The sequence below is a fragment of the Hippoglossus stenolepis genome, chromosome 4 (assembly GCF_022539355.2).
Source record: "Hippoglossus stenolepis isolate QCI-W04-F060 chromosome 4, HSTE1.2, whole genome shotgun sequence".
Taxonomy (NCBI): Eukaryota; Metazoa; Chordata; class Actinopteri; order Pleuronectiformes; family Pleuronectidae; genus Hippoglossus; species Hippoglossus stenolepis.
This window is the reverse complement of record NC_061486.1, coordinates 28,074,095-28,326,507: the sequence shown is the minus strand read 5'-3', so window position 1 is coordinate 28,326,507 and position 252,413 is coordinate 28,074,095. Positions and strand designations below refer to the sequence as shown.

Below are 252,413 nucleotides of genomic sequence, written 5' to 3'. Positions count from 1 at the left end.
TGTGCATGTGGCTATTGCATGTGATATTTACATTTGGTTTGATTTGAAGGTCCTCTTGTCAGCTAATACCATGATGACTTGAGAAAGGTGGTGGTTGAGCATCTGGGGTCCCTGGAGATCATGAAAGTGACCGTCGCCACCTTGGAGAGAGTGCTCTGCGAGTTTTTGGACCAAAATAAAAAACCATGAGGGCTAGCGAGACCGGCCTCGAGATGAGAATCAAAAAGCACTGTCCAACCCTACTTGACATCAATGGAGACTCGTGTTACCACATACACAAGGCGGCAAAGAAGTTTACATAGCCGTTTGATTGCTAGCTAGCAGCTGTTCAAGGACCTGCAGATGGACCATCAGTGGTGCCCAGTTCCGGTAAAAAGAAATGAATTCAATTTGAATGTTTTTTGGATGTTTTTCATTCATTCTTTAGAGAACTGACATTTATAACAAATCCGTTTTGTTTCTGTGCAGTTCTACCTAAAAGGCCCAACCCATGGCCAAGTTCCCAAGTTAATGATGCAGTTACAATAACTGAAATTTAAATGGACTCTTCACCGGTTAATTTTGTCTTACCTGAAACTGAAAAGGAAACGCTATTTCCACCTCTATGTTCTCTATGTTCTATGACCGTTCATCGTATAGTTATATATTAATAACTTTGGCAACGCTCTTTCAACATATTCAGCTTTTCGTCTACTAAATCTTTCTTTTTATACTATAGACCAGCCATTCCCAAACTGAAGAAGGCAGCGGCCCAATTTGAAAACTGAAAAATCTGTGCGGCCCAGCCGCACCTTTAATCACAATGTGATCCACACACAAGACTAGAATCAACTATTTCCATACATATTATTTATTTCATAATAAAGAATAATTGCATATGAACATGGTCATATGCAGTGCAAAGCCAATAACGGGACAAACAAAGCGCTGTCTCAAAAGTAAAAAAAACTGTCCGTAATAATCCATCCAAATATACTTGAGGCGTTTATGGCCCCCCGGAAAATAAACGCTCACTCTCACATGTCCATAAACTGACATTAACATGGATTTCCTCCAGTCTGATATACTGTATATTGAATCACACATTGCTCAAACGTTTGTTCACCTGTAACTCACTTAAGCTGTCAAAGTTTTGATGTCCGGCTGAATGGAAGTCAACTTCAGGCGGAGATCAGGCCCAACATCCAGTCTGTTCCTGTACTTTGTCTTTAAAGCCACAAGTGCTGAAAATCCAGTCTCACACAGATAAGTTGTGGCAAAAGGCATGAGAAACATCAACGCCTTCGTAGACAGATTAGTATATTCCGAGTACACATGCATCCAGAAATGTGTCAGGTGCGTCTGTGAAAAGATCAGCTTCAAAGCAGTATCACAAGATAAATCCACAAGTCTGTCCTGCTCCCTGGAACTGAAGCCTGCGATAACATCCTCGTTATGGGAGGCAAATGGGTTCTGGATCCAGCTATTCTGCTCGCTGATTGCAGGGAAATATCTCCGTAGCTGCGTCTTCAGGGTCCGCAGGTGCTCCTTGATGTCACCTGCCACGGAGGTCGGGATCTGCCTCTCCTCTTTGTTGAGAAACTCACACAGGTTGTCAAAGTACTCATAGTTTTTCTGGACCACTCTTCTGTCCCATAGCTCGAGCTTCCTTATCGTGGCCTCTATCTCTCCGTGGACATGAAACATGGTAAAGGCTTTTCCTTGGAGGGATAGATTGAGGCCATTTAAGTAGCTGAAAATGTCGGCCAAGTACGTCAACTTACACAGCCAATCGAAGTCACAGAATTGATCTGACAGTTCAAACCGGGAGTCCACAAGAAATGTCCGGACCTCGTCACGCAGTTCAAAAAGTCGAGTGAGCACCTTAACGCGCGACAGCCACCGCACTTCGGTGTGCAGGAGAAGCTGCCTGTGGTCGCTTCCCATCTCCGTGCATAATATGGCAAACAGGCGTGACTGCAGAGGGCGACTTTTGATGAAATTAACTGTTCTCACTGCTTCATCCAAGACGGTCTTTAAATCCGCAGACATCGTTTTTGTGGCCAGTATCTCTCTGTGGATACAGCAGTGGACCGCAGTTACCAGCGGTCTTTGACCCTTTTCACAACTCCCATTAGTTTTCCCACCATGGCCCGTGCTCCGTCTGTGCTGAGCCCCACACAATTTGTCCAGTCTATATCATTGGAAACCATGAATGTATTCAGAGTCTCAAAAATGGTCCCTGCTGTAGTGTGTGAAGGCAAAGGTTTGCAAAACAGAAAATCTCCGTGTATTTCTCCATCATATTCATATCTAACAAAAGCAAGCAAGTTTGACAAGCTTGCAATGTAGGTCGACTCGTCGAGCTGGAGAGCATAAAAGTTGCTTGCTCGTATTCTGCTCACAAGCTGCTTCAACACATCTTCGGCCACTTCATCAATGCGGCGCTTCACTGACAGGGAAATCACGTTCAGTTGTTTAGCTGCTTTCTCACCAATCACCACTCCAACCATCTCTTTGTCGGCAGGCAGGATTAAATCTTCCCCAATGGTGTGTGGCTTTCCAGTTTTCGCTATCTTAGCTACGCCGTATGACGCCTCCACTGCCTTGGCATTTCACTCCCAGTGACACATGTGGATTCGATTGATTTCCTTTGGCTAAAATACTCTCTCAGATTATTTCCAAAAAATTCTCGCGGCTTGGATAAATATTGTCAGTCAATCAATCAATCAAATTTTATTTGTATAGCCCATATTCACAAATCACAATTTGTCTCATAGGGCTTTAACAAGGTGTAACATCCTCTGCCCTTAACCCTCAACAAGGAAAAACTACTAAAAAACCCTTTTAACAGGGTAAAAAGAACATAGAAACCTCAGAGAGAGCCACATGTGAGGGATCCCTCTCCCAGGACGGACAGAAGTGCAATAGATGTCAAGTGTAAAGGAGAACATCAGAAAGATAAGGGTATTAGCAGCATTGATTAGAATAAACATTTTGAAGCATAACTGAAGGTCAATGAATTGATGGATTATTGTCAGTAATGGTCTAGTATCTGAGGAGAAATACTATATATCAAGCAGTCCTGCTGCAATCATAGTCTATGGTCAGCAGCCAGCAAGATCATGATCCACCATCAAGATCGGATGCCACTATAGTCCACAGTCATTGTCCACTGCCGCCATCAGGATCCATCATCAGCTGCCACCTCGGTCGTGGTCCACCACCACTACCAGATGCCAACACGATAAAGGATCCACCATTATTATCACGATCAGCCAGCACGATACAGAATCCGCCATACTGGATCCACCATTACGATCTCTGATACGCGATCACAGATCATAATCCACGATGTGGCCACAACTGCGGCCCTGGATCTGCGGACGATAAGGCAAAGGGACTCCGGGGGAAGAAGTCAACTCAGTAACATGTATTGATGAGATATTAATTTCTTTGATGTGATCAGGATGGAGAAGAGGAAGGAGAAGCTGGAAAGAGAAGCCACGAGTGTCATGTGTCCCCCGACATTCTAGACCTATAGCAGCATAACTAAGAGCAGGTCTAAGACAAGCCTGGACCAGCTCTAACTATAAGCTTTATCGTAAAGGAAGGTTTTAAGCCTACTCTTAAACGTACAGATGGTGTCTGCCTCCCGAACTGAAAGTGGGAGATGATTCCACAGGAGAGGAGCTTGATAGCTGAAAGCTCTGGCTCCTACTCTACTTTTAGAGACTTTAGGGATGACAAGTAAGCCTGAATTCTGGGAGCGCAGTGCTCTAGTGGGTTGAGTTGGTACTATCAGCTCTTTGAGGTATAATGGTGCCATATTATTAAGGGCCTTGAAGGTGAGGAGGAGAATTTTAAATTCTATTCTAGATTTAACCGGAAGCCAGTGTAGCGAAGCTAATACAGGAGAAATGTGGTCTCTTTTCCTGGTTCTTGTCAGGACACGTGCTGCAGCATTTTGGAGTCTTTAACGACTTTCTGCTGGTGCCTGATAATAAGGAATTACAATAATCAAGTCTGGATGTAACAAAGGCGTGGACTAGTTTTTCTGCATCTTTTTGAGAAAGGACATGACTGATTTTTGAGATATTACGCAAGTGAAAGAAGGCGGTCCTAGAAATTTGTTTTAAGTGAGAATTAAAGGACAAATCAGGATCGAAGATCACTCCCAAGTTCCTGACTATTTCATTGGAAGCAAGGGCAATGTCGCCTAGCGCAGCTATATCGTTAGATAATGTATCTCTAAGGTGTTTAGGGCCAAGTATTAGAACCTCCGTTTTATCTGAGTTTAATAAGAGAAAATTGCGGGTCATCCAGGTTTTTATGTCCTTGAGACATGCTTGGAGTTTAGTTAATTGATTACATTGTTCAGGTTTTATTGACAAGTATAACTGGGTGTCATCCGCATAGCAGTGGAAATTTACCAAGTGTGTCCTGATAATGTTTCCTAGTGGAAGCATATATAATGAGAATAAAATTGGGCCGAGCACACAGCCCTGTGGAACACCGTGGTTAACTTTGGTGCGCACAGATGACTCATCATTAATTTGCAGGAATTGGAAATTTGAGAAGGGGTTTGATTACAGCTAGTTTAAAGGACTGTGGTACATATCCTGATGATAATGACAGATTGATTGTGTTCAATAACGAACTATCAATTAGGGGCAGAATTTCTTTAAGTAATTTTGTAGGAATGGGATCTAAGATACAAGTTGTTGGTTTAGAACATGAGATTATTTTGGTCAGCTGATCAAGGGTGATCAGAGAGAAGCTGTCTAAATAATTGGTAGGATTCTCCGCCGTTTCTGAGATTTCTGTTCTTGGTGGGGTATTAGTGTCAACTGAGGGCAGGAGATGGTTGATTTTATTTCTAATATTTAGAATTTTATCATAAAAGAAGTTCATAAAGATATTGCTATTTAGGGATCGAGGAATACTGGGTTCGGTGGAGGTGTGACTCTCTGTCAGCCTGGCTACAGTGCTGAAGAGAAACCTGGGGTTGTTTCTATTTTCTTCTATTATGTGGAGCAGTAAGCAGCTCTTGCTTTGTGGAGGGCCTTCTTATATGCTTTAACACTACTCTTCCAGTCTAGGAGATATTCAACACGGTTGCTGGAGCGCCACTTCCTTTCTAGTTTTCTTGACGGTTGTTTTAACTCATGTGTCTTGGAGTTATACCACGGAGCTAATTTACTATGTTTCACACGTTTCTTTTTTGGAGGCGCTATTGAGTCTAATGTTAATCGTAATGACTTTACAGAGCTATCGACGAGATGGTCAATCTCAGTGGAGCTAGGGTTTTTAAAGAATTTGTTGGTTATATTGACGGATAATACGGGTTTAAATGTAATCGGAATTATTTCCTTAAATTCAGCTACAGCACTATCAGGTAGACATCTAGAAAATGAGTTTTTTATTAATGGCATATATTCTGATAATGAAAAATCAAAGGTTATAAAATTATGGTCTGATAGAATCGGATTCTGTGGAAGTACTATTAGATGTTCAATTTTGACACCGTATGATAATACAAGGTCAAGTGTGTGGTTACAACAATGAGTAGGTTGGTGTACACACTGACTGAAACCAATTGAGTCTAGTATTGAAATAAATGCTACGCTAAGGCTATCATTATTACTGTCAACATGAATATTAAAGTCACCAACAATAATAATTTTATCGGTCTTTAGGACTAGGTTTGATAAAAACTCCGGGAACTCTGTAAAAAAATCTGAATAAGCCCCAGGAGCACGGTAGACTACAGCAAATATGATTGGCTGTTGGTATTTCTTGGATTGATGTGGAAGACTAAGAACAAGACTTTCAAATGAGTTGTAGCTTAGTTTAGGATTAATTGATAGACCGGAGTTAAAAATAGCAGCAACTCCACCTCCTCGGCCGAATTCTCTGGGAACGTGTGAATTTACATGACTGGGGGGAGTAGATTCATTTAGACTGACATATTCATCGAGATGCAGCCAGGTCTCAGTGAGGGACAATAAATATATTTTTTGATCTGAGACTAGTTCATTAACTAAAATAGCCTTTGATGATAATGATCTTATGTTTAAAAGACCACATTTAAAAGTCTTTGTTTCCTGAGTTGTTGCAGAGGTTGTGTTAATTTGTATTAGATTTTTGTGTGGAATTCTCCCTCTGTTATTGTTTGATTTAAATAATTTAATGGGACGGTGGACAGACACAATCTCTATGGGGTTGTGGTTGTGGGTCGAACGTTTCCAGGTGGACTGTGATTTATAAAGCGAACATTGCGTTCAGGTGTGCGTGTGCACGGTTTTATAAATTGGAATTTCCTTTGGCGTACGCCATTTCCGGCTTTTGGGTGTACGTACACTTTTAGTATGAATCCTATGCAATGTTTGATAAATGAGACCCCTGCTCTTTTTTCAGTTTTTTTGTAATTTACTCTGCTTTATTCTGCGTTGTGCACACTGACCAAGTGAGCCCTATCGTACAATATGATAGAGAACAACTTCTGCACATCAGGCCGCCATTGTTCCCGAGGGGGTCTCCATTCACTGCCAGGACCGGACAATAAACTCAGAACACACTTAACCATGTTTACACTCCTTTCTGGGATGCATATAAGGCCCTCCCTCGCCCCCCCATTCGACAAATCAGATCACGTCTCAGTTCTGCTGCTGCCTTCCTATAGGCAGAAACTCAAACATGACAGACCGGTGACTCGGACCATTCAGCGGTGGTCCGACCAATCAGACTCAGCTCTAGAGAACTGCTTCAGCACCATGGAGTGGTGTGTGTTTCAGGACAACAACATCAACACATACACGGACGCGGTCATCTGCTACATCAGTAAATGCATCGATGACGTACTGAGGATTACTGTACGAACATTCCCGAACCAGAAGCCCTGGATTAATGGTGACGTCCGTGCCAAACTCAAAGCACGGACCGACGCCTACAACTCAGGTGATCTGGAGGAGTACAGGAAGTCCAGGTACTCGCTCAAGTAGACAGTACAGGGGCAAAATGGAGTCTCACTACCAGGGTTCCAACACGAGGAACATGTGGGCTGGACTAAAAACCATCACAGACTGCAAAAGAAAGACCAGCAGTGCTGAGATGGTGTGTGCATCTCTCCCAGATGAACTGAATGACTTTTATGCTTGCTTTGAGATAACAAGCTGGACGAACTTCGGAGCTGGATGGCTTTTCAACGGGACATTAAGTTTTGTAACGTGATGGTTTTCACGGAGACCTGGCTCGACCCCTCGATCCCGGACTCCGCCATTGTTCCCGAGGGGGTCTCCATTCACCGCCAGGACCGGACAACAAACTCGGGGAAGAGCAAGGGAGGAGGTGTCTGCTGCATGGTGAACAATCTGTGGTGCTCAGATGTGGAGATTATTTCTTCGGACTGTTCTCCGGACCTGGAGCACCTCATGATCAGATGCCGACCTTATTACATCCCGAGGGAGTTTACATCGGTCGTCATAACAGCGGTGTACATTCCGCCACATGCCGACACTAATCAGGCACTGGACGAGCTGCATGCGGTTATCGACAGGACAGAGACATCACGGCCGGAGGCTGCGTTTATTGTGGCCGGTGATTTTAACAACGCCAAGATGAGGAAAGTCCTGCCGAGATACCATCAACACATCAGCTGTCCTACGCGTGGTGCGAACACGCTCGACCATGTTTACACTCCCTTCCGGGATGCGTATAAGGCCCTCCCTCGCCCCCCATTCGGCAAATCGGATCACGTCTCAGTTCTGCTGCTGCCTTCCTATAGGCAGAAACTCAAACGTGACAGACCGGTGACTCGGACCATTCAGCGGTGGACCGACCAATCAGACTCGGCTCTACGGGACTGCTTCAGCATTACGGAGTGGTGCGTGTTCCAGGATGACAACATCAACACGTACACGGACGCGGTCATCTGCTACATCAGCAACTGCATCGATGATGTCGTACCCAGGATTACTGTACGAACATTCCCAAACCAGAAGCCCTGGATTAATGGTGACGTCCATGCAAAACTCAAAGCACGGACTGATGCCTACATCTCAGGTGATCTGGAGGAGTACAGGAAGTCCAGGTACGCGCTCCAGAGTGCTATTAGCAGTGCCAAGAGACTTTACAGGGACAAGGTGTCTCACTACAAGGGCTCCAACACAAGGAACATGTGGGCTGGACTCAAAACCATCTCTGACTACAAAGCAAAGACCAGCAGTGCGGATGTAGTGTCTGCATCTCTCCCAGAGGATCTGAACACCTTTTATTCACGCTTTGAGAGCAACTCCCCGGCTGTGGAGATCCAAGAGGCCCAGGAGGACCGCTGCCCCCCAGTAATATCCAGGGCAGATGTGTGGAGATCACTTAACCGGATCAACACACGCAAGGCACCTGGACCTGATGGCATTCCTGGCTGAGCTCTCAAGGTGTCTGCAGATCAGCTGGCAGATGTGTTCACAGACATTTTCAACCTGTCACTGCTCCAGTCTGCAGTCCCCGCATGTTTCAAGGAGACCATCATTGTCCCTGTTCCCAAAAAAACAAAAATCCTATGCCTGAACGACTACCGCCCAGTAGCACTCACCTCCACCATCATGAAGTGTTTTGAGCGGCTAGTCAAACCCTTCATCACCTCCTCCCTCCCTGACTCACCTCCTCCCTCCTTGTAGATAATTGTAGATAACGTTTTGGAGGAAACCTGGTCTTGTTAGGAGAGACGGCGTTCATCCCACTTGGGATGGGGCATCTCTCTTATCTAGGAATATTACCCAGTCTATTAAATGACAACCCAGAGTTGGGACCAGGACGCAGAGCTGCAGTGCTACACACTTCTCTGCGCTCCCCCTGGATCAGTCACACAACCACAAACCCATAGAGATTGTGTCTGTCCACCGTCCCACTAAATTATGTAAATCAAACAATAACAGAGGGAGAATTCCACACAAAAATCTAATACAAATTAACACAGCCTCTGCAACAACTCAGGAAACAAAGACTTTTAAATGTGGTCTGTTAAACATAAGATCATTGTCATCAAAGGCTATTTTAGTTAATGAAATAGTCTCAGATCATAAAATAGATTTATTGTCCCTCACTGAGACCTGGCTGCATCCTGATGAATATGTCAGTCTAAATGAATCTACTCCCCCCAGTCATGTAAATTCACACGTTCCCAGAGAATTTGGTCGAGGAGGTGGAGTTGCTGCTATTTTTAACTCCAGTCTATTAATTAATCCTAAACCTAAACTAAGCTACAACTCATTTGAATGTCTTGTTCTTAGTCTTCCACGCCAATCCAAGAAACACCAACAGCCAATCATATTTGCTGTAGTTTACCGTGCTCCTGGGGCTTATACTGAATTTTTAACAGAATTCCCTGAGTTTTTATCAAACCTAGTCCTAAAGACCGATAAAATTATTATTGTTGGTGACTTTAATATTCATGTTGACAATAATAAAGATAGCCTTAGCGTAGCATTTATTTCGATATTAGACTCAATTGGTTTCAGTCAGTGTGTACACCAACCTACTCATTGTTGTAACCACACACTTGACCTTATATTATCATACGGTGTCAAAATTGAACATCTAACGGTACTTCCGCGCAATCCAATTCTATCAGACCATAATTTAATAACCTTCGATTTTTCACTATCAGAATATATGCCACTAATAATAAACTCATTTTCAAGATGTTTACCTGATAGTGCTGTAGCTAAATTTAAGGAAATAATTCCGATTACATTTAAACCCGTACTATCCGTCGATATAAACAACAAATTCTTTAAAAACCCCAGCTCCACTGAGATTGACCATCTCGTCGATAACTCTGTAAAGTCATTACGATTAACATTAGACTCAATAGCACCTCTAAAAAAGAAACATAAAAGAAATATAAAACATAGTAAATTAGCTCCGTGGTATAATTCCAAGACACATGAGTTAAAACAAGTATCAAGAAAACTAGAAAGGAAGTGGCGCTCCAGCAACCGTGTTGAAAATCTCCTAGACTGGAAGAATAGTGTTAAAGCATATAAGGAGGCCCTCCACAAAGCAAGAGCCGCCTACTATTCAAAACTAATAGAAGAGAATAAAAACAACCCCAGGTTTCTCTTCAGCACTGTAGCCAGGCTGACTGAGAGTCACACCTCCACCGAACCCAGTATTCCTCGATCCCTAAATAGCAATATCTTTATGAATTTCTTTAATGATAAAATTCTAACTATTAGAAATCAAATCAAACATCTCCTGCCCTCAATTGGCACTAATACCCCACCAAGAACAGAAAACTCAGAAACGGCTAAGATTCCTACCAATTATTTAGACAGCTTCTCTCTGATCAGCCTCGATCAGCTGACCAAACTAATCTCATGTTCGAAACCAACAACTTGTATCTCAGACCCCATTCCTACAAAATTACTTAAAGAAATTCTGCCCCTAATTGACAGTTCATTACTGAACACAATACATCTGTCATTATCATCAGGATATGTACCACAGTCTTTTAAAATAGCTGTAATCAAACCCCTCCTCAAAAAACCCACCCAGGACCCGGAGGTTTTAGCCAATTACCGACCGATATCTAATCTCCCCTTCCTGTCTAAAATCCTAGAAAAAGTTGTAGCCAATCAGCTGTGTGAGTTTCTCCAGGAAAATAATATATATGAAGACTTTCAGTCGGGGTTTAGAGCCAATCACAGCACAGAGACAGCCTTGGCAAAAGTCACTAATGACCTTCTAATAGCTTCAGATCAGGGATTTGTGTCTGTCCTCGTTCTGTTAGATCTTAGTGCAGCATTTGACACAATTGACCATCAAATGTTATTACAGAGACTAGAACAGTTAATTAGCATTAAAGGAACCGCCCTAAACTGGTTTAAATCCTATTTTTCTGATCGCTCCCAATTCGTGCAAATTAATGATGAGTCATCTGTGCGCACCAAAGTTAACCATGGTGTTCCACAAGGCTCTGTGCTCGGCCCAATTTTATTCTCATTATATATGCTTCCACTCGGAAACATTATCAGGACACACTCGGTAAATTTCCACTGCTATGCGGATGACACCCAGTTATACTTGTCAATAAAACCTGAACAAAGTAATCAAATAACTAAACTCCAAGCATGTCTTAAGGACATAAAAACCTGGATGACCCGCAATTTTCTCTTATTAAACTCAGATAAGACAGAGGTTGTAATACTTGGCCCTAAACACCTTAGAGATACATTATCTAATGATATAGCTGCGCTAGGCGACATTGCCCTTGCTTCCAATAAAACAGTCAGGAACTTGGGAGTGATCTTCGATCCTGATTTGTCCTTTAATTCTCACTTAAAACAAATTTCTAGGACCGCCTTTTTTCACTTGCGTAATATCTCCAAAATCAGACATGTCCTTTCTCAAAAGGATGCAGAAAAACTAATCCACGCCTTTGTTACATCCAGACTGGATTATTGTAATTTCTTATTATCAGGCTCCAGCAGTAAGTCGTTAAAGACTCTGCAGCTTGTCCAAAATGCTGCAGCACGTGTCCTGACAAGAACCAAGAAAAGAGACCACATTTCTCCAGTATTAGCTTCACTACGCTGGCTTCTGGTTAAATCTAGAATAGAATTTAAAATTCTCCTCCTCACCTTCAAGGCCCTTAACAATATGGCACCATTATATCTTAAAGAGCTGTTAGTACCTGATCAACCCACTAGAGCACTGCGCTCCCAGAATTCAGGCTTACTTGTCGTCCCTAAAATCTCTAAAAGTAGAGTAGGAGCCAGAGCTTTCAGCTATCAAGCTCCTCTCCTGTGGAATCATCTCCCACTTTCAGTTCGGGAGGCAGACACCATCTGTACGTTTAAGAGTAGGCTTAAAACCTTCCTTTACGATAAAGCTTATAGTTAGAGCCGGTCCAGGCTTGTCCTAGACCCGCTCTTAGTTAGGCTGCTATAGGTCTAGAAGGTCGGGGGACACATGACACACGGAGCTTCTCTTTCCAACTTCTCCTTCCTCTTCTCAATCGTTATCACATCAAAGTAATTCATATCCCATCAATCCATGTTACTGACTTGACTTCTTCCCCGGAGTCCCTTTGCCTTATCGTCCGCAGATCCAGGGCCGCGGCTGTGGCCACATCGTGGATTAGGATCTGTGGATCACGTATCAGAGGTCGTAATGGTGGATCCAGTATGGCGGATTCTGCATCGTGCTGGCTGATCGTGATAATAAAGGCAGATCCTTTATCGTGTTGGCATCAGATACTGGTGGTGGACCACGACCGAGGTGGCAGCTGATGATGGATCCCAATGGCGGCAGTGGACAATGACTGTGGACTATAGTGGCATCCGATCTTGATGGTGGATCATGATCTTGCTGGCTGCTGACCAGGGACTATGATTGCAGCAGGACTGCTCGATACATAGTATTTCTCCTCAGACACTTGACCATTAATGACATTAATCCACCAATTCACTGACCTTCAGTTATACTTCAAAATGTTTACCCTTATCAATGCTGCTAAAACCTTTATCTTGATGTTTTCCTTTACACTTGACATCCATTGCACTTCTGTCCGTCCTGGGAGAGGGACGTGGCTCTCTCTGAGGTTTCTACGTTCTTTTTACCCTGTTAAAAGGGTTTTTTAGTAGTTTTTCCTTACTCTTGTTGAGGGTTAAGGGCAGAGGATGTCACACCATGTTAAAGCCCTATGAGACAAATTGTGATTTGTGAATATGGGCTATACAAATAAAATTTGATTGATTGATTGATTGATTGACTCTCTGGACCCTCTTCAGTTTGCCTACAGGCCAAATAGGTCGACTGCAGATGCCATCTCCCTCACCCTTCACACTGCCCTCTCCCACCTGGACCAGAGGGACACATATGTGAGAATGCTATTCATTGACTACAGTTCAGCATTCAATACCATCGTGCCCCTGAAGCTCGTCACCAAGCTCAGAGACCTTGGGCTCAACATCGCCCTCCGTGACTGGATTCTGAACTTCCTGACGGGCAGACCACAGGCGGTGCGGATAGGCAGCACCACATCCTTCACCCTGACTCTTAACACCGGTGCCCCCCAGGGCTGTGTGCTCAGTCCTCTCCTGTACTCCCTGTTCACGCATGACTGCGTGGCCACCCACAGCTCCAACACCATCATTAAGTTTGCTGATGACACAACCGTCATAGGCCTGATCACCAGTGACAATGAAATGGCCTACAGAGAGGAGGTCAGATCCCTGACATCTTGGTGCCAGGACAACAACCTCCAGGTCAACGTCAGCAAAATGAAGGAGCTGATCGTGGACTACAGGAAGAGACAAGGAGTAGAACACGACCCCCTCTCCATCAACGGGACTACGGTGGAGCGAGTCAGCAGCTTCAGGTTCCTCGGGGTCCACATCAGTGATGACCTGACCTAGACTCACCTACGGTGGCCCTGAGAGCTCAACGCACTGCAACTTAAGAAAACACGAGTGAGCGGGGGCGGAGCCCCGGGGCCAGTGTGTGTGTGCGCTATTTGGGAGCACACACACACACACACACGCCCGCTCCTGGTATTTCATGATGGCCTGATATGATGATGATTTAAAAAATGAACGTGACGTTCACTCACGTTCATCGTTACGTTCACGTTAATCATATGAAAACTGATTCATTAAGTTCACCGTTCACGAAAAATATGCACAACACTGTACAGGGAGCCACTGCAGAGGGGCTGAAGAGCCGCATGCGACTCCAGCGCCGCGGGTTGCCGACCCCTGTGTGGAACCGAATTTGTATGATGTATTGGACGTTTTTGTGTCTCCTGTGGCAGCAGTGTCCATCACTTTAAGCTGTCCTCTGGAAACACTTCCGTTGTCGTTTTCTGTATTTGCTGCGCATTTCTGTATTTGCAGCGCGTTTCTGTATTTGCTGCGCATTTCTGTATTTGCAGTGCATTTCTGAATTTGCATTGCGTTTCTGTAATGTGTTGTGTTGTGTTGTGAAATTGATGAAGATGTTTTCTTACTTTGCTTGTGTTTTGTCCACTTGCATGTGTTTTCTTCAGTTGCAGTGCGTTGAGCTCTCAGGGCCACCGTACTCACCACACAGACTCCATCAGAAAGACGGCCAAAGGAGCAAGGCTCCTTTTCCTCCACAGGTGGCGGACGCTCAACATGGATTCTGGGATTCTCTGCAACGTCTACAGGTGCACCATAGAGAGTATCCTGACTGGCTGCATCAGGTATAACAGCTGCACCACCCTGAACCGTAAGGCTCTACAGAGGGTGGTGAAATCTGCTCAGCACATCACCAGGACGGAGCTGCCATCCATGGAGGACCTTTACATCCAGCGGTGTAGGAAGAAGGCCAACCGGATCATTAAAGACCCCTATCACACCAGCCATAAAGTGTTTCGCCTGCTGTTATTAAATTTACTTACTTGAATTACTGATATCTTTTCACAGGCATGACACAGCAAGGCAAAGACCGGAAGAAGAGGGTCTGTCAAAAGGTCTGGCAATAGAAGACAACAACGCAACTGCAGCTTAGTGCTTACTTAGGTTTATTATCTATTCTAAAGGAATATGTCATGGGTGTTTTTTGTGTTAGACATAACTGCAGCTGTTGACTGTACTTGTATATTCTAGTTTTTGTTTCATGTCACAACAATTTGTTTTTCAAACACGGTAGCCAGACGTTGGTTCACAAATTCCATGACAAGCAGCTGGAGCTGCTCCTGGCTTTCCTGGCTATCCCTGTGAAAAACACTACTCAAGTGTCACCAAGGGCTCTGGTAGAGATGGTGCTGGAGTCAAATGTGGCCTCTCGATCTTTCATGGTACGAGAGTGGAATCATCTTTCAGTCTGATGAATGAGATAATCGACTTCAGAAGTGGGAACATTTAATGCCATTCAAACCGTCAAGTACATCCTGCAATCAAGGGAGAAGACGGCTGTCGAGTTCTTCAGACAAGATGATGTCAGATAAGGGGAGGTGGACACTATGCAAGAACATCCGGTCAGCAGGAACCACCGACAACACCGCAAAGTCTGCTTTAAAAGAGACAGCAGCAGAGCAGTGTCTGGCAGTGCTCAGGAAAGCAAAAGACTGACGGCTGAACAGGAGAATAGGGCAGGGTTGAAACATGCTGCAAAACAGCAAAAACAGGCCCTTGAGACTCTGGTCCAGGCCAAGAAGAAAAAATAAGGACACACCCCTCTTACAATGTTCCCCCTAACAGTCCTAAATAAAGCATAATATACTCTCATATCCACATTTGTAATTTTCCTTTGCTCAAAGCACCAAAAAATAGATTTGAAAAACTCAACAGCAATGTCTCCTTCCAGAAATCATGACCCGGTTACTAAACATAATCCACATCCTTTATTGTGAGCATTTTAATGTCGGACCTACTTTCTCTCTATTAGAAAGCATCATCTATATATGTTAATATGTCAATCAATCAATCAAATTTTATTTGTATAGCCCATATTCACAAATCACAATTTGTCTCATAGGGCTTTAACATGGTGTGACGTCCTCTGCCCTTAACCCTCAACAAGAGTAAGGAAAAACTACTTAAAAACCCTTTTAACAGGGTAAAAAGAAGGTAGAAACCTCAGAGAGAGCCACATGTGAGGGATCCCTCTCCCAGGACGGACAGAAGTGCAATGGATGTCAAGTGTAAAGGAGAACATCAAGATAAAGGTTTTAGCAGCATTGATTAGGGTAAACATTTTGAAGTATAACTGAAGGTCAGTGAATTGGTGGATTAATGTCATTAATGGTCAAGTGTCTGAGGAGAAATACTATGTATCGAGCAGTCCTGCTGCAATCATAGTCTATGGTCAGCAGCCAGCAAGATCATGATCCACCATCAAGATCGGATGCCACTATAGTCCACAGTCATTGTCCACTGCCGCCATTAGGATCCATCATCAGCTGCCACCTCGGTCGTGGTCCACTACCAGTATCTGATGCCAACACGATAAAGGATCTGCCTTTATTATCACGATCAGCCAGCACGATGCAGAATCCGCCAGCACGATGCAGAATCCGAGACTCATGGTTTAAGTCAAACACTAGATGTGTACATCAAAAGAATTAGTTCCATTGATTTATCGATTTGGTTCCTCCAAAGCCTTCCATGTGATGTGAATTAGATATCCAGGAAGCTAGTCTCTGTTTCTGTAGCTTAACCTGCTCAAAACTTGAACAAACCTTTTTCACTATATAACGTGATCCATATATAGTTATAACATGATAATGTTTCACGTCATAAGGTGAAATATAATGTAATCTGTATAACTTGCCCATATGGGCAAAACAAGTCTGTTATCAGTCTCTTTTTCCCAACGATGTGAGGTTCTGTCAGAGTGGACTAAAGATTGTGACGGGTGGGACGTTTGAGAAAATAATTCTATACAACCCATGTGAAAAGCCATGTGAATGTGGACCAATATCTCTCCGGATGATTTTGTAGAGCAGTGATCCATTTACCTTAATGGATGTGCCAAAGTGCGGAGCTAGTCAGTCTGCAGGTGGGATTAGATGGTGAGGACAGCCATTTCTTGGATGAGCGTCTGCGTTGTGATTATTATACCTTAAGTGTGACACCATTTAATGGTGCGCCTTTGGGTATTCAATAAATTTGGTGATCAGAAAAATATTGAATATTAAAAGGAAAATTATAAATATTAAATAATAACTTTAATTGACATTAAAGCTTCCTCGGGGCACCACCAATCAAAGGAAGGGAAAAGATAGCCAATTTAGTGATTAAGTCTCATGAAAGTACGGACCACAAATTTGGAACTCAATAATCAATAATTAAATTAATAACTTTAACCAAAATGACCACATCAATAGCTAGCAACGTTGAAGGAGTTCTTGACATCGTAGAGGTTGGCAAAATCCACATGTATGCAACATTAATGAGGACATGTGTGTTAAAGAAAAACACACAAAAACACACACATTGGTGTTTCATTGGTCCATGAAAAGGGGAAAAAAAGTTGATGTGCTGTTTGAAGTCCAGTGAAGTGGTCTTGCTGGTTTGTGGCTCCTGTTGTTGTGATTCTGCTGGCAAGACATTTTGTCAGGCAGCTCTCTTGCTGAAGTGCTTAGGCAGGCAAACACTAGGGTGGTGCATGAGGAAGTAGGACATGAGCAATGTGGTAGAGCACTAACTATGTCTGGTTTGGTAGGGTGGGAAGGGACTCCACATAACTCGCAAGTGAGGTATGTATGGGCTGTGGAAATATGATAGTAAGGTTCATAGCCCTGGGGGCCTAGGTTACTACTTGAGTTAAGTCCTTTTACTTTGAAGGTAAGAATGGTTATTAGTGAGACTAGAGCAATGGAGGAAGAGTATTGTTGACAATGCTACCTAGGGGAATTTTACCTTCCAGAAATTATCAAATTAATTTAAACCACTTGAAAAGAGAGAGGTCGTACAGGTCCGTTAAAACAATGGGCATAGAGAACATGTTCCAAAAATTATAACTTTTATTTTGTGTGACAACCCATGTTGTTAGTCAGTGGTGTCTGTGGGTGACCTCAGTTTGTGGGAGGATAATTAGTGCCTTGTTGTGGCACCTGGGTGCTCCCAGATTATAAATCCAGGCCTCGTCATACACTCTTTCTTTCTCCCCCTTCTCTGACATACAACCTCCCTAGTGATGTGGCGGCTGTGGTTTTCCAGAGTTTCCCTTCTACTTATTTTGCACACAATATCCATGCACCATGATGTCCACACTTTCACATCCTACATCATTGATGACCACAACATCTCTTTGATAATCCTCTGTTGTCAATTATTGAAGTTATTTCTGTTAAATAAATTGCATTGTTAAGCCTTTAAGGTGGGGTTAGACCAGTTGGAAACAAAGGACTAGGCTGGGAATCACCAACATGATTAGCCTTCGGTTGGCCCCGAGGGTTGCTGTATGGGGCTGGGTCTTGTGCTGCTGAAAAGAAAATGGAAAAGCAGAACCATACTGTTGTAAGCAGCTGAAGGAAGAGTAGAGAAAAGGATGATTGGATGGATAAATGCTTATGCACAGGAGTTTTATTAAGCCTACTGTCATGGAAATTTCCCCCTCGCATAACCGTTCTCTTTCTGCTATAAAAGACTTAGAAGACAACAGGCAGGAACAGCTAAATTAACAGCAGTGTCTCAGCATTTACCTCAACCAAGCACCGCCAAGAAGGCTCTATCCATAACTGCAAAGACTGGATACGACTGTTGCTCCACCACCACTCTACAACCCACCACAGGGTCAGTAGACAGCTGCAGCAGACACCATGTCATCTACATCCAGTGTGCCATCATCAGCCACACCCTCATCAACATCAGTGACACCAGCAACTTTGTTGAAAAACTGTTAAACAAAAAAACAGAAAAAAACGAAACCAGAAAAAAGAAGACCAGCTGCACATGGCAACACTGACAATGTTCCAGAGGCATCAGAGTTGGCAGAAGACAAGGCAGACATGTGAACAACGATCCAGATGCATGTTTTAACTGTGGGGGAAAAAAGCCATTGGTCTAGAGACTGTCCGAAGAAAAACATGCAAGAATTTGACTGAATCTAGGCGGTGGCAAGGAAAAGGGGGTCGGCCTGAGCAGCCTACGCATAACATTGGTGAATTTGGAAGATTCTACACTGTGTGGCCGTGGCCATCACATACTCCCGCCCTTCCGGACTCTCACTGGAACAGTCCTTGCCTGGGATGTGCTGAATGCTGAAGTGGAATGGTTGCAGTGCCAGGTACCATCAGGTGATCCTTTAATTGGTACCCTTCATCCTTTTCATCCACTGGAACAGTTTGTGATCCGTCTCCAGGGTGAATTCTCTACCCAGGAGGTATTACCAGAAGGAGTCGAGGGCCCACTTGATGGACAGTGCCACTGTCCACTTTTGAATACTGAACCTCCCTGAACCTTGAAGGATCTCTGCCGGGTTGACTGATCGTACCAGGACTTCTGTCATTGCTGGGCCACTGCCTGTGTGATTGGGCAAGCTCACTAATTTTGTCCAATCTGTCTCTCATCTGGACAACATAGGATAGAATGTTAACAGATCCCACCCTCCCCTTGTCTCCCTCCCAAATCTCTCTCAGCAGTGAGAGAGGCCCTCGTACTTTGTGCCCATACAAAAGTCGAAATGGAGAGAAACCAGTGGAGGCTTGTGGTACTTTTTAATGTAGGAAAAAAAGAGTTATGGCTACCACTGATCCCAATCTGTACCGCTGTTGTTCACAAACTTCTGCTTCATGGTCTGATTGAAGTGGTCCATCAGTCCATCAGTTTGGGGATGATACCGTGTGGTCCTCAGGCTCCAATTACCAAGTAACTGATACACCTGTTTCAACAGAATGGACATGAAATTAGTTTCAATATTTCATGTGGGGAGCCTACTCTGGAAAAGAACTGGACCAAACAGAAAGCGAATGATTTTGCCTTTATAGATTTCAAAGGAAAAACTTATGGGTACTTTGTAGCATGATCTGTTTTCACTAGCATATAACGGTTACCCGCCTTACTCCTCTCAACAGGACCAACAATATCCATACCAAGGCGCCCAAATGGAGTGCCCATGACAGGCAGCGGTTGAAGTGGAGCTCTGAAGGGAGTTTTAGCAGATATCATTTGGCACTATGGGCAACATCTGCAGAATTGAACGACCCAGGCCAGGCCAGTGAAAACGATGTTTGATACGAGCTGTGGTTTTATGTCTACCTAGGTGGCCAGCCCAGAGAACCGAGTGTCCCAAAGAACATATGGTTTCTCTATCTGCTTGGGGAACCACTAGCTGCAACGCTGACCCCTGGTTACGGTAGAGCATGCCATTTTTCATTATATACTCATTTTGGTCAAGGTCCAACTCAGCTCCTAGCTCCCTCTCCTTCGCCCCGTGGAAAAGAGATGCTAAAGATGGATCTTATTTCTGTAATACAATGGTATTGGCAGGCATTTGAAACCCTAAAGGTAACTCTGGCTCAGTGTTGGTTGGTGGTTTAACAACTGTGTTTTTGAATTTCTCCTGCCTCTTCTGTCTGCGGGTGTTCCGACACTTCCCGGATGTTGTCTCCAACCTACCGTTGTAAAAGGGCACGGCACTGTGATTCTCAGAGTGCTCGTTGGATTATTTTTCCTGCGCTCTGGTGACGGCAGCATAACATCTTCGGCTTCAGTCTAACTCCAACAAAGCAAAGAATACTAGAAAGTCTCGTCCTAACACAGCACGATAGGGCAAACTATCAGCAACCCCATTGTTCAAGAGGTATGTTTGCCCCTAATAATAGTAATATATTTTATTTATAGAGCGCTTTTCAAAGTACTCAAAGACACTTTACAAACGTTACAATTAACATAAAAAGCTAGACACAAAAATAAACAGAGCACACAACATACATCACACATTAAAAGCAATTCTGAAAAGGTGAGTTTTGATTTGTGATTTGAACATTGTAAGATTGCTGCAGTCTTGGATGTGTTTGGGGAGAGAGTTCCAGAGGGAGGGGGCAGCTACGGAGAAGGCTCTGTCGCCCCAGGTCCGGTGCTTACTCCTGAGTGGATGGGACAAAAGGTTAGCATCAGAAGAGCAGAGCTGACGGGGATGAGTATGGTGGTAGAGCAGGTCAGTGAGGTAGGAGGGTGCCTGGTTATGGAGGGCTTTGTGAGTGAGGAGAAGGAATTTGTATTGGATGCGTTGTGGGATGGGGAGCCAATGGAGATTCTGGAGAACTGGGCTGATGTGATCACGGGATCACTCTACTTTTATGTACACGTCAGCTTTTGGAGAGCTCTTCTCATCCCCATGTACACAACAGATATGGATGGTGACTCTAGTGCTGATCAGGGGTGTCAGCTGCACAGTAAAACATCCAAGGCTGAGCAAGGGGGGAGTTATTGTATTAATAAACTTATTTATACACTAAACAAGTCTATTTTGTTCCCTAATTAAGAGAAGAACATATACACACGCCATGATACACATAATAGGCTTGACAGTTTACACTACACAATGTCAAAAATACTGTAAAGCTCAAATATTTCAACATGTAAGCACTTGTACTTTAGTATTTACACTTTGTGCTACTTCATACTTCTACTCTGGTACATTTCAGAGAGAATTATTGTATTTTATACTGCAATAAATTTATTTGACACCCTTAGTTCCTTTTATAATGAAGATTTACAACAATAAATAATGTAACAAGCTGTTAAAACAAGTTGTTAAAGACACCATTAAAACACCATTAGACTAAAACAGAGGTAGCCAACATGGTCGCCCACAGGGACCCCGCGAGTCGCCCGCAAGGCATGCTCTAAATTAAAGAAGAAAAAAAAAAATTCAAAAATGAAGAAAAAAAAGAGAAAATTAAATTTGAAAGAAAAAAAAAAAGTCAAACCGCCATCTCACTCTATGCTGAGACAAGCTAGCGGGAGCAGCAACGATGGCGAGCTAGATGTGGTTTTTGCCCCCCAAACTAAAGAAAACATGGCAGAAAAGCGAAAGAAAACATACTATTTTCATAATGATTGGGAGGAATAGTTCTTTTTTACGACAGTGAAAGAAAAATGTGTGGGGCAACTGTTGCGACGGCAAAGCGGCACAATGTGGAGAGACACTTCAGTACGTGTCACAAAAGCTTCCATGCTAACTACCCACCTGGCAGCGCACTACGGACAGAAAAAGCCCGTGACTTAAAGGCAGCTTTGGGCAAACGACAGTCTTTTTTCACGAGGCCGGTGATAAAATCACAAAAAGCAACTGAAGCTTCGTTTAGAGCTGCACATTGTTTGATAAAGAACAAGAAAGCCTTTTCGGACGGGGAGGTCTTGAAAGAAGCAATGGTGATAGTTGCAAACACTGTGTTCAAAGATGAGAAGAATGGTCCCGATGCCATCTCCGCTCTCTCCGATGTCCAACTGGGGGCAAGTACGATGGTTAGAAGAGTGTCGGCTATGTCCGAAAACTTGACGGAGCAACTGGACCGGGATCTGGTTAAGTGCAGGTGGTTTAGCATCCAGTGCGACGAGTCCGTGGACAACACCAGTACAGCTCAGCTGATGATGTTTATCCGAATGGTGTTTGATGATTTCTCCACAAAAGAAGAAGTCCTGACACTTCTGCCCCTGAATACAACAACGAGGGGAATTGACATCTACAACGCGGTGAAGAGGTTCTTCGTGGAGAAAAAGGTACCATTAGAAAAGCTGGTGTCGGTGACAACAGACGGGGCTCCCGCCGTGACGGGAGCCCCGTCATTGCGCAATGCAAAGGGGACCCAGACTTCCCAACATTTCTACATTACCACTGCATCATTCACCAGCAGGCGCTATGTGCAAAAGTAACCGGCTTTGATCATGTGATGACTCCTGTCATGAAGATCATAAATGGCATCCGCTCCAAAGACAAACAACACAGGACATTCAAGGTGCTATTGGAGGAGCTGTCAGCTGAATATGGTGACCTGTTACTACACACAGAAATCCGATGGCTCAGCAGGGGACGCATTTTGCAGCGTTTTTTTGTCACTTTTGGGCGAAATCAAACAGTTCATGCAATCGAAAGGGGAAGACGCCTCGCTGCTCGAGGACACTGAGTGGATATTTGACCTTGCATTTTTAACGGACATCACTGGGAAACTGAACCATTTGAACTTTGAGCTGCAAGGCAAGGCTAAGACTGTCGCTGACATGATAAGTGCTGTAAACGCATTTAGAGCTAAGATGAACCTTTTCTCTGTGCATTTACAGAGAAAAAAAGTGCTGCACTTTCCCTCCGTACAGTCAGTGTTGAATGACAATGCTTCTGCATCTGTGGCTTTTGACAAAGCTGTAGAAAAGTACTCTCAAGTCATAAACAGACTAGGGCAAGAGTTTGAGAACAGGTTTTGTGACTTTGATCAACTTGAGCCATGTGTGTCATTCATTTCAAATCCTTTCATGCAAGTGGACATGACATGCATTGCTGAGCAACTAAGTGCTATGTTCAACTTGGGACAGAGTTCATGATTTGTTCAAAAATGTTACAATGGTAGTGGTTAGTACAAACGAGACATGATTTGAAGATATGACTGTTAATGATTTCCTAAAAAATTTTAGAAGTGATAATTTGAAAAAAAATATAACAGGTGTGATTTTGAACAAAATGCTACAAATGTGCTTATTCATACAAAACTGTCAAGAAAGATATTTACAAAAATGAGATGTGATACCTCTGACTTTCAAATGTTGAAACAGATTAACAGAAATAAATGTTGCATGTTTTAATATATCTGTTTCCTACCATCATTGTTGTGGAAATCATTGTTAATAATTATTGTGAGGAACAATTAACATTGACGTGATCAGACAGTCTCTTCACATATATTATTATTATTATTAAAAGGTGATCTGTGCAACTTTGTTATTCAGGAAGTTTGTATCAAACAAATAGCCCTTCGTACTACTCAGTACCTTTGAAGTAGCTCTCAGTTTCAAAAAGGTTGGTGACCCCTGGACTAAACCATCTAATGGTGTCATGTAGCTTAATAAAATATAATAATCGGTCTAACAAGTTCTTTTACTTTAAAACTTTAATTACAGTTAACTAGCCCGTATCTGATGGTGTCAGGTATAGTTACATTTAAATATTTCAGCACAAAGACAGCAGCAAAATGGTACAAAACATTTTGAGATTAAAACTTTTCTCCATCTTTTCAAACCTCCTTGAACCCCCAGGCCCACTCCTCCTTCCACCAAGCCCCTTTGTCAACTATTTTACAAACAAGATAGATGACATACGCTCCTCATTCTCCAACCCACCTTCTGTAATTAACTTTCCATCAACTTCACCTTCATCCCATTCTCTTTCTTCTTTCACCCCCATCTCCCAATCAAGTTCTTACCCTGGTAAATTCCACTCGCCCAACTACCTGCCCCCTTTACCCCATTCCTTCCTACAGCTTCCGACCTTCTTCCTTTTCTCACCCATCTTGTCAACTTCCGTGTCAACTGGCTGTTTCCTTAATTCTCTTAAGGAGGCAAGAGTAAACCCTTTCCTCAGGAAACCTGGGTGAAGTAAACAACTACAGACCTTTCTGCTGCATTTGACACAGTGACTCACCAGATCCTTATTTCCTCCCTTCAGGATCTGGGTCTCTCAGGCTCTGCACTCTCCCTACTCTCATCCTACCCAACCCAGTCTCATCAGAAAACGTATACTACCTACGTTGGTCCACTTGGAAAAACGTAGGCATCTCACAATTTGGCCTCTCAAATTGTGAGATGTCTACGTTTTTGTCTGCCCATTGTTTTGCATTGGCCTGTGCCCACGTCACGTGACTCTCAAGTTCCCGTCTGCGAAAACGAAAACATGGCGGACATTCCTTATATTTTCAGATAAAAATTTCATTTTATAATATAGTTTGGGCATTAAAATACATTCTGACACCATTTCTAGCGAGAAATATGCTCTTTGCTTCCACAATCTTCAGCCAGTTCATGCTTACGATCTATATTTTATTAGTTATCACGAATATTTTTTCAGATCTCGCCAGAAAATCGTAGAAATGGAACGTTTTTATCGTTGCTATGGTGGTTGCTGTGAACGCTGCCATGCCGTAAACCACGTCGTAGCGTGCTGCTGAATCATCGTCCGTGCGTTGTGTCGTTCAGTGAGCGTGAATGTTATTCACGTTCTTTGATATTAATATTTGATGATAGATTACACCTCTAATTCGAAGGATCTAAGAATTCCCCGCAACTACATTCATACCGAGGCGGGCCCGATTGCGCATGCGTGAGTGGACCTGTCGTGTGACTGTCGTAAATAATTTTTTTTTTAACTTTCCGGTCCATTTAACACAAAGCTACGTCATAAACATGGACCGCTTGGGAGACGACGATGTTATAATCCTTCTGTCAGGTAAGTCGTTTATTAGGGCCCGAGCACCTCCGGTGGGAGGCCCTATTGTATTTCGAAGGATTTGTATTTCCCTTTTGGGGCTTTTTCAGGGCCTAGACATGCTCAAATTGTTACCAAAGTTTGCAGGGAATTCAAAACCCCAAAAAGTAATTGTATTCTGGAGTAATTTGAAATGGGCGTGGAAAAATGCCTCAACAGCGCCATCTAAGGAAAAGCCCCTCAGTTAGCTTTCACCGATCTTCACAAAAATCGTAGCCCAGGTGTATCATGACAAGACAAACAAAAAAGGTCAGGGGTGCAATTGGAAAAAAGCAACAGGAAGCCTGCCATTTTGACTTTAGTGGCCATATTGGCCATTTTCCACATTTTTACTTTGATGTACTTGTCCCAGGGCTTTCATCAGATCAACTTCATATGGAGATGAGTGTCATCACAACAAGATGGAGATGAAAACTACCTCAAAGATCGATTTTTCGTCACACGGTGTGACCGTGGCGTGGCGTCAAAGTTCGATTACACGCCATCAAAACACGAGGTTCTGTATCTCGGAAATATTTGGTCGAATCGAGTCCAAACTAGACATGTAAGACAAAAGTCCCGGCCTGATCACATCTACACAGAAATCATAACTTAAAAACACAGCGCCCCCTGGTGGCAACAGGAAATTACATGTTTTTACTTTGATGAACTGCTCCTGGCTGCTTTACAATATACAGCTCAAAAGAGCTCAGTCAAGTCATTGGATCATGGTCAGAATTGTGACATTTCCTCAAACCGTGTAAACATTGAGGTGCAGCGAAGGTTCATCCTTCACCAAAGGAGACGAAGTTGTCATAAGTCCAGTGTGCATTGTCCTATCATCGCACTTTTAGTTACTTTTGTACTTTTAGTTACTTTTGTACTTTTAGTTACTTTTTAGTTACTTTCGTACTTTTAGTTACTTTTTAGTTACTTTCGTACTTTTAGTTACTTTTTAGTTACTTTTGTACTTTTACTTACTTTTGTACTTTTAGTTACTTTTTAGTTACTTTCGTACTTTTAGTTACTTTTTAGTTACTTTCGCACTTTTAGTACTTTTAGTTACTTTACATTTAGTTACTTTTGTACTTTTAGTTACTTTTTAGTTACTTTTGTACTTTTAGTTACTTTTGTACTTTTAGTTACTTTTAGTTACTTTCGTACTTTTAGTTACTTTCGTACTTCTAGTTACTTTTTAGTTACTTTTGTACTTTTTAGTTACTTTTGTACTTTTAGTTACTTTTGTACTTTTAGTTACTTTTTAGTTACTTTTTAGTTACTTTCGTACATTTAGTTACTTTTTAGTTACTTTCTCACTTTTAGTTACTTTTGTACTTTTACTTACTTTTGTACTTTTGAATTTTTAGTTACTTTTTGTTACTTTTGTACTTTTAGTTACTTTTAGTTACTTTCGACGGATTTTCGTCCGTCTGTCTGTCCGTACTTTTTTTTTTTTGGAAGGACAGACGGACGGATTTTATTTAATTTTTTAAATTTCAATTTAATTTAATTAATTAATTAATTTTTATTTTTTGACGGACAGACGGACGCTCCATATATTAATATTAGTGCAGGGTCATAGCGCCACCTACTGATCAGTGTGATAATTATGTTGTTGTAACATTGTCCAATTGACACAAAATTGCTCACGCTACATCAGAGCCCCTACTTGAACAGATATATTAGTCTGGCAACAGGAAGTAAGCTTTGTTTTACAACTATCATTTGATTTACATAAAATTTTCACAGTGTGATGTGCAATTGATAGCGTGGACTGTAATGAGCAATTAGCAGGCAAGGATCGACATCCTTGCCGCAGTGCGCAAAACGCATGCAACGCGGAGACGTGCGCTTGGTCATTGATCGCTCTCTCCACTAACCACAACAGGCTTCAAAATGCATGTGCTCGGGCCCGTTAGTGCTACAACGTAGCCCTAGTTTTGTTTTGTTTTTAAGTATTGTAACTATCTGGGTTTACAGTCCGAGTGCTGAGACAGCGAATGTGGAGTCTGTCGATACAGACAATGGAGTGCTATTGTTAAGACTAAAATCTATGTTTTTCTTTGTGTGTGTGTCTGTGAAGATGGCAATGAAACTGAACTCTAAACAAATGCAGTAGGTTAGACAGGGGTGGGGGCAGGGGCAGTTTGGGCTGAATATGTGGGAGAATGTGTGGCCTTCACATAGTGACTGTTAGTAGCCGTTGCTGGCTGGTTTTAATCTTGAAGTTGGTTAGTGTGTGTGTGTGTGCGTCACATCGCAGTTCAGTCTCGCACCTGTCTGATAATGCCTGTTGTGGAGACTGTACATCTGTGGCATACAATACACTGTACTTTACCTTGTTCTCATACCTAACTTACTATATTACAGCCTAAACTCCATTAGCTTTGTTCAAACATCACACATACATGGATGCACAGTTTTCATAAGAAACTGTGACCTACCCTTAGAAAGAATTCAAGCAGCTGCCACTAGGTTCTGAAGGACAGATAGGAAAGGCGTTGTTTTGTCTAGAAAATGCGCATGCTTACGCATCTCACTCCAATGAACAACAACACCATATCTGAAAAAATACTGAAGACCCACAAGGCTTCAGCTGAAGGCCTGTCTGTAAAACATGAAACCAAACACTGTCAGAATGTGAAGATTTGCCCAGCAACTGTCAAAGGAGGGGCGAACCTGGGAGTGGCTCCTCATCATTCGCAGACTCCAGGGCCAAGAGGATGGGACCACGCCTGCGCACCAGCAAGGGAGAGCCAAGGTCTGGACCATGGTGACTCCCCCTCGTTATTGACCAATGAAGTTATACCTACTATTATAAGTACTGTACCCGTCGTCCGTTCGGGGCGACTCTTGACTACCCCGTGCTACTAGAAAGCCGAGGCTGTGTATTGAGTGCCCATAGCTATGTGCACATAGCTATGCTGTACCTTTTCATTGCTTCTGAATAAATACTTGTTGAACCAAACCGAGACCGGCTCTTCTCATATCTCGGGATAAAAGAACATGACACTATTCATTTGCTAATATTCTATTGTTTGTACTCAGGCTACAGCCCACGGTAGCCTGTGTTACCTGGGATGTGAATACATGGTTGGTGAAACCAGTTCAAGACGCTTAGCTCATCATTGAGGGACGCTACAATATAAATATAAACATAAACAGATAATGTAATGGTATAAGGAAACTAACAGAAACCATGAATCAGCCCATAAAATAGTTCTACACGATACAGTGTAGGGCCTGCAGGGTGAAAGGCCCTATGTAGGGCCTTCACTATACATTAATTCTAAGTTTTGAGAGCTTCCCTATTTTTGGAGTGTGATAGTTTGATTTCGTTTTCTCAAATTAAGGATGGTTTATGATTGAACTTTGATTTATGAATGCTTTAGATTAACAAGGGATGTATTTGTCCATTACTCCACAATATCAGATCAATTTGGTTTAATTTATAGTATGCAATATGACAATAATGTTTTCAAAACAAGATGTTAGGGCAGGGATGCCAGGGTTACGGCCCGATAGATCTTCCGCCGGAAGTCAGTGATGAGGGAGGGGTCAAAGATGTCCCGCCGGTGGCGCCAACAGCGTTCCTCAGGGCCATAACCCTCCCAGTCCACCAGGTAGCGGAAGCCACGCCCCTGGCACCGCATGTCCAGGATGTGCTGCACCGTGTAAACGGGACCACCGTCCACCATCCGGGGGGAGGGGGGGCAGCATCAGGAGGAGAGAGGGGACTGGACTGAACAGGCTTCAGCTGGGACACGTGAAATGTGGGGTGAATCCTACGAAAGGAGGCAGGGAGCTTCAGCCGGACAGCACAGGGGTTTACAACAGCCTCTACCTCAAACGGACCAACGTACCGGTGGGCAAGCTTCCTAGAGTCCACTTGGAGAGGGAGATCCCTGGAAAGGAGCCATACCCTGTGCCCCAGAGCATAAGCGGGTGCCGGGGTACAGTGACGGTTGGCCTGGGCCTGAGTCCTGGAGGAAGCACGGAGCAGGGCAGCACGAGCACGCCTCCAAGTGCCACGACAGCGGCGCATATTGGCCTGGACCGAAGGGACAGCGATCTCGGCCTCCTGATCTGGGAACAGAGGGGGTTCATAGCCAAGAGAACAGAGGAAGGGAGACATACCGGAGGAGGCGTTAGGGAGCGTGTTATGGGCGTACTCCACCGAGGGCAGCCGAGCACTCCAGGACGATGGCTCAGCAGCAGAGACGCAGCGGAGTGCCGCCTCCATCTCCTGATTGGCCCGCTCGGTCTGGCCGTTGGATTGGGGGTGATATCCAGAAGACAGGCTGGCGGTCGCCCCCAGGGCCGTGCAGAAGGCCTTCCAAACCTGGGACGTAAACTGCGGCCCTCTGTCGGAGATGATGTCTGACGGCAGACCATGGATGCGGAAGACATTTTGCACCAATAAGTCAGCAGTCTCCCGAGCGGAGGGTAGTTTGGGCAGGGCAATGAAATGAGCAGCCTTGGAGAAACGGTCAATTATAGTGAGGACCACAGTATTACCTCCAGACGGGGGAAGACCGGTTACGAAGTCCAGGGCAATGTGGGACCACGGGCGACCGGGGATCGGCAGAGGACGGAGCAAACCAGAACTGGGCTTGGTGGAAGTCTTATTCCGGGAACAGACGGTGCAGGCTGCTACAAATGACCGAGTATCCGTGTCCATGGTCGGCCACCAGAAGCGTCGTTTGAGGAACGAGATGGTTCGATGGATCCCCGGATGACAGGTAAGGCGGGAGGAGTGTGCCCACTGTAGGACCTGAGAGCGGACAGAGTCTGGGACGAAGAGGCAGTTAGGAGGTCCAGTACCTGGGTCAGGCTGGGTGGTCTGAGCCCGATGGACCGTGGTTTCGACCTCCCAGGTGAGGACAGCAATGATGCAGGACGGAGGTACGATGGTCTCTGGTTCAGCGGGGGCCTCCTCCACCGTAAACTGGCGTGACAGGGCATCCGGCTTCACATTCCTGGAACCTGGACAGTAAGTCAAGGTGAAATTGAATCTTCCCAAGAACAGGGCCCACCTTGCCTGACGAGAGTTCAGACGCTTGGCAGTCCGGATGTAGGAAAGGTTCCTGTAGTCGGTCCACACAATGAAGGGGTGCTCCGCACCCTCGAGCCAGTGTCGCCATTCCTCCAACGCCAACACCACAGCGAGTAGCTCCCGATTGCCAACATCATAGTTCCTCTCCGGGGGATCAAGCTTGTGGGAGAAGAAAGCACAAGGATGCAGCTTGTTATCTTCGGGAGAGCGTTGGGAGAGTATAGGGCGGCTGTGGCTGAGGGGTAGAGTGGTCGTCCTCTAACCTGAAGGTCCGCAGTTCGATCCCCAGTCTTCCCCATCTGCATGCCGAAGTGTCCTTGAGGGGCAAGATGGGCAAGATGCTGAACCCCGAACTGCCCCTCATAGAACAACAAAGTGCTGCTAATAGATGCACTGTATGAATCTGTGTGTGAATGGGTGAATGTAAAACTGTACTGTAAAGAGCTTTGAGTGGTCATCAAGACTAGAAAAGCGCTATATAAATACAAAACCATTTACCATATAGCACCTACCCCAGTTTCAGACGCATCCACCTCCACAACGAACTGCAGTGACAGGTCAGGGTAGACAAGGATGGGAGAGGAGACGAACAGGCACTTGAGGTCGGAGAAGGCCGCCTCGGCCTCAGAAGTCCAGCGGAATGGGACTGAGGGGGAGGTGAGTGCTGTCAGAGGAGCTGCTATGGTGCTGTAGTTCCTTACAAACCTCCTGTAGAAGTTGGCAAAGCCATTGAAGCGCTGCAGCTGCTTGCGGTTGGTGGGAGTGGGCCAGTCCGCGACAGCAGAGACTTTGGCGGGATACATCCGGAGCTCCCCCTGAGAGATGATGAAACCGAGAAAGGAAGTAGTGGCGGCATGAAACTCACATTTCTCGGTCTTGTTCTCCAGGAGTCGCTGCAGCACTGTGCAGACATGATCCTGATGATCCTGGAGAGAGCAGGAGTAGATAAGAATATCATCCAAATAGACGAACACAAACCGGCCTAGCATGTCACGGAGCACATCATTCACCAGGGCTTGGAAGACTGCTGGGGCATTGGAGAGACCAAAAGGCATTACCAGGTATTCAAAATGACCTAACGGGGTATTGAAAGCAGTCTTCCATTCATCACCCTTCCTGATGCGCACCAGATGGTAGGCGTTGCGCAGGTCCAGGGTGGTGAAGATGGAGGCTCCTTGGAGAGGGACAAAGGCAGAGTCAATGAGAGGCAGAGGATACTTGTTTTTGACTGTGATGTTGTTGAGCCCTCTATAGTCAATACAAGGTCTTAAGGTGCCGTCCTTCTTCCCGACATAGAAAAATCCAGCACCCATCGGAGAGGATGATGGACGGATGATCCCAGCCGTCAGGGACTCTTGAATGTACTTCTCCATGGCCAGCTGCTCTGGGCGATTGAGGTTGTACAGACGGCTGCTGGGATGAGGGGCCCCAGGCAGAAGCTCAATGGCGCTGTCATATGGCCGATGGGGAGGAAGAGAGAGAGCCTGCTCCTTGCTGAAGACTGGGGCGAGGTCATGGTAAGCTTGGGGAACCGAGGACAGGTCCGGGGGCTCCGCTACAGACGGCGGCTCAGATGTGGGGGTTTGGGCAGAACGGAGACAGTGGGAGTGACAATATGGGCTCCAGGAACGGATCTTTCCTGTAGTCCAATCAAAATGTGGGTTGTGGAGTTTCAGCCAGGGAAATCCCAGGAGTAGGGGAACATGCGGACAGTCGATGAGATGAAAACGGATCTTCTCCTGGTGATTTCCCGATAGATGTAAGGGTATGGGGACGGTCCTTCGGGTCAACCCTGGCCAGTAGCATACCATTTAGGGCCTTGGTATCCAGTGGGACATCGAGGGGCTCCGTCTCGATGCCCAACTGTTGACAAACCCTACTATCAATAAAACTCTCGTCAGCCCCTGAATCAATTAGGGCCGTTAATGGGAATGACCTCTCCCGCCACACGAGGGCGGCATCGAGTTTGTATCTCTCTGATACAAACTCCAGGTGAAAACTGGTCAAAGTGCTCGTGCATAAGGAGAAAATGTCAAAACACTGACAAAGGTTTTTTTTGGCAATTTCAAACATCACATCCCATAAATCCCATAAACTGACGGTCTGGGGGAGAGGGACTGACAACACGGCTCGACAGTATTTCTCCCACTACTGCCGAGCCGGACCTTTTACCGGACGGACGGGGCAATTAGCAAGAAAATGGCCAGTTCGGCCACAGTACAGGCAGGACTGGGTCTTCATTCTGCGGTTCTTTTCTCCGGGGGACAGATGGAGGCCGTCTATTTGCATGGGCTCTGGTTCGGGAAAGTACGGCATTTCACGGCGGGCCCCGAGGGGAGTCAGCTGTTCAGAGCGACAGTAATCAGGGGAACTAGTTGTTGGTCGCCGGTTTTAATGGCGAGTTGAATGGTCTCGTCCAACGTCTTAAACTCTCCCCGGAGTGCAATCTCCTTCCCAATGTCATGGTTTAAGCCATTTTGGAATGCCGTGACCAGTGCGGCCTCGTTCCAGCCCGACTCCACCGCCAAACCCCGGAAATGAACCACAAACTCCCGGACTGTCAGTCGTCCTTGACGGATCCTCGAAAGCCGCTGCCCGGCTTGCTGGCCCTGTATCGGGTGATTGAACATCCGCTTGAGCTCTGTAGCGAAGGCATCGGCAGACACGGCCAGCAGGGAGTGTTGCTCGAAGAGGGCATTATAAAAGCTGAGCGGACGTCCCTCTAGTGAATTAACCAGGTAAGCGATCTTAGCAGCATCACTGGCATATCTAATGGGCTGGGCATTAAAGGCTAACTGGCACTGGGTGAGAAACTGGCGACAGGTGTTAGGGTCACCGGAGTATTTAGCTGGTGGGGGAATACAGGGTTCGAGGGCAGCAGTGCCTGCAGCAGGGGCAGGTTGGGCGGCTGGAGGGGCTTGTTGAACAGGAGCAGGGGCCTGAGCGGGGGGGGGGCAGGGGCTGCATCCAGCCGAACGATAAGAGCGGACAGGGCGGTGGTGACTTGATCCAATTTCTCTTTGATGCTATGCAGGGCCTCGTCGTGGTGGCCCAGATGTGCTCCTTGGAGGGCCATGGTCTGTTTGAGGGCCTCAGCTTGCTCTGCCAAGTCCATCTTGGCCGGACTATACTGTTAAGACCAGGCTTTGGACGCAGAGGCAGAGAGAGGCTTGAGACAGAAGTCAAGTCAAACAGGGTTTAATAGTATGACCGTGTGGAACAGGTAGGCAGGCAGGAATCCAAGGCTGGAGTCAGGGGTGATGAATGTCCGTGTGAGGCAGGCAGGCAGGCAGAAATCTGAGGCTGGAGTCAGGGCTAATGTCCAGCTGTTGATCCTGGGCAGGGAGACAGGGAAAGTCAGGACACAGCAAAACAGGAAGTTCAGAATCTTCTAGTATATTTACTAAAGGTTGTGGCTGGCAGTACTGACGGTAACTTAGTCTATAGTCCGGTGAAGACTGAGAGCAGGGCTGGAGCTTATAAAGGCAGCTGACCGCTCAACAGCAGCTGTGTAGCCAAGACCCCAACTCCAGCACACCAGGTCCTCATCTGCAATTAGTCTCCACACGCACCGAGAGAGAGAGAGAGAGAGAGAGAGAGAGAGAGAGAGAGAGAGAGAGAGAGAGAGAGAGAGAGAGACACTAGGGGGCAGATGAGGCAGAGGGCATGACACACCCTCCATGTTGGCTTTTGCAGTGGATGGGATCCGTAAACTATACGGCTTTAAGAGCCATTCAGGGTAGAAAATTTAGAGTGCCATAAACAGTACATTTGTAAATATGTATATATTTTGTATGTTTGAGACTTGAATGATTTTTTGTTGTTCTGGCCAAGGATTCTGAGGTGTCTTCCTTGGTTGACTACATCCATGAGACGACAAAACACGTAAAGTTATATTACATTGTCCCTTATTTTATGACACAAAGTTACGCCGGGTTTACACCGGACGCAGCGAGGCTGCGAGGCAGCGCAGCGCCGTTCCCAAGCACGCAGCCAGGCTGTTCACACGGGACGAGCATTTCTCCGCTGGTCAGCCCGCGATTCACTCACATGTGGCATTTGTCTGGATCGTTGGGACTGGGAGGCTGCAGCAGTTGCTCGGGCGCGACCGCTCGCTCTCCCATGGGTGAGCTGGAATTTGTGTCAGCGCCACACAGCCAGCAGTGTGGAAGACTTCCGCAGTGTTCAGCACTACTGTAACACCGGCACAAAGACACCGAGCCCCCCCACTCGTTACGCCGGGTTTACACCGGACACGGAAGCGCCGCTGCGAGGCTGCGAGGCAGCGCAGCGCCGTTCTCAAGCGCGCAGCCGCCTGGCTGTTCACGCGGGACGTGCATTTCTCCGCGCTGGTCAGCCCCATAGACTGTGTATATATAAGGTCAGCCCGCGATTCTGCTTTCTCCGCTTGTTGTTGTACCCGTTGAATGTCGGGGTTCGGGGGTAAATGATGGTCTTCATAGCCCCCCACCACCCCTCTCTTTCTCTCTCTGTCTGTCTGCTTGTGTGCTTGTAGTGGATGGGCAGAGGGGGACATTTAATTATGTGATTGGGAAAATTAAAACTCCAGGACAACAGAAGGGAATACAAAGTATGGGATGCATATTTGATAATTTATATCATATAAAATATGTAATTTATATTGTTTAAAATCATGGGGGGAGAGGGGGAGGGGGGAGCTGGCTCATTAGCATTTAAAGGAACAGGCACTCAAAACAGGTCACTCTGTGGAGGGCTGTTTTATACAGGGTAAAAAGGGTGCTGTTTGAAATGATCCTTGTGGTATTTTGACCAAAGTATGTTACAGACATTTCATTAAGACCCCAAGGAACCATATCAACTTGTGGTAAAATGGGCATGCTATGTCCCCTTTAAGGGACTGAATATGTTCCATCCAGAAATATTTGCATTTCCCTTATATCTAAAAAAACTGCTTGCTTCACAGACTGCAGTTTTGTTTTGCTCCGATGTGGTGTGCAAATACTAGCTGTATCTGCAAAGGGTTGTGCAGCATTAACATTTTGTAACTCTGATTTTGTTTTGACAGACTGTGCAAAGGACCTTGAGAACACCACCACTCTACAGGAAGACACAGTCCAGTAATGGGTGTCAGATGTTCAGCAGTGGACGACAGGTACTGTGGAAAAAATGTATGTCATTGTTGCACAATGTCCTTTGATTCTGTTTACACAAGGTCTACACAAAAAGGTTTGATTGTAAACTGATATTGGCACGAATTCATTTTATTCTCCTCTTCACAAGGACCAACCAATCAAAATGACTTGCAGAACGCCATTGATGGACTCTATTTGAGCATTAAGCAGCAAAGATTTCAGCTGTATCGTCAGACTGGTGAGACAACAAGATGCCAACTTTAATGCCGATTTCTTTGTGTAACATACTGTGACAAAATGTATTGATTACTATTTGCAGATTGTAAAAATAGCTAACCCATTTATAAAAAAAACTAAACTAGAATTGTATGACTCCGCTAACCAGTGCAGTTTCTGTGTACATATCTCTACATACTTTTTCTCATATAAATGTCACTGTAACCTCTTGACAACTGAAACCATAAGATGAGGTCATTGTGGCCTTGACCTTTGACTTTAAGGCAAATAGTCAGATGGACAACCCGAAAAACATACAGTTACGCCTCCGGCCACTGGCTATTGCAGAGGCATTAAAATGTTAGTGTAGTAGACTGGATTTTATTGGTGTTACATTGGTCATCTTGACCAATATTTGGTTTCACATTCTAGATGGCAATAAGCAGAGACATCAACTCAGGAAAAATATTTTTGTAGAAAAGAAAGCCTTGTATGTGTGTATATATACATACACACAAACGCACTATTAAAACATTTTGTTTTTTATCATACATTCTCAGGCAGTACTGAGGCATTTACGGAGACGGGACGTGAGGGTCTACTCTGCGTGCTCAAGAGAAGACTGCACAAAGTTCAAGCTCAGCAGGCTGCAGTGGGTCCGACATATTCTGGAACGGCAACAATGTCTTTGGATGACTCCTCCTCTGAAGAGGAAAACATGGAGAGTTACTTCTCCACTGATGAAGAACTGTGAGTGCTGTGATTAGGTAAAGATGTGAATGACTCTGTTGCTGCACTGCTACTGTTGCTACTCCCTGGCAGCCTTAGGAAGGCCTTAGCTTGGTGTTGGGTAGCTGTTAGCTTCAGCATATTTAGTTTTTAGCGGCCTGTCTGACGTTTATCTTTAAAAAAAAACAATCAAAGGGAACCATCTTCATAATTTAACACTATGGTTTGTTTGTGTCCTTCAGTTCTTCTCAAGTGAAGCTGTACCACTGTGCTCCAGCTCCACACTCCCTCCAGCAGCCTCCACTCCTGATGCTAACCTCCTGTCTCCATCACGCCAAGCAGCAAACCTGGAGTGACAGAACTTTCTCCATAGCTGCCCCCTCCCTCTGAAACCCCCTCTCCCAAACACCATTTTTGTAGTTTTTAAACTCTTTTTTGCATGAGAATTGTTGATCATATAATTTCCAGCAACTGCCTTAATGTAATTTTTGTGCATAATAAATGACATTGATCATAACATATTGTGATTTCCTTGCACTTCTACACCATGTTATTGGCAGATAAGATGCTGATTGAGTTAAAGCAGTGAATGCTCTGCTATAAGCAAAATAAACACAAAAGGATCAAATGGATTTGAAGTAGAATGGGCACATTACGTTCTGTAGAGAGTACCTCAGCTACTGAAGTCAGAAAATTACTTTCTTTATCTGAGGTTTCAGTCATTTATAGTCACAGCAAAGCACACAGGTCTGGTTGTCTAAGTGGCGCCTATATCATATTGTTTAAGATGTGTAACATCAAGCTTGTGTATCAGTGCTAAATACATCCAGTCATAAGTCAGAGTCCACCCTCTTGTTTACACTAAAATTAGGTGACCCAGATGTTTCACAATGCAATCTGATTGCATTCAAGGTCATATGAGAAACATTCTTAACATCAAAGAAATGAACACAGAGTACAGCAATAGATGTTTCACTTTAAATCAGTAGCTGGTAAGCGGCAGCCTGACTTATTCATACACTTTAATACTACAATGAATGAGGCAGGGGTTTTCTATCAGAAATCATTTCTGGGACATTACTTTAAAAGATCTCCAGTATAAGCAAATATGTTCTAAAATTGGTTTACATCCAAGTGTGAGGCTGTCCCACCACTTGGAGTTAAGATATAGTCCAGGTATGAACAGTCAAAACCTCAAATCACACCCAGTACGGTATGGTTCAGGTGACAGTAGGTGGAAGGTGAAGGTCATTTCCATGAGCTCAAGAGAAACATAATGTGACGTCTTAGTAGTTCATATTTGGGTCCTCTTAAAACATGCACCCACTAGGTACTCTATACTGTAATCCTGAAAATCAGGGACCATGCTACATTGGGGTCTAGGGGAAGGGAGTAGCAATGTTAAAAATCCAAGGGAAGACTGTGATATGAAAAGTGTTTCACAAGGAAAATTAGGTCTACACTTGCCCAAATTGAATGCAGATATATGTATCAAGTCAGATGGATACCATAGATTTATACAGAGTCAATGTCATTGGTAGTGAAAGTAGAAAATGAATACACTAAGATACATACAGTATTCAAAATATATCATGCAGAAGAGTATTGGTGTAAGTATATGGACATAATATATGGACACAAGTATAAATATTGTTGTGAGAGAATAAACAAGTAGTCCAGAGAGTATGTACACAGTATGTGTGGGGGAGGGGTGGCTGCAAGTTAGGGATGGTGGTAGTGGTGGGAGGGGGGAAGGGGGGTAGGGGGGTGGGGGGGGGGATGACGACCCGCCCTACTCTCCCTCTGATTGGCTAGTAATCCTTATTGGCGCCAGAGCTATGTATTGGTGTTTAGGAATGAGGACCGTCAGAGTTAGGGTCAGGGGTTAGCCAATCAGAACCAGAGTAGGGGGCGGGCATTGTCATCATCGCGGGAATCCTGACATTCTCCACAACAGCTGATGCTGCTGGACAGGTATGGGACGAGCAATTATTGAAAAGTATTAGGCATTTGTTAATAATTACCATGGAGCAGAGTTTATATTGGTTCCTAACGTTTCAGTTTGGTGTGAAACGTGTAGTATAGTATAGTGTGTATGTGTATACTAACTTGAATGTGAAATCTCAACATATAGCTCAGTCTACTGCAAAAAGTCATAAACACCACATTTAAAGCATAGATCAAATTAAGTTGTATGGATGTATTTCATTTATATATATTGAAAATAATGAATATGCTAGTATGCACCACAAAACATTACTCTGATATTAATGTGTTTTTGTTCTATTGAGGTTGGAGTAACAAGCATCCCTCCACTCACCAACCCTCCATCATCCCTGCCAACCAGCCACCCATCAGCCAACTGACCGCTTGTCCTCTCAACCAACCCTCCACCAGTCCTGACATGCAGCCTCCCAGTGCCATGTTGAATCAGGGTATGTTGTGGTGACATTTTTAGATAACGAACACAATAACGTCATATTTTTACTAAGGTGTTACACAAGTAAATAATACATACATGTTGGTCAGAGTAACCAACCTTGGAAATCTTCGTAAAGATGATTGATGTTTGTGAACTTTGTTTCTACAATTGTCATGACATTACATCACATTATGTAAATTTAAATTTGTTTTGCTAGAGTTGTGATATTGTGGTAATAAATTGCAGTATTATATTCATATATATATATATATATCTATATATATCTGAGTGTGTGAATGGATATGATCCCTAAAACTGAGCTCACCATACATGTTTACTCTTTAGAGTTTTTATCTTTTCACATGTTTTTAGTGGATTTGGACTCACAAACATATGTCGTAGGGTGAGAAAAGTGAGCAGCGGAGTCTGTATTTGTGCGCTGTTACCTTTCCCTCAGATTCTGGGACTATATTAAAGAAGCTGTGCAATTCTTTTATATAATCATCCGTTTATAGACATCAATTTGGCCCGGGACAAGCGTGATTACTAGCAATTTCCACTGTACACAATTTTTTAAGGAGGCAGTACGAAATTTGACAGAGCCGGCTAACAATGATCTGAATATCTTAAATTTATTATCTAGGGCAGCAGGGCTCCATCTAATTGGCTAAATATATTGACATGCAGAGCGTGAATACATGGCACATTGAACACCATTTATCGCAGTCCAAGCAGTCTTTTACGACATGTATATCGCCCATGTTGATATCGCGCTGACCGTAATTTTTAGATATCTTGTACAGCCCTAGTGTCTATGATTTAAAACCCTTAAGCATGATCTGTTTTTTCCCTGTTCTAAAGCCAAATACGGTTTGCTGCCATCTAGTGGTTATTTTTTTCCAACCAGCTGACTAGTTAATGGGTTTGAAGTCATCAGCGGATAATGAGATGAAATATTGCTGGTCATCAACATAATCATGTTATTTTTGCTGTTGATAAAGCCAAGGGGAATCATGTAAAGTTAAAAGTGCACAGGAAGGAACCCTGTGGAACCCCAAACACTATTGTTTTTTGTTGGAGTGGAAGTCGACTGTTAATCGATTAGTTGTTGCAGCCCTAGATTGACACACCCAGTTTTTTTAGCATTTCCAGTAGGTTCCCATGATCTCCATGATGCATGTGCTAAATGCATAGCTTAGGTCGGAGTATTAGGATGTTCACTGACAATTGATTATCAAATTGTGCAACAATGCTAATATTAATATATATGACGTCAGATTGAGAGTAAGTGTACTCTTGTTTTGCTCTTTCAGAAGCAACCATTCAATCACTGGAGGAGAGAAGTAATACCCAGTGAAGAAGGTACTGAAAAGCAAAAGGCTGAAGGTTTGATTTGTTGTAATTTGAGGTAAAAAAATTCAGTTGTAATATACAAAAAAATGTTGTACTACAGAGATACTAACTGGATTTACAATCACCACAACTTCAAACTGTAAAGTCATGTGACCATAGGTTTGCTTGTAATGACAAACATGTTTTAATGTGTTTCAGGCGAACGTAATGGAATTGGTGGAGCGGGAGCCCTGTTCCATGTGATATGTACAATGTCTCTTAATTGGATTTGATTGTCCCTAAAATTACTTAATGTTGACTGCAATATTACAATTAAGAAATTAGTATTTTATATTGTTAGTTTTTCTTATCAAACATTATGCATTTTTTTACTTTTATGTAAATTGTTGCTGCTAATGTGGTGCTATTTATTTATTTGAAAAATATTTTTAAAAAGACAAGTATAAACTATTGTCTTGACAATTGACTATTACAATAATCAGGTCATTTACACTATCAGCTTACTGTGTGCATGTTAACATATTCAATGCGTATTGCATTTATAGCTCACTGTGTCTCGTTGCCCTTCTTCCTTGTCAAGTTTTGAATTCCATTCAATGCTAATGTAAAAAAAATTCTTCTCGGTTAATTACAGTGGGAAGACGTGGCGCTTGCAGTGGGTGCCAAAGGAGAACACCGGGAGTTGACATACATACACACGAATATACACAAAACGCATACACACACACAACCTTTTATATCACACATGTGACTTAAAAGGTTCAATGTTAAGTGTTTATTGTTCAAGAGGTTTTTGTTAATATTACTTATATATATATATATATATATACACACACATATATATTTATACACATATATATATATACACATATATAGATAGATAGATGTATTACAACAGCATGTCAATATATATACAGTATATATTAATAATATTGTAATATTACTATTATTTTTATTTGTTTAATTGAAAAGACTATGTTGCTGTTTCTTTAGCTTACTGTTAATTTATATTTTAGGAATGTAGTCACATTTGTTTTGTATGTATGGTACATTAAAAACCCTTCAAACCCCAACGCCTTGTGTGATTGTGTGAACTGCTGAAACCATTTGCTGCTGGAATTGTTTGCTGATTTTTATATATAAATTATATAATTGATTTAGCCCTTGCCTTATACAGTATGTCTATCATCTCTATACAGTTATACAAAATAAAAAAATAAAAAGTAGACAGCAGATTTGTTTTTATTCATCGCTATTACAGAGCACATGAAGATTAACAGTATGTACAAACAACTCTTTACATAGCAGAAATACAAATACAAAGTTATAAGAAGAAAGTAAAGATCTTAATGTTCATCATCATCAGTCCATATCAAATTGATCAAATACACAATAGGCATATATACTGTAAAAATGTGCACTCGCCATACTAAGCCGTCCAAGATGACAGATCCGCTCACGCATGCGCACTCGGGCCCGCCTCGGTATGAATGTAGTTGCGGGGAATTCTTAGATCCTTCGAATTAGAGGTGTAATCTATCATCAAATATTAATATCAAAGAACGTGAATAACATTCACGCTCACTGAACGACACAACGCACGGACGATGATTCAAACAGCACGCTACGACGTGGTTTACGGCATGGCAGCGTTCACAGCAACCACCATAGCAACGATAAAAACGTTACATTACTACGATTTTCTGGCGAGATCTGAAAAAATATTCGTGATAACTAATAAAATATAGATCGTAAGCATGAACTGGCTGAAGATTGTGGAAGCAAAGAGCATATTTCTCGCTAGAAATGGTGTCAGAATGTATTTTAATGCCCAAACTATATTATAAAATGAAATTTTTATCTGAAAATATAAGGAATGTCCGCCATGTTTTCGTTTTCGCAGCCGGGAACTTGAGAGTCACATGACGTGGGCACAGGCCAATGCAAAACAATGGGCAGACAAAAACGTAGACATCTCACAATTTGAGAGGCCAAATTGTGAGATGCCTACGTTTTTCCAAGTGGACCAACGTAGGTAGTATACGTTTTCTGATGAGACTGGGTTGTCCTACCACAAAGACTGCACTTACCGGGTGACTTGGAGATGATCTGTGTCAGAACCTTGTCCTCTGACTACCGGGGTCCCTCAAGTTTCCGTCCTGGGTCCTCTCCTCTTCTCTCTGTACACCAACTCTCTCGGCTCCGTCATTCACTCACATGGCTTTTCCTACCACAGCTACACAGATGACACCCAACTAATTCTCTCTTTTCCCAGATCTAAAATACAAGAGGCAGCACGAATCTCTGCCTGTCTGACTGACATCTCTCAGTGGATGTCCGCACACCACCTGAAAATCAACCTTGACAAGACCGAACTACTTTTCCTGACAGGGAAAGGCTCTCCCACCCATGACCTTACTATCACCATCGACAACTCCATGGTAGCCCCCACCCAGACCGCAAGGAACCTGGGTGTGACACTAGACAGCCAACTTTCCCTTACTGCCAACATTACTGCAACAAGCTGCTCGTGTAGATACATACTGCACAACATCAGGAGAATACGCCCCCTTCTCACTAAGAAGGCGGCACAAGTTCTGGTCCAGGCCCTGGTCATCTCACGCTTAGACTACTGCAATTCCCTGTTGGCTGGTCTGCCTGCTAGTGCCAACTGACCTCTGCAGCTCATCCAGAATGCAGCAGCTCGACTGGTCTTCAACTTGCCTAAGTTAACTCACACTACTCCGCTCCTCAGCTCCCTTCACTGGTTACCAGTGGCTGCTCACATTCGCTTCAAGACACTAATACTTGCGTACCGTGCTGCGAACGGATCAGGCCCAGTCTACAGCCCGTCTGCTCCGCTCTGCATCTGCAAATCGACTTGCTGCTCCCTCACTGCAAGGTAACCACTCAACAAAATCACGACTGTTTGCTGTCCTGGCTCCTAAATGGTGGAACGAGCTCCCCATTGACATCAGGACAGCAGAAAGTCTACACATCTTTTACGACTTCAACTTGGTAAAGAAGATGGTGTCATTAACAATAAAAAAATTTAATAAAAAAAAGTTTAGTTGCACTGATATGTAGCACTTACATGTAGCACTTGTGGTTTGGCTTTTGAAGTTAATGTACTTACATTATTCTTGTTGTTCTGGGTTTGTACCCTCATGGTTGAATGCACTTATTGTAAGTTGCTTTGGATAAAAGAATCAGCGAAATGAAATGTAATGTAATGTAAATGATCCCTGAATAATATCAGTTAGTAAAACCAGTCAGACAAATATGAACCCCTTTTTTACTGAGAAAGTATTATAGATTGTTTATGTTATTACAATTGTGCTGTAATTTACAAAATAAGGTTTTCAATTCAAAAATCAGATTACAACAGTAAGTATATGACAGTGGTCAGTGCTCTCCACACTGATTTGACTTTAATCCGTTTAGACTTGTGGGCTACAATTAAAATGACAAACTCTGATATTTATAAAAACCTGCTGAAATGATATTTATGTACCGGAATAAATGGGGCGTCGCTTCTTCTGCAACAATGAAGTTAAAACACAGTGTTGCGTCTTAATCTGCGGGAAGAACTTTCTCTGCAGGAGTGTGTGTTTGTGTGTGTATCACAAACTGATAACATGTATTTAGTTTTTAATCAATGGTGTCGGATCATGACTCCGGATCGTTCCGATCCCTTTAACCCTGATGTCCTGTCTGTGCGCGTCATGTTACGTCCCGTGTTGTGTAGCAGGTTTAAACATGTCTCATAAACTCTAGAGAAAATCAAACAAACACAAAATAAACGTCAATTCTGTGCATGTCCTAATAACTTGTGATTAGTGATGATGTTTATTGTTAAAGTGTAAAGTGAGCGCCGGTCAGAAGGGGAGTGAAGAGGAAGCAGACTTCGACAGAGACTCTAACACAGGGGTACCGGACCCTTAATGAGCGTCTGTCCTGATCCTAAAGCAGCAGTGGTTATAATTATGCAGCGGTGGAAACCCGCTAAAACAATGAACCTAGCGGAAAACATGAATCACGTCTAAGAATTCAGAATTTTCCAAAACACTAGTTGATGTTCAGTTGCAAAGTGATGTACCAGTGAAAGTGACGACTGTCAAAATATGTAGGGAGACTTCCAGTGTATTGTTACGACACAAAACCCAGGAAGCTCATTCGAGTCACTCAAGCATGACGTTTCTGACTTAGAGGAACCATAACAAAACGCGCGAGTGTTTTCCAGAGTTTTTGGGTTGGTAGACATGCCAGATACCCACATTAACGTGTAGAAGCACTAACAAAGTGGAATTTGCATGCTATGTCCCCTTTAAATAAACGGTAACTTACAACAATTACATATTAAAAACCACTTGAGGCATGTAAGCGTTGTAAAGACCGCGACCATCCGGAAGCAACAACACCGCAGCGCTAGCCAGTTAGCAGCAGCGGGTAGCATGTAGCCTAGCTTCTTAGCCTGAGCTAACCAGGTAACGTTGAGCTCAGCGGGCGTGGCTCAGCTGTCAGTCTTCACTCACGCTCCTCCTCTTTGCCCATTTATTGGTTAGCCAGAAACTAGGAGGAGTCAGCACAGGCAAGATGGCGCCGGTTGAACGCCCACTGCGAGCCTCATTTTCACTCTTCAGAAACCAACGGGTGACGTCACGGACACTACGTCCATCTATATATACAGTCTATGGTTGAACAAGGCGGCTGCAGGTGCAGCGTGATTGACAAGTTCCCCAGCAATTCACATTTCGTGGCCCTTGCCAAAGTACCCCCCTAGGCAATCGCCTAGTTTCGTCCAGGGGTCGGCAACCCGCGGCAGCCGCATGCGGCTCTTCAGCCCCTCTGCAGTGGCTCTTTACAGTGTTGTGCATGTCGCGCATATTTTTCGCGAACGGTGAACTTAACGAATCAGTTTTCATATGATGAACGTGAGCATGAGTGAACGTCACGTTCACGTTTATTTTTTAAATCATCATCGTATCAGGCCATCATGAAATACCAGGAGCGGGCGAATGTGTGTGTGCGTTCCCAGACAGCGGACACACACACACAGGCCCCGGGGCTCCGCCCCCACTCACTCGCTCAGAGAGACACACACAGTGAGATCAGAGCTCGTTCACGTGAAGCAGCCGGTCAGTGACTTACCGGCTGCTTCTTAACAGTGGAAACAGGAAACAGTGAAAACACCGAGTTTCTCTGGTCACAGCTGCTCAGTGATCAGCTGCTTCTTGATCAGAGCAGAAGCTGCAGTTGGTTTGTACCAAGCTTCAGTTTCTGTGTCCGCCTCCACTCTGACCTGCTCTCACTTTTTGTTTTAATATTTCGTCAACTAAAATATCCATCATACCCGATGGTAGATCGTGTCGTGTTCTTTTATCCTTAGGTATGAGAAGGGTCGGTCTTAGTTCAAAAAGTATTTATTTAGAAGCAATGAAAAAGGTACAGCATAGCTATGGGCACTCAATGCACAGCCTCAGCTTTTAGTCCGTAGCTCGGGGTGGCCAAGAGTCGCCCCGAACGGATGACAGGTGCAATATTTATAATAGTAGGTTGAAGGCGTGGTCCCAGCATCTTGGAACTGGAATCCACCAATGATGAGGAGCCGCTCCCAGGTTCGTCACTCCTTTGATAGTAGCTGGACAAATCTTCACATTCTGACAGTGTTAAGTTTTGTGTATTAAGAAAAAGCCTTTATCCGGCTGAAGCTTTGTGAGTCTTCAGTAGTTTTGCAGACACAGTGTTTTTGTTCATTGGAGTGTGAAACATTGTGTTTTTGTTTTATCGTCTGTATGTTCTGTGTGTGTAAGCATGCGTATTTATCAGACAAGACAACGCCTTTCCTATCTGGCCTTCAGAAGCTGGGGCAGCTTCTTGATTTCTTTCTAAGGCATAGGTCACAGTGTCTTAATGAGCACAGTGCATTTATGTATGTGTGATGTTGAATAAAGCTAAAGGAATACTGTAATATATATAAAGGTTTATGTATGAGAACAAGTTTAAGTACAGTGTATTGTATGCCACGGATTACAGTCCTAACACATAACAAAACATAAATTCTTTCTGTTAAGGTACAAACATGGTGCGTGTAAAATCAATCCTTTTCGGGGCTATAGTGTCTAATTATATTATTAAAATCCTAACAATCGCTGTACGTGGGGAAAAAACAGAAGAGGATGACAGCACACTGAAACAGACTTTAGTCATAATTGAATACAAGCTGGCCTATTTTTTATGTTGACTCTTTTTAAGCTATTAGGCTGCAGCTATATGTTTTATTTATTTCAGAGGGCTGCTTCTTATTTTATACATTTCCCACATATATGGGGAGGACTCAAATAGGCCTGCATAGTTCTGTGTTTAATTTATTTCAAAGTAGGCCTGCACATGCCAGTGTATTTTCTTCTCCTCTTCATAAGAGTTTGGTGTTTTCCTTTGTTGTAACAGGTAAAAATAGCAATAAAATGTCAACAGTTTTCTTTACTGTTGTTCTATAATTTCATAAATGCAACTATATATAAAACTTTATAAGCTGTTTTATCAAATATGTTTTGCGGCTCCAGAAAAAAATATTTGGGGGAAGAGGGGGCAAAATGGCTCTTGATAGTAAAGGTTGCCTACCCCTGGCCTATATGGACGCGCAGGCAGTGCAAACAATTCCCAGTGTAACCCTACAACAGGGGTATTCAACAAAAATTGAAAGAGGTCCAGTTAGAGAAAATTTCTTGAAGCAAAGGTCTGGAAGATCATAATGTCTAACTATTTAGTGTGATATATATTTAAGTAGCCTAGTAGTTGTATCAACATCTGCATGTACTAAATACCTGACTGTCAAATCAAATGAATTCAGTACGATTCAAAAACTTTTTGACAATATTTATTGTCACATAACATAGAACTGAACATATATGTATGATTGCAGATATGTATAATGTTCTCTCATTAACTAAATAAAAGTAGGACTGCATTTCAAAATAAGAGAAAATAAATAAAATGTGAAAATTGTGCATGTTCAAATAAAGGGCTTAACTTCAGAAAAATAAAATAAAGGGAGCAAAAGCTTGAATTTCCCTTTTTCTGTTTCACATCTTGACTCAAAAGTCTCAACCAATTTTACAGATAATAAATCTCAACACATCTTAACAATTTAACAGTTTTAGAATCACTTTCTTCCCCTCTTATATCCCACTCCCCACTTTGTTCGTCTGTTTCTCTCCCTTTCTCCGTCTCACTCCTGTTTCTCTCCCTTTCTCCGTCTCACTCCTCCGTTTCTCCCCTTTCTCCGTCTCACCTGTTTCTCTCCCTTTCTCCGTCTCACTCCTGTTTCTCTCCCTTTCTCCGTCTCACTCCTCCGTTTCTCTCCCTTTCTCCGTCTCACTCGTTTCTCTCCCTTCTCCGTCTCACTCCTGTTTCTCTCCTTTCTCCGTCTCATTCTCCTTCTCCGTCTCACTCCTGTTTCTCTCCCTCTCTCCGTCTCACTCCTCTGTTTCTCTCCCTTTCTCCGTCTCACTCCTCTGTTTCTCAACTTTCTCCGTCTCACTCCTCTGTTTCTCTCCCTTTGTTTTCTCTACCTGTATCTCTATCTTTCTTTTTCTTTCTACCGTCTCTTCATGTGTAACTTGCCTCTAACTCTCTCACCTGTCTGCACTGTAGAGTCGCAATGTTTACCGCCTGGAATGCACAGACTTGATTGGCTGAGTAGTATCACATGGGATGGCTTAACTCGCATGCAATTGGTCTGTGCTTTTCCTCATCCGCTAAACTATTACCGTAAAGACTACAAAAGCTGCGCCGGTTACAAATAGAAGCGCCCCGTCAGGTTTTAAACCATAACCTTCTGTTTTGGCTGTAGGTCCGGGTCCGTACGGGACGGCTTCTGGGTCCGGACCATAGACTGTATATACAGTATAATGGACGTAGGGTCCGTGACGTCACCCGTTGGTTTCTGAAGAGTGGAAATGAGGCTAGTAGTGGGCGTTCACCCGGCGCCATCTTGCCGGTGCTGACTCCTCCTAGTTCCTGGCTAACCAATAAATGGGCAAAGAGGAGGAGCGCGAGTGAAGACTGACAGCTGAGCCACGCCCGCAGAGCTCAACGGTACCTGGTTAGCTCAGGCTAAGGAGCTAGGCTACATGCTACCCGCTGCTGCAAACTGGCTAGCGCTGCGGTGTTGTTGCTTCAGGATGGTCGCGATCTTTACAACGAACTCACTAGAGGTAAGTAACCTTGAAACTACACAACAACAAAACTTATTGCTTTATCTATTATCATAACCATATGCTTACATGCCTCAAGTGGTTTTTAATATGTAATTGTTATAAAAGTTACTGTTTATTTAACACGTGTAATGAACAGATTGAAGCAAATTAACTACACTACTACAGTCGTGTGTTTGGTTGTGACTTGATTTTAATTTTAATAAGTTAATAAGTTAATATCAATACGCTACATGTGTAAGTTGCATGTGATAGTAACTATATTTCACAAATGTTGTGATACATGCTGGTGTAACCACCATTACTATAGCCACCTTGTTTATTTAGCCTGTTATGGAATTTACAGTGAATTAGACAGTTTAGATAAGATTATAATCTCCACACACCACTGTTGTAAACAGTTCTCATATTTATTATATAATTATGTTTTCACACTGAGAGAAGTGGAGAGACTTGATGTGGACTGTTATCAACAGCTCTGTGGGAGATTATCACCTTGAATATTACAGATTTTATAGTGAGTTTCTTCTTTTCATTAGATGAAGCACAGCAGCACCTGATGTCCTCAGCATCCACTGTGGCAGCAGCAACATGATGGAGATCGGCAGCTTCAGGCTGGTCAACATGAGGACGACCTGCACCAGCTTCATCTGCACAACACTTCATGTTTTCCTCCCTTAACTAAAGATGGCCTGCAACTGTTTAGAGTCATTGCTAAGTGTCATGGATAATAGAGTTAATTTCTATATTCATTATGGTTGGTTAAAAAAAATGAACACTTATCAGAACAATGTTTATCTTTTACTTTCTGATTTGATACACTTTAGATAAAAACCCAGTGTTTTATTTTTCTTCTTTGCCAAAAGAGACAGAACACGGTCAGCACAGCTGTGTCCTTCAGGCTCGTCTGTCCCTAATAAAATGACAGGAAACATAAAAGTATGGCATTATTGTAGAGGAAGTGTTACTTATGAACAAAGTTTGTATCCTTATTTTCTGTGGATATTCAACTATGTATTTGAATATGGTTTTGGATTAAACAGTGCCCTACCAAGACAATGAATGTACAGTATGGAGTTCTTCCACATTAATAGTATTGCATTTATAATTTAATGGATTATGTATTATGTGCAATACTTTGCTTTGATTGTTTGTAAATTATGAAAACAGGTTTGTACCTGGAGTCAGTGTTGAAGTGATGACTCTCAGTGTTCAGTCTGGTTGGATTCCAGTTGTGTCTCATGTTGGACATCCACAGGTGCAGGCTGTCTGAGTCACCTAGAGGAACATTCAACACAAATACACAGATATGTAAAGTCATACATGTGCCAGGTTAACTCCTTAACAGACTTTTACATGGTAAAAATAAAAGTTTATTACTTCAAAGTTCATCAGATCATAATCATTTCAGCTTAGGAAATAGGTGGTGGACATCAGCCTCAGGTTCTCTATGCGACTGTCTATTCTAGTAAAGTTACACTTCCTATAATTTATTTATGTGACAAAAAAATACATTATTCTGCATGTCCACTTATTTAACACAATAATTCAGTAAAGTCTGCCTAAGATTAACGATGTAAAAACTGAATGTAGCCGACAGGTTTAGTTTTCACTAACACGTTACAACACATCAACACCAATACTCTGAATAAAGAGCTTTAGGAGACGTAATGCTACTTTAAACAGCTGCTCTTAAAATGCAGATGTGACTTTAAATACTCACGTTTCAGTTGATCACAGTAAATCTGTTTCTGCAGAATAATAATCTGTGTAACGTAGTCAAGTCAAATGGGTTGGCGAGTGAAACAACTTTACATAACATTAGATATCTTACGTGGTGGAGCTTATTCTCCAAACACACACAGTCGCCTGTCTCGGTTTAAAAGATTCATAACGCTTCTCTCTGCTGGGTGGACCGGTTCATGTCGGTTCAATAACTCCCGTACGGTCCCGTTAGCATCTCAATTACTGCTGGTACCTTGCCTGCAGGCTAGCGGAGCTAAACTAACAAGCCAGGTACAGAGACACCGATACCTGCTCATCACTACTAACACATAAATAACATACTATACTTTATTTACCACAGAAACGGGAGCGCAGACGTCTTTAGCTTCTCCGTCAGGAGAACAAGCCGAACATCAAACCGTATTATTCATCCGATATGTGAGTGAAACCTCTCCACAGACTCAGGTCGTGTTCGGTGACGGGGGTTAGTCTGTTAGCCTGTTAGCTCAGGTGAAGCCGAGCAGTCGCGAGCTAACGGTGACGTCACCTGTCCATCAAGTGATAATTATTCATAATATCAAACCTCTATATAATTTAAACGAGTGAGTTAGAAAAAAATTCACCCCCCTCAGAGTTGTCATGAAGGAAGAACTTAGTGATTGAGACTAAAACCGTTTTTTGAACCATGCTGTAAACAGGTTTAATTCTGCTCTAAAGTCGGGCTTTTTAACATGGGAGTCAATGGGAATTGACTCCTTCTTGGAGCCAGCCTCAAGTGGCCACCCAGTGAACTGCAGCTTTTTGCACTTCCGTATTGGCCTCATCGCTCAGCCCGGGATATTGCCCCTTGGTCCGGACCCGGACCGCGGTCCGCCTGTTAGTGACCTATGCCCTACAGTGTTAAAATGTGTGCACTTCAACAAACAATGTAAGGTTAAAAGCAGATAAACAGATTCCAAATAAACAAACTGTGATGTTAATTGTATGGTGTGGCTGACTACAGATGAAATGAACCTGTGTGTAGCAAACAAATGAGGTAAGAGAGTGTGAATTTGGAACATATTACCCTGTGTGGCTGTGGCCATCACACACACACACACACACACACACACACACACACAGTAAGTCAAGAAGCAATGTCTTACTCAGAGCAGAAACAGAGAGAAGATCACACACCTCACACGTTGTAACGTTTCTTGGAGATTGTGGTACCAGCTATTCCGTGCTTAAGACAGAAACATTTTCAGAGAAACCAAAATTGAGTGGCAATTACATGAATTTGGTAGGGGCGTCAGGTCAAATTGTTGAAGAAAGATTTACAATGCTCTTATCTTGTCAGTCTATCCTGCTCTCTGACTCTGATTAAATGCTGATCTCATTCACAACAAACATGAGTGAAGACACCTTACATTGCACTGTACATGTCAGTAAAGGGAAATATGAAGAGTTTGAGAAAAAATGGTTAAGGGGAAATTGCTAAACATTACATTACATTACATTTGCATTCAACCATGAGGGTACAAACCCAGAACAGCAAGAATCAAGCAAGTACAATTTTCTTCAAGAAAGCCAAACTACAAAGTGCTATCTGTAAGTGCCATATAAGTGATACTAAAGTGCTACTTTTTACAAATTTTTTACAAATTAATTTTTTTATCCAAGGTATAGTCGGAAGAGATGTGTCTTTATTCTGCGGTGGAAGATGTGTAGACTTTCTGCTGTCCTGATGTCATTGGGGAGCTCGTTCCACCATTTAGGAGCCAGGACAGCAAACAGTCTTGATTTTGTTGAGTGGTTAGCTCGCAGTGAGGGAGCAGCAAGCTGATTCGCAGATGCGGAGTTGACGGGCTGGGTTGTAACGTTTGACCATGTCCTGGATGTAGACTGTACCCGATCCGTTCGCAGCACGGTACGCAAGTACTAGTTTTTTTAAACGGATGCGGGCAGCTACTGGTAACCAGTGAAGGGAGCAGAGGAGTGGAGTAGTGTGATTGAATTTAAGTCGGTTTAAGACCAGTCGAGCTGCTGCATTCTGTATGAGCTGCAGAGGTTGGATGGCACTAGCAGGTAGACCTGCCAGGAGGGAGTTACAATAGTCTAGGCGTCTAGATGACCAGGGCCTGGACCAGAACCTGCACCGCCTTCTGAGTGAGAAGGGGACGTATTCTCCTGATATTGTGCAGCATGTATGTACAGGAACGGGTTGCTGCAGTAATGTTGGCAGTAAGGGAGAGTTGACTGTCGAGTGTCACACCCAGGTTCCTAGCAGTCTGGGTGGGGGCTAACACGGACTGGTCAAAGGTAATAGTCAGATCATGGGTGGGAGAACCTTTCCCTGGAAGGAAAATTTGTTCAGTCTTGGCAAGGTTGATTTTCAGGTGGTGTGCAGACATCCACTGAGAGATGTCAGTCAGACAGGCAAAAGAGAGGATTAGTTGGGTGTCATCAGCATAGCTGTGGTAGGAAAAGCCATGTGAGTGAATGACAGAGCCGAGAGAGTTGGTGTACAGAGAGAAGAGGAGGGGACCCATGAAGGAAACTTGAGGGACCCCAGTAGTGAGAGGACAAGGTTCAGACACAGATCCTCTCCAAGTAAGCGCGGTCGGGGAGATGGGTGGAGATGGGAGAGAGAGGAGTGACAAACCAGGAACAGCATAGCACAGCAGGTATCAGCTCTGACTACTTGTTATAATGAAAACAATAAGACTGATAATTATGGATGTAAAGATGCAACAATTCATATAATAATGCATCTCCTAGCAGTTTGTCTGACCTATAGCAGCATAACTGAGGGATGGTTCAGGACTCACCTGATCCTGCCCTAACTATAAGCTTTTTTAAAAAAAGGGAATGTTTTAAGTTTAACCTTGAATGTAGAGATGGTGTCTGCCTCCCGAACCCAGAGTGGGAGCTGATTCCACAGGAGAGGAGCCTGGTAGCTGAAGACTCTACCTCCCATTCTACTCTTACAGAATTTGGGAACCACAATAGAGCCTGTATTTTGGGAGCAAAGTGATCTATTTCGACATTACGGTGTTATGAGCTCTTTGATATATGAAAGAGCTTGATTGTTAAGGGCTTTGTATGTGAGGAGCAGTATCTTGAATTCTATTCAGAATTTTACAGTGAGCCAATGCAGAGAAGCTAAGACAGGAGTAATATGATCTCTCCTTCTAGTTCCTGTCAGCACTCGTGCTGCAGCATTTTGGATCAGTTGGAGGCGTTCCACAAACTTACTGGGACATCATGATAATAAAGAATTACAGTAATCCAGTCTAGAGGTAACAAATGCATGGACGAGTTTCTCAGCATCCTTCTGAGACAGGATGTTTCTAATTTTCAAAATATTGCGCAGGTGGAAGAAAGCTGTCTTAGAGACTTTTTTTTTATGTGGGTCAAATGACATGTCCTGGTCAAACATAACTCGAAGGTTCCTCACAGTGGAGCTAGGGGCCAAACTAATGCCATCCAAGGTGACTATCAGGTGACAGTGTTTCTTTGAGATGTTTCGGCCCAATTACAATGAGTAAGTTTTGTTTGAATTTAGAAGTAAGGTCATCCAGGTCTTGATGTTCTTGAGACATTCCTGAAGTTGAACTAAGTGATTAGATTCATCAGGCAGTACAGCTGAGTGTCATCTGCGTAACAATGGAAGTGTACGTGGTGCTTTCTGATGATGTTAGCTAAAGGGAGCATATATAAGGTGAAGAGTATGGGTCCAAGGACAGAGCCTTGTGGTACTCCATGACTAACTTGTGTGTACATGGAGGAGTCATTGTTAACATTGAAATCTACATCAACAAATTGAAATCTATCTGATAAATGACTTGAACCAGCCTAATGTCGTTTCTTTAATCCCTACATGTTGTTCCAGTCTCAGTAACAGAATCTTATGATGTAAGGTGTCAAATGCAGCAGGACAAGTATAGAGACAAGTCCATCCAATCTGATGCCATGAAAAGGTCATTAGTACTTAACAGTGCTGTTTCTGTGCTGTGATGGATTCTAAATCCTGACAGAAAGTCTTCCAAGAAAAAACATTACTATCTAAGTAATTACATAGCCGTTTAGCAACAGCTTTTTCAAGGATTTTGGAATTGAAGGGCAGGTTTGATATAAAACATCTGCGTCAAGAGTGGGCATTTTAACGAGGGGTTTAATCACCGCTACCTTACAAGCCTGTGGTACGTAGGCGGTTAACAAAGACATGATTAAATATTAAATATGGAACTGTTAACTCGAGAAAAAACGTCCTTAAAAGTTCAGTTGGGAAAGGGTCTAGTAGACAAAACTAGTGAAGTCAGTTCAGAAAGATCAATCGAAGAAAAGTGGTTCAAATATAAATCTGGTGCTACAGGTGGTTCTATGGTTTCTGTACTAGACAATCTATCTGTGCTATTCATGGGGAGGAGGTGGTGGATTTTTTTTCCTGATGGTTATAATTTTATTTGTGGAGAAGTTCATTAAAATCATTGCTCCTCAGAGTTAGAGGAATAGATGGATCAGTAGAGCTATGACTCTCTGTCAGCCTGGGGTTTGTTCATATTTTCTTCTATTAATGATGAATAATAGGAGGTTCTGGCATTTCGGAGTGCTTTCTTTTAGATTATCATCTTTCCAGGCTAGGTCAAAATAATCTAGGATGGTGGAACGCCACTTCCTCTCCAGCTTCTGTGATGTCTGTTTTAAAACAAGTGTTTGAGAATTATACCATTAGGTTAATCTCCCCTGGTTTACTTTCTTCTTTTTCAGGGGGGCAAGGTTGCTGTACTATTAACAAAGTTATCAACTAGTACGGGAGTGAAGTTTTGATAACTTTCCTGTATTTTACTGACACATGGCTGTGACGTAAATGTTTGTTTAATTTGTTGACATTATTATCTGATAAACCCTGACTACAAGCAAATTTCTTTCCAGAATCAGTGTAGTTAATAATTGTTAATTCAAATTTAAATAAAAAATGGTGAGACAGAAGAAGGTTTTGGGGAAATATTATTATATTTCAAATGTCTATGCCATATGTCAGATCAAGAGTGTGATTGAAACAGTGAGTTTTTTTACATCGTTCTTGGAGCCAGCCTCAAGTGGCCACTCAGTAAACTGCACTTCCGCATAGGCTTCATCGCTCAGCCCCAGTTGTTGCCTCTTGGTTTTGGCGCACCTGCAGCACATCTCCAATGATCACCACTCACAGTATAAGAACCTTTTCATCCCTCCATTTATCGCCAGATTATACCATCAGACTACGTGGTAGTAGCTCTCGCATTGGATCAACTTTGTTGTTATATACTTTTGTCAGTTTGCTCATCCCCTGTGTCTCTACTTCGGGGGTAACCATTCAACATAAATATGAATTCAGAAGGTTCAGCAGGTAAGATCAGTTCTAAGTAAGTGATTAGAAAACATCAGAGGAGCAGAGTCTCTGGTTTACCTGTGGAGTAATGCACCTCAGTGCAGTGGCGCTGCTAAGGGGGGCCAGGCGGGCCACCTTGATACAGTAAAAGCTATAATCATAGTTTGTCATAGGTACACTGAAACTAAGTCCTTGTCACCAGTTATTGTGAATGTGTGTGTGTGTGTGCGTGTGTGTGTGTTATTGTAAATATATACTCAAAACTATATTTTTATAATAAAACATGCACATTGTGGCATAGTTTCCTTTGTTGTTGCCTGCATTTGTGATAAACCTAGTGAATACTAAAGAAGACCATTGTGAGGGTATTAAAATAAATTGGTAAGTAAGTCAGAGATGTGCTATTATATTTGACTTTTAATATTTAAAACACTTATTTATAAATACTGAGAAGTGCCCTTTTTCTCACTTGAGCCCCTGCCCCCCAAAATGTCTTTGCACGTCTCTGAGTGGCAGTAATGCTGAGATGACCGTTCACTGCAGGGAGTCTTTTTAAAAGGACTCAATGAGGCTGTTCAAGACAGGTTATCAGGTAGATCAGAGATCAACTCTTTGGATTAATTAATCTCTCTCTCCATAAAATTAATAACTGTTTCTGTCAAAGACTTACAGAAAGAACTGAACCCCTCCATTTACTGTTAGCCGGCCATCACAAACACTAAAACTCCATATCATGCCCCAATCTTAAATGGCTTAAGACCCACAACCCTGTGATAGACTGGAAGAGTGGAAAGGTGGTCAGCTGGAGCCCTTTTTGCCACACTCTCTTTCTACAGTCTGCACAGCTGGAATCTTCCCTGCTTCTGAGCACAACTGTCCCTGAGCCACCTATTCTGTCCTCTATTCCTCACATCTACCACAATTAAGATGATGTATTCAGTAAAGAAAAAGCTTTGTCACTCCCTCCAGACCGTCCATATGATTGATCCATAGACTTGAAATCCTTTGTTTAAAATATCTTATAAATAATATAAAATATATATTTTAGTTATATAAATAAACTAAACTGACCTGAAGTGAACCAAACGCACTCCCCGGTGCTCCTCAGCCATCTAGTCGTTTGTATAATCTGTCTCGACCCAAACATGAGTCTATGGAGCAATTCTGAATATCAGGTCATATCTGTCATAAATATTGGGTTTCTCTATAATTTGTAAGGTCTTTAACTTCTATGTTGAGTGCCTTAAGATGATGTATGTTATGATTTGGCGCTATACAAATACAATTTCATTGAATCTCCCAGTCAAAAAAAATGCCCCAACTGTCTTCTAGGCCCTGTTTGATGATATCCTCTAAGATCGGTTTGTTTACCTGGAAGGCCCCTAATAAACACCAGAAACATGTTTGGCCTTGAAAATAGTCTATTTGTTAATGCTGAGAAGTTCACGAATTTCAAGCCAAATCGGTATCCACCTTCGAATATATACTAAAAAGGGGGAAGGTGCGGATCCTGTTAAGGTGCAGGCTGTGGAGTGGTTGGCTCCTGATTCACAAAAACAGTTGCAAAGCCTTCTGTTATATGTCAATTTCTACCGCTGATTCATCAGAGACAACAGTCATGTCGCAGCTCCACTTACCAATCTCAGCTCACCTGCTGTTTTTTTGAGTGGACTGCGGAGGCTCAGGCAGCCTTCACTGAGCTGAAGAGGCGATTGACAACCGTCCCCATTCTGGTCCACCCTGATCCTTTTCTGCAGTTCATTGTGGAAGTGGATGCTTCTTACACAGGGGTTGGATGTTGTCCTGTCACAAAATTCCTCCAAGGACCAAAAGCTCCATCCCTGCGCCTTCTTCTCCTGCAGACTCTCACCTGCAGAGAATAATTATCATGTTGGAAACAGCACTAGTGGAGGAGTGGAGACACTGGCTGGAGGAGGTGCAACACCCATTCCGTCTGGTTCATCCATTCAGCTAAGAGACTCAAATCCCAGTAGGCTCGATGGTCCCTATTTTTTGGCAGATCATTTTTTTTATCGGACTTACTGCCCTGATAGCCGTAATATTAAACCTGATGCTTTGTCTCACTAGTTTAGGTCCAACGAAAACTCCTCTTGCCCGTACACAATTCTGCCCTCTGCCTTTGTGATTGCTGTCGTTAATAAATTATTGTATTATAGAAGGGACAGTTCGGTGACAGAAGTCATCATGGAAAAAATGCACTGATTTGAAAAAGATCCACAATTCCACAATTCATGGATCAGATCCACAAATACTGCCAGTCTTAAAACTAAATTAAACTGGAACAGAGAGAGAGAGATAGAGAGAGAGAGAGAGAATAATCTCTTAATTATTCGGGGAGCCATATTTGAAAATGCAACTGTCCGAGTCAGTTTTCCATGCCAGCCACCTCGTGAAAACTCTGTAGAATGTCCTAGTGATCCCAAGTGAGAACACAGCAGGATATTGTCCGGATATTCACTGTGAAGAAGTGGGCATGTTGATGATGTTTCTAACATGCGACAGATGGGAAAATCTCAGGATGGAAGGTGGTGCCATACATGCAGAAGACGCCAATGAAGACGTCAACCTGAAATGATAAAGAGACTCGAGAGAGAGTAAGAGAAACTTGGAATTTTCAGAGCACTTTTTCTGGTTGCTTTGGCATGTGTTAGCGTATAACCAGCTATGCCTAACAAGACAGGAATATGCAGGGCTTTCTGCACCATTTTCTGTGTTGGATCCCACTGTACCCCTGTACAGTAGTTCCTGACCAGCTCTCCGTTTAAAGAGTCCGAGTCTCAGGCTCCTAAGAGATTTACTCAAAAAGAGATTCACTAAAACTTGTTTGAGCTGGTGGCAAGGAGACACGCCTAGCTTCTTACTGGGTTCATCCAAGCATCTACCCTGCTTCCACTGAAATAGTCTAATTCTGAATAGCCTTATGAGAAGAATCGTATTTCAGTCACGCCTGTTAACATTTCAACGACAGCTCTCCTCTCATAATCTGAGCTCTTGGAATTTGTTTAGTGGCGTTGTTAAGCCCCAAGGATCTGTGTAAAAATGGTTGACTAGAGTAACCCTTAAGAATCAGTAAGCTTAAAAAATCACCAAAGTAATCCACCGGGGGTGCATCACCTCATGATCAGATGCCGACCTTATTACATCCCGAGGGAGTTTACATCGGTCGTTATTACAGCGGTGTACATTCCGCCACATGCTGACACTAATCAGGCACTGGACGAGCTGCATGCGGTTATCGACAGGACAGAGACCTCACGGCCGGAGGCTGCGTTTATTGTGGCCGGTGATTTTAACAACGCCAAGATGAGGAAAGTCCTGCCGCGATACCACCAACACATCAGCTGTCCTACGCGTGGAGCGAACACGCTCGACCATGTTTACACTCCCTTCCGGGATGCGTATAAGGCCCTCCCCCGCCCCCCATTCGGCAAATCGGATCACGTCTCAGTTCTGCTGCTGCCTTCCTATAGGCAGAAACTCAAACGTGACAGACCGGTGACTCGGACCATTCAGCGGTGGACCGACCAATCAGACTCGGCTCTACGGGACTGCTTCAGCATTACGGAGTGGTGCGTGTTCCAGGATGACAACATCAACACGTACACGGACGCGGTCATCTGCTACATCAGCAAATGCATCGATGACGTCGTACCCAGGATTACTGTACGAACATTCCCAAACCAGAAGCCCTGGATTAATGGTGACGTCCATGCAAAACTCAAAGCACGGACTGATGCCTACATCTCAGGTGATCTGGAGGAGTACAGGAAGTCCAGGTACGCGCTCCGGAGTGCTATTAGCAGTGCCAAGAGACTTTACAGGGACAAGGTGGAGTCTCACTACAAGGGCTCCAACACAAGGAACATGTGGGCTGGACTCAAAACCATCTCTGACTACAAAGCAAAGACCAGCAGTGCAGATGTAGTGTCTGCATCTCTCCCAGAGGATCTGAACACCTTTTATGCACGCTTTGAGAGCAACTCCCCGGCTGTGGAGATCCAAGAGGCCCAGGAGGACCGCTGCCCCCCAGTAATATCCAGGGCAGATGTGTGGAGATCACTTAACCGGATCAACACACGCAAGGCACCTGGACCTGATGGCATTCCTGGCCGAGCTCTCAAGGTGTGTGCAGATCAGCTGGCAGATGTTTTCACAGACATTTTCAACCTGTCACTGCTCCAGTCTGTAGTCCCCGCATGTTTCAAGGAGACCATCATTGTCCCTGTTCCCAAAAAAACAAAAATCCTCTGCCTGAACGACTACCGCCCAGTAGCACTCACTTCCACCATCATGAAGTGTTTTGAGCGGCTAGTCAAACCCTTCATCACCTCCCCCTCCTGTCTGGACCCTCTTCAGTTTGCCTACAGGCCAAATAGGTCGACTGCAGATGCCATCTGCCTCACCCTTCACACTGCCCTCTCCCACCTGGACCAGAGGGACACATATGTGAGAATGCTGTTCATTGACTACAGTTCAGCATTCAATACCATCGTGCCCCTGAAGCTCGTCCCCAAGCTCAGAGACCTTGGGCTCAACATCGCCCTCCGTGACTGGATTCTGAACTTCCTGACGGGCAGACCACAGGCGGTGCGGATAGGCAGCACCACATCCTCCACCCTGACTCTTAACACCGGTGCCCCCCAGGGCTGTGTGCTCAGTCCTCTCCTGTACTCCCTGTTCACGCATGACTGCGTGGCCACCCACAGCTCCAACACCATCATTAAGTTTGCTGATGACACAACCATCATAGGCCTGATCACCGGCGACGATGAGAAGGCCTACAGAGAGGAGGTCAGAGCCCTGACATCTTGGTGCCAGGACAACAACCTCCATCTCAACGTCAGCAAAACAAAGGAGCTGATCGTGGACTACAGGAAGAGTCAAGGAGTAGAACACGCCCCCCTCTCCATCAACGGGACTACGGTGGAGCGAGTCAGCAGCTTCAGGTTCCTCGGGGTCCACATCAGTGATGACCTGACCTGGACCAACCACACAGACTCCATCAGGAAGATGGCCAGACAGCGGCTCTTCTTCCTCCGCAGGCTGCGGAGGCTCAACATGGATGCCAGGATTCTCTGCAATTTCTACAGGTGCACCATAGAGAGCATCCTGACTGGCTGCATCACCGCCTGGTACGGCAGCTGCACCGCCCTGAACCGTAAGGCTTTGCAGAGGGTGGTGAAGTCTGCCCAGCACATCACCAGGACGGAGCTACCATCCATGGAGGACCTCTACACCCAGCGGTGTAGGAAGAAAGCCAACCGGATCATTAAAGATCCCTATCACCCCAGCCATAAACTGTTCTGCCTGCTGCCGTCTGGCCGACGGTATCGCAGCATCCGGGCCCGCACCACCAGGCTCAGAGACAGTTTCATCCCCCAGGCCATAAGACTTTTAAACTCCTCCAATCTGTCATAACTCTGCACCTTAGCATATTTGCACTATTGCATATTTGCACTATTGCACACACTTGCACTATTGTTTTTCTTTTTTTCTTTAGGTGTATATATATATTTTAGATATGTATATTTTATTTTAAATTTTAAATTTTGATTGAGCATTGTTATAAGAGAGCCTGTGACCCAAGCATTTCATTGCAAGCGACTGCTTAATGTTATCATTGTGCATATGACAATAAACTCTTGAATCTTGAATCTTCCCAGCTGCATAGGCTCCTCAGTGAGTTCAGCAGAGAACGAGCGGGGTACTGGATCAGGTGCTGGTGAAGAGTGTGGGGATCTAGTTGGAGGTGTCGGGGACATTTAAGACATTTAAATGTGGACTCTTAAACATAAGATCCCTGTCATCAAAGGCTATTTTAGTAAATGAACTATTCTCAGATCACAAAATTGATTTATTGTCCCTCACTGAGACCTGGCTGCATCCCGATGAATATGTGCGCCTAAATGAATCTACTCCCCCAAGTCATAAATACAGACGTTCCCCGAGACTTTGGCCGAGGAGGTGGAGTTGTTGCTATTTTTAACTCCAGTCTATCAATTAATCCTAAACCTAAACTAAGATACAACTCATTTGAAAGTCTTGTTCTTAGTCTTCCACACCCACCCAAGAAATCACAACAGCCAATCATATTTGCTGTAGTTTACCGTGCTCTGGGGGCTTATTCAGATTTTTTAAGATTGGTATCAAACCTAGCTCTAAAAACAGATAAAGATATTATTGTCGGTGACTTTAATATTCATGTTGACAATAATAATGATTAGCCTTAGTGTTGCATTTGTAATGATGTTTTTTTATATTCCAGCTAACTTTAAAAACCCTGCAGTGAGTATCATCTCAGGGGGATGTTCCATTTGCCGACAATGAGAGGAGGGGGGGATATTCTAGTACTTTTTTATTTTATAGCCAATGATTAGGCTAAATCAGTCCTAACATTGTTGTGAGATTCTTTTCAGTACTTACAAAAGGAGTAATGTTTTATGTACCTTTTATTTTCATGTGAATATGTTGTATGTCAGTATTCTGGTCTGTGAACCCCCCTGTCACGCTGTGGTACGTGCTGCTCAGGAATCTGTCTCTCTGTCTGCATTTGGAGCTGAAGGAGACATGTATGTTTATGGAGTGTTCCACTTCTAAGTGTCATTCCAACGTTTAATGCATGTTACTGTGACTACTTTCTGAAAGAACAATATAAGAAACCTGTAATGTGTAAAGTGCAAGTCTGTACTGTAAGGAGTGTTAGAGTTACTTCAAAAGTTAAAGCTGCATTGTTTTCTGCTGGCTCAGGGGCTATGTAACAGCCCAGCGACATTTGTCAGAATGGCATCAATCTTTGGAGTTGATCAGAATTATCTGTTACTTGGACGACCTCCTTGTGTTTGGAAAAGAGGCACTGGATTGTCTGGAGATGGTATTCTCTCACCTCAGGGAACATAACCTGAAGTTGGCACAGAAAACTGCTATTTCCTCAGAGAGTCAGTCAAGTTCTTAGGGTACATCGTAACTGCAGAGGGCATTGCAACTGACCCATCCAAAGTGTCCGCCATCAACTAGGTGACAGCAGCAGATTTGATGGAAAATGACGGTGAAACCCCTTAACCAACCAAGATAAGATCCTTTCTTGGCATGGCTAACTACTACTCGCACTTCATCGCAGGTCTGTCAAGAATGGCAAAACCATTGTTTGCACTCACTGTTATGTTCAGGAAGTGTTTAGAACCCAATGCGGAGACAGAACACAGCAGGAGTTAGAATGCAATGTTCAATGGAGTTTATGGTCTGATCAACAAAGGTGGCACGAGGATGAGATGAGGAACTGGAGAGCGAATGATTCGCTCGCAGAATCCAGTCTATGAGGAGGGTAGGCAGGAGGACCGAAAGGTTGATACATGGAGGAAAATGAGGAGAAGTACACTGAGTATAGGGTATAACAACACAGCAGCAAAAACTCTGATTTCACCAAACAGAGCGGCTGAGAATGAATAATAGTAGTGAGGACGAACTGGCGATAACTGGTAGCACGACCTAGGTAGATATACTGCAGGTGATTAATGGATGAGCTGCAGGTGAGGTTGTGAGCTGTCCCTGGCCGCGCTTCCGCAGAGTCATCAGAGGGAGATACACCTGTGGAGTGGAGAAAAACAAGGGGCGGGGGGGGAAACACTGAGGGGCACAAAGGGGCTGTCACAGTCCTGATGTTGAGATATTTGACTTCCCAGAATTGTTAAATCCAAGCTGTAGATATGATCCGTGGATGCTTTTTCTCGAAGAGAGGAGATTGCATTCTCTATCTCCTGTCCGCGTCTGGGAAGGGCCTTCACCGGTCGGCTTGAAAAAATATAAAATAGTAATAAAGGAGAACAAAATATAATTCTAAGGTCATTTCATTTTACCCTGTTATTCAGCAGCTCTATTTAACGATCAGGATCAGCTGCCAACAAAATGATGATCCACCACCCCTATCCACGATTGCCTGCCAACACAATCTATGTTCCACCATCACGATCTCTGATTCGTGATCAACAATCATGACCCAAGATGTGGCCGCAAATGCGGTCCTGGATCTGCAAACAATAAAGCACAAGGACTCCAGGGAAGAAGTCAAGTCTAACATGTATTAACGAGACATTAATGTTGTAAAGAGGGATAAAAGGAAATGAGAAGCTCCATGTGTCATGTGTCCCCCGACACTATATAGCATAAGAACTAAGAGCTGGTCGAAGACAGACCTGAAATGAAGCATCGCGTTAGTTGACATTTTTCAGGGTTCAACATACATTGCTTAATTTAAAAAAAATGTACAAAGGGAAACATACAGAAAAGACGCACAAGACTTATGAAAAGAAAAAGGACAAAAAACTAACAAAACAAAAAACACACAACTTTATCATGAAGGAAGGTTTAAATCCTACTCTTAAAGATAGGGTGTAAACCTCCCGAACTGAAACTGGGAAATGATTCCACAGAAGAGGAGCTTAAATAGCTGAAAGGTCTGGCTCCTACTCTACCTTTCCAGACTTTAGGGACAACAAGTAAGCCTGAATTCTGGGAGCAAAGTGCTCCAGTTGGGTGATATGGTACTATGAGCTCTTTAAGGTATGTTGGTGCCATAATATTAAGGGACTTGTAGGTGAGGAGGAGAATTTTTTATTATATTCTAAATGTAACAGGAAGCGTAGTGAAGTGAAGTGTAGTGATATACAGGAGAAATGTGATCTCTTTTCCTGGTTCTTGTCAGGACACGTGCTGCAGCATTTTGGACGAGCTTCAGAGTCTTTAACGACTTACTGCTGGAGCCTGATAATAAGGAATTACAATAATCAAGTCTGGATGTAACAAAGGCATGGAATTATTTTTCTGCATCTTTTTGAGACAGGACATGTCTGATTTTTTTAGATGTTACGTAAGTGAAAGAAGGCAGTCCTAGAAAATTGTTTTAACTGAGAATCAAAGGACAAAGCAGGATCAAAGATGACTCCCAAATTCCTGACTTTCACTGAAAGCAAGCGCAATGTCGTCATAGCTACATTGTAAGATAATGCATCTCTAAGGTCTTTTGGGCTAGTAGGAGAAAATTGCGGGTCATCCAGGTTTTTATGTCCTTAAAACATGCTTGAAGTTAATTGATTAGACTCTTCTGGTTTTATCGAAAGGTATTACTGGGTGTCATCCATATAGTGGGTTAGGGTTAGGGTTAGGTGAGTGTGTCCTGATAATGTTTCCTGGTGGACGCATATAAAATGTGAATAAAATTGGGCCGAGCACAGAACCCTGAGGTACACTGTGGTTAACTTTGTTGCTCACAGATGATTCATCATTAATTTGCATAAATTGGAATCGATACGATAAATAGTATTTAAACCAGGTTAGGGCGTTTCCTTTAATGCTAATAAACTGTTCTAGTCTCTGTATTAAAATGCTTTTGCGAATTTACCTGCCATTTGGTGGGTTATCAGGCACAGCACCTCTGTGTCTTCCAGTGTTTTTCTGTTCCCTTGTTGTTGTGTCTCGCCTCCCTTCCGTAGGTGTGTTTCATCTCATCCAGATGACGCAGCGGAGGTTGGGCCAGGAACAGCCCTCCACCTCACCTGCAGCTCATTCTTCATTATCGGTAGTATACAGTATCTACCCTGGTCTTTCTCCCAGTCATCGCCAGATCGTTTTCAACACTACAGTGGTAGTCTCTCGTTCTCAGCCGCTCTGTGTAGTATATTCAGAGTTTATTCTTAGTGTCATTCGTTCATTTTACTTACTGTGTCTCTCCTTGTGCCTTCAGGATTCAACTCGAGGGGTTCACCTGCCTACCTTCCTCGCTGGCGAAATCGCAGAGCGAATCCTTCGCCCTCCGTCATCTCCTCTCAACCCAGCCTTTTATTGGACTATAAAACCCTTGCACGATAAGAACTGTGTGGTGGTCAGTGGTCTGTCTCTGCTCTGGGCTCAAGGAAAACTATAACATAACATTGTCATTGCAGCTTTCCAGGTGTCATAGGATACATGTAAACCTGTTTTTTTTCAATTTTCTTTCCTTTCTGCTACAGTCTCTTTTTAATGCCTGGGTTGGTTCATTTAGCCAGGGCTGGGGTGCAATCTTGGATTTTTTGTCACTGTAGGGGGCTACGGAGTCAAGGACCATCTGGCAGGTGTGATTAAAAAGGGAGACCAGCTCCTCTGTGTTAAAATTTGGATTAAAAGCAGTTAAAGAGGCAGAATAAAAAGCTCTGAAAACTTTCTAACAGAAAAGGACGAGATCAAGAGTGTGACCTTTAAGTGAGTTGGTTCATGTATTGCCTGAGTGAGGTTAAATGATTCCAGTTTCTCTATAAAAGCTGTAATAAAACTCTGAGTAGGACAGCAGACATGTATGTTAAAATCACCCAAGAAGAGGACGAAGCTCAGCAAACTCATTTAATAAAAACACTGCTGTTAGGCTTGGGTGGTCTATAGATTATTAAAATCATGGCATAGAAACGCTTTATAATTTAGGGATCTGATATATAAAAGACTACATTTTACAGGAATGGAACTAAAAAAGGGAGGTCAAAAGAATGTTTAGGTACTTGATAACTCAATGGTTATGAACTTCACCAGAGGGTTGTAATTGTGAGCATGCTGCAGAGGGTTGGTGAGGGGTAATGATTGTGATTATGGTACTAGACTTGTTTAGGAGTTGAGGGAGTGAGGGGGTTGAGATTTTTGTGACAGATGCCAGATTGTTTTATTTCAAAGTCCGTTTGGCAGCAAGCAGTGATTATTACAGGTATTTGAGATGTATCTGTGTTTGGTCCAAGTCCAGAACAAGAGTTACCTATATTTGATGTGGATCCAATCAGATAGGGACAGTCACCGATGAGCCGGTTCCTGGTCACTACAGTTGAGGGGTGGCATGATCGTGCAATTCCGTGTGGTGTGTTAGAGCAGAGGAGTCCATACGCCATACTTTGTGATATGTTTGGCTGCACTGTTGCTACTATATTAACATTGTTAGGGCCATTTTCTTGGCTGTGATCTGAACTGGATAGTGGGGTGCCAGAGCTATGTGATTCTGTGCCCATGGTTTGACCATTTAGCTCAAGGGGAGTGAGGGAGGGGGCCTGAACTCGGCGCCACTCCATAAATATTCTGCCTGAAGGCAGCCCTTCAATTCATTAAAATAAAGCAAAGACCCATGCCGTCCTTATTGTCTTGACGACAAGTAAAGTATCGTTCCGATTAGTTTGTGTGTACACGCTGACTGGAGATTATTACAGCGTGCCTGTATGGCGACGCTGATACCATCTCTCACACACACACAAGCAGCTGTACACTGGGCTCGCAACAAACAATTGGCGTCCACACCTGCTGCGCCCACGCTGAGGTGGGGGGTGGGCCAAGACCATGTAGGGAGACTTCCAGTGCCTTGTTACGACACAAAACCCAGGAAGCTCAATCGAGTCACTCAAGCATGACGTTTCTGACTTAGAGGAACTATAACAAAACGCGCGAGTGTTTTTTTCCCAGAGTTTTTGGGTTGGTAGACATGCCAGATACCCACATTAACGTGTAGAAGCACTAACAAAGTGGAATTTGCATGCTATGTCCCCTTTAAAGCCTCAATGCGCTGACACATGGAAAGAGTTTCTTTCCACTCCTTACTAGCAGCTTGTAAGACAGGTGACTCAAAAAGACGAGGTCCATACTGTTCAAAAAGCAGACGGTAACAGTGGCGAATGATGTTCATTCCCAAGAGGCCAGATACTGCCTGCTCCTGTGGTGTGGGCTCATCTAGGGGGTCCTCTACAACTAGCACGCCCATTTGTGAGAGGGTTTTACCCAAAACAGTGACATTGTATATCCTATATAAGGGATTTTTAGTCCATTGGCTGCCTTAAGACGTAACCAGTGACATTTCTTTAGAAGCATAACACCCTGTGACCTGAAATGTTTCTCAAATAAGCTTTCTCTGATCGTGGTTACCATTGACCCGGTATCCAAGAGGCAGGGGACCACCACACCCCCATGTTGATTTTTCGGGTCTTAGTAGCAGTTAGGTTTACCCTACAGAACCTGGCTATGTGGCCTGCTCTATTACAACGGTGACAAATTAGTTTGCCATCGGTTGGAAATCGTAACTGCTTAGCTTGGGTCAGGGCTACATCGCTCTGAGTAGGCTGTGAGGACTGGGCAGTGACATGCTTCATAATAGTATCTAATTGAGCTTGTTGTTTGCATTTGTGCTACCCTCAGAACTATCCACTGCCTGGGAGTATGTGTCACAAGAGTAGACCCGAGGTCTAATTTTACCTCCCTGTCTACTTGTTTCTGCCCACCTAATAGCAATAGCCCGAAGGTTTACGAAAGGAATACTTGGTTGTTGGACCACATGCTGTTTCAACTCTCTACGCAACATATCATCAAGCACATGTTCAACAAACTGATCACGCAACAGGACATCAGAGTTGGGGATACCACCAGGCGTTTTACGTATTGCTAAATCCATTAAGGACTTAAGGGCATGCGAGTAATCACGTAAAAATTCACACTCTCGCTGAGTACGTTGGAAAAACTGTAACTGTGCCGCAACATAGGACTGAGCGCAACTATAGTTTTCTCTTAAAATCCGAAAGATTTTTTCAGGAGTATCTCTGTCGGCACAAGAGTGAAAATTTATCTCTGACTTGGCACCTCCATCTAAATGCTCTGTGATGAACAGCAACTGTTCAGGTACAGGCATATGCCGAACCTCCAGACATCTACGTACCTCTTCAATCCATTGTTCAACTGTTAACAGATCAACTGACATTTTACCAGTGAACTTGGGGCATTTATGCTTTCTAGGTACATAAACCCCAAAAAACATAACACAATAAAAATTTTTTTAAATAAACCAAAACATTTTATATTCAGCCTCCGACCCTGCCAACAACGCCAATTCTGTAGTGGTCAAAAGTTTGGGGTGACAGTTGAATGCCAATTGGGTATTATATCCCGATTGGCATTATATAGCCTGAAGGCAGCCCTATGAAACAGACATGTAGTATTAGGTCACACAATTATTAAACAAGTTTAACAAAATGTTTTAAAACATTAACAGACATAAAACACATCATTATGCCATACCTTCAATTCATTACAATAAAGCAGAGATCCACGCCGTCCTTATTGTCTTGATGACAAGTACTAAAGCAGGAAAAGAGAATTACACTTAATGTCACAGACATAATAGTATAGACTCTGGATAAATGTTCCGGCGCATTACTTACAAGTATCGTTCCCACTAGTTTGTGTGTACACGCTGGCTGGAGATTATTACAGCGTGCATGTATGGCTAGGTCTGTGGACCCCTTCGAGACAAACGTCACCAACGATAACCCACCCCAGCAATAACCTATATGCGAATGAAGCATTCGGAGGTTGTTCGAGCACGTTATGGGCCTGAATAACATGCAGAACTGTCCTTGAAGTGAGAATAGTATTTATCAGCTTCAGGGGTGGGGATTTCATTATGATTGCGGGGAGCATGTTCGATGAGTGTGGGCAAGAGCAGACTGGACCGGCTATCAACTGATTCCACGATGAAATTGCTTGCTCTTCTCCCTGTCACCTCTGACACTCCTGCAGTCTTAAAAAATGGGTGGGGAAGAGTTTTTGGCAATGCCAAATATGTCAAAGAAAGATCTGGTCAGAGACTTATTGCTTTGATCATCCAGCATGGCATAAGCTCTGATTCTCTTGTCAAGGTGACCCTCTGGGTAGATGAGGCAGATGTTGGCACATGTGTCCACCAATCTCAATGATGCATACCTGCTTACATGTGGAGGTGGCAGTGAGTGAAGCCGGCTCTTGCTTCCCGACACGATCAGAGGCAGGCTCTGTGACAGCAGGAATTGCCAATGGTGCAGGACCAGCATGGAGAGCAGCAATGTTGGAGTTGCTGCGACATTCTGCACATTGAATTTCCACTTTACAGTTCTTAGCCTGATCGATAGAAGAAGGGTCCTTGACTCTTTTTTCCACACTTTCGCCTTTGTTCATGTTGACCCAAACAGTTGTTCTTGCTCTGTCATGCTTCCCCAGATATTTGGCTACCTTTGAGGTTGGGGCAGATGATTGCACTGAAGACCTGAAACTAGGGTAATTTATTTTCCTTGCTACATTTCTAACAAAGCTGGCAAAAACAGAGAAAATTACACCAAATGTTCTTCTTAGTCCTGCAGGCCAAACAGGAGTTTGTCCACTATGGGATGGATCCACATGCTGTGTTGAGGTACAGAAGACCTTGTATGTAGCCTTCGTTCTTGGCGGATTCTATCTCAAAAAGAACGTCCCCAAGATCACACAGAAGTTGAGGCTCCTTAGTTGAGATGCTAGGGAAAGGGGTTTTAGCCTATCAAAAAGAGCCTTTTCCAAAGCTTATGGAGAGTCATAACACTCTTCAAGCCTTTCCCACACTTTGTTCTGTCCGGAGGAAGGGTTGTTCATATGCACTGCTCTGAGACGCTTTGCATGTTGTGAGGATTCAATACCCAACCACTTGGTCAACAAGTCAAGCTCTTCGCTAGCCGTTAAGTGTAGACCTTGAAATGCATTTTCAAATGAAGACTTTCCATGCCCAGTAGTTGCCTAGCTTGTCACTGAACCTTGAGAATCCTTCCATGAGCAACTCGCGTCTGGCTAGAAATCTGGTGAGGCCAGACATATTTTAGTTTTCTTGTGTAGGTTGCTGAGGCGTAGAGAATAGTTGGGGTTGATGCGTATCAAGTCCTGGATATGGCTGGGAGACACCATTATTTTTTTCATTGTTGAGAGGCAGTGATATGTAAGGGCTGATACTGGGGTCAGACTTGTCAAGTTCTTGCTTTAGTTGAAAAAAAAGACGACTGGCATCTCTTTAAGCGTTGTATCATCATGCTGAGATAATTTCACTTTTAGGGAAAGTTGGTCTTTTACATACTCACTGGTGCGATCTGCGGGGTGGAATGTCTGAGAAAGGCAACTGCTCAGTCGCCCCTCGTCTATTTCGCTTGCTGTAGCCTCGTATACATTGGCTTCAGCAAGGGCTGCCTCTGCGTCCTGTTGCTGATGTGCCTCCAATGTAGCCCCCATATGTGTTTCTTCTGATTTAAGCTCCGCTTGCTTGAGTCTCATTTGAATTTCCTTTTGAGCATATGTTGCTTTTGCTCATGCTGCCTCGGCTTTAGTCTGTGCATTAACTGTGACCATATTGGCTGATGACTTACTGGAGCCTTTTGATGATTTTGATGTGTGAGAGCAGACCAATTTGGCTTCCTCATCTTGCGGCTGACTCATGTTCTGATTCTGATGTGCTGATGTGTGTATCTACTTGAGATTTGTTGCTGTTGGTGGAACTGCCTTTTAACTGTTCTGCCCTCACTGTTATACCTGCGCACAGTTAAGCAGACAGATAACTCCTCGACAGATGATAGGTGTATTGTCTTCTTTATTGAGATGTTTCCTTCAAAATGTCGACAGAGTAAAAAAAAAAGGAAACAAATAATAAAACATATGTCAGATACTCAGCCGTGGTAAACTATAGTCATTCAAGTTAAACAGCCACCTAGCCACCATGCAGCTATGCACATAAACATTGTTAGTTGTAACCAACTAAAAACACTTATGTGAAAATAGTCACTGAACACCTTTTAACCAATGTAAATACTTACAGGCAACACTTTTCATAAAACAACAAGTAAGATGGATGCAGATTAGGGGTGGGCGATATAGCCTAAAATTAGATCACGATATTTCAAGGAAATTTGCAATAAGAATATTTATGACGATAAAGATACAAAAAATTCGGAACATTTTATCAGTGATTGCAGCTTGCAGGCAGCAGCATTTATTAGTGCAATCAAAATTAAGGCCATTTTCCATCCTTCTTTTCCTTCTTGCAACGTTAGCACCAGATGTCCGATTGACCTGTTAGCAGCCAAGACCTGTGTGACGGCCTTTTCTTGTTCTAAAAGCTGCTGGATCATCTTTTGTCTTTCTGTGACCAGTTCTTGCTGAGGTAGGCCTATGTGCCTGCTGCCACTTCCAGCAGTGAGCAAAGGCAGACACAATCTTTTTTCCAACTCGTACTGTTTTGTCAATCCTGGGTTCCTTCACACTCCTCTCTGAAGAAAGATAGTTAGTCTCTCTCTCAGTCTCTCTCTCCCACACTCATTCATCTTTGTTTCATATTATCGTTGTTGTTTTGGTAACTAGGAGGTTGCCCCAGGGCAACCTGTTTATGGGAGGGGGTGTTATGTCCCAAAACTTGTTCTGTGCCATGTTTTCCAGCCAACCTGGAGCTCCTACTTCCCTTGTTTGCCCTCTTTACCTGGCACCTGGTGACTGGCCTTAAAAAGCTCACTCTCTCTGTGCAGCCAGGATCAGCAGCATTGCTATCAGCCACCACTCTATGCTCTTTGCTGACTTTAATTTACAATAAACTTGTTTTGGCAAAACTCAGTTATTGTTGCTTCCCTTGAGCCGGGTCGTAACAATATGGCACAGCCCTAATGCAGATTCAGTCACAACAAATCCAACTTCTGTGCCTGTCTGCCATAACTAAACATGTGACACTCACTTCCTGTTTCCTGTCCACCTTAAGTCATTCCTATTGGTGGTTTCAACATACAAGAAAGAAACCCAGTGCCACCTGCTGGCTGGGATTAAATACTGCCTGCACAAAGACACAGGGTCTTTCTTTTCATGTAAAAAACACTTTCTTTAACCCGGCACCAGCACCTCACACGTGCACCTCCCCAAACTTAAAGGAGACATATTATTCTTTTCCAGTGTCTTTTCTCTAATGGGTTGTATATGTTGTTTGCATGGTGTGCATGGTTCAGTATCCCATAGTCAGCAGCAGAGGGAGCTCCTTTCTCCCACAGTAAACACTTTTCCGTAAGCTGTGAAAATGCCTCCTCATCAATTTTTCTGATATGTCCGCATCTGGTCGACGTCTGCACGTGGATCATCCACATGAAGCATGCTCAGCAGCTGACCACATGAGGGTGGCATAAGGGCCCCACATCCTCTTGTGGGACCCTTGCTCACAGCCCAGCACCTTGCAGCTCAATTGGCATTAGCCAGAGAACGTCAGATTTGGCAGGTCCGCCACTGGCGCCCCGTTCTCTTCACAGATGAGAGCAGTTCACACTGACCACATGTGACAGGCGTGAAAGAGTCTGGAGACACCGTGGGGAATGTTATGCTGCCTGTAACATCATCCAGCATGATCGGTTAGGCGGTAGGTCAATGATGGTCTGTGGAGGTATATCCTTGGAGAGTCTCATAGACCTCCACGTCAAGATTTTCAACTTGATTAATTCGTTCATCAAGATCTGATGTGTGATTTAAGTGTTCCTTTAATTTTTTTGAGCAGTTGTATGTATAGAGCACATAGCCTTTTATGGTAATTTTGTATACCATACCTACCTATATATTTATGACAGTCTAATATGCATGTATTATGTATACGTTTACTTCAACATCTACTAATGCATGAATACAGTATCCAACCTTGTAGTAGTTACTTACTACTACTTACTACTGTTGTTTAATCAGAGCAGACTTAGTTTTCTTGTGAGGGGGGCAGGAGCTGAGGCAGAAGTTTGGGAGTCTGAGCGGAGGCAGCTGGTACAGCAGTTTACAAAATAAAGAAACTTAAGCATTTTCTTAACATTGGAGCCTGTAAAACTTTTCAATGGTCTAATGGATCCTATGTGGCCTTGTCTTCATTAACCGTTTTCAGACATGACCTCTGGGTAAAATCCAAAGAATTGGCTATGGAGTTGTTGAAATAGGGATATGCATGCTGCTTTCCTGCAAACATGACAAGCAGAAACATGAAGGTATTAATACTGCCAAAGTAGTTTGACTGCTGCATTCTCCCACCTTTTGGTACACTGTATTCGCAAATATCATGGACAGTGAATAAAGCTCTTGGAAAATAGTCATTACTCTGCTAGTTAGGAGTGATATCTCAGGAACATTTCACAGGCTGACACAAATGTTTACAATTTTATATTTCTCACACAAATATATTTATCATGAGTGCTTCATTTCAATATCATGTGCAACACATTCTATATAGTTGTCTGTGGTGCATAGCTGTTATTGTCAAAAGAGACTCCAAGGTTGCTGACATGCTAGGGAGAGAGACAGAGTGGAATTCAAAGGTGTGGCGAAAGGGAGGATTTGAGAGAGATTTGGGACCAATGATGATTATGTTAGATTTTTCTGAATTTGGTTTGAGAAAATTGTTGCATCCAGGATTTTATTTCACAAACAAAAGAGGAAGGAAGGTAGAAGAATGCTCTATGATTCTGTGTAATCCTCACATTGATAATTATGTTCTCCATCAGCCTATGGTGGACATGTACAGTGCCACATATACTGTGCATTTTGAATCATATTTATTAATAAAGACTATTTCTATCTGTCTATTTCTTCAAATGTATTAAGATCAATTGGTGCCAAATTGAAGTCAAATTCATTTGGGAATTGAAGAAACTGTCCCTGATCACCTGTGTTTATTTTACACGACTGTAAACGTCTGTTAATGTGTGCCGACCAGCTGGTTGTATGCTGTTAACATTATTTAATGAATTGAATAAATATTTTAGTTGCATTAACGTAGCCTGTTTAACAAATGTAGAGCGAGAAATATGGAGTCTCCGGCAGGCTGCGCTGTGCCCGCGCACCCCTGCTCGCGACCCGCTACCGTCATGAGCGCGCAGCAGCTACAGCAGCAGCAGTAGTAGAGCCGAGCCCGCGTAACGCACGGTCAGTCAGCAGTGAGCGGTCCGTCCGTGTCTGTGGCGGCTCTGCTGGTGTGGATGGTACTGAGCGGGACGGACCTTTTCACCGAGATATTCAGCAGCAGGATCGCGTGAGTCCCGATGGAGAAACGTGGACGAAGTTAGTGCTGCGCAGAACAACGTGCGGTGTCGACAGTTCCCACAGTCGGTGATGCGTTTTCGTTTTTCCTCCGCAAGACACAGTGGGACAAGGTGGGTGACTTGAGCCATGTAATATGTGCTGTAATAATCTGCTACAGCGGTCGATACGCAGCAGCCGCGGGGCTCCACGCAGTGCTAACCGGGCGGTACAGAAGAGTGTGGTGTGCAGATGAACAGCGGGTTGTGGGGCTCGAGATTCAGCTGCATGGGACAAACAAGATATCGGTCCCCGCTGCAGCCATCCATACCTGATCGCTGTGTAGTTGACATTGCTTTCTCCTTGCATTGTAAACGATATTATTAAATATAATTTGCGGTCTAGTCAGATGTGCATTAATAGGAACGTTTTGCTGAATCCACGCAGGCTAGTATATTCTCTATGTTGGCAGGTGTATCTCTGTTATTCTTTACGCATGAGATACAACAACTTCAGAATGTTCTTCTAAGGAAAGAAGGCCTTCCCTGCGCCTTTATGTGAACACTGAAACCTACAGTGCGGCACATTCACTGCCGGAATGTAATGGAAGTGAATGGAAGAAATCATAATGAGTGTGTTATTTAATAAGCTGGAGGCCTGGTAACAGTGAAAAAAATGCAGAATGTGATGGCAGTGCTAACATGTTAGAGTTAATAGGTGCATGTGTATTGGTGCCGATAGTCGGAAGCAACAACTGGGGCTGGTCTGAAGTGTCCCATGGGCATTCAGTGAATCTCTCTCGCTCTCTCCCTCTGTGTGTGTGTGTGTGTGTGCGTGTGCGTGTGTGCGTGCGTGGGTGTTCATAGGGAGGCTGCATCATGAAGGTTACCAGCAGTCAGTGAAGGGCTGCTCTGTCAGGGTGGAGCTCCATGAACTGTCATTTTATAGGGAGGCTTCTGTAAAAACCATCAGCATGCAGGAGACAGGGTTTGCATTAGACTGAAGAGGACGTTCGTCTGCTTGCTTGGCTGTGTGTACCACAAGCACGAACATGCACATACATCTGCTCTCTCTCTCTCTCTCTCTCTCTCTCTCTCTCTCTCTCTCTCTCTCTCTCTCCTTCCTCTTCTCACCTTTCAGCTGGCAAGCGGCCAAGCAGCCACACAGCTGTCTGTTCACTTGCTGTACTGGCCCCTGTTACACTCCTCTTTCTCCTCCTTACCTCTTACTCCAACACCTCCTCTTAGTCCTCCTTATCACCTCTCTTCTCTTCCCTTCACTTCTTTCTCTTTCACCTGTTTTTCACAGGCTGGTTGGACCTCAGACAGGCCCTTTATACACTGCTGTGTTAGTATGAATTACTGTGAGCAGCAGCATGTTCTCTTCTTGCTGCTGTTAATTGCAGCTAGTGACTATAATGGCAGATAATGCCTGACCTCTACTAGAAAGATACCAAAGAAATTTCATTTTCAGAAAACAACCATTTATTTCCTGAATGGTTGCCCTCTAAATTTATTAAAGGGATAGTTTACCCAAAAATGAAGATATGCTGATGGAGGGGTGGGTGAAATGTTAACTGTTTGCCTTCATACTGCTCCTGGTGTCATTGAAGTATCTGTAATCACCAACATTCAAATTCGACTCAAACGGCGCCATTCACACCATGTTTTTTGCCTAAATGTCCGCTGTTATCCTCAGCCTGGAACCTCGTTCACGCACACGAGCGAGCTTACGGACACTTGGATGACACCACAGGAGCATTATGGAGGCATTTTATCTGTTTATCCCTGAAACTCCAAAAGTGTTTTGTTGACTCAAACACTTCACCTATGCCTCCATTGGCATAGTGGTGAGTAGATAATGAGAGAGTTTTAATTTTTGGGTGAACTATCCCTTCAACCTCCGAGTCTTTCTTCCCCCCTTCTGAATACATTCATATGGGAAAAGAGCTCAAATATAACTGCACCTTCAAGAAAACCAAGTTTTGTTTAATAAGTGTGATTAGCAGCCAGGCTAGCAGAACAGGGGTTATCCTGGCTGTCAGAACTTTCTATGACTTACTAAACTTTCTATAATTAAAAGTCCTAACATTTGTTTTTTTTTATATACACTCTCCCACAGTCACATGAAGAGACTGCTATCATTAGAGCAGTCTTCTCTGAAGTTATTTCTAGGATCAACAACCACTGGGTGCAATCACTTGTAGATCTCAAAAGTCAAGTTTTATGCTGGGTTCAGAACCAAACTAGATATGAGCAGCTAATTGGGGGAAATGTTCACATTAGCCACCTTGTTGTAATTCTGTGTTGAGACATTGGGATTTTGTGACAGCAACACTTGGTCACCCAGAGTGTTTGCTAATTGATAATATTTACTATTTACACTCTTTATATAGTTTGTCTACACATTCATCTAGGAATAATTTGTAAAATGCCTCCAAGATAGACTAACAGGAGGTTTTCTGTAGGATTTTTCTTTTTTTTCTATTTATATTATTTTTCCCACTTTTTAATGGAGTTAGTAAGCAAGTTAGTAACCTTTGCTAAGCTAGGCGAAACATATCTGTACTGGACACAGTAGTTTTCCTCTCGTCTGACTCAGGGTCACGTGACAGACAAATGATTACATGTTATCTGTCTTTACAAGAATATCTACCCTTTCAAGCACTTTTTTAAGGCTTTATGAGGTTGGCACTGAGTGAATTACACTATGTTACACAATTTTGGACCATGATTTCGCATTTCCTCTCTTTTGACAAACACATTAATGCTTTTGGATGAATTTGCTCAGATTTACTAATACAACTGATTTGGAAGTGAGATATTCATTTAAATGACAATGAAGTGGCTGCACAATAATAAATAAAATGTGCATGAGATTTTGCAGAGGAGCTGCTGCCTGCAGTGGCTGACCTCCTGAGAACACTGACCTCCACATGGAAAAGAAAGGGAGTGGGTGGTTAGAAGCCCTCCCTCTCTTCGTTTTGTTCCCCTTCTCCATGAGTGCCTTGCTCCACAGGCTGCCAGCATGGAAATAAATGGCTTTGTTGCAACCGCTCCTTGTCCTCCTCCACCCTCCCCCTCATCCTTAGGGTCCCAAGGGCTTTGTGAGCGTGTGTTTGTGCCAAATGCCAGCACTCTGCATTCCCCCCTCTTTCCTCCTCTCGCTATGTATGAGAGAAAGACGGAGAGGGTGAGATTGGGGGATTTCTTTGGTTCCACTTTTCATTCTGGCTGGGGGTTGCCTGTTGTGTACTAGTGTCTCACCCTGACTGTGTTGAGAAATTGGCTGGTTTGTGAGTGTGCGTGTGAACGGCCTGCTATTGTTCGAAGCAACTGCTGGAAAGCTTTTGAATGGTGGTGTAGACACTGATGCCCATCAGCATTGTCTTTTCATTTGTACAGTTCATTTTTTGCTTGCATGTATCCGACAGCTTGGTCTCACTGTTACACTGTCTCTGAACATGCTGTCTGCATGTGGACTAGTCAACACTGTGTAAAATCTAGATTTAAATTTTGTTTAATTTCAAGTTGCTGTGTCAGTTTACCATCAATAAATAATTTCAACATTTAATCATGAGATGATTTTCTTAAACAGTGCTGCCAGTGACCCATTTTCAAAACAAACAAACAGGCCTATATTATTTTTATTGCAAGTGCTTTATTTACATACATACATATTTTACATGTGCCGACAGCAGCAACACATACTGGTATGCATGTATGTAAAAAAGTTTTGAGATGGTTTGCTTATGAACCAGATTTTGTACCTACATTAGATGTAAGGCTTAAGGTGACTCAAGGTCTAACAGCTTATCTTCTTCATTGGGGATCTATGATGATTTTTCAAGACCTAAAGATGCAGCATGGCTTGAGTAATAATAATTTTTTACAGATTTAATTTAGGAAACCCAACAATTTAATGAGCAATTAATTTAATTGAATAAATAAAGTACCTGGATAATGCTGGCATATCTTTTGAAATCAAATCAAAAATCCATCCTAAAACTTTAGAGGGGCTTACAACAAGCAAAATGTTAGTCATTGTTTGTGAAACATATATGGGACAATTAAGGAAACCTGGAAAAAACAAATGAGGAAAGGGAGAATTTATATGAGCTGCAATGGAAAATTTCAAATACATATATTTTGAGAGAATTTGCTAGAAAAAAACTTCATTGGGTTCTTAATTACTCCATTACAAAAGAGATATTATACAATACCTTTTTACGTGTTGGAGAATGTGTGGGTTCTTCAGAATATGCGTCTTCTCATGTTGATAATTACATTTGTTTCAGATTTTGTGGTGGAAACCAGAAATACCTAAGGTCGTCGACTTGATTGACACTATTTAGGACATATTGACAGAGCTTAAATATGACACACTACTGTTTCTGGTCTCTCTCTCCTCTTTTTCCCCTTCTCCCCACCTCTCTCCTCTCCCATCTTTTTCACCTCTCCTCTCTCCCAAATTTTTCTCCGCTCACCCCAACCGGTCAAGGCAGATGGCCACCCATGTTGAGTCTGGTTCTCCTAGAGTTTTTTTCCCCTGTGGCTGAGAAGAATGGCTCAGATGGTACCAATGTCCCAGAAATGTAGCGGAAGTGCTTCGCTGCCAGCTGCTACGCCTCCATTACTGACATCAGTGGATGGATTTGAACATTTTACTGAAGGAGCTTCTCTCTCCCTTGTTGTAAAAAATGGACACATTTAAATAAGGAGGAGGAGGTCCAGGACAGAAACAATCAGGGCTGGTTTAGCCACCAACTAATTCATGTCAACCTGTGGTGAATATTGCCTAATGAATGATACTCTTAATTCATAACAGACATTATTCACTGATAGAAATAGGCTATTATTGAATTGAAAATAATATGCCGGGACAAATACAATCTGACAAAAATAAATCTGCCTTTATTTCCATTTAACAAGGAAACATTTACACCATAAATGAAAATAACTCTCACTCTCTCTGTTCAGCTTGAACAGAAGGTAGGCAGAAGGTATTGGGGTAAATGTTGACATGCCATTTTCTATAGACATGGCAGTGGTTGCACATTTAATGTCAACACAGGCACAATCTCTGCATTATCTTCCAGTACTTGTATAGGGTCTCCAGGGTTCTTGTTTCTTACAGTTTTGTTATTGTTTGGTTGAAGAAAACAGCTGTTCTTAACCACGATTGTTCAAGAAGTCTTCCGAACATGTCACACAGTGACTTCAATGAGTTTTGCATGACTAAATGAGCTGATGTTTCAGAAGTTTTATTTGTTCTAGTTTGGCCTCAAGGGCCTATATGGAGGGCTGTTGTGATTGCTTACTGCAATCTGCAAAGTTACTGTAAAAGTAGTTTGAATGTTATTAGTCAAAATGTTATTACGTATGTAGAGTTTTGAGTTGTTTATTTATTAAAGATATTGTTTTGACTGGGTAGAGTGATGTTAGATATCTTATATAAAAATGATTTGTAGTCACAACAAAAGTATGTAATTTGTCTGTGAAGTTGATTCTCGATTATCAAACAAAAGTTAAAACAGCTTGGTCTGCTGAATGTGCCTCTGTGTTACTGATGGCTGTCACTTAGCAGTCTCACAGCAGACAAGTTGCACTGGGCTGAATTAATGTCTCTATTTTGACAAAACCTGACAATACAACATCTTCCAAGCAGGTTGTTTTTGTGATTTAGAACGTAACCCCGAAAGGGTTAGGGTTAGGGTTAAATCCACATTTTGTAGCTTTGTTTCCCTGCTTTGTGTTCACTATCAGCTCTCCTCATTCAGTCTGTGTGTCTCTCGATCACTGCTGCTCTCTCTTTCTCCTTGTTGCGTCGTGGAAGCAACTGTCGTTAAAAGTGTGGAAAAACCTAACATTAAAGCATCAAATAGAACCTGTACAAAGCTGATTTCACATGGCACAGCATCACACCATCACTGTGGTATCAACTAGGGCTCAGTGATATGACTTCAATATCACGATTATCTTCAAACACGAGGGTTAAGACTGTAGTAAAGTGTTCAAAAGAGGAGACGGCAGTGTAACAGCTGGTTTACTGCCCCCACCTCAGGAGACCTTGCCACAGTGTGTGCCATGCATTATAACAGACCCGACTAATTGATTACTAAATTAGTTACGAGCTATTTTTATTATCGATTAAATTGATTAGTTGTTGCAGCCCTGAAATCCAAGATTTACTGCCAGCAGCACTGTATGTGCAAAAGAGGCAGCAGAGTCCCAGCTCACCCATCCTGGAGAGTTAGCACTCACAAATTTGCCTACACTGTCATGAAGAAATGTAGACACTTTCCCAGAAAGTCTTCAGATCTCTGCTGCATCAACTAGTTAAAGGGCCCACATTTTACACCTTTCTGGGATTTAATTTGAGGTATTGGTTCCCCTAAGATGATATATCAGTGGTTTAAAGTCGAAAAAACTGCTGCAATGTGTATTTCCATGTCCTCTCTTCTGCCTCCTTCTGGAGCTGTAGACAGAACAGGCTGTTTTTTTATCCTGCCTCTTGAGCCCCTCCACTGATTGGCTGATTACACTTTGAGTGACATGCAACCAGGCCCATCACTGGTCTCATTCTGGCGCATTTACGATGGTAAACACAGCTGAAAGACACATTATGTTTGGATACCGCTATAGAAGACCATCCACATATTTACAGTCGGTTACAACAGGATGTTTCTGAACGGTAAGTTACACCGTCCTCATGTTGCCCAGCCCTAATACACACACTGAACGTTCAGTACAAAACTAAACGTGCTGCATTGTTGCAAACATTTGTGACCCCTGCCTGCACAAACAACACTTTTACTGTGGCTCATTTTCTTTCACTTCATTTTCACATTTATGATTGCTACAGACTCAGCTGTTTGCTAACAAGTGTGAACACATAACAGCGTGAGTGACAATAGCTGTTAGCTGTATATTGGTATTGTCCCTGCAGTTTTATAGAATGTAAGATTACTCCATTGCTTGGTGTTTTTTTGGTGATTTTTAGCCAAAGCAGAAAATCTTACCTGCAAAAGTCAAGTTGACATGACGCACTATGTTTTCAAATATTTTTGAATATCACCTGGGTGGAAAGCTAACAATGTAACATTAGTGGCTCACTTAACTGTCAACTCACAGGCTGCGGTTGCTTTGCAGATGTGCTGTGTGTCCGCTGCTGGCGGCGGAGCTGCTGGTTTATCTACTGCATTTCCTTCTATACAATTCGTATTATGTACTAAACTAAATATCAGGACTGTGCGGTATGCATCTTCCTATCTGTCGATAACAATCAAAGTCCCGTTAAGCGAATGATTCAGAAGTGAAACGCTGGATTGCTTTTACTTTGAAACGGGTTCGGGAAGTGTCAGATAAACATTGTGTTTCACTGCAGAATAAACAGAAAATTATCTTTCACCAGAGTTTTAATGTTTATCTGATGAATTTACGTGACAAAAATAAATGGTTGCAACACTTTCTGTATGCGTTTCAAAACTCCAGCGTTTCTGTTGACGGAATCCATTCTTTTGTTTAAAAAGGGGGTTATATTGTGAAATATTTGCAGGAGCGGAAGATGCACGGCTTCATACTGTATAGTACTGGTATTTATTTGTATACACAGGACTACTTTTATACAAGGAAATAGTCATAGTTCTGTCTGTATTCAAGGCAAAGCCTATATGTAAAATCATTGTGCTGCAGTAGCAGCTCCTCTGCAAAACATATTGTTGAACTGAAGCTAAATATTGTGCATTGAACAGATGCTGTAAATATGAATTTGATATTAATGTGAATATTGTGCATTGAATAGATAAAGTTGCACAGCTGCATTTCTTTGTGTGTATATATGCTCGTACATTCAGCCTTTAACAGAAATTGTAAAACGTTTGAAATTAAAAAGTGATTTTGGGCCTGAAAAGTTTGGTGACCACTGATCTAGACAGGTTAGCCAAACATGTACATGAAGCTCTGTATTAATTAGTGCACCTACAAAAGCAACTGCTTTTCTTTGGATGCAGCATAATCAGCCAACAGCTGACAGAGAGCTGTTTGTCCTGTTAAATCATGTCCACTGTTGTTCATATGTGTAAAATTTAGCTGACAAAGTGCTAGGACCTCCTTTTAGATCCACATGCACTGAAAGAAAAATTTACTTCTTGCCAGTGTGTGCAGAAAACATCACTTTAGCATTTCATTTCCCCAAGACACAATGACTGCTAGCACAAGTCATTATTGGTGAATTATTGTACTTCTGCTAATGTAACTGGAGAATCTTAATTTAGGCAGGCATTTGTTTGGAGACTGTAAGGTACCGTCTCTTCGAGCCAGTTGTATTCTCTAACATGTGGGGCAAGCATACTCCAGTTTCTATGTGTATGACGTGAGTAGAAGGCATGGCTCCTGTTAGTGCTAGTATGCATGTCTATACAACAAGAGGGCAGTTAAGAGATTGTGTAACTGGCTTGGAGGTGTTTAATTGGGCTGAAAATCTAGGTCCAAGTCATGAACGAGCAGGAATGTGAACAGGAGACACCACATGTATGTTGTGTAAAACAGTGGTCGCCAACCCGTCGGTCGCGATCTACCGGCCGATCTCGCAGTCTTCACTGTCGATCTCCGAACTCTCTGGACTCACTGGCTGCGGTTGTGCCGCAGATCAGCTGTTTGTCTGTTGTCTGTTGTTCACACAGCGGAGTGTTCGCTACTGGCGGCGGAGCTGCTGGTTTATCTACTGCATTGCCTTCAAAACAAGTCGGTTTATGTACTAAACTAAACACCAGGATTCTACGGTATGAAGACGTGCATCTTCCGGTCTGTCGATAACAATCAAAGCCCCTTTAGAACAAATTAATGGATTCAGAAAGTGAAAAGCTGGAGTGCTTTTACTTTGAAACGGGTTCGGGAAGTGTTGTAAATAAGTTTGTGTCATAGACAAACATTGTGTTTCACTGCAGAATAAACAGAGAAAATGATCTTTTACCTGAGTTTTAATGTTTATCTGTTGAAATTATGTCAATGTGTTAAAAAACACATTGATATAATTGACACATTGACACATTGACACATTCAAATGTTAAAACCACTTTCTGTGTGCATTTCGAAATAAAAGCACTCCAGCATTTCTGTTGACGAAACCATTCTTTTAAAAAGCGTTTTTTTATTGCGAAATATTTGCAGGAGCGATAGACGCACGGCTTCATACTGTAAAGTACTTATTTATTTGAGTAAAAGGGACTACTTTCATACAAGGAAATAGTCATATTTAGTGCCATATTCAAGGCAAAGCCGACTGTATGTAAAAACATTGTGCTGCAGTAGCAGCTCCTCTCCCAAAATATATTGTTGAACTGAAGCTAAATATCAAAACGATAGCTGTCTGTCTATGTCTGAGTGATGATGTGAGATTGTGATGAATTTGGTTAAATTTATTGATATTTATAAACCTTTCTTCTATCTGAGACAAACAACTCTCCCACAGTGGTACTTAGAGACAGTGAATCACAGAAGCAGCAGAGGGAGGAGAGAGGGCAGATACTGACCAATGTCTGTTGTTACTACTAATATGTTTTTATATAAAACATTTTATTGGTTTACATTTGTGGCCCATTCCATGTCAAATCATCACACATTTGGACCACACAGTCACAGTTAATGAACTGTTTCATACTGATTTGATCACATGAGAAACCTATGGAACCGAAAATGAATGTTATGAATCTCGGATTCTAATTAATAGATATGGGACAACCAAGTGTGAACTTTTCTTTTGTGGCTGTGACTTTAACTGGTCATATATCCTCTGATGTACAGTAGGTCCTAAAGGAATGTTTCTCATAGTGTTTTAAAGCTCTTTTCAAGAGATACACGATTGCCCATTATATATATATATATATATATATATATATATATATATATATAGTTATGAGTTGGTTTATGAAATGCCAGAAAATTGTGAAAAAAAAGGACAGAAAAATTGGTTGAAAATATTTTTTATATTATATATTTGTCGTAGCAGAGGGTTTAATTAGTTTGTGAGGCTACCAGTAGTGTGCCTGCTAATCCGGGGTTTGAGCTTCATCACCATGAAATGCCAGACTTATAGTTTTTTCTTGTCTTTTCTTTGTACTCATGCATGAAGGCTATGTATAATTTTGATTATTGTAAAGATCAGAATAAGTTGTTAACTTAACATAACGTGTTATTATAGATGTACACGTGACAGCTGCTGCAGTGAGAGAAAAAGAAACGCACGTTTTGCAGTGAGGCACTGCAGGTTCTCTTGCATGGAGTGAAATCAAAGCATTGCACACACAGGAAACATACAGCTTGTATTTTAACACTCAGGACCGGAGCACTCCGACTGCGAAAGAGCTATTTTTCAGCGCTGCCAGCGCTCTTCTTGCTCCCTAACAATTCCTGTAGAACACCCTTTTCAAAATAAAAGCACTCCAGCGGTTCTTTTTTTCTGATAAATGTATTTATTCCTTTAAAAAGGTACAATGAAATACAATGAGCATTAAGGACTCTTTTTTTTGTTGTTTTTATAACATTTAGTCCACGTTCCCACCCCACTGGTCCCACATATAGTTTCTGCAAATACAAAAAAAAATGATGTATTAAAAAAAAGTAATTATAAAATAAATAGATAAAATAAAAATGAAAGAATAAATAAGGGGAATAGCATATTGGTTAAGAAAATGATGAATCAAAAGAGCATGTAAGCCAATCAGCACTGTAAATCAGTTGAAATGTAGTGACAGTGTGCATCAATGGTGAGTGCTTCATTTGTCCTGTAGTGTCTTTAATTTATCTATGTATTTAATCATAGGGGCCCAAACAGACTCGAATTTTCCATGTGATCCCCTCAAGTTGTATTTAATTTCCTCTAGATTTAAGAACATCATGAGGTCTTTGAGCCATAGAGAAACATTTGGTGCAAATAGTGACTTCCACTCCAGCAATATTCTTCTACGTGCTAACAAGGATGCAAAGGCAATACTAATCTTTGTGTCCCTCCTAATTGTTTGATGTCCTGGTAATACTCCAAAAATAGCCACCTCTTCACACGGTGTCAGTGCCATGTTTAAAGCCTCAACAAGGTGTTTGAAAATAGCTGTCCAGTAACCTCGTATATGAGGGCAAGACCAAAACATGTGTGTCATATTTGCTGGCGACATGCAACACCTATTACATGCATCTGTGACACTGGGATATATTTTGGAGAGTTTGGAGTTGGCAAAATAGATTCGATGGACAACCTTAAATTGTATCAGATTGAGCCTGGAGCAGGACGTACTGTCATTCACTCGAGTTACTGCACTATCCCAGTCATTGTCATCTATAAATATGCCAAATTCACTCCAGCGTTTCTGTTGACTGAATCCATTCATCTCTTTTAAAAATAGTTTTATTGTGAAATAGAGAGAATGCACAGCTTCATACTGTATAGTACTGGTATTTATTTGAGTACACAGGACTACTTTTAAGCAAGGAAATACTGTAGTTATACCAGAAACTTCATAAAGGCTTTATATTAAAAGTTAATGTAAATAACTTCAAGTGATTGGCAGTAGTCTCTCTCTCTCTCTCTCTCTCTCTCTCTCTCTCTCTCTCTCTCTCTCTCTCACACGTATGGTCATTTTCAGCATAAACCCTGTGTAAAAACAGCGCTGCAGTAGCAGCTCCGCTGCAGAGCTGGGGCTGATCCGCAGACGGTGTATCCATGGCGTCATTCATAAAGTATAAATACTAATAGTCAGAGCTGAAACCTGATGGTGCACAACTGTTCCTGTTCTCTCTCCCCGCGTTCGTTGTTTTAGCGGGTTTTCACTGCTGAATAATTATAACAAACGCTGCTTCAGGATCAGACAGACGCACATTAAAGGCCCAGTCGTCCTGTGTCAGAGTCTCTGTCGGAGTCCGCTACCTCCTCACAGCGCTCACTTTACACTTTAAACAATAAACACCATCACTGATCACAAGTTATTAGGACATGTACAGGACTGACATTTACTTTGTGTTTGTTTGAGTCGCTCGAGAGTTTATGACACACACGTTTAAACCTAATATATACACAACACGAGACGCAACGTGATGTCCGGACATCAGGCTTAAGACGCAGCATAGTGTTTTAACTTCACTTTTGCAAAGGAAGCAATGCCCCGTTTATCCAGGAACATAAATATGAATTCAGCAGGTTTTTATAAAGATCAGTTCTAAGTGTCAGTGAATAGAAAACAACAGAGGAGCAGAGTCACTAGTTAACCTGCGCATTATTGCGCATCAGTGCCGTGGCGCTGCCAAGGGGGGCCAGGCGGGGGCACCTTGATAGTGTAGAGCAGTGGTCACCAACCTTTTCGGGCCGAAGATCACTTTTTAATTCCAAACATAAGCTGAGAGCTACCACCCTGATATCTTCCAAAAAACCCACTTAGGAGGGTCATATTCATTAGTTTTTGCAATTTCTGTTAAAGGCTGAATGTACGAGCATGAATATACACAAAGAAAGGCAGTTGTGCAACTTTATCTATTCAATGCACAATATTCACATTAATATCAATTCATATTTACAGCATCTGTTCAGTGCACAATATTTAGCTTCAGCTCGACAATATGTTCTGCAGAGGAGCTGCTACTGCGTCACAATGTTTTTACATAGGCTTTGCCTTGAATATGTCCATAAAATTTACTTTTCCTTGTATGAAAGTTGTCCCTTGTACTCAAATAAATACAAGTACTATACAGTATGAAGCCGTGCGTCTTCCGCTCCTGCAAATATTGACACATCAGAAATGCTGGAGTGCTTTTATTTTGAAACGCATACAGAAAGTGGTTTTAACATTTTAAAATCCATGTTTGTGACATAATTCCAACAAATTATGTCTATGACACAAACATATTTACAACATTTCCGGAACCCGTCTCAAAGTAAAAGCACTCCAGCGTTTCACTTTCTTATTAATTTGTTCCAACGGGGCTTTGATTGTTATCGACAGACCGGAAAATGCGCGTCTTCATACCGTATCCTGACATTTAGTTTAGTACATAAACTGACTTGTTTGAAGGAAATGCAGTAGATAAACCAGCTGCTCCACCACCAGTAGCGGACACACAGCGCGTGTGAAAAACAGACAACCGACACACAGCTGATCTGCGGCGCGACGACAGCCAGTGAGTCCAGAGAGTTCGGAGATCGACAGTGAAGACTGCGAGATCGACCGGTAGATCGCGATCGACAGGTTGGCGACCACTGGTGTAGAGGCTATAATCAGAGTTTGTCCTTTTAAGCCTTAAGTGCAGCACACAAGTCTAAACTGAATGAATGTCAAATCAGTGTGGAGAGAACTGTCATAGACCACTGTTGTAGTCTGATTTATGAATTGAAAACCTTATTTTGTAAATTACAGCACACTTGTAATAACAGTAACAGTCTATAATACTTTTTAAAGCACCTTCTAAATAAAAAGAGAGTTCATATTTGATTAGTTAATATTAGTTCATAACTGATGAAAAAGCAGCCATGTGCAGTAATATAGGAAATTGTTGATGTGATACATTGAAATACATCAGGATGCATCATTGTTTCCTTTGTTGTTGTCTGCTCTTGTGACAAACTTAGTGTATACCAAAGAAGACCATTGTCTCTGTGTGAACTCTTGAGTATTTAACAATTGCGTGAGTGTGAGGGTATTAAATATAATGTTAAGTAAGTCAGAGATGTTCTACTATACTCATTTATATTATCTATATATTTTTTAGAAATAATTATAAGAAGTGCCTTTTTCTCACTCGAGCCCCTGCCTCAAAAAATGTCTGTGCATGTCCCTGGGACACATACAGGACTGATGTTTACTTTGGGTTTGTTTGATTTTCTCTAAAGTTTATGAGAAACATGTTTAAACCTGCCACACAACACGAGCCGTAACGTGACGCTCACAGTCAGGACATCAGGGTTAAAGTGACCGGAGTCATGATCCAACACCCTCGATTAATAACTAAATACATGTGATTATCAGTTCGTGTGTGAAGAGGGACAGAGTTGAGCAGACACACAAACACACGCACACACACACACACAGAAGTTCTTCCCACAGATTATGACGCAACATGGTGTTTTAACTTCATTGTTGCAGAAGAAGCGACACCCCATTTATCCAGTAACATAAATATGAATTCAGCAGTTTTTTTTAATAAAGATCAGTTCTGTTACGGCTGTATGTGTTCCTTTTCTGTGTCCCTGTTTTTTCTCTTGTCTCTCCTCTAGCTCCACCTTGATTAAACTGAATAGTCATCAATAAGGTGTACCTGGCCAGTGAATAGAGGTCCTTTAAAACCTCCTGTGTCAGGGTGTGGGGGGAACTGCTGGTTCTACTGGGCCTCAGCCTGGGATTTTAACATTGTGTGTGTTGTCGTTTGATGTTAATAAATCCCATGGTTTGGGCTGTTTTAAAGGCTTTCTGTTGTTGATTTGTGTCAGTGGTGGTCAGTGATCTTATGTTGTTCGCCCCATAGGGCCACTTAACTGCAACAGTTCTAAGTGTAAACGATTAGAAAACATCAGAGGAGCAGAGTCTCTTGTTGACCTGTGCAGAGTAAAGGACCTCAGTGCAGTGGCGCTGATTTGATTTATATTGTGATATATATCGATATCGACTGATATGAAAAGCCCTACATGCAAAACTGTTTCGGGGTTCACACAGTAGTCAGCTATCGCAGGTGTGTTTGATGACAATCTTCAGATGTGCAGCATTCCCAATAGTTTTGTTCATGTTGTGCTTTGGAATAATGCCAAAAATTTAATTTAAGCTATGAATGATGCTGGACTCCACGCTGTCGTGTTTTGCCCACACCCTCTAGCTGGCTGTTAATAAGGGTCTTTTAGCTCTGAGAAGTATGCATTATACAGACTCGCTGGAACAGCAGGTACTACATGCTACAGTATCTCATCAAGCAGAAACTGGTTCTGGGAATATTTGTGTCAAAATTACAGCTCCCACACAATCTTACAACTCAAGACACTGTGAAAGATTGTATGTTCTGGCCAAGGTCATAGTCATGAAGTGAACATTGGGGGGGACCAAAATCTCAAAACTCATTATTAACACACAAGATACATTTTATGTATTTTGTTATTCAAAACAATGTTTAATACTGTATTGTAAGTCTTATGTGTTCTTGGTAATATAAACATGTTTATGTGTATTTTATATAACTTTATATATTCATTTTTTATATATATTTTTTAATACAATTACATAAGTACAGTATATCACATTAAATAAAATGTTTAAATTCACATTAGGGCCCACAATGTTTAATATTTTATTGTATTATTTTTTAAGCAATTAAAATAAATATATGCATTGCTATAGATCTATGGAGAAAAGTACAGTTATTTTAGCAAAAGGTTTAGCAAATTGGTTTTGATTGATCCTACAGTAACATTCTCTTCAGTCATCTTTTCTCCTCTCCTCTTCCCCTCCTATCCACTCTTCTCTCCTCTCCTCCTCTCTTCTCCTCTCTCTGCTCCTCTCCAGTCATCTCTCCTCTCTCTTCTCCCCTACCCCACGCATGGACTACTCCACAAGCAACAAACTTTCCACAGCAATAGCTAAATGGGTGGCTACAGCTTGCAGGTCGATTAACATTGTCAATCTGTTGTTTCTTGTTGGGCTTGAGTTTTTCAAGTTATGCTTTCAGAGTGTTTTTTGAGCATGCAGTACCTTTGAGGGTATTCTGGAGAATATTCTGGATGGTACTTGTCTTTGTTTTGTTGCAAAAATAATAAACATGCGTTTTTATCCATGTTGATAAGAGTATTAAAAACTTGAAAAATATCCCTTTGAGGTACATTAATGACAGATAAAAAATGTGGGATTAATCACGATTAAATATTTTAATCGATTGATAGACCTAATACAAATACATGTGGGCCAAGTCTGTATATTCGGATTAGACTGGTATGATGTCCTTATTTGGTTATAATCATCAACATTGGTTCCTTGTCCTTGTCAATGATTATTTAAGTTACATTAAAAAGCATTAACACATCTCGTGCACTAGTAATCCACTTACTGGTACTCATTTCCACACTGTTCTCAACTCACTTTTTTTGTTTTTAGAGGCCCAAAAAACAGAGTACATGAGTGTTTTTAATTGTGATCTTTGGTAGATCCTGGAGATGCCGCATATAGAAAGTAATTTTGTTGTTTGTCTTGTCACTGACCACCATCCTGAACTGGAAATGATTGTGTACACCGTCCTCAAAACGGAAGTAGTAGAACAGCGTCTAATGCAACTAGCGAATAGCATTCATGGAAACAAATTACGTTAATGACTGCCAACATTTGTGAGGTTTGATTGCCTTCCGTAGCTATCGCGACGAGCAGCAAAAATATGCTGAACCAGTTGTGTTTGGATGTCTGTGTATGCTCAAACACAGAAAAGCAAAGCCACAAGCAACACATTAAAATAGGATGTATCCGCCGCTGTTTTTGTTGTTGTGCTTAAAGTTAGCGCTAGCATTAGCTGGAAGAGCAGAGCCGTATACAGACGTATACAATGATGTCATGATGTGGCTCTTTGAATGGCACTGGCCTGTGGAAAAGCAACTGCGAACCAGCAATAGCACCAACCCAGAACTGGAACCTGGTTAGCGTTGGTGGAAAAGTGATATTGGACAACCCACATGCAGAGCTGCCAGAAACAGTATATGAGCTACACCACACCGTAATTCCTTAATCGTTCAAAGTTTCATAGTTACCGTTTCGGACGGCGGTGCTTTTTTGCTTGTCATCATAGCATAACAGTTTTATTATTATTATTATAAAAGGAAACTGGGAGATGAAGTTGCAATAACATCGGCCAGTTTACAATTTAGTTTATTCGGTGTGACAATTTCACCATATTTAAACAATAAACATGTTTTATTATGACTATTATGACTACAGCCCTAATTCTGGCTCAGTTTGAAGAGTAAAATAGTTATAGAGGTAGAGATAGAGGCTAAACTGCTTGTGACTTTTTTCCTGAGCAGAGCTGCTGGTCAGCGAGAACCTCTTCATCAATTTCTACTTTGTTGCAAAAGGTGTTCACCAATAGGCCAGTCCCTGTAGTTGCCTGCTCCCTTCCTGCCTTTGATAGATGTTGTTTTGGAGAGCAAGAGACCTTTTTGGCAGGAAATTGCTAAATTTTATGTTTATAGCAGAGAATGGTGTTTTTTTGGGGATCGATAGCTCGTTAGGGGAGTGTTGTGCAATAGTAGGTAGACTGGATGTTGGCTAATTTTCAATAATCATAAAATATGATTATTAAAATAATAAAAAATATTTAATTAAAATAATTCATTACAAATTATAGAGTTATCAATTAAGAATAATGAAACAATTAATGAAAAACAATAAAATTATCAATTAAGAATAATAAAAGTTGTAATTATAATTGATCAAAGACGGGGCACCACCCTGGTATCAGGGACCAACAATCAGTCGATAAAGATCAGTCTCATAGTCTGAAAAGTTCAATTAGAAATCTCAATATTTTCTATTAATGATTATATAATGAACAGTGAAGGTTTTAAGTTCGAGCACAGGCAGTCATAATCCAGCTGTATTCACATACATATGCACAAAGAATCACAAAAATACCGGTACTTTAATTACAAAGGGGATTTATTTAAGATAATGACATCAACGTCAATCAATGACTTTTATCACAGCAAAAACCCACTATATCAAAGATAAAACACCACAAGCATCTATCACAACCGTAACACATATGTAATACCTCCACTGTGTATACCCGGAGGCGGGTGCGTGTGTGTCTGTGTGTGTGTGGGTGGGTGTGTGTGTGTATGTGTACGGGGAAGACGGAGACAAGATGGCGTCTGAAGCCGTGCAAGTGGTGTCGTGTTACGAAATCAAAAAAGGCGTACGAAGTCGTACACGAGGTGTTACGAAATACAAAATGGCGGTGCAACCATGTGGTTTGACCAAAAGGAAATGGAGAACAAAGGTTACTTTGATCTATCTCGTGGTTCAAAGCGCCGAATGGCGTCGAGATGCGATTGCACTATCTAGATTCTAGAATGTATATAAGACGTGATGTGTGTGGATGCAGTTCGGACGTGTGTGCAGGCGGGTTTAGGAGAGAAGAGAGAGAGGAAGGAAAATATATGCAATAATTGATCAGAGGAGATCTCAAACACCGCCAGAGACAGCTTTGCGGGGACTCTACCACTCGGTACCCAAGCGGACAAACTAAGATCCGCTCCGCTGTGTACCGATCTTTCAATGGGTTAAAGTCTCCGTAAAATTAGTCTGACGGTAACACAATGCGGTGACGTGGCCGGAAATGCCGATACGTCACGACGCGCTGGCACAATGTGGACAAAAGTGGACACGGCGGTCCCAAACAAATGTACGCTCAAATAATAACACACTAATGATTAAACTAGTCTCTGCCCAGACATAAGCCTCTTACTTGTCGATGTTCCGCGGTTGGTTCGTGATTTGTGGGAGCGGAGGAAAAGTCTGGGGATAACTCGGCCGGCGAGTATACGACTTTTGCTGCGGTCCTTTCAGAATAAAGTTCAAGTGGAAAAACAAAAGAAGTTGAATGAACTTAAAGTAAAAAAATAAAACTACAAACGCTTGGTGGTTGCTCCCTTAAGTGTCTGGATCATCTGGAGGAACCGGGATAGGTTCTGGTCCTATCTTCAGTGCACGGGGAAATAAGCAATGATTTGGGGGAGCTCTCGGTATTTATTACCTGAGAGGTGTCCGGCCTCCCTCTTGGGGAGGGCCGGGGGTCTATTGGCTCTCAGCCAATAGAAGGCCCAAGTTTGACCTCGGGCGGCGGTCAAAAAAACATGGATGCTCTGACGAAACTCCGGGGTTTTGTCTCCTGACGGAGAGCAAACTCTAGGCAGGCTTTGAAAAGCCCCTATAGGCCTTGTTTATGGCCCTTTGTCTGAGCTCGATCCCCAACAGGAGCGTTTGATAAGCTCCGGTGTAGAATGATGTTCATTTATTAACTAAGATATTAACTGTGCTGCTCCCTTAGTCTTCACTTCTTCACAAAATTTAGACTGGCATTAATGTAGAGTATGTTTTCACTTCACCACTGGTATCGAAGTAAGATGACTGGAATTGTACATTGCCAATTTCGCTGTGTGTGGGTGTGTGTGCCTGCATGTGTAGGGCAACACACACACAGTGACCTCTCTCTCTCTCTCTCTCTCTCTCTCTCTGTACACAGTGCTTGTTGGGAAGTCTGTTGTTTACACGCTAATCAAAGAACCTCAAGTCAGAACAACTCATGTAAACTCTACACACCGATACAGTATTGGAATGCACTAAAAGACTGGTAGAATGTACATGCTGGACCAGAATAAGAGGTTGTTCAGAGTTATGAAGGACAAAAAAATTACATTTATCAATGCAGAAATTAACTGAGTTACCCCTGCCTACCTAATTAACATATGGACTCAGAACTACATATTTAAATAAATGTAGAAATTTTTAAATAAATGTAGACATTTTTATCACAAACTTGTACAAAGTTTATATTTTTTAAACCACTTACCCTTATCATTATCCATGAGGTGACCACACCCCTTAGTGACCACAGCCCTGTTCCTGTCACGTTCCTGTTCTAACCATCTCTCAAATGACAGACATTGGAGGTAAAAGTCTGGTCACAATTGTAATGTTGTTTACTCATTATTTGATCCAGATTTGCAGTTTTTGTTTAGCTCCTTAAATGTTAAGGGTTCAAGGAAGTTCTGTAAAACTGGAATTACAAACTCATTTAGTTATCAACGTTTTTTTTTATATTTGACAGAGAGTGAATAAGAGCTTGGTCTCATGTAAAAATCAGTTCAAAGAAATAATGTGGAGTTGTGTTTGCCATCTTGCAAAATATGTCATTACATCAACCATTTCACTCACTCATAAATACAATTTATATATTTCATGTTCATAATAGGACATGTCTTATCTCTGTTTGAATTGTTTCTGATCTGTTCAGACTTGTGCAGCGTCTGACTTGGAGGCTTTCTTTGCTTTATTTGAGCAGTTCATACCTGCTTTTTTCCCCCTGATTACATTTTGTTGGATCAAGCAAAAACTCTGTGCAGTCCTGCAACTAGCGTCTGTGGCTGTGTAGCCTGAAGGCTGTGATGTCCTGGGAACGTAGTCGTTTGGGACAGCAGCTGTCCCGAAATCAGAGGCCTGTGACCAGGAGGTTGTCGGCCGCACTCCTCTGACCTGCCATTTTCTCTGTGTGAATGTGAACCAGGGGAATGGTTGATGTTACAGGCATGCTGCTTCATTCTTCAGTTACATTTCATCACTGGGGCTTAACACAGGTGTTTGACAGTTGTCTGTCTGTTCGTCCACCCCATTCTCATGAACATGATGATTTAGGAATGCCTTTAGGGAAATTATTCAAATTTGCTAAACATTCTCTTGGTATCAAAGATTCAAAAGTGCATAGAATCTAGCTCTCAGAAGGTCACTGTGATGTCACAAAACATACCCTTCTGTTTCTAAAAGAGACGCATTGGGCTTTCAATTAACTCCCACCCGCATTATATTTGGACGTTCAGAGCAACTGCTCTGGCCATCTCTTCACTCCTTTCTTAACTTTTTATTCATTGTTTATTTACATTTTTATATTTATGGTATTTTATTTATCCCAAAAAATCTTTAAAAGAGCTACTTTATAGGTTAAGTGATGTCATGAGTAAGAAGTTCTCTCTGATGGATGACCGTTGGACCCATAAAATGTATTGCAGAGACAGACATTTTTATTTTGCCTGTTAACTTTGACGCAAAGCCCTCAGTTATCTTTTAGTAATAGTTCGCTGGCCATGATTATTTTATATTCATAGGAGGAGGAGGCAAGTTGTAGACTTGATTGTTAAATCTATTGGATTAATTGTGCTGGTGAATGATCACAATGTTTTTTTTCATTGTTTAATGTGATAGCTACTGTTGTGCAATTGATACATTAAACGTGAGACCATAATTACATATTAAAAATATTAATATTAAATAATAACTAATTGATTAAAGTTACCTCGGGGCACCACCCTTCAAAGGAAGGGGAAAGATAGCCAATTTATTGATTAAGTCTCATGAAAGTACCAACTACAAATTTGGAACTCTGATTAACAATTAAATGAATAACTATAACCAAAATTACCATATAGATAGTTAGCAAAGTTGAAGGATATAGAGTTCTTGACAGTGTAGAGGTTGGCAAAATTCACACAAAATTCACACATTTATTATGAAGATAATAAAGTATAAAAACACAAATTACTAAAGATGTACTTACTATATAATGATGTGTATGTGTGTATGCGTGTGTGTGTCTGTGTGAGTGAGTGTGCTTTCAAAATGGCGGCTGGCCACGATGAGGGCAATAAACCATTCCCCCCTGGAATGTTTACGACATGTAGCGGGGGTCAGAGAGATGTGTGGGGAGATATGCATGTGTGTGTGTGTGTTGGTGCCAGGTTAGAGAAAGTAGCTAGATGCATGCAAAGAAAGACTGCGAAGAGTATAACATAACTAACATTAACTTTCAAATAACTTATAACCAAAATATCACAGCAACACAAATCAAACTTATAAACATCACACGGAATCGAATAATCAGTCTTTACTTGGCCTAGTATAATTATTAAGCCCAGTTGTGTTACCCGTCCATGAAAAGGGGAAAAAGGTTGATGTGCTGTTTGAAGTCCAGTGAAGTTGTCTTGCTGGTTCGTGGCTCCTGTTTTTGTGGTTTCTTCTGTGCGATGCAGCTCTTGTGCTGGTTCTTAGGCAGGCCCTCGCGTCGCTGCCTTTTGGAAGGTTTTAGCAGTCTTCTCCAGGCAGGCCTGCTTGAAGGTTGGTAGAGCTTGGATTGGGAGGAAGATTCCCTTGCTCGGTGAGTGGGCTCCTCTCGGAGAGTTGCGTCGAAAGGATGAGTCGAAAAGAGGAAGAAGAGAGGGGGGACTTGGCTTATATTGGCCTGGTGACCTCATGGGTCATGGGGCCCAGAGTGACCAATTGTGGTTGAAACTTGTGTCCCCGGTCAGTTTTCACACCTCTGTGTGACATTGAAGCACCCTGGGAGACTGAGTTCTGGAGGCTCTGGTTTGTCTCCAGAACAAAGAACATGTGCTCAGGGCTTTGACTACACATGTAGGCCGAACTGTAGTTCACAAATACCCGGTCCCAACACTACATATTAATTTGTAATAAGAAATCAAGCCCTTTTTTGTGGTGGGCGTTCCTGGAGGCACTATACACTATTCAAAACCATGAATAAAATTTTGGCTACACAGGGTCTTTTATTTTTTAGGAGGTCACATGTAAGTCACTTCCTCGTTTCCCTTTTACCAATCTCATTAATCAGACTTGAACTGCTTGTCATAATAGTATGTCAATTATCCAATCCATAGAGACTGTACTATTAAGAGGAAGAGTCAGGGTCAAAGTCTCTCTCTGCTTAAGAGGACTATGAAGCTTCACCGGCTACTGGCTTGTCTTCTGTATCTGTCCCTGACTAGATGAAATTATTTAATACTTTTCGTCATGGACCTCTTTCAATAGTTGATTTTTAATTTCTTTGAGGAACAGAGCTGGGTGCTGATGTATAGTCAAGTAAAGTAAATGTGTGTGTGTGAGACTGTATTTTTGAAGGGCCTGACAAGTGAGCACAGAGGTATCAAAACCTGTAAAGGAGAACAGTCTTGTTATCTTTAAATGCAAAGAAAGAGGATCTACAGCTTAGACAGTTAAATTTCAAACAGCAGCTAAACCCTGACAGGATGTAAAAGGATAGTCAGCTCAGCTCATTGAACTTACTTACAATCTATTTTCAATGCATTTTTAGCAGAATTGATAAAGCTTCTGATGAATAGCAAAGTGTCTTTGAACAGTAAATCAGTCAGAGGTGGATTATACAGAAAGCTTTGCTTAGCTATATATATACCAAAATATACCTATGCAGGTGAGGAATTCCGCAAAGTCAAGGTGACTTGATGGTTTATTCAAGGTCAAACTTCATCTCGACCTCAGAGTTTTCCTCTGTCTCTGACTCCTTAAATACATTCACACAATTTGTTTCCATTAGCAAATATGTTTTGCAGGAAGCAGAAGACATGATGAGGGTATTTCTTTGATATTTAATCAAAACCACTATCCTCTCCCATCCTTAAACAAAGTGTAGTGCCCTGACTCTGAGTCTGTATACTCTGTTCTATACTGTGTCAATTGGTGTGTCAACAATGTCTTTAACTTTCTGAAATAAACAATTTGATATTTACACCTGGCTTCCAAACTACCACTACTTGAGACTTTTCAATCCATAGTAATTACTTTTCAATCCATAGTAGTGTATTGATTTTCCTCTGAACTCCACCTTCTCTCTCTATGTGAGATGCAGAAAAGCTATAAAAATCTGAAATTAATAAAGTCACAATAATCAGAATGAGATATGCTAGTTAGAATCAGTGATGGGTGAGAGTGCAGGGTTGCAGTGATTGATATGTGGTGCATGTAGTCAGTGTAAACAAGAGAAATCAACAGAAAATAAGAGCAGCACAGGTTTGGTGCAGAATGAAGATTAATGGAGATTAGGCAGGTGGGCTTATGTCGGGTTCACACCGGACGCGGAAGTGCCGTGCAGCGCAGCGCCAAGAAAAGCTGTCCGCCTCCTCTCCGCCCCCTTGTTAATCAATTGGGCTGTTCACATCGACTGCGAAGCGGTGCGCAGCGCTGAGGACGGCTCGCGCTCTGCAGCGATGGTTTCGCCATCTGGTCTATTTTTTTTAGCGTATCGCACCAGAAAACACAATGAAAATCGATTTTAAACGATATAAATGACATATTATATATGATATAAATTATCAAATATGCATCCCTTACTTTGGATTTCCCTGCTGTTCTCCTTGAGTTTCAATTTCCCAGATTTTTTCCCCCACATGATGAAATATCCCCATCTGCCCATTCACTACAAGCGCACAAGCAGACAGACCATCATCATTTACCCCCGAACCCCTACATTGAACGCAGCATACAACAACCAGCGGAGAAAGCAGAATCGTGGGCTGACCGGCGCGGAGAAATGCGCCTGCATTGTGAACAGCCAGGCGGCTGCGTGCACGAGAATTGAGCTGCGCGGCACACACAACCCTTGACATTGGACACATCTGTATAGTCTGACCTGGTAAAGACAACTTTGGAAGTGTGATGCAATCACAAGTGGAGGAAACACATTCAAACTTAAAGCTTTACACTTGTGATCATATCTCTCGGGATGGATGTTAATATCAGGTCTACTACCAGTAGATGTTAGCAGTTATTTGTGATCACCAGTGGATGTTTGGGACATAAATTCAGTTGTGCACCTTAGAGTCATCAAGTGTGATACACAGTCAGGGCCCTGACGGGGCATAATAGTGACTATCCCCTTACTCTTGCTCCACCATCCTGAGGAGGTTTGAAAGGGTGGAGCTCAATGGACTGACTGGTGTGGGACTCGGACAAAACCTTAGGGTGGAATGCAGGGTTCGGGCGCAGCACCACCCGAGCATCACCCGGCAAGAATCTACAGCATTCCTCATGCACCGAAAGTGCAGGGAGCTCTCCCATTCTTTGGCAGCAACAATACCATCTTAAGAGAAAGCAATTTCAGCTCCACCGATTCCAGGTGCTCGATGGCTCATGCTGTAAGGCTGACAGGACCACTTCCAAATCCAATGGCGGCACAGCTGGCCTTCCGTTGTATTGATTAACGCTACAGGCACCCTTAAGAAACTGGGAGATGAAGTTGCAATAACATCTGCCAGGTTACGAGGCCAAATACGGACTGCCTTTATGGCTGCCACCTTTGAGGGAGACTTGCCCAGACTTGCGGCATAGTACTTTAGCCACTACCACAACAACAAGCCAGTCACCACAGATTTAATTTCAACAATCAAGTATACAAACTTCATAGTAGTAAATAAACTCACATTTCCACTTCTCCATACTGCGTTCACTCATGTCAACAATGTTTTGACGTGGAATGAACATGCTGTAATAAAATAAAAAAAACATACTCCGTTGGCTGTGATTAAAAAAAATACTTTGAAAGGTTGCCTCCTTTTTGTTATGCTCGGATGGGGTCTGCACATACATACCGCCCCAGATGAGATCCCGTTTTTTCTCGAGTAAACAAAAGAAGGAAAACTTAAAAATGCCACCGAAGAAAAAGATGAAACCTATAGCTGGCTACCGGACCTTTGCAGCTGTATTTTCATAGTAGTAGCTTAATTTTTGTGCTAAAGTTTCAGAGTGATTGACTCAGTTCATTTTCTGATCACTTATAATCACATTTGATTTAGTTGATTGTCAGATTAGAAGATTGCAGTGTTGTTTTGGTGTGAGTTTATTTGTAGTCTCAGTTATGGTGATGAGAATGTTTTGTTAATGTGCTAAAATCAGCACTCTTATTGATGATTTATTTTTGTTCTACAGACACCATTTTGTTTTCATTTTAATTTTTATAATTTATTTTGGTGCTATTTATGTTGCTACAGAAATGTTATGTTGTTTGAATTTTGTATGTCATGCTGATGTGACAGTTGTTTTTTAATAAACTTTTCCGATTCTGAATTTTGTTTAATTTCAGATATATTTTGAGCATACACGGATATATCCGTTAATTATAACCATATAATATCATACCAACATCATCAGTTTGGGAGCTGGGTAGTGGATGGGGCTGTACGGGCAGCCGCTGGGGAGGGTATTGCCAACTCCTTCCTGACCACAATACCCTGATAAGGAATCAATTGAGACACCACCTGGTCATTCCACACCACTACTCTTGGCTGCTTCATTTTCTGTTGAGGCTGCCCAAATAGAGTGGCTGGCCTTTTGCGAGAAACAGCTTGAACCCTAGCTTTCCTCACTCTAGCTGGCAGGATAAAACAATTCATGCAGGATACTGGTTTCCTGGCTGGTCATGTCCTTAGCAATGCACTCACCGCTCATGACCGTTCTCCATAGGCATTCTTATCCCACAGCCCACATAGGTGTGGCTAGCAGAACTCGCCATTGCCTGTGTTTTTTTCTCAAAAAAAGAATGTGTTTACTGCACTCTGTGACACTTTTCACCCCTCATACATTTAGCCACTCAGACACGAAAGCCCAAGTGGGCCGAGGGGTTGTCCCCATTTTCCCATCTCTTTTGTTTTGTTTCCTTTCGGATTTACCAAAGTGTGGATGATGTCCAACATGACTGGGTTGGAGTGGCTAATGAGTGCGTGGCCATCACAGGTGATGTGTCTTAAAGACAGCTGCCCCTGTGGGGGTCGGTCTGCATACATGGAATATGGAATATGGAAATGGAATATTTAGGGTGGTGAGATAGTCTTGACATGATAGATCATCTTGTGATTTGAGATATGAGCAATACAAATACAATTTGATTGATTTATTGAGTGATCAAGAACTAGTGTAGTAGCAGATGTTTAAAATCGTGTGCTATAGGTCTGTAGCTGTTCTCTCCTGCAGCTGTTGTTGATACTGTCTTGTACTTTTGACTTCTTACAAAGAAGCAGATTGCTGCCATCAAAAAGCAGGAATGTTCATTCTGATGATTAGGGGTGCAAAGATTAAACGACGTAGTCGACAAAAATCTATGACAAATAGTCGCCGACGAATTTAATAGTCGATGATTCGTTGGTTACGTCATAGCGCTTGTTTTTCGTGCCGTGCAGCTGAACTAAATGTTGTTTTACCGGAGGTGCTGATGGAAGTAGCTGAGGAGTGAGCCATCTCGCTCCCCTCCTATCTCTGAAAGTCGCGCATGTGCAATAGCGACAAAACATAGCACAATGGCGGCGTCCGTTGCAACACCATCGCGTACCAGAAAGTCAAAAGTATGGGAGAATTTCACCCTTAACATAGCCCGAAAAAAAACTACCTGCAATATTTGTAAGGCGGACCTTGCTTTCCATGGGAGCACGTCCGTTATGCACGAGCATTTGAAGAGCAGGCACGTTGGACATCATAACGTAGACGATGCAGGCTCGCCTCGGTAAGATAGCCTGTTATCTAGCTTGCTATATATACGGAGTTGTCTTGGCAACTCCCTCAATACCTGTGTGTAGGATTCTAGAATCCATTACAAAAATATGGTTTGAATGTCGATTTTTTTTAACTTTTTTTTAACGAGTTTAAAAGCGTAATGTTATCCTGAATGAATAATGAATATCACTTTGCCTGTTCTTGGTTCACAATAAAAAGGGTACTTGAATTTAATTAAATTTTTTTATATGAGCACTTTGCCTAAAAGACATTTTTGAATGAAGTATCAATCTTTATTGTCTTTATTGTCAGTCATCACATGCTGCGAAAAACCTCAAGCTAAATTTAAAAGCTGATAGCTAAATAAGAGCCATTGAGTATTTGTGTGATTCATAATCCGATTAGTCGATTAATCGTTTCAATAATCGATAGATTAATCGACTATCAGAATAGTCGTTAGTTGCAGCCCTACTGATGATTCACCCAGGAGAACTTCATGTCCAAATCCTGGAAATCCTAACATCAAAATGTACAACCCCAACTCAGAAAAGTTGGGACGGTATGAGAGCAGCAGTGATTTCTAAATTTAATTTGACTTGTATTTCATTGCAGACAGTATGACCATAAGATATTTTATGTTTTGTCTGGTCAACTTCATATTATTTGTAAATAAACATCCATTCCTGCCATTCAGGCCTGCAACACATTACAAAAAAAGTTGGGACGGGGGCAATTTAGGGCTAGTAATGAGGTACAATGATAAAAAAATTAAGTGATTTGAAATAGGTGATTGTAATCATGACTTGGTACAAAAGCAGCATCAAGGAATGGCCTAGCTCTTCAGGAGCAAAGATGGGCCGAGGATCGCCAGTTTGCCAACAAATGTGTGAGAAAATTATTTAAATGTTTAAAAACAGTGTTCCTCAAAGAAGGATATGAAGGGATTTGGAAATTTCATTCTCTACGGTGCATAACATCATTAAAAGTTTCAAAGAATCTGGAGGAATTTCAGTACCAGACAACACTGCATCAAGAACCGTCATTTAGCAATATAACCACATGGGCTCAGGATTACTTTGGCAAACCTTTGTCAAGCACTACAATACATAGTTACATCCCAAAAATGCCCGTTAAAACTTTACTGTGCCAAAAGGACGCCTTATGTTAACCGTGTTCGAAAGCGGCGTCAACTTCTCTGGGCTCGAAGGCATCTGGGATGGACCATAACACAGTGGAAACGTGTATTGTGGTCAGAAATGTAATGTTCTGGAAGAAATGGACGCTGTGTACTCAGGACTAAAGAATAGAAGGACCATCCAGACTGTTACCAGCAACAAGTCCAAAAGCCAGGGTCTGTCATGTATGGGCTTGTGTCAGTACCCCTGTTAAAGGTAACTTACACTTCTGTGATGGCACCACTAATGATGAAAAGTACATAGAGATTTTGGAGCAGCATGGCTGCGGAAGAAGAGGGTGGGGGTGCTGGACTGGCCTGCGTGCAGTCCCGACTTGGCCACAATAGAGAATATGTGGTGCATTTTCAAACACAAAATGCAACAATGGAGAGCCCGTACTGTTGCACACCTTAAGACTTGTTTGCAGGAAGAATGGGACAAAATGACCCCTGAAATGCTTCATCACTTGGTGTCTTGAGTTCCTAAACGTCTTTAAAGTGTTGTGAAAAGAAAAGGCAACATTACAAACTGGTAAATGCTTTATATGATGAAATATGTTGCAAGAATCTAAATTGAAATAACAACACAAACAACACAATTCATGAGGTCAAACATCAAATAATGTGTTTTTGTATTGTTTTTATTGTAATACAGGTCAAAGATCATTTATAAATCACTGTTCTCAGTTTTAATTGTAAATGTAACATACCGTCCCAACTTTTTCTGATTTGGGGTTGAATATGACTGATGCTGTACGAGCCCCTACTCTTCACTGGCTCATTGTTATAAGAGTGACTTGGTGATGAACTTTTGGATTTTTTCTTTTGTGCTTGGATTTTATTTTTTTGTGCAACCAGTAGGTCAACATTCTCTCTGATAGAATGCAATGTGTAGTGTTGACAAATAAATATGCCTGGCCTTTGTTGTGGTTGCTTTTGCTGTTGGTACTGTTCCCATAAAAGACAGGTGGGAAAGAAATAGGGCGTTGTTATAGTTTTGTTGTTATAGTTGCTAGCAATAGTTTTCCCATAATGTAAAACACTTAATTGACATTCTTGATTTTGCCGCTCCATGTGGACCAGGGATCTGCTGGACTTCTGATCCATGAAGTTGTTATTGTTTTTTCTTCAAACTCCCAGACAGGAAGCTGGTGTAATACTAATGCCATGGAGGGCAGGAGTAAATGAGCCCGGTTAAAGTAACCATCCATACGGGGATTCTCAGAGACATAGAGCTAACAAACCCACAATGAGGGCGGAACAATTTCATATGTCAATACTACATCTGGCATAAAAAAAATCTGAGATCAGAGTAGAAATCGGACAGCAAATGTTTCATGCGAGCACTGAAGTAACAGGGGCAGAAGCTGGAGGGCAGAAAATCTGACTGCAAGTTTTCCAGTTTGAGCAAATGCAGAGCAAAGTGCAAACAGGGGCAATTTGAGTGCAAGTGCAGGGTTTTGAGTGAAAGCATTGCAAAATCTGAGCATGAAATCATTAAGCCCTGCTCTCAAACTAAAAAGTGAAAAAAACTAAAAATGGAATAAATATGGGAAAAAGCATGTTTTTTTTTTTCTTTTTCATGTAAGGGGTGCATGTGGTCCAAAATAGGTTAAAAACGTCAAAAGGTGCCTAGAAAGCACCTAAAAACACAGTTTTGTGCATGTGTGTATGCACTCCTTACATGTACACACACACACAGCATTGAGCTGCTGGGTCATCTGTGTCCATTTATATTTAAATTTTGAATGTCTGACCCCTGAAGTTCCTGCATTACACCCCCAGCCTCTTCTCGCCATCTTTGTCTGAATTAATTCATGAGGCTGGAAGCTGTTTGTTCACATCCCACTGCCCTTATTAACATTACACTGCTCCCCTCTCTATCTCTCTCTCTCCCGCTTCATTTAGCAAAAGTACACACACATTCACACACACACTCAGGCGGTAACCATGGGCTCTGTTGCAGATGCAAAAAGGAATGAAGCGTCCCATGCCACAACCCCCCAACCCCCCCTCTCTTACTCTCTCCCCACACATCCATCCTTAATTTACTCTCATTAATCTATAACCTCCTGTGGAATGCAGGTTGACTTTTTTCTTTGTTATTTATGACAATAACAACACTTTTTGAGGAACTAAACATATGAACGACATAAAAAACGTCATTGAAACATGACATGAGTGTTTTGAAGAAACACAATTTAAGGTTCCAAAGGGAAATGCGACAAATGAAAATAGAAATCAAGTCTAACAAGTACGTTAACAGGAGTAACATAAAAATTGAAGGGCATTTTAAGCAAAAACCTGTTCCATTTTTATTAATTTGATCTTACATGTAGTATAGATTGACAGATCTGTACATTGATTTGTGCCTAATTTGTCAGTACTAACAAATGCATTGTCCAATCCACACACAAAGACCAAGCAATTTGAATATATGAAACAATTTTACAATTTCACATATAGCATCCTCAAGGCTTTTCATAGGGGTATTCAATTCAGTTCAATGAAATTTTATCTCAACATTCCAAGTTCCAAATCACAACATACATTATCTCAAGGCACTTTACATTATGGGTCAATACCTTACAATATAATAGAAGAACCCAACAGTTCGTACAACGAGCAAGAAAAACTCCCTCATTAACTGGAAGAAACCTCTAGTCTTGTGGGACTGAACGACCAACATGTTTTACGGCACCTTAAAATTAAAGATTTAATTTCTGCCGAACAAAATTAAAACTTTAAGAGGGAATACCCCCTATGAAATCATGCAGTTGTAGTCCAAAGTTATCATAGCACATCGAAACATTATCAGTGCCATATTTTAAGATAAGTCCTTTATTAGTCCCACAATGGGGAAATTTGCAGTATTACAGCAGCAAGAGTCAAAAAGACATCAGCAAGTAATAAGTAACATGCAATACTTAAGGGTAAGGAATACAAAAAAATATATAGAAATATAGAAACATATGAATGTAATTAAACTAGTATATACAGTGCAAGACAGAAATAAATATATGCAGTGTGAGGATATTTACAATGAATGGATTGCACATGAACCATTTTTGTTATATTGCACAGTTGAGACTTAAAAATGTGAAAGTGCAGTCCATAATGATGGTGCATGTAGTTTTTACTAGGAGCAGAGCTGGTTGTACAGTCCCACTGCTGCAGGAAGGAACGACCTGTGATACCTCTCCTTCAGACACTTAGGGTGGATCAGTCTGTTGCTGAAGGAGCTACCCAGTGCTGTGATGGTGTCCTGCAGGGGGTGGGACTGGTTGTCCATCAGAGAAAACAGCTTCGCCATCATCCTCCTCTCTCCCACTACCTCCACTGAGTCAAGCTGGTATCCTAGGACCGAGCTGGCCCTCCTAATTAGTCTACCTAGTCTCTTCCTGTCAGTTGAAATGCTGCTAACCGAGCAAACTACTCCAAAGAAGATGGCAGATGCCACCACAGAGTCATAAAAAGTCTTCAGGAGCACCCCCTGCACTCCAAAAGACTTCAGTCTCCTGAGCAGATACAGTCTGCCTTGGCCCTTCTTAAAGAGTGCACTGGCATGATCGGTCCAATCCAGTTTATTGTTCAGGTGAACACCCAGATACTTATAAGAGGTCATTAACTCTATGTCCATTCCCTGGATGTTCACCGGTGTCGGGGGGGGAGTGTCTGCGCCTGCGGAAATCCACCACCATTTCTTTAGTTTTCCCTGCATTGATCTGGAGGCAGTTACTCTGGCACCAGTCCACAAAGTCCTGCATCAGTCCTCTGTATTCCCTGTCGTCCTCGACAGTGATGAGGCCGACAATCGCAGAGTAATCAGAGAACTTCTGCAGGTGACAGGAGGGTGAGTGGTAGATGAAGTCTGAAGTGTAGAGGGTGAAGAGGAATGGAGCCAGGACCGTTCCCTGCGGGACCCCTGTACCGCAAACAACTGTGTACGACACACAGTCCTCACATACTGGGGTCTGTTGGTCAGCTAGCTCAATATCCAGGATTTGTGGTGGAGGTCTACTCCAGCAGGCTCCAGTTTGTCCCTCAGAAGTGCTGGTTGGATGGTGTTGAAAGCACTAGAGAATTTAAAGAACATGATCCTCACAGTGCCCCCAGGCTTCTCCAGATAGGAAAGGGCTCTGTGTTGTAGGTTGACGGCGTCATCCACCCGATGCCAGGCTGATAGCCGAACTGCAATGGGTCCATCGATGGTCTCACCAGGGGGCAGACATGTCTGAGGACGAGCCGTTCCAGGGTCTTCATTAGGTGGGATGTTAGTGCCAGTGGCCTTTAGCTGCTGAGTTCTTTTGGGTGCAAAATCTTTGGCACCGTTACCACGCAGGAGGTCTTCAATAGCTGTGGTACTCTGCCGAGCCAGGCTCATGTTGAAGACCCTCTCCATAATCCCACACAGCTGGTCAGCGCAGGATTTGGGTGTTGGAATAGGAAAGGTCCAGTGTTTTATTGTCTCTGGTGTGGCATGTAATGTAATGGGTGAAGGTGGGCAGAGTAGAGGATGGAGAGGCATGATTAAAGTCCCCAGAGATAAGGAGGAGAGCCTGTGGGTGCTGTGTCTGCAGCCTACTCACCACAGAGCGCAGGACATCACAGGCTGCATCAGCATTAGCAGAGGGGGGAACATACGCAGCTATTGTGATAACATTCCCGCGATAGATAGTGGGGTCTCATGCTAACAGCTACCACCTCAATGTACCGACAGCAGTGCTGTTCTTTAATAGTGATATGCCCAGAGTTACACCATCTATCATTCACAAACACTGCCAGCCCTCCTCCTCCTTACTGTGTCCGGTGTTGTTAGCCATGTCCCTCTCATGTCGGGTCAATGCCACTAACTCGTCCATCTTATTGGGTAGAGATCTTACGTTCCCCCCATGACGATAGGAGGGAGCACGGGTCTGTATCGCTCCTCCTCCCCGACGCTGGGCTCCAGCACGATTCCCCCGTCTCCTTCTCCCTAGCTCGCGGGGGACATCGGGTCTCTCCTCGGGCAGCACAGCTGTGTTACAGAGTGCTGACAGCTGATCCCTACTGTAAGAAATAGGGCCATGGCTCCACACAGGATCTCTGGACACGGTCGAAAGTGTAAAAAACAGGAGAAAGAACACCACAAGCGTGATGCACTCAGTGTCCATAGTGCATAAATGTTGGTTTAACAAAAACACACGAAAGACAGTAAGAAAGAACGAAAACAGGGAGCCACTAGGGAGCGACATTTTATCCTTATAAAATGAAGCAGGGCAAAGTAAGAGAGGTTTTAGCAGGGGCCGAGAGAAGAATAAGAAGAATAACAGTGGGTGGGGCACATGGCAGTTGTTTCAAAGTGACACAGAGATATTGGATTAGTAGCTTTACCAGAGTTATGGACTAAAACAAAATTTATGGTGAAAAATTTTTTGAGGTGAAATGTAACTTATGTATGTCGCTCTTTGATGTGAACTTTGACAGCTAGTTCAGTGAGTGTTGGTTGTAGAAAGACAAGAAAGATACTGTTAGAATATTTGGCATCTGGGCTTGTGTTGATAGAAGTAGCGTGATTGTTGGAAACTGGCCTTGTGGACATTTTTGGGATAGTGAACATGGTTCAAATTTCAAAATTGTGAATATGAACGTAAACTTGTTCATTTTAATCTTTATTAACTGAACTTTGAGCTATCTTTTTTTTATCTAAGTGTGAACTTGCACAACACTGTTGTCAAGTTTGAGATCAACATTAATAATAAATTTATACTCTTTAACTGCTACTGGTAATCATGGCATGAATTGTCATTTGTATTACTATAAAATGTGTTTGTACAGTACAGTTTGCCATTCACACACACAAACAACAGATACAGTGCATCTATTAGCAGCTTTTTTTTGTTATATGAGGGGAAATACAAGGGGTTCAGCATCTTGCCCAAGGACACTTCGGCAAGCAGATGTGGAAGATTGGGGATTAAACTGCCGACCTTCTGGTTGAAGGATGATCACTCTACCACTCAGCCACAATCGCCCAAATGTAACCAAAGGAATCACATCAACATATGTAAAGGGAACATCAGATCACCACAGTGCATGGAAAACACTAATCATCACATAGACTACAGTTTTTTTCAGCATGAAATTAATAAACATGAATTACAATAACTGTGAATGAGTGCAAACTTCAGGATTATCAGCCTACACACTAGAGCAGTGCACTTAAATTAATTGAACACAAATAACTCAATACATGTCCTTGGTGGAGGACTACGCTCTACTGAGCATATTTTCTAGTTTCAGTCAAATTAGATTAAAAAAAGACAATTAATGAGAATAGGGTCATGGTTTGATTTCACTATCTGATGTGATTCAGCAAACTAATTTTAAGCTAATTTATTAAAAGCGTGCCTGGTGTTTGTTAGGGTGGGAAGATATTGGGACTTTGTGAATTGGATAAACTGGCAAATTCTTAGTTGAGATTCTTGTGGCATGACATGGGTTTATGCAGCGAAGTGAAAACTGTATGTAGATAATAGAAATGGAAGTCCGAAAATGTAGCGTGTCAAGGCGATGTAGACCACAAGAGCTGTGATTGGTCCGCTTGGTAGCGTCACATCTCAAGCAGACTCGCCGCCATTTATTAATTGAGTTGAAGAAACGAACACAGACAACATCTTTCATGTCTTCGTTGCAGTTCTTTAAGTAAAAGTAATTGCACTTCAACATCTATCAGCTCCAACTCCAACACGATCCGCTTAGAAACCGGAAGACACCAGCATAGAAAGTCTACCGCCACTAGTGTTTTGGGGGTGTAATTGCAGCGCATCTCACACACACCTACGAACCAAGCAACTATGAATGCTCTGCCCGGTGCTTGTGGCGTAGCTTCGACACTTAAGACACCATTAAGGCTGTTTTCTGACAAGACCTGCGGGTGAAGTCCGGGGAATTGTATCTGGTCTTTCGTTGCAGTTTGCCTTTCACACATGCATATTGTGTCATGACTCTAGGCTCTCAACTCTTAGATAAGAGTTTTGGGGATTTTTTCAGTTGAACACTTTCTGATTATGCACTCTTTTGGTTATTTGACTATTACCTGTGCTTCCATGTGTTTAGATTTGTGTTCATTCTGTATTTTCAGTTTTATTTTGAAATTCTGATCTCCTTCATGTAGGGCTGGGCGATAAAATGATATTGATAATTATCGCAATATAACTTTTGTGTAATAGAAATTTAAGACATGTCGATATAAAGTCGATAAAACTCATCCCGTCCATGTTTTGACCAACAACACGGACAGCCAATGATAATGAGTATAGCTCCGCACCGAACCAATCATGTGGCTGAAATAGAGTAACACCCACATCAGGTTATGTTGACGCACACAACACCGAGCGGAGGAGGAGCAGCACATGTGTTCATGTTTGGGCTCCTGCACAGAGGAGGATGACTCTGCATCGATGCAGTAACTGAACATTATCATGTTTTCTGCTACGTTCATGGTTTCGTTGGGTTTCCACAGCTGAATAATTATAACACCGCTGCTTCAGGATCAGGACAGAAGCTTATTAGAGGTCCACTCGTCCTGTATGGAGGATCTGCGGAGTCTAGTGCATGTCTGAAAGCAGCTTGAGTTGTTGAATACTTTTCAATATTAACCTTGAAAGTCACCTAAATTGGCCACATTTAGATTCAGATTTAGAACTATCTAATCAAAGACTATAAAAATGTTATGAGAATTCTAACAGCGTTTAAACTCTCGTTTAACCTTTCTGCAGCTACATTTGTTTAGTTTTTTCCTCAGTCTAAATGGTAAATGGTCTGTATTTATACAGCGCTTTTGTAGTCTTGATTACCACTCAAAGCACTTTACAGTAGGGCTGCACCTATCGATCAATCTAACGATTTTTTCAATTAATCAATTAATCTAATGATGATTTTTTATTACTAGATTTATATAATAATGGATTTATCAAAAATACAAATTAAAAAACTTGTGTCTTTTATATTTATTTAATAATCTTCTCTTAAATACAAACAAATCTGATATCAAAAAGTATGCACTGCAAGGCATTATTCCAAAACAAAACGCAGCCAACTTTCATACAACGCGTCGACGCACGTTCCACGAGTTGACGTATTTACGGAAGCGATAACATCGATTACGTCGACACATCGCCCCAGCCCGCCTTTACAGTACAGATTTTTGCCACTCACCCATTCACACACTGATTCTATGGGCTGCAATTTTTCTATGACAGGCAATGTCGGGTTCAGTATCTAGGATTGAACTGCCCACCTTCTGGTTGGAGGACGACCGCTCTACCCCCTCAGCCACAGGAAATAAACACTTAGCTTTTAGATAGGTATGGAGAAGATTGCTTATGACCTTTCTATCTTCCTCCAGCCCTCCTCTGTTCTCTGTCCTTCACTTACTGTGACTGTCTTCCCCCATTCTCTATCCTGTTGACTTCCCCTGGTGACGCTGTGCATGAGATGCTAACTCGCTTTGGTGTTGTTTGCCTTGCTGTCCTATAAAATTGCCACAAAATATATATAGAGACGGGAAAAACTGGAGGATCAGGTCTAACAGAAGGAGGGTCAGCCAGCAGGAGAAGGGAGGTGACTAGTGGGAAACTCCCACTGGCCTGGTAGCTGAGGGTGACAGATTCAGGCTGGAGGGAGCAGGGCAGAGTATATAAATGAGATATACCAAATAGTAGCAAACAGCCAATGGTGGGCCCTCGTCTCACTTCATAGAAGCTGTTTGGTAATCCATTCTGGAGGCTCATAGTGTGTCAAAGCAGGTATGGCTGGTGGCTGGGTGATAAGGAGGAGCTCTGACCTCTGACCTCCGTACACTTCAGATGTGGGTCTGTACCCAATAAGATTTTCACTGTGTGCATGTCCATGTTTGTGTGTGAAGGAGATGTCTATTACTAAGCTTTGAGTGTAAGAAATTGAAGAAAATTCAGTTTGTGAAAATATTGTGAAGGATTACAAACAATGGCAAGTCGCTGTGTGTTTACTCTGCTGTGTAACAGTGTGCACACTGAGCCTTGGAGTGTGAGCATCACTTTGGAGTGTTTTTACATTTAGTCACTTTGTAAATGTCAGCTCAGTCAGCGCTGCATGAATATTGACACAGTGTTGAGATGATTCTAGGTTTTCTAGTTTGTCGTGGATGTTAAAACAGCCACTTAGCAATTGAGAGGCTCCCAACAGAGCAGGAGAGCAGGACTGACAGAAAGGCAGCCTGGCTGGACCGGCCTCTCTCTTTAAACTGCTCCACTAAGCCACCAACAAGGAATGTATAAGTACCGCAGCCATGAATTATGCACAGAGGAGACAGAGGCCAAGTGGATTGGAGAAAGTGAGAGAAATTTGGTTTGAGGCAGAGTTGTTTGGTTCATTGTGTAAGGCAGTGTGATAGATGGTTGATGGTGATGTTGAGTTGGCACTTCTGGTAGGTAGCCTGTGTTTACCCCTCCTGCCTGCCTTGGCAAATCAGAACTTTCTCGTGTGGTCATGAGGTGTATGTAAAGAATAAGTGAGCACTTGAATTTTGCTTGACATAATCGGAAACAAGTTTTGTGTTCAAGTCAATGAAGCTTTATCGACAGACATGACAACAACATTGTACAACTAATAAACAAACAGACTAATAATAATATAATAAAAGTAACAACAACAACGGTAATAACATGATACTTGTACTTAAACAGGATATTAACAACACAAAGAACACACTTGTGTGTGTGTGTATATATATATATATACAGTATGTGCATATATAGTATTTATGCATATATAAATTTGACTTTAAAGTTGTGCAAAAACCCTGCTATAATTCTTTTCAGTTATCACTTAATTGCCTTAGTATCATATGTTTTACATAAGTAAATGTACAAATATCACTGTAAAAGGTTCTGCCCCCTGATAGTTGATGATACGAATAAGCAGTTCAAAACCCTTCAGCTGACTGATATTCCTCAAGTCAACCATTTTGGGGTTTGGGTTTTGATTTACTCTTTGTCAGCAAAGAAATAGTGAGAAACACTGTCACAAATTCCCTTAACATGTCATGTTTAAAGCGACTTTAAACTACCACAGAGACAGAACACAAGGCGTCACACAGTACGAACAGTTCAGGGGTGTTTATTTTCTGACCAAAGGTGGCAAGAGGATGAGAGGAGAAAGTGGAGAGTGAATGTTCTGCTTGCACAGTCCAGGCAGCGAGGAGTGATGGCAGGAGAACCGGACAGTGAATCCTGGAGGCACAAAGAGAAACACTGTGAGCGAACACAAGTAAAGACATGGGAAAAAACTCTTAAATCCACTATTCAGAGCGGCCAAGAACGGGCGACTACCACTGTAGCGTTGACGGAGGAACTGGCAATGACTGGGATCACGACCAGGGTACATTTACTGCAGGTGTTTAGTGGATGAGCTGCAGGTGAGTTGGTAAGCTATCCCTGACCACGTCACCGCAGAGTCATCAGAGGGAGATGGCACACACCTGTGGAGAGGAGAAACACAAGTGAAGGGGTGAAAACACTGGGGGGCACAGAGGAGCTGTGACATAACAATTATCAAACTTGGCCTGGGGTAATGCTCATCATTAGTGAGTCCTTCTCAAACATTTCCGTAATAAATTGTTACCTTTTTAGTGTTTGTGTGCTGGACGTTGTTTACAGAGCTTTGTAAATACGGCGATGGTTTATCTGCATATAATATTTTACAGTCAATGTTTTCTTTATTAAAATAATTTGAATTTGTTTCAATACAGGTCCTATGTGTGATTTACCTATAAGCTTGAATGAATTTTTTTTACATACATTGCATGTCAACTATTTCAGAGGTCTGTTAAGCAATGACACGGTCTTCTGACCCAAAGTCACAACATTTTAATATAAAAGCTCTGTATTTCAGCTTGATAAAAAGCATTGCAGAACCCGCTGCTACCCTGACTGTCTGTATCTGTGTCAGTCCGATATGGTGACACACACAGTGACTGCTACAGAGTGCTGGTCAGTCAATTTGTATTAATATTGAACATATTGTGTGTCCAAATCACACCAAACTCAGCTTTGCACTTACCATTACCACTGAAAATAGATATACTAAGATTCAAGTCGATTAGATGAACGGTTTGCAAGATCTATCCATCTATCTATCCATCTATCCATCTATCTAATCTATTCTTGTGATTATTATACCTTAAGCATGACACCATTAGGTGGTGTGCCTTTGGGCATTCAATAAATTTGGTTATCCGAAAAATATAAAATATTTTTTTCATAAAAAAAAATGTAATACTAACTTTAATTGATTAAAGTTACCTCGGGGCACCACCTTTCAAAAGAAGGGGAAAGATAGCCAATTCATTGATTAAGTCTCATGAAATTACGTACTACAAATTTGGAACTCTGATTAATAATTAAATGAATAACTATAACCAAAATTACCACATAAGTAGTGAGCAAAGTTGAAGGATATGGAATTCTTGACAGTGTAAAGGTTGGCAAAATTCACACTTATGCAACATTACTGAAGACAACATTTGTGTTGAAGAAAAACATTTATTATGAAAGTAATAAAAGTATAAACACACAAACTAACTAAAGGTGTACTTACTATATACAGATGTGCAGATGTGTATGTGAGTATGTGTGCGTATTTGTGAGTAAGTGAGTAAGTTACAAAATGGCGGCTGGCCACGATGAAACAAAAGACCCCCTGGAGTGTTTATACCATGTGTTTGATGTCACATGTATGTGTTAAGTTTGGCGAGATGTGTGTGTGAGGTGTTGGTGCCAGGTTAGAGAAAGTAGTTAGTTGCATGCAAAGAAAGACAGTGAAGAGCATATCATAACTAACATTAGTTTTCAAATAACTTATTACCAAAATATCACTTATAAACATGATATGAATAGAATTGAACAGTCTTTGCTTAGCCTAGTGTAATTGTTAAGCCCAATTGTGTTACCCGTCCAGGAAAAGGGGGAAAGGTCCTTTTTTGAAGTCCAGTGAAGTGGTCTTGCTGGTTTGTGGCTCCTGTTGTTGTGGTTCTGCTGGCAAGATGTTGTCGGAGCAGCTCATGCTGAAGTTCATAGGCAGGCTCTAGCGTGGCTGCCTTTTGGAAGGTTTTAGCAGTCTGCTACAGGTAGGCCTGCTTGAAGGTTGGTAGAGCTTGGGTAGGGAGGAAGTTTCCCTGGCTGGGTGAGCTGGAGAGCTACACCTCTCCTCCAGGAGAAGTGAGTAAAAAGAGAAAGGAAAAGAGGGGGAACTGGGCTTTTATAGGCCTGGTGACCTTATAGGCCTGGTGGGCCCAGAGTGACCAATAGTGGCTGAAAGTTGTGTCCTGGAGGCTCTCCTTTGTCTCCAGAACAAAGAAAACATGTGCTTGCAGGCTTTGGCTAAACATGTAGGCCCAACTATAGTTCACATATACTAGGTCCCAACACTATAGATTGATTGGCAGTACATACTGACTAGCTCGGTTTTGGCATCGGCACTGCTCCTTCTGAGCTTGCCAGCCTTGTTACTGTCAGACAAATAACAGTAGCATCATTCATTCATACTGAATTGATGGTAGCAGATGAGGATAATAACACATATGTCATATGTCACCTTACCTATGTTGGGACTGCCTGTCTGTAGGAAAAGCTGACATCCTGTTGTTTCTATACACAACAGTAACCTGTAGTGCCTTAAGTTAGTCTTAACACAGTAAGAGCAACTGAAATCAAAGGGAGCATACACAGAGAATGTGAGCTTCAGTTCACTCAGCGCCAACTACACTGAAACCTAAGAAGTGCTCATCGTTCAGCAGAGATCAGGGCACAGCGGCTATTAGGATGCAAGCTCTGCAGTTGTGAATAAGTGACTGAATTGAGCTAAGCAGTGAGCTTTGATCTGAATCAACACTCTGCTGCCATGCCACAGCCATGAGTGTAGCCATGCATACTAAACACAGCAGAGAACAGCTCTTTGACCCGTTTCGCTTCCTCACTATCATCTGTCACCGTTGCCTGCATACCATAGGCCACCTTTTCTTCAGAGGCTTGCAGACTATACTTAGGATCATTACCATTGTCTGCAGGAGCATACTTCCCTATCCTTCACATGTGTGCTTTTCACCCTGTTCCTTTGGCAATGAAATACACACAGAAGGACATATCTGCAGATACATTTGGAAATGCACTGTTCTGTTGTTCTTGTTTCATGTTGGTGTTTCAGTATGGATGGTAAACTTTGAGAAAGCCAGACTTATCAAACTGAGATGAAATTAGGATTCCATTTTAATTTGAATAATAATTGCACTAAGTTATAGTACTGTCATATCGCTCTGTTCTGGAATGTCCCTGCCCTTCGACACACGTGGAAAGTCTGAGGCAGTGTAAGCAGCATCTAATGACCCCCCCAAATAACCATGCCAGACAAACCTCCCTGGCCTTCCATTTGCTGTGTGTAATTGGCAGAAGGAGGAATAGGCTACATAATTTAATAAAGAAAGCCAATTCAACCACAATAATATGGAATAAGGCCAATTAAGCCTACAACAATTGCTATTTGAGGTAACAGCTAAAATCTATAGCGAACAATTATGCCTGAATATTATTGTTTGAGTCAGCAGATTCAAAGAGCACTCAGGACTGATTCCAATCCTCGTGGGTGAATAAGATATGTACCAAGATGTTGTAATACTAAATGTTAAGTGAGTAACCTGCTTTGATCAGATTCTGTAACATAATAAAATTAATTTTAGTTTCGGACCTCACATCTAATCAATAACCAAGGGCACTGATTATGACAGCCACTGGTTTGGCCTGGTTTATACACTGTTCAAAGAAATACAGGGAACACTTAATCGTCACAGTATAACACCAAGTCAGTTAAACTTCAGGGATATCAATCTGTCCATTTAGGAAGCACAAGTGATTTTAAATCAATTTCACCGGCTTAGGTGCAAATGAATGTGACTACAGGTGCAATGGAGAGGCAAAAGCAAGACAACCCCCAAAAAGGGAATGGTTTTGCATGTGGTGGCCACAGACAGTTGATCTCTCCTTATCCTTCCTGACTGATTCTTATCTAGATTTGTGTACTGCTAGTGTCCTTGTCACTACTTGTAGCATGAGGTGGTACCTGCAGCCAAATCAGGTTGCACAGGTAGTGCAGTTCCTCCAGGAAGGCACATCCATACGGGTGGGTGTAAGAAGGTTTGCTGTGTCTCCCAGCAGAGTTTGAAGAGCATGGAGGAGATACCAGGAGACCGACTGTTACACAAGAAGAGCTGGACAGGGGCGTAGAAGGGCATCAACCCAGCAGCAGGACTGGTATCTGCTCCTTTATGTGAGGAGGAACAGGAGGAGCACTGCCAGAGCCCTACAAAATGACCTCCAGAGTGCTCATGGTGTGCATGTTTCTGACCAAACACTCAGAAACGGATTCCATTAGGGTGTCATGAGGGCTGGACGTTCTCTAGTGGGACCTGTGCTCACAGCCCAGCACCGTGCGGCTCGATTGACATTCACCAAAGAACAGCAGAATTGGCAGGTTCCCCACTGGGCCTCGTTCTCTTCACAGATGAGAGCAGTTCACACTGAGCACATGTGACAGACGTGAAACAGTCTGGAGACACCGTGGTGAACGTTATGCTGCCTGTAACATCATCCAGCATGATCGGTTTAGCTGTGGGTCAGTGATGGTCTAGAGAGGCATATTCTTGGAGGGTCGCATAGACCTCCATGTCATATATATATAGTCAATCATATCCTGACTGCTATTAGGTACTGGGATGAAATCCTCAGACCGATTGTCAGACCTTACACTGGTGCAGTGGGACCTGGGTTCCTTTGGCCTAATTCCAATTGAGCACCTATGGGACGTTATATATTGTGTATTCGCAATGCCAAGTACAGCCACAGACTGTCCAGGATCTCAGTGATGCCCTGATCCAGGTCTGGGAGGAGATTGCCCAGGACACCATCCGCTGACTCATCAGGAGCACATCCAGACGTTGTCAGAGTGCATTCAGGCACGCGGAGGCCATACACAACATATTATAGAATGCATTGTAATTGTTTATAATGTATCAGTAAAGATTTTCAACTTGAATAATTCGTTCATCAAGTTCTGATATGTGATTTAAGTGTTACCTTAATTTTTTTTGAGCAGTGTATTTATTGTGAAGAGGTTCTGAAATAGGTCTGCACGATATATCGAAAGTCATTGCGATATCAACGTGCGCGATAGACGTATCGCTAAAGCTGTGCATGGCTCCCTCTGTCAGCACCCAACTTTGTGGCGCTGCGGCCGGGCTGTGCGCCTTCTCCGGGCCATGGAGCTGTCCGTGGTCTCTGTGTCAGTAGCCAGGGACGGTTTATGTTTATTTATCGCAAATCATATCTTCATCGCGGTATTAAACAACGTTATCCCATATCGCATGATTTCCTAATATCGTTCAGCCCTATTCTGAAGTGGAAATGTGTCCATGGGTTCCACTAGATCTCCTAGGTCTTCCCTTTTTATGTCTTGTAGTTTTTGTGTAGAACCTGTGGGTTGAAACAAACAAACAGTAAAAGAATAATGTTTAACCCTTTTCAACTTCATTTTGCCATGCTTCCTTTTGTGTCAATAGTAGGGGTGGGCAGGCTCAGTTTACCATGAATGGCATCGTGTTATGAACAGGGTATGATGTTTCTAAAAACATTTGCTGTTACAAACATTCCCTAAGTGCTAAAGGTGGTTTCTACAAAACATTTTAATACTTTCCTTCGCTCTGTTTCTATTATTTAAACATATAACAGCAACAGTTCATCCCCACATCCCTACTACAGCTCTTTACATTGAATAATTTTATGCTCAATCTTTCCATTAGAAAATGGTTTCTCAGATGTCCTGTCTTTAGTAAATAATCCCTTGAGAGTCCTTCTTTGTGACAATGCACTTGGATTATGCACCAGGGCTCCAGACTAACTTTCTCCTTGGTTGCACTGGTGCGCCTTACTTTTTCATTTAGGTGCACCACCACATATTTTAGGTGCACCCAATATTTAATTTTCAGCGTCGCTTCCCATAGACATAGGTAAATCCATATCTAATTTTGTAAATTATTGTAAACAGGAGGAAAGGCGTAGAATAATTTTTTATTTTAATCACAGAGCACTCAAAAAATTGTGATGATAAAACAAACTTAAAGTGCTTGAAAAACTCAAATAAATAGATAAACCAAACAAATATAACTCACACAAAAGGATGCGGCAGTAGACGATTTCACACTCTTTCGTGGAAATGTACATGGAATCCGCGATCTTGACAGACTTCTTTTTTTTTTTTTATGAGTCAGCGATCACTCCGATGAACTATGCGCAGGCAGTGTCGTTGGCGTAGGTCGGGTTGACATTTAACCCGTTCTTTTTCATGGGGACTATCAGTGATTTGAATTTAGTGAAGGGACACTCCTCATTTGCTATATTGTAAGCAGTGTTAAATTTGATCATCATTTGTGATTCCTCACTTGTTTGATTTGCCGCTGCCTGGTGCTGAAACGCTGCGGTGAGAAGAGCTGCTCTGCCAGGGACGCACCTGTCACGGCACAAGATGTGCTTTTTAGACAAGTTGTGCTTTATTAGGGTTTCAATTCTGAATGTTGATGTCAACACAGCAAAAGCACTTTTCCCCGCAATGTTTGCAGTAAACGCAATGCATCGAGTTGGTCGCTTTTTCAAAGCGCAGCTATTTTTTTAGTAGGCTCTGGATCTTGATCTGGCTCTGAATCGGATGAAGCCATTTCCACGGGAGATGGAATGACATTCGCCGATGATGTCGGGTCTGCGCTGGGCATTTCAACTTCGGGGACAAAATAAAATCCAAGCTATATGCTGATAAAATAATCATTATTAATCACTTTAATGTTTGTCAAAGGCAAATGTCCATACACAGTTTTTATTCATTTAAAAAAAACTGTTTGGGACCTGATAAATTTCAGGCGCACTGGTGCAACCAATCAAAATATTTAGTCGCACTCACCAGATTTTAGTCGCACTGTGCAACTAAAATTTTAGTTTTTCCTCAGTGTGTGTAATAAAGGTTCTTCAAGCATAGAACTGTGGTTAATGAGCAGGTCAAGCAGATCAAGAAAACTGCAAAGTACAAATGTGTGTCTGCAGAAAGAAAGGGCAGCAATAGCAGCTCAAACAAGGTTTACATAAGTGGTATGTATTAGTCGATTACATTATGAGAGCACTCCAGTCTTGTCAGCACTATGTGATTCAGGGAAGGAATCCCCATCTGGCTCTGAGTGGAAGGCCTTACTGAATAAACTAAGGTATGGAATATGTAATAATGACTGAGCCTAATGTGCTGATGTACACTGCAGGTCTCAGTTTCTGCTAAGCCCCAACAAGACAACTAGAAGGTGTCCATAGCACAAACATGACAGCTTCATGTTTTCCATCAAACCTGCTGTAAAGGAGCAACCTTGTACAAGTCTTTCTAGGTTTAAAATACCTTTATGAGCCTCAGTGGTATGAAAGCTGAGCCCGGCCCTGAAAGCCAGCCACAGGAAATCTGTTTTAGTCATGATAGGGCTTTTAAAGAACACATTGTAATGTATAGTCTGCAGCAGCTGCAACATGATTGAATGACACAGGTTCACTTTTAATCATTTTGGAAACTGGAAAAAGATTTATACCATCCACTGTAAGTTACATGCCACATATTGTTGTGTTGAATTTGACCTTTTTTTAATTCGTACATTAATGTACAATGAAATGAGTGGTGAAAGTGAACATTAGTGCATTTTGTAGATGGCTGTAGTGTTGAATTTTTGAATGTGTTCTCTGTGGCTTCAGACAGCCATTGTGTTCAGTTTGTTTCACAACACAATGAAAACGACCTTGCTCACACTTCTACCTTTATGACCAAAAACGATTTTCCTCTAAATGACTCACCTATCTCACAGAACCACAACATCTTATATAGGTTGTTTGGAAGTCAGTGGGATTGTGGTGGTAAAACACTGATACAGTTCTTTATGGAGGAGAAACTGCAGAGAGCCCATAGGGTTGCCACCTGCTTTATGTCACTCAGCTCTGTTAACACTGAGAGGCCTGAATTCAACGTGGAAACACGATCAGCTCAGTCTGCATGTGGATTAACATGTAGCTAAACATTTAACCATAGTGTTAAATAGCAATAAAGTCCAGAAAATTGGTTCCTTTGTTCGACAGATGAGAATACAAGGTTTTTACTTCATTGCTTTTCCTGCCTCCCTTTGCTTACTACTGCCTGATTAAAGCTGCTTCATAGCTTATACAACTTAGAGATGGCAGAAAGGACTGTTGGTTATTACTGCTGCCAAGTTATAGCATTACTTAAAGCCCAGTTAATACAGATTTGTGAGTAGATTTTACAAACACATAGCCCAGACTTCCGTTGAATTGTGAAGAGGGTTTGGGATGGTGATCTCAATTCCAAACCGTTAAGTTCATTACTAACTGTTATTGCAGTTGCTAAGAGGAGTAGTGTTAGTGTTAAAATGTAGGAATGCTAGGCAATAGGCACTGCCAGAGCCAGAGTCCCTGGCATTCAGTGCCATGGCAACCCCCTTCGCCAACCCCCACCCACCAGACCTCCATTTATAACTGCAGATAGAGGAGAAGGGGGAAAGAAAAAACAAAAGACTGATGGACAAGCTGAATAACTCTTAGAGACAGAGGTAACGGTCAGTTTGTTAGTCCCTCCCATACTTGAACTGAGGCAGAAGTGTCTGTCTCTCTGTGTGTGTGTGTGTGTGTGTGTGTGTGTGTGTGTGTGTGTGTGTGTGTGTGTGTGTGTGTGTGTGTGTGTGTGTGTGTGTGTGTGTGTGTGTGTGTGTGTGTGTGTGTGTGTGTGTGTGTGTGTGTCCGGGTTCTCTGGGAAATGCATGCGTGTGTGAAGCTGTGCAGTAGTCCTAAATCTTAGGCAGTCTTTTCAGCCACCGAACTGCCATTAATCACGGATGTTTGCCTGTTTGTTTGTTAAAGATTATAAGGTGCCAGCAGTAACGATTTTTAGACCTGAGCTCACTCTAGTAGGAGATGGGGAAAGTGGAGTCAGGGAAGAGGAGGGGAGAATGACAAAGTAAGATGGAAAGAATTAAATGAGAGTAACTGGTTGGGATTTAGAGTCAGAGGGAGACGGTGGAGAGGTGTGTCGTTGGGGCTCTGCAGCACTACACACAAGATTTGTGGAGTATCTGCAGGTCAGTGAGTTGTTTGTTTGTTTCCATACAGAGTGAGATGGTAAAGTTGGTGAAATGGCATCCTGACACCCACTTAAATAATGCTGAAATCTCAAAATGCATTTTATTTCACTGACTTTGCAGCAGTGTATCTGCTTACAGCAGAGGAGTAAATTCATGCGGCAATTTCAAGTTGATCAGTGTTTGACATTGATTATATATTGTCTGTAACAATGCAAGCAGGCCGGTGAAAAGGTGTTCCCTGGCCAGATTGATATTGGATCATGTTGTGTGTTCCCCTGACCACCTGGACCTGCCAATGTGAGCCCAGACTTCCAGAGAAGGAATGAAAACTCATTTTGCTACTTGTTATGTTTCTATGCAACTAAACTGCACGAGCAAATATGTTTTATTGCAAACGTATATTGGCTGCATTATGAACAGAAGAAATGTCTTTTCCAAACGAAAAATTACATTTATTACAGGAGCAGTGTCATCATTGGGTGGTCGATGTGGCAGACAAAGTACAAAGTGCATAGCAATCAAACCCAAGAGCATGGTTGAGATCCATGCGATCAGTGGTTTAGGCAACAACAGCACTTTGAAGAATAATTCCGCTTAATATTATTTGTATTCTATGTCCTCAAAAAGAGGGATTTATGTTGATTTTGATACAGATTGTTACTTCCTGTAATTAGCAACACTGGGTTTACTGCTGCTCCACATTATTTCACAATGTAGCACCCATTTTGTATGAGTCCGATCAAATTGTGGCTTATTGATTATTACCTACCACCCTTATTTATAAATGAGAGACAACTAATGTTTATACCCCTTAAGAGGATGCAGTGTGCGTCGAAAAGTCACAAATTTGCCCCTTAAATTAATTGAATTGTTTGCGGGTTAAGTTCTTGAGAATTGGCTCACTAAATGTTTTAATAAGGTTATCCTTTCATGAACACACCAAGCTCCGATTTTGTAGGGGATGAAGCAAGAGAAGAAGAGTCTCCTTTAATAACAGCACTTTGGTTAAGTTCAGTGAAAGTTTGTTGCTCTGGTTTAATAAACAGGTTGTGTCTGAAACATTGCAAACTTTTTTGTATTGAGCCAGACATGGATCTTTCTCTAACCTTAACCAAGAGCTGCGAGTCCAAACAGAGCCATACAATTGTTTAAAGATACTGGAGTCACTACAGGTAGATATTTTACTGTAAAAAAAAATACATTGTTTGAAGATTTTACAGATATGGTCAGTATCAAAGTATTAGTGACTTGCCAAATATGTAAATTAAAGGTGGGATAATTAAGGTGAACCACTCATTTCAAAATGTTAGAATTAGCTTCCACATACATCAGCAAAAGGGACATCACACTACTGACCAAATGTGAGCAAAAGAAAAGTAGAAAAAAAAGTGTTAACCACCTGTCAAGCAGAAACAGAAAAACTTTTTGTAAAGGCTGAGTACATAAACTGAGAACCCAAAAGCCCAACTCTTGAAACAATGTCCAGTTTCCAAAAACAGTGGTCATTTTACTCCAGTTAGGATTCGGTACACAGAAGGCAAAAGACAAGGCAGAGGTATCCAAAAGACGTGAGGCTAAGGCTAGGTCGCTAAATACAAAAACGTGGTCAAAAGCACAAGACAAGACTAGACGTGGGTATATCGCTGGAACACTACGTACGAGACGAACTGGCACAGGACAGAGGGAGACACAGACCATATATACTGAACAGACATCAGGTTAACTACAAACAGGTGAAACATATTAGGGAGGGGCAGGTAATCCGTGAGACACACAAGGGCAGGAGTGAAGTTACCTAAAGAGAACAGAGACAAACGTGAGTATCAAAGTAAAACAGGAAGTGACATACAACATAAAACAGGAAATACTGAGTGTGTGTGCGTGTGTAACATGACACTTTTTGATCACTTGCAACTCCCGGAGCCCTCTCCACTGTTCACCCTGATTACTTAGCTCTTTTATTTCTTTGGGTAAACTGAACTCTGGTGCTTCAGGACTTCAGGACATCTGGAACACTATTGTAATAATGATTGTAGCTATAACTTTCTGTGAGATAGCCTGTGAATTAGCGGTGCTAGCATAAAGGCTTTTGTAATAGTTGAAAGTTCTGAAACAGTGGTGGAGTATGTTATTAGAGGCCCTTTTTCAGGTCATCCTCTCATCCCCTGATAGTAGAAGGCTGAGGAATGATTACCTTATCGGGTTTAAGATGTAACCGGTATTACACATAGACACAGAACGTACAGTTATCAGTCAGTGAGGAGATATTGGCAGAAATTTACAAATGTCTATTGAATTTAAGTCACTTTCCTCAACTTTAACAATATACCCTTATGACATTGACAGAATATATTATCAAGTCAGACCTGTGTTTCCCTCAAAACAAATTTCCTGTTGTACTTTCGTTTATACACATCATTCTAGGAGACAGGGTTTTCAGTGACGCTGACAGTGCTCGTCTGCATGAATACTCACCTATCAGGCTACCCTACATTGTGCAGTGCTGTAAGTAAGTTTCACCCAGGTGGCAACATAATAAACTATTTTCTTCCATTTAGTTTAATATAAATTATCAGTAGAATGAACATAGAACTTGACATTTGTAATATGATTGTTGTGGTTTAATTTTTGAGTGACGATATCAAATATCCTCTACTTCCATGCGTTTCTTTTCAGTCCTACTAAACTGAAAACGTTTTGTCACACTGGGTTTCAGAAAATTGTGATAGGTATTTTGGACTTTTGACATTTTATATTTCACAGGATTAATTCAAGAAATAATAAGGAAGGACAGATTATGGATATAATGATTTGATGTTGTTTTTGGGCTTGGATGGATGTGCCATAACTAGTGACTAATACTTAATGAATAATTCAGAATAGGATTCGTAATTTGCCTGCTTGGGCAGTATACAAAATTCTAATTAATAAGTTATGAGTATGTTTATACTAGTTGTAAACAATGTAACAAAGCAAGGGTCAAAACTGCAGAGGTACATTTCCTCTAAAGAGTTTAATGGCTCAGGGTTCGAACATCTACTCCTCTGCCACTCGTCCTTGCAGTTGCTTTTCAGCTCTTTTCCATTGACTCTCCTCTGAAGAGCAGAAAAAAGGCTCGACATTACCTCCAGTTCCCAAAGTCTACACTGGAGGGTGACTCTGGTCTCCAATCATGAAAGCATGATAGATTAACTGATTCACAGGTTCATTAATATTCATGCACCAATATTTATGAGAGATAATAGTAATGTCTGCTTTGAAGAAAGGCACTCAACATGTGAAGCAAGTGTGGTGGGGGCACTACATTTAGTGATTTGGTACACGCAACAACAGGGTAGAGCTGGGCGATATGGGAAACAATCCTATCACAATTTTTTTTTCATCGATATATATCGAGATATAAATCAAATAACCAAAAAAATAAATCTTTTGCACATTGTGTTTATGTAAAATGTTGTTTCTTGTGTAAATTTCTTTTTTCTTGCGCACAAAACAGATTTTACTTGCTCGTACAATCATCTTGTGCCACTTTACTTTACTTTTAACATTTCATACAAAACCACTACAGTGAAAAGGTGTATATAATGTAAATACTCATTTAGCATTTTTTTATTTAATACAATTTTTTTTCTTCCTATTGCCTTTTTCTATTTCTTTATTCTCATGTCTACCTCATTCTGACCTGCCTGCTGCTGTAACAACTGAACTTTCTCAATATGTGGATCAGTAAAGTTTTATCTTATCTTATTTTAACTTAAATCAGCGCCACTGCATTGGGGGTTAGGGTTAGGGTCAACAAGTGACTCTGCTCCTCTGATGTTTTCTAATCATCACACTTAGAACTGATCTTTATAAAAACTGATGAATTCATATTCATGTTCCTGGATAAATGGGGCGTTGCTTCTTCTGCAACAGTAAAGTTAAAACACCGCGCTGCGACATAATCTGCTGGAGGAAACTTATGTCTGCGGGAGTGTGAGTGTGTGTCTGTGTGTCCGTTCGTCTCTGTCCCTCTTCACACACAAACTGATAATCATATTGGATATTCACCATCTAGTCCTATATTCTAAAATAGTTATTAATCAATGATGTCGGATCATGACTCCAGATTGTTCCGGTCACTTTAACCCTGATGTCCTGACTGTGTGCGTCACGTTACGTCTTGTGTTGTGTAGCAGGTTTAAACATGTGTCTCATAAATTCTGGAGAATAAAACAAACACAAAGTAAACGTCAGCACTGTACGTGTCCTAATAACTTGTGATCAGTGATGGTGTTTATTGGTAAAGTGTAAAGTGAGCACAGGTCAGTGGGGGAGTGAGGAGGAAGTGAGTCCACTGTGCAGATCAAAAGATGCAGTAAGTCTCTGCAAATAGACACTCTCATTAGCACCTTGGGTAATGGTTGACCACTTGTACTTCTTGTTACTCTAGTGGTCATACTGCCTCTGGTGGTGGAGTCAGGTAGTTGTCCTACTGCACCCTCATCTGGATCGTTGCCACTTGCATCATCTCCTTTTTCATCCAGGCGAGATGTTTGTGGGGGTGGAGCTGACAGTTGTCCTCATGGTCTGGCAGTGGTTGACGTTGTTAGGCTGGTACTGGGGCATATGGAGGAGGGGAAGCGGATTCCAGATCTAGGTTCACTCGTCCACCTTTCCTCTTATGCTCAGAAAGACAAGGATACAATGTGTTAGTAGATTGCTGTGTTTGTGTCTGTACTTGTTGAGTATCTTGTGTGCTCTGTTTGTTGCACTCTTATTCTCTGTCTTTCCCTTTTCTCTCCTTCCTTTACCCATATACTGTAAGCTTTCCAATCTGCTTGAAATGGTTTACATTTCTTCTGTTTCATTTTGGACAGAGTTGCAATCTGCTCTCGATCTTTTGTTTGTCTCTTTTCCATTTTCTCTTTTAACTGTTTGAGTTGTCTTAGACTGAGACTTGCCCCTGCTGGGAATCCCATTTTAGTCCACTTGACTGAGACTACCTGGATAGGCTTAATTATTTTGTTTCAATAAATGTGGTAGGTTGTGCTGTCAGCCCTCTGCTTCTCTTACTCTTATAATGCTGTATACATCAGTACTATACTACACAACAAAAAACAACTATGACACGTCTGTCAACAACTCCCTTCCTGGATGTGAGATAAATATCAATCATAAATTCTTTGATTCTGTTATATTTCTCGAGTTAAATTAAAATTTCTCTCAGCGCATGGTTTCTCTATTCTTTTCGCTTTGGATTGGCGAACCTGACTCTGTTGGATGACAGCTTCTCACCTGTGGGGAAGAATCAGATGTTCTACAGTGGTGCCTTCTGTCCTTCCCTCGGAGTCCAGATCATGCCTCCAATCCCGTCCTCATCGCCAAGTTTGTGGTGGAAATTCTTTGTAAGAGAAATAAAATAAAGAGCCTGAAGACAAAATTATCTTCGACAATTTATTTAAGTAGGAAATACAACAGAGAATAATAACAGCTGAATAGGACAGAATTCTTACAACCACAGCGTGGTGTAGAAGTCTGACCAAGAGGAACTCCCTTCTTTGGATATTTATGGTACTCCAGTTTACACAGTTGTTAGATAGTGGGAACATCCACAGCTGTTGTCAGATAGTGGAAAACACCTCACACTGTGGGTTAAGTGCAATAAGCACTAGAGTTGCATTTGTATTTGCTTATATACCAGGATGTTCTCTGCACAGGGTAAAGGAAATTTCATAGAGTAGGTGGTCACTGAGTACAAAGTTTCACAGAGAATTTTCATGACATATAAGCAAGTTTATTTATAAATTTGCACTTACAGCTGTGGCTCAGGTCTCCCCCATTCTGTGTGCTGAAGTGACCTTGGGTAAGATAATGAACTCCAAATTGTCCCTGACAGTGTGTGAGTGATGTGTGTGTGTGTGAATGGGTGAATGGCAAAAGTGTACTGTAAAGCTCTTTGAGTGGTCTTTCAGACTAGAAAAGTGCTATATAAATACAGACCATTTACAATTTGTTCTTCATCGTCTGTTTTCCTCTAATCCAACCTGCTTGCTGACTGCTTAAAAGAAAACAGACCACTGTGGCGCAGCAGCGAGAGCAAGTTGTCTACGAACCAATTGGTTTGATCCCAGTCTCACCCATTCAGTGTGTCAAAGTGCACTGAACCCCAAAATTGCCCCTGATGGCTGTGGGTAATGTGTGGTATAGAAAGTGCTGTACATGTATGAAAATGTGTGTGAATGAGGGAATAATAAGCCTCAGAAAGTGATATATTTACAAACCATTTACTAATTCAAGCCTTTGTGTTGATATGTTGTATCATTATGCCACCAGCATTATGCAGCTGTTTTTTGTGACTGTAATTCCAATGTCTCCACACTGCAAACTGCAAAGTTTAGAGAACTCAGAAAGTCAGTTTTTCAGAAGGTTTGTATTTATATAGCACTTTTCTAGTCTTGATGAACACTCAAAGCGCTTTACAGTACAGTTTTACATTCACCCATTCACACATTCATATCGTGAATCTATGTGCAGCACTTTTCTCTATGAGAATAGTATCAGTATCTTGCCCAAGGACACTTTGAAATGCAGATGGGGAAGACTGGGATCGAACTGCCCACTCTCTGGTTGGAGGACGACCGCTCTACCCCCTCAAACCACAGCAAATATACACTTAGCTTTTAGATAGGGTAAGAGAAGCTTGCTTATGCACTCTATCTTCCTCCAGCCCTTCTCTGATCTCGGTCCTTCACTTACAGTAGCTATCTTCCCCCATTCTCTATCTTGTTGACTTCCCGTGGTGACGCTGTGCATGAGATGCTAACTCGGTTTGGAATTTGGAATGGGGAAGACTGGGATCGAGCCGCCCCCTGTAGCCGAAGTATTGCCGAAACCCACATAAGTCATGAAGACACACATGAACACAAATTACAGTTGAGATGGAGTTTGAAAAGAACCTGGAGGATTTTTTTAAACTTGCTGTTAAGTTCCAGGCAAGATGTCCCAGCTCAATTCTCCTCAAAGAAAACTGCTCTGTGTAAATGTATGCATGCCGGTGCATGTGAATGTGTGTCTATATGTGTTTTATTATTTTGTGTACAGCCCCAGGCGAAAACTAAGGCACAGAAGCTTTCTCCCAACAATAGCATCTCTTTCAGGACAGAACAAGAGTGTAGGTTTGCTATAAATACCAGCTTGTGTTCCCAGTGCACAGGCCAGGACTGAAGCCTTCAGATTTGGCACAATCCTATTGGAAAATCCCTGATAACTGCTGCAGCAGCAGATATGGTGATGACTCCTATTTAAAACCAGGAGGATGTTGAACCTTCAAATCTGCTCTAAATGCATCATGGTTGCATTATGTGTCAGTTTCTAGGAAGACCCAGACTCAAGAGTATGATGTTCTCTTCCAGTATCTTTTTCTTCTTCTTCTCTTCTGGCTTTCCACTCTCTTAATTCATCTTGTATCCCATCAGCCAGGCCTGGTTGGGCTCCATACATCTTGTCTCACCTTAACACATTGTGGCTGTTACGGCTGCAGGCTTCTCCTCTACACCAAGCACCCCAGTGACGAATCAACCCACAATCAAGACTAAAATAGTCATGCAATTGCTATGCACTCTTAGACCTCATACTGTGGAGGCTGGCTGGCTGCAGTTTCTAAGTAGAATCTGAATCATTATTCTTAACCCAAAGTCTGAGGTAGCATAATATCAATATAGAAATAAGCGAGGAAGCTATTTGTTTGTCTGGGGACTCAGACAGTCAATAGACAGTGTTTTAAGGAAAACTTAAAAACATTTTTACACAGCCTTCCCACGAGCTTTCAACCTGTAAACTTTCCAATTGCAGGATGCATGATTCTGCAAAATAAATTCTGCTACTCATGGTAGTGGATGAGACTCTTCCCAAAGCACTATGCTAATTTATGCGCTGTAGTATAGTGTTGGTATGCTCATCTCGTGCACATTCAAATCTCATGGAAACAATTCCTCCAAGTCTCGAACAAGCTATTGCCAGGTAGCTCATTAGTTAGTGAGTTCACTTTTTTTTAATCAAGTGCATGTCAGTTAATCAGTCAGACATTAGTTTAGCAGCAATGGAAGTAGAGGAAGCAAACAGCTCTGTGACTAATGCAGATTGATTAGAGATCAGTTTGAGTGATCAGACTCATAGTTTATCTTTTGCAGATACCAATAATATCTTCTTCATATCATTATTATTATTATTATTATTATTATTATTAGTTGTAGTAGTAGTAGTACTAGTAGTAGTTGTAATGCAGTGTCATTTCAAAACTTGCTTATCTCATTAATAGTCTGCATTAATGGCCATTCAAGGATAAATGAATAAAAGCATGGTGCATAAAAACAGCGATGTTTATGCTGCTAATAATCCTGATGTATGATGCTGCTTGGCTTTGGATAATTTAGCTTCAGGTGACCATGCAGAGCTGTTGTTATGCTGTGATGCGCTTTTTCCAGTTTGCAGAGAAATAAATTTCCAGATCCACTCACAACAGTTGCTGGTAGTCGGGGTCCCCTAAGACAGTTTGAAACACTAGGCAGGGTTATGAGCCATGTCCAACAAATTTGGTAATGAATATAATATTAATACCAGCATTAATTTTAGAGCTTGGGTTGTAAGGAAGGTGGCTGCGCCTAGTCAAAGCATGGATTCACCCGAAGAGCAAGCTGAAGAAAGAAATCCTCAAATAGGCGGACTGCAGTCCGCCGCCGTTCTATACGGACGGAGACCTATTATTAGATTTTGTCAGCGCATTTCTTAGTTTACTTCACTCACTGAACAAGAGAAAGTGGGAACAAAGAGAAAAGGAGTGTTAAAGCTGTTTTGTTGTTAATATTGGTTGAGATTGTTTATATGTGTAATGTAATTAAGAAAAGGTGATACTCACCTACATGTTTTTTTTTTTCTAAAATTAAGCACTTTATTTTAAGATGTCTTTTTGACTTCATACAGACATTAACTACCAGGCTACTTCAAAATATATGACACTGAATTATAACGCATGTTAGACATAAAGATGTTTTGACCTTTGCTTGAGGAAATTTTATTTTTGATAAATTAATTATCATAATTATTGGGTAAAGGAAAAAAAATCGTATAAGAGTGAAGTATCTGTGTGTTGAGGTTGCCCAGGGTTGTGTCAGGGCAAGTGAGTATTTAACAGTCTGAGGATCTTTGGAGACATATGTATGCCAAATGTATTCATCCTCCTCAGGAAACTGCTTACCCTCTCCACCTCAAGCCCACGGATGAACAGCGGCCGATGGGTTCTCCTCTCCTTTCTCATGTCAACGATCATTTCCTTGCTCTCGTCCGTGTTGAGGGGGAGATTGTTCTCTTCACACCATGTCACAAGACTTGCCACCTCACTTCTATATGCTGTTTCCACACCGCCAGTAATAAGTTCAATGACTGTGGTGTCATCAGTAAATTTCAGGATGGTGTTGTCCTTGGCGACACAGTCGTATGTGAACAGTGTGTAGAGCATGGGGCTGAGAACACATCCTTGTGGGGAACAAGTGTTGATCATGTTGTGCAATAGTAGATAGACTTGATGTTGGCTAATTATTAATAATCATAAAATATGATTATTAAATAAATAAAATTATCAAAATAATAAAATTATTAATTAAAAACAATAAAATTATCAATTAAGAATAATAAAATTTGTAATTATAATTGATCAAAGACGGGGCACCACCCTGGTATCAGGGACCAACAATCAATCTGTAAAGATCAGTCTCATAAAATCTCAATATTTACTATTAATGATTGTAAAATGAACAGTGATGGTTAAAGTTCAAGCACTGGCTATCATGTTCCAGCTGTAGTCACATACATATGCACAAATAATCACAAAATACCGGTACTTTAAATACAATAGAATTTATTAAAGATAATAACATCAATGTTAATTAATGACTATTATCCTAACAAGAATCCACTATATCAAAGATCACAACACTAGCACTTAACACGATTTATAACACACATGTAATACCTATGTGTAGGTCTGTGTGTGTGTGTGTGAGAGAGAGAAGGGGGAGTCAAGATGGCGTACGAAGTCATGGGGGATGACGTCGTATTACTGAAAACAAGATGGCGGTCTAACCGCGTGGTGTCGTGTTACTGAATTTAAGATGGCAGTATAAACTCGTGGTTTGACCAACAGGAAATGGAGAACAAAGGGATGCTTTGGTCTATCTCGTGGTTCAAGGCGCCGAATTATGTGGATGCAGGTCGGAACGTGTGTACAGGCGGGTTTAGGAGAAAAGAGAGAGAGAGAGAAAAGGAAACATGCAAAGAACGATCAGAGGAGATCTAAAACACCGCCAGAGACAGTTTTGCGGGGACTTTACCACTCGGTACCCAAGCGGACCAACTGGGATCCGTCCAGCTGTGTACCGATCTTTTAATGGGTTAAAATCTCCGCAAAATAGGTCTGACGATCACGCAGTACGGCAGCGTGGCCGGAAATGCAGACGCGTCACGACGCGCTGGCACAAAACAAAGGGACTCGGCGGTCCTACACAAATATACACTCAAATAATAACACGCTAATGTTTAAAACTAGTCTCTGCCCAGACATAAGCCTCTTACTTGTTGCTGGTCCGCGGTTCATTGATGCGCGAGTGGCGCATTCCGGGAAGACAAGTGAATTTGTGTTCGTGGCCTCTAGAGTAGCTGATTCGCGCGGTGGCAGCGGGAAACGAGCGGGCCGGATAGGAGAGAATTCGTCTCGTTCTCCTGGCGGAAGTTCTTGCTCTTCTGGCGAATTTCCTGCTCTTTGGGGCGAATGGTTCTTGCTCCTTGTGGCGAAATTGAATCTTGCCTTTCGTGGCGAATGGAATCTTGCCGTATGTTTTGGCGAAATTTGACTTGCTCTTAGTGCGAATGTTCTTGCTCTTAGTGCGAATTAACCTGCCCTTCTGCAGGAATGAACAGCTGAGGAGCAGCTGTGAATTTGGATCGGGGAAAAGTCTGTGGAACTCGGCCCGCGAGTGAAACGACTTTGCCGCGGTCTTTTCAAAATAAAGCTCGGGTAAAAAAAAAGGGAAGTTCACAAAAATAAAAGAATGAACTTAAGTTACAAATAAAAATACAAACGTTTGGTTGCTCCCTTTAAGTGTCTGGATCATCTGGAGGAACCGGGAGAGGTTCTGGTCCTATCTTCAGCGCATGGGAAAAAAGCGATGAATTTCAGGGGTTCTCGGTATTTATTACCTGAGAAGTGTCCGGCCTCCCTTTAGGGGGGGCCATGGGGTCTGTTGGCTCTCAGCCAATGGAAGGCCCGAGTTTGACCTCGGGCGGCGCTCAAAAAAACATGGATGCCCCAAGGGAATTCTGGGGGTTTTCTGGCCTCATGGTTGACGAACAACTCTAGGCAGGCTGCTCAAATGTGATGTAGGCCTCACCATTCCTTTGTCTGGACCCGATCCCCAACAATCACAACGCTGTTTGATGTTATATTTCCAATTCTGGCAGACTGTCAGAATGGCCAGTGAGGAAATCTGACAGCCAGTCACAGAGTGTGGAGATGAGTCCAAGGTTTAGCAGTTTGTTATTGAGCTTGTAGGAGACAACTTTATTAAAAGCAGAGCTGTGGTCAGCATCCTGATGTAGGCGTCTTTGTTTGCCAGTTGGGAGGGAGCTATGTGAAGGACTGCAGAGATGGTGTCCGAGGTGCTTCTATTAGGGCGGTAGGCATACTGCAAGGGGTCCAGCGTGTCAGGTATTCTGCTCTTAATGTGGGACAAAACCACTATCTCAAAACACTTGGCCTGCAGTCATTTAGACAAGTCACTGGGCTCCTTTTGGGAACTGGGATGATGGTGGTGGTTTTGAAACAGGTGGGGACCGTGGCCTGTGAGAGGGACAGGTTGAAGATGGAGGTGGGAACATCAGCCAGCTACGATGCACATACCCTGAGGGCCTCCCAGGGATGATATCTTGGCCTGCTGCCTTTGTCTGGTCGATTCAAACCCATGGCCCTGTGCTGCATGTCTTCCCCCACTTTCTGCCTCCCCCCCTTCACAGCTTGCTCTCTGTTTTTTTTATAATAATAATAATAATAATAATAATAATAATTTGGGCTGTATTTCTCGAACCAAAACCGAAATTGCAGTCCAGCCATACACTTTTTCGGTTTCATCAACTGATGGATTTATTTCTAATGGAGTTTTCCTTGAGCTGCCGGCGTATGCCCGACTGACCGATTTGACCATTGACGGTACTGTACATATTGTGTATGGGAATGTTGTTGGTATTGAAGTGGTACGGACGCTTCTCTTTATGTTTACTTTCCTGAGTTGTTGATTTTTGAAGATCTGCAGTAAAATCAGGAACAGATGTTTTGATGTATCTGTTTTTTGTTGTTTGAACTGCATTGAACTAAACTGTGGGGGAGTGGGACTGAAACGGACTTTGTAAATATATACGGATTGAACTCTGGACGTTTAGACGGTGGGAGACACACACACCCTCACCTCTTTTCTATTATTTTTATTTACGTAGTTTTATGTGAAGTCAAGTCCAACTTGTTCTTCTTTTTCTGTTCCAAATGTTGGTGTTTTGATAAAACCCTGAATTTTTCTTCTCACACACCCACTGCACCCTCCCAGATGTAGATCTGCTAATCATTCATCAGTCCACTCTGTTTGTTGGAAACTTTGTTTGACATTCCCAATGTTTTCTTACATTTGGCCTAATTGTGTGAAGCTGATTCACCATGTGGAATTATCCATCAGCGCTTAGCAAGTTTGGACAACACACACACACACACATACACCCACACACTGGCCAAAATGTCCTCACTTTCCAAATATGTCCTCACTCCTTAAGGTCTATGCTCAAAATGGTCCTAACAAATATATAAGTAAAAGCACACACACACACACACACACACACGACTTCAAGCCAGCTTAGGTGGGTCTCTGTCATGCCATTTTAGAATGTCAGCAAGAAAAATGTATTGCTAATTAGTTTGGCGCTGAACTTTCGACCTGCTACTTTCACTGTGTGTAGATCCAGCCTTGATAGGCTGCTGCTAAAAGTTACTGTGCAATGTGGTACAGTGATAAACAGATTTCTGTGAATATGTGAATATTCTGCAATATGCCACTTCAGGACATGAATGTAAATGTAAACTTAAAAGTACATAGTTAAATTCCATATTATATTACATTACAGGGTTGTGGCAATGTCCGATGCCACAGGGGTCTCACCACAACAGCCAGAGACAAACCATTTGCTTTTCAGCATTCTCTATTAACTAAACTCACAACAGTCAACTTAAATAAACCAGCACTTTCTACTGGCATGGCAGCTTTGCAGCTCCGCTCAGTGTCTCTTAGGGTCTCTCATGAAGTATCTCTCTCTCTCTCTGGCAGCTCAGCTGCTGCCTTTTGAATCCAGGAAGAGTTGATTGGCCAACTAGTCCTAGCTTTGCCAATCCTCTCTCCATGGTTCACCTGGAGGTTCTCACTGAGCCACCTCCACAAGGGTATGTAAGATTGGTAGAATGAGGTGTGAAGCTACAGTAACATACAGTTATAGTTGTAGTTACAGTATACAGTAGCTGTAGAATAAAGTATATTATACATAGCTTTGGTTTACTGTATATTATTTTGTTATATATATATATATATATATATTTATGCAAGACTTTTACTTCTAATTAAATATTTTAAAACATATATTATTGTTACTTTTACTTAAGTTTACTTGTTCCACCACTACATCCGATCATGTTGAGTTGTGTGATGATGTGAGCGTTCATAAGCAATATATACTGGAATCTTTCCCATCATTTACATTATGTGAGCCCTCAAACTGAGAATGTTGACAACATTCCGCTGGAACTTTAGTGGTGCCAGCATCTAACCATTTGAGGAACTACATTAACTTCACTTCTCAATCATTTACCTTTCTTTTGTTCTTGACTAAACGCTTTATCAGACACCATTCCTCCTCTTCCTCTTCCTCCTCCTCATGTTTCACCTTCACATCCTCCCCATATTGTATTCTGCCTCTACAGCTCAATACCTCTGGGGACTCTGGGAGGGACATGGTGGGGATAGCGTTACATGGTAAGGCCAGGAATAATGAACCACGCACACACAAACACACACACACACATGCATGCACACACACACACACACACAAACACAGGTTTTAAATGGACCACAGCTTCAAGAGCAGAACAAATGGGCCCAGTAGGAACAGAAGCAGAGACAAGTGGTGGTCTGGACATAGCTCTCATATTTATACAGCTCTGCATGGGTACACTGTCTCGCTCTCTCACACACACACACACACACACACACACACACACACGCACATGCACGCGTGCGCGTGCGCACGCGCACACACACTTCCTGTCCCCCTGTCTTTCTTTAGAGCCTCTAAAGTAAAAAGGGTGTCGAAGTCAGTCTTATGCAATTATTTCTACTTCTCTGCAATGCACCCAATCTGAAGTGTGTGTGTGTTTGTGTGTGTGTGGGGGTGTGTGAGATAAAGGGTATATCTTCTTGAATCACAGCAGCACCCACACCCTCTCTGGTGAAAAATGAATGCTTTCTGCATCACTGAAACATGGCAAGTGTGAACCATCCCATGCACACTACAGCCAGTCTTAGTTAAAGAGAGCTGCACATCATGCATATTTATGAGTCTTAGCCAGATTCTCTTTGATTCAACTCATGTATGGATCTGAAAATTGCCTGAGTGAACGTGAAACGATGCTTATCCAGCTGCCAGATGACCATGAGTGGAGATAGCACTTCATCAGGCAGCTTCAAGGTCAAAGCTGCTTTTTCACTTTGTGTGTGTTGTTTTTGTATCACACCTTTAAAATGTGTGTGTATGAGAGACAGGGAGCCACTTATATTTATTGAAGTACTGAGCAGATAGTAGCTGTCGTCTTTGGTGCTCAAGTATCTTCTTTCATAGAGTCAAGACTTGGAGACACAGATATGGCTGCTCACTTGGATTCATTATCTCTGTGTGTGTGTGTGTGTGTGTGTGTGTGTGTACTTGTATGGCTAACATTATGAAGACCAGTTTGGGTGTTGGACTATTGGACTGAGGACATCCTCACTTTCTGACACACCTTCAAAGAGCAGGGTAGGCCCATAATGTAAGCTGTCAGCATTAGATCTTTGAGTATGATTTCCAAAAGTCAAATAAAGCAGCTGGGTTGGTCGAGTCTGATTGAGTAAATTGTGTTTTTATTATATTACATTACATAATTTGGCAGATGCTTTTATCCAAACCTACATGCTATTAGTCCATTCAACATCTATGAGGAGCCATTTAGGGGTTCGGTATCTTGCCCATGGACACTTGGGTGTCTTTAGAGCTTGGCTCATTTCAGGCTGTCTAGCTCTGCATTATATTTTTTTTCTGCTCTCTTGTGACTCCCTAACTTTAGCGAAGTTTAATATTTTTTCATTCAATGTTATTTGTACTAGTGCAGTGCCACTCCTAAATCTGTTTGGAATGGGCTTTGTGCTTATTCTGTGTTCATTCTCCAGAGCTTCTTCAGAACTATTCCTCGTAATTAGTGAGTCCTCCTGAAACAGTTCTACAATATACTGTGACTTTTCTTTGTTTGTGTGCTGGACATTGTCTACAGAGCTTTTTATATACAGTCTATGGTGCAGAGTGAAGTAAAATTTTGCAGTTATCATACTTGGTTTTTCTGCAATAAAGATTTTAAAGTCAATGTTTTTCATAAAATGAAACTTATTTTCCTTTATTACTGTTCATGTGTGTGGCTTTTATATGTTTAAATGATTTGCTGAACTGGTGTTATTTTTTCATACATTACATGTCAGCTATTTCAGAGGGCTGTTTAGCAATCGACAGTCTTCTGACTCAAGTTCACAACTTTTCAAAGTAAAAGCTCTGTAATTCAGCTGGATATAAAGAATTGCTGCAACAAAATCAATGTTGTGCTTTTACTTTGAAGACAATTTACCAAACATGAAGTGATTCACTGAATATTGTTGCCATGATGGAGACCTGCATCAGTCGTGGGTCACTCCGTCTGTGTCTCAGTCCGATATTGTGAAATAAATATAATCGAATCATCAAACTTATCTGGTGTAGTGTATCTGAGGATGTAGAAGAACACATGTTCTACTCAGTCTATAGCGTGACTGTTAGTCTGCCTGACCCACTGACTGCAACAGAGCGCTGTTCACCTGTTTATAAAATTTGTATTAATATTAAATGTATCGCATGGTAAGTTTTACCACTTGCCAATTTTTTGTAAGCCATGCAGTGACATTTGTGACAGACTTGCTTAGTGAACTGATTTACTGTCATCAAATTGGGTTGTACAGTCAGTCATAAACAAACAGAGGCACAGAGGTGTGCCAGGATCAATTTTTTTTATGTGGCAGAGTAAGTCTACAATAAGATTGACGCATAATCTGGCTTGTGTCTTTATTCAGGCATGTGGGAGATGCATATGTAACGGTAACAAGTGGGTAGTGGTGTGCAGTGAGCATCTTATCCTCTCTAATGTCAGCAGCTATATTACACACTCTAACGAGGCACAAAGTATCATCATATGAAATAAAGTTTTGTCAATATGGATGTGCTATACCTTGGGACACCTGAGCCACACTGGCTGCATGTGCGGCACGCGGTGGCTCCGTCACACAGGTGTGTGTTGTTCAGACAGCTTTTCTGCTGTGTGCCTGCAGCAGAGCTGCCACATGGGTTTCTTGTATGACTACTGTTTTTCCTTAAATGCTGTAGTGCTTTTACTTTGAAACTGGTACAGGAAGTGTTGCAAATAATTGAACTGCACCTCACATACCTGAGACACGCCTGAGATGTGGTGCTCACTAACCTGATAACCGAAATTAAAAGCAAGACATTCAGCAACTCACCCTTGCCGCTCACACAGCCAGTGTGACCTTTTTCACCTGAATGAAACACAACACACGAACTGTTCAAGTCCTGAAAGCTGGCGCTGATGATCATGCTACTTCATGCTAAAACACGAGCTAAAGCCTAGACACAAAGACAGAGATTTCCTGGAATTAGTAGATGGATGAACCCATGTTTAGTACAGTGTGTTTGGACTTAACAGGTGACCAAAGAGGGCCAACCCATAGATTTCCCTCCCTCATCCATCCTGTTGTAGCGTTGAGCTGCAGGTCAAGTAATTGATATTACAGACCTGTGCTCTGTCTTTACTTCTCCTCTTCTCCAAAAGCATTTAAACTGCAATCCTCCACTGCCCAATCTTACTCTCCTCTTCCTCTTTCAGAGCACTCAACTGGGTAAACATGGGGGCTCTCATGTTCTGCAGCAGCTGAATGGGGTTGGGGGAGGGGGATTCACAGTGTGTGAAACACTGCTTCATTTTCTGCAGCCATTTTGTCCTTGTGGCTGAATTATTTGATTAACATAGGTTGTGTGTGTGTGTAAGAGAGAGAAATTCCCCACATAATGCAGTTGTGTGGTTTGTGACTCCAGGCCTGCAAGACAAACCTCAAATAAACCTCTCTCTAGTTGTGGTTAAACTAAACATTTCTTAAAGCAAAGTCTCACCACACGAGCCGCAGGTATTTTTTATTATCAGGGCAATTAAATGTTCTACCCCGCTTCACGTTCTAGAACATATTAGAACAGCTTTTCCTGTATATGATTGTATAAGCTGTTGTCGTTTAGACAAAATTGAGAATTTAATTAATTCATTCCTTCCTTTGCTTATTTATTAGCTTCTTAATTACATTAATATTCTGACGCATCATTAATGGTGGTTTTGCAATAACTTGTTTATCCCACTCTATTATTTTATTCTATTGTGAACATATCCTCATATATTAAACATAATGTTACTGTCGCAACTAATCATTGAACTGGTATTTGGCCTTTAGATTATCAGAAAAATCAAAGTATGCCTGACTAGTCACAAAAACAAAGATGTAGATGTTAGATCATTTTGGTTGAGAAACAAGTAGTTTTACAACTTTGTAACTTAGTCCTTCAGCTTCTATGGAAGCCCATTTCCGCCACTGTGATGTGGCGGAAATGGGCTTCCATAGCTTCCTCTCTTATCTCATTATTATGACTTATGATCTCATTTTTATGACTTAGTATCTCATAATTATGACTTAGTATCTCATTATTATGACTTAGTATCTCATTATTATGACTTACTGACTGCTACTACTGACTGCTACTCTGACTGCAGCAGAGCAGGGAAGCCATGGTTGAGAGACTGCGGTCAAACCAGCCGTCTCTTGTGTTTGCATTGTCAAAACAGCCGACTGTTGTTTCTCGCATGTGCAATTGATTGCACATTTACGGTAATCGTTGTGAAGCGGTTCTGAGGTTTAGAGGAGCTGTTTCTTTCCTCAAAGTACTGACACTGTGTAGTTTTTGAGTAATCCTGTGTCAAAGTCCCCTCCACAAAACAAGAATGAGCTTCTTCTGCTATAGTTGATGAAGGATAAAAAGCTTTTTTACCATAAATTCTTCATGAAACTGATATTGTTGGAGTACTAGTTAGACTGCTGGCACAAATGCTATGAAGTACTCAAAATGTGTACTTTTTGAATAATCCTCTGTCAGAAGGACAACGCCTATCCTATCAAAAGATAACACTCAGATTCCTGACTTTGGTGAATGCCAGGGTCTGTCTGCGGGAGTGTGTGTGTGCTCGTCTCTGTCCCTCTTCACACAAACTGTTAATCACATGTATTTAGTTATTTATCGATGATGACGGATCATGACTCCAGATCGTTCCGTCACTTTAACCCTGATTTCCTGACTGTGCCCGTTAGGTCTTGTGTTGTGTGAGGCAGGGGAATGCGTGCACACGGTGTTTAAACATGTGTCTCATGAACTCAAACAAACACAAAGTAAACCTCACTCCTGTACGTGTCCTAATAACTTGTCATCAGTGCTGGTGTTTATTGTTAAAGTGTAAACTGAGCGCAGGTCAGGGGGGAAGTGAGGCGGAAACAGACTCCGACACATGCAGGACGACCGGACCTTTAATGATCGTGGAGCAGCACTGGTTATAATTATGCAGCCGCAGCACATCGCTAAGACAATGAACGTAGCAGAAAACATGAATCGATTATGTTATGTCTCTGCATCGATGCATAGTCACCCACGTCTGCGAGACAGGTGGCTGTCTTGACCGCAGCCTCTCAACCACGGCTTCCCTGCTCTATTGCGCCCCGCCCACAGTCAGTATCTCATAATTATGAGATAGTAAGTCATAATAATGAGATACAGGATTTTTATTTTCTTCATCACAGTGGCGGAAATGGGCTTCCATAGCTTCCTCTCTTAGAGCTTGCAGTCGAAAACTTTCCTCAACCTCTTCATCAGCTCTTCCACCTTTTGTCACTTAGTTCAGTCGAGGTTAATGTCCTTGCTCTGACCACCAATGTGGGTTCATTAGAAAGCATTCGACAGGAAAGTGCTTCTTTAACTGTGCGCTTTTGTTTTCAGCTTTTTGTAGGCTATCACTGGGGAGAGTTTTCGGATGTGCAGCTGTAAAGTCTCTGGCAGGTCCTATGTGCCATTAAAGTTTGTATGTTATTGCACATTTAAATGTCATAATGGTGTCATAAATCATATTTTCAGGATTTCGTCACCATTTCAATATGAACATGTATAATACACAGATAACTAGAAGACTTCATGCAATGACTTTGAAGGGAATACATTTCTTCACACATTTCATGAGCTGGGTGAGCTGGGAGGGAGAATTATGAGAGACAATGGAGAATATGAGAAAAGTCAAACAGATGACAAGGAGAAAGAGAGGGGGTTGGGTTTAGGGGAGGAGGAGAGGTAGGAGAAAAGGAAGTGGAGTGGGTGGATGGATGGGCAAGAGAAAAAGGAGAGGGAAAATGATGAAGGGATGAGAATTGGAAGCAGATAATGAGACAGAGGAAAATAGAGAAAGGATCGATGTGTAGGGAGGAAAAGATGCATAAAAGGAAGGACAAAAAGAGAAAAATCTGGACCTTACTTTAGTGTGAAAACAGCTGTAGTTATGTCAGCTAGAGAGGAAACGAATGAGAGCAAATTAAGGGTAAATAAAAAAAGGGAAGGAAGAGTAGAGGGAAGAGGAAATCATTTAAAAGGGAGGAAGACAGAGGAAGAGAAGAGAAACAGGGAAAAGAGATGTGACAATACACAAGTATCAACAATCAGAAGTGTGTGTGTGTGTGTATGTGCTGACAGAAGGAAGTCTTATGTGTCTCCACAACTCCTTTGTGTGTACCAAGAGGAGATAACTGACAGCTTCTTCACGGCCAAGAAGACACTTAGATTTCTGAATATGATTGGTCGGTGGGCTCCACTCCTTCTCCCCAGGAGACTGGAGATCTTCTCACGTCTCAGTCTTGATCTTTTACTCGAATGGAGCAGCATCATTACATTTGGTGTTTGGTTGATATTTTCATATCTTGCACATTGCAAACTATTTCCCCTATTGCCTGTAATAAAAATTTCAAATATAGATCTCTGACCTTTAAAGTAAATCAGTACCTCTATTGTATGTGGGGCAAAAGTGTTTGAGTGTGTGTATATGTGTGTGTTTGTGTGTGTGTGTGTATTGCTTTGTCAGCATTGGAGCTGGTAGCTAAGGTGGGATGATGAAGTTGGCAGCCTCACCCGCTGACCTGCCTCTGTCTGTTAGTTTTGAACATATAGCTGTGTATTAGCAGGGTCAGAGATGGTGATGGCAGCTGTGTGTCAAGGGCGTGGAGGCTGCTGGTTGCTGTTTGCCACAAAATTCAAAGCCAATTAGCCTCTAATGAAAAGCTAATGAGAGGTAGTGTAGATCTGACAGTAAGTGGGGCTTCTCTTTAGAGAATGATAGTTTTTTCTGCATCTCAGCTGTGTGTGTGTGTTAGACTTTCAGCAGACACTGGCTTGTGGGATTTCCTTGTATAGAAGCAACCTAGCAATTATTTGTTTAAAAGCAGAGAAGCAGATTGATTTCACTTCCCAGGCTCTCTTTAGTTTTTTTTCAAAGGAATATAACATTTTAAGAATTATTCACCACTTTTGTCTATCATTACACACTCCTGTGGCACAGCCAAGCATCGCTTGATCATACAGAAAATTATTTTGAGGTCTTGCAAACATCTAAAAGTTTCTCTATGTGTCAGTTTGACATAATTACCCAAATTCACAATCTTAGGAAAAGCCTACCCATACAGTGGGCATCCTCTTTCAAAAATAATCACACAGTAAAGGTTTTATTGCCGTCAAACTTGTGTTTGTATTTCATGAGAATATCATGCACACTCTTCTATATGATCATGAAAAATGCATTGCTGCACAGAAGTAATATACCACTGACTTGATACAAGCACTAACCAGAGCAGATGATGTTCACTGTGATTGATTTTGGGGCGATGGTTCTATATAAGCTATGATGTATACACAATGTGTGGTTTCAAAAAGATAATTAAATGTTTCACACAATACAACCCAATACAATCTCAGTCTCAAGATGATTGACCAGGTTAGCATCTGTCCTGTATCCTTAGCTCTTGCCAATGAGTAACATTCAGCCATATATCACTGGGCCACTTTCTCTATTCCTCTTTTACCATTCCTCCAACAATTTCCTGTTCATTTTCTTCGATAGCTCTGCCAGGTTATAATAATAATAGTAGGTTACACAGTGCTTTACAAAATACATGGTAAAAAAATAATACAGAGCTTACTTTTTTCTTACAGATAGCTGCTAACTCAAGCTGCTATGAGCTGCTAGCTCCAGTTTATAGCACCAGTTCTGGTTGTGGTAGGTGTTGGTGTATTGTTGGCTTTTACTGTAAAACAAGTTGCAAATGTTCCTGCACAGGACACCAGAGTTACATAGTGCAAGTCTAGGTTTTCTGGGAACACTGTGGCAATGGCAGGGATGCTATTTTCCCTATTATAAGTTTGTGAACCAGAACACGTGTTTACAGCTGCACTTTCCATCCTGCCGTTGGCTTCTGTTTCTGGTAGATCGTCTGCTGTGAAATATGTTGTCACGTATTTCAGCAGTATTCTCCAAAGGGAAGACCAGAGCAGCATATTAGATATATATGCTCAATGTCAACCTGCTGAACACTCCCCTTCAAAGCTTTACATATGGGGGCAAGAATTAGCTCTGATGGCCGTGTGTGTGTGTGTGTGTGTGTGCGTGTGCGTGTGTGATATCAACATTTTTAGAGAACTATCTTCCCAGATGTCTGTTTATAGTCCTTCCAAATCTGGCTGCCTCTAAGGTATTGTGGGATAGTAACAAGTGAGAATAACAGCAGGCAAAATTTAAGCTCCACAGTAGTAACAGCAGTGGTGCCACAAGCTAGGGCTGGGGAGATGCGTTGATGTAATTGACGTCATCGATTATGTAAATACGTAGATTTGCAGTCAAAGCATGGATTCACCCGAAGACCAAGCTGAAGCAATAAAAATCGCCCAAGATCATCTAAAGTATAGGTCACCAATAGGCCGACCGTGGTCCGGATCTGGACCCAGATGCCATTCTATACGGACCTGGACCTATTATTAGATTTTGACGGAGCGTATCTATTTTAACCTGCGCAACTTTTCTTGCATTTACTGTTGTAAATCCTTGCAGCCCATGGTAGAGTTTACTTCTCTCACTGAACAAGAGAAAGTGGGAGAAAGGTATTATTTAATTTTTAGAGTACCCTCCAGTTCAATGTGAAAATTAATAATAAACACTGTTGAATTGTACTTTCTTTACTTTATTTGACAGTTTTTGAGACATTGATACAACTACTAGGCTACTTAAAAATATATGGCACTGAATCATAACGCATGTTAGACATTAGATGTTTTGGACCTTTGCTTGAGGAAATTTTATTTTTTATGAATTCATCATTATATTAATAGTAATAAAAAATAATCCTTAGATTAATCGAAACATTTATCAATAAAAAATAATCGATAGGTGCAGCCCTACCACAAGCTGTTGCAGTCTAATGAGAATTTTCCACACACATTCCATTTCTTTCAGCATACACACACTTTCAGAGGTTTTCACGGGGCGGAGGAGATACATTACAAACAAGAATTGGGAGTATCTAATGCAGCATGACATTACATTGAGCAGATTTGCCTAAATGTCATATTTATGTAGTTGGTTAAAAGCTGTGTCAAAATTTTAACTGCAGTTAATTGAACGACATACCTTTTTTAACCTTACCTAATAGCTCCCATGCTTTGTCTGACATACTGTCAGGTAAAGTACTGCATCCTGACATGTAGCCCTATATTTCTAATGAGCTGTATTACACTGCACAGTTCTTGTCATTGGTAACTGAATCATATTTACCCACATAGAGAGAGAACCTAAACACAAATAATAAGAGAATCAAAAAGGGTTCATTATTTTCGGCAGAGCTCAGAATGACTTTCAACAGGGTTGTTATTTTCACTTGGACACTGGCACTAATGCCTTTCACATATATATTTTCACATTGTGAATTTGTAGTGTTGATATACAGGCAGAAAACCCATGCAAATTTGGTACCACTTGTATGCCAAATGATGAGCATTATCCATATACTTAGGTTAGAGATGTAGCGTCTCTGCCATAAGTTAGTAAGTAAAGAGTAAAATTTGCTCAATAACAGCCTGGATCCAAAGGGTTAACACAATGTTCCGCATTCTGCATTACTTTGCCTCCCAGTTGGCAGTAGTTTTTTCAAAGGCAAGATGTACTGACCCAGTAAAGCTGACCGAGACGGCTCTGAGACACTACTAGTGCTGCTGATTGCCCTCCTCCCACATCTGCCCATAATGAAGTTGACACTGAGATTAAACAAAAACTGATGTGTTATGTTTTGGGATTTATCCTTTTCATCCTGGATGGCTGCTGAATTGCATTTAAATGCTGGCTTGAGCATTTGTCTCCATTGTTTTGGCTGAAACTACACTTACAAAGTCAAATGTTTTTTTTCTTTTTGTCAGAAGGTAAGACTCTAAAAATGTGTACCATTTTGGACTGCATTTATATAGCTCTTTTCTAGTCTTGATGACCACTCAAAGCACTTTATAGTACAGTTTCTGCCATCCTCCCATTCACACACACATATTTATACAGTGCAGCACTTTTCTGTGGGTTTCAGTATCTTGCCCAAGGACACTTAGGCATGTGGAATGGGAAAGACAGGAATTGAACTGTGGACCTTCTGGTTGGAAGACAACTGCTCTACCCCTGAGCCACAGCCGCCCGATCCCTCTTGCGGGAACTGTATGCATGTGTATGTAATTATCTGTTATGCTGACAATTAATAGATTTTGCTGTGCTTTTTGTAGTGTGTTATTATCAGTGTGCTCGGACATGGACTGTCGTTTCCTGTCTCATCTCTCCATCCCTTGTGGTGGAAAGTGGCGAATCATCAAAATACAGACCTTTGTGGCACCCCCATCGCCACAACATGGCTTTTAGCGGATCAGGCTTTACCCCAAGAGCCTAGATTGGCACATATTTGTGGCTTCTTACTTTCAGAACACTTTTATTTCTGAAAAAGAGAACAGAAACACATCATTGACTTGTCTAACTGTTTCATAACCATATCTGGTTTGCCTCTAGAGATATTCCATGGTTTGGAGACACAGGGCTACAGTTGTCATATATTTTAAGAAAAGGGTCACGATAGGGTCATGGTGCAGCAGCCCATTTTGTTCTCTGCTTTTATTTTCTTTAGTGCTTGTTTTGTTGTTGCTAAACTGCTCTTCCTAGCTATACAATTATTTTGTTCCCTCTGAAATCACCTCTGGTTTTTCAGAAACTTGCAATTAAAAATCAGTGTCCAGAGACCACACAAAGATGATGTCAGCCTTCATTTTGGTTCCCTGGTAACTGTGGACACCTCCTCCCCTCCCTACTCTAATCAATCTCTGTAGTCCAATGGATAATTAGTATCCTGTCAGGCCAGGGAGTTGAAAAGTCAAGTCCTGGATTTGTGGAATGCCTTTTGTTGCTGTGACTCCCTCCCCCTGTGGCTAACAATTTTCTCTATTTCTCTGTCTCTTTCTATTTTAGGATTGAGTGATGATGGGATGGATGTGAAGATGTGCCAGTGGGCAGGCATGCGAGCCCCTCTCCTCGGCCTGGCCCTGCTGCTGCTGCTTTTCAAACTACCACTCTCCTGCAGCCAGAGCACACAGGGGGCTCCTCAGGATGGACCTAATTTTGGCTTTACTCACGCTGTCTACCATGCTACAGTTTATGAAAACTCAGCTGCACGCACCTTTGCCAATAGTAAAGTTAAAATGGGCATCCACCTGGCTCAGCACTCCTGGGAGGTCCGCTACAGAATCACTTTAGGTGATGATGAAGGGCTTTTCAAAGCAGAGGAGTTTGTGCTTGGGGATTTCTGCTTCTTGCGCATAAGGACTAAAGGTGGCAATGCAGCCATCTTAAACCGAGAGATTCAGGATAATTATGTATTGACAGTGAAAGCCTCTGTCAAGGGAGAAGCTTTCCTTGAGACCTGGACTAAAGTCAGCATCCAAGTCTTGGATATGAATGACCTCCGACCCTTGTTCTCACCCACTACTTATTCAGTTACCATAGCGGAGAGCACACCTCTCAGGACGAGCATAGCACAAGTTACTGCCACAGATGCAGATATTGGCTCCAATGGGGAGTTTTACTATTTTTTCAAGGAGAGAATGGAATTGTTTGCAGTACACCCAACCAGTGGAGTGGTTTCTCTCAGTGGAAAGCTTAATGTTGATGAGCAAAATCGGTACGACTTAGAAATTCTTGCAGTGGACCGCGGAATGAAGCTCTATGGAAATAATGGTGTCAGCAGCACAGCCAAGCTTTTTGTTCATGTAGAGCGCGTGAATGAGCATGCCCCAGTGATGAATGTGGTCACCCACAGTCCCACATGGCTTGATAAAAACCCTGTGTATGCCATGGTCACTGTTGAAGACCTAGATGAAGGTATAAATGGAGAAATAGACTCAGTGGATATTGTAGGAGGAGACCCCTCAGAGCAGTTTTTCATAGAAAGATCTGAGGAAGGCGAATTTGCAATAAAGGCCTCTGAGTCAGTGCAATGGGAGATATATCCTTATGGATTTAACCTCACTTTGCAAGCTAAAGACAGGGGAGCCCCACAGAAGTTCTCTGCTGTCAAGGTTGTCCACATTATCCTCAAGAAACGGCAGACAGGGGAAGCTAAGTTTGAACGGGAGTTGTATGAAGTTTGTCTGAATGAAATGTCACCACCAGGAACAATTGTAGAAGTTGTTAAAATTAAACCAGAGCCTGATGATGCAGAATATATCCTGGCACCTTCTCCAACTTCAGCTTTCTTTCAAATGAACACCCTAACAGGTGTCATATCCACCACTGCCTGGCTCACTCAGGGGACACAGGATGTCATTAGTCTTGAGGTATTGGAAATAGGTAGTGAGCTCAAAGTTAAAGTGCGTGTGACAATTGAGGATGCCAATGATAACACACCTACATTCGATCAGTCTTCTTATGAGATTTTTGTGAATGAAAGTGTACAAGTTGGGACCGATGTATTAACAGTTTTTGCAGTAGATGAGGATAAAGGAGAAAATGGATACATTACTTACAGCATTTCCAGCCTTCTGCCATTACCTTTCAAAATCAATCAGTTTTCTGGTATCATTAGAACCACTAAAGAGCTGGACTTTGAATCCTCACCAGAGAGCTTTGTGTTTGTTGTTAGAGCATCTGACTGGGGCTCGCCTTATAGGCGAGAGAGTGAAGTCAATGTAACAATCCACCTGGAAAATGTTAATGATAACCAGCCATTGTTTGAGAATGTAGCATGCCGGGGGGTGATCTCGAGGGATTTTCCAGTGGAGGAAGTGATCACCACAATGTCAGCGATTGATATAGATGAGTTAGAGCTAGTGAAATATAAAATAATTTCAGGGAACGAATGGGGTTACTTTGACCTGAACCCAGATTCAGGGGTCCTTGCACTGCGACGTCCCCTTGTGACAGCTAGTCCAAAGAACAGCGTCTTCAGTCTAAAAATAACAGCCACAGATGGTGAGAACTTTTCTGATCCTATGTTTGTTAACATCTCAGTTGTTCAAGGAAAATCTCCTCCCAGAGGTTTTAACTGTGAAGAGACAAGGGTAGCCCAAAAGTTAGCAGAAAAGTTACTTAAAAAGTCCAAAGCTAGCACCAAGCCCAAAATTGAGGAAGGTTTTATTGACCTTTTCTCTGTCAATCGCCAAACACCCCGATTTGATCAAACTTTTCCTAGAGATATAGCTGTGCGGGAAGATCTAAAGATTGGCTCGAGTGTTTTCAAGGTGAATGCCTACGATGGTGACACAGGTTTCAATGGTCAGATTCTTTACTCCATTTCAGATGGAAACACTGACAGCTGTTTTACCATTGACATGGAGACAGGCCTCATCAGTGTCTTTCTGCCCATAGATAGGGAAAAGAGAGATCGCTATCTCCTCAACCTAACAATCTTTGACCTTGGCCTGCCACAGAAAACTGCCTGGCGATTGCTTAGTGTCTACATAGAAGATGCTAATGATAATGCACCTCAGTTTTTGCAAGAAGGAGGCTATAAAATTGTAATACCTGAAAATACTGCCATAGGCACAGAAGTCATCCAGGTTGAGGCCACTGACAAAGATCTTGGACCCAATGGGGAAATTGTATATTCTGTTTTGACCATCACTACCCAGTTTAGTATAAACTCCACTAATGGGATAGTATATGTTGCTGGCCAACTAGACAGGGAGTTTATTTCTTCTTTTAATCTGAAAATTGAGGCTCGGGACATGGCAGATAAAGGGAGTCAGAGGTTATCTGTCACAAGTTTAAAGATCATATTGGAGGATGTGAATGACTGTCCCCCACAATTTATCCCCAATGTGTACAAAGCCAAGGCTCTGGAAGATCTTCCAGTCGGTACGGTTGTGGCATGGTTAGAAACATTGGATCCAGATCTGGGTTTGGGAGGCCAGGTCAGGTACTCTTTAGCCAATGACTACAATGGATGGTTTGAGGTAGACAGGGCCAGCGGGGCTATTCGGCTGACAAAAGAGCTTGACTATGAGATCCAACAATTCTACAACCTTACTGTGAAGGCCAAAGATAAGGGAAGGCCTGTTTCTCTTCTTTCTGTCACATTCGTTGAGGTGGAAGTGGTAGATGTAAATGAAAACCTCTACGCTCCATACTTTTCCCAATTTGCCTTGACAGCATTAGTTAAAGAGAATGACCGCATTGGAACTACCCTACTCAGAGTCACCGCTAATGATGACGACACTGGCAGAGATGGAGAAATCCGGTATTCTATTCGTGATGGGAGTGGGCTTGGACGATTTGCCATTGATGAAGAGACAGGTGAGTTTCATTGGAAAATTGTCCAATGTGTATTATGCTTTTAATCAGTATTGCCTGAAAAATTAGTGGGTATACATGGTTTTTTTCGACATGGGTAAACCCATTAAAAAAAATGCAATTGACTCGTGTAAATTTGCCATGTTTTTCTTTTCACTGGTGAGTCCAGTTTGACCTAAAATTTTTTGCATTTATTGCATTTCTGTCCTGGAAGAGGGACCCCTCACTTGTGGCTCTCTAGGGTTTCTCCTTTTTTTCACCCCAGTAGAAAAAATGTTTGGTAGTTTTTCCTAGAGAGAGAGAGAGAGAGAGAGAGAGAACATAATGCTGGAGAAAGGAAATCTTAGCCTTATATGTTGATATAGATGTATTGTAGTATAGTAGCTGCTGTAACTGCATAGGCTTCATGTTGAATTTCTGCCTTTAGTTACTACATACACACACACATTCACACTTACATTGGAAGCCAAACATCTCAGCAAGAGGCTCTTCACATCCAGATAATTTTTAATCACAGGGGCAGTCCACCCTGGGAACTGATGTGTTATTGGAGAAACTGAAAGGAAAGAGGAGGAGGTAAAGGAGAATTCGTGGCTCTAAATTCAATAGTGATTAACTACTAACAGGAGGCCTACAGCTTTGTTTCCCAACAAAACCAGCATTTTGGAAAGCTTTGACTATGGAGCCAGAAGGTTACACAGAGGCTAAGAAAACCCATACTACCACTCACACGCTCACATTTACACACACTTTAAAATTCCTATTACAGGTTGACATTTATGGTAAGCTCACAAGGTGAAGCTAAACATGGAAAGTACAAAGCTAGTTATCTTGCAGTATTACAGTGCTCCCATTAAACTTGTGGAATTTCTTCTTCTGCTTGGTCATCCAGGAGGGTCTGGCAAAGATGCCTTTTTTGTTGAAAAACATTTATGCTTGTATATATAATCAGCTGAGTCATGTTATTGAGCAAATGTCACTGATACACAGACCATTGCATTGTAAATCATCTGTGATTAAAATTCAGCCAATCAAATCTGTGCTTTTCAATGAGCATTCAGACTGAGAAGTGAGTCAAAGAAAAGTAATATATATATATATAGCACTGAATGATGTTGTGAACCTATTTAATTTATTCATGTAGCATTGTTTCTGCTTATTGATAGTGAGGAAGCTGCTTTACATGAATAACAATCTTTATATGATTAACTCACTATGGGCCTTTTAAAGTAGTAGCACCACATGGATAGTCATTCTCCATACCAAAATACAACATTAATAAATGCTTCATAATGAATAATAAAGAGCCAATGTGTTTCTAATGTCCTTGCTAATAAGTAACTAATATAAAGTGTTACCTAATCGTCAAGATTAAAAAACTTCTTCGGAGTCAAGTGATCCCAGCTGATAGTTGTCAGCACGTGTATGGTTAAAACAGGAGCTACTATAATATGATGGATCATGATCTTTCATGCTCCAATATTTGAAGAAATGTAGGGTGAAAGAAAGAGCTAACATGTAGGCAGCTAACTCAGTGGCTCCATGTCAATGTTTTGTGGTTTAGGTGACACGCAGTTGGATGGCTTGTCTAATTTTATTTTGGGTTGAGTGACCCTATTATGGTTTTGCTTCTGTAATGGATGTGGACAACTTTTGATCATGTCTCACATAAGCTAGATGTGACTGTGACTTCTGAAGCCCAATTCGCACTCCCTTTTACAGCCCTCTGCCGCCTGTTGTGGCACACAAGGAGCACACAGCAACATGTTTGACCATCAGCACACACTAATCATACATTCTGTTCATTACACAGAGCCCATTCTATCCCTCTATAATCATAATTTGTACATTATTGACTGCATTTATCATAATTAGTGGCTAAGAAGGTATATGAGTGTCTTGTTGTGTACTGTTTAGTGTCTTTACTGTGTTAAGGTGTAACCTAGGATATCCTTGGAGTGTGCATATATACCCTTTTCAAATGGGTAAAATGTTCCTGACTATCATGAATATTTCTCTCACGCACAGACACACACACACACACCGAAACACTTAACTGTTATTGGACGCCTCTCTATAGTACTCAGACTGGATAAAAACATTATTTGGTCTTCATGAACACAAATGACCTATGTGTATATCATTTATATGTACATCGAGGAAGTGAGATCTAGACTCAAGTGGTCACAGTAGACACATTCATTGTATGTACGATATGTTAATACCAGGTCTGAGCAGGGCCACATTTTTTCTGTACAAACATGATGGGGTTGGTTATCTGGTTCTCACCGCCTTCTGCAGGGTTCTCTTCTGGATTCATTAACTTGTAATCAAAAACTTGTTTTTCTCAGACTCACTCTGTCTATTTCACTGATGGTTTCCTGCTACTCTGCATCACATGGGGTAACGCCACCTTGTCAATGGTTGAGGGAGAAAGTAGGAGCCCTTGTTTTGATGCAACGGAAGTCCCCAATTAAAATGCAGCATAATTGTTGTCATTTAGAAATGAGATTGCATATTAGCGTTAATGGAGATCACGATTTTAATTACAATTAATTGTGCAGCCTTAATGGAAAGTCAGGATGTACCAGCCGATAGACCCAAATCGCCTTCATAAACCAAACTGGAACAGAGCACTTCACAGTGGTAAGTAGGGTAGGCCATCGTCAGTTGCTGATGGCTAATAGCTGTCATCATGTTGAGTCCAACATTGTGGTCATGGTTCACCATGTCTCACTCTGTTGGATTTGTTGGAGCTGCAGAAACAGTGTTGTTACAGACTGTTGGTTCCTCTCTCACAAACTATCTTTGAAGAGGCAGTGATGTGCAGAGGAACACAAACTGGCAATAGCCTAGTTTAATTCAAGGCTGTTATCTAGTTACGTCTGCTCCAAAGCACCAGCCTCATGTTTGTTGTTTTAACGGTGACAGCATTGCTCAGCAGCAAGTAAAGATGAGAAGCTGCAGTAGGGTGTTTTGACACCACATTGCTAATGCTAGTAATGTTTGCTAATGATTATTAGTGTCTGAGTTTTGTAAACTTGTAAACTTGCACCCATCCTTCTTAAGAGTTTCTGTCAATGGTTCACGTATCATTCAGATCTGGTAGTTATTTTAGCTTAGCATTTTGTGATGGCATCTCCCTCTTCGGTTCTCTCTCGCTCTTTGTGTCTTGAATTGGCAAAGACATTTTTTCAAAAGATTGTGGTGTTTTTGCAACTTCATACCGAGGATTTTTATGTTTATGTCAACTTCAGCTTTACTTAGCTGGGGCGGCTGGGGTTGAGGGGGTAGAGCGGTCATCCTCTTACCCAATCCCAGTCTTCCCCATCTGTTTGCCGAAGTGTCGTTGGGCAAGATACTGATCCCCCAATTGCCCATAATTTAAAAAAAAAGTGTTGCCCGTAGATGCACTGTATGAATGTGTCTGTGAATGGGTGAATGGCAACAAACTGTACTGTAAAACTCTTTGAGTGGTCATCAAGACTAGAAAAGCACTATATAAATACAGACCATTTACCATTTACTTCCAAAACACAGCTCCACTCACTCAGATGCTGTGGGTTGGACGTTGCTCAAGATATCATAGATTCCAATTATAGGAAAAATGCATATTGGATGTGATAATCAGTCAACCCTTAATATATATCGTTAACCAGGAAGTGGTTTCATGTCCTTCACCAATGTTTTATGCGTTTCCTGCATCTTGTGCCTCTTCTTGGCTGAGGTAGACCTGATTGTGGCTTGGCCATGTGGAGAACATTGGTAGGCCTCTGGCTGCACTCACCCACTCGTAGGGGTGGGGCTAGATTTCCTGCACTGAGAAAAAAAACATTGGTTATGTTAGCCTGGGGTCACCCTTACTGCGGGGGCAGCCAACACACACACACACACACACACACACACACACACACACACACACACACACACACACACACACACACACACACACACACACACACACACGCATATGTGTACTGGTAGTGTATAATTTCAGTGACAGAGCAGTGCGGCTTGGAAAACAGATAGGATTAAACCTGTATGAATAGGCTAAAGACCTCATCCTCATGACTAAAGAAAAACACACACACGCACGCACGCACACACGCGCACACACACACACACGCTGGGTGAAGTAAGAACACTTACTTAACCCAAAGGAAAAACATTCTCCAAAAAACAAAGACACAAAACATTGTACTGCTGTGTTCCTGCCATGAAGAACAAACGTGTAGGTGATGCGAATTTCAGACACTGTTATGGTTAAGATGTAGAAATATAGTCTGTTATCATTATTAGTGAGATATGATGCAGTTTGTACTTTTGAAGTAGTTGGGGGCTACACAGAACAGTGCAGCAGATCCATGGCAACTGGCCGGTCTGACTTAAAGTTGCAGTCTGTAGAATTTAGTGACATAAAGTGGTGAAGTTGCATGTTGCAGCTGAACACCCCTCACCTCATCCTCCTCTTCCAAACAGTGGTAGCCTTCAGTTTTCATAAAAACTCAAAGGCTGTTTAGTTTGTCCAGTTTGGGCTACTACAAGAAACATGGCGGCCTCCATAGAGAGGACCCCCCCTGATGTAAATATAATGTATTTCAATATAAAAATCCCATTCTAGGGTAAATAAAACAATTTGTATAATTTAGATGAAACGCACTCGTGAAAACATCAATAGTTAATAATTTTATATAAAATGTCTGTCAATAGATCCCTTTCACCTAAATCTTACACACTGCACCTTTTAAGAATTTGGTTTGTTTAATTTGATTTTGTCATTATTAGGTTTGAAGAGGTTCTCAGAAGTACAAAAGTCTTAATCAGAGGAACAGAGTAACTGAACGAATAACTGTGTGTCTTCATAAGAGCAATTATGAGAACAGTTATGGACCCAGAATTTACCACTGAGGAGTCACAAGCCTGAAATAGGAAACTGATAGCCAACAACAGAGAAATTTCTATTTGGCGGATAAGACCATAATAAATTGAGAGCAGATCGTATTCCACCAACCTTAGTTTCAAGACACTGAACCAAGATGGAGGGAACTTCAGTGTCAAAGGCCACACTGAAGCCTAGCAAACCAAGAATTAATCTCTCACCCTTATCTTGTTTATAAACAATAAAAGTACAGTAGCCACTGTAGCGTGACACTATGAAAACAGCTTAAGAAGTGTATAGTGCAAGGCCGTAGTCATGATGTGAACATTGGGGGGTGGACCAAAATCTCACAACTCATTAACACTCAAGATACATTTTTATGTATTTAGCTATTTAAAACAATGTTTAATACTGTATTGTAAGTATAATGTGTGCTTGGTAATATAAACATGTTTATGTGTATTTTATATAACTTTATATATTAATTTTATATATTTTTATAAATACAATTACATAAGTATATCAGTATATATAAAACATACATACAAACACATGAAATAGGAGCAGTAAAGTTCAAGATTCAAGACTTTATTGTCATGTGCACACAATTACATTTAGCAGTCGCTGGCAATGAAATGCTTGGGTCACAGGGTCTCTTCCAGCGATGCTCAAAATATTACACAAGCAAAAACTTTAAATAAATATAGAATAGAATATCCCCAAAAAATATATAAAGAAATATACACCTAAAAAAAGTAGTGCAAATATGGTAAGGCAAATATGGTAAGGTGCAGAGTTTAGAGGAATTATGGCAGATTGTAGGAGTTTAAAAGTCTTATGGCCTGGGGGATGAAACTGTCTCTGAGCCTGGTGGTGCGGGCCCGGATGCTGCGATACCGTCGGTCAGACGGCAGCAGGCAGAACAGTTTATTGCTGGTGTGATAGGGGTCTTTAATTATCCGGTTGGCCTTCTTCCTACACCGCTTGGTGTAGAGGTCCTCCATGGATGGCAGCTCCATCCTGGTGATGTGCTGAGCAGATTTCACCACCCTCTGTAGAGCCTTACGGTTCAGGGCGGTGCAGCTGCCATACCAGGCAGTGATGCAGCCAGTCAGGATGCTCTCTATGGAGAGTATCCTGACTGCGGAGGAAGAAGAGCCGCTCTCTGGCCGTCTTCCTGATGGAGTCTGTGTGGTGAGTCCAGGTCAGGTTATCACTGATGTGAACCCCAAGGAACCTGAAGCTGCTGACTCTCTCCACCGTAGTCCTGTTGATGGAGAGGGTCTACTCCTTGTGTCTTCCTGTTGTCCACGATCAGCTCCTTTGTTTTGCTGATGTTGAGATGGAGGTTGTTGTCCTGGCACCAAGATGTTAAGCCGTAGGTCTCTGAGCTTGGTGACGAGCTTCAGGGGCACAATGGTATTGAACGCTGAACTGTGGCAGCATTCTCACATATGTGTCCCTCTGGTCCAGGTGGGAGAGGGCAGTGTGTAGGCTGAGGAAGATAGCATCTGCAGTTGACGTTTTTGGCCTGTACACTGCACGAAAAGCCGAATTTTCGCCACTGCAAACACCTGCAAACTCGCCTAATTCCTGGCAGTTAGTGCCCATTTACAGGATGCGAATTCCGCGTTCGCCCGTGACACAAACGGTCAGAAACATACCCCCGGTATCGCTATGGTGGGGGCTGGGGAGGGGGGAGTGCTGCCGGGGAGTCGTGGAGCGAAGGTGTGATCTAATTAGCATATGAATCGCAGCGCAATTGCTTGTGAGAACTTATCTCACTTCACCATTGGATGAAACCACAGACCTTTGAAACGAAAAGTCACTTGTGATTGGCTGGTAGATCTGTTGCTATTGGTCACCCTGGGTCATTATAATACACACGTGGGTAAACCCTCCCACACAATATTAATAATAATAATAATTAATATATAGTTATTATTACTAATAATTTATATATTAATAAATATATTATTAATTAATATATATTATTAATTATTAGTAAGCCTTTACCAAAAGCACTGCAGTTACTGAAGACTATACATTCATTCATGTGATGCTTGATGTTATATGTTGAACATATTGTAGAGGGAAAAAAACATTTACAAGGTATATGTTGAGTCAAAGCTTTATTTACATACAGCACAAATAATGTAAAAACACAACTGGCCTAGCCAGTGAAAAACTAATCAGGTGAAGCTTGAAATGTCTCTTTGCCGCCTCTGGGTAATAAGTTCTTTGTGGGACTCTGTCCGAATCTGCTCCAGTGTGTAGACGTCTGTGGTGTGTAGCTGTGAGATTCAGTGTAGCTTCCAGTCTTATTTGAAGTGTGGCACACAGGTCGGTGAGCTCCTGGCTGTGGAAGGATGGATCCAGCTGGAAAACAACATGAGTAACATGAATATATTATTAATAAATGGAAATAGCCTCGCTAATTCACCGTTGGAAGATCTACAGCAAAAAAACACAATTACTAAACAGTTACTTACATACAATGGCGTCATTTTCCACACTGCAAATCCGGACTTGCAGCGAGAGTCTCGGCCTAATGTGCAGTGACTGCCTCGTTGTGTGGGGGCTCAGGCTGTGAAAACACAATGATGAAATAGATCAGATAAAGTAAACTTAGACAGTGTATTTTGTACAGCACAGCACGTCTCTTCTTTAATCTTACCCTTGCTCCGGTTCGTGGCGCCGGCCATTTGCCTCAGAGGTGTGAAGAGACGGGCAGTTTCCTATAAAATACAACAGGACAAAAAGTCACGTTTATGAAAAAACTTAACGAGAACAAACTCTTAAGTTTAAGCAGTTAGTACATATTTAAACATGCACTCGTTCTGCTCAAGCACTCGATGCTCTCATCTTCTTTTAGCAATTTTCTCGCTAATCCCACAGTTGTTAACACACTACTCAGATCTAAGAGTTACTTAGCAGTTAGCAATGGCTTCTCTCTGTAGCTTAGCTCTTACCGTAATTTGTGGATTGTGTGCCTGTCTTTTCCGCTTCGACTCGTCCACACTGGGCCCGCGGCTTTACTTTCCAACACACTCATCCTCTCCTCCAGGGAAACAGTGTCGTGTCGACTTCAGCAAGTTTTTTACACCGAAAACAGAGTCACTCATCGGACCACGCAAAACAAGAGCCGGTAGTTTCATGTCTGCAGGAGACAGACGCTTCATTCACGAGGCTGTGATTGGACCAGCCCTCTACCGCGTTGACGTTAACGACTGACGTGGCATCTTCAGGAATGGACGTATTCACGAGCTGAGTGTGACGTTTTCAGAGTTAAACTTCACAAATTACCTTTTCACTTTTGAAGCAGCGGTTATAACAGTTTTTAAATTGTACTTTACATTTATATGGGATGAGTATGTGACTAAGGACCAGTTTATTCTTTCTGGTGTTAAGTTAATGTACTTACATGATTCTTGCTGTTCATAGTTGAATGCACTTATTGTAAGTCACTTTGGATAAAAGTGTTGAGTGTTTTAATGGAATACTGAGAAAGTTTAATAACAACAATAGGACAATTGAAGTTCAAATTATGAGGCAATTTCAGCAGAGTCAACAGCCTAGCATGCCATGGACATGTGAATATGGTGCTGAGGTTGCCAGTATTTTGGGAGGACAAATGGTTGGAACTTTGACACGCGATGACACAACTGATTTATGTGAAGCACAGTGTTTTGGTGTCAGCAGAAAGACTTCTCTTAGAAAACTGTACAGCCACTCTCTCCATTCCAACGTATTATCTTGGATGAGCTTGACAGGCAAATGTTGAAATAAATTGCACTGTTTCTAATTTTTTTCATAGCATTGACCTTTGCTCATGGTATACAATGTAATTCATTATAGCACACCTACTTACATAAGGGACATCTATATAAGCTACAATTTCAGATTTTATATTTATTTGAAGCCTGGTGTACTTACGCCAGATATTTTAGTTAGTTAGTACCTTTTAGAAACTATCCTGATTTGCATTTGTAAAGCTCACAGCATTGTAATTTATATGTGAAAGCCTCCTCTAGGCCTAGGAGCAGGGGGGTCACCTGCCAACATTCTCAGTCTTGTAAAACTGCCAGAAACTGGAACCCCACGTCAATTCCCGGCAGTTCCTGGCAGTTTTCTGTGCTGCCTGCAGATTCCTGTGAACAGCCGTTAACCTGAAATTCCACCGAAATTTGCAGCGACACTAACTGACACAAATTCTTCTTTTCATGCAGTGGTAGGCAAATTGAAGTGGGTCCAGTGAGTCAGGGAGGGAGGAGGTGATGAAAGATTTGACTAACCGCTCAAAGCACTTCATGATGGTGGAGGTGAGTGCTACTGGTCGTTTAGGCAGAGGGTTTCGGTTTTCTTAGGAACAGGAACAATGATGGTCCGCTTGAAGCATGTGGGGACTACAGACTGGAGCAGTGACAGGTTGAAAATGTCTAGGAACACATCTGCCAGCTGATCTGAATACACCTTGAGAGCTCGACCAGGGATGCCATCAGGTCCAGGTGCCTTGCGTGTGTTAATCCGCTTAAGTGATCTCCCACATCTGCCCTGGATATTACATTGGTGCAGCGGTCCTCCTGGGCCTCTTGTACCTCCACAGCCGGGGTGTTGCTCGCAAAGCAAGCATAAAAGTCATTCAGTTCATCTGGGAGAGATGCACACACCATCTCAGCACTGCTGGTCTTTCTTTTGCAGTCTGTGATGGTTTTTAGTCCAGCCCACATGTTCCTTGTGTTGGAACCCTGGTAGTGAGACTCCACTTTGCCCCTACACTGTCTATCGGAGCGAGTACCTGGATTTCCTGTACTCCTCCAGATCACCTGAGTTGTAGGCGTCGGTCCGTGCTTTGAGTTTGGCATCGATGTCATCATTAATCCAGGGCTTCTGGTTTGGGAATGTTCGTACAGTAATCCTTGGTACGACGTCATCGATGCATTTGCTGATGCAGCAGATGACCGCGTCCATGTATGTGTTGATGTTGTTGTCCTTGAACACAGACCACTCCTCAGTGCTAAAGCAGTCCCGTAGAGCCGAGTTTGATTTGACAGACCACCACTGAATGGTCCGAGTCACCGTTCTGTCACGTTTGAGTTTCTGCCTATAGGAAGCAGAACTGAGACGTGATCTGATTTGCCGAATGGGGGGCGAGGGAGGGCCTCATATGCATCCCGGAAGGGAGTGTAAACATGGTTGATTGTGTTCTCACCACATGTATGACAGCTGATGTGTTGATGGTATCTCGGCAGGACTTTCCTCAGCTTGGTGTTGTTAAAATCACCGGCCACAATAAACGCAGCCTCCTGTCGTTAACCGCATGCAGCTCGTCCAGTGCCTGATTAGTGTCGGCATGTGGTGGAATATACACCGCTGTTATAACGACCGATTTAAACTCCCTCGGGATATAGTAAGGTCGGTATCTGATCATGAGGTGCTCCTGGTCCGGAGAACAGCCCAAGAAAGAATCTCCACATCTGAGCACCACAGATTGTTCACCATGCAGCAGACACCTCCTCCCTTGCTCTTCCCCGAGTTTATTGTCCGGTCCTGGCGGTGAATGGAGACCCCTTCGGTAACAATGGAGGAGTCCGGGATCGAGGGGTTGAGCCAAGTCTCTATGAAAGCAATAACGTTACAATACTTAATGTCCCGTTGAAAAACCATCCTGCTCCGTAGTTCGTCCAGCTTAATATCCAGAGACTGAACATTAGCAAGAAGAATACTCGGTAGTACTCGGACTAGGACGCCGGCCCACGACCCTTATTTCCTTTGTCGCCTCCGTGCTCAAGGAACAACAGGTAGACACCGCCATGGGTATTCCCCTTTGTTTGCTGGTGGCGGTGAAAAAGTGTTTTCCACCGTCGACCTGATATGCAGAAGTTGTTCTCTATCATATTGTATGATAGGGCTTGCTTGGTCATTGTGCACAATGCAGAATAAAGCAGAATATATCAAATAAAAAACTGAAAAAAGAGCAGAACTGTGGGGGAGCTTGAGACACGGCAGCCGTCCTCGGCGCCATCCTACTGATAGATGTAAGATTGTGGATGGCAAGCAGAAACAAGCCTCAAATGGATAACGAAAAGGGTCTTTTGAATGGCAAGTTCAGCTTCAAAGCCAAGCGAGATGGTTCTCTCGACAAGACCCAAATAATATGCATTTACTGTCGATGTGAAATGAGTTATCACCAGAGTACGTTGAGGCTTAGATACCACTTGCTGGCCAAGCATACAGCTGATGCAGAGAGCCCTCCTCCCCCTCGCCAAAGGCAGACCACGCTGAATAGTTTACAATGGAGATACATGAAGAACTCCACAAGCAACAACCTTTCAACAGTGATAGCAAAATGGGTGGCTACAGCTTGTAGGCCAACTAACATTGTCAATATTCCCATCTGTTGTTTCTTGTTGGGCTTGAGTTTGCCATGTTATGCTTTCAGCATATTTTTTGATCACGCAGTACCTTTGAGGGTATTCTGGAGAATATTCTGGATGGTATTTGTCTTTTTTTTTTTTATTGCTGCAAAAATAATAAACATAAATTTTGTATAAAGCAAGCATATTTATCCACTCCCATGTTGATAAGAGTATTACAAACTTGAAAAAAAATCCCTTTGAGGTACATTTAGAACACCATGGGGATGTGTCCCCCCCAATGACTATTATGACTACTGCCCTGGTATAGTGCTGTTTTCGCTGTGTGTCATGCTGCTGTATGTCAGTACACACACAGTGCATGAGACTGCAAGCTCCAGCATCTGGCAGTTGTTTGAATGTTATCTGCTTGTGTGGAGGTTTGGACAGTGTTTGGGTTTCCACTGTCCAAACTCAAGTGGAGTTTAAGTTAGATTAATAGACTTTTCTGGATTGGTGCGATATACCACTGTGGAGGGGGCTGGGAGAGCACCGCCACCTGTACGAGAGGATCAATCAGCGCAGGTGAGAGCTGTTAGCTGATTGATCCTCACCTTTAAAAGGCAGCAGTGGAGCTGCCTCTGGGAGACATACACAGAGACACAAGGACCTGAAGAGACTGGAGACAACAAAGCTCCAAAGCTTAGATACCAGCACTTTCTGCTGGCAAGTTTAGGTTGACTTTTAATTACGTTTGCACAGTGTGAATAAATATAGATGCTGTAAAGCGACACCTTTGTCTCTGGCTGTGTGTGGGAGAACCCCGTGGCATGGTCAATTGCCACAACCACATCTCACAGTAGTTCCCCAAAAAGATGGGTGAATGTACATTAACAGCATTATAAGACCATAAGAAATAAAAACTGTCAGTCACCTCTCGATGTCACTCACTACATCTCCCTTAAATGATGTATCTGTTTATAGCTCTCCATTTCTATTAGTGTTAAAACACAAGCTGTAGCCACATTCTTACTGCAGGTCCTCTATTATCATTAATACTCTTGTTTTATAACCTTTTTCTTCTGTGTCAAATGTGGCCTCCCTCCTGTCTGTGTGCCTGTGTCTATATGTTTGTTTGTTTGTTTGTCCTTAGGGTTTTTCAGTGTTGTGGGAAAACATTAATTAGAAAGCTGCTAACAGGGCACACTGTAAACAGGCCCTGGAGGGGGGCTGATTAGACAGATGTAGGATTAGTGTAGGGTATCCGTGCTGTAGTCAGGTGGAGTTAGAGAGTGGAATCAGGTGCAGGGCATTTTTACCAGCAGTTGTCCGAGTATCCGCAGTCTTTTCCTTCATCTGTAACACAACTAAAAGTGAAACAAGTTTGGTTAATTTTCTTAAATTAAAAAGAAGAGTGCTAGTGGACAATTCTGGTTCATTCAATTCCAGATTTGACCAATTATATATCAATAATAAATGTATAATGTATCAAACAAAATAATGTTACATATTAAAACGCTTGCCAATAAAGGAAGAGATTGTGACTTTTGATGTGCTATTATGCTCTTAATGTGAAAGTGCAGGAATTGGTTGTATTGATGGTAACTTGCAAATAACAACTGAGAGGTACAATTAATTGCAGTGTATGGGCAGATGTTTAGTTTAGAGGATTTAGTACATTGTGTTAAAGTAGAAAATGAGAGCAGCAGAGCAGTGAGTATGACATCCCTGTTGTACTTATTAAATTAGTGCTGCAAACAACATGTTAACATGAAGGATGTGTTGACTTTGTAATAACAGCATCAGCACACTATAGTTCTGAATGGCAGCAGATTAAAAAAGCAGGTGGGATCATTATTAAACCATGATCAGGGCTCCAGTAATCAAGCTGTGATAGGACCCAGTCAGTCAAAGAGAGTTTCCTCTTCATGTCATTGCACACAGATCCATCACTTAATCATCCCTCAGACTCCATCATCTCTCTACTTTCTACTAAGAAGGTTTAGAGTGAAGCTCTCCACAAATACACAGAGACATGATGCCCCAAAATTGTATTGCTTACAACACAGCAATTGCAACACATCCGATATTTGACTAATGAATTTGTTTGTTTCGATAATAATGAAGCAATAGTTCAAGAACTCGTCCAAAACATTTATTACATTCATTTGATATTGAGCTTCTCCTCGCATTGTTTCTGCCTCCTGTAAACCTGTTCTCTTGACATTTTTCATTTACACCGTGTTTTAAGCCTAAAAGTCCACTACCAGAAGTAGCAATGCTAATGCACATCCCATGTGCGCCCTTGGGCGAGAGCTTGTGTGCAGTGTGTGCGTGTTTCCGGTGTGTGCACACGGACCTGAAGATGGTTCCGAGGAGGATATGAGAGGACATTTAGACTTAAAGCATCGTTTGAGTCAAATTTGAATTTCGGGGCTTCCGTACACTTGGCTAACACCATATGAGCAGTTTTCTATTGTGTTATTACATCTTAAGAAGGGGTCACCAGTTACTTCAATTGTATTAGATTTGGCTGCAACACTATTTACACCTGAACTTCAGTTCCTGCACCCATTTCAAATTAAAAGCACTCCAGCGTTTCTGCTGACTGAATCCATTCATTCCAACCATCTGCAGCACAGCCGCCATTAATAGAAAATTGTTCCAAAGAAAAGCTCATAGCTTGTTCTTTAGGTTCTACAGAGTCGCCACTGCAGAGGGCTGGGTGATATGACCAAAAATGTAAATATCGATAACTATCAGCATAAAAGTCACATTATTTCTTTCAACTTTATTGGTAAACATTACTAGATAAAGTAATTTTTTTTACCAAGCAAGCACCTTTCCTTGGCTCCTTTTTTGAGTTGATTGTGCTGACCTTTAGCTTCCCCTACATACAGAGGCTGCTCTTCTCCCCACAATGTGAAACAGCACTTTATCGCTCTGCAAGTTGGCTAATGAGGGGTCTCAATTGCTAATCTCTGCTCACAGCAGAGGGACTAGCTGAGTACTCATTATAACCGATGAGAAAGGCTTCCTGCTCCTCATTTTTCACTAATAGCCTCCTCACTATCTGACATGATTGACCAGCTGACCTCTCACACCTACAGTCCTCCCTTTCTATGCAGTCAGTGCTGACTCATAAATTACCTTGCCAAACCCCACAGACGGATTTGGCTATTTTACTGATGCAGGTTCTGCAGTGTTTGCCTAGGTTTAATGGAGCAGTAGCCCTCACTTTTTCTGCTCCTCTCCTCTCTTTCTTTCCTTTGTATATCCTCATCTTCCACCTCTCCTCTGACCTTTCTTGAATGTTGAATAAGGTGTGGTGTCAAGAGAGATTATCTCTGGCCTTGTTCAGACCAGGTATTTACATCCATCTCAGGTGATCCAAGAACAAGTGGATCGCTCTAAGTACAGATGAAAAGATAATCCAGGACACAATGAGGACGCAGATCTGATCACTCAGAGCAATCAGATCTGGGCTTTGTTTGGCGTCATTCTTTTAGCAGTGGGAATGCAAATTTGTCCATGGAAACACTGAAAGACTACCTAATCAGCGTATGTCCTCCATGTAATTGTAAGTGTGCGTGTACTCGTTAGCAAACATTACAAATAATGTAAGTTAGGTTTGTCCACAACCTCAGACAATGACAAAAGCCCCTACAGAGCAATATTTTGACTGCTAAATCATCTTGCATGATTTGGTTTGCCAGGAACACGTAAAGAAGTTGACCCAGTCTGTATTGTTTTAAATTCTTTTTTTAATTTCTTGCAGACTAGGCACAGGAATTTCTGCCTTATGTCAATTAAAAACAACAACACTTCTGGTCTTTGCGAACATAAATGGTGTGTATGTAAAGGATCACTAGAAGGTGGACCGCAGTGGAAGCCGTCCCGTACGGACCCGGACCTACAGTCAAAACAGAAGGTTATGATTTAAAAACCTGACGGGGCGCTTCTATTTGTAACCGGCGCAGCTTTTGTAGTCTTTACGGTAATAGTTTAGCGGATGAGGAAACGCACAGACCAATTGCATGCGAGTTAAGCCATCCCATGTGATACTACTCAGCCAATCAAGTCTGTGCATTCCAGGCGGTAAACATTCGACTCTACAGTGCGGACAGATGAGAGAGTTAGAGGCAAGTTACACATGAAGAGACGGTAGAAAGAAAAAGAAAGATAGAGATACAGGTAGAGAAAACAAAGGGAGAGAAACAGAGGAGTGAGACGGAGAAAGGGAGAGAAACAGAGGAGTGAGACGGAGAAAGGGAGAGAAACAGGAGTGAGACGGAGAGAAACGGAGGAGTGAGACGGAGAAAGGGAGAGAAACAGGAGTGAGACGGAGAAAGGGAGAGAAACAGAGGAGTGAGACGGAGAAAGTTGAGAAACAGGAGTGAGACGGAGAAAGGGAGAGAAACAGAGGAGTGAGACGGAGAAAGTGGAGAAACAGGAGTGAGACGGAGAGGGAGAGAAACAGGAGTGAGACGGAGAAAGGGAGAGAAACAGAGGAGTGAGACGGAGAAAGGGAGAGAAACAGGAGTGAGACGGAGAAAGGGAGAGAAACAGAGGAGTGAGACGGAGAAAGGGAGAGAAACAGAGGAGTGAGACGGAGAAAGGGAGAGAAACAGGAGTGAGACGGAGAAAGGGAGAGAAACAGGAGTGAGACGGAGAAAGGGAGAGAAACAGGAGTGAGACGGAGAAAGGGAGAGAAACAGAGGAGTGAGACGGAGAAAGGGAGAGAAACAGACGAACAAAGTGGGGGAGTGGGATATAAGAGGGGAAGAAAGTGATTCTAAAACTGTTAAATTGTTAAGATGTGTTGAGATTTATTATCTGTAAAATTGGTTGAGACTTTTGAGTCAAGATGTGAAACAGAAAAAGGGAAATTCAAGCTTTTGCTCCCTTTATTTTATTTTTCTGAAGTTAAGCCCTTTATTTGAACATGCACAATTTTCACATTTTATTTATTTTCTCTTATTTTGAAATGCAGTCCTACTTTTATTTAGTTAATGAGAGAACATTATACATATCTGCAATCATACATATATGTTCAGTTCTATGTTACGTGACAATAAATATTGTCAAAAAGTTTTTGAATCGTACTGAATTCATTTGATTTGACAGTCAGGTATTTAGTACATGCAGATGTTGATACAACTACTAGGCTACTTAAATATATATCACACTAAATAGTTAGACATTATGATCTTCCAGACCTTTGCTTCAAGAAATTTTCTCTAACTGGACCTCTTTAAATTTTAGTTGAATACCCCTGCTCTACTGTATCAAAGTGGCCCCGCCTGGCCCCCCTTGGCAGGGCCACGGCACTGAGGCGCATTAATGCGCAGGTCAACAAGTGACTCTGCTCCTCTGTTGTTTTCTAATCACTCACACATACAACTGATCTTTATAAAAACCTGCTGGATTCATATTTATGTTCCCGGATAAACAGGGCGTCGCTTGAAGATAAAACACTGTGCTGCGTCTTAACCCTGATGTCCTGACTGTGCGTCACAAGCATAATGTCAGGTTTAGTTAAAGCAGGAAGCAGGTGGACCTAAAAATGCGGAACAAAAGGTGTAGGGAAACAAAAGGTGTCCTTTAATAAAAAGCAGGGTTCTTACAAAAACAAAAAAGATCTAAAAATAAAATAACTCAAGACGGGCTGACAGCAAAAACAAGGTAAACACCAGGATACACTAGGAACTCACATAAGAGGTAACTGGAGGAAAGACGACGGGGTGGAGAGACCATGTAAATGACGACCATGAACGACAACCGACAAAGACCAAGGGAAGCACAGAGAATTATATACACAGGTAATGCAGGGGTAATAGGAAACACATGAGGAACTGGTGCAGACAATCACAAGGGCTGGAAACAGGACAAAGACAGGAAGTCAAGGTGGAAAACACACAAGGAGCAGAAACTACAAAATAAAACAGGAAACAGAACTCACCGAGAAAACATTAATCCAAACACAAGGAGACACAGGATAAGGCAAAATAATATAATAAACTCTATAATAAAAATGAAAACACCTCATTTCAGAAGGCATAAGATCCAAAACTGAAAAGTCCAGAGTACAAATAAGCCCATAATCATGACATATAATATTCATTATTTTTAAAAAATTTTTATAATAATAAGCACCAGAAAGGAATAAAAGAAAGGAAAAATAATTAACACCAGAAAACAGGCACTTTCTCTCGACAAAGATAAAGGGCAGGGGCTTAATGATAAATAATAAATAAAATAAATGATAACAAATTGTGTGAAACAATTTCTGAGAAAATGTTAACTTTTCTCATTACCATACACAGTGGTAATGGGAAATCATGAATTCATGAATCATGAATCATGACAATTCAAGAAACAAAACAACAGACTGTCATTGAGAAACTCCCTGTTTCTACAGACTAATTTCACTTCACAATGACAGGTCACCACCTCACAGTCTCACTCTGATAATATCAGGACATCCTGATTTAGAATTTCAAAGCAAAAGCCCTTGGAAGTATTTTATTTTCACAGTTTTTCCTCTAAATTCAGATGATACTTAAAACAAACTACCTAATTCCACAGATTAACTTCCCTTCACAATGACAGTTCACCACCTTGGATTTTCATAGAGACAATATCAGGACAATCTGATGTAGAATTTGGTTGTGGCAACAGAGAAGGAGATTCATATGGCACTTGATAATAATGAGGTCATTGGAAAGATGGCAAAGTGCAGTGAATTACTGAGCTGCCTACTTGTTTAGTAGTCTGGTAACCGTTACATCAACAAATAGGGTTAGTCTATACAAAATTAGAGGTCTGGTAATTTGCATGAAAAGGGTGGCCTGGAAAGGAGTCAAATTCCTGGCCTGAATTATTGCCCCAGTCTACCCCTGCTGAACACAAATGCATAATGTTTACAACTGTGGTACCAAATTATGATTTTAATGAGAAGTCCAACCCTGTATAGTGCACATTTCTTTATCTGCATCTAATTTTATAGATGCACTTCTGTCCTCCTCAGTTGACCTTGACCCAAATCAAGATGTTGAAACATTTTTAAATACAGATAGTATATGTGCGCCCTAAAGAGAGCAGAGAGAAGGTGAAATGCTTAACTGACTGTGCACCTTGAGAAGAAGACTGGGATCGAACCGCCAACCTTCTAGTTAGAGGACGGGCACTTCACATAATATAATATAATACACAAAGAAAACATCAAGATGAATATTACATTATATTTCTGTCAAATGATTCTACATTCCAGACATCTAACAAGTAAGAGATACAGAAATACCAAAAGCAGAGACCTGAATGAACATAAAGATGAATTTTTCAAATATCAGTTTCATGTAAAAATTTGCCCACATTCGCAACTTAAATTAATTTCTATTATGGTTCAAAGTTTTGAGTTATTGAGTTTAATTTTTTCTCATTTAATTTGAATTATCTCTACTTTAAGATATGTTTTCTTATTATATCAAAGACATCAGTTTATAGTCAATCTTTATGTTTTTGACTGTTCAATAGTGATATCATAAATCTAATCAGAAACAGTATTATTAATAATATTAATGTTAAATGAATATTTTTCTTCAGCCTTGTCAGACAAATCGTCTTATTGTCTATAAATGATCCCAATAATCACATGGCAGCTTTACCTCACGGATATACTCACCATATTCCCTATATCATTCAGCTTTCAGTTGTTTGCTGCAGCTGTTCAAAAATGTGCTCCTGCTCTATGCTGTGAGGAAGTTGACCCATTCAACAGTGTTTTATGTCTTGCACTCCTCTGATATTTGTTGTTAATTTCACACTCCTAATTTTAAATCAGGCTTTTCAAGCAGGAGCTTAGGCTATGGTGCATGGCAGAAGGAGTCAGAGATGAATGAACAGTGAGGCAGAGAACACAGCACAAGGGCAACTCTGATTTAATCCCAGCCAACCTTGAACATGCAGTGACGTGTGTGTGTGTGTGTGTGTGTGTGTGTGTGTGTGTGTGTGTGTGTGTGTGTGTGTGTGTGTGTGTGTGTGTGTGTGTGTGTGTGTGTGTGTGTGTGTGTGTGTGTGTGTGTGTGTGTGTGTGTGTTTCATGAGAGAGAGCGGAGGAGAGAGATAGGGAGAGAGCTTGTGTGTGTATAGTTGATGATAGTAATTTTCTACACCAAATACGATCAACTGCAAATTTTAGTGTGTTTATTAATTTCACTCAGGATGACACTTCTCAGCAGCACTTCTCCTTTGCAGCTTAAAGGTGGCAGTTAAAGGATATTTGTCACATCATGACCAACATAAGCAGCTCATCCTGTGAGCAATGAATGCAGTACATTTCTAAACCCATATTTATAAAATAGGAGGGGATCCTTCTAAGCTAATGAATGGACAGCAGAGAAGTGAATTGTACTGCAGCAGTGGTTTGTAGTGGTGTTCAGTACTTATTAAACAATTCTAAAAGGAGTGTTTCTTTATGCAACTCTCTTAGGTCTTACAAAAAATGATCTTGTATATCTAAGTGTCTAAGAACTTAATTTACCGTGTCTGTCTACAGAATTCTCTCTTTCTCGCTTTCAGTATACTTTTACACAGTGCAAGTGTACATTAAGATATATTGTTTACATAGAACTAAAACCCAAACTAATGAAAGCAAACACACCTTATAGCAGCAGCTTATTAACTAATCTGCCAATTATGTTTTTGGTTGCCAAAATAGTTTCACATTAATTTTCTAACAACAGACTAATTGATTTATTAATAATTTGTTGCAACGCTATATAGCTGTTATATAGAGGGAAGAGTTGGACAACTGTCTATGTAGATGACGGTCTGTTTTGTACAGGGTTCTGGATAATAAACCTGTGAGTAATAGGTGGAGATAGGGATGCATTGGCATTTAGTAAGCAAGTGCAGTGCCCATTGTAAATCTGTCTGTTTGGAATTTCCTATTTGCTTAAACTGTTGTAATGCTGGTTTTCAATTCAATTTAGTTTTATTTGAATAGTGCCAAATCACAACATACATTTTCTCAAGGCATAGTCAGGTTGAGACCTTATAATATTATAGAGAAACCCAATAGTTCCCACAATGAGCAATCACTTTGGTGACAGTGCAGAGAAAAAAACTACCTCATTAACTGGGAGAAACCATCTGCTTTGACCTGTTGAGGTGAGCGGAGAAAAAAAGGGAGAAACTACTACTACTACTTTTCCTTCCAGGGAAAGGTTCTCCCACCCATGACCTGACTATTACCTTTGACAACTCCGTGTTAGCCCCCACCCAGACTGCTAGGAACATGGGTGTGACACTTGACAGTCAACTCTCCCTTACTGCCATCCAACCTCTGCAGCTCATCCAGAATGCAGCAGCTCGACTGGTCTTCTACCTACCTAAGTTCACTCACAGTACTCCGCTCCCTTCACTGGTTACCAGTGGCTGCCCGCATCCGCTTCAAGACACTAGTACTTGTGTACCGTGATGCGAACGGATCCAGCCCAGTCTACATCCAGGACATGGTCAAACCTTACACCCCAGCCCATCTACTCCACTTTGCATCTGCCAATGGGCTTGCTGCTCCCTCACTGCGAGCTAACCACCCAAAAAACTGGGTGGTTTGAAGTCCTGGCTCCCAAATGGTGGAATAAGCTCCCTATTGACATCAAGCCAACAGAAAAACTACATATCTTCTGCCGCAGAATAAAGACCCACCTCTCCGATGACACCTTGGTTAAGAAGATGATGTCTAACCATCGTCAACTCTGATGTTTAAAAAAATATATATATTTATAAATATATTATAACAATAATAATAATAAAGTTTAGTTGCGCTTATATATGGCACTTAGATGTAGCACTTGTGGTTTGGCTTTTTTAAGGCAAATTGTACTTACATGATTCTTGCTGTTCTGGGTTTGTACCCTCACGGTTGAATGCACTTACTGTAAGTCGCTTTGGAAAAAGGCGTAGGCTAAATGATATGTAATGTAATGTAATATTTTGAAATTAAATCATATTAATAATGTAGAGTTATTAACATGTAGTAAAATAAATGGGGGGGGGGTAGAGAGACAGAGAGAGAGAGAGGAGTGCTCAGTGCATGATGGGAGTTCCCCCAGCAGTCTAGGCCTATAGAAGCATCACTAAAGGATGGTTCAGGGCTCACCTGATATTTGTCGACTCACTCTTTCCATTCCCTTCATCCATTGACCCTTCTACCGCATCCCTCCCTCTACTCATCCCTACCCACATGTCCCTCATCCTTTCTTTTTCAGTTTGGTGCATACCTCTCACGTGTCTCATTCTAGGTACTGGTCGGGGGCCATGTAATAAACTCAAGTCGAATGATGAAGACAGAACACTCAAACTGAGTTGCAATCTGCCTGGTCACCAGTGCATCCTCCTTGACCAGCCTAGCAAACACATGTTCACCCCAACCCCTTTCCTCAGCGTCCATTCATTTCTCATCAAAATTCAATATTCATTCAGACCTTTGAATTACATGTTTTTGTGACAAGGTCCTTGCTAGTGAAGATGGGTTACTGGGGACAGGACACAGTAAAAGGTCCTATAATGCTCCGGTGTGTCCACCTTTTACAGTCGTCCTGAAAGCTGCAGCAGCAACACCCACTCTAAATATCTCTGGAGAGGCTAAGAGCTTTACACTACCATGCCAAAGATACCCCAATCTGTGTTTGCGTGTGTGCATGCATGTGTGTGTGCTTCTAGCCAGCAGCACTTGTGAAAGCTGTAGAGGAGTCCACTTGAAAAGTGATGCTTTTAGAAGGAAGTAGTCAGCCATTTTGACAATATGCCTAATACATATTGCCGTCAAAGACACACACACACACACACACAAACACCTCGCAGACACAAGCTGGTGTAGACAAAAGCATCATTTTTATGCCACATACAGTGACACACACAAGGCACAGGAAAGCAGACACACACCCACTCACACAGACACACACTGAGGTCAGATGAGTTTTGACTAGACTTTCCACTGGCAAGGCATCATGGGATTAGATCATATGTTTAACAGATTGTCTTTGGCCTTGATATCCCCCCACCCACATATCCCTATGTCACATTGTTTCACCTGTCTGAAAGCCTGTGGTCGGGCGGCTGTTTACTCATCTTGTCTGCATTTAGATGAAAGGAACAAAGTGCTTTATTAGAACATGGGGTGGGCTGTCAAGAGCTCTTATGAGGCAGCTCATTGCTGTGTGTGCGTGAGTGCATGAGTGTGTGTGTGGGGGGGGAGGTATGTGTACTGTAACTTTAGAGTCTCAGAGGAGATCACAGGGCTCCAACATGAGGCCTTCTAGTTTAGAATATTTGTTAGCTTTGACAGTCAAAATATTTAAGAATAAAATCACGTCTTACTGAGACACTTACCTACTGCTTCAATTGTATATGCCACATCGAACGAAACTGCTGTGAGGCATCTGTGATAGAAAAAATAAGTCTTCACACAGCTGTCAAACAGCCTTTGACTGAGGGCTGATGGAATAGAAGTACTTATTAAAACTTGATCAATCAGGGAGAAATGAGATGAACAGTACAGGTCAACACTTATAATGTCAACATTCCTGTTTTGCCATCCCATACTTACTACATGTCAAAATAAAGTTAGTCTTCATGGAACCACATCACATCCATTTACATCTTCGTCGGTGACTTCTACGTGTGTTTCACCACCTTTTCACCGGGAGATAATTGTTTTCTTTTGGTTTTTTTTCAACTGCTGTGTTCTCACAAATCGACTTCTCCTGGATTTCTACGGACATTATACAAGGTAGCCAGGTAGATAAAGTCCACAGAAACTGCGGAGCCTCTCACTCGGACATTTGCGTTCACACATGCACCTCCTCTGGAGTAAATACAGAGGAACTGCGGAGTTCAGTGCATTTCTGAAAGCAACTATAGTGTGTAACTATGAGACACTTGAATTTTTCTCAGAGAAGATATGTGTAAATCATGACAGTCATCAGTTGCTATGATAACTGCCAATGGGTAGTGGGCTGCTGGACACTAGCTATGCTAGAAATATACAAAAACCATTGCTTTATTTTTATTTTTTGCAGTGTGTCCAGGTTGTGTGATGTATTGGTAAAAACTTAAATTGGATTGGTCAGACCTGAGTTTGTAGAGCTCACAGCATTGACAAAAAGTAAGTAAGAAGAGTTCACTGGTTACCCTGGAAAGTCCTTGCTTCTTTGGACCAAGGCAGTAGGAACCTGTTGACACTATGTTCTGTGGGTATTTCAAGGAACTACATTCAGGTCAAAGTGGGAAACTCTTGAGCATGTTAAATATTATTGTGCAAATGGTGGATGCGTTGGTAGCTGTGTGTTTGTGTTTGTTACATGCTCTCCTGACCTTTGACTCATTGTGTTGAGGACTCCTGCTATAAAGTACAGTGACATTTTTACCCTGGATGAAAAAGGACGTTTTTGGCTCAGCCACTGCAGTAAATAACAGTCTTGATGTTACTTTGTATACAGTATAATTATCCTCCTGATCAAGACCTAGACCACAGTCCTTTATTCACTCAAAAATACATCTGTATAATGAGAACAAACAGGGTAAAGGATATAAATAAACAGAAAGTGTTTGCTCTCTTTTTCTCCTCCCCCATCAGGAATGATCTACACTACTGATGTGCTGGACCGAGAGACCAAGGATTCGTATTGGCTAACTGTGTATGCCAGCGACCATGGTGTGATTCCCCAGTTCACTACTATCGAGGTGTTCGTCCAGGTGGAGGATATTAATGACAATGCCCCACTGACCTCAGAGCCACTGTACAGACCCTCAGTGCCTGAGAACTCTCCACGTGATGTTTCTGTAATCCAGATTCAAGCCCAGGACCCTGATACCGCGCCCCCCGCTGCTGCTGACAGGCTTAACTACCGCATAATCAGTGGAAATCCACAGAACTTCTTCATCATCAACAGCCGCACCGGTAAGAAGGATCATGAATTGTCCTTTAAACATCTCAAACTTGTGTTGCTTGCTTGACAGACCTCTAACATAAAAGAAAGGAAAAATAATTAACAGCAGTAAAGTCAATATTTCTAAATTATATATAAGCCACACATGAACAGTAATAAAGCAAATTCAGTCTTCTTGAAACAGGGCTCATTAGTGCCATGTAATAATTCTTGCGTAGTCTCCACAGCATATCAAAGAAGCAGTCAGGATTATAATGCACATGTATTATTCACAATGTAGAAAGGGAAGATAAAACTGGTAGTTAAAAGCATTTTATTACTCAAATAGGTCATTAAGGGGGCCTATCCATTATCTTTTTTATTTCTTGAGTTATTGTTTTATCTATTCTCTGTGTAACCTGCGTTGTGTAGACAAGCAAGTTCTGAACCCCGACTCTGATCTCACATGGCTTTGCTAGCAAGGAGGCTAAAGCCAATGGGTGCTTGTGCCTGTAGCACGTCTCTTGTGATGTCAGAGAGTTCCTCACTGCACAGCACAGAATCCACCTATTGCTTTTCGTTTGATTATTCAGGAAAATTAATCACATTTTTGACTGCTTGAACATACTGAAATTCTTTAAAGTCCACCAGAAGTGGCTGAGCTAGGACATTAGCATTTCTGATGGTCCCTGAATGCACCTCATCGGAAGATATCAGCAGACATTTAGGCTTTAAAACACGGTGTAAATGACGCCGTTTCGAGTTGATTATGAATGTCGGGGCTTGTGGACACTTGGATGTGACCAGACATACTAACACTCTGGATAAAGAAAATCTAAAGCATGTATATCAATCGTCCTATTAAGTATATTCTGTTATATTTCGAGTTTTACTTTGTTGATCTAGCAATGGTTAGCTAGCCAGAAAAGAAGCTGGCTAGCTAACAGGTAGTTAGTAAGGTACATATTTCTCTTTCTCACTAGTAATGGATTGTAAAATAAGACTTACATTCATTAGACGTGCAAAAGCAGCTGTGTGAAATGAGTGGTAGTTGTTCCGTAGTGAATACATACTGTATGGGTCATTTTGACCCATGTGTGTAAAAGTGATGTAGAAATGCAAAATTTACATTTGTTTATAAAGTAAGAAAGGAAAAAGGAAAATAATGATTTGTGGTAATCAAAAACAAGTTAATTGGGGAATACCTTAATACTGAATGATGATATTCATTCACTGCAAAAATATAGAAAATAAAAACTGAGCCTGGTCAGTTTTGACCCATGTTGTGTATCAAAGGGTTAACTGCTCCAACTGCTAACTCAGGGTCAAAGCGCCACTTACTGATTCGCCATGAAAAAGGAAGTTTATTTTAACTTCACTGCACATTGTCCAATCAGCCCCAAATTGCTCAGGCTTCATCAGAGCCCCGACCTGAACATATCTATTACTCTGTATGTAGTGATAGCGCCACCTACTAGCAACAAGAAGTAAGCCTCGCTTTACAACTTTAATTCAACTGTGCGAAGGCCCTATTGAGATGGAAATGATTATTATTATTATTATAATTATTTTCTTTTGGGAGCTTTTTCAGGGCCTAGACATGCCCAAAAACTCATGAAACTTTTCAGGGAATTCAAGCTTCTTCAGTAAACAAATGCACACTCACAGTCTATGTGTCCACACTCCAGACCAGCTAGAGGCAGTAATGCATCAAATCGTTCTTTGCCAACCGCCAAAAAAGCCAGAAGAAGAGGTAGTAAACATACGCCAGATGCCACCTCAGACTGGCTTGTCCACTCTCGACATCTTTAGCAATATGGCGATCCAACATGGCGATGCTGCGACTAATGGACATCTAATGGAGATATTAAGATATAACTATTAGAATTTAGCCAATAGCCACATTAGCTGTCTGTTAAGTTACAAGTAAGCTAGCGGCTCTGGTTATGGCTAATCATAAAACGACTAAGGTTTATGTGGGAGCTAGGCAGCAAACTTTATCTGTAACGACAGTGTTCATTTAAAAGTGTTAATTTTCTCTTAAAGTCCCAGATTGAAGCTGAGAAAAGTAGACCAGCAACTGGACATAAACAGTGATGTGATATCGAGTTGACAGTAACCATTGACAGTTCTAGTTCACCAGCGTTGATGATGTTTTATCATAAATGCCATTCACATGGGTAATGATAGCACTACAGTACACACTGTATATCTAATTGGAGATAGCTGGTGCAGTTCATGTGTTGAGGGAAATAATGAAGTAAGGAGAAGAAGTAAGGGAAAAAGAGAACACACACATATCCCCTCTATATGCTGCCTCACAGTTTGGTCTACAGATAAGGCTTTTGGTGGAGAGTAGGGAAGATATAACTTTGTATTGTCATCTTATATCGCCTCCTTTCTCTGCATCATCCTTACATACACTTTTAGCCACGTTTCTCAGTCTTGATAGTGGATGTAGAATAGTTGTATCTGTTCTTATGAAACATTGATGAGGGTCCATAAGCCCAAAGCCTCTCTGATATACACATTTTTGTACATCTACTGACACTTCATGCCTCTGTGCTGGCAACAACCAGTGGCCGGAGGTCTAGGGAATTTCTGCAAATTTAGTTCCAATGTAAAGTTAAAATGAAAAGTTTATTTGATTTAGTTTGTCAATGCTCAAAGGTCAAGGTCACTGTGACACTACAAAACATGTTTTTGGTCTTATGAATGCAATATCTCAGGAACACATAAATGTTCACCTGGACTAAAAATCACATCATTATGGTAATTCGTTTTTTATTTTCACCATATCTGACTGACACAGACATGTACAGGTGTTACGGATGCTGATCTCTATCATAGATTTTATTTAGAAAAATTGTGAACTTGGGCCTGAAGATTGTGTCCTCTGACCTATAAAATAGCCAACATGCAATGTATGAAAAACAATACCAGTTAAATTAGATTACCTGTCATTACATTTCATTTAGCTGACACTTTTATCCAAAGTGACTTACAATATGTGCATTCAACTATGAGGGTACAAACCCAGAACAGCAAGAATCATGTAAGTACATTAACTTCAAAAGCCAAACCACAAGTGCTACATGTAAGTGCAAAATATATATAAATATATATATTAAGTGCAACTAAACTTAACAAATATAAGTGCAACTAAACTTAAATTATTATAATTATTATTTTTTTAATTGGTTACTAGACCTAAGATCTTCTTAATCAAGGCGTAGTCTGAAGAGATTAGTCTTTAGTCTGCTGTGGAAGATGTGTTGACTTTCTGCTGTCTTGATGTCAATGGGGAGTTTGTTCCACCATTTAGGAGCCAGGACAAGCAAACAGTCGTGATTTTGTTGAGTGCCTAGTTGTCCCTCGCAGTGAGGGAGCAGCAAGTCGATTCGCAGCTGCAGAGCGGAGTAAACGGGCTGGGGTGTAAGGTTAAACCATGTCCTGATTGTAGACTGGGCCTGATCCGTTTGCAGCACGGTACACAAGTACTAGTTTCTTGAAGCGAATGTGAGCAGCCACTGGTAACCAGTGAACGGGGCGGAGGAGCAGAGTAGTATGAGTGAATTCAGGTAGGTTAAAGACCAGTGGAGCTGCTGCATTCTGTATGAGCTGCAGAGGTCGGATGGCACTAGCAGGCAGACCAGCCAGGAGGGAGTTGCAATAGTCTAGGCGTGAGATGACCAGACCCTGGACCAGAACCTGCGCTGCCTTCTGAGTGAGAAGGGGACGTATTCTCCTGATATTGTGCAGCATGTATCTACAGGAACGGGTTGTTGCAGTAATGTTGGCAGTAAGGGAGAGTTGACTGTCGAGTGTCACACCCAGGTTCCTTGTGGTCTGGGTGGGTGCTAGTTGTTGATGGTGATGGTAAGGTCTTGGATGGGAGAGCATTACCCTGGAAGGAAAAATAGTTTGGTCTTGTCAAGATTGATTTTCAGGTGGTGTGTGGACATCCACTGAGAGACGTCAGTCAGACAGGCAGAGATTTGTGCTGCTGCCTGTGTTTTAGATTTGGGAAAAGAGATAATAAGTTGGGTGTCATCAGCGTAGCTGTGGTAAGAAAATCCATGTGAGTTAATGACAGAACCAAAAGAGTTGGTGTACAGAGAGAAGAGGAGGGGACCCAGGACGGAACCTTGAGGGACCCCGGTAGTGAGAAGACAAGGTTCTGACACAGTTCATCTCCAAGTTACCCAGTAAGTGTGGTCTTTGAGGTAGGATGAGAGCAGGGCGAGAGCAGAGCCTGAGACACCCAGATCCTGAAGGGAGGAAATAAGGATCTGGTGGTTCACTGTGTCAAATGCAGCAGAAAGTCTAGAAGGATGACCACAGAGGAGAGAGAGACTGCAGAAATAGAGGCAGAGAAGGAGGAGAGAAGAGATTGATAAGTGCGCAGGTCATTAGGGTGTTTAGATTTTCACCATTTGCTTTCTGGTACTGTCGGTACAACTTGGACAGAGAGAATCAAGAGAGGAGGACAGAGTAGAAAGGAGAGTGTCTGTGGCAGAGCTAGGATGCATGAGTGAGAAAGAGTCAGATGAAGGGAGGGCTGATAAAACACAGGAGGCCAGAGAGGAGGGAGAGAGGGAGTGAATCTTGCGCTGACAGGTACAGAATCTGTTGATGTGATAGGGTTGTCAGATTGTGAGAGTGGCCGAGAGTAAGAGATAAAGAAGTGGTCAGAGACGTAAAGTGGGGTTACAGTGAGGTTAGTGGAAGAGCAGTTTCTAGTGAAACTAACGTCAAGGTGGTTACCAGCCTTGTGCATAGGGAAAGGATTTAGTGAGAGAGCAAATGAAGAGAGTAAAAGTAGTAGGTCAGACGACTTCTCTGTCTGGATGTCGAAGTCACCCAGGAGGACAAGTGGAGGTCCATTTTCTGGGATGTTCAAGAGGAAGACGTCTAATTCCTCCAAGAAATCTCCCAAAGGACCTGATGGATGGTAGAGAACAAAAATGGTTAATTGTACCGGATGAGTTACTGTCACAGCATGAAGTTCAAAAGACAGTGGAGTAAAATGTGGCAGCGAGAAGAGAGAAGAACTCCATTTGGGGGTGGTGAGTAAACCTGTACCACCACCCCTACCATTGGGTCTGGGTGTGTGGGTGAAAGAGTAGGCAGAGGAGAGAGCATCCACCCCTGGATGTATTGGCCGGTGTGATTCAGGTTTCAGTGAGATAAATAAATCATTCAAACCTATATATAAGCCACACATGTGGACAGTAATAAAGCAAATTCAGTTTCATTTTATGAAACAATATTAATTGCAGATAAAGTGATGAACACATCGAAACATAAAAAGTGACTGTATATTGTAATGACGGAACAAATCTGAAGTAGCTCTGGAGTATTACCACAGGCCAAACAAACAGCCCATTTCAAATAGGCAGGTTTAGAATGGGCACTGCACTAGTTCATAGTAATTAAATTCAAAATTCCTCCTCCTTCCAAATTCCTCCTTTGTTGAATATAGCTTTTTCTTTCCTGCGCTGTTATAGGAATGAGTGCTTGGATTAACAATGTGGTTAACAACAAAACGCAATGATACAATTTTCCTACTTCCCAAAAAGAAGGTCTTTCATCAACTAAATGTTGCTTGAACTCTAGGAACATTCATATATTTCAACAACAGGAAACTACCAAACATTGCAGACAGTGTCAGTTTGTAAAGTGCACAGTGTAGAATGTGATTAGTGTCAGTTGTACTATCACTTTGTGTCACTGACCTCGATGCTCCCTGACACGGATTGTGAAATCCTTGAAGCCCTATTGATCACAAGCTTCTTCTTGTGCTTCAACTTTTCTCGGTCCTCTCTTCTTCCCACTACTCTAAAAAGTACAACATTTTGGTTGTGTTGTGAGCAGATCAGGAATTGGACCCAGACGCACGACAGACCACTACTGGCAGTAATAATAAGTTTTAATTTGAAAAAGAGAGTCAGAATTAAGGTACAGATCAATGGAGATATGCTGCAGGTACGCAAGGACTTGCAGAGGGAAGAAGCAACAGCCAGACCTGCCTTACCAATCATACTTACACCAACACTTGCCGCACCAATCAGAAGAACACACATCCTCATACATACTCACACTCCCAGAGGAGGGATTGGCGGCCACGGAGCAGAGGATGACAGGTTGCATTTTCTTGCCTACTTTCTTTAACTGTCAACATTCCAGCTCACATTTTTTTATAAATGTTTTGTATATATATACAGTCACAGCACTTAACAGTTTTTACTCTTTCACAAAGGTCATGTTTTAATCTGATTGTCTGTGACATACTGAAATCTTTTGCCCTGTTACCTGTGTGCACCACATGATCAGAACATTGTCGTTGTTGATCCACTCATATATTTTGGTCAGTCACCAATTGGGTCTTGGATAGAGGAGACTATTTCCCATTTGTCTCTGCAAAGTCATGGCAAACTTAAATGAAAATCTATTTTTATATGCAGTTGTAAAATATGGGAGTCATGGGGCCAATTATATAATTCACTGAATTCACAAACATGTGCACATGGAAAAGACATCAGGAGGAAACCTTACCTGTTACCTCATCATATGTCAATGTGTGAAGTCTGCAGAGCACCATCTGGATAAGCCATGTAGTTTGAGCTTTTCGCAGAAAAAGGTGCTTGGAGGAAAAAAGGAACAGTGATTGATGAAAAGAACAAGTTTCCAACTGTTTAACATGGGGGCGGAAATATTTTGCTTCAGGTTTTTTGCGGCAGCCAGTGATTTTGTTGCATGAAAGCTGCAGTTGTCTTCATTACTTTCCTTTATTTCACTCAGGATGTATCTCCAATCCCAGAAAATTAGCATAATTACCATCAAATGGTATTATTAGTTCTTTATTTAAACTTGAAATTCATTAAGGAGGGAAGGCTTGCATTTATAATGACGACTTAAATGCTTACTTGCCTTATAGCGATTGTGTTATGAAACATGATATGGATGCATGACACAAGAAAATAATTCTTAAACCAATAAGCTTTTAGTAACACAGAGAAAAGCAGTTTAAGAGGGCAGATGGAAAGGTATGTGTTTTAAACCCGCCACACACAGGAAGGAAGTCAGTGAAATCTGAATCAGTTCTCCAGGAAATTTCCACTGTTCATTTAATGGGACCTGACATGTTAATCCCACTACTTGTAAGACATGTAATGGAAAGGTCACTACCACAACTTCACATTCATATGCTGAAAGTATGAAGTTGACATTTTATATAATATATCTACCTGTTTGTCAGCCCCCCCCCCGTCTCTGTTTTAAATGAAACCTTCCAGATCCTCTAGATCAGGGGTCGGCAACCTTTTTGACAATAAGTGCCAATGTGAAATGTTCTTAATTAGTGTGCCATACCAAAAAATATTAAAATTAAGTTTTATTATTGAACCAAAATTAATATTTCCAACAGACATGTCATTTTATTCAATCCATATTGGCTATATATAGAACAACACTCTAAAGAAACATGTTTATCTCATTATGATTGCAATAATAAGTTTGTCATTAACCCCACCAACCCCACTCATATTCAGAATTGTGAAAGCTTGCTTCAGTCACATGGTTTTGGCAGTGTCAAAGACTTTGAGAGAGTTTGCCTGCTTCCCATACCTGGACACTGCACGTTTGATTGATTCTCCCTTGTCTGCCTGATCTTAGAAACTTCTTTCGTGCTTTGTCTCAAAGTGGTGCTTAACACTGGACATTCTGCAAACAACACTTTAAAACATAACGTGCACACAGCACAGTCCTTATGAAAAACAAAGCCGTAGTCTTCTGCCCATGAGGGCTGAAATGCCCGTACCTTCGGTTTGTTAGCTAGCGGGCATGCCATCACCAGTACACCTGAACGGCTGCACTTTACGGAGATTCGTGTGGGAAAACGTGAGCAGCGCCGGCTGGGAGGCTTCTTCTTCTTATTTAATGGCGATTGGCATCCAGCCTATGGCGCATTACTGGCACCTAGTGGCTGGGAGGTGTTAACATCAATCAAGCTAAATAATACAGGCTGCGTGACGGCAAAACCTTTGAACATTTCTTTAATAAGGAATCACCTGTGTGCCAATGATTATGGCTCCGCGTGCCAATGATGGCACGCGTGCCTAAGGTTGCTGACCCCTGCTCTAGATGATTGGCATAATTACCTCTTCTATAGAGTTGTTAATCACTCCTTAACTTCACAGAGCTTTCAACTGCATCTAATAGTACATGTGTAATGTTGCCAGACTCTTAGCAAAGACCCAGAATAACAATGTGTGTCTTTTATTCATCTTTAGTCATTTTAGGATCTTACATTTTGGTTATTGTAGTGTATGTTCCCTGCATTGTGAATATGTTTCTTGGGTTTGTTTTTTCATAACTGTTAATTGTGGTAATGTGTAATAAAGAAAGTGCTGAACAAGCGTTTTTTTAAATACAGACTATTTCCCATTTGTTGTGTAGGATTAAATCCACATAACCACCATGCATCTGGTATGTGTAGTTGCAATTTGACACTGTATTTTGCAATATGCAATGTGTCAGTGAGATTAGAAAGTGCAGATAGTGAGAGTTCCTCCAGTTTTAGAGAAAGAGTTAATTTATTTTAGGTTATAATGCGACAATAACTTCTTCATAGATGTGAAGAGTTGTCTTTGGTCTCTATATGTCAGACCTGTGATAGACTACATTGTTTTGGAACAGTAATTATGCCTTTGGTTGAGACGCCTTAACTCAGAGCTGAAGAAATTTGGTTTTCTGTATTTAATTCTAGAATGAAAAGTTAAGTTCATTCTGTTCAGTCTATTATGTATTTCTGATGATACCACTTCTGACTGTGTCTTCTCCTCAATTTTTGCCATATTTGTCAAATCCATAATACAGACTAAAGCCATTTCTGACGAAAGCCATTTCTTCCCTGGGTTTCTGATTCTGTCTTACAACAGCAAATAAACTCTTGTCTGCTAGGGCGTTTGAGCTAATGTTGCATAATCGCATTGCCAATAGGCTCCTGCTTTATTTATAAGGTTGCTACATTCCAGGAGGAAAGGAGAGTATACAGAAGTGTGTGTGTGTGTGTGCGCAGTGTCGCTGTTGAGTGCTGTCACATTCGCTTCTTTGTCAGTTCTATTAATGTGGCATGCAGGAGCTGAATTTAGCTGCTCCTGGCTTGTTAGCATGTCAGCCTGCCTGGCAATTAAAGTAAAACCCACAAGTTGTGAACTCATTAATAAGTAGCTTTTTGTTAAGCTTACATTTATGACTGTAACAGTCCACAGCTAAGTGCTACGTACAGAGGTCGTAGATAAATATTTCAATTAAATTAAAATACTCTGGAAGAAACTGGGAGCAAATTGATCTATTTGGAGAATACGGTGTTATGAGCTTTTTAATATATGAAGGGGCTTGATTGTTAAGGGCTTTGTATGTGAGGAGCAGGATTTTGAATTCTGTTCTGAATTTTAGAGGGAGGCAATGCAGAGAAGCTAAGACAGGAGTCATATGATCTCTCCTACTTCCTGTCAGCACTCGTGCTGCAGCATTTTGGTCAAGCTTGAGGCTTTTCACAGACTTACTGTGACATCCTGATAATAAAGAATTACAGTAATCCAGTCTAGAGGTAACAAATGCATGGACTCGTTTCTCAGCATCCTTCTGAGACAGGATGTTACTAATTTTCATAATATTGCGCAGGTGGAAGAAAGCTGTCCAAGAGACTTATTTTTCTCTGTGGGTCAAATTACATTTTCTGGTCAAACATAACTCCAAGGTTCCTTGCAGTGTTAGCTCATCTGAAACACAGCACCATCAATCCTATTAAAACGATTAATGACGACAGTAGACTACGTTGACAAAGCAACATTTCTTTGGAGGCTTCTATCTCTGTAAATCAGGGTCTATACAGATGAGTGATTATGAGATATGTGTTGAGAGTTGACTGATTAACTCTGGGGCTGAGGGTTCATTGTCAATGTATGTTTGACCCCTGCTTTCTCAATAGGCTTCATCTGTAAGTCCTTCCTTTTCTTGTCCAGTACAAGAAGGCACCAGGAGAAATGTCTGATATTAGCTACATCTGTAGTATAGTATAGTTATTTTCATTCAGAAAAAAAAAATCTCTGCAACCAACGGCCAATATCATTTTGTTTTTTAATGTGGTGAACTGTCCTCCAGGTCATTTCCAGTCAGCAAAAAAATCTCTACACTCATCCCTCCTTTCATTTGATCCTCGCTATTCTTGGCATCTTTCTCTCTCTTTTCCGTCTCTCCTGTCAAGTTCCTCAAGTACAAAGTTTTTATTTTTCTGAAGAGGTTCTGTCAGCTAAGTTAGAGAAATACTTTGCTCTCCCCAGAGGACAAAACATGAGTAGCTGTCAAATACTTTTACCACAGTTGTGATAACAGGCTGTATGCAGTGTTATATTGTAAAGCTCATTTTACATGGTATGAGGAACCTCTCTGAAAGGGTCTCTGCAACACAAAAACCATATACCAACTATATTCAAATTAATTTCTTGGTCTTGGTGTTCATGGTTTTCTTTCTAAAGTTGAAAATATTTGATGTTTCTCTGATTTTATATGAGAATTGATTTTTGTTTAATTTCTTCATCACTTCAATCATCATGCAATTGAAATCATTAAGTGTGAAATGTGTAGAGTTAAAAAAAACAAACACACAAACCAAGACATTTATACTGCATTGGTGACTGAACCATATATCAGAATGTGTATGACCGAGGCCTAAGGTCATGATTGGCTGTTGACTGCAGGTGTGCAGGTGAAGCAGTGGGAGAAAAAAGCAGAGAAATTGGAAAAAGAATAGCATGAAGGTAAGATTCCCCTAAGTTCAGGCACTACAGGTGGGAGGGAGTTGTGCTGGTAGACCACACCAGATCCAATGTGTGACCTCTGGTGTGGTTGGGCCCTTTGACGTTCTCTGTGATGTTATAGCAGTCCAGCAGTGACAAGAATTCATTAGCCAGTATGCAGCTGATCGAGTCCACATGAATGCTAAAATCACCAAGAAGAAGTGGAGATGGAAATGTAGAGCAGACAGTTCAGATGAGAAGGTAGTGGAGGCTTTAGTGTGTGATTGATAAGGACAACTGGGAGCAGTGAAGATCTTGCCAGTGTGATGGCAATGCGCTCAAATGAGGTGTCAGTGAGAACTGGAAGTTCCGCAGCAAAGATGTTGGTCTGGGTATATGACACTTTGGGGGTGAGGCTTGAATGAGTGCCATAAAGTCCTGGTGGTTTAACCATGTTTCAGTGGGCCAGAGAGGGTCAAGTTCCTTGCCAGTAATGATTTTGTGGATGAGTAGTGCCTTTCTGTTCAGGAAAAGAGTATTCAGCAGCATGAACTGTGCAGTTTTGTTTGCAGATGCTGATACATGCGATGTGGGAGGAACAGCACTGTCAACACAGACCAGGGACCGCAGTTTGCAAGTTCCCAAAGTTGGCATATTGTTATGGCATTGCTGCAGATAGGTGGAACTATCTGGGATGTTGCCACTGAGAGTCTCCCAACACAGCCAGATACAAACCACTCAGGTTTCAACATGCTTTATTTAACTGCCAAATCAACCAACATAAATTCAAAAACAGCAACTGAAATCCCCCAGCAGCTCAGCTCTCTTGCTTTGTCTGTACAGTCTTTTCATGCGTCACCCTTATGTGTTTCTCTGCCCCAGTGGCAGCTCTCCTGCTGCCTTTATTTTATGTGAAGTAATCAGCCAACACCTATCAGCTGCACTGATAAACCCCCTGGTACCGTGGGGGCCACTTCCTTGCTCACATAATGCTATGCTAAATTTTCCTTCTTAGTTCCCCACTTTTTTAGTTTTATGTCTCAATCCCTTTTTTAACATCACATCTTTAAATTCATCACCAAAAATCATCAGGAATGATGTTACCAAAGTCAGATATAAGGGCTCTATAATCCATAATGACATGATTGGATAATTAATGTTAATGACAACCAACCAACCCTATCCAAACTGACTGAATACTTGTGAACATAACTTATGAGGCATGCTAATGATATTAATGTTCCCTGTCCATGAGTTTATTTAACATAGCTTTGCAGTCTTTAAAATGTACTGTGGAGTGACAAGATAGGTGCATACACAAGACCTCTTTACTTAACATGGAACATATATCCATATCTTAATTTTATGACAAATATGCACATTTCTTAAAATATTTCCTTTGCAAACATTTTTCCTATAAACCTGGGGTACGGAACTTTTGTATCCCTCTTTTGGCAGTGAGAGTAATTACACAAACACTGATGAGGTACTTCTGATCTGGCTATTGATTACTTTCTTTAATAGACAGTAATCGTAACCACAGAGTTTCTTATTTATCTGAAGCATCAGAAACTTTTCTTGGACACTTCCTTTGGCTCCTCCATGATCCTAGTTGCTGTTGCCTTTCTCGTCTCCTGTGTTAAAGTTACTCCTCTCTGCATGTAATTAGATCAAGTCAGTCATCGTGTCTGACATCCACATATAATTACCATGTCACTCTGCTCATTGGGCTTAGTGGCACAGCAGTGTCTTTGTTTGTGCGTGCATGCATATGTGGAGTGTGTTTGTGTGTGTGTCTTGTCTTTTTTCTAATAGTTTTCTCTGCTGTTTTCTGTCTAAGGTCTGATCACCACAACCTCAAGGAAACTGGACCGTGAACAACAAACAGAGCATGTTTTGGAGGTGGGTGTGTGTGTGTAATGAAAGTGTGTGAAAAGCCTCACCACACATATCCAATTCACAGAACTTTAACAAATCACAAACCCACGCAGAAACTGAAATAACCTAATTCAAAGATCCAAATACTGTTACTTAACTGTTTAAGTCATTGTGGCAGTTGACCATGCCACGGGGCTCTTCCACACACAGACAGAGACGGTCCTGTTGCTTTTCAGCATGTTTTATTTACACCAAAACAGACTAAGTTTATACATGTGTCTGATCAGAGAGAGAGAGAGAGAGAGAATATTAGAGCGAGCCTGACAGCTGATGAATGCACTGCCCTGAAGAACGATTTAACTCATTAATTGATCATTATGTGATGATCCGTGTTGATATTGTGGCGACAAACAAATAAACTTTAAAAGTGTAGCAAGTCATGAGGCTTCAGCTGGGAGAGAGAGAGAGACACACACACACAGAGCAGCGGAGTCTGTGTTTGTGCCTCTGTGTATGTGCTGTTACTTTTCCCTCAGGTTCTGGGATCATTAATAAGCTTCACAATAACCTTAGCCCTAACCCTTTTATATAATCAACCGCTCATAATGATGAATTTAACTCGGGCAAACAAGATCACTGGAAGTTTCCACCGTAGAGTTTAGTTGGAGGAGGCGTAGCGAGATTTGATGGAGCCACGTCTATATCTATACACCAGTGTGTGTGGAAGGGTTTAAGTTCTAGTTCTACACCTTTGTACAGCGTGGCTGTTAACAAAAAAACATTTTCTTATTAGGAATAAACTTTTCCCTTAAAGGGGAGATATCATGCAAATTCCACTTTGTTAGTGCTTCTACACATTAATGTGGGTATCTGGCATGTCTACCAACCCAAAAACTCTGGAAAAAAAACACTCGCGCGTTTTGTTATGGTTCCTCTAAGTCAGAAACGTCATGCTTGAGTGACTCGAATGAGCTTCCTGTGTATTATGTCGTCACAATACACTCATCCCCCCCGCCCCCCCACACTCGTTACGCCGGGTTAACACCGGACGCAGCGAGGCTGCGAGGCAGCGCAGCGCCGTTCCCAAGCGCGCAGCCGCCTGGCTGTTCACACGGGACGTGCATTTCTCCGCTGGTCAGCCCCATAGACTGTATATATAAGGTCAGCCCGCGATTCTGCTTTCTCCGCTTGTTGTTGTACCCGTTGAATGTCGGGGTTCGGGGGTAAATGATGGTCTTCATAGCCCCCTCTCTTTCTCTCTCTGTCTGTCTGCTTGTGTGCTTGTAGTGGATGGGCAGAGGGGACATTTAATTATGTGATTGGGAAAATTAAAACTCCAGGACAACAGAAGGGGAATACAAAGTATGGGATGCATATTTGATAATTTATATCGTTTAAAATCATGGGGGGAGAGGGGGGAGGGGGGAGCTGGCTCATTAGCATTTAAAGGAACAGGCACTCAAAACAGGTCACTCTGTGGAGGGCTGTTTTAGACAGGGTAAAAAGGGTGCTGTTTTAAATGATCCTTGTGGTATTTTGACCAAAGTATGTTACAGACATTTCATTAAGACCCCAAGGAACCATATCAACTTGTGGTAAAATGGGCATGCTATGTCCCCTTTAAGTGAACTGTCTGTAGCTGAATAGGTTCGGCTTATGCTACTGGATTGTAATGTTGGTCATAACAGTGGTACTTGGAGAGCCCAATATTTTCTAAGGTGGTACATGGTGTAAAAAGATTGAGAACCACTGCTCCACGTGAAGCAGTTTCACACATCAATCACACATTGCTGTCAGGGGCAATTTGAGGTTCAGGATCTTGCTTCAGGACAAGCTCGAAGAATTAGGGGAGACTGGGATCAAACCACAGACCTTCTGGTAGGTAAATTACCCGCTCTATCTCCTGAGCCAAAGCCAATCTCATAAAAAAAGGGAAAAGCCTTATTTTGGAAATAATATGTTGTGATCAGATTTGAAATTGGGGAAGTTGCCACAAACAAATCAACATCTGTGCACTGAGCAGTGCATTGAGGTGTTTTACTTTGACTTTGAGCTGTCCAATTGTGATGTGATGTTAATGCCAGATCTGAACGGGGGCCATTGAATGTGTATTGAGTCTCTCACTCTGTTCCACCCTTCCAGGTGTTGGTGTCGGATGGGGGTCCTAGTCCCAGACAGACTACAGTGTGGGTGATGGTTCAGGTCCTGGATGAAAATGACCACAAGCCCACTTTTCCAGAGAAGGTCTACCAGGTCAAACTTCCAGAGAGAGAGCGGAAGAAAAAGGGTGAGCCCATCTATCGGGTGTTTGCCTACGACCGTGATGAGGGGCCCAACAGCGACCTCTCCTACAGCATTGTGGATGGCAACGAGGATGGGAAGTTCTTCATCGACCCCAAAACAGCAGTGGTTTCATCACGCAAGGCTTTCACTGCCGGGAGCTACGACATCCTAACTGTGCGAAAACTAATCAATTATGAAGCATGTTGGCTAGCATGTTTTAGGACATGTAGTTGAATATATTATGACCACATATTATGACAATATGACCACAAAAAATATAAAATTATTGGCATTGGACTAACTTCTGTGCGGTTTTGCTTCAGATCAAAGCAACAGACAATGGGCGTCCTCAGAGGTCCTCTACAGCTCGCCTGCACATTGAGTGGGTCCGTCGACCTACTCCCTTGACTCTCCCACTGCTCTTTGATGAGCCATTCTACAACTTCACTGTCATGGAAAATGATAAGGTGGCAGAGATCGTTGGTGTGGTGTCCCTGCAGCGGAGGTCTGCCCACTTATGGTTTGACATCACAGGTAAAATGCCCCTGTAGTTGAGGACGATGTCTGTAAGCGAGTGGAGGTCTTTGTGTAGTCTGAGCAATTGTCTGCCCAGGCTCAGTGCATGGTGTGAGTGGGGCTGACAGTGTATATGTATATGAGGTGCAGGTCAGGTTTTGTGGCCTCGCGGCATGATCTGTTTTGCTCTGCCCATCCCAGTCACCATGGCAACCGCTTGTCCAGTGGCCAGGTCTGTATACCGTGTGGGAGGTGAAGCAATTAGAACTGTTGCTTTTCATAAAGAACTTGAATACAAGATATATATTTATGAAGGGGCTTGATTGTTAAGGGCCTTGTATGTGAGGAGCAGGATTTTTAATTACCTTGACATCTAACCCTAACCCTATAACCCTATATATAAATAAAAGTATATTTATGTTTGTTATCCTGAGACTCATTTTTCACTTGACTTGACAGGAGATGTAGTTTTATTCTTGTTAATAATATTAACCTATTTAGTTTGAAGTCTCTGCTCAGAGAAGGCACAGACTTGTGCTACATGAAGAACACTGTAAAGCTAGTGTGATGTTCACCTGTATGAATAGGAAATCAGTATGGTAGACTTAAATTCCTACAAAGTTCACTTTTGCCCACTTGAAAGGCTTAACCAGATTATGTCATGCCCAGCTCACTAAGCTTAATTTTCATTTATTATGTATAGTGGTTTTGGTAAAAGTGGTAAAAGTGATTTAATAATTCTCATTTCTATAAATTTTCAATGCCATAAAGTACAACATATACACTGATAGTTCCCTTGTTGTGATGTAAGCACTGTGGGCTCCAACTCAGCCCAAACTAAATTGAAAACAGCAACCAGGTTCCCACAATGCACCATCCATCTTTCCTTTTATTGTCACTGAGCAGTGACAGTCATTGTGTATCCAGCTGGAGATACCTTCTGGCTTGTGCTTTTGTGTGTGTGTTTCACGTTGATGGACTACATTGCAGCCAAGGTTCAGGCTTTTGGCTCCCTATAGCACCGCCCATCTCCTCTATCTTTCTCTTTATCTCTGGGACCATTTCTCTCTCTGTCTGTTCACACTCTCCCATTTTTCTGTGTTTACAGCCACTCTCAATCTCAAATAATTAAATATTTTCTTAAACTTTTCATTAACTTCTATTAACGAGACAATCATCAGGATAATTAGTGTCACCATCATCTTTTAACAATATAGCATTACTGCAGTACAAGAGTCAAATGACGTAGCATATATATATGTGTGTGTGTGTGTGTGTGTGCAAAGGCTTTACAAAAAACAGCCTTATCAAAAGAGTTGATATGAAACAGCCCGAAATAATACAAATTTTGGGACTGTTATTTTTTTTTTATGTTAGAGTTCAGGGAGGATGTCTGTTAGAAACAAATATCAGCATCAGTGTGGTGAAAACCCATGAATCAGTGTAGAAGCACAAAACCAAGACGACTAACAATTTCCCTCTGACAAAAAAGTGTTCCATAAAGTGACATGTATTTTCGGTAGACTGGGTTCAAAGTAAAATAATTTGAGGAAGATTCAGCTCATCGGAGGCAGTTGTGTCTCTACCTGTCTTGTCAGTCCGTCTCCTCATTTCCTTGCTTATCATGTCATCCTCTTGATGTTCTTCTAGAGCCTGTCTCTCCCTCCTGTCTCACATTCTCTCTCCTCTCTCTCCTCAATGCTTCTTGCCTGGAAGGTCCCAGGTCTTTTCGTGAGATGTTCTATATTCTGCAGAGCGCTTGTGGCAGGAACTGTTCATCAGAAGGTATCTCACTTCCAACTTCCACTAATTCTCTTTGCTATCTTCTTTCCACTGCCTATTTTTTTCCTTTATTTCTTTTACCTTGTCTCTTCTGTTGGTGCTCATCGTCCACCCCTGTGCTAATTATCCGTGCTGCTGATATATTCCTATGATCACTTGGTTGGATGGGTGGATTAAATCACACAATGTGTCTGTGTGTGTCTGTGTGTGTGTGTGTGTGTGTGCGTGTGTGTGTGTGTGTGTGTGTGTTTCACGTTAATGGACTACATTGCAGCCATGGTTAATTGAAGGGATGAAACTTTAGTAAAAATGTTTCACAACCTTTTTATCTACTCCCATGTCAACAACCCTCGGGTCACTTGGGTGACAGCCTATCTAATGACCTGCTGTTAGCAACACCTGTGCACACATTCCTTATGGAATCTATGCATGCCTTCATGTAGCAACAATATAAAGGCAGGTTCACAAATGCACGGAAATGTTCCACTACTCACTGACCTATTAGCTACACTAATGGATCTATCTGACTGTTGGGCAGCTGGTTTGGAACTGAAGAAGCATAACATAACCTTTATCACCCCCCACTTCCAGCAAAAACACCAGTCCCCAAATCATTCCTTCAAGGGCAGCAGACAGCAATTAGCATCCAGCATGTTAATAAAATCCCTCACAAAATGTAAACAGTGTGAATATAAAAAGGCAAGTGAGACATGGTAGAGGAGTGACAGAGACAAAGAGAAGAGAAAACAAGCAAAGAAACTGTATGAGGAGTTCATAGACTTATATCTTGTATGTTGAAGAAGCAAAGAAAGGCTGGCGTGTGACCCTAACCTCACAAGAGACATTAGTTGCATGATGCTGAGCTATCCATTCATTTTAATGCACACCAACTTGGAATGTGTGTGAAAATTGCACCAGAGTCGAAAAAAATGTAAAACTGGATACTACAGAGGATGAAGTGTGAGGTGTGTCTCTCAGAGGTGGTGTAGAGAGAGGCTCAGCAGTTTACCTTAGAAACAAAAAACAGTATAGATGGATGAGTAGAGAAGCTGGAGCCTCTGTGTGATAGAAAAGAGTACTTTCTACACACACACACACACACACACGTATATTGCAAAATACACACAGACCATATGCATGCTCACACCACATCCTCTAAACACAAACCAGTGATCCATTTATAGCTTGAGCTGCTCGTGCCCCACCCAGCAGGCTGAGCGAGACAGACTCACACACATTCGCAGAGAGCGGAGATCTGACGAGATCACAGACAGCCTCAGTCTGGTCTACAGAATCCATACACACCCACATTCTGCAACTAAAATATACAGTGTATATACCCACATAAACCTCCACACAAATTGTATGTGCGCATTATTAAGTCTTTATATAACCATGGAACACAGGGTTAATTTAAATTGTATATTTGGACACTTTTAACAGCTGTGGCTTTGGGTCACACCATTCTTATATAGCTGTGGATCAGGAGGTAGAGGGTCATCCACAAACCAGAAGGTCAGTGGTTCGATCCCTGGCACCACCAGTCTGCATTTCAAAGTGTCCTTGGGGAAGATGCTCAACCCCAAATTGCCCCGAAAGACCAAGGAAAGAAATGTAGAATGAGAGATTGAATTAAGATTCAGATGACAGTCTTTCCCATATGTGCCATGGCTTTGGCTCCATATAATCCAGAGATTTCTCCAGATCCATTATGCATGCTAGCTTTGTTTGTCAGTTTACACAATTAGCTACATGCTGACACACAGGCAAATAACTCAAATTTAAACTTCTAATTCTAATTGAAAACAAGTTTTTCCAGGATAATAAGCTATCAGAACACACATACTGGCAAAAATAAATATATGTTAATGTCATAAGAAGTCATGGGAAGTTTTTGGTTTGATAAAAATCTCCTAGAACTTCGGACATCCAAAAAATATTTTTGTTTGTCTCTCTGCTTCATGTTACTAATGTTGGTTAGGTGAGACACCAGCATGTTCTGTGGTGAGACAGACGTAGGAAACTGTTTTAGAACAGAGCAGAGTTAGTTTTTTTTCGTCTCCCCTACTTTGTGGGTTTTCTTTCTCTGTAATTTGGCATCAGCAGAGCAGAAGCTTTTTCCAGCCTCAGCAAGAATCTTGCCCATCCCTCTACTTCTTTATGGGCTAAAGGCCTTTGCACATCAACTAAACTTCACGAAATAGAGAATAATTCAGAGGCGATTTAGACGTGCCTGAATAGTCACGTTAAGTGCGACGAGATTAAGTGAATAACTTATATGGAAAAAATTGCACAGCATAAACGAAAGATGGAATCAACATCAAGCAATGATATCTGAAAAAAGATGAAATACCTGGGTATTGACAAAGAGAGGATAACTTAGTGAGTTTCACTGGTTTAATAGTTTAAACTGTACCACACCAGCTTTAGGAAAATTACAGTACCTCCATTCGACAGTGTGAAGAACTGGTGCACCAAGATAATTTTTCATGAGAATTTATTTAATTAATTTTAGGAAGGTTGTGTTTGTTAGTAAACAGTCCCAGCTTTCCACATTTAGTTCATTAATTTTCTTCAACAAGAGTTGGGTTGCCTGTTGCTTGATCCTATTAGGCTACATCATAGTATATGGCATAAATAGACAAATAAACATGATATCAGAGTGCTTCAGTATGTGACATCATCAACAACACACATTCTGAGTGGTTAGATGTGTACATGTCAGAAGGAAAACCTTGGAAAAATCTACCTTGGTCTAAAAAATAAAAGTCGTAATACCACTCTGCAAATTTCTTACACTAATGTGAAAGCTTGCATTAATTGGGGACAGATTCAAAAAACATTAATAATGTGCAAATTAATTGCACAAAACTAAAATAAATTGAATGTAAAGGCCTTTAGTGTGTATGTTCAGGTTGGATGGGGTTTGACGCTGCGTTAATCACAGAATGGTTTAGTGCCTTTACTGTCTTCATTTGGTCATTAATATTTTTTGGTATACACAAGCACAGCCCAGATGACAGTACTCAGTCACTTGCCTCGTATTATATATCTGTAAATGTCTAAAAAGTGTCGTGCTGATGAGTGCTTGCCTCACTCCAAGGTCAACTTAAAATTCTGCCCTCTCTGAATATTTATTAGTTCTGTTAAAAATGTTTTAATGGCTGTGTACTTAAATAGATGAAGCAGTTTCAGTCCATCTGACTGACTTCTGTAAAGAAGTCAGTAGTCCCCACTGGACCTGGAACTGGAAATCATTACCATCCCCTGAGAAGTACGGTTTAACAGCCTGAGATGATTTCTATCATGGTTAGGTTTTCTTTTTTGCCGCTGTCAATCAAGTAGGTCACCGTTTGTCAAATTTAGCTTCTTAGGCTGAATTAATTCTTCATACAGCTCTGTATAGGTCAGTCATATATATTTACCGAGCTGAGGAGAGCAGAGATTAGTTGCATTGGAGATTATCTTTTGGAACATTTTGTTGATATTTTCATGTATTCTTTCATGTCACATGTAATATTTTAATTTTGAGTTCAAAATAAAGTTGTGTTCCCTAGTGGAGTTATTAAGAAAAGGCTGCAGTTAAAATAATTTTTTCGACCTGTCACTGAACTGACATAAAGGTACATATTGTTGGGCACACACACTTACGTGGTGTGTGGTAACAGGAGGGGCTATGAGCTGTCGAGCTGGGATCATAGATTAACGAAACAGAGAAGCCACCAATCCTTATGAGTCTGCTACACACAAACACAAACAGTCCAGCTCTGACTAAATTCAGTTTTTAATTCACTTTATGGGTGCTGAGATGAGAATTAAGGCCTGATGGAACATCACAGCTTTACCTCTTCCTACATAGTGCTGAAACTTTGGTTGGAGAGGTCAACAACAAAAAAATGGTTAGTTCCAGCTCCCTTTCTGCCTTGTGAAATCAACATCATCAGTAAATGGTAAACAGTCTTTACTTATATAGCACTTTTCTAGTCCTGATGACTACTCAAAACATTTTACACATGCATACTGTGCATCTATGTGCAGCACTTTCTCTACTAGAAGGGGGCAATTTAGGGTTCAGTATCTTGCCCAAGGACACTTCGGCAAAGGGGTCGAACCACCGACCTTCCTGTAAGAGGACGACCTGAGCCACAGCCGCGGGGCCATGTGGCCTAATGACATCATCTATTTTGTAGTAAATTACAGCGAGAGATCTTGAACCTGTGATTCCTATATGTTTCAAATCAAATCAGCATGCATGCAGTGCAGACAGTAATTGGAACACACGCACTGAATGTTTTTTGTGTGCTTGCATGGCCTGTGCTTATGCTTCACTGTTTCTGTGGTCTTTTGACTGTGTGTGTGTGTGTGTGTGTGTGTGTGTGTGTGTGTGTGTGTGTGTGTGTGTAACCATCATATTTTATCTCTGTCAGACTGGTTGTTAAAATGAAAATAATCAAGTGATATTTTTGGATGTAATAATGTTATTAATGATAGCATCACCAGTTACTAATGATAATAATTGTTAATGTTATTGAGTTGTGTCAAATCTGGATCCTTCAGCTCTGGATTCAGAGATGCCTGCAGGATATGAGAGAGAGAAAAGAGAGGGATAGAGCTTTACCTCCTCTTCTGCTCTTACTGACTCTAGTATTGCTGTAGAGGAAGGGGCTTGATTGTTAATAGCTTTGTATGTGAGGAGCAGGATTTTGAATTTCTATTCAGAATTTCTTATTTAAGATAATATTTAAGATTTATATTTTGTTTTTTTTGGGATGAAAGGCGGAGGGGATGTGACAGACACATAATTCTAGTCTGAATTTTACAGGGAGCCAATGCAGAGAAGCTTAGACAGGAGTAATCTTCTTCTAGTTCCTGTGAGGAACTCGTATATGGCATACTTACAAAATATCTGGATGTTTCAGGACATGACTGTAAACAATTGGTCCATAAATAAACAGTCTGGTGCGAAAGTGTTTTAATATATTCATCATTACTGGTGTGTGTTCTGGGTGTATCTATATGATTGACACTCTGTTTGACAATATGCCTCTCCCTCCTCTTGTCTAACCTTCCTCCTGTGGAGCAGGTGGGAACAGCGACAGTGTATTTGATGTGGAGAAGTCTGTGGGCACTATTATCATCGCCAAGCCTCTGGATGCTGAGCAGCGCTCCTTCTTCAACCTGACAGTGCAAGCCACAGATGGCACCAACATTGCATACACACAGGTACCACGTTACCGTTACTTACCAGCCTTTCATTGTTTGGTGTGTTAGACTTGTACCTTACAACTGTACATGCTTTGGGGGAGAGGTTGGGTAAACAGGTTACCAGTCAGTCATAGGACTGCCACTCAGGGACAGAAAAACAATCATTCTACACATTCACACATATTGACAATTTAGACTTGTAAGTTAACCATTGCACTGTGGGAAGAAACAGGAGTAAGTGGAAAAAACCACCCACTCCAGGAAGAGGAGAACATGCAAACGCCACCCACAAAAGCCGGTTGAGACCTACAGCCAATATGTTGTAACTGTGGTGCCACATCATAATTCTTTTTATGTCAAAATAAATATTTTAACTCAGTTTTAGCCATTCCAATTTATGGTATGATCTAGTCCCCCTTATTCAAAAATATTAGATACAAGGATTCCTCTAAACAGATAATGTAGAAAGAGTAGTTCTCTTGCCTTTCAGTAGAAATGATACACATCCTTCACCATCTGAGCATGGAAAAGTTAATTACGAAAAACTGAACAGTAAAGTCAGATGTACTGACCAAATCACAAAGGTCATCTTCAGGGATGAGACCACTTTGAGGTTTGATTCAAGGGAGAACTACTGTCTTTTACAAATCCTGAATGTCTTCAAAATGTTCCTGCTGTATTCTTACATGGGCTCATTCGGTCATTTTACGAGGGGGCTTGCAGGAAAAACTCTGGAGATTGTAAACTAAATAAAACATAGTGAACAGGGACATTGGTCATTGACAGGGTCATTTATGCAGTCTGTATCCGGTCACATATAGTAACATGGATTCATCACATCCTCACTTATCTCTCTGTCATGATGGCTCCCACTCTGCTGTCTATCACATGCTGTCAGTAGTACAGCTAGTACTACTAGTACTAGCAGTAGTAACAGTAGTAGTTGCAGTATGTTGATGTAAGGGCTTGCCTACAAAAATATGTCAAGCATAACATTCACAATAATAGCTGCATTATACATTGCTTATACATTCCAGTCCAGTTTAAGTGTTGAATAAATCTGGCCATATAAAGCCTGCGATGTGTCAAATGTGTTTTTTTATTTTGATCATTCATGTTATACTCACTATTATCTTGGTAGATTGCTGTGAGCAACCTACAATTTAGGGCCACAGCGACTATATAGCAGATATACAGTGTAAGCAAAACTACATATGCATCCACTGTCTGCCCTACTGTCCTCAGTTGCTCAAGAATATTGGGTCATTTCAGCAAGAGGTCCTATGAATCAGGTCATAAAATGTGCTTTGGAGCTGTGTCTAAAGGGCAAAGCATTCCTTCCTGCTCCAAATGGCCACATTGGATTATAGAGCATTGTAGCCTCCTCCTGGCTCCTGACCTCGCAAATCTAGTGTCGATGTTCAGTGAACTGAATGAATTCAGATCTCCTCAGACATAAATCATGTTATATGTCGCTGTTCACTTAAAAATTGATAGAGGTAGTAGTAAAGTTCAAGTTTAAACTGAACTAATAACAATAACCCCTTTGTTACACACAAAGAGATAGTCCTGTCATTTTACCAAAATGCTGACTTGGTATGTTATGGGTCAACTGCAAGAGTTACTTTTTTTTACAGGAAGTTTTAAATCCATGCAGCTCCTCACCTCGTCAGTAAACAGTGGGTCCCATATAGGGAAATAATCTTTCACTGAGAGCAATAGTCAGATTGTAGATAAAGGACAACTGGTTTATAATCTGGCTCCTATTTTCACAGCATCCCCAGTCAGCAATCTCCTGTCAGTGAGAATGATGTTATTTTATTACGCACACCTGTACATCCTCTTTGTCGTGCACTGCGCCAGCCATGTGGTGAGTGCAGTGCACAGGTCAGGAGCTTTAGTAAATATTGCATCAGAAATATCATGAAGAAATTAAGACATAAATAAAAAAAATATGAAATTATGATTGGTGTCAGACAGATGGTTTGAGTTTGATTTCTAATTTTTTTTTTTCTCCGAATGGAGCCAAAAACTAAAAGAAAGGCTGTTGAGACACTGGAAAAAGTCAGACACTGGAGTAAAGTGGAAGATTCCATACTGTTGTAATAGATAATAATAATTACCTAATGCTATTTAAATAACACAATAAATGCTCAACAAAAGTATGTAAATAAAAATCTACAACATACAAATACCACACACCACCTGTGTGTTATCATAATTAACTGTAAACTTTAAATTGACTTACAAGTAATGTGAATGAAAGATGGAAAGGATTAGGTGGCTGGAGCTGTACTCAGGGCATGTGTAACTTGTCAGCTAAAGGATTTCCTGATGTTATCTCTGACCTGGATGTGTCACATGACAAAAACAACAGAGTTGAAATGAAAGAAAAGTGCATCACTCACAAAAAACCACTAGAGGGAAAAATACTAAAACCAGATACATTACATTACATGTCATTTGGCTTTTATCCAAAGCGACTTCTAATTAGTGCATTCAACATCTATGAGGGGCAATTGAGGGGTTCAGTATCTTGCCCAGGGACACTTCGGCATGCAGATGGGGAAGTGTGGGGAGGATCGAATCGCCGAACTTGTGGTTGTAGGACAACCACTCTACCCCTCAGCCCAGCCGCCCCCGAAAGTTACATAGTTATACAGAGCATGACATCCCTAGTGTTATGGAGAGCTGTTCAGTGGTTTGTGATCTGCTATTTCGAATTTTGGCCATTGCTATTTTGTTTTTTTGAAACCAGGCGGAACCATGTTTGAAGGAGAGGGGTTGATCCTGACAGAGTTTAAGGACACTAGCTGTAGCCGCACTTACACCTGTGACCTTCCCCCATTGGGCAGTACTAGCTTTCAATTACACAGTATCCATGCTCCAATGCTCACGGCGCATGGAACCATATTGACAAATTGAACATTGTGCTATATTGAAGAAAACTTAAAACTAGAGGCTATTTTGAGTCCATTTACTCTGTATGAAAATGTTTGCTGATGTTATAAATCAAGTGAGAAGTAGAGTCACAGACTTCGACTACTTTGTGCAATTAGTATAGTCTCTGCTTGTCTTTCGCGATAATGCAGCCATTCGCATTGGCTTCACTTCTGGACCCAGAGTCTATGTCCAAGTCTATGGATAAAATACGACACTGAGCAAAAATAAAAAAAACACGCTGTACATTTTATGGCAGAAATTCTCTCTATATGTTATACCCCTCTACCCTGCCCATCAGCCTCATCTTCCGGGCGGTCCACTTTCTGTAACCAGCAAGACTGCACAAAATCCTGACCTCTTTTCCACCTGCTTAGCTCCTCACCAGAGCAGCAGCTTGCATCCTGATGCCTCTGGCTTCCTGTCCTGGCCTCTTATGTGAACCATGGTTGGCATCCTGCCATACTTGCCCTGATACCAATGTGTTGTTTTAGCATTAAGCAGGTATATTGCTAAAGTCGGTGATTGATCAGATTTCATTTTTTCTATTTTCTCTGTGTATAGTAGTAGTATGATTTGGCGCTATACAAATAAAATAAAATTGAATTGATTTGAATTAAATCTACACTTACTTTTTCTGATTTCCTGCCTTTCTGTCTGCCTCACTACCTGTCTATCTCTGCCTTTCCCCCTGTTTTGTCCTGACTCATGCTGGGATTCCATACCAGTCATCTGTGACTCAGGAACTTCCCATGAGTCATGACACACACCTCATCCAACACCTTGCATGACTTCGCTGCAGTGGGCCCAAAGACGTGCATTCAGTCTTGTTAATTTTTGTTTAACCTATATTCTGTTACACAATTCCAATAACACAAAAGTTTGCCATTCACAGATATGAACAGTAAAGTTGAACATAAAAGCACAGAAATGTCCTTTGTCTTTGTGAGTGTATAGACCAGTTTTCAAAATGGGAAAATTAGTTGTGTACAATTACTCTTTGTCACTATGGTAATGAAATGCCTGAGCCCTCAAGGGTGCTGATACAGCCAGGACTTGGTCAAACTGGGCTATTATGAAAGTAGTGATTTAACAAAAGCAGAAACTAAAGACAGAAAGCCAAATCCTATTGTCTTCTGCGACATCATTGTACTGTACAGTGATTGTTTCTGGCATAATAATGACTGAGAATTTAATGGATTTGAAACTCCCTCAACTTGTCCTAACTGAATTGCTAATCCTGCTTCCTACAAAATATGTTCAAATACAACTAATCTGTGCTTGCAAATATGTTTTGTAGGAAATGTTATGATGCCAATATTTGGTGTTGTTCAAAATATCTATATGTAAAGAGCTCAAACTGAAAATATGACAAACTACTATGCACTCAGTTTATCATGTCACATCATTTATTCTTCTGTTCTCTTTTCTTTGTCAATGCCCCTCATATTCTAGGTTCACATCATTGTCATGGACAACAATGACAATGCTCCCATCTTCTCCCAATCAACCTATGATGTCACTATTTCTGAAGATACACCACCAGACTCTGAGGTGGTCCAGGTTTTGGCATCTGACCGTGACGAGCACCACCGGCTGACCTACTCACTACAGAGCTCCATCGACCCCAGCAGCATGCGTCTGTTCCGCATCCACCCTACCGTGGGCACCATCTACACTGCTCAGAGGCTGGATCATGAGGCCTGCGCCCAGCACATCCTCACTGTTGTTGTAAGACTTGCTTTGGTCCTGTATGCACCACTAAATTTAAGTCAGTGTCTGCCAATGCCTTATATTTAGGATCTTGTGCCAACAGTTGTGACTCTTTCACTGCCTCAGTTTACATTTACAGGGTCCAGTCTGGCCTATATTGTCGTCCAATAAAGTTACAGTGTTGTATTAAGTTCATTCACTCCCTTTGGTTGTTCATCCTGTTGATGGTTTCCGGACTGGTTAAAAGCATTCAAATAATTGAGGTGTTAAAGGGATATATCGCTAACAGTTTGTGTGTATACATATAGCGGGTAATAATCAATTGACATGATATTTGTCAAACCCCAAATACCCAAAAGATGAAATATTGGCAATAGAAGGTTTTAACATTTTTGCACTAAAAAGAAGAATGCAGCTCAATTACAATGGTTTCAAAGCTGAGCGAATTTTTGCTAGTTTAATTCTGTTTAAAGCAGTGATATTACATCTATTTCTTTTTCATTTAAAATGAAAGGGGGAAGAGAGTCAAAGAGAATAAAAAAAGACATATTAACCAGTACTGTACTGTAAAGTAAAGTAATAGTAGGTGAATGGTCTGTATTTATATAGCACTCTTATAGTCTTGATGACCATTCAAAGCACTCTATAGTACAGTACTTTTTTCTATGAGGGGCCATTCGGGGTTCAGTATCTTGCGCAAGGACACTTCGGCATGCAGATGGGGAAGACCGCAATCGAGCCGCCGGCCTTCTGGTTGGAGGCCGACTGCTCTACCCCTCAGCCACAGCCCCCATAAACATGCAATACTTGTAAATGCAAGGATGTATAAAAAATACAAAAAATATAAATGGCAGAAATAATATATACAGTGTACACAAAATATGTGCAGTGTGAGAACACTCTGCAGTTGTTATACTCTTAGTATTATTATTATTAATAATATTATTGTTGTTGTTTCTATAGAATTGATCTGGAGTGGTCAGAACAAAAGAAGTGTTTGTGGATATTAATTAATCAATTCAATTTGAATAAATTCAGGGTTGTATTCCTAAGTCCAATTTGTTGAATCTGTGCTCTCATTCTATTCATGAACTAATCACTTAGCAATTCAGATAATTACACTGTACAGCAAACCAGTCTCTACACCTCATCAAGAAAAGGGACTTTTTGAACTGATTATGCATCTATTGGTAAACTACTGAAATTAGGGGAAATATATATGCCAGAGGACAGTGAATGGTCTGGTCTGATGCCATTTAGAATTTAGTTTTTGTCTGTTATACTTTATGATGTCACTTTTAGATTTTGCATTTGAATGATAATCTAATTATACTGATTATAATGACCATGAATAATTGCTTTTTTCTTGTTGTTTTTTGTGTACTACAGGTAAAGGACCAAGAGTTCCCCTACAGAAAGAACCTGGCTCGTGTGCTAATAGAGGTGGAAGATATAAATGACCATGTACCCATCTTTACTAGTGCTTTATATGAAGGCCAAGTTTATGAGTCAGCAGCAGTGGGATCAGGTGTGGTCCAGGTCACTGCTCTTGACAAAGACAAAGGAGAGAATGCAGAGCTACACTACTCCATTGAAGCAGGTAGGCATCTCTGACAACTAGCCTACCCGTTCTTGTAAGTTGTAAGTGTTCTTTAGGTAACTGTCCTTAAAATGTCTACCACAGTGATACATTTTTTTTAATCTCTGTTGTTTATTTTCCCACAGGGAACACTGGAAATGCATTCAATATTGAGTCAGTTTTGGGTATCATCACTGTTGCACATGACCTGGATTTGTCCAGCATAGGCCATTATGTTCTCACTGTCAGAGTCACTGACAATGGCTCCCCTCCCCTATCCACCACCACTATTGTGCGTATTGCTGTCACCCTCTCTGACAATGCTGGCCCAAAGTTCCCTCAGCCTGAGTACCAAGCTGAAATCACAGAAAATGCAGTGATTGGGACCTCTGTAACTACAGTCAGTGCTGTAAGCCAGTCCACCCTAACTTATGACATCAAGCAAGGTAACAAAGACCGTGTTTTTCAGATTAATCAATACAGTGGAGTGATTACTATTCAAAGGCCTCTAGACTTTGAGACCACAGCATCTTATACTCTGATAGTCCGGGCCACCAACATGGCTGGCATGGCCTCCAATGCTACTCTGTTAATTCAGGTCGTGGATGAAAATGACAACCCGCCAGTATTCCAGCTGCTCCATTATCGTGGTAGCATCAGCGAGGCAGCACCAGTGAACAGTGTGGTATGGGACTCAGATGACTCACCTCTCGTAATAAAGGCCACAGATGCTGACCGCAACCAAAATGCTCTGCTAGTCTACCAGATTGTTGAGGATACAGCAAAAATGTTCTTCACAGTAGACTCAGGGACTGGCTCCATTAGAACAATTGCTAATCTAGACCATGAGACATTTTCCAATTTTTACTTCCATGTCCATGTGAGGGATAACGGTAGGCCACAGTTGACAGCAGACAGTCCAACTGAAGTTACAATACAAGTGATTGACACGAATGATTCACCGCCTCGTTTCACCCAGAATGCCTATGAAACAGTCCTGCTACTTCCCACCTTTGTGGGAGTAGAAGCTTTGCAGGTTTCAGCTGTAGACCCTGATAAAGGTGTTCTCGCAGAGCTTACCTACTCTCTGACTGATGATGTACTGGATTACTTTGACATTAAACCTTCAAGTGGAGTCATCATTGTCAAAAACAATAACTTCACCAAAGAACATTTCCGCTTTAGTGTCAAAGTTTCAGATGGTAAATTCTCCAGCATGGCTTTGGTGACTATTCTTGTCCAAGAAGCTCTGGATTCTGGCCTCAGCTTCACCCATAGTCTTTACTCTTCCTCTATTCAGGAGAATGTGTCAAACATCACCCAAGTTGCTGTGGTTAATGCCGTGGGAAACCGTCTAAATGAACCTTTGAAGTACACCTTATTGAATTCTGGTACACGCTTTAAAATTCGTCCGACTTCTGGTGTGATCCAAACCACAGGAATACCCTTTGACCGTGAAGAGCAAGAGTTTTATGAACTGGTTGTTGAGGCAAGAAGGGAATATGACCATCTGCATGTGGCTAGAGTTATGGTTAGAGTCCAAGTTGAGGACATAAATGATAATACTCCTATGTTTGTTGGACTTCCTTATTATGCAGCTGTTCAAGTAGAAGCTGAGCCAGGATCACCTGTTTTCAGGGTCATGGCAGTAGACGGTGACAAAGGGATTAATGGAGAGATATCTTACTATCTTCAGGATGACCATGATCACTTTGAGATCAACCAACAGACAGGTGTTCTCAGCCTTAAGAGAGCCTTTGAATCCGACCTGTCTATTGTGGAATACCAGATGGTGATATATGCCAGAGATGGTGGTTATCCACCTCTCTCATCTACTATAGAGTTCCCCATCACTGTAGTCAACAAGGCAATGCCTGTCTTTGACAGATCATTTTATTCTGTTTCTGTTAATGAGGATGTAGTTTTGCACACACCTATCATGGGCATCAATGCCACTAGTCCTGAAGGTCAAAACATCATCTACACTATTGTTGATGGAGATCCATCTCTTCAGTTTGACATTGGTTTTGACACTGGAGTCATAAGTGTCATCCACTGTTTGGACTATGAAGCAGCATCATCTTACCACCTGACCATCAGAGCCACAGACTATCTAACTGGTGCCCGTGCAGAGGTCGATGTTGATGTGATTGTCCAGGATGTTAATGATAATCCGCCTATCTTCCAGAAAATGTCCTACAGGGTAGTTTTGTCTGAGACAGCCATGATTGGAACCCCAGCCCTTCAAGTTATTGCCACTGATAAAGACTCAGAGAAGAACAATGTTGTCCGCTACCAGATCTTCTCAGATGCACATAACAGCACAGATTACTTTCACATTGATAGTAGCAGTGGATTAATCCTCACAGCACGTATGCTAGATCATGAACTACTCCAGAAGTATGACTTCATTGTCAGGGCCACTGATAATGGCTTCCCACCACTTAGTAGTGAAGTATCTGTCACAGTTTTAGTAAATGATGTGAATGATAATCCACCACTTTTCAATCAGTTACTCTATGAGGCATATGTGAATGAGTTAGCACCAAGGGGCCATTTTGTAGCCTGTGTCCAGGCCTCAGACGCTGACAGCTCAGATTGTGAAAAACTGGATTACAGCATTTTGTCAGGAAATGAAAGGATGAACTTTGTGATGGACAAAAAGACAGGAATCCTCACCTTGTCTAGTCACCGGAAGCAAAGAATGGAGCCTGCATACAGTCTCAATGTTTCAGTGTCTGATGGGGTATTCACCAGCACTGCACAGGTTCATATTAAGATGTTGGGAGCCAACCTGTACAGTCCAGTGTTTGGACACAATGTGTATGAGGCGGAGTTAAGAGAGAATGCTGCAGTAGGAACCAAAGTTATACAGGTAAGTGCTGTTGGAATTCATTCTAATTTTTTTCAGGAGTAATATTGATACTATATTACTGAAATGATAAAATACTTTTAACTGTATTGACAAATGCATTTTAATTCCAGGTTAAGGCCACAGATGCAGATCCCGGAGTGTTCGGTCACTTCATTTATTCCTTTGTTAATGATGTGGGAAAGGACCAGTTCAGCATTGATGCAAATGGTCAGATCACCACTGCAGAAAAGCTTGATCGTGAGGACCCAGCCAACAAGAACATCATTTTGACAGTGGTAGCCCGGGACTCTGGTGGACGTGACTCCTATTGTACAGTACAAGTTACTCTTTTGGATGATAATGATAATGTACCTCGCTTCCGTGCCACTGAGTACAGAGCTTCAGTCAAATCTGATGTTGCCACAGGATTTTTGGTGACACAGATCCAGGCCTATGACCCTGATGATGGCACTAACGCCAAAGTTACATACTCACTTTACAGTGAGGCACATGTCCCAGTGGTAGACATTTTGGAAATAGACCCAGACAATGGTTGGATGGTGACCAAAGGCAGCTTCAGTCACTTGAGGAACTCTGTATTATCTTTTTTTGTGAAAGCTGTGGATGGAGGACATCCAGTCAGACACTCTTTAGTGTCTGTCTACATCCATGTTCTTTCTCCAGATTCCTTAATTCCTTACTTTAGCCAACATCAATATTCATTTGGCGTGCCAGAGGATACTCCCATAGGGTCAACCATAGGGATGGTGCGACTCAATACTCCTCCTGGATATGCTTTGCTCTCTGCTACTTTTGCCTTGGTTAATGGAGAGACTGGAGAAAACAACCAAGATGGAGTATTTGTAGTGAATAAGGACACTGGTGTGATCAAGCTCGATAAGCCCTTGGACTATGAGGTAATCAAAGGATACCACTTCAAAATCACTACCACTGTACAACAGGCTAAGCTGGATTCTGTGACTTCTGTTGATGTGGAAATCAAAGTATTTGATCTAAATGACAACAAACCAGCCTTTGAAGCTAACTCATATGAGGCCACAGTTATGGAGGGAATGTCAATTGGAACCAAAATAATTCAAGTGCAAACAGTAGACCCAGACTCAGGGGCAAATGGCCAGGTAACATACAATCTTGGGGCATTAATCCAGTCAGGAGGAGATTCAGACACACTGGTTGACACTTTTAGTATTGACAGCAACACAGGCTGGATCTCAACATGCAAAGACCTGGACCATGAGACCAATCCATCTTACACATTCACAGTTGTGGCCTCAGACCTTGGGGAAACGTTGTCTCTTTCCAGTACCACTACCGTGACAGTAGCAGTGGCAGACATCAATGACAACCCACCCAGGTTTCTGGAGCAGCACTACTTTAGTTCAGTTCAGGAGAGTGACCATCCAGGAGAGGTGGTAGCTGTGCTGAACACTAGAGATGATGACAGCTCTGCTCTTAACCGGCAAGTCAGCTACCACATCACTGGTGAGTACCACTGTGAATGTCCATCATTACCGCATAACCCTGGCCGATTTGTTTTCTTTTTTTTAACATCTAATGTCAATGTTTAGTTCCTGTTTTCCTTATCTAGGGATGGCAACTTTGGTATAATAAAGGCAGAGGTTTTTGTGACAGGTAAACTATGGTTATCATGGTTATGGTTACTATGTTTGTCATAGCAACTAAATCACTTGATTGAGGTTATAGAAATAATAATAACATCAACAATAAGATAATCTTTGACAGGATCCCTAGTGTTCTACATGAAGGTTAGATACTGTACATGAACATCCTCTACCCTGAACTGCACATAGAAGGAATAGAATTTTTAGCAATGGCACTGAATTTTTGTGTTTGACATAAATTGAGCAGGAAAAAATACCAAAATCCTGGGCTGTGTATTTTCGTCCTTGTGCGTGCAAACATTGATTACTGAGAACCATTGTGTGTGTCTCTCTCTGTCTTGGTGCCAGATTTGCATCTGATTATTTTATGTAGTAGTCATGGAGAAAAACTGTACACTAAATTAAAGCCATGATACGGTTTAAAAGTATACAAAAAAATGAGAAACAGGTATTGAAATTAGATGACATTTCATGGCAGCCTATAACATTTACACAGTTACAGATCTCAAGAGGCGAAAGAAGTTGTAAATAGATTTAAAGTAGATAATTTAAAGTACTGTCTGGTTTACTCATGGAAATCAGAGGGAGATCAATGTCAAATCTTTGTATGGCAATCAAGTAAAGAAGAAAAACTGTTTGAGTTGTTATACGCAAAGGTGCAAGGGTATTTTTTTCCCCCAAAACAGAACAAAAGGAATAAAGGAGGAGAGGAAAGCCAGGTGAATGGTGAAACTGTATTGATGAAAATGAAGGACTTACTTGGCTGAATTGCAGTCTGCATAAGGTAATAATGAAGTTAGGACACCCCAAGAGACTGTGGCAGAGGACTACAGTGCCAACAGGAGATGCAGTGAGGGAAAGAAAGGAAAGGAAATCCTTCCCCTGACCGTATTATAATGAGTATGAGTCATCAGCTGGAGTAAACGGCAGACATGACTTTAAAAAAAAGTGATTTTATGTCCACAAATGATTGTTGCAGACCTATACTGGAAACCCACATCTATCTAATAATTCCAAAATCTCTGTCTGTCTTTTTGTCTGTATGTGGCTTTCTGATCGGTTTCCCACTTGGCATGTGTATTGTTACAGGCCTAAGAAAGTGCACTGTCAAATTTGGTTTAATTTCGACATAAGAATCAATACCAATAAACTTTGAATAAACAGACGACCTGCGGTCTGTAGCAGCAGCGGCTGGTAAATCATGACAAGAGCGTGTTCACAATGGACGTGGTCTTAACAGCGATGACAAATGATTCTCCAGTTTGAGGTTCTGAGTACTGAGTCAAGGTTTACTGAACTTTAAATTAACAGGTGAATGGCTCTTTGTCTGGCTACAGGGTTCTTAGGCCTGACTCCCACAGCCGGTCTTTACTTGCCAAGCCTCAGTTATTGCAGGTCAGTTTTACAGTTTAAGAAAAAAAGCTGCAACTGAAATTACCAGAGGCCAAGCAAACAGCCCATTCCAAACTGTTTAGAATGGGCACTGCACTAGTACTAAACTCTCTGGACTCAGAGCCACAACCACAGCTAATGCTACAGTATCAGTCTATTAATAAATGCACAGTGACTTGTCCTGTGTGAAAGTACTGTGTTTGAGAGCAGTTCCACAGCAGCCTGACAGCCGTTTAAATATAAGGTTCAATTCCATCAATGCCCACATTAACACACCAACAGTAATGCTAGACAATTGCAATAGAGTTGTCAAACTATGAAGAAATGATGGAGCATGCATCCACACAAAAAATGATGAAAATCATATATTTTCTGTATTTATGATAAAAAAAAAAAATTGTTCCACAAACATTTGACACAGAAACCATTGAAAATAAATAATACATGTTTCTATAACTTTGTGTGATGACAAAAACTTCTACTTACAGTGAAAAAACACAAGATTTAAGCAATACTTCTAAAAAAATATATTTGCCAGTTTAGGTCTATATCCTAATCCTAAATTAAGACATTATATTTCCATTCAATTTACCTTGCAACTGTAATGTCCTCTGAAGTTATGGTGTGTGTGCGTGTGTGTTTGTCCCATTATTTACATTATAGTGATTTATTGTCATGTTCTGTTTATGCTACGGGTTGTTTCTACCTCCAGCCATCACTCTGAGAGACAGGGCTGCCTCAAGATGGAGGGCTGGAAGAATGTGCTTCTTGCAGCCAGTCTCGTAGCAATCTCATAAATCCACAATATTATGGTCCAACTTTTGTCCATTTTGCTGCAACATTGATTTTCCCCACCCTGGTTACACATTTATTTTGTCTTGTGTTTTTTTTTGTAACTCTCATTAGTGCAGTGGTCCAAGAAAAAAAACTGTTACTTTTTATAAAACATTTAGACAGAAATGTATTTACAATTATTCAGTGCACATTCCAAGAGCAAAGTGAATACAGGTGCAATGGAGAGGCAAAAGCAAGACAACCCTCAAAAAGGTGATGGTTTTGCATGTGGTGGACAGCCCAATCAGGTTGCACATGCTCAAGAGCATGGAGGAGATACCAGGAAACCGACTGTTACACAAGGAGAGCTGGACACGGCTGTAGAAGGGCATCAACCCAGCTGCAGGACCACTCCCAGAGCCCTACAAAATGACCTCCAGAGGGCTAATGGTGTGCATGTTTCTGACCAAACTGTCAGAAACAGACTCCATGAGGGTGTCATGAGGGCTGGACGTTCTCTAGTGGGACCTGTGCTCACAGCCCAGCACCGTTCAGCTCGATTGGCAATCGCCAGAGAACACCAGAATTAGCAGGTTCCCCACTGGCCCCCTGTTCTCTTCACAGATGAGAGCAGTTCACACTGAGCATGTGACAGGCATGAAAGAGTCTGGAGATGACGTGGTGAACGTTATGCTGCCTGTAACATCATCCAGCATGATCGGTTTGGCGGTGGGTCACTGATAGTCTGGGGAGGCATATCCTTGAAGGGTCTAACAGACCTCCATGTCCTAGCCAACAGTACCCTGACTGCTGTTAGGTACCAGGATGAAACTGACTGACCCTCACGTTCCCCTGAACTAAATCCAATTGAGCAGCTATGGGACGTTAAGTATCGGTGTATTCGACGCCGCCAAGAACCGCCACAGTCTGTCCAGGAGCCCAGTGATGCAGTGAGGAAATTCATGCAAGTTGGATCAGCCTATGATTTTCAGAGTGGTTTTGAATCCAGCCCTTAATGGGTTGAGGATTTTGGTGACCGTTTTTACCACATTTGTTCTCAGCAAATTATACAATGTACATCAGTAACGAAGTTTAACTTGAATATTAGTTCATCAAGATCTGATTTGTGATTTAATTGTTCCCTTAATTTTTTTTGAGCAGTATCTAAATGATTAATGTAATTGTTTAATGTAAATTTAGGACTTGACAAATGAACACCTCCGTAATTATGGTACTTGGCCATTCCCCAAGTAGGCATCATGCAACATCCATAACAGTTTATGTCCCATATGCTACGTTTCGTATTCGGAAGTTGGAAATGTCTGACTTGCAATTTCCCGATTGCGTTTCAGACAAACAAAAGATTTCCAAGCTGCTACTATAAAAAGTACAATGGAACGCCACTTGTCTTGTGGGTTTTTTAGTAGTTTTTCCTTACTCTTGTTGAGGGTTAAGAACAGAGGATGTCACACCTTGTTAAAACCCTATGAGACAAATTGTGATTTGTGAATATGGGCTATACAAATAAAATTTGATTGATTGATTGATTGTGGTGTGATGCGATGTGACATTTAAACTTATTTTGTGATACAAATTGTTATCACTTTCAAACTCCATGTCAGCTTACATGTCAAAAAATGTTCGCTGACCTGGATATCTGTCTTTATGTTAAGGTGGAAACTATCGGGGCGTGTTTGCGCTGGGCCTGGTTCAGGGTGAATGGAAGATGTATGTGAAGGGACTGCTGGACAGGGAGGAGCGCAACCTCTACATCATCAATGTCACTGCAAGCGACGGACTTTTTGTTTCCCAGGCAACCTTGGAAATTACAGTGATAGACACGAATGACAACAGCCCCGTCTGTGACCAGGTGAGGAATAAAACCATATGATAATGGTTTAAGTCTTTTGCAATTGGCAGATATTGTTAGATACATTGTTTGTCTATTTATTAACTGTTTATTAACATTTTATTCCATACACTGCCTCTCTTTATTTCGTGTGTGTGTGTGTGTGTGTCTAGGTTGTGTACACTGCTTCCTTTCCAGAGGACCTCCCAGTCAACAGTGTGCTGCTGAGGGTTGGAGCTACAGATGCGGATGTGGGCATCAGTGGATGGGTCCAGTACTCCTTACATGGTCCTGGCTCCCAGGATTTTAGCATGAACCAAGACACTGGTATGGATAAAGTCTCACTTTGAAAGCACACTTAAAAATTACATTTCTCTTTGTGGAACTTTTTTTTAAACTAAACTCATAATTTTTTACAATGATCAGTCCAGTATTGAGTGAGATGCAGGAGAGAAACGATATCCTATCTCCATCTTATCGCTCTGCTTACACAGTTAAACATACATTTATTTGTGTGGATACTTTAAAACTTGTGTGACACATTGTCATGTCCAACTCTTTACTTCCATCTCTCAATGCTTCACATGTCATTTATCATCTGACCAGGTGAGCTCAAGTCATCTGTGACTCTGGACCATGAGATGACGCCCAGCTATCGCCTGGTTGCCCAGGCAACTGATGGTGGTGGAAAATGGTGTCGTTCTAAGGTGCAGCTGGTAGTGACTGATGTGAACGACAACCCCCCAATCTTCACCATGCCACATTACACAGCCAGCATCTATGAAGACACTGCCAACAAAGCCCTGCTCACCCGTATCCAGGCTATTGACCCTGATGAAGGTGATGCAACTATAAGTATTGTTGAAATTACTGCCATTATCACCACTACTTCAGGTCATGATTGAAACGATACACTATTTTATTTGTAAAAAAAACCTTAATTCAGTAAATGCAATCTTCCACTACAATGGCAAACCTTTGCCCAACAGTCTCGTTATGAAACCACATTTAAATTCATTATATACAGATTTTTATCGAAGTTTTCTGGTAATCCGCCAAGTAGTTTTACACGTACATTTATTCGATACATATTTTTATTTGGAGCTGCACCAAATTGGATACAGTCTTTGATATCAGTCCCCTAAACATGCCACAATTTTTTCATCAAGATCCATTAATGATTCTCAAAGAAATCAACAAAGACTTTGACATACTCGCAATGTTAAAAAATGAAAACGCAATGCTTGATCAGCACCAGGTTCTTCCCTGACCCATAACAAATGCCTCCATTAAGTTTTGTGGGAAACAGTCCAGTAGTTTTTCTGTTATATAACAAACTGACAAACACACAAACAAACGCAGATGAAATATGACTTGGGTAACAATATAGAATGTCAAACTGGGAAAAAACACAATGTTGATAACAAAGCACCAGCTCCTAAAACATAATTAGGCTTGGAAAGTGACATAAGAAGCTATGTAATGAATGAAAAACACAAGCTTTACCGTAAAAGTCCTCAAAACCCCTGCCTCCTCTGACCAATTTCTGCAAATGAGATGTGATTGTCAAACTATTCAAAACATTTTTCAGAAACCATTATAGGGAGACAGAGGTCAATGATATCAGGTATTTGTGTCAAACATTCTGATGCCTTTAAACCCCTGCTGTTCTTCTGGCACTCTTCCTGTGGCTCTGCAGCAGGTCCAGGCCGGATGGTGGCCTATTCCCTGGTTGACTCTGCTGGAGGCTCCTTCTCCATCGATAAATCCTCAGGCATTGTTGTCCTGGAACGGGTTCTCGACCGTGAGGTCCAGTCAGCTTATCAGATAACAGTCCTTGCTTCAGACCAGGGTTCACCGCTGCCTCTCTCTTCATTGGTCAATGTGACGATCACCGTGCTTGACATCAATGACAACCCGCCTGTTTTTGAGCGCCGTGACCAGATGGCAACAGTGCTGGAGGATGTGCCAGTGGGCACTGAAGTTCTGAGAGTTTATGCTGCAAGCAAGGACATCGGAACCAATGCTGAGATCACTTACAGTATCCGATCAGGCAACGAGCACGGGAGGTTCCACATCCACCCACTGACTGGTGAGAGTGCTAAGCACATTTCTTCACTAGTCATCCATCATTTTATTCACTCTTCATTCACATTTTAACAAGTTCCTGTTGTATTGTTGTACACATGAACACTCCAAGCTGTCCAGTGGGGAATGAAGTACGTTGCCCACTGACAAATGAGCTCCATTGACACAGGTATCTCAGGGGTTCAGGGGCTCAACTGGTTAGCCATATTCCGCATGGAACGTCAGTTATAGTTATAGTACTATCACTGATCACGTTCCTTAGGTCACTTTCACTGTGATGCTGTGTTATTCTCCATTTCTTTCCTTTCTAAAACTACCACAATGAGCAGTGACATGCACAGACATTTTGGGGGGGCAGGAGCATGAGAAAAAGGGCAATTATCATAATTATTTATAAAAACAAATGTTTTAAAACAAAAAGTTGAATATAGTAGAACATCTGACTTACTTAATTTATTTTATTACCCTCACACTCACGCAATTGTTAAATACTCAACAGTTCACACAGAGACAATGGTCTTCTTTGGTTCTTCTGGTTTATCACAAGAGCAGACAACAACAAAGGAAACAATGATGCATCCTGATGTATTTCAATGTATCACATCAACAATTTCCTATATTACTGCACATGGCTGCTTTTTCATCAGTTATGAACTAATCAAATATGAACTCTCTTTTTATTTAGAAGGTGCTTTAAAAAGTATTATTGTTACTGTTATTACAAGTGTGCTGTAATTTACAAAATAAGGTTTTCAATTCATAAATCAGACTACAACAGTGGTCTATGACAGTTCTCTCCACACTGATTTGACATTCATTCAGTTTAGACTTGTGTGCTGCACTTAAGGCTTAAAAGGACAAACTCTGATTATAGCCTCTACACCAGTGGTCGGCAACCTTTTTGACAATAAGTGCCAATGTAAAATTTTCTTGTGAATTAGTGTGCCATATCAAAAAAATGTTATATTAAGTTTTATTATTGAACCACATTGATATTTCCAACAGACATGTCATTTTATTCCATCCATATTGGCTATATATAGAACACAAGAAACATGTTTATCTCATTATGATTGCAATAATAAGTTTGTCATTAACCCCACCAACCCCACTCATATTCAGAATTGCAAAAGCTTGGTTCAAAGACTTTGAGAGAGTTTGCTTCCCATACCTGGACACTGCACGTTTGATTGATTCTCCCTTGTCTGCCTGATCCTTGAAACTTCTTTCGTGCTTTGTCTCAAAGTGGTGCTTAACTGGACGTTCGTCACACAACATTTTCAAAACATAACGTGCACACAGCACGGTCCTTATGAAAAACAAAGCCATAGTCTGATTCATGTGGGAAAACGTGAGCAGCGCCGGCTGGGAGGCTTCTTCTTCTTATTATTTAATGGCGATTAGCATCCAGCCTATGGCGCATTACTGGCACCTAGAGGCTGTGAGGTGTTAACATCAATCAAGCTAAATAATACAGGCTGCGTGATGGCAAAACCTTTGAACATTTCCTTAACAAGTGTGCCAATGATTGTGCTGCGTCTTATCCCTGATGTCCGGACTGTGCGCCACGTTAGGTCTCGTGTTGTGTATATAGCAGGTTGAAACTTATGTGTCATAAACTCTCGAGCGAATCAAACAAACACAAAGTAAAAGTCAGTCCTGTACATGTCCTAATAACTTGTGATCAGTGATGGTGTTGTACTAAGGTCTAAGAACACCAGGACGGCAGAATCAACAGTTAAAATCAGATCATTAACCCTTGTGTTGTCCCTGCTTCCCCCGGCTGTTGGCCCCCCCACATAGCCCACCCCATATTAGGACGCACACATAGGGCAATAGACAAGTGAGCAGCCCTTGCAGATGTATTTGTTACACCCGCGGCACATGGTGTGAGTTTTACAGTCCTTTTTCCTGGGGCATATCTGACACCTCTTCCTCTTACGCCCCGAGCGGGGCTGCTGCTAGGGCTATGGAGGAGGCCAGACGCTCGGGTCGAGCGCCGTGGTCAAGAGCTCTCTGTGCGGCGGTGGCGGCGGCGGCTTTTACAGCCTTCACAACCGCGGCGGACGCTTCCGTGCGGGGGATGCGCTCCCTTCGTGCGATGAACAGAGTCACGAGAGCCTTTCCCAGCTGCTCTAGGAAAACCCTCCGCTTGTTCCGCTTGCCCCAGTCCATCCAGTCTGGGTTGATCTCTCTCCATATCACGAAGGCATCGTAGGAAGAGACGTCGAGAATGATGTGAAAGACGACCAGGGACCAGCGTACGTTAGGGTTAGGGTTAGCTGTACGTTCCGATCACCTTGTCTAGGTTGTCCATGCCACCTTTGTTGCGGTTGTAGTCCAGGACGATGACTGGTTTCCCGTCCTCGTGGTCGCTGACGTCGGCCTCGGCGTGCCGTGTGCTCAGGAGCACCACGTTCCTGTTTTTCTTTGGGATGTAGGACACCAGAGTGGCGGTGGGCGTGAATGCGAACTTGGATGAGAACACCTCTCTTCCCTTGACTGCGAGCAGCCTGGTCGGGAGGTCGGGCTTGTTCTTCCGAACCGTGTCGACCACGGTGAGCTTCCTCTCCAGGAGCTGCTGCGCGAGTTCGTAGGAGTTGAAGTAATTGTCGCACGTGACGTTACGACCATGCAGTCCCTCCGTTACATCGAGCACTACCCGCAACCCCTGGTTCCGTTCTGGGCGCCCGCCGCTCGGCTTTCCAGTGTACACTTGCATCTTCCAAGCTTGCTGGATTTCGCATCACAGGCCACCCACGACTTGATCCCGTATTTCACCGGCTTGCCGGCCGCCAAGAGCGGCCGGGCGGGACGTCGCGTGGATGGTGGGGCCCGGGGGGACCCCGCTTTGAGCCGCAGCAGAGGAGGAGGAAGAGGAGGAGGAGGAGCAGCGGCCCTCCTCTCGGCCATACGCTCTCGAGGACCATGTTATTTCCCCGTTTCTTGACGGGAAGGTCTCTTTCCACGAGTCCGGTGGTGGTGGTGGTGGTGTCGCCGTGGTCTTGTCCTTCTTCTTCTTCCAAGGATGACGAATCTGCAGAAGCATCACCCACTGGGTCGTAGTCTTCGTAGTCACCGTCGTCTTCGTCGCCGTCCTCTCTGTCTTCTTCTCGGTCTGCTTTTCTGTCTGCTTCTCAGTCTGGCTCTTTCGCGTCCTCTTCGGGTTCAGAGGATGGTTGCTGGGAGAATAGCTGTTGGAGAACCTGTTCTCTGGTGAAACGCTCCTGACGTGACATCGTGCCATGGTCCGGGAGAGTGGCACACGGAGAATGGCGCACCGGCTTCTATGTGGGTCTAATGTACCCCCCTAGATTACAATTGGAATCAGGTGTGGGTCTAAATGACCCCCCAGGAGAATCGAGAATGACAATCCATTGGTCTCAATTACCCCAGGAGAATTGGATAATGACAATCCTTGGGTCACCCTAACCCTAACCCTGACCGGCCAGGGCTTGCGTATGATCACACACACGCACACACACTCTGGGTCAATCCGACCCAGGAACAACACGAGGGTTAAAAACTCTTAAAAGAGCAGTTTCAGTGCTATGATGAGGTTTAAAACCAGACTTGAACTTTTCATATACATTATTGCGGCCTAGAATGCTTTTACACCTCTCTTTGCTGCCAACCTCAGTGTCTGAACTAGCACTTGCACTACTCCGCCCAAATATTTGTTCACAATCACACACAAATTTTCCGATAAATATGCTACAATATGCTGTACTGTGGAGATTATTGTCAGCTCTCTGCCCGCCTACTTACCAGTACCCAATCAACTGATCACATCACCCAAGTCCTCCATGACCTTCACTGGCTCCCGGTAAAATACAGGATAAACTTCCAAATTCTACTCACTACCTACAAGACCCTCAACAACCTGGGTCCACCCTACCTCTCGGACCTCATCCACCAGCACACCCCCACCCGACAGCTGAGATCAGCTGATGCCAACCTCTTTCAGGTCCCCAGAACCAAGCGCCGAACCTGGGGTGACAGGGCGTTTTCAGTCGCCGCCCCCACTCTCTGCAACCACCCAACATTAAAAATGCCCCCACGCTGCTATCTTTCAAAAAGGCCCTCAGAACCCACCTCTTCAGACTTGCCTTCCCCAGCTAAACCCCCGGCCCCATGTTTTTATTCTGTTTAATTTTATATTTTATATTTTTCATAGTATACCTGACTTTTTAGCTTTTTCATTGATTTTAAAGAGTATATTGATAGTTTCACTATTTTATTCTCTGTGAAAAGCGCTATATAAGTGCAATGTATTATTATTATTGGAAAGTGAAGCAGTGCTGCAGCACTAGAAGGCTAATTTGGACAGTACAGAAAATTGGAGCACCAAGCTTTCTTTTAGCCGATATGTATCCATTAAAAGTTGCCCACAGCATTATACATATCAGAGATGTCTTTGCTGATCAGTCAGCAAAAATAGAATGCAGATCTAACCTGAATGACCTTGACCAATTTTGCACTGGCGATAATCAGTAATAGCAACCAACAAGAGTTGGATGGGATTTCCATTTGACAGTAGAACTTAAAAAATCCCCATGTGCATTTAACCTGTAATATTTACATATGATCAAATGTATATTTATATTTCCTCTCACTCCTCACCTTCCTCAGGTGCCATTTTAATTGCCCAATCTCTGGACTATGAGACCTGCAGGGACTACTTCCTTACTGTGGAAGCTTGTGATGGTGGCACACCACCACTGAGTGCAATTTCTACAGTGAACATAAACCTGACGGATGTCAACGATAATGCACCCATGTTTAACCATGACGTCTACAGTGCAGTGGTGTCCGAGGATGCCAACATTGGAGAATCTGTAGTACAGGTAAGCTCAGCAACATAGTAAAACTTTCCCTGCAAGTGTGGAAGACCTGAGCATGAAAGTGGTCCAGATGTGTTGCACAACATAAGATCCAAATAGGACAACTTCTTTTTTTCAAATCAAGAACACATCAATTAGACAAACAAAATATTTAAACAAGCAACACAATAAAAAAAAAAGAATTCAAATTCAAACCTAGAGCAATTCATTTAAAAAAAACCTCTAACCCCGCTAATTATTTAAGTCTCTCCAGTACAATACAAAATGCCATCTCCTTCATCCTATATGCATTGATGGCACATCCATTTTTCTCCAAGATAGAGCAATCATCATCCTGGCCTGCAGGAGTCTAAAGTCGATTAAAGTTGACTCTTTTGAACTAACAATAAAGCTTCCTAGATGTATATCTAGTACACATATATTTGCTTGGAAAGGCCCCTTCACTCTAAATTTATCGTAAATAGAACAAATTATTTCCAAAATTGTTGGACGATTCCTAACATTGTACCTTTACTTCTCAACATTTTGCACAAGTATTCAGAACATCAGGAAACCACTGGTTCAATCTGACCAGAGTAATATAAGTTCTCATCAACCAGTGGTATTGAAACAACTTTACTTTCATGTTGATTGATTGTTTTGAGGCTTTTAAGCATGTTCTTCCCCAATCAGCTTCTTAAAGAGATAGTTCTCCCAAAAATTTAAATTCACTTATTATCTACTCACCACTATGCAGATAGAGGGGTGGGTGAACTGTTTAAGTCCACAAAAGACTTGTGGAGTTTCATGGGTAAACAGTGTTGCAGCCAAATACAATAATCCAATAATTGAAGTAAATGGCGACCACTTCTTCAAATGAAAAATTCGAATGAGCTTTTTCATACATTTTCAAGAAAATAATTAGTAATTTTTCTTGTAATATCTTGTTAAATTCAATAGGTAGGACGTCAGGATGTGGTACTTTACGATTGGCAATAATTTGGATAGCCTGCATCCCATGTTAAACCTTTATCTAATCTCCCTTGCATCTTCTATCAGGGTCTGGAATTGAAGCTGATCAAGAAATCTGTCTCTTCTGAGGCTTGAGGGCATTCTGATTTGTACAATTGTTCAAATTCGTATAGAGTGTTATAATATTTTTATACTTTTTTTTAATATTTCTTAAAAAGAACACACCACAGCAAATTCCTCGTATGTGTAAACCTTCAATTTCCTAGTTAAAATTGTATTTGTTTAACCCATATTCACAAATTACAATTTGTCTCATAGGGCTTAACAAGGTGCAACATCCCTCAACAAGAGTAAGGAAAAACTACCCCAAAAAACTATTAACAGGGTAAAGAAAACATAGAAACTTCGGAGAGAGCCACATGTGAGGGCAGAAGTGCAATAGATAAGCAATAGACAAAATAACAGTATTTAAAACATTGATTCGAAGAAACAGTTTGTAACATGATGGAGAAGTGTGTCAATGTGTAAATTATACATACATAAGAAAATATCTGATAGAGAGGAAGGGAGCCGCAACAACAGCTTCCACCACCACGATCAGCTGCAACCATGATCAGATCCAACCTACCTGGCAAAAACCCAGTTTCTGATTCTGATTCATAAAAGAATAGATTACATTACAAAAGAGGTTGGAATGCTTTTGTTGGATCGTCCCCTTTTCTTTAGATCTATCTCTACAGTTTGAATTTGTTATCCCAATGTTTCCATGTTTCTTTTGTTTGAGCTTAGCGGTTGTATGACAGAACATTTTCATGTTAATGTATACTTTGAATGTTTCACTAGGCACTAGTTTTTTATGTATTCAACAAAGTAACTGTCAAGTTTATTTGTCCATACATGTAGCAAAGTTTGGGTTATGTAACGAATTGTAGCAACTGAAACAATTTCTATATATTCATACTCAATGAAATAATTGCATGATCGCTAATCACTATGCTATCATACCTGCAGCTTTTAATCTTTGATAAGAGTTGCATTGAGACAAGAAACTAATCAATACATGAATGATATTCACCTAAACCTGGATGACAAGAGAGAGAAAATGCTCATAGGATGGTTACAGTAACGAATAGTTCTTCAATTGTTCTCATTCAGGCCATATATATATATATATATATACACACACACACACACACACACACACACACTACATTTGAGGATAACTTTTTAATATTTTTTATGATGTGGCTTTTTCTGTCGCTTCATCATTGATCATGAATCCTCTTGATTTGAACTTTTCCAATGGCCGGTAAATTTGCTGTGATCATCATCACATTTACAGGCAGGTGTAAATGTTTCCTCTTGTATCATATCCAATACTTTATTCATGATTCTGAAGATGTTTCTTGTTAATAACGGCACCACAGTTAATAATCAACCTCATAATATAGGTTATCATGATGCCCAATGTTAAGTGACACTAGATAATAAATTATGATAAAGTATCTTAAACTTGCGATGTATCATACCCTTTTCACAGCAGACATTTTCTCAGAGAAAGCACAGCTATAAATAATGGCATTAATATCTGCGCCATTCCAATAACTTTCCAAGTAAACCATGTCAGCAACTGAGAATGCACAATGTCAGAGACCTGGGACTGTCTTATCTTAATGGAATGCAGCCATCAATCATATTATTCATTCCACCAGTGCGTTTTCTGCTTTAACAAGTCAAAATGTCTGCAATAAAAAGGCGTCCATAGGCAGTGAAATATACCTTTATATCTTTGAAAGGCATTTAGTTAGAAAATCCTCTTTATTTGTTAGTGTTTTATATTTATAAAGCAACAAGTGAACGCAGAGCATTACATGCGTTTGTCTGTAGCCTTGATAGTGTCGTATTATTTTAAACTGCCAGAATCTTTTGCTCTGCTGTTATCTGTTCAGTCTTATTTAAAACAGTGTTGCCTTTGCATGGTTAAAACTATTACATTCATTGCCGGAGTATATTGTAGCCTGAGATCACAGACTATTCTGATCACCACAGAAGTTTGAGTTTAGCTTGGTTAAGTTTGGATTAAGTTAAACCTGATCTTTACAAAGGAGACGGTTTGGTAAATGGTAATACCACATGGATGAAAAATACTTCATCATAGAATGTTTTTATTAAATATAAGAAAGGAACAAGTGGTGTGACTGCTGTATATTCACTCATGCTACTGTGTTGCTGTGTTTGTAGCTATTAGCAGAGGATGTGGACAGTCAGCTGAATGGAGCCATCCTCTACTCCATTGTCAGTGGAGACCGAGACAACCAGTTCTTCATTGACCCACTCAGTGGGGTCATCAAGGTCAACAAGCAACTGGACCATGAGACAGTGAGGACACACGGACACACACACACACACACACACACACACACAGTTCTTACAGGGGCAGATCGAGATGTTTTGGCTTCACTGTTCAGTGTTGCCATCTTTCTATGTTTATAAAATGGATCCAACAAATGTTTCAAACACAGACACTGGCTTTACAGAGTGTGAACAAAGATTAAAGACTTGTTACCTTGTAGCTTCGTTTCTCATGATATACTGTATATCAACCTGCAAGCTGCATTGTTATAATCTGCAAGGTCATAACGGCCAGAAAAATCTAGCTTCTTACTTTGTTTTACTTAGTAGGTTATTGCCTAGCAGCTCTGCTTTTTCTAGCTGATTTGCAGCAGGCCTGAACCAGTCTCCCTTGTCTGACTTTTTTTTTCACTCTTGGTTCTCATCAACTGCTTTTTCCTCATCTCCTTCTCCGCAGTGCTTGAAAACAGAAATGTTCATATTCCTATCATAAAGTATTCATGAGAACAGCCGATGAGCCGGCTGAGCGTGCTCAGAAAGAGAGCGCAGGGGCGTGTGGGGGATCAAAGCTTTTCACTGATGAAAGTGTGTTTGGGGTTATCACACAGAGCAGCAGCTTTCTCTTCTCTCTCGCTTCCTGTGCTGTGTGTGTGTGTGTGTGTGTGTGTGTGTGTGTGTGTTTACATAGGTTTCATCGACTAATTTCTATACATCTTCCTCTATTTCCTCTGCCCCTCTCCCTCTCTGGGAAGCAGGTCATAGTTGTTAATTACTGACATTCATTTTTTCATACATCTCAGGCAGCAGAATACTGTTTAGTTGCTTCTGTTACATTTCTCCATCGTGTGCAATGTGAAGGGAAACAGAAAAATATGCCGCAGCAGGTTTTTTGAAGAAGGAGCAACATGCCAGAAGTGTGTGTGTGTGTGTGTGTGTGTGCGGTCAAAGGACCAAATATATCAACTAATCGTCATGGTTTTTATCTGCTACTTACAACTTCTTTGTTTGTCATTAAAAAGTGATAATTGATTAGCATCTGCTGCTATTGTTTATTTTTATTATTATTATGGCAGCTGCAAGATAATTACAAATTCCCACCTATTAAGTTAAATTATAGTCTGGTGGTGTTTTCAACATGGACTCAACCCCCCGGGATACTGACAACCTGTGTGCTGTCTATTCCTGTGATGATTGATTTCTTGGCCACTTTGAGGTAATGACAACTGCTGTGAACTAAGCACTGACATATTGTCTCCCTTTAAGTTAATATAGCAATGTTTGATTAATAGCTGCTTATTTTCACATCTGACAGTTACAGAGCAACAGGATCATTCACTCTGTTTCTGTTGTGCAACAGCTTCTGTCTCTTAAGTTGCCAAATGCGCCACTATATTCACCAAAAGCATGTACTACGAGTCAGGATTTGTTGTTATCAGAATAACTTCAGGTTTAATTCATGGTTTTCAGTCCTACGAAGCTGGGTCACTTCCTCCCGATGTTAATCACCATGGTAATAGACACTGCACCTCTACCCTGCCCCAGAGCAGGTTAAGTTTAAAATAGCAGATAAAAACCGTCGTCAGCCCAACTACTGACCAATCCGATCCCTGGAAAACCAGTTATCATTCTACAGGATCCTGACACAAGGGTTTACAGTAAAGGGACATATCCAAGCCTTGCTACACATCAACCCAAACCATTCTATACGCCTCAGCAACCCACATAAGAAAACTCAAATATGTTTGACCTCACCAGATTTCTAGCCAGACGCGAGTTGCTCATGGGAGGACTCAGAAGGTTCAGTGACAAGCTAGGCAACTACTGGGCACGGAAATCTTCATTTGAGGATGCTATTCAAGGTCTACACCTAACGGCTAGCGAAGAGCTTGACTTGTTGACTAAGTGGTTGCGTGATGAATCCTCGCAACATGCAAAGCAGTGCACATCAACAACCCTTTTTCTGGACTGACCAAAGTGTGGGGAATGGCTCTCCATAAGCTTTGGAGAAGGCTCTTTTTGATTGGCTAGAACGCTTCCCTAAAATCTCACTAAAGGAGCCTCAACTTCTGTGTGATCTTGGGGACCTTCTTTTTGAGATAGACTCCGCCAAGAACCAAGGCTACATACCAGGACTTATATACGTCGACACAACACGTGGAATCGATACCATAGTGGAAAAACTCCTGTTTGGCCTGCAGGACAAAGAACAACATTTGGTGCAATTTCCTCCTTTCTGTTTTTGCCAGCTTTGTTAAGAATAAAGCAAGGAAGATTAATGACCTTAGTTTCAGGTCTCCAGTTCCATCATCTGTCCCAACCCCATGCGCTCAAAAAATGCAGGGCATTCCGAGAGAAGTCTCTAGAAGAATGCAGATATGTCACCCCATGCGCAGGTCTAACAGTGAGGGCAGAACAGGTGTGAATGGTTGTTTGTCTCTATAGCCGTTTTCAGATGGGACCTCCAGAGGAAGTGGGTCCGGACTTTCCCTAAAGGTTTCCACTCATACATGAATAACGCAGCAGGAGATTCTCACATTCATGACTATTTTGGCCGTTCAAATCGAAAACTCTCTAGACATCTTCGTCAGTGTCTTCTATGTGTATGACACAGCTATTTCATCCTGAGATATTTGAATTCTTTATTTTTTTTGTGCCATCATCAACTCCCCCACAATCCTGCAAAGGATCTCTTATTGTGTTCGCACATCCGTTCCCCTCAACTTTCTGCATACTTTATACTGGGGGCAGACAGAGAAAGTCCACAGAAACCCAGGAGGCTCTCACTCTGACACGTTCACGCATAGAGCCCCTGTGGAGAGTTAAGTGCATGTCTGAAAGCAGCTTCAGTGATAATTAGGAATGTTCAGTACAAACTTAAATAATAATGGCCCTGAGGAAATTTTCACAAATCTAAGACAAAGCTAATGAATCAACTAGAAACTCACATAGCAGCTAGACCTACTTTTGTTGGTTGTACTTCACCTTTATGTAGTTTTAAGTTTAGATGTTGATTTATAAACATTCACGAAGCCTTATGCATGTTATACACATTAAAACAGTTTAGAATATATCACAAAAATAATGGATGAAGCTTTGTGGATTTTATAATCACTGATACATTCGTGTTTAAATTATGTTAAAAGGGTTAAGATCTTTAAAAGAATGGATTGGTAAAAACAGGTCTTTCCAAAATCAAGCACAAAACACCAACAAATCACCCTCATCTTTCATTATAACGGAATATGCCTACAGGTATAAACATTTGTATCATTTTACTATATTCATGGTTCTGATGACGTTGCCTGTAATTAATGATTCCGCCACATGAACACACTCATAGCAGTATAAGAAAACACAGAGTTAACAGAGCCAGTCAATAACCAGCTTTACAGAACAGAGTGGGATTGAACTAGAACAATAAAGAAGTAGTCCAGAAACACTGGGCTGAAACTTTCTGTAAAGCCGAGCAGTGCTGCTGATAACTCTCTAGGTATATCAGTTTAAGATCAAGTTTCTCTCCTAAAGACAGATTTTCACATTTCTTATGTTCAAGTTAATCCACTTGTTTCATTTATTCTATTTGTTAAAATAAGTGTTCCTTTTGGCCAAAAAAATGCAACAGTATTCAGCAAATTCCAATATCGGTGAGTTCCTGATATCAAATGTGTACCACCTTCTGTCAGTACCAAGTAGTCAGGGCATGAGTTGTATTTTTCCTCACTCAGGGCTCTTGACATTCTGAGTGTGGTTCTGTCCTCAGACCTCTCCAGCCCAGCGCAAATAAAAACTGATTTTAAAACTGTGACCTTTAATTTCAGAACAATGATAACTCAGCTGCTGATTCCTCTTTTTGTCATACATTTATCCAGAATAATCAACAGTCCTGTTGCATGAAAATCAAGTGTGAATCTCATATTTTCCACAACTGACTTGTCATTTTTATTATAAAAATATTTATTAGGCCATCTTTAAGTTGGTAAAGTTTGAGGAATGCAATCAGCAATCAATCAGTATAAATGTCCTTTGTGTCCAAATAATTGTGGTTATTATATAGAAAATATCCATATTAGAAAGTAATTGGAAACTTTCAGAGGCAGATAGGTGAATGTAATATAAAAAACATCTTTGGCCTTTGACTGAAAAGGTTGACAGTTCAGGTTTGTTTAAGTTTCTGTCTGACTTTCCTTGGTTTGTTATTTGTACCTATAATATTAACATTGCCCACATGTTAACTGCTAAGATTTGGGAAAGCAAAGAAGTCATACCATTGGAGAAACATTACAGTCAGATGATCAGACAGGTTCAATCAATCACATTTTATTTGTATAGCCCATATTCACAAATCACAATTTGTCTCACAAGGTGTGACATCCTCTGGCCTTAACCCTCAACAAGAGTAAGGAAAAACTGCATGCAAGTGCAATAGAGGCCACGTGTGATGAAAACATCAGAAAGATGAGGGTATTTGCAGCATTGATTAGAATAAAGATGTTGTAGCCTAATGGAAGGTAAATGAATTGATGGATTATTGTCAGTAATGCTAGAGTATCTGAGTGTTACGACCCAGCCCAGGAGAAAACCCAGTTGCAACATGATGAATGAGTCTCCCCTCTTCTCAGCTCCCAACAACAAACAGCAACAAATTATTACAGCCCATTTAGGTTTATTAACTCTTTTTGCTTGAGGGTAGGCTAACAGCAAAAAAGACATACAAAAACAACCTTAAGGCTAACAACCTAAATTTACCTACTCAAATTAAAGAAACAAAAAGACATATTACTAACTTAATTACTAATCCCAAAACAGGACAAAACATGGGTTAAACAAAAATGCTACCCACCCCTATCAGACCGGGCTGGTACATCAAACAACAGATCTTAAGACACTTTACAAGAAACAATTCTGGCTGGCAGTGGCAAGAGGAGAGACTGCAAGAGCTGGGGGAAGCCGTCCTCTTATCCTGCAAGCTTGGAGGCTGGAACCAATCAGCTCCCTGGAAACAAACCTACACACTCACAGTCAATCATCCACTCAGTCAGTCATTGAGCCAGACACACCTGCAACACATCACACACAAGCATCACAGCAGAGAGGGAGAGAGATCCACAACACAGGCACAGTAGATAAAAGCACATACACCGATGTATAGAACATTTCACATGACCTCAGGGTCGTAACACTGAGTAGACATATTATATATCAAGCAGTCTTGTTGTAATCATAGTCCATGGTCAGCTGCCACCACGATCATGATCCACCATCAAGATCGGATGCCACTATAGTCCACAATCATGATCCACTGTCGCCATCAGGATCCACCATCAGCTGCCACCTCGATCGTGGTCCACCACCATTATCAGATGCCAACACGATACAGGATCCGCCATTATTATCATGATCTCTGATTCGCGATCCACCATCATAATCCACGATGTGGCCGCAGCGGTGGCCCTTATAAGGCAAAGGGACTCCGGGGAAGAAGTCAAGTCAGTAACATGTATTGATGAGATATTCATTTCTTTGATGTGATAAGGATGGAGAAGAGGAAGGAGAAGCTGGAAAGAGAAGCTCCGAGTGTCGTGTGTCCCCCGACCTTCTAGACCTATAGCAGCCTAACTAAGAGCAGGTCTAAGACAAGCCTGGACCAGCTCTAACTATAAGCTTTATCGTAAAGGAAGGTTTTAAGCCTACTCTTAAACGTACAGATGGTGTCTGCCTCCCGAACTGAAAGTGGGAGATGATTCCACATGAGAGGAACCTGATAGCTGAAAGCTCTGGCTCCTACTCTACTTTTAGAGACTTTAGGGACGAGGAGTAAGCCTGAATTCTGGGAGCGCAGTGCTCTAGTGGGTTGATAAGGTACTATCAGCTCTTTGAGGTATAATGGTGCCATATTATTAAGGGCCTTGAAGGTGAGGAGGAGAATTTTAAATTCTATTCTAGATTTAACCAGAAGCCAGTGTAGTGAAGCTAATACTGGAGAAATGTGGTGTCTTTTCCTGGTTCTTGTCAGGACACGTGCTGCAGCATGTTGGACAAGCTGCAGAGTCTTTAACGACTTACTGCTGGAGCCTGATAATAAGGAATTACAATAATCAAGTCTGGATGCAATATCGTCTAGCGCAGCTATATCATTAGATAATGTATCTCTAAGGTGTTTAGGGCCAAGTATTAGAACCTCTGTTATATCTGAGTTTGATAAAAGAAAATTGCGGGTCATCCAGGTTTTTATGTCCTTGAGACATGCTTGGACTTTAGTTAATTGATTACACTGTTCTGGTTTGGTTGGTAATAGGTTGGAAATACAATCAACAGGTTAGACGAACTTCTGGCAGACTGGCAGGGGAAAACAGCAGATACACAAGCACAAGGAAACTCCAGGGAACAGAACAGCAACATTAGGTGACGCTTATGGGGCGGCTGTGGCTCCGGAGGTAGAAATATGCACTGTGTATGATAGAGTGTTGCACACAGATGCACTGTATGAAACTGTGTGTAAATGGGTGAAAAACTGCAAAAAACTGTACTGTAATGTGCTTTTAATGGTCATCAAGATTAGAAAAACTCATTTAGCATAAGAGAGGTAGCCTTTAGAAAAACTATGCAGTTTAGATTTGGAAATGGAAAGAAATACAGACTATTTACCATTTACTGGACAGCTGAGCCAAGAAGACATAGAGACTTAATACACAAGTGAGGGATACAAAAATATCAGGCATCCTAGCCTGATGGGCATCAGGCTAGGACTAGTCCATTGCTCAGGATTCATTCTAAAAAAAAAACCATCAGCCTACACAGGATAAATCTAAAATGATGACATCATGAACACCTTCATATTCCTCCAGAGATAATTACTTCCGATTTTAATATCCAATTGTTTATTCTGCGCTGCTACCCTGAGGACAAACCTTACATTTTCACCACAAGGAAAGGCTCTAATAATAGTAAATTCATCACTGTGTGCGTATGTCCAGCAGTTTTTAACATGTTGGATGAAATGAATATGAGGGTATCGAGGATAAACTGTTCCTCCAACTTCAGGTCAACAAAACCACTTTGATCAAATCTCAGTTTTCTACCTCTACAAATTGCTATGATTGCAAAACTTGAAGCGGCCAGTCCTGCTTTCAGAAAACTACTTTGTGGCTGTGATATCACAGACTCTATGATGATGAGGTTTTTTTTTTGTTTTCCATGGTGTGGATGTTTCTCATGTACCTTTCATTGTATTTATCCTTTAGGTTTCCAGCTACTCATTGGCTATCAGAGCTCTGGATAGTGGAATCCCACCCATGTCCTCCAACGTGATGTTCAACATAGATATCTCTGACATCAACGACAACCCGCCCACCTTCTCCCCGGCCAACCTCTCTACTGTCATACAGGTAAATCTCCTGATTGATATGATGCTCACTTACAACACAGTTGAGACAAGAATGTATCGTTTATTAAAGTATTTAAAGTTATTAAAGTCAACAGTCAGTAATAAGCAGAGTTTAAAAAATTACTGTGTAAATCATTGTAAGGTAATGATTTACTTATAATGCTAACAATTTATAATTAACTCCGGTCTTTTTGAGGGCCCCAAAACTACAATATAAATTAAACAGTTCAATGTAGACATTGTAGGGACAAGTGTCTCCTGGTAATTACTGTATTACAGTGCAAACCTGTTAAATTCACCATGTTTATACCGGGCCAAAGTGATCCCTATAAGCGGTTGATTACTATAAACAAATTGCGTAGCTTCTGCACAGTGATAGAAGACACAGAGAGAAGCAGTCAATTACTGACAGAGCCAGAACACAAGGTAAAAAATACATTTTTAAAAAATTAAAAATTATAAAACTTTTACGGTCCAAACACATGAAAACAGCCCAAATGAACACTGTAAGCGGATTACTTAATTACTATAACCAAATTATATAAACAGCATTTGTATCAGCAGGATTCTGTCCCATGCTTTTTGATCCATATAAACGGTTCATCAACTATATACTAAATCACTATATCTGGTTTCCACTGTACTACACTATTTTCAGTAGCTAGTACTCTGTAGGTAGCTAGCTTTACAGATTAAACTTTTCCCCAGCTCTTTTATACCCTGAATTACTGCTGAAACTGCTGCAAGGAAATATGCCATGTCCCCAACCTTTAAGGTTGAGTTTAGGCAGAAAATTGGGAATATTGTACTGTTGGAGGCAGTGTGTTTTTGTCAGGTGCTGGTGGGACAAGATGTCCAGTTTGAGTAAGAGTTTTTTAAATTGGTCTTAAAATAACAATTAGATTCCCATCATAGGTCGATTTTGGCTTTCAAAATTCGTTCACCCTCTCCATTCTCGCTGAGAGATTCTTTCCTCCATTTCAAAGAAAATAATAAAATACAAATTCCACAGCCATCATACTGCTTAAAGTGTATTCCAAAGTTTGTTGTAAGCTAATATGAGTGCTCAGAAGTTAGATTTAGACAAAACGATCATTCAAAAATTCCTCTTTTTGTTTACAAGGCTGTGTTTAGTTGCTGAGAAGCAGCGGAGGAATAGTAACAGATATTTCTAGGGCTGACCACAATTTCAACCACAACAGAGTTTGGTTCAATTTGCATTATGCAGTTTGCAAGCTTGCCCTGAGAAATTCTGGGACTGAGTAAAATGACATATCTCCAGATGAAGGATCAGGGTTAGTTATCAATGAATCAATTATATGACAGAGTACTACAATTTCTGGTTTGCTGGAGCCATTTAGTTCTGATATGTGCCCCATTACAGCACTAAGACCTCTATGGTTGAAAATGAAAGGAAATGTGGTGTTAATCAGAATTGTAATGCAAAACAAAATTGTTTGAGCAGCATTATACTTTCAGCGCAGGAAAATAATAGCAGTTTCCCTTGGTGATCAGTCAAGTGATTGTCAATAATGCCCAAATTAATTTTTATGAAAGAATTAACCTGAACAAGCAACAAAGGTTTGGATATCATAAACTGACTGACGTAAGTTAGAAAAAACCACGGCAACAATTTACACCTTAAAGTACAATTATTTTATACTGTTGTGAACTTGCAGTAAAGAGAAACTAGTCGATCACCATGTCTGTCAAACCCCAGTGACTTCAGGAAAATCAATAGAAAATGAAAGCACACCCAGACTAAAGAAACAACCCTCATTACATAAGCTTCATTTAGTGACTGCACCACAGAATTGCAACAAACTTTCAATTGAATATCAGGCCCCATTCACACCTCGTAATTACATCTGTCCTGAGTAATCCAATCTATCAATCAAATTTTATTTGTATAGCCCATATTCAAAATTGTCTCATAGGGCTTTAACAGGGTGTAACATCCTCTGCCCTTAACCCTCAACAAGAGTAAGGAAAAACGACCCAAAAAAGCCCCTTTAACAGGGTAAAAAGAAGGTAGAAACCTCAGAGAGAGCCACATGTGAGGGATCCCTCTCCCAGGACGGACAGAAGTGCAATAGATGTGGCGTGTAACTGAGAACATCAGCAAAATAATAGTATTTACAGCATTGATTAAAAGAAACAGTTTGTAACATAATGGAAAAGTGTGTCAATGTTTAAATATTTGTACATTAGAAAATGTCTGATAGAGATGAAAGGAGCAGCAATGACAAATGAACTGAGGAGTTATTGTATGTAAAGGTAGAGTATATGAGTAGGCATATTGTATATCAAGCAGTCTTGATGTAATCATAGTCCATGACCAGCTGCCAACAAGATCACGATCCATGATCCGCCATCAGGATCTCTCTGCAGCTCTAAGTTCAGTTGTGAACACACTCAAAATACCTTGAGGATACAGTTGAGATCCAAATTCTCATACCACATTCATGGTCGCGTGAGACCCCATCCTAGGCAACATAAGAAGGACCAGCTACTCAGTTGATGTATTCTGACAACAGTTTCACAAAAAATTGAATGTATTTAGTTTGTGGCAACATCCACAATATCAACACTGATAACCCCATATTATGTATTTTTTTCAAATGTGTGTAATCTTCCTTCACAGCAGAGCTGCATGCAACACGTTGATTCATTTAGCCCCTCTTGACCCATCTCTCTCTCTCTCTTTTTCTACCTCCTTCTCACACGCTAGCTCATGCTGATACAAAGAAAGACACATGCACAACACATCGACAATAAACACATCTGTATACACAAACTGGGTAAAAACAATATAATTTGTGCTTAGCAAACTGAAATGACTTAAGTGTGTATTTGTATGTTTAGTGGGCGAATGAGATGCAATCACAAGTGGTCACAGACGCATTCTGGATGCATTTTAATGCCAGGTGTCAACAGAAGATTTTAGTGTTGTCCACCTGTGATTGGATCTCTCAGGACTGATGTTAAGAACAGGTGTGAGCAGGACCTGGGACATACGTGGCCACATTCTTTTCTCAGTGTAGATGCAAATGTGTCACATTAAAGGACCACCCACCTCTGAACTTAAGTATATCTACAATTCTCAGTGTTTCACCGACATCTATTTATTTGTGGCCTCTAACAATTAAATCTTATTTTGTTGTAAAATCTTATTTTGTTGAAAAAGCTGTGCAGTGCATTGATTCACTCAGACCCTCCTTGCCTATCGTTCTCTCCTTGTCTCTCAGACACAAACACACAGATGACAGACAGAGACAGAGACATTGGGTCTTTGCAAATAACAATTAAGTAGCTCTTTATTTGTGTGGAGAATAGGAAAGTGAGAATGTGTGAACTGACAAACTTTCACCATAGATTGATGTTAATACAGGTGTGAACAGGGCCTTAGACTTGCTTAGACTTTGCCTCTGTTGTATTTACTCTATTACTGCTTTAGCTGCTTTCAGACATGCACTGAACTCCGCAGATCCTTTGTATTTTCTCCGGAGGAGGAGCATGTGTGAAAGCAAATGTCCGTGTGAGATGCTATGCAGTTTCTATGGACTTTATAGTAGGACTCCAGGCAGATAAAGTCCGTCGAAACTGCGTAGTGTCTCACTTGTACATTTTCCTTCACACATGGAGAAGTCTATGTGTGAAGGCTGGTCCTCCGCTGGATTCACCACGAGCGAGTGGGGGTTTGATGACGCTTCTAATGCGCGACGCAAAAATGAAAAAACAATTTCTCATGTCTGAAAATAGCTTTTGAGACATGCACTTAACTCAGGAGAAACTCCGGACATTCTCTGCCTGTCTGCGTGAGAGCAAATGTCTAAGTGACAGCCTCCGGATTTTCTCCAGAGTTTCTCCTGCCAGCCCCCTAGTAAAAATTCTGGATAATGTCCAAAGGAGCCAATGTGACAACACAGCAGGAGATCCTCCGCAGGGTTCACCACGAGTGAGTGGGTGTGTTGATGCTGTTTATATCACGCGACAGATAATTAAATAAATAAAAAATACAAATACCTCCAGTGGGGGTACCATACACATCAGTGAGTTTTTGGTACTAAGGGATGACACCGGTGTAAAGAAAAACACATGATCTTAGCAGAAAAATAATACATTACATTCTGTCTCTGCATGCTGTGCCAACCCTCACCTGAGCTCTCCGGAGATTTCTGTGATTTCTAGCTCATTGTTCATGCGTGAACGGCAAACTCGGGAGAAAGTCCGGACTCAATTCTAAAGACATCCTCCAGAGTTCATGTCTAAAAACATCTTATGTGTCTGTTCTTTACATTTTAATTCCTTAAAAAATGTTGCCTTTCTTATAATTTACATTTGATTATTTTTATTGCGTTTAGCCCTTTGATGACACTTGTTATATGCTTGTGTGTCTTGTCCCTCAGGAAAACAAGCCAATTGGCACCACCATCCTACAGTTATCTGTAATTGATCAGGACTCCTCCCACAATGGCCCGCCCTTTGACTTCCGCATCCTGTCAGGAAATGAAGGCGAAGAGTTTGTGCTCGAGAAGGATGGAACCCTGGTGACCAATCAAGTGTTCAGAAGAGACCTGGCAACTGAATATATTATTCAGATACAGGTAAAGTCGAACTGTGGTTTCTCCTACAGAGCTGCTGATGTTATTTTCTAACAAATCACAAACTCTTTTCTTTATTAAGCATCATTTAGAGATAGTTACTCTGGGTTTGTTAACATATTGAGAGTTGTGAATGGTAGAGTGGATTAAATAACAACAATTGTAAGGTTATGATAATATTAAAGTAATATTAAAGTAATTAAAGTTTAAGTTTTAATTAAGGCTTACAAGACCTCTGGAAACATGATGAGTGCTGTATATGCCATCAATTAGCTTCCAGACCAAAGTAACAGTCATCTGTATTTTCTTCACTCTCAATGTTCTCCTTCCTCCTCCCAGGTGAAGGACTCTGGGAAACCTCGCCTGTCCTCCTCCTCCATGCTGACAGTCAGGGTAATTGAGGAGAGTCTTCACCGCCCAGTGGCATTACCACTCGAGATTCATATCATCACTATGGAGGACGAGTTTCCTGGTGGTGTGATTGGCCAGCTGCACGCCACTGATGCTGACCCTTATGATGTGCTGACCTTTGGCCATTCTCCCCCGGCCCAACGCAGTCTCTTTAAGATTAGTCCTCGAGATGGGAAAATAATTGCCCTTGGTGGGTTGGATGCAGGCAGGTACTCCCTTAATGCAAGTGTTAGTGATGGCCGCTTTGCCGTGCCTGTGCCTGTGAGTGTGCACGTGGAACAGGCGACACCGGAGATGCTGCACGAAGCAGTGACAGTGCGTTTTGAAAGTGTGGCACCACAAGACTTTGTGGCATTGCACCTGAAGAGTGTGTTGAAGGTGCTTCAACGGGCGGCTGCATCACAGCAGCAAGACATGCTGCATCTTCTCAGTCTGCAGCCAGTTGGTGGGACGCAACAACTGGACTTGCTTGTCGCCGTGGAAACAGTGGGGGGTGGCTACTACAAGGCGGCCTACCTCACCCAGAAACTGAGTGCATTGAGGCGGCAGCTGGAAGAGGTCCTCAGAGTGTCAGCAATCCTAGATAAGAACTGCTCAGGGCTGGAGTGTCGCGGGGCACAGTGTGAACAGAGCATCATCTTGGACTCACACAACCTGGCTACATACAGCACGCCACGGGTCAGCTTTGTCTCACCACGCTTTCAACGGACCTCGCGCTGTACATGCAGTGGTGAGTGACCAAATCTGTGCAGGTGATTCGGGCTTAGAGGTCTGAAGTCTTCCTCTGTCATCATATGCGTAGTGTTTTCCACAACACAGAGCACATGTAAGATCCAATTGAAATGTATAGTCATCCTAAAAAGTAAAACTCCAGCCTTGGAGCAGATCCTCTTATTGAGTTATGCAGCTATTTATGTCTATATGTCAATATGTCTACATATGTCTACAAATGAATAGGCTCAGTAGGTAGTGTGGATTCTTCACTAACCAGAAGGTTGGTGGCTCGACTCCTGTCTTGCAAGCCAAAGTGTCCCTGGGCAATAAACTGAACTATACTGAACCCCAAACTGTCCCTGACGGCTGTGCCGGCAGTGTGTGATTGATGTTTGCCCCTAGATGTAATGTATGAATGTGTGTGTGAATAGCTAAACAGTACTGTAAAATGCTTTAACTGGTCATCAAGACTAGAAAAGCTCAATAATACAGACCATTTAGCATAAAAGGCAGTCTTTAGAAAAATGATGCAGTTTAGTTGTGTTGAGATTTTTTCAGATGCCTTTGATGAACACATACACTGATGTAGTCAGTAGTATATACAGTATGTGTGTGTAAGACCACAGAGCAGTGTGGGTGTGAAGCCAGGAGTGTCATGATTTCATGCACAAAATGCACCATCAGTGTCCGACAAACTGAAGCAAATGAATGAAACAGATCTGATTACATTGGCAATATCATTACAATTGACTAGATATTGACTTAAAATGTAATTGTGCATCAATGGAAACTTGGAATCAGATTGCAACATGTGTGATGGGAGTAGTTGCTAACCAATTGTGTTTTGTGCATGAATGGAAAGTGTTACATTGGCAGACATGATTTCATTCACGTTGTAGATGAAATTTCACAAAGATGCATGAATGGTAAATTGTTTGTATTTTATATAGAGCTTTTTCTACTCTTGATGCGCACTCAAAGTTCTTAACAGTACAGTTTTTTGCCATTCATCAACACATTCACACACTTCATGGGCAATTTGGGGTTCAGAATCTTGCCCAGCGAAACTTGGTGAGGTGCAACAATTGTAGTTATAATACACTTATTTCGAAAATCAAATGTAGTAATTCATTATGTTATACACAGTGATTTCCCCTTTAATGTGTACTTAATGCGTTGTGGCAGAAAATAACACATTATGGGCTAACACTGCTTATATGACAATCTTACTCAAACATGAAAATCAGTACAAGGCTCTAGTTCATTCATGGCCCACAGAGCCCCATAAGGATCATTTGAATGAAAAACAAACCTGCAGAGCCTTTTCCTTTTCCTCTTACTAAAGAAATCATCCCCCTGGAGCTATGATAACTGTATGTTTTCTCTCTTCCTGTTCGTGTAGATGCCACCTGTGCTGTGCTGACAGAACAATGTGAGGACCAGCCTTGTCCAGCAGACATGCAGTGTGTTTCTGTTGAGGCCACCAGAGGGCGATATGCGTGCCAGTGTCCACCAGGCAAACTGGGAGAGTGTGCAGGTGTGTGAGTCTGTGTTGTCAAGGAGAAAAAAAAAACAGGCAGCCATTACAGATCTGTAATGTATGAAAGTAACACATGCAGCAGACAATGTATTTACAATGTCATGTTAACATACATTATATCTGCTGACTTGCTGTTAGTTTGACAACACAAGTTCAATATCATAACTAACAGCTGTACTGTAATTTTTGTGTTGTGTGTCTAATTGTTCCTATATAGTTCTATCTTAACCTGATTTATGTACATGTGATTGTTCTGGGTGCAGGTCATTCGTCTCTGAGCTTCTCAGGTAACAGCTACATCAAGTACAGACTATCTGACTGGCTGCAGACAGAGCTGAAGATTAGCCTGAGGATCAGAACACTGCAGAGCCGAGGAATCATCATGTACTCACACACGGAGCCCTGCACTGTGCTCAAGGTACACACACACACACAAACACACACACACAAAGATGTTGGTCAAGACTCTTAGGCTAATCAGTGCTAGAAAGGACATACTTCTGTTTCCTGAATTCTTCAAAGAACAAACAAGCTGAAGGACATTAAGTATTACTTATTAGATGTAATTATTAAAAAGATTTTTTAGATATAGATCCTCAGGTCAACTCTCTTGCTGAAGTCATGAGAGATTTACTGACAGAGCTGACAAACCCTGAACTATTATTATACTATATTATTGTGTAAATGAACTCAATCAAACTTGCAATTTGTTGAAATATTTTTGTTCGTCAAGGTTTTCTATCTAATACCGAGAAAAAAGTCATAATATTACGAGAATAAAGTTGTAAAATTTACTACGAGAATAAATTCATAATATTCAGAAAATAAACTCGTAATTTTAGGCTACATGTTATTTCAGAAAAGCAGCCTGCCCCAGTGTTAAAATGAATGCAGAATCTTGTGAAACTACTTCAGTATAGGATTCACAAATAACAAAATACTGAATCTTTTGGCACATCAGCACCACATTATCTAAGTATCCGTACTTCAAAAAGATTGAACAAGAAACTGGGTTTATTCAGCTGAAAGAACCACACAGACTTGAGGAAAATCGCCTCTTTTGTGGAGTAGGAAATGTTATTTTTTTTCTACTGCGGTAAAGTTTGAAAGATATTCACAGATTCTGACTTTTGTGTTTTTTCTCGTAATATTATGACTTTATTCTCATAAAATTACGACTTTATTACCTCTTGTAAAATACCAGTTTTATTCTTTACTACTTTATTCACTCTATATTACTACTTTAGTCACATCATATTTCGACTTCACAACGTGTCATTTTGCAAAACTACAGTAGCATCCTGAGTGGCCTTTTTAGGCACAACCAAGAAAACACTGAATCCCAACAAGGGATTTAAAATGTTTGTATGTAAGTTTGATAGAAGATGTAATGTAAACAAGAAGATTTTCCATTGATGAATCTCTTGATTGGATATAATCCATTGCTGGACAATGAACGTGTGTGCATGTTTGTGTGCTTGTGTGAGCAGTTGGAGGAGGGGAAGCTTTGGTTCCAGCTGGCCTGTGGCTTTGGCAGTGATGGAGGTGGAGGTGGTGACAGTCACAACATGTTGGGGATCTCTGGCCGCCGTATCAGCGACGGCAGCTGGCACACTGTGGCACTGGAGCTGAACCGCAACTTCAGCAGCCTGGCGCTGGATGACAGCTACGTTGAGCAACGCCGGGGACCACCGTTCATACAACCACTCTCTCCAGATAGAACCATCTACTTTGGAGCACTGGTCAGTCCATGAGTATTTGTAGCTACACTTCATGGGTTTTGTATTGGATGTCACTGCAATTCATGTTATGGCACCTCACCTTTGGGGCATTCAGAAACACTTTCAGATTGTTATAAAATGATGCTTAAGTACACCTACTAGCTGGCAGTACCTAGAATCTGGTAGAAGGTAGAAGTGTAGTTGAATGCTGAATGTAAGTGTCTTTTAATCATTATTTTGATGTGTGATCAATGTCTGTGTGCATTGCTGTACAAGGCCCCTTTTTCTGCTCTCTTTTTATCAATGACACAAATACAACATAATACAACATTATCTGTCTCATCCTCTATCATCTGTGTGCATGTATATCTGGGCTGGTTTCAAACTTAAGGAAAATCAACTGCTTCATAAGGAAGGAAATGCATTGCACACAGTGCTAGATCTCATCTCATATAAACAATGCATTTTCATGATTAACACTGAATGCAAGCACATGCTGATAATAATAACAAGCATCATCATCATAATTGTTATTATTGAAGTAGTCATCTTTACCTCTGAATTCATTTGATTACATTTTGTCCAGATTTGTAATTTCAGTGGGTGTTTGTTTAATCTATACATTTCTCATCTCTTTCACTACAGGTGCAGCACCCAAACTCTCGCAGCCTCATGGACTCCCAGAAGGACCCGCGGGTGCTTGAGGGTTTCCAGGGTTGCCTGGACTCGGTCATGCTGAACAACAATGAGCTGCCGCTGCAGAACAAGCGCTCTCGCTACGCAGAGGTGGTGGGACTGACGGAGCTGAAGCTGGGCTGCATCCTCTACCCCGACGCCTGCCTGCAGCAGCCCTGTCGCAATGGAGCCACTTGCACCAGCCTGCCCTCTGGCGGTGAGTAACAGGAAATACAGCAGCTATTATTAGCATTAACTCATTGATGCAACATTTATGTATTTAAATTCAATATGTTTGTTCTTCAACATGCCAATTATGTGAAGATAATTTTACATAGTGGCACAAGAATAAAACTGGTTAAACTAAAAAGGTGCTTCTCTTTAGATGTAGCATCCAAATAAAATTGTGAGACAGCATTATCTTCTATCCTTTAATAGAGGATTGTCCAGTTTATCCTATATATCCTTAGTATTAAGAGAAGTAAACCAGCACTTATAATGGCTGCAACTTAGATACCTCTGGGTCATTTGACTTGGTTTGGAATCTTCCAAACAGAGACAGCCCAGGTAAGTAGGTCAAGTGTGATCAGCAACTGATGGTTGGAATCCCTATACTGAGCAGGTAAAGTGAATGTAGCAGTCGCAGTGATAGCACACAGCAGAGGTGCGTTTTTGTTGTAAAGCTATCTTAGCAAACCTGCAGGCATACTGCTGTAAGACTCCCCACATACCAAATATTTGTCATTTTCACTGTAATGAGAAAGTCAGCATGGGAATTGTTGCAGCCCACTGTTGTCTTTTATACAGTGCTAGAAAGGTTGTGACTCTGATTACATGTCTGAGCGATTCCTTGTATATATGCGTGTGTGTACAGGCAGGTGCGTGCGTGTGTGTGTGTGTGTGTGTGTGTGTGTGTGTGTGTGTGTGTGTGTGTGTTGTGTGTGTGTGTGTGTGTGTTCATTATGCTGTGTAGATGATTACCCAAAGGTGTGATTTGTGTTTTGGCCAAGCAGCATTGTAAACTGTGCTCTGACTGCTCTAAATTTGTAATGAAGCTTTTCTCCTTGTCCTCCTCCTCCCTTTCTGACCACCAGGTTTCTCATGCAGTTGTAACCCCCTGTACACTGGAGGGCACTGTGAGATGGAGATAACGGCGTGTGTTCCCAACCCATGTCAGAACAGTGGCGTGTGTAAACCCATTGGCAATGCTTTCCTCTGCAGCTGCAGAAGAGGCTTTAAGGGCTTGACGTGAGTTCCAGTCCAAACATAGATACATTATCTGTCGGAGGTGTTTGTCTCCACCCCGGAGACAATGCAATACAGAATAATCCATTGGAAAATATGTGTCTAATACTGTCTAAAAAGGGTGGGGTTTCAGCTCTGTAGACATATTATCGAGCTTGTCACATTTCCCAGGTGCCGGGAGAATTCCGTCACTGTTAAAAGTAAATGCAATGTGACAGCTGACATCAAAGAACACACAGAGATGAATTTAAGCATGGTCTTACTCTCTCTCTCTCTTTCACACACACCCGCACATATGCACAAACACACACGCGCACACACAAACACAGTGATGTCTAATATTAACAATAACTACTTCATACCTAACCTAACTAAAAACGAACTAAACCTTGGCGTTTACTACAGTTACAGTTTATGAATGAAATACAACGTGATCATTAGTGAGGATTAGACAAATCCTGACTTTAGGTCTGTACTCCCATGGACCGAAAACCATCATCTCATCTCATCTTAAGAGGAGAGCAAACATCTTGCTCAAATGCCTTTACATAAATGCGTACAGACTCTAAGCCGTATTAATGAAGTAGTATACTACCACCAGGGCCCAGCTTTTATGTGTTTCAGTAAGTGATCATTTCATTAAACACAAATTTAATTAGGAATGTTTTGTACAAACTTAAATAATAATGGCCCTGAGGCAATTTTCACAAATCTAAGACAAAGCTACTGAATCAACTAGAAACTCACACAGCAGCTAGACCTACTTTTGTTGGTTGTACTTCACCTTTATGAAGTACAAACTTTAAGTTTAGATGTTGATTTATAAACATTCAAGAAGCCTTATGCATGTTATACACATCAATCAATCAATCAATCAGAATATATCACAACATTTCTTTATGAAGCTTTGTAGATTTTATAATCACTGATACATTAGTGTTTAAATTATGTTAAAAGGGTTAAGATCTTTAAAAGAATGGATTGGTAAAAACAGGTCTTTCCAAAATCAATCAAGTGTTTTCTCTCTAGCCTCCACTAGTGACACTACATTCTAATTTGACTTTGTGCAAAGCAATGGCACAGCCAACTTTTTGATATTCCATGTACAGCATGGCTTAAATAAAAGCCTTCACAGAGGTGTTTTTTTTCTGCATCCTCAATGCATGTCATTTTACTCTGTTTATCTTTGGCCTTTGGAACGTGATCTCCATCCTGCAGCTGTGAGGAAGATGTGAACGAATGTGACCGCAGCAATCCAGAGGGTGAGTGTGAGAATGGTGGCATCTGCGTCAACACTCATGGGTCCTTCTACTGTAACTGCACGGCAGGCTTCGTGGGGCAGCGCTGCGGACTGCGCCCTGTCGTCGTCCCCAACATGCAGGCTGGTCCGACTGTGGTCGGTAAAGAGGAGCTGATTGGCATCGCTGTTGTTCTTTTTGTCATCATCACCCTCATCATCCTCTTCATCGCTTTCCGAAAGAAGGTTTTCCAGAAGAACTATTCGAGAAACAACCTGTCTCTGGTCCAGGACCCGGCCACTGCAGCACTCCTCAACAAAGCTAATGGTGTTCAGTTTAAGACCCTACACTGCTCACCCGGAGACCCACTCAACCTGTACTCAGAGCCAGGGCTGGGTTCCACCGTGGTGGGAGGGGGTGGGATGATTGGACCCCCACAGGTGCCTGTGAGGCCCATGGCGTACACACCATGTTTCCAAGGAGACCCACGCTCAACGTTGGAGAAGATGGTGGATGGGTGTTGTGTGGAGCATACAGAAATGAGCACTTTTCACCCAGAATCACCAAGGATCCTTTCAGGAACCACCAGGAGGGGGGTGGTGGTGTGCAGTGTGGCCCCCAACCTGCCGCCAGTGTCACCCTGTCGCTCAGACTGTGACTCCATACACAAGAGCCCATGGGACAGTGATGAGGGTAAGTATGTGTGTGCACATGTTGATACCAGCTAGTAGAACTGGCAGCGAGTGATACTTAATGAAAGAATATTCAATTCAATTCAATTTGATTTGTATAGTGCCAAATCATAATATACATTATCTCAAGGCACTTTACATAGAAGGTCAAGACCTTAAAAGTTTTTTATAGAGAAACCCAACAGCTCCCATAGTGAGCAGCACTTTGGAGATAAAAAAGAAGAAACCTCTAGCAGAACCAGACTCAATGTGGGCGGACATCTGCCTCGACTCAAGAATCAATCTGATGGTTATAACAAGTTTTTGTATAAATGTCTAAAAGGATAAAATGATAAACTAAAGGCATTTAATATCCAAAAAGTCAAAGTTTATCTTAGCTTGACATCAAAATGTTGTGCAAAAAAATCTGGTTACTATTTAACACGCTAAGGAGCAGAAAGGAACAGGGACTGGGCATACAACTGCAAGGTAGTAATTCTAATCTACACTCTGACCCACCTGAATCCCTGATCTTTATCCACAGGTAAAATGGTTGACATGGCTGAAGAATTAACGTGTTTCTCAGGGAGCAACAAAGGCAGTAACTCAGAGGTCCAATCACTGAGCTCCTTCCAGTCTGACTCCTGTGATGACAATGGTAAGACACATCCCTCACAACAAGAGCGATTCAGGATCCTAGAATTTCAAAGTTCTGCAGTGTTTCTGTGTTTTTTTTTTATGTGGGTATTTTAAAATGCTTTGTTTGCTTGTTCTTGGTTAGGTTACACTGAGTGTGTCTGTATTTGAAAGCTTTGCTCATATAGGTTTATGCGAAATCAGTTGAATCACACACTTGGTTTACATACATTTGTGAGAAAACATTTGTGCTATTTTTAGGATCATTATTATATAATACATTTGTATTGTTAACTAATACTTAGATTGCTGAATTATTTGCTTCTAAAATACTGCAGAAGCTAATCGTCATCATTGAGATATAGACATGCTCTGAATAAACTAATGGCACGCTTGTTATTTAAGAAATGGCTTGAGCAGTTCCAGTTTTCATTCCTTGCACTCCAAATAAATACCAATTACAGTTCTGTACTTCCAAAAACAAAAATTAAAAAACACAAAGAGGACAGTCCAGCTGGTGACATTAAACCAGCAAAAGTGGATTTGGACACCGAGCCCTTGGACTAATAAGTCTTATCTTATATGAATAATTAAATCATATGTTTAAAATATATTATAGACACTAGTGTCTACTGAGACAAGACTAGCTATATTCCTGGGATAACCAGGAGCCAGGAAATGGCTCCTGTAAAGTCCTGCAAGTCTTTGCCAAGTAGCAGGTCTTCACATGTGTTGAACCTTTGGGACAAATATACATGTAGGTATTTTGTTTACAAATGGACCACTTTAAAAAAAATCTAATAAATTCATGATGATGAGGAACAAAACATGCTCAGAGGAAGACAAAAAGATTTATAGCAATGACATATTGACTTGATTCACATATACTTAACTCTGGATATTCATTGCTCTCAGAGAATGGGCCCTACTACCCCCTCTAACACCACCATCTGGTGTAATGTTACAGTGGACAAACAGCATGGTCAATGACTTTAGTGTCATTCTTCCCGTCAAATGTTCCTCCACATTTGGGGTTACATTCCACATGGCCATAGTGTCCTCACTTTGATTGCAGTCGAGGACATTTGTCGTATGTCGTACACATGTCTCTCTGCCATGTTATCCTGACCATAGAGTTCACAAACTTTTTCTCACAACTGTGCATAGTCCTTATAATGATTTCTCAGCAGCATAATTTTAAGCTTCTCAAAGAGACCAAAAGGATTTGACAGCTTCACAGTGGTGTTGGTGGTCATGGTCTTTGTGCTGGAACCATGTATTTTGTTTTGTGAATCATTTTCACTACATTGTGCTGCTCTCACTTCTTTTTTTTTTTTTGCAACCCATCGAAAAATGTTCACAATGGTCATAATTCAACAAATCATCAACTGTTTGAACATGTTGCAATTGTCATTCCTCTGCTTGCTAAAGTCAGATTGGTGTCATCAGATGCTAAAGTGTAGAGATGTAGAAATGTTTGAGTGGCTTTATACTTCATAAACTCGTCTTGTTCTCACATGGCTTTCTTTGCATTAATGGAGTCAATTTTCTTTGTTTAGTAATGTAAACTATATCTGTGTACTGTACAATGTTGTGTGTAAATTGCCCCCAAACATCAAAATCAGCAGGAAGTCTTGACTGTGTATAAGGCGCACCAGGCAATCTTCTCTGCAGACATGAGTGTCAACCATAAGTAATGCCATAGGTGTGAGGGTACACACCTGAAAACACCATGTTTTCATTTTGAATGACTGTATTTCAAAACTTGTCTCCTCCTTTTTTCCTTCCACAAGCCTCCATAGTGACTGTCATTCGACTGGTCAATGATGCAGTCGACACAATCGAAAGTGAAGGTACCATGTTTCATCCCCTTTGTGTCTATCCTTTCATTATTCCACTCTTCTCTTATCTCAGTCTTGTTATTACAGTGTCTCTTCTAAAAGAGGTGTCTTCATTAATATAACCAAGTTAAATACACTATGTGTGTAAACTACTGTATCTATATGCAAGTGAACCCCTTTGTGTACAATCAATCAATCAAATTTTATTCATGTTTACAAATTATTTCTTCTCTCGCACATAATCCCAGTCAGAGAGTTTGTCCAACCTATTCCCTGTTCTCAAATTAGTATTTTCAGAATATTTTTTCAAAGACCAGTGATGGCCAACAATGTTCCACCAACAGACAGCCATCTGCTGGTTGTCATTGCAATTGATCATCATTATAGATGGAGTCCCTGCCTTCTACTCTACTCGTTGAACAGTAGAGTGTTAATTGTTGAGTCTTTGGTTGGAATGAAAACCTGCAGGCTGTTTGGTCTTTGTGGCGAATCATCATTCACAGTTCCTGTAAAAAAGCAGTGGGGTCAGATCAGCTGCCCTCTCAATCGGGACCAGCAGTTTTAGAAAAACCTCCTTGAATATCAAGAATTTCACACTGGTATGATAGCAAGTAAATTGAGGAGTGCCCAGAGCCTCTCCAACATACATTTACAATTGTGGACACACTCAGAATTCAATGTTTAAAACTTCTGTGTTATGTTGTTCTTCCATCTGACAGTGTCAGTCATGGACCAAGGTCAAACCTACAACAGAGGTGAAAACCAGCCCCTTTTCCTCTATCTATCCTTTCTATCCTTCTATCTATCCTATCTATCTATCTATCTATCTATCTATCTATCCTTCTATCCTTCTATCTATCTATCTATCTATCTATCTATCTATCTATCTATCTATCTATCCTTCCTTCTATCCTTCTATCTATCTATCTATCTATCTATCCATCATCTATCTCTCTATCAGTCTGTCTGTCTGTCTGCAGGGAGTAGACAAAATAAAGTTAATTCAAATACTGCGAAAAAATGTATATATGCTATATTAGGCTGTATCTCAATCAGAAGCATTTTTCAACTTGGAACCTCTCTAGAGCTCAAGTAGGTTTTATGCAATAATTTCATCCATAGACTGTATTCAAATACTTGAAGTGCTGATTACCACACATGTTTTCAAATGACAAATAATTATAATCAGTCATTAGTCATCAGTCACTTACCCCCACTAATCCCCACTAAAGTGTTAGTCAACTAAGGTGTCTGTTAATGAACAGATCATACACTCATCCTATAGACATAATGGAGAACACTATGCATCCAGCATAATGGACCAGGCACATGAAATTCAAAACAGCAACATTTTGAAAAGAAACCAGTTTATTTGGATTGAATCATCACAATCTTGGAATTCACTTATAGGTGTTGACATATATGAAACACTTGCTCTCAATTCTGGAAAAAGAAACCTGTTTTTTATTTTTTATTTTTACATAACCAAACTTGAGGAGCTAGTCCAGTAATCCAATATTTGTAACCTGTTCTTTTGTGTAAAATCAGTCTTTTAGGTAAACTGCAACCCTGAGTCTCTAATCTTTACTGCCAAAAACAATTATTTTCAGTTTTTCTTTGATGGTTTATTTTTAGGTATATTTTTGGGCATTTATTTGACAGGACATAGAATTAAGTGTGAAAGGGGACAGACAGAGAGAGAACAGGGGTGACATGCAGCAAAGGGCCGCAAGCCGTAACCAAACCTGGGCCGCTGCAGAGGCTTGAAGCCTTGGTATGGGGTGCCAGCTCCACATACGGCAACTTCTTTGTTGAGTTTTAGGTAATTTTGTGGCATCCAGTTATTGGATTATTTGTTGTGAATGATATGGCCAAGTGGAAGAATGTGTGTACACTTTTGAAAAGTGAGATCAGGCGTCCCCTTTAATCCAAAATTCAAGAACATTTAACACCATTCAAAGCTCCATTAATTGTACACGTTCCCATTTATGTGGCTTAGTAACTTTGCAGATTTGCTTAGTGTTTCCCTTGTATTGTATTAAACATAATATGCAGTATTGGCACAGCTAGTGATGTAGTAGACCATTGCATCAGGGGATAGGCTACTCTTGGCAAGTACTTTTACTAAAATACTGTAAGTATATTTTTAAAAACAAGAACTTACTTTTACTGTAGTAGAAACTTAAATATGATACTTTTAGTTTTACTCCACATAAAGACTAATGGTATATGACCACTGTGATGTGGTGAGATGAGACTCATCAACCTAGTCTTCCTGATGCATCAGGTATTGAAAATTAATATTTCTGCTTAAGACATCATCTGTCTCCAGAATATAACTTAATTCCTTCACCTTGACAGAAGTAAGCCACACAAAGGCAGATATTATTCATTTGAAGAGGATTGTATTTATTTACACATTTTACATGTATACATCTATTTATTTACACTCTAAACTTTGTAAGGGAAAGCAAAAAAACCCAATAAATTAGTTGCACCTTTAGAGAGGTACTCTTAGCTCTGTAACCTGAAGCCAACATCCAACCTCTACTACAACCACATGGTCATAAGTGGTTGGTCCTCTGTCAAGCCCATAGTTATTAAAGCCAGGCTATCTTAATTTTAAAAAATGTTGTCTACCCCTGTATCTTTCTACCTCTGTACATCTGTGTATATGTGCCCCAGCCCCCACCCCATCATGCTTAGCTGACTTGGCCTGTCACTCAACCCCCCATACCCCCAAACGGTCCCCGGCTTTTTTGCCAACTATAATTCTTTGGATTTTTTTATCCAGCCAAGTGATGGTATTGTACCGGTTGTTGCTTGATGAGGTTTTCACAGCTTCAGTCTTCAGATCGTTTGCATTCTGCTTTGATGCATGGATATCTTTGTTTGTTTTGTCATTGCTTTTGTTTTAACTTCACTCACATGTGCTCTTAAATGACATCTGCCTTCAGTTAAATGACTCTAAATATTTCTTTGTACATTGTCTTCTTGGTCAGCCAAACCTTGTGATTAGTTACATCATTTAGACTGTTGGCTCCAGTGCTAATAACATAGCATATCCTAATTGGGTTTTCTTTAATTTCAATACAGGACCTGCTCTAATGGGTCAAGAACTCTCCTCCTTTCTAAATGCTTTAGCAAATTTAGCCAATAATTCAACCTTTTTGCTTGAATCTGGAGACAATGTATGTTTCAGTAGTACTCCATGATTCCCGCCTCTTTATGTTGCATTGAGTCTTAACAATTTGCAACATCAGAAAATCAAGTCTACTAGTTTGTTCTATTACTAGGACATATGCTTCATGTACATTCTGAAATCCAGGTATATACAATTGGCTGTTTTTAGTAGTCTGGACACTTCCATCACTTTATGCTGCTGAAATCTCTTATACACATGATAGAAAATTTGTAGTTCTGGTTCTGGTGTTGAAATTTAGGCATCACAGCATCTGTTGTAGCCCCTAGTTAGACATACAAATATTTTAAGATCTGAGAGAAAGTGGTCTTCATCTGCAAGACTTCAGTAAGTCACTTCCCGGAATTTAAAAAAAAATATCATCTCACCAGGGCTCTGATGAGGAGGTTCTTGCTGTGGTGGAACACATCGACTAAGCTGATTGTATGGAGGCTTATTCATTGTATTCACACTGCATTTAAGTGTTAGCCAGTGGCAACATGATGCATCTGAGCTAGCAACCCATTATCTACACAAAGAGTAGATTGCTACACTGACCAAAAGGACAATCTACCAGCTATTTGTTGTATCCTTCTAACATCCAGAATCATATATTGCTGTTTTTTCTTCAACATGGCTTGATTGCTGCAGTTTTTCATGATGATCTCAGCATGCTGTGACACCTGTGACCCTGACCCTAAAAGGCTTCTATTGTGCATGTCACATACCTCCATAGACCTAAAATGTTTTCTGTACAGGTTGTGCCATGTCATATACTTGACCTTCAACACCTATGTGTAATGTTGATGTTACTGAGTTCACTGTGCCTGGTGCATACTCAGGGCATGTTGCTGCACAGTTCTACATTGATGAAACCAGTTTGTTGGCTCAGCCACATCGGGGGCTGTTCATTTTTAAAGTGCTGATTAAAGTTAGTAACCATCTGCCCTTCTATTGTCCAGCATATCACTGGGACACATCAGACTGGATGCCAAGCACCAGGCTGTCAGACATTGAAGAGGTGCCAAGCTATGAGACCGGTCCTGGCAGCGAAGTAGCAGGCTCAGTGCCCCGACTTGGAGGAAGCACACGTGAATTGGAGTCAGACTACTACCTGGGGGGCTACGACATTGACAGTGACTACCCACCTCCTCATGAAGAGGAGTTCTTGAGCCAGGACCAGCTGCCACCTCCGCTGCCCACAGGTGAGGACTATCCAGAGCCCTACGCACCACTGCCCGCCAATCCACCAGCCTCCAAGGAGAGCACCCTGAGCTCTGGCAGCACTGGGCATCAGCATTCCAGGCCACACTTCCATCCCAGTCAGTACCTACCTCCTCACCAGCTACCCCTTGGGGAGGCACCTCATGGGGACTTAAGCACTTGTGGCGTAACCCCAGGAAATGGGGACACTGATGACTCTGTGTCACTAAATATGCGACTGTCTGTTGGAGCATCATCAGCCTCAGACATGTCAGCTCCCTGTGGGCTGGATGATTCTGAACATGGCAGTGACTTTGATAGTATGGACGAGCTTCGTCGAGGGGTGACCATCATCACTGACTCACAGCAACAGACTGAGGTGTGATTGATTGAATGGGTCAGAAGGAGCATAAGATTAGTGTAGATGTAAGAAGATGCACAAGTGGATGTTATCACAGGTGAAGAAATGCTTTGTCAGCAACACTAGGTACTGCTACAACCACATTCTGGAAGAATAATATTGAGATCACAAACTTAAAACTGCATTTCACTTGTTCATGCAACCCTTTCCAGAGATGTAAATGTTGTACGATACCGAGAACAACTTACTGACTGTGTGTCAGATCTGTTAAAAAACTATCCTTTTTCAATTGGGAGTCAATTGTTATGTGAGAAAAATGGTATTGAGAAAGTGAATGAGAAAGACAAATCTAAAAGAGGTTGAGAAACATTGAAAGAAGAGAAAGGACAATCATGAAAGTGAAAGGGTTGTTTAGTTCCCTGCTCCTTCACAGAAGCCCAGCGGACCATTTTTTTCCAAAAAAACCCAAACAAACAAACGAAAAACAACACAATTTCCATTTTCCCTCTTGGATTTGTAACCTTTTGTGGTGCTCCAAGCTTGTACAGACTTGTAAAATAGTATGACCTTACAGGTGAATAAGTATGAAACAATGTTCTGGCCAACGTATCAAAAAGCCATGTTTTTGTTTTAATGTGGAATGTGCTTGCTCCTTTTCCAGAAATATCAAAGCCCCATCAAGTCAGAACATTTCATTGATCTTATGTCAGTAGCACAAAATGTCCATTGTGTCATCAATCTTTCAATTGCCTTATCTTTTGTGATGAAGCTAATAGCTGATGTAGTTTGTAATGTATTTCAAGGCCTGTTGTCTCAAGATCACAAACCGGATTAGAGTATTTCTATTTAGTGTTTAAAGACTAGGACAAATATTTAATGCTATTATCAGCCAAACATTGTCCTAGGTTAATCTGGACTTTTGAGTCATTGTGAAGCATAAATAGCTAACAAGCTATTACACATGCAATGCCACTGCACTGTTATAACAACAACAATGCCTAATGCTGCTCTATTTCACTTGACTTTTCATTGTAATGGACTATATTTATACTGAATAGTCTGAATAATTTTCACAAATAAATACAGACATCACGAAAACATAGTGTGTTGTGTTTAAATGGTTTATCTTCACATAACCAAATACTTAAGTAGTATCACTGAGACAGAAATCCTTTGAAATATATATTAGTAACCACAGCTACTCTTAGCTTCAGTCATTTTGTTTTGTTTTATCTATGTTGCACTAGTGTTTTGTTTTTGGCTTGTCATGGTGTTTTTGGTTAAATATAGTGGTGCCATATTCACAAATCCTGCAGGTGGCAGTATGCCACTATAATTGTTCTTTTCGAAGCAGTGAAAAGACATTATAAAGGTTAAAATGTCACTTCAGAGTTGAAAACCTTCGGAAAAAAGCACCAGCTGGATTATGCTGTAAAGCTGAGTTTTAACGTTTACACAATTTATTTCCAGACATCCATGTGGAGTAGATACATTGCTAAACTCTTGATTTCCGTGTTTCTTGATATTTACTCCTCACCACATTTTCAGACAGAAGTCGGTCACTAATGGCTTAGTTCCCATCCGGGGTCCAGTACAGACTGCTTCAGATCATCACTGTATTGTTCTATACTGTAGAACTGCCTGATCCACTTGGACATGCAGCTACCTTACTCTTTGTAAAAGATGTATGTTTGTGTTTAAACCTCTGTACAGTGTACATAACTAGGATGTTAAAATGCAGATTTTGTAGATATGGAATCCTGGGCAATCCTGAGCTGCCAATGAGCTTGTTTTTGATTGTTTGATGTGAATGTGGACATTAAGAGACTGTGGAATATCAAATATTTTCTCATTCTTATTCTGCCACTGACTTGCTGAAAGTTGTTTTTAACTCTTGTAGTATTGCTTTTTAATTCAACAAGAAAGCCATTTCAATACTATATGAGTATTGCACATTAGTGAATTCAGACATTTACATCCCAGAGGACGTTTTGCATCTTGTTATCGTAAGGAGGGAATGTTTTTGTTTAATTCTTTCATGCTGGATGTTTTGATAAATTTCTAAAGTTCTTTTCAAATATTTGTTTTCAAAGACATTAGGCAGTGTCAAAAATATGTCCCCTGTCTGCAGAAACTGAGTGTATAAAATTATAATCTTTTTTTTTTTTACTTTTTTTAAATTCAGTGCAGAAAATAAAAAGGTTGGTGCTCGCCATAACAAATGTTCTCAATTCTGAGATTAATCTCCTTGGACATATTATCACAGCTGTTTACTGGCTGCCATGCTCAATATATTTGATAATACTTTGCATTGCACAGTCTCACACATCTGACATGCTATTGTGATGAATATGAATCACAGCTGATTCACCCACAAACACTAGAGGTGAATGGAGAGATGGGAAGACAATTTTTTCTTATTGTATAGTAATTGTGGTTATTTTGAAAACAAGCTGCAGCAGAGCAGTAATAATAGTCAAAGTGAAATTAAAGGAGCCGTGACAGAGGAGCCGTATTTAAGGACAACGATGCTGCCCTCAACTGATGAGGGGCCTGGAAAGATGAAAGATGTTTTTTAATTAGGCATCTGTCTACGGCAGGGGTAGGCAACCTTTACTATCAAAAGAGCCATTTTGCCCCCTCTTCCACCAAATAGAATTTGTCTGGAGCTGCAAAACATATAAACACACACCTTTTAACTAAATGCATAGTATATTAAAACTCCAAAAACAATAATTTAATTTATTAATGCATTGACCCAATGTATTAAATAAGTATGAAATTGACGCCCTTTCATCCTCATCATTTATTGTCATAATTAAAATCTTCAACTATACCAGTTGAGATTGTATATTTTGTTTACAATAGAGTATATGATAATGCTCATATTGAAATTGATCAGTCACTACCTACAATTTCTACTGCCATGAAATTGGTAGCAAAAAAAAAAAATCTGATACGAGAGCTTATAAAATTATATTTATACATATTTAGTATATAGTTCAGCTCCAACTTGCCAACCCTCTAACCCCTTTAAGAGGTGCGCTACAATGACATCCACACCCACACACGCATTAATTTCTGCTGAAAATACTGTCTTGATGTAACTCATTAACTGGGGAAGTCCTGTCCCAGAATCTGGGAGGTACCCCCTCTCTCACACACACTACTGTACTCTTACATGCTCCATCATACTCTCTCACACACACTACTGTACTCTTACATGCTCCATCATACTCTCTCACACACACTACTGTACTCTTACATGCTCCATCATACTCTCACACACACTACTGTACTCTTACATGCTCCATCATCACTCTCTCACACACTACTGTACTCTTACATGCTCCATCATACTCTCTCACACACACTACTGTACTCTTACATGCTCCATCATACTCTCACACACTACTGTACTCTTACATGCTCCATCATACTCTCTCACACACACTACTGTACTCTTAGCTCCATCATACTCTCACACACACTACTGTACTCTTACATGCTCCATCATACTCGCACACACACTACTGTACTCTTGCATGCTCCATCATACT

General features: G+C 41.6%; 2 protein-coding genes and 1 long non-coding RNA gene across 7 annotated transcripts; 1 reads left to right on the top strand and 2 right to left on the bottom strand.

Annotated features, from left to right (window-relative positions):
• Positions 1-1,116: 1,116 nt before the first annotated feature.
• On the bottom strand, positions 1,117-3,945 carry LOC124851652 (zinc finger BED domain-containing protein 5-like). The gene is given in 3 exon segments (XM_047339665.1): positions 1,117-2,096; positions 2,099-2,585; positions 3,934-3,945. Coding segments are annotated over 3 exon segments (1,479 nt in total).
• A 69,870-nt stretch (positions 3,946-73,815) lies between these two features.
• Positions 73,816-251,075, top strand: fat3a (FAT atypical cadherin 3a). Of its 5 annotated transcripts, XM_035153808.2 has the most exons (31): positions 73,816-74,076; positions 146,493-149,813; positions 173,689-174,012; positions 186,626-186,687; positions 188,806-189,120; positions 189,270-189,480; positions 191,179-191,247; positions 196,328-196,467; positions 200,845-201,120; positions 202,492-202,702; positions 202,828-205,556; positions 205,667-207,038; positions 211,018-211,214; positions 211,367-211,520; positions 211,800-212,033; positions 212,893-213,285; positions 217,914-218,128; positions 221,318-221,455; positions 228,670-228,813; positions 233,222-233,419; positions 233,756-234,557; positions 235,944-236,078; positions 236,345-236,499; positions 237,572-237,823; positions 238,448-238,694; positions 239,572-239,725; positions 240,941-241,653; positions 242,176-242,289; positions 244,061-244,120; positions 244,828-244,863; positions 248,252-251,075. In XM_035153808.2, the coding sequence occupies exons 2-31, from the start codon at positions 146,510-146,512 to the stop codon at positions 248,875-248,877; spliced, it is 13,980 nt and encodes a 4,659-aa protein (XP_035009699.1). In that variant the 5' UTR covers positions 73,816-74,076; positions 146,493-146,509; the 3' UTR covers positions 248,878-251,075. The 5 variants fall into 5 exon arrangements, with proteins under 5 accessions (XP_035009699.1, XP_035009702.1, XP_035009701.1 ...); XM_035153811.2 differs by lacking the exon at positions 191,179-191,247; XM_035153810.2 differs by lacking the exon at positions 244,828-244,863.
• LOC118105851 lies at positions 112,126-114,417 on the bottom strand. Its single transcript, XR_004695161.1, has 3 exons — positions 114,155-114,417; positions 112,536-112,684; positions 112,126-112,436 (listed from the first exon to the last, which is right to left on the bottom strand). It is a non-coding gene; the product is annotated as an uncharacterized LOC118105851 (long non-coding RNA).
• Positions 251,076-252,413: the final 1,338 nt, after the last annotated feature.

Bases quoted from the DNA above. Each gene is read 5' to 3' on its own strand.
- fat3a (XM_035153808.2), top strand. From the start codon at position 146,510: ATGGATGTGAAGATGTGCCAGTGGGCAGGCATGCGAGCCCCTCTCCTC. The intron at 189,481-191,178 runs GTAAAATGCCCC...CTTGCCTGGAAG, and splicing joins CTTATGGTTTGACATCACAG to GTCCCAGGTCTTTTCGTGAG. The intron at 212,034-212,892 runs GTGATGCAACTA...GTGGCTCTGCAG, and splicing joins GGCTATTGACCCTGATGAAG to CAGGTCCAGGCCGGATGGTG.